At 38.8% G+C, this 223,545-nt stretch overlaps 1 protein-coding gene and 5 pseudogenes across 3 annotated transcripts; 3 read left to right on the top strand and 3 right to left on the bottom strand.

Annotated features, from left to right (window-relative positions):
- Positions 1-10,578: 10,578 nt before the first annotated feature.
- Positions 10,579-13,638, bottom strand: LOC143667377 (RNA-binding protein 4B pseudogene; annotated as a pseudogene).
- A 618-nt stretch (positions 13,639-14,256) lies between these two features.
- USP31 (ubiquitin specific peptidase 31) lies at positions 14,257-147,991 on the bottom strand. Of its 3 annotated transcripts, XM_077141559.1 has the most exons (17): positions 147,353-147,370; positions 143,715-143,825; positions 93,134-93,271; positions 91,689-91,777; positions 91,505-91,597; positions 90,767-90,902; positions 88,442-88,586; positions 63,795-63,975; positions 61,266-61,377; positions 60,149-60,243; positions 53,092-53,169; positions 52,414-52,543; positions 47,990-48,109; positions 45,896-46,121; positions 37,183-37,341; positions 34,764-34,916; positions 14,257-32,704 (listed from the first exon to the last, which is right to left on the bottom strand). In XM_077141559.1, the coding sequence occupies exons 4-17, from the start codon at positions 91,757-91,759 to the stop codon at positions 31,137-31,139; spliced, it is 3,267 nt and encodes a 1,088-aa protein (XP_076997674.1). In that variant the 5' UTR covers positions 91,760-91,777; positions 93,134-93,271; positions 143,715-143,825; positions 147,353-147,370; the 3' UTR covers positions 14,257-31,136. The 3 variants fall into 3 exon arrangements, with proteins under 3 accessions (XP_076997674.1, XP_076997672.1, XP_076997673.1); XM_077141557.1 differs by lacking the exon at positions 143,715-143,825 and having other exon boundaries at positions 147,353-147,991; XM_077141558.1 differs by lacking the exon at positions 147,353-147,370 and having other exon boundaries at positions 143,715-147,291.
- LOC143667796 (holocytochrome c-type synthase pseudogene) lies at positions 66,381-86,128 on the top strand (annotated as a pseudogene).
- Positions 147,992-177,697: 29,706 nt separating the features above from the next.
- On the top strand, positions 177,698-179,669 carry LOC143666617 (glomulin pseudogene; annotated as a pseudogene).
- Positions 179,670-183,498: 3,829 nt separating this feature from the next.
- LOC143666761 (cAMP-responsive element-binding protein-like 2 pseudogene) lies at positions 183,499-184,046 on the bottom strand (annotated as a pseudogene).
- Positions 184,047-191,440: 7,394 nt separating this feature from the next.
- Positions 191,441-203,974, top strand: LOC143666616 (zinc finger and BTB domain-containing protein 38-like; annotated as a pseudogene).
- The last annotated feature ends 19,571 nt before the right edge of the window (positions 203,975-223,545 follow it).

The raw sequence follows: 223,545 nt of genomic DNA, 5'->3' as shown, positions 1-223,545 counted from the left end.
GTGCAAAATCTTCTTGTGGCTGGGAGACATCATCCACCATGTTCAAATTGACTTTAGGTCTGCAAAGCCTAAATGTGTTGAAATGCAACACAAGACCATGCTATTTTAATTTCTATTAAACCTTTATAATGACTTTATTGAACTGAAGCTTAAATGGCTCAAGACTGATTGTAATAGAACATCTAATTGTTTGCTTGTCTAACTCTCTCAGACCTAATTAAATATTGTTTTTCATTGAGCAGGTTATACAGTGATTTTTTTTTCCCTATCCCTGAAGGAGTAAAGGGACCAAAGCAGAATTTAAATGAGTACAGGCTAACCTCATGCTCTCACCCTATTCATTTTTTGGTCCACAGTGGAAAGCAGAGCCTTTTGGAGGGCTAAGCTTTGAGTTCTAGAGAACAGCTTTTGGAGATGATCTTGCACAAGTCCTCAAAGAGAGAGTAGTTAAAGGATGAGTTATGAGAGACAATATCACCTTGCAGGGTTTCCTACAGAAGGGATGGGTTCTTGGTGATAAAAATGGATGCCAAACAGCGTGTGACAGAAATCCTGGAATGAGCTAGACTCAGCATCAAGGGATTGAGAAAACCCCCAGAATGAGCTGAGACTCAGCATCAGGGGATTGAGAAAAACTTCTCGACCAAAAGGGGGAAGAGTGAAATGAGACAAAATAAAGTGTCAGTGGCTGAGAGATTCCAAACGGAGTTGAGAGGTTATCCTGGAGGTTATTCTTACGTATTAAATAGATATCACCTTGTTAGTCAAGATGTAGTGGAGAGGCTGAAGGGAACTGCCTGAAAATGTAGAGCCGTGTTCCAGTAGCCATGTTTCTTGAAGATGATTACATAATGATATGCTTTCACAATGTGACTATGTGGTTGTGAAAACCTTGTATCTCATGCTGCTTTTATCTACCTAATCAACAGATGAGTAAAACATATGGAATAAAGATGAATAATAAGGGGAACAAATGTTAAAATAAATTAAGAGTGAAATGCTGGTGATTGGTGAGGGGAAGGGGTGGGGTATGGCATGTATGAATTTTTTTCTGTTTTCTTTTTATTTCTTTTTCTGAATAGATGCAAATGTTCCAAGAAATGATCATGATGATGAATATGCAACTATGTGATGATATTGTGAATTACTGATTATATATGTAGAACGGAATGATCAAAAGTTACGAATATTTGCATTTATTTGGTGTTTTTTGGTATTTTAAAAAGAATTTAAAAAATGGATGCCAAAGCCATTACTGGCTCCTCTCTTTCTCTCATATCCCAAATCTTGCCAGCATTGCCTTCAGTATCACCAGGATCCAGCCACTTCTCACCACCTCCATTCCATCATCCTGGGCTAAGCCGCCAACACCTCTCACCCAGATTATTACAGAAACCTCCTAATGGGCTTGTCTGCACAGTCCATTCCCAACACAGCAGCCAGAGGCAGGCCATGCTCCTCCCATCTCAGAATCTTCCATGGCTTCCAGCTCACTAGGAAAAAAAGCCAGGGTCCTAGCAATGCCCTCCTCCTGACCGTTGCCTCTAACTTCATCTCCTAGTACTCTCCCCTTTGCTCATTCGGTTCCATCTACACTGACCTCCTTGCAGTTTTCTTGAATTCTCACATGCTTCTCTACCTGGAATGTGTCTATCCCAGAAGTCTTTATTCAAATGTCACTTCTCACTGAGGCCTTCCTCAACCACTGTATTTAAAATTGCAACTCCCCTACACTCTTTGCCCTCTCCCCATTTGATTTTTTCCATAGACCTTAGCACTATCTGATGTACATTTAAATCATGTTTTCATTGTGCTTATTGTTTATCTCTTCCTACTACCATAATCGTCCTGTGAAGATAAGGATCTTTGTCTGTTAGTTTTACTGCCTCATCCCCAGTGTCTAGAAAAATGACCTGTACAAAGCAGGTGTATAAATAAATATCTTTTGAGTGAATAAATGAATGAAGACATGAAAGCACGTATGAATGAATGAATGGTCAGTCATTTGTTTCTAGCCTTAGATCTAGCAGATCTAAGGATCTGCTCTAGACCAGGAGCCTGGATGCCTTTGCACTTTGCATTCTAGGATTCTGGGTATTAAAGAAGTTTCCCATTAGAGATGGAGATGCAAGGGGCAAGCTGAGGTCCAGGGCTCAGAATGAGACCCAACCCTGCAGCCATAAGTGCTGATTCCTCTAATAGGGCAAAATGGTAAGAGGAGGGAGCTGGAGCCTGAGCTCAGAAAAGGGCCCTGGTTCACAGACTGAGAAGGGGTGAGTTGACTCAAGGAGGTTTCCTGGAGGTATCAGAGGCAAGGAACAGCTCGGGTGGTAGAAAGGGCTTCACTGTAGAGTTTGTGGGTACTCCAGGTACATGGAGGTGATTTTGTCAATTAGAGCACCAGGACAATCCAGCAGAAATTTCTGGAAGGGGAAGGGATGTGGGATAGCCAGAATATCCACTTGTACAGGATTTATAAGATTATGGGGCTTAGGTCACAGGGCCCGTTCCCAGAGACCAGAATGATTGAGACACATCCTTCTCAAAGGCCATTGGCGAAGAGGTTCCACTTCAGACCTGTTCACTAGGTCCAGGCTTCCAAAAATCTTTTAAAAAGTAACATTTCCCCACATGCCTTCACATTTCAGAACCTCATTCACTTCAATCTACTATTTATTTATTCATCAAAATTTCAAGGTATACATATTTTACATTTTGACAAATTGTGTCAAACTGCCCACCAGAAATAGTGTACAATTTTTATATTGTCCTTTCCACATATCTGATGTTGAATGTTGGTATTTTTTTCCTACTTTTTGGGAGTTACACTTTTCAGAGATTTGTCTGTTTTATGTATTTATTTAATCAATTATTTAGATTTAATCAATTCTACTGATTTTTTTTTATTTCATGATTAGTGAATGTTCTTATCTGAATTAATGGCTTCCTTTCACTTAATTTTTATTTTGCTGTTCATTTTCTAGCATCTTTTTAAAAAATCTTATTTTTAATCTTTCAACATTTAAACACATTCTATTTAGTAAGAACAACTTCAGAATATGGGTTTTACTAGGAATAACTTTTGCACATCCCCGTAGGTATTTTTATAAGTAGTTTCATTGTCTCAAATGTCTAAATTGCCTATTCTTTCAGCATTGATTTCCACTTCTATCAATAGAAGTTTTTTTGTTTTCTTTACTTTGTTTAATTTCCAAGTGGCTGTCATTTATCTTAATTTAGGTATACTTTTGCACAGTGGAGATGCCTTCAAACATGAACCAGGAACCATTTTCCCATCCACTTTCAGCCAGAGGTGGCCATGTGACTCGCATATGAATGGAAGTCTACCATGGGGCTCCTGGTAAAGCTTTTGCTTTTCTGATATTAGTGATACCTGCTTCCTTCCTCCTTCTTCCCTTCTTGCGTGCTAATGTGAGAGGGGCCAAAAGAATCCCAGAAATGTCTGTCTTGACATTGTTGAGCTTCTGAACTAATACCAGCAGCTGCCTAGCCCCCAATTTCTTACATGAAGAAAAGAAGAGACTTGTGTTTATGCGAGCCTTGATGTTTACTTGCATCTGAAAGCATTTTTTGAGTGAAACAAGGATTAAGCTTATAAGTAAGGCAGACAATTTACATTTTAAATGAATAATACTTCTTTGGAAATATTTCTGTGGACAATTGAAAAATAATGTTAAATATGCATTTATAGAGTTTCATATTTGCACTGATGTTTTTAAAATGTTATGAAATAAGATTGGCAAAATGTTGATAATTGCTGAGGTTGGATGATGAGAACATAGGACTTCATTATAGGACATAGCTTTCTTTCCTGGCTTCCTGTTTCATGAAGCTCCCTGGGAGGCATTTTCCTTCTTCATCTCCAAAGTACTGGCTGATGGACTCTCTGCTTCTAGTGGCTATGTCATTCTTCTCTACTCTCTCTGGATCTCTCTCATTCTCCAAAGTGTTTCCTCTTTTATAGGACTCCAGAAACTAATCAAGACCCACCCAAATAGGTGGAGGTACACCTCCATCTAATCCAGTTTATCAACCACTCTTTATTAAATCACATCTCCAGGAAGATGATCTAATTATAGTTTCAAACATATAATACTGAATAAGGATTAGAAGAAACGACTGCCTTTACAAAATGGGATTAGGATTGAAACATGCCTTTTCTAGGGGACATACATCATTTCAAACCAGCACAGGTTGTTTTTCTTTTGTTGACTTTATAAATACTATTTTATAAATACTAATGTAAGTCTCTTATCAGATATATGATTTGAAAAAATTATGTCCCATTGTATGGGTTGTCTTTTCATTTTCTGGATGGTGTCACATCATAAAAGTTTTTAATTCTAATAATGCCCAATTTATCTATTTTTTTTCATCTATTGCTTGTGCTTTGGTGATTTATCTAAGAAACCATGACCTAAATTAGGGTCATGAAGATTAATGTCTATGCTTTCTTCTAAGATGCTGTGCTGGTGAAAGGATTTATGTCCCTTAGAAAAGCCATGTTTTATTCTAAATTCTATTTCATAAAGGCAGAATAATCCCTATTCAATACTGTATGTTTGAAACTGTAATCAGATCATCTCCCTGGAGATGTGATTTAATCAAGAATCATTAAGCTGGATTAGGTGACGACATGTCTCCACCCATTTGGGTGGGTCTTGATAAGTTTCTGGAGTCCTATAAAAGAGGAAGTATTTTGGAGAATAAGAGATTCAGAGAGAGCAGAGCAGAATGGCATAGCACGAGAATCAGAGTCCACTAGCCAGCAACCTTTGGAGATGAAGAAGAAAAATGCCTCCCGGGGAGCTTCATGAAAAGGAAGCCAGGAGAAGAAGCTAGCAGATGACACCATGTTCACCATGTGCCCTTCCACTTGAGAGAGAAACCCTGAACTTCACTGGCCTTCGTGAATCAAGGTATCTTTCCCTGGATACCTTTGATTGGACATTTCTAGACTTGCTTTGATTGGGACATTATTTCGGCCTTAGAACTGTAAACTAGCAACTTATTAAATTCCCCTTTTTAAAAGCCATTCCGTTTCTGGTATATTGCATTCTGGCAGCTAGCAAACTAGAACAGAGGCTAATAGTTCTGGCTCTTATATTTAGGTCTGTAATCCATTTGGGGTTAATTTTTGTATATGGTGTGAGGAAGGGGTCCAAATTAATTCTTTCACTTGTGGCTATCTAGTACTAGAACCATTTATTGAAAAGACAATCCTTTCCTCTACTAAATGTTGAAAATCAATTGACTGTGAAATTTATTTCTGGACTCTCAATTTTATTTCATTGATCTACATGTCTATCCTTATGCCAGTACCATACTGTATTGATTACAGTAGTTTTGTAGTATGTTTTGAAATAAGGAAGTGTGAAATAAGGAAGTGTGGTCCTCCAACTCTGTTTTTTTTTTTTCCTTTCAAGATCTTTTGGCTATTCTGCATTCCTTATATTCCCACATGAGTTTTAGAATCAACTTGTTAATTTCTCCAAAAAAAAGATAGCCTGGAATCTGTAGGTAAATGTGGTAAATAATGCCATTTTAACATTAAGATTTCTACTCTATGAACACAGGATGTCTTTCCATTTGATTTCAGTTTTTGTTTCTTTCAATGATGCTTTATAGCTTTTAATATACAAACCTTGACGACTTCCGTTATTACATCCATTCTTAAGTATTTTACTCTTTTTGAAGTTTTTGAAAGTGAGATTGTTCTCTTAATTTAATTTTTGGATCATTTATTGCTACTTTATAGAAATACAGTTGAATTTGTATATTAATCTTGTATCCTGAAAACTTGCTAAACTCATTTATTACAGCTAACATTTTGTTGAATTCCTTAGGATTTTCTACATGTGAGATCATGTCATGTGCAAATAGAATTTACTTCTTCCTTTCTCATTTGGATGCTTTTTGCTCCTTTTTCTTGTCTAATTTCCCGGCTAGAATCTCCAGTGAAATGTTGAAAAAGGGGGCAAAAACGGACATTCTTGTTTTGTTCTTCATCTTAGGGTGAAAGCATTGTTTTCACCATTAAGTATGATAGCTGTGAGTTTTTTATAGATGCCCTTTATCATATTGAAGATGTTCATTTCTATCTCTAATTTGTCAAATGTTTTTATAATAAAGGGATATTGTATTTTGCCAAATGCTTTTATTGTGTTTTTTTGAGACAATAATGTGGTTTTTGTCCTTATTTCTATTGACATGGTGTGCTACATTAATTGACTTTTGGATGATAAACCCATCTTGCATTCTTGGGAAAATCCCACTATAATTATGGTGTATAAATCTTCTAATATATTGCTGGATTCCATTTGTTAGTACATTGTTTTTGTGCCTATACCCATAAGAGATATTGGTCTGTAGTTTTCTTTTCTTGTGATGTCTTTGTCTGGTTTGGATATCAGGGTAACAATTCCATCCTCATATAGTGACTTGGGAAGTGTTTCCTCCTCTTCTGCTTTTTGGAAGAGTTTCCAACAAATTGCTGTTAATTCTTCTTTAAATATTTGGTAGAATTCACCAGTGAAGCCATCTAGGCCTCTTCTTTGTAGGTAGTTATTTTCATTACTACTACTACTACTAATTCAATCTTTTTACTTGTTATGTCTATTCAGATGTTCTACTTCTTAAGCCAGTTTTGGTAGTTTGTCTCTTTCTAGGAATGTACCCATTTCATCTAAGATATCCAATTTGTGGCATACAATTCTTCATATTATTTTCCTATAATTTTTCTTTATTTTTGTAAGGTCAGTAGTAACAAATCCTCTTTCATTTCTGATTTTAGTAATTTGAGTATTCTCTCGTTGTCATTCTAGCTAGTTTTGTCAATTTTGCTGATCTTTTCTAAGAACCAACTTTTGGTTTCATTGATTTTCTATTCTCTATTTTATTAATTATTGCTCTGATCTTTATTATTTCCTTCCTTCTTCTAGATCTGAGTTTAATTTACTCTTGTTTTCTAGATTCTACAGCATAAGGTTAAATTTTTGATATGAGATCTTGCTTCTTTTTAATATAGGCAATTAAAGCTATAAGTTTCTCTCTTAGCACTGCTTTCATTGTATCTCTTAAGTTTTGGTTTGTTGCATTTTCATTTATCTCAAGATATTTCCTAATTTTCCTGGTGTTTTTTTCTTTGGCCTATTGGTTGTTTAGGAGTGTGTTGTTTAATTCTACATATTTGTGAATTATCCACATTTCTTTCTGTTTATTGATTTCCAACTTCACTGTGTTCAGAGAATATATTTTGTGTGATTTTGATCTTTTAAATTTTTATTGAATCTTGTTTTATCACCCATTGTATGATGTATACTTGATAATGTTCTGTATTTGAGAAGAATGTGTATTTTGCTTCTCTGGGTGGAGTATTCTATATATGTCTATTTGGTATAGTTGGTTCACATGCTGTTGAAGTCTTCTATTTCATTGTTGATCTTCTGCCTAGATGTTCTATCCCATATTGAAAGTGTGGTGTTGATATCTCTAACTATTATTGTTGAGTTGTCTAATCTCTCCTTTCAATTTTGTTAGTTTTTCTTCATACATTTTGAATCTCTGTTGTTTGATGCATATATATTTATAAGTGTTATATTTTCCTAATGCATTGACCCATTTATTATTATAAATGTCCCTCTTTATCACTAGTATTATTTTTTATTTTCCATCTACTTTGTCTATACTAATATAGCCTCTCCAAACTTCTTATGTTGCTGTTAGGATGACAGATCTTTTTCCATCCTTTAACCTTCAACCTATTTACATCTTTTTTCTAACATGTATCTCCTATAAACAGCATGTAGTAAACTTTTGCTTTTTTAATAGTCTGATAACCTCAACAATATATTAGTATTTATTATTAATATAGTTGGAACCACTGTTCCTTTTATTTTATTAGAGAAGTGGTGGGTTTACAGAAAAATCAGGCAGAAAATAGAGTTCCCATATACTCAGAACCACTGTTTCTTGAATACTGTCTTCTTTTCCTTTAGTTCTCTATTTTGATTTTCTTTTTCTTCATTTTGCTGGAAAGCTTCTTCAAGTGAATTTCTCACGAAAATATATGTGGATGGTATCCTGAGTTTTTGAATGTCTGAATGTATTTTTCTTTCACCCTTATGCAAAACAATAGCTTGAGCCCAGCGGCAGTGTGGGCAGCGACAGTAGACCTGGATCATCCAGGGTGGGTTCCCCTTGGGGCTCCCCCAGGGATGAGGCTGCAGCCAGAGTGCTCGCACCTCCTATAGGACAGTGACATGGGCAGTGGCTGCTGGAGCGCAGGCGGGGGTGGCCTGCACTGGGGTGTGAGCCGCAGGGACCCTGCTGGATCCAGGAGGGGCAGCGGGCCTGCCGACCAGCTCTCCCAGCTGAGAATGACCTTCAGTTATAGGGATTGGGAGCAGAGCATTACTAGGTCTGAGAACAGTGGAGTAACTCATACCTTTCAAGATATTCACTCCTATGTCCTGTTTTCAAATTATTTGAACACTGCATTGTCCTGCTTCCAGTGCCAACAATTTATCTGTTCTATGATCAATTTGATTCACAGAAACTTCTTAAGTAGAAAATGAGGGGCCTGGAAAATATGACGTTCATACTGATCTGGGATTCGCAACCCCTGTGTTTGCTGTGTCCTTGATATTGATCTTTGTAAGTGGGACTTCACCATGGACCATCTGCTCTGTGAATGGAGCATTTCTAGTCTCCTGTGTCAAAGGCTTGGGCATCACTATTAAAGAACTTTTTGCTGGAAAGCCCATGCTGTCACACCTCCTAGCTTGGGTTCTGCTGCTGAGGCTGATAATGCATGGAAGCACATAGATTATCTGAAAAGGGTCCTGGATATATTCAACACTTCTTGTGATAGCAATATATTATGTATTCTTTACACTTGTTCAGTTATTCTTTTTTAAGGAATGGCAAGATATGCCTATTGATGGCAATGTTACATTGAGTGGTTGCCTTACCATCACTGTAGGGATATTTTTATTGCATGCCTTTAAAGATAGTGGTTTTAGTGTGGCAAGTCTGCCCTTGTCTTCTTTTTGAAAAGAGGAGAAAGCAATGAATGGCAATTTAATATGTGTGAAATTCTTAATAATGAAGAAAGCTTAACCTGTGGCATTGAACAACATACTGGTGAAAATATCTCCCAAAGAAATGGAAATCTGACAGCTTTTTAAAAAAGAAAAAATTAAAAATTTAAACTATAGTTCTGCTATGAAGTGAATTTGAATATCAGAATGTGTCTGAAAAAGTATTGTCCTCAAATAAGTTTCTCTAAAGACAATCTTTTTAAGACTTCTCTAATTGGGACCAAGATATAACTTTTCTTACACTTAAACGATGGTAGCTCACTGAAATTACCTCAGTAGGCGGCCAATTTCTATTTCTATTAACACTGTATTCTTTTAACTTAAATGTTGTATCCATTACCCAAAACTAAATACACTAAAGACAATTTTAAGTCTATAAAATGCTTTATTTTTTCATTGGTGATAAAAATCTGAAATGTGTATTTGTCACTTTCCCTGTCAATCCCTGACCATTTTAAAGCTTTTTGATTAAAAAAAATGATCAAAAATATATTGTGGTTTACCTTGCCAATAAAACAAACAAAAACCCAATAGTTCGAGAGGATATAGAATTCTAGGATCACAATTTTTTGCCTTTGGTACTTTGCCTTTCAGAAAATGCAGTGGTTAAACTTTTATCTATTGCCTTCTAACGTTCAGGATTGCAGGGCAGCACTCCAATGACAGATTTCTTTTTCCTTTTTTAAAAATCACTGTACTATTTATCTAAATGCTTTTATTTCACTATTTTATTTTTATACTTGGTATTTAGAAAAATCCTCAAATTATGTCCAAATGCAGACCTTTTTCCCATTAATCCTGACCATTATTCAGGGATTCCTTGACTTTTTTCTTTTATGGTTTTTGTTTCTGTCTTTTTTATCCAAATTATAGAGAATTTTCTTGATAAAGTCTTTTAATTTGCTAATTTGATTATGCTATTCAATTTTCCTTTTTTTAATAATACTTTATATTTCCAAATTTTCTTTTGCTTCTATGAATACACTGTTTTGTAATACCCTGCTTTTGCTTATATCCTTGTCTTATCCTCTTAAATCTCACTACAGTAACTGTTGGGGTCACAAGGCATCACTTGTTCTGAGTCTTCAGGGGGTTGTTTCTCTTTCCCACTGACGAGTTTCGCCAGTGTGTCTTGGTATTTTTCTCAGAAGTAAGATCAAAATAACTCAATGCCAGTAGCCAAGAGTGAACTTCAGGAACAATTCCCCAAGCTAATGAATAGTGAGAACAAAGGAGAAGAAAATTCTATGTTATTTGGTCATTGACTTACCTAACTGACTTCAGTTTCAGAAAGTTGAGGTGAACATATCCCCCAAATTATAGCATGTTATGATATTCAGTCTATGCAAAAACCTCTTTTTGTGTGTTGCTTTAGTTATTTATTTTCTCCTTTCATTCCCAGCCCCTACTCCACCTACACCGCCCCGCCTCCCCATAGACAATCATTCTAATCTGCTTGATACGTTCTTTAATTTGTGTATATCTTTTTAAAGCACATTATTTTGTGTGGTGGAGAGTTCTTCATTTGCATACATAGTTTCTGACTTTTTTACCCACTTCCACGTTTTTGAGATCAACATGAACAGATCTAAACGAACAGCTGGATGTGTATGAACATCTCGACTGGACATCTACACTGCTGCATTCCATGGTGTGTGGCCACTATACTGTACTCATTACTTTGCAGATGGACTCCAGGTGCCTTCAATTTCCCACTACGGCAACAAGCTTGGGCCGGGCTAAGACAAATATGAGATTTATCATCATTCCTCTTTGACAGCTCAGAGATTTTTTTTAAGTGTCAGAAATGTTTGTCAAAAAATTAAAATTTAAAAAGTAGGAGGAATGAAGTTAAAACAAGGCTAAATGTCAGCTAATGCTGTACCATGATCACAGGTCAGACATAAACAAAAACAAACAATAACAAAAACCCACCAAAATCCCAATGGTCCTAGCAATTTTGGAAGATTAGCTTCAATGTTAAAGGTCCAGAGCTAACAGGGAAGAGTAATATCTTGCTTTCCACTACATGATCATTTTAAATTAAATTAAGATAGAAAATATAGTAGGTCGCAAATTCCTTTGTTTACTGAAACGTGAAGCAATGGCAACATTCTGACAAAGGGGACTGCATGGAGCAAATTCTCATATATGACCACAGCCCAAGGGTTCAGTCCGTGATTATCCTACCTCCAGTTTTTAAAACGCTGACTACCACACTCGGTCCACATATTGCTCCTGCTCATACAGGGCCATGTCATACAGAGAATTCCATGCAGCTGCTGAAGCCTGAGACAGCTCACTCTCTGGCCCATAACCATAACCATCTCCAACCGTGGGGAGCACAGCCATAGTGCGACATGGGGGCTCCTGTCCCTTCCCTAATAGGAGGAACCGGTGGCAGTGGCAGCAGCCATAGCAAATGAGGTGGCAGCAGCACCCAAGTCTAGCAACAGGCGTCTGTCGTAGGGATCAATAGAAGTGGAGTTGAGGTGCCTGGTCACAGCTGTGTTCTGGACTTGAGGCAGATGGGACATGGTTTGCTCCACATAGATTTATGGGGAAGCTGCCACTGCCACTGTCACTGCCTCAATAGCAGACCCGGTATTGCTTGTAGTAGTCGAGTGCTTCATATGCATCATAGTAATACATGGATTCCCCTTAGTCCATGGTGTGAAGTGTGCAGACTGCTCCATACTGTTCATTATACCACTCTTTAAATTCTGCCACACAACCCATACGATCTACTAGACACTCTTTTGACCAGTGCCCCTCTTTTCCCTACTGACACCAGCCACTCTGGTCTCCCACCCAAGGGGCAGTCCAAAGTTGGCTGGTAGACAACTGCATGTGCATTCTTTTGTGCTGAAAATCAGGGTTGTCAAGGCCTCTGATGGGCTCCCCTGCATCCTCTGCTTATTCCATGTGCACAAAGGCATACTCTTTCATGATGTCACATTTGATGACTGGACCATACTCCTCAAACTTGGCCCACAGCTCTTGGTTGGTACAAGTGGGACTGATATTGCCCACATGTAACTTGGTCAAAGCGTTGCTCTTATTCTTGCTGGCTTCCACATTAATGTTCACCCCCACAGCTTGTAGTGGTGAAGATTGCATATGGCATCTTCAGCTACTGTCTTGTCCTCTATGTGCACAAAACCGTAGTTCTTAATGATGTCACATTCCAGGACCTTCATACTGCTCGAAGAGTGAGCAGATCTCCTGTTCTGTGGCCTCCCAGGGCAGGTTTCTGATGAATAGCTTCACCATCCTGACAACAGTCTCCGGGTGGTGGCTACCATTCCCGCGTCAGAGAGAACCCTATAAAATGGCCTCAGAGATCTGTTTTCAGAGCAGTGAGGGTCAAGGTTTAGCTGAGGCTACAGGCAGATTTATATCTCCCCTCAAGTTTTGCCCTGTCAGCCCAAAGACAGTTGAGGCAACATACTCCCTCCATTGGCTGTCTGGCAGGTGCTGATATTATCAACCTCGTTTCTTTCCTGTTTTTTTTTATAACTATGAGTTACTCATAATCACCTCTCCATTTGGCTACCTGGCAAGTGCTGATCCTAGCAGGAGTCTCCCCTTTCTACCCCTAGCACTTGGGAGTTCAGACTCCAGCCACACTGTTGAGTCCCCCTCCATAGAACCTCCTTCTATGGTTCGAAACTCAGGACTTGTATCTCTGATTTTTCTTTACCCACTGGTCCTTGTTTATATAACTTGGCTTACAGATGATGGACAAGATAGGTAGGTAGGTGGACAGATAGACAGATAGATAGGTAGACAGGTAGGTAGGTAGATACACAGAGATGCTAAAGGGCTTAGGGAGATTATAGGTGGGGGGGGATCCTTTTGCCACTATACTGGCAGTATCTTCTAAAAGCAATGAGTTACAATGGGCCACTCCCTCCTCCTACACTGAGTGCTCTTGACAATTCTCGAGGTTTCAGGTATGTTGGAGGTATACCACTCTTATTTCAAATAGTGGTTAAGAGTTTTTCCTTTTAAGCTAAGACATTCCAATGGGATGTTGGAAGAATCAGATCCATGGCTTTAAATTGTCCTCATGGTCTGTGAAACCCCTTTCTCCAGTTTATTTCTTGTTGTCCTATCAGAGGATAAAACCTAAATCACAAGAATAAAATGACACTAGTGGTCTTCCCTGCTACCAAAGGAAAACTATTGATGGCTATATTGCTCATTTCTGATAGACTTGAGCAAAGTAGAAAAAATACAAATATTTCTCTGTGAATAGAGGGGTCAATTAAGGTTATTCGATTAATATCTATACCCCACTTGACTGTAAATTCCATTAAGGTGAAGAACATGTCAGTTTTATTCAATAATGTATCCCCAGTGTTTAGCAAGCTGTGGATGACATATAGGCATTCAATAAATACTTGTGATGTGGCAAAAATTGGGCAGCCAGGTGCAATCCACAAAGAGTAAGGGTTCAACTGGACCTGTAGCTCCACGTTCTGATCCCAGGAACATGGAATCTGATTGTAGATCATTGCTTTCTAACAGTAGTCTTGTTTCCGCTGCCCTGCAGACCCTGGACAGCCAACCTAGAACCTGAGCCACCTGAGAAGACCAGGGAACAAAGAAGCATTTCTTAAGCAAACCTATAGGTGACGCAAGAACCAAAGGAGTGCATAAAATTGCAATTGTATGATCAGAGCTGTAAATCAGGGGTGTTTGGAAATATGGAGGCATTTGTTAGTAGGACGGGGATTGACCTGGTCAGGCAGTCAGGAAGGACTTTTCTGGTACTTGAGAAGAGATGGATATGGATTAACTAGGTAGTGAAGGGAGGGAAAAAATCCTCCCACTCTTTCCTTCTTCTTATTATCCCCCTCCTCTTTCTACTCTTCTCTGCCCCTTGCTAGAATTCTAGTATATGCCAAAATTAGTGCTAAATGAAGGAAATATTAATTCAGGCACAGGCTATGCTGTTAAAGCAAAGACCCAAAAAATGGTGGCTTAAATTAAATGATAGAGTTTTATTTTCTCTCATATAGCAAACAGTCCAGGGTTGCAGGACTGCCTCACACTGCCCAATATGAGGCGTTCATCTCTGGGTCCAAGGCAGATGCTCCAAGTATCGTCATTTCCCAGCCAGCTAGAAGGGAGCAGAGGGCAATCAGTTTGATTTTCAAAGATATGATCCAGAAATTGGACATATCAGTTTCTCTTACACCCTCCTGGCCAGAATTTAGCCACATGACCACATGTGGCTAAGAAATGTAACCTTTAGTAGGGCAAGGAAGAACAGATTATGGAGGACAATAAGTTTCTGCTGAAGAGAATGAGATCACTAATACAGAGTTATAACTATTTCTCAACACCTCTTAACATTTGCCCAAGTGTTAACAAAATTTATTTCATAGGCTAAAGCAGGAAACCTGATATCCCACCTAGCCCCAATCTAGTGAATGATCAATCCCAGAGTTTCCCCAAACTCTAGACATTTTTGTACCAATTTATAGTTCCTTCACAATTTTTGCCATATTTTTCATCTATGTCCCCTGCAAAACCACGTTGCAGCCCTTACGCCAGAGACACACACAACCTTCCTGATCTTGTTTATCGCAGTTTTACACATGTCCTTCAGATTCTCCAGACTCATGCATCACCTCTTTCCTTGTTTCATAGGGAAACATATTCCAGAAGTAAATAGTGAAATTACTAGAGTACCTTAAACCAGAGGTTCTCCACCCTGGTTGCACATTACAACTACCTGGGGAGCCAGGTATTTACTCTGTGCAGTCTTCATCTTAGACCAATCCAAACAGAATCTTTAGGTAAGGGTTTTGGACTTTAGTAATTTTTAAAACTCCCCAGGGGATTATAATGTACATCAGGGGAAGAGATCTAGTACCTTAACGTTCAAAACTACTAAATTTCAAGCAAGGACAAAATACGGTTCTTTCTATTTCATAACAAGAGAGTGCCTTGTTCAACCCTGGCTTAGGCGGGGATGGTTCCTCTTGTAAATCTAATGTCACATTTATTCTTACCCATGGTGGGGAAGTGAGACAGGAGGGATTCCTTTTTTTTTTTTTCAGACAGAAGAGGGTACATATCTTTCCAAGGTCTTTCAGCAAATCAATAAGCTCTTAACTTTGCTTATATGGCTGAAAGTTAGGTAACTGAGTTTCACAGGCCCTGCCTTTCACCTTGATTGAAGATTCGAACAATAACAGCTTATCCAACACCATGTACCTGATTCTTTATTAAGTGCTTTACATATATGAAATTCAGGCATAAGACAATTAAACTATTTGTCCAAAGTCAAAAAGTTAGTAAGTGGTTCCAAAGACCACAATCTTAGGTGCTACGCTAGACTATCTCTGCTGCAAGAAGGAAGTGGCTATCCCCACTACTATGACCTCAGGTTAGAAAGAGGCCAACATGACATTCAGATCAACCAAACATGAGTTGAACATCTAAATGAGTTGGTAAATTTTGATGCTACAGCTCAAGGTTTTGAAGCAATAGAGCCTCAAACTTTTCCCTACCTCCTTTGCCCATCCTCTTACCCACCTGCTCCCCCAGGTAATTCCACATGGAGCCCTTCTAGAACATCTTTGCCCAGCCAGCTCTCAGAACCCTTTGGGGGGCTACCCACAGCAATCTCTCCTGCTCTCCCTGACAAGGGTCAAGCATACTCCAAACATCCACTGGGCTGCTGCAAAGATACAGGGTGTCTTGCCCTCATTCTTCATGGAGGTCTGGCTGCTGGTACCCCATTAGCTCTGACATGCAGGCCTCAGAAGGCTTCAGGGAACACAGGAGCAGTTTAGTAGAAAGTGTCATGAAAATCGTCCCTTTGTTAGTCCTTTTTGCAATGTCACTGACAAGCTGTGTGACACAGGAGCATTAATTTTAAATGCTGACCTGCCACAGCCACACAGACTTGTTTGGAGCAATGATAAATGAAAACCAAATTGCAAACATGGCTGGAAGCTCAGTGGTGAGGAGCTGAGGCTGCAGGTCACCTATGCGCCTGCTCATTCTCCTGTCCCCATGATACCTTCAGCCATTGCTTTATACCTCCTCAATGGCCCTGTGAAGCAAAAGGTGACTGCTGAGGAAAGGGAACACAGTATTCTCGGCTGGTAGCAGGCAAGCTGATGAAGAAAAATTCACTCCCTCAGTACGGTTTCTGGATTTTGTGTTAATCTTCATTTGAACCATCCTGGGTAGAGGTGTTTTAATTGCAAGCCACTTCCATTCTTTTTCTGGAAGCAGGCAGGGCATAAATTATAAAATAAATAAATGAATAAGATACATCTAATTATTGTTATTAGTTTCTTACTTGAAGGTACTTCGAAGCTGCTTCTTATTAAAGTCATTCATCAAGGAGCCACTGTGCCCTTTCCAAAGGCGTTGCTCCCAGGATCCATGAGATGCATTACCTCACACAACACGCAGCACTTCATATTAACATGGAGGACACTGATGGCTGTGAATTCCTCCCTCAGCTTAAACTCAGGCATGATGGATGGATGCTTCCCGAACATGGTGAACATTTCTTCAGCCATTCATCAGCCCCATCACAAACACAGGTGCCAGCCAGAGCAGACGTCAGATTCAAACCGCCTCCTGCAGAGCAGATCTAGAAAAAGCCACACTCCCCACACAAGGGTCTTATAAATTTTTCATGTGCTGCAGTCTTTTGACTTATTAAATATTTATAACAATGTCATTATCTACCAAACAAGTCACCAAGCTGCATCTGAGGACCTCAGAGCAAGACTCCTGAGTGCAGAGCAGAGATGTCCCTTCAGCAACCCTCTTCCCCTCAAGAACCTTTTCAGTAGAAGTAGTTGGGCCTAGCAGACAGATTTTTCTGACTTCCTTAAGAAATGCCTTTGTAAGGTTTCTTCAGGCTTTGGTGCAGCACCCTGGTGGAGGAAGATCAAAGCATGAGGAAGTCAAGGATATTGAGTGGTTGTTCCTGACCTACTGTCCAGGTCACTCTTATCTCTCTGGGGTTCCAAAGTTAAGAGTTCTGATATTTCAAGTAATGCAGATGATGTCTCCAGGCAAGAGATAAAGAACTTTAGTTGCGCTTGCCAGTGCAGTGCGCTGCTTTAGGAGCTGGGGCCAACATATCCAACAGTCATCCTCCCAAGTTTCTTCTGGGCCAGAGCTCACTGCATTCCCCAACAACGGTTAAAAATGCCACCCCAATCTTGCCTGCAATTAGGTCATAGGCAGGTGATCCAATCATCCTGGTCAATGGGATCTGAGGAAAGATTTTCATGGACAGGGATGACCTGGAGAAATATCTTCCTTTCTGGCCCAGAGAAACCTTTTGGGGAAGGTCCTGCCTTCATCAGCTGGATTTTGGTATGTTTGGCGAAAACTGAAGAACTAATCTGAGGATGAAGGCTACCATGCTGAGAATGGCAGAGCAGAAGAATAAGAAGAGCCTGGATCTCTGACCACACTTCTGAGGCACAAGTTGATGCTTGCAACTGCCCTGGACTTTGTAAGTGAGCTTTCACTATCAAAATACCATAGTAATAAAACTGTTGTACACAAAGATCTACTGATGGATGCTAAAATTGGTGGGCCAAAGTTTGAAAAGAGACATGATGATTTGCTTAGTCTAAAAGTATCTCCCCAAGATACTTATGAATTATCAAAGGAAAAATAGTAAATTTACAGTGGAGAAACCCAGCAAGCACCACCTTAACGAAGGGATCAAGGTTAACATTATTGGTAAAAAGACATATCAATATCATGAAACCTCTGATAGGATGCACTGAGAAGGGTGCATCACTTTCGTGGTGTTCTTGCCCAAATGCATAACTTTAATCTAATTATGAGAAAACAGCAGATGAACCAAAATTGATGGACATTTATAAAATAACTGGGTAGTGCTCTTCAAAAATGTCAAAGTCATGAAAGATAAGGAAAGACTGAGGAACTGTCACAGGATGAAAGGGTCTAAGGAGATATGACAACTAAATGCAAAATGGGATCCTGGAATAGAAAAAATAGGTATTAGTGTAAAAACTGGTGAAACTCAAATAAAATCTATAGTTTGTTTAATAGTATTTTAACAATGTTATGTTCTGATTTTGTTAACAGTTCTATGGCTTTGAGAGATGCCAACATTAGGGGAAGCTGGATGAAGGGTATATGGGAATTCTCTCAACTTTTTTGCAACTTTTCCATAAGTACAACTCTTTTTATTTTTTTAAGTTTTTAGGCAGTCTACCCTAAGAGGCTTTCCGAAATCCTATTACCAAAAAGTAGGGACTTTCATTTCCTGGATTTTCTATAGTAAAAATTACCCAGGGCGGGCCACGGTGGCTCAGCAGGCAAGAATGCTCACCTGCCATGCCAGAGGACCCAGGTTCGATTCCCGGTGCCTGTCCATGTGAAAAAAAAAAAAAATTACCCAGGGATGACAAGAAGGACTTTGTACAATGCAGGATTCTTCTTACTTAGTTGTATATTTTGATTATTAAATTACCGTGTTTAGTACAGTGTAAGGTATCAGAGTAATAGTGTAAAAAAAAAAAAAAGCACAAGCTTTGAAATCAAATAGGCCTAAGTTCAAGTGCAATACTATTTATTCTCTCCAAGCTTCAGTTTGAATATGCAATAAAATTGAAATAAATAAGGCCTACTTTGGTTGGAGATTGTTACTTTTAACTGAAAGCATACAAAATGACACTGGTAATGGACTCTGCTCTCACGTTAACTACATTCTGGTGGGTAAGCTATATGATAAACTGGTGAAAAAATAAATAAGAATTTCAGAGCGTAAAAAGTGCTATGAAAATAAAATAGGGCAATAGGATATGAAAGAGTAAAGGACAACATTCAATATGGTGATCCAAGGAGGACCTTTTGAGGCTCCTTTGAAGTGAGATCTGAGTGAGGAGAAAGGATTTGCCATATGAACTTTTGGGAGAAAACCATTCCTGAGAGGACATAGCAAATACCAAAGCCTTGTGTTCAAGAAACTAAAAGGCAGCTCCTGTGTCTGAATTAAAATAGTGTCTATAAGATGGGGTTAGAGAAGTGGGCAAATTAAGAGATGGATGAAAGAGGTCAGTTAAGAGATCCTGGTAATTAGGACTCAAGTGCTGTCGGTGGAGAGGAAGAGAAAGGGGCAGATTTAGGTTGTATTGTGGAAGTACAGCTGAGCAGGGTTTACAAATGAATTAGATGTAAGGATAAGGGTTGAGGGAAAGAACAGAGTCAAAGATGGGTCCTCAGTTTCTGGCCTGAGGAACTGAGGTGGATGGTGATGCCATTTACTAATAAAGAAAGGCAGGGGTCTTCTTCACTGATATACCTCAAGCCCCAGACCAGTGCTTGGCACATAGTTGGTGCTCTACAAATATTTGTTAAATCAACGGTGGAATGAATGACCAACTTCATGTAGGATGAATGAAAGGTGTTAGCAAGTCTTATAAAAACTAATACCCAGTTCAGTCCCTCAGTCTTCCTGGGTATCTACCAAGGAAGAGGGTGAATCCTCTCTAGAGGAAGATGTCATTCAGAACCTCTGCAACTTTTCCTACACAATGCCTGGTGTTCAATCAAAAGACATGCCCAGAAGTAGAGCCAAAATAAAAAATCATACAATAGAATGATACCCATAGGGGACCAGATACTGCAGTTAGAAGACACAGGCTGTAAATAGCTGATATATTTAAGAAAATAGATGACAAAATGGAGAATTTCACCAGAGACGTTGAATGAGTTTAGTAGTGAATATGAGAACAGAAGGGTTGTCAGATTTAGCAACTAAAAGTACTGGACACCCAGTTAAATTTGAATTTCAGAAAAATGACAAGTAATATTTATAGTATAATATATTATATCTGAACATTTCTAAAAAATTATTCCCTGTTTATCTGAAATTCAAGTTTAACTACGTGTCCTGCATTTTATCTGATAGGCACAGACATAGCTATAAAGAGGATTAATTCAGTGGAAAATAGCCAGACTGAAGTATGAAGATCAAAAAGGGTGGAAAACGCAAAAAGGAGAGTAAGAAGTATTTGAGACATGATTAAAATGTCTAAAATAAATGAAACTGGAGTCCTAGAAGAGGACAGAAAAGTGAATCAGAAACATCTTTAGAGATATGGCTGAGGAGTCTTCAATACTGATTCAGAAAGTGCAAGAGAAAACAAACAAATGAAAACCCCACATCTATGCCCAACATAATAAAACTGATGAAAATCAAAAAGAAACACCTTCAAAGCACTCATGAGAAACAAAAAAAATTACCATCAAAGAAACTGCAATAAGAGTAATAACTGACTTCTCAATAAAAACAATTAGAGCAAGATGACCATGGACTACCAACCTAGAATTCTATTCACAGTGAAAATATCCCTCAAAATTGAAGGCAAAATAAATCCCCAAATAACTAAGGAAGATGTCATTAGCACAGGCTTAGAAAAGAAATACTATATGTGGTAGGTCTTCAAGCAGATGGGAAATGATCCCGGATAGAAACACTGAAATGCAGGGAGGAATGAAGAGCAATGGAAAGTAAGTACATTGCTAAATATAGGGGAATATTGACTGCATAGCATTAATAATAATGTTATATTGATATTAAATGGATATAGCACTAAAATGTAAGATGATAGCACATGGTGGAAGGGGGTTAATGGAATTAAAGTGTTTTCAGGCCCTGAAGGGATAAAAATTACTAATTTTTACTAGACTGTTATAAGAATGCATGTTGAAACTGCAAGGCTAACCATTAAAAGAAGAGTAAAAAATGCATAACAAACAAGGTAATAAAGGTGAAAACTGGAATTAAAAGTACTTGATTGATCTAAAAGAAAGATTAAGAGAGAGGGGAAAATGAATATGAAACAGGCAGGACAAATAAAAAAACAGTAAAATAGTAGATGCAAACCAAATGTCTCAGTATTTCTATTAAACTTAAATAAATTAAGTATCCCAATTAAGACCTTAATGATTATGTAAATACTATTACCTACACTTTAAGAATGTGAAGAATCTGAAGCATTGAGAGGTTAAGTAACCTGCCCAAGGCTGTCCAGCACCAAGTCAAACCTAGCACTCTGCCTCCAGGGCCTGTATCACCTCTCCAAATGTTCCCCTCCCTCTCTGTTCCTCCCACACTGCTTTAGGTCACCCCCTTCACAGACAGCACTCAGATTCCTGCAGTAAGCTCCTAACCTCGGCTCTTGAGAACCGCATCGTTGCCATGGTGACCATGATAACGTACAAACTAGATCTCATCTCTCCCCTAAATTAAAACCTACTCTTGGATTCTCATTTTCTTCATGATAAATCTAACAGGTCATAAAAGGTCCTTCTAGAGAATGCCCCTCTCTCCCCCCACCCCACCCCCATTTCATCCACTGCTTTCTGACTTCCTGCCCTATATTCCAGGAAATTCGTGACCCTGGGGTTTTCAAAGTGCAATCAGTTCCACCTATCCTAAAGCTGTTTCAGTGTCCCCTCAACAGTAAAGCTCTCAAGAGCACCAGCCCCACCTCCCTATAGCTAGTTATTTAAAGGGAACCATTTACTGCATACCTTCTCCACCAAACACTGTGTTATATACATAATTTCCATTGAACTCTCAGAACTTTGTGATGCAAGAACTTTCATTTTCCATCTTCTAGGAGGGCAGGCAGACTCAGAACAGCTAGGTAGATTGCCCAAGTAAATCCATTAATTAAATTAATAAGTATTTATTAAGTATCTACCATGTGTCTGATGCTCTCCTGGGTGATGGAAAAACAGCAATGAACAGAACAGGCAAAAATCCCTACTCTCCTGTGAATTTACACTCTAATTGGGGGATAGAGACCACAAAGAAAACAAATAGGTAAAAGATATACTGTGCCAGTGGAGATAAGCCCCATGAAGCAAAATAAAGGAAGCAAGAAGGGAGAGGGTGTGAGGGTCATTGCAATGTTTTAAAAGGATTCTCATGGAAGACCTTGCTGGGAAGTGACATTTGAGTGAAGGTATGAAGGAGGTGAGGGAATGAGCCATGTGTGCATCTCAGAGTAAAGCATTCTAGGCATAACCGGAAGTGTGGTGGAAGTGGAGCGGGAATGTAATCAATGAGCAAGGAGTAAATGGGCAGCACCCAGTGAACTGTTAATTATTTACTAACCACCTTGACCACCAAACTACACAGTGAGCTCTTCTGATATCCCTGGCATTTAGGCACAGGAAGCACTGCTAAATGGAAAAACCTGGACTTCAATTTTGAGTGAAATAGTCAAGGGGCACCTTCCCAGTCACATCCATTTATAAGTTTGGAACCCTTAGGCTGGTTCTGTTCACCCTCAGTCCACACTGCACAAGCCCCTGTGTCTCCCAGCCACGACTCTTTGAGAGGAAAGACGTATCTGTCAGTTCATCTCTGAGTCCCTGGAACTGGGACTTCTATAAACATTTTCTAAATGAAAGAGAAGAGCAGAATGACAGATAGGCTGGTAGGCAATATGCCTGTTACTGACGCTGGCCTCCTGCTCCCACCCTGGAGCCTTCTCATGGTTCCTGGAGGGCATGGAACCCAATCCCACTGGAGCTGCCTAGATCCTACAGTGGTAAGGGGCACTTGACACCACTTAGGCGTGGTGGGGAAGGTAGGAAATTGGGCTTTGGTGAGCGAATTGCTTTATTAAAACCAAGCACTATCTAGCAGCCATATAACACGGGGGCCACCATGTAAGACTATTCAGGCCGTGCACTGTGAAAGGGTGCTTATCTAACCTAACTTCCCAGCATCCAACCAATACAAATCCAGCTTGGATGCACCAGAAACTTAACTGATTAGTGGCAAGGAGGGACAATTTTGACTAAAACATTGTGACTCAAATCATCTTTCTACTTTCCTCGAGAAAAATGAGCTGTTATAAATCCAAAGAGCAAGTCAAATTGATGTCATATCTCTGAATGCTCTAAGAGATGGAGTGCAAGGTCACTGGGTCATACAGCATAAAGTGAAGATTTATCACTATGGATGGGAGAGGAATCCTTGTGCCCCTGTATAGCAAACGTTGGTGGGGCATGAAACACAGCTAAGACCAGAGCAAACCAGGACTGAATTCCAGAGGGTTTTAGCCAACACACCCAGAGAGGTGGTATTTACCAAATCGGAGCAGAGAAATAAGGAGGAAAATGGCAATATCCACCTGGGAGAACTCAGGAGCCAGCCTGGGAGAAGAGCAAGGAGATACTGGGGTTGTGGATAGGCCTCAAGCCATACCCTGTTGAGTTATAGTGGCCCGGAATAACTTCCTGGGCAGTTCCCCATGCTTTCTCCAGGAAGGGAAACATGTTCAGAGAAATGTTGACCATTCAAATATTTGAAAATTATCTCCCAAATCCTAAAGAGGCAGACAAAAGATCCTTAAATATTTGGATAAGCTATCAAATTTATGTATTTTTGACACATGGACATTTTCACGTATAATGAAGTTTCTGTATAATCTGTGTATTATATGTGTAAACTCTTTTAAATAGAACCTAAAGCAACATCTTACCATTTTAAATGAGAGAGGCTTATAAGTGGTGTACCTTGGATTTTTTAGTATGTAGTTCACACAAAACCTTGGTTAGGTATGCAGTCTCCTTATCTCCAACCCTAAATGGTAAAGCTATGCCTTAGGAAAGCAAGGTTTCTGTATGATCTGTACTCAACAGTTTCTGAGAACAAATGCTGGCTGGTGATACTCATGCACACTGAAACCCCTACTTGCCAATACTGTACAGAATAAGCAAGCTCCAGTCAGGGAAGAGAGGCCAAGAACACTCAACATTCATCTTTTAAAATAATGGCTGATAATGGCAAAGTTCTCTGGTGCCTCCAAGTGGCCCTAAGTGATACAACATCCTTACTAGAGAGTCATATGCCAAGGGGTGGTAAAGACTGCTGGAGTTCTCTCAGAACAGGTGGTTAAAAACAAAGATACAAAACATCAGGGGACAAAAAGGGGGTGAGAAAACAATGGTTCCTTTTATATTGTTATTGTCTTCCATTATAAAAGTTGGGTAAAAGAGGGAAACAATGTGAAATATTGACAGTATGCTGGAATTGAGTCAGGAAATAACTTCTCATCCAACTTCACAGCCCAGGACAAATTGCCCCAGATCCGTCATGGAGAAAATGGGAGTATAAGCCCTGATTGTGAGAATTAAGTAAGTATGGATATGATTTTTTGTTTTAAAATTTTATATAGAATTATGTATCCTTCTTTAACTTTATTTTTTTCATTTAATGAGATTTTAAAGCACTGTGCATTAGTCAATGCGGTATAAATATATTATTACTAGTCAACACCAGAAAGATCTCATTTGGCAAGAGGGAGAAAAGAGGAATATGGCCTGAAGAGGGCATCATGTAATAAATTTATTATATTCTGTTACATTTTCCACTTTTCTCTTAATTTCAACTATATACTATTTTAATCAACTACTGTTTCAGAAATAAAACGTTTTAAACATAAAAATATAAATTCTGCTTATTAAAAGTGCATACACCTTGAATAATAAACCATACAAATAAATAACCAAAGTCAGTGACACATCTCATGCATTTGTTCTAAAATAATTTAAAATGTATGATACACTTTTCTTCCAGCCTCAAGGAAAGACATTCTGCCTTCCATTTTACTGTACAACTAAAGAGGAAAATTATACAGGTATCACTCTCAATGGTGCATGAACAGCAAAGCATTTTGTGTACAGTGATATGACATGCAGCTTTTAAGACAACTATAGAAATTCCAGTGTAAAAACTGAAGAGTTCAATCAAGAAACAACTTTTGTAATGGGGCTTGAATTCAATTTTAACCAGTGGTGAGAGGCACAGTTGGCGAACAAATCTACAGGGAACATTAATGCATCTGAAAGGCCTATAAAGAGAACTTCAACTTTGGAAATACTGACACTATCTTACCATTTGTTATAATGACATCACACCATTTAGAATAGCACCTAGGAAAATTTCATACTGCATTTCCACAATAACAACAGGTATCACTACTCTGGGTGGCCTTTCTAAAGGAGCATTTCCAACTTGGGGTTTTATTTTTATCTTTATTCCTTTAAATGTTGAAAACACCAGGTAATTTGTGTTATTTTCTTTTTTCTAGGTAGCATAATGCTCAACAGGACGAAGCACCTGAGAAGCACAGCAGATTATTTTGGAGATGTTGTAGTGCATTTAGCTCACCAGAGATTAAAACCAAATTTCATATGCCTCCATAGATAACATATACTGACAAATTTTTGGATGAGTATTATTTGATTTTTTTTAATTACATGAAATAAAACAGCAATGAGCGTAATGGGGAAAAAAAAAAAAAAGGACTCCAAATAAGATTCTTCACATTCAGTTTTAAACTAAAAATAATTCCTGAAGCTACATTCTGGATAAGAACTACAGTAGAGAATGTGCTAAACAGGAAGTTCAGTGGCAGTCTGGGGTATGAGATTATAATTACTACAAAAGGGCACTCGTTCTCCTATCAAAAGCAGGGACAGGTTTTCCAGGGCTGTAAATGTTTTCTATTTTATTGTCTGGCATTTTCTAACTTAGAGTGGCTTCCCTACTTCCCCATGGATCTCAGCCCAGCTGTGGACTCCAGGAGACAGGCTCTGGGGCAAATGTTATGGGACACCTGCCCCAGGAAACACCAAGCAATTTCTACGAGACTGGCAAGTGCTGAGCTATCCATTAAAATGCTCCAAACTCCCAAATCAGGTCTTGAATAGGAAAGGCCCCCATATTTCAAAGAGGAGATTGATATTAGTGCTTCTCAATCTAATTTTCTTTCCTCTCTAACACAATTGAGGAATCTAACTCACTCATCAGTATTTCACTTGGCAGTGATTCTTGCCATATTGCTCAACAAAGGAATGGTGTATCACAGTGGTTCTCATTCTGACTGCTAATTAGAAACACTCAGGAGCTTTAAAATATATGGTCATTCCTGGACCCCACTCCCCTACAAAAGCTGGGAAATGGGGCCCAGACATTGTATTTTTAAAAGTTCCCTTGATGATTCTAGTGAACACTGGACTTCAGAATATCAGACAAGTCATTCAGAGAAGGTTTATCAGAATCTTGGGGAGAGTTAAGTATGTGAGGCTTGAAAAAGCCTCTAAAATTGCTATGGATCCCCCTTCTTCCCCAAATTAGGAAACACTAATTTTCAACGAATGGGAAATGAGTCTAGAACCTAATTCACTGTATAACACTATGATAAATTTCATGGGTTTAGTTTTATTGTGACCAGTGGCTGGGAAGCTCCAAAGTTTTCCGAAACATCTCTAAGTCTCTACAAAAGCATCTTAAAATTGTTAGCATGTTAGAAGCCACATTCTTTCCTTGTGACCACGAGAGAATCCTAGAAGATATAAAAAAATTAAAATCTATAGAAAATGGCAAGTTATTTTTAGAACAAAATATTTTAGGAAAGTCTTCAGGCTAAATACAGTATAGAAACCAGTGTGTGTTCAACATATCCAATTCCATTCCTGCTTGCAAAATACTTATTTTATACACAATCTTGACAATGGTAAAAAACAAATACAGCAATGAGAAACAATATGCGTAAAGTAGAACAATATATCACATTTATGCTCTTCTGTACTGATGCTGAAGCCACATTTTAAAAATTACAAATTCAAAAATAGGGCTCCATAATCTAAGAGTTGCCTTCTGAAAAAAACAAAAAAAACAACTTACATTTAGTGCAGTCTGTATTTTTATTAGTTGCTTGCATAGGTAGTAAGCGCATGCTTTCTGGATTAGATGGGAAGCCATGCAAAATTGTTTTCAGTACTTGGGCAAAAAATGAATGGTCATGCTCAAAATGCAGCTGAGAAAACAAACACTTTGAGAGTTGGTGAAAAGGCAATGTGAGACACTGAGTGTTCATTTACATTAAAACATTGCATTTCCCACTAAAATATATAGTCAGGTTTAATAATAATCTCTCTCATGAAATCAAAAAGACAAAGACAGCCTGTAGAGTAGCAGCTATTTTTTATGTTTATGATATAGGCACTGGTTTATCAGCAAACTTTGTCCTTCTCAATTCCAAATAATACAAAGTTCAATGTGCCTCAAGGTATGTTTTACTGAACCTGTGCTTACAATTTGCAAACTGTCTCAAAAGTCCATGCCAGAAATACTTATTATCTTTGCATCTAATAATTATAACAATCTACATAGGAATCAATAACTTTAGTTATTAGGTAATTTGTTAGAATGAATATTAACTTCAAATGTCAATCCACTTTAAAAAATACATTTATTTGAAATAAATGAGCTTTGCTCACAGATCTTCTCTGCTCCATTTTTCCTTAAGGCTGCCATGACTGCTTCCTTTACATATTGTTCCTACTTTCTTTTTTCATTTTATTTTAGAGGGATGATAACTATTCTCCGCCCCCTTCCCCCCAGTTAAAATCCCCACTTCATCTTATACAAACTTAGATGACCAAATTCCAATATAAAGTGATTGCATGAAGATTTCAATCTCTAAGTAGTAGCAACAGCTCAGTCTGAAAAAGTAGATATGAGAGTGAAATGTGTCCAAAGGTAAAGAAAGGTACTTTTGGTTTCCAGGACAGAGCAGATTTGCTCGAGAGAATGACAAACCTTAGTTGATTCACCAGAATCCGTTTGGTCGCTTTGTTTGGAGGGACTGTCGATCCATTTAGGACATCATCGGCATCCCCTGGCAAATTAAGTGTGTTCCCAGTACTCCTCAGCTACAGCAAATCCCTGAAGCTTTCAGCTTGCTTTTATTAACAAAGCAGGCCCTCAATGAATGTTTGCAGAATGAATAAATGATGAAAGAATTCTTACAAAAGAGTTTTAAAGCAGCCTCAGAAATAATTACAATATTTTATGATATAACACAAAAACACCCACATCGATTTCTATTCATCCAGCATATTATTACTTTCAGTCAGGCTGCTTTTAGGATAAGAAAATACAAAAGGGGAGGGAGATCTTCTAAGATGACATGAGTTTAATGGTTTCTTTGTGCTTCCACCTTATATAAGGATAAAGGCAAGGGCTATTTTAAGGAATGATAAAGCTTCAGTGCACTCTGCATGTCTATAGGAAGACAAATCAAACTTTTTTTTTTTAATAAAGCAAACAAATATTACAGACGTACAACTATTGGTGATTATTTTGTTCCTACTGGAGATAACTGCTCTAACCAGGCTAATCTGGATGTCAACCATAAATGTGAGCCTACCATCCTCAGCAGATGATTTTTAATTGCCTCAAACATAACACATGCCTGCCTGTCAGGCCAAATATCACCAGGAAAACAACAACAAAAACAAATACCAAGCCCTAACCCCTATCAAGGAAGTGAACTGAACCAAATAACAATTTTCCCAAAAGATACTTTCACATCTTAAAGAGCACATCCTTCTCTGGGGCTTAAAGTTGTACCTAGCAGTTAGGGATAATGAAGTTTTCATTTGTTTACCAGCCACAGAAATATATAACTTAAAGTTGCCTAAACAATACTATAATAATTCCTGATTTTTTAATATTTAATTAAATCTGACTCAAGGACTAAACTCCATAGACAATTTATAGATACTGAAATTTTATTTCTGAAATCCCAGGGAATTAAACGGGTTTATGTAGATATTTTTTTAAGACACTAGACATAATGGAAAATCCTTTTCTAGAGGGTTCAAGAATAAAAATTAATATTTACCACTGTGAAAATTAATTTCTATTAATGTTCAACTGATTATAGCCAAAAATTTGTTATTAAAACCCTTCGTCTAATCAAATTATAATTCTAAAACTGCTTCACATACTCAAGAGGTTTCAAATGAGATTTATCAAAAGAAAGAGGTTCAAATTAGACAAATATTAAATTCCTGATACTGTCAATCCCCACACGAGGTGTATCTTCTTCAGGAAATAAAAGTGACACAGGAAAACTAGCAGGGGCTAAACACTGATCAGGCTGCCAGTGTGCCACTGGAAGCAGTAACAGCGTTGCAGGCAGTCACCCCAGAGCCACACTGCAGCAGAGGAGAGCAAGACTGCAGTGGGATGCCAAAGAAATCTGCACAGTAACACCAGGAAACCCATGCAGTTGTAAGTAAGGACAGGGTGCAATGGGCAACAGGCTTATGTTAAACAAACTACCTCAAACACTGTGGTAACTTATACAAACCTGGCTATGGAAATCTTAAAATCTTACAAGGGTCTGAAATTCCAGCTACTCTTGCCATATATGGTCCTCCAGATTTGCAAGTTACCTATTAATGCTCCAATCGACAGCAAAATAAAGTAACCTACAGGGAATAGTTCCTAAGAGGTGTTCATGAGGGAAAAAGAAGAAGAAAGAAACAGGTAGTACAGAATTCACAGCTATGCATGTAGACATGATCCATCTACTTCATACACTAGCAACACTGAAAAGGAAAACTACAAATGGATCTGTGCACCAAGAGTTCAGGAAAACCTGAAGTCTATGTCTGCAACAAAAAAACAAAAAACAACAAAAACCTCAAACATCTGAAAGCACACAGGCTTAATCTGTGTTTGTGGCAAAATGACAAGTGCTACTCAAGAAGAATCAGGGCTATGACTTTCTTACATTAAAGAAAGAAAAGAAAAAGAAAAAAAAAACCCTAAAAACTGACCAGGAAACTATTACTTGGAGACCACCAAAAAGCTTGAAAAACTATGCATTTTGTTTATGTGTAAGATTTTTGTGAGGTTCACTGTTTTCGAGATAAGATATGGAATATAATATGCACTGATGCTGCCTGATGGAAGATACTCCAATCCTGCTTGGAGTTCTGGATAAGAGACTAAACCTTCAGCACAAAGAATAAATAAGTGAATTACTGGAAACAGTCCTAACTAAAACTATCAGGCAGACTCAGAGGTGGACTTGTAATACTTTGTTACCCACCCCTTCAGCAAGCCATCACTGACTTTTGGCATTAGGCAACTTTTCTTCTTCAAGTTAAAAGACAAGGAAACATAAGCATGCAAATACAGGGCAGCATGGAGCCTTCAACTTTTAAAACGTAAAAAGCAACACCAAAAAAAGGAAAACGGTGTATAGATGCATGCATCCAGTTTAGAATCCATTTTTTTACAGGAATCTTTCAAAGATGTTAAATGCTCTACTACATTTCAAAACCCCAATGGCGTTGGCTAGCAAATTTAGAAAGGAAAAAATATTTAACCACCAGTGACTGGCTTTCCAGCTATCCAATTTGCCAACTCTTAGAACATCTCCTAAGAGTCAAGATTGCTTACGGCACACACATCTTTGCAGATATGAATGGAGATAAACACTTCATTCCTACCTCTAAAACCTTCTTTCTGTGGCAGGATGCGCATCCATCCTAGCTAGCTTAGTATATACCTGAGAAACATTAGTGTTAAAATATTGCCCTTTACAAAGACTGGAAGATGGGGCGAAAGTGCAGAAAGCAACAATTTTCTATCAGTTTGCTTCAATGTTAGTGTCACAGTTTTTAGAGTTCCCGGTACTACAAGACAATCCATAATGAGGACAAATCCTGCTCAGATGAAACCCAAATGAAATAACTCATCCTTCTACAGAGCACACTAATGATAGCTTAACTGGTTCACAGGTTTCAAAACCCCAGTGTCCAACAAAAGTCATTAGAGTTCTCTAGGAAGAAATACGTACAATTGCTAAAGGGACCATCCAGGGTATAGTGTACAATTATTCCAGTTAACTTGGTATCAATACTTTGCCTATGGCTGTTATTTGGTTCAATGACAGAATAAGGCGACGCTTTTTAACAATTTGCAATTGAATTCTCCTCACATACACACTCACACACACACACACACACACACACACACAAATCAGGCACATGACCCAAAAAATACAAACAAAAGCATACAGGGCTTTGGTGGGAAGGGAGGGATTCTAAATAAATAAACATCTTTACAGATAAAACACTTGGATTGCAGAAATATCACTGAGGTTTTTGAGAAGGCCGTGCAGAGGTTTGCATGCTAGAAGATAACTTTTTGGAGGATTTCTCAGCAGACTGCCTGCTACCAGCAGACAAGGGAACTCCAGAATCTAGCTGGGAAGACTTGGATCTACGAGTGGATAGCAGGGAATGTTTAGCAGAAGCAGGATCCTTGGAGATAAGCTGCTCTTTTCCAATTGCATTTGCATTTGGTTGCTGGGAATCTGGAGGCTGGTGGCCTTTCTCTGACTTATCATCCACTACCCCCTTACAAACCGACTTGACAGAGCTCCCACCTGCCTTTTTGGAGAGCAAGGTTGTCTTGCCAAGATCTGTCGACCGCCGGGTTTCTTTCTGTCTCAAGGCTGATTTGAAGAAGGACAATCCCTTGTCCTCAGACTTGCTGTCCCTCTTCAGACCAGACTTCACACTTGTGCTGGGGGACCGCAGGCTGGCCATGGAAGAGCTCCTGACATGCTTCCCATCCCCTCTGCTCTCCCCAACTCTGGCCTGACCCACCCGAGGGGAGTTGGGTTTGGAGACGGAGGTGACACTGGTTCTGTCAGAACCCAGGCTTTGTCTGGAGCCCTCCCTACTTAGGCTTCTATCCGAAGTCCTGCTCTTTCCAGGAGGGAAGGGCCCCCTTGTGGCAGAGCCCGAGGCTTTTTTGGCAGATGTGGAGGACATAGCGTAAGTGAAGGAAGAAGTGGGCTTCTGCTTTTGTGGTGAAGGAGATGACGTGAGCTCCTGGGATTTAGGTGATGACTCCTTTTTGGGAAGGGCAGGAGCAGGGGATGAATGATGTCTACTGGCCCTGGAAGAATCTGCTTTGCTTCGGGAGCGTGGGGGCTTTATAGAAACTTTGACAGGAACAGGAGAAGAAGGGGATGTACTTGAAAGAGATGACTCCTGGCTGGCCAAGACTGGTCTTCCCTTCCGCAAGCTTTTATCTGGCTCAGAGGCATGTTTTGAGCTGGGAGATCTCTTGGTTGTGCTCTCTGGTTTCTTTGCAAATGAGCCTGGAAGGCTCGGGGGTTTCACCTCTTTGACTGGAGAGCTGTCTACAGAATCACTCTGATCCACATAAGCAATCTGGTTATTGTTATCAAATGGGTCAGAGATAGGAGGCAAGTGATCCCCTTGTGCTGAGTTTTTGTTCTTTATGTCTATAAGACTGGAGTTCAATTTGCGGATGTCTGATTCGTCTCTGAACACGCCTTCCATGACAGCCAGAGGGGCCCGACCCACAGACTTGTGCTCATGTCGACTGTGACTATCACTTGGTTCCTGGTAACTACTAGAAAGGTTCCTCAAGCTACCAAAGCAAGAGATGGAAACCTTGTCATCCACCGCCTCCCCAATTTTCTCCAAGGTGGAGGCTGATGTGTGAATCGGAGAGTCCCCTGAGAATCGGGAAGGAGAATTGGAGCGCATCTGCAGCTTAGCAGACAGGGACCAAGAAGGTCTAATACAATTTTCATTGACGGCCAAAGGACTGGTGACAGAGGATCTGGATGATAGGCTTTGACGCTGGACACTTCTCACAAATGGTCGAGTTGAAAAGCCTCCTGAATACAGCAAAGAGAATATCATTACATCAAACAAACAAACAAACAAATTCTAGTCACATCTGAAGATCCTGAAGATGAGGAAGGCGAGCCCACAGAGTAGGAGGAGCATGGCCTCTGCAGTCAACACATCTGGAGTTGAGCCACGGTTCTGGAGTGGAATAGCAATCTGAGAGTAACTTTTCAGAGCCTCAGTTTCCTCATCTACAAAACAGGGATAGTCTAACTCACAGGCTGGCAAACGAGTCCCTTTACCTTAACTTCTTATTCTAAATCAGGGGTCTGCAAACTTTCCCTGTAAAGACCCAGATGGTACAACTCAACTCTGCCGTTACAGCACAAAAGCAGCCACAGATGACATGTAAACAAATGAGAGTGGCTGCGCTCCAATAAAACTTGATTTGGAAAAAAAAAAGGCAGCAGGCCAGATCTAGCCTGTGGGCTGTAGTCTGCTGACCCCGGTTTTAGCTCTCCTGGCTACTTGTGAAAATAAATAAAATCGTAGAAGTCCTGTGCCCAGAAGAATACCTGGCACACCACAGATGCTCAGTAAATGTGAGCTACTGACCCAGCTACTTCATCTTAAAGAAGGACGTTTGGGGTTCATGGAAGTGAAATGTCTTGCCCAAGATTACACAAATAATTAGAGACAGAGCTAATGTCAGAACTCACAATACCTTAACCCCGACTCTATATCACATTAGGATGGCCTGTTACTTTTTAGATTATAAAAGTGGATTGGTAGAAAGAATGAAAGACACTTAGATACAATACATTCCTATACTGAGTGACTTAAAACTTCCAAGTAAAATATTCAAAATGAAATTTTATATACACTTGATACTGTAACTGCGGTATTCATAAAACTCTGTACAGGATCCTAAGGGATAGATCCAGTTCAATGGGTACCACCCAGCACCACTATATGATATGCTTAAAAAGATATTGATTTCACCAAGTACAGTTTTTAAAAACAGAGTGTGGGTAAACTAGATCGAGGCTTATTATTAAAACAATAATGATCCTAAGTTAAACGTCTGCCTTGAAAATAACTTCTACCTAAAAAGCGAAGATTCACTAGTCATTTTTTCATAGAATGTCAGGAGCTAGAAAGGAGTTTAGCAATTACAGTCCAAACAGTCTTATTTTACAAATAAATAAGCAAGGTGATGAGGTGGCAGAGCCAGAGCTACAATGAAGACGACTTAGCCCATGATTCTTTCCATCTCCTGCAGCTTTTCCTCCATTTCATTTTCTCAGAATTACCCATCATCACTAAAAACAGATTCTAGCCATCAAACGCTGGCTGCAGAATGTGACCTGCTGGAAGACGAGTCACCATCCTTATTAGAGAAGCTGAGCTCACTCTTCCTCCTTCCAGCTCTCAGTACTTTGGCTGGCTGATCGTTCCCACACCACCAAAGGTTTCTGTTAGAACTAAGGTCTGTCAGCCCAAGTGCTAAGTGAAGGGAAAAAGCCAAAGCTCAATTTTTAGCAGATTTCCCAAGTTTTTATATTGTGAATATCTTCAGAAATCTGAAAAACTACCTCCATGCAGCAACAACAGTTTTTGTTCTAAATGTTTCTGTGCTGAAAAGAACATGCCACAAACACCTCAACAGTATAGTAAGAAGGCAAGAAGCACCTGGAAAAGTCAGGGGTCTCTGTGACTTCTTACTAGGGGAACCTGAGCAAATCACATAACCTGTGAGCACCCTCAGAGCTATTCTGAGGATTTTAAAATGCATTTTGAAAAAATATATATACAGAGCATAAACAGAGTTATACAAAGTAAAAGGTCCAGCCTTCACCTTAGACTTTAAAAGCAGAAAATACAAAGTGGAAGGAAAAAGTCTTAGGTCAAGAAGGAAAAAACAAAGGACCATGTTTCTATAAAATGTTGTTATAATTGTAACCCACAGCTCAGTAGCTCCACTTTCTAAAACTGCTTCTGAATTCCCCAGCAATCTTCTTAGAACTTAGTGCCCAAATATAAGGGGCACTGTACTGTGTCCACAAGTTAGCATTTTTGAAATCTATCACCAGATCCCATACCCACCATCATCTTCACTCCTTTCTCCGGTCATCTCCATGGACTCTGAGAGCGAGGCCAGGGAGGTGCGTCTGGAGGAAGCTGCAGAAGTTACACTGGCTTGCTTGCTCCCTGGAAGGCGACTCACCCAGTGCTCACACAGAGAAGAACTTGTGGAGCCTGCAGAAAAGAAAGTGGGCATAGAGGTCAGGCCAGAATACTGTGGCCAGCTGTGCTCACACACCCTTATGAATGTACTGCTACCTGAACTGGGGGGTGTGGGGTGGAGTGGGGTAACAATGTTCTCTCCATCGAGGTTGGCATTAAGTTCCACTCCTGCTTGAGTGATGTGGGGTCTGGAAGTTTTCATCCAGCTAAGATGAAAACAAGAAGAGCAGATTCCCCCCCACATAAAGTACGTTGTAGTAAAACACAAGTATGGGGATGAATACTTCAAAATGTAAAGTTCAAGTAGTAAGAGCTGGCAATACAATGGAATACAGTCAATCATTCCTACATTCATTCATTCTACAAATATTTACTAAGTACTGACATGCCAGGCACTGGTCTAAACACTTGCAGTAGTATTTCTTACCAACACAAAGAGAAAAAGGACAAAGACAGTGAGAGTACTACAGTGTTTCCTTAGCCTCACAGTTTTGTGGAAATTCTGAGGTTAGCCATTTTCACAATATTAATACACATACATACATACACACAATGTCAATCTGTCCTGTCTGTTTCATGGATGCTCTTAAAATATTAGGGCAACAGAGACAGCTCTTGAAACTGAAGTCAGAAAGCAATATGACTATCTGTAGCACACCTCAACACAGTTTCTCAGCACATCTTACACTCTGGAAAGCATTGAGGGAAGGCAGAAGAGCACTGGCATTCCTACTTCCTTTGGAGAGAGCCAGGTATACTAGATGAAACTTGACTCCCAGCAATAGGATCCTTCTGCTTGAGTGATGCTTCCTTTTAGCTACTTCAAACTTGCCCCTCACAAGCTTTAAGGAGAGGCAGGGTTAACATCCCTAACTTGGTCACACATGACCACTTTCTAGTCTTCTGCCATATTCTATTAAACTCAGTGTCAGGTCAGGTTCATGTGTCAACTTGGCCAGGTCGTGGTGTGTCTGGTCAGGCAAGCGCTGGCCTGTTTGTTGCTTTGAAGACATTTAATGGACTAAAATCATGATTATGCTGACTGCATACACAGCTGATGGCACCTGTAATCAGTCAAGGGGAGTGTCTTCTGCAATGAGTGATGCTTAATCTAATCACTGGAAGGCTTTTATGGAGGATTCAGAAGAGACAGTCTCTCCTCCTGTTTCAGCCGGTGAGCCTCTTCTGTGGAGTTCATCCAGACCCTTCATTGGAGTTTAGTGAGCTTCACAGCCTGCCCTGTGGATTTTGGACTCTTCCATTCCTACGGTTGTCCAGCCAACCTCTCCCACAAGTTCGTTGGGGACCTCCATCAGAGTTACCAGACTGAGGCCTGCCCTACAGAACTTGGATCCTTACATCCCCATAGTTGCCCAGTCAGCCTCTCCTGAGAGTTTGTTGCAGGCCTTTATTGGAGTTATGAGCTTGCAGCCTGCCTTACAGACTTTGGACTCCATGTTCCTACGGTTATGTGAGACACTTTTATAAATTTTATATCTACAGATATCTCCTGCTGATTCTGCTTCTCTATAGAACCCTAGCTAATACACTCAGCCACTGCATTAAAAAGACATGGCTCCTTCTTTGCATCATCGTGGCTACATCCATACTGTGTGTGGGTATTGGTTCCTGTGCTTATTAAACACAACACGTTAGATCCCGTCAGGCTAAACCAAGCCAATTCATATCATTATAGCCTCCCAACATTCCAGTAATAAAACAGACCAATCCTCTTTTCAGAAAAAGAAACTATGTCTTTTTTGCGAAAAAGTGCTTTATACTTTCCAAAATGTTTTGGCATATATTTACCTAATTTGATGTACACAATGACCCCATAGGTAGGCACTGTCATTGTACCCATATTTCAGACAGCAAATATGTGCTCAGATGGGATATGCTGCAAGATAATCCCATCAAGAGTGCCAAAGCCAAGTCTTGGTTCTAATGCCAAATCTCCCAGACTCTCCACTCTGAGAACGATATGCCATGCTGCTTTTTTTTTTTAAAGCTCATTCATTCATTCTACATGTGATTATCAAGAGCTCCCTTGGATGTGCTACCTCTACCTCTATGTGAACTATGAGCTGGGACACAGCTGCTCTCACATGTCTACCATCATGTCCTTGATTGAGGTCATTTTGTTTTCCAGATTAAATGCAAATGTGACAATTAACCATGTCAAACTGAGAGTCATGAGACCTTCTGAATAGGTCCTCTGGACTATTAATTACAAACTTCTGCTCTAGAAAAAGCTGCCCAAGAACTAGAGTGATCTTACCTGCCACTGAGCTGTTGGCTGACCATGAGGGTATAGCTGTCCGCCTCTGGTAGAACAGAATATATGCTGTCTGTGTGCAGACCTCATCTTCTGACAGCTGTTGCACATCACTGTCATCGAAGCAGTACCAGAGACCATCCACAGAGTTCTTACAGTATGCTGCCAAAAAGAGTGCGCCATCAGTACCAGGTGCAGCTGCAATTGCCATCCACTCTAACCACACAGACACCAGCTCTCTGTTTCATATAATTAATTCAAGAACTTCCTAAGGTTGAATGTAGTGACATAGAAAGGTAAAAGAAACAAAACAAACTCTATGTCACACTTGTGCAACATGTTTTGAGAAATTTCAAATTATTCCAAATAGATGAAATTCTATTTCTCCTAGAAAACTCATTATATTCATTCATTTACACCAGTAGTTCTCAACGAGGGACAACTTTGTCTCCCAGGGAACATATGACATTTTTGGTTGTTGCAACTGGGGAGATTGCAAGTGGCATCTAGTGGGCAAGGTTAGGGGTGCTGCTAAACACCACACAAAACACAGGATGGCCCCCACAACAAGGGACTATCTGGTCCAAGAGGTCAATACTGCCAAAACTGAGAAACTGTGACTTAAAAACATTGTCTAATATTTTAGTGTTTGTTAGAGATATAAAGTAATACGAATAGAAATAACATGAGTAACAGCAATAGCAAACATCTGTGTAGCACTTACTATGTGCTAAGTATCTCATTTAATCCTATGAGATTTGTTCTATATTATGACTCCATTTTACAGTGGCTCAAAATGAAATAGCTTGCTCAAAGTCATGCAGATGGTAAAGGGCAGAGCCCTGCTTATTCCAGATTTATCTAATCTCTGAACTTGCATTTAACCTCCTACACTACTCTGCCTCCCTCAGGGAGCAGCACTTACACTGCCCCCTAGAAGTTCCCTGGCAAACTGAGGACACACATGAGCTCATGAACATACAAAGCCTTCTCTCCAGTTCAAACTCTAAGCCTGAGACAGAAATAAAGAGCAGTCAAGAACCAACAAGAATAGACAAAAACAGCATTCATGAAGCCATGTAATCCTGTAAGGATATAAGGTATTATAAGCCTGAGCCAAAAAGGTATATAATTATCAAACTTTAAAAAAATACCCACTTAATGGGGTTAGAATAAATTCCTGTTAGGCTGTTCAGTTGACCTCTGAGCTGGACCCTGTGGCCCCAGGGGCAGGCTACATAAGATCCTGAGAGACACCAGGACTGACTTCCTCATAAGGCCATAGCCACTTTTCCAGTATGGCCCCTGAGAGATGAAAAGGACCCGGGTGAGGAAAGGCTAGACCAGTCAGGACCCCAAAACTATGAAGAAAAAAATAAGAATCTGTGATTGTAGGGTGGAAGTCATTTGAAGCTAGGGACTCACTAGAACCAGAGGGAAGATAAATGGAAACAGAAGTAGCAAAAGGAACTAAAACACAGTACTTTTTGGTCAAGAGTGTCAGGCTTGATGAATAAATGACCCAGCTGGTGAGGTGGCTGCTATTCTAGAGTGCTGAGTGGGAGTGGTTCTGTGAGAACAACACACCCAAGGGGAGGTGGCAGAGTAACTCTGCCCTAGTTTCAATCTGTTTTTCTTCAGAATGAGGTATTTACAAAGTAATTTGATTCTTCCTAACACTATTTTCTGAAGTACTTTATAAACCAGTGCTACTGAAATTGTGATGTGCAGACTGGAGTCAGTCCACACATTGCTCGTTATTGGTCCAATACAAGATAAGTTCCAAAGCTCAGAGTAGGCATTTAAAAGCTTTTATAGCAAACTAATTCTGCCATGATATTTTTATCATATTCTTACAAAAGTATATGTTCACAAAGGATTGGAAATTTTTTCAAAAGAAAAAGTAACCATTTTCTTCATCACAGATGATTTGAGAAGCATTGTTCTAGAATCTTCACACAAATTAGACATAAAAAAAAGCATGTAATTATAGGTGGAATTAGTGCAAAATAAAAAGCATATCAAAATAAACATTCCAAATAAAAATTTAAAAACAGGATATCTTTGGGTGGGCAATCGTGGCACAATGACAGAGTTCTCGCCTGCCATGCCAGAGACCTGAGTTCTATTCCTGGTGCCTGCCCATGCAAAAAAAAAAAAGAATATCTTTAATTGAATAATACTGAGGGCATTTAAAATGTTCTGTAAACTAAGACTGTAAACATTCTATATACCAGAAAAGCAGTAGTATGACCAGGACACGGCAAAGGGGAGACAATGCAGGAGAAACTGAGCAGCTCCTGGTTAGCAGGTCCCAGAGGGAAGCATGGTCAGTACTGGCACAGTAAGGAGGAAGCCAAGTAAGGACCTTTACTTGAGGCCACAGAACCAGGAAGATGTGCCCAGATTCTAACCACACTCCTTTCACTACATTGTACTGCCTCAGGGTAGTTGCAGGGTTTCAGGCATTTTTCAAAGTTTGTTCTATATAAAGAGAAACATGATATGCTACAATCTAGCACCATCCTATTTTTCATAACAATTTCTTGCTAGAAATTGCATAACAAGCCAGTCCACATTTTCCAGAGAAATGGTATTATAAATGAAAGATACATTCTTCCAAAACTGAAACTGGATGAACATCAATCAGGGATGCTGGTAAAGGAGTTACTACACAAGATAATTAGTGAAATTAAATTACCTCCAAGTTCCTTTGAATTCTAAGACTTCATGAGTATATAATTCTATGACTTGGTATAAACATCATAAGTATGACAAATAATGCCACAAGAGCAAATATCCAAGTAGAAACACAACATTTTTAATATACGGGGCTCCAACAAAATATAAACATAAAATAGGCAAGACACAAAATACAGCATTATATAATTTAAATTTGGTTTTACACCAAAATATAAGATGAAAATATATTTAAATATTTAATTAATACAACTTTTGGCTTCTATGAATTGAGAGGATCTTTTGAACTTATATATCTTCTTTTCCTCCTTGAAAGTGCTTCCTAGGGCAAGCAGAAGCAATCCAAATCATTCCAAGTTATATTCAAAGTTAGGATCACTTCTCTCACAAACAGCTGATGCCTGCAGCATCTAAATATTTAAAGAACTTAAACTAAAAGAGTTTTAGGAATAAAAGATTATTGCATCCAATCATCTTTTCCCAGCCCCTACCTTCCTGAAGGGGGAAAGAAATCCGTAAAGAGCAGGTTGAACGATAAGTGCGCAAGGGCTGGGGAGGGCCAGCATACTCCTTTACTTTGTTGATATGGTGGGAGGTTTGGGGCTAACTGTTAAGGAATGAATCTCAGGGGTTTTAAAACGCCAACTGGAAGAACTCACCTCTCTCCATCATCCCTCTACCTTTATGAATCAATGGTCAGCACCAGTACCCTGGGGCTGTGCTGCAGAAATCACTGAATTAAAGAAGAAAGTAAGTCTCTGAGAAGTGAGATGCGCAAGCCCAATATGTTGGGTGTGAAAAATGCAGAAATTCAAGTTCTGGCCACCCATACAGATAACCAAACTAACAGCATTACCCTCACATATATGCACACATTCAGATATTCAAAGCAAGAAATCCAAAAATCTGTCTGGCCTCCAAATTGTTCATGTAGGACCTTGAGCCAACAATCACATTTTTCAGTTTCAAGGAATACAGAACTAAAATATAGAAAAAATGAATATGCACAAAGATATTACCAGTGATATTTAAAGTAAAAAATCAGAAACAATACATACACCCAACAATGGAGAACGCTTATATAAAAGTAGGGTTCTATCAACAGAATATCCTGCAGTCATTAAAAGCTGTTTAAATTAAGCATCACCATCAGAATACTTATGTTACAAAGCTAAGTGTGAAGATCAGGATGTAAACGTACATACACACCATCCATACCTCACTGCACTTATACTTCACTGTCTCCCTCATTAGTCCATAAAGATCTTTAAGAGCAAACAGTATGATACTAACCCCAGTAAGCTTTTCCTGTCTCTCCCAGATACTTTGACCACTCTTGCCTCTAGCTACCTGCTATACTCACTGTTCACACTCACATCACAGACACAATACACTCTACTGCACTTCTCATTTTATTTGTACCTAGGTCTAATCTACTAGATTACAACCCTTGAATATGGGGATTGAAACCTACTCATTTCTATACCCCTAGTGCCTAGCCCAGAGCTAGCTCTTTGAAATACGTTCAATAAATGTTCACCTGAGTAGAATATACCAGTATAATCACAACCGCACAAGAAACACACTGGAAGGAAATACTATATATTAAAATGTTACCAATGGTCTGTGGATAATGGTATTCTTCTGTCTACTTCTCTCCTGTCTCCAAATTTTATATGATAAACTTATAAAATGAAAAAATTTAAAGCTTATCAACAATAAAAAAATCAAACAACCCAATTCAAAAATGGACAAAGGACTTGAAGATATTATTTCTCCAAAGAAGTTACACAAATGGTCAATAAGTAGATGAAAAGATGCTCAATATCATCAGCCACTAAGAAAATACCAATCAAACCCACAATGAAACACTACTTCTCATCCACTAGAATAGCTATTACTTACCCAAATGTCCAACAGATGAATGGATAAATATGATATATGTAAACAATGTGGCATTTTTCAACAATAAAAAGATACGAATGGAAACCACATATAAAATATAAAATGGGCAGAGGATAGGAACAAACAACTCTTCTGAAGAATAAATACAAAGGGCTAAAAAGCACATGAAGAGATGCTCATTTTCATTAGCTATAAGGGAAATGCAAATCAAGATGACGAGATATCACCTCACACCTATAAGAATGGCTGCTATTAAACAAACAGAAAACTAGAAATGTTAGACAGTATATGGAGAAACTAGAACACTTATTCACTGTTGGTGGAAATGTGTAATGGTGCAACAGCCGTGGAAAACTGTTTGGCAATTCCTCAGAAAATTAAATATTGACCTGGCAATACCAATACTTGGTATTACCCCAGAAGAGCTGAAAGCAGTGACACAAAGAGAGATTTGGACACCTCTGCTCATAGAGGTACTATTCACAATTGCCAAAAGATGGAAACAATCCAGTGCCCATCAACAGACTAGTTGATAAACAAAATGTGGTATATACATATGATGGAATATTATGCATCAGAAAGACTAAATGAGATCTTGAAGCATATGACAATGTGGATGAACTTTGAGGACATAATGCTGAATGAGATAAGTCAGACATTGAAGGACAGACACTATTATGATTCTGGTAAAGGTAATCTTGGAGATTACACTGGAGAATATAACAGACCTAGAGGTACAATGAAGCTAGAGAAGGGGGAAAGGCTACTCATGAGGTTGAAGTTTAATGCAAGGGAACAGATATATGTGATGGTAACTAATTAGTGGGGTTATAAGTAACATTCCCATATTGAAGGTGAATATAATTGAAAGGGGATGTATAGTGCCATGTATCCCACTGATTAAATCTACAATTAAAACTAAGTCCTCACTATTTTTTGAGAATTTAGTCATAATTTTAAACTATTTCAAAGGTTTGATGTTGGACAAAGAGTCAGTAATAGAAGGATATAGAGGGAAAACTAAATTGCATGCTATGGCCAATAGCTAACAGGAAGACATCAACAGCACCAAAGTATTAGCAGGACAACTAACTGGGGAGGAGAAACTAAAGTGATAAGGGGTAGTTTTGCTTTGATACTTGGTGAGGCTGTTTGTCAGTTCTTTGTCTCTATAGACCAATGAAAACTGCCTAAAATTGAGAGTGCTGCTGATTGTATAACCAAGTGAGGCTACTGTAAGACATGGTTTATTTATTTATTTATTTTTGCATGGGCAGGCACTGGGAAACGAACCCGGGTCTCCAGCACAACAGGTGAGAACTCTACCTGCTGAGCCACTGTGGCCTGCCCAGACATGGTTTATTTTTGACATTATCCATGCTGCCCAACAGATGAAGGGAGCTGAAGGGTACAATGACTGAGAAGCAGAATGGCAAACTGTAATACATTTATATGATGGAATATGGTGCAGCTACAAAAAGCAAGGACATCAAGAGGTATGCAACAAACGGAATAAACCTACGGGACAATGTGTTGGGCAAAATATGCCAGAAACAAAAGAACAAATATGCTAAGGTCTCTTTCAGAAAATACTTATAAAAAATTGGAGCCTAACTGTAAGCCCAGATAGCAGCCATACTTAGCATGAAGTTATAAGTGTATTTCTAGATTCTGAGATACTGAGCTTTTTGTGTATCAGCTGGTACTGCTCTGGAACTTTGAGTAACTCTGTAATACTTAATACCCAGAAATGGAACGCTGCTGCCCTGAAAGTCAGCATAGCTATACACAACATCGCTTAAAGTATCCAAAATAGAGATCAAGCCTCAATGAGAGAGAAAAACTGGCTAGGACTAAGGTAAATCAGAATATAGGGTAAGAGATGACATTGTACGTACTCTAGACCTTCCTACTTTATGGACCACAGACAGAAGTTTATTATGTCTAGAACCGAAATTTTCTGTAACACACAATCTAAATCAACCTGTCCGGATAGCTCATTTAAACAACCCAAACTCCTGGAGTCCAGAATGGGAACAATGCCTTGTAATTCTGTACAGTTTAATGTAATACCCAGATATATTCCAGACTAGGACAGATAATTAAAAAGTATTGGTAGAGTACCTAGAGGGTCCAAATTTTAATGCAAGCAGATGGGAGTTCAGTTTAGTGTGGAATGTGGACGCTATCAGATGAAGTGGGTCAATTTACCTATCCAAAGAGGGGAGAAAAAGGAACTATTAAACTTTCCCATCTGGGAAGGCATCAGTGGCTAAGAGATCAAATAGAGTCAAGAGGCTATTCTGAGCTACTCTTATGCAAATTTCAGTTAGTGCTAATTGCCATGGTTTGTTAAACTCCAACCAACATCACTCCTGCTAACTTTTAAGAACACCTTGGGCTTGAACTGAGATTCTATAAATGTTTCATACACTAAGTTTGCTTTCCTAGAACGTCTAGGGTTCCTAGGCCAAATAAATCCTGAAACCCAGAGGGAGCGCCCTCTCCAAGATTATCAACTAATTACATCCCTCTGCTCATTAATGTTGACACTCCTTCTCAACATGAAAAAGTCAGAACCAGAACCGGCATTACCTAAAGTTCCCTATAGATTAGGAGAAGGTTCAAAGGAGGAGGAGTTGTAGCACAGAAAATAAAATTTAACAAATGAGCATGACTGCTGAATCACTATATTGATATTTCTTTTAGGTTCTACTGTTTTGAAGCAGCTAGAAGGAAAAATTTGAAATAATAGAACAGTAGCCCATAACAAACACTGAAATCTGTTCTGTAACTACTTGTTGAAGCGTATTTTGACAATTATTGCTTTTTCTTTCTTTTCCTTGTATATATGTTGTATCTCACAACAAAAACCATCTAAAAAACAAAAAAGCATGAAGTCTGACAGATGCTATTACATGGATGAACCCTGAAGACATCATACTGAGTGAAATAAGCCAAGCAAAAGGGACAGATACTATATGATCCACTTAAATTAAGTAACTAGAATATGCAAATTCACAAAGACTGAAAGTAGGAGTATCGGTTACCATTGGCAGGGTAACAGGAACGGGACATGGGGAATTAACGTACAACAGATATAGGGTCACTGGAGCAATGAGACGTTCTGGTACCGAATGGATGGTGGTTAGGGTAGTACAGTATTGTGAATGTGATGAATCCCACTGAACTATACGCTTGGGAGTGGATGGGATAGGATATTTTATGTTGTACATATGTTTTGGCAATTAAAAATAAGAGAGAGAAACTAAAGAGACAATGATAATTAAATGCAATACAAGATCCTAGACTGGATCTAATAATGGAGAAGAAAATGCCCAAAAAGACACTGGAATGTATGAAAAAATCAGAATATAGACTCCAAGTTTATATCAATGTTAAATTTCCTGAACTTGATAACTCTACTTCTGGACATTGTATAATTTAATATCCTTGTTCTTAGGAAATATTAAGTGTTCAAGAAGCATGATACTAAAACTTACTCTCAAATGTTTAGAAAATAGATAGATAAATAGGTAGATGGATAGACAGACGATCGATACAGAATAGAATGATTTGGCAAATGCAGAAAATACTAGAAGTTGGTGAATCTGGGTATCTGAGCAGAGGGGTATGTTGGAGTTCTTTGTATGGGTTTGTATTATTTTTGCAACTGTCTTCCAAGTTGGAAATTATTTCAAAATAAAATGTTTTTAAAAATACATTCAATCTTAAAAAGAAAAACCCATCCAAATCACTTTAAAGACATGATACAAGAATCTAGAAACTCAAGCAAGTAGAGCCAAGCATTAAATTAAGAGTTTAAGAGAGTAAACAGAGATAATCCTTGGTTAAGCAGAAATGCTTATCTATACACAACCCTTCCCCTATCATGTCAGATGACTACTGGATGACCCAACTCAGGAAAAGGAGAAAGAATTTTAGTTTATTTGCTCTTGGATAGAGATTCAGATGATGAAAACTACCCTCGCATTTGGCATACTACCTAGTGGAAGAGAAAGTGAGCAAAGAGAATAGTTCTAAAGCAAAGTGACCCTGATACAAGCAAAACTCAACTGAAGGAATCATCAGAACAGACACCATTGCAGACCTGTGTAGTGCCCCCCTTGCATGGTGCCATGATGATTGCACACAGCATACAGGTCATAGATGTAGTCCTCGGGGTCCCTCCCGAGTCCATAGGGCCGTCTCCATGGGGACCAATGGGATGGCAAACTCCAGCTGCTCTGGCTTCTCTTCACCACATGAGGTGTCATGTCCAGGCCAGTCAAAGGGAACTTGACCATGTTCTGAAGTTTCATACGCCTGTCTCCTTCCTGTCGCAAGAAGTAAAACAAATTCTGATTATATTTTAATGCAAGCAGATGGGAGTTCAATTTAGTGTGGAATGTGGATACTATCAGATGAAGTGGGTGAATTTACCTATTTGATGTGTCCCAAGACACATACAAAACAGGGAAATAGTCTAATAGCTTTAATTATCTAGAGGAACAAAGTTTTAACTTCACTAAAAGCAGAACCCAAAGTAATCTACATATAAGGTATTAATGAGCTTCTCTGTGCCTTCATTTCCTGATCTGTTACAGGGGGCTAGAAACTATAAGGTTTTCACTCACAAAATAACTATTTCCAGTGGCTCATCCAGGTATCTCTGTTACAAAGCACAGTTCCCACCACACAACTGCCATTCAGTAAATGGTGCCCCTTTCCTCCCCGCCTTCCCTAGCAAGTACATTAAAAGTTAACAACTACTAAGCTTAACAATAACCTAGCTCAATATATTCATTTAGTTGACAAACTTGGGCAATTTGTATTTTCATTAAGCCCATGGGAAATCCTTTGAAATCCAATCATCAGTTGAATATTTAGTGACTACTTCTCATGTCTATGGGAGGTTTAAAAAAATGAATCTAGTCTTGTGTGAAGGAGACAAAGGCAGAGATCCAGCCCCCGACCAGCTATCCACCTGCAGAGTCCAATGGAAATAATCAACTGGAACACTCATAACAAATATCCACTCTTTATTACCACAGAGCTAAAACCCAAACCTCTGTGTGTGAAACCCCCAGCCCTGGGGACCACGTGTGTGTCGCCCTGACACCTCCATTTCATCAGTGACTCCTTAACATTTCTCAAATCTATTCACTTTTCTCCATTCCCAAAGTGTCACAACTCTACTCAAAGCCATTTCATCTCCCTTTCCTGAGCAACTGCAATGGCCTCCTTCTGGACTCCCTGTCTTTATTCCTGCCAGCCTCTAATCTGTTCTATACACAGCAGCCAATGGTCTTTTAAAAGCACAGATTGGTCCTGTTCCTTCTCTGCCTGAAACCCTTCACTGCAACTGTACTCAGAGCAAAGGAATAAACAAGGGTCTGCTTAGAGAATCCAGTTCCTGCCCACCTCTCCCACCTAACTCATACCATTCTCCCTGCTACCCTCTGGAGCTCCAGCCCAACTGGCCTACTTTCTGCCTCCTGAGCAGGCGACACTATCTCAGCCACAGGGCTTTGCACACACTCCTGACAATGCTCTCATACTATGGGTATGCACTCCAGTTTAACCCCACCTGGTAAGGACCCATTCATCTTTCAGACACAAACCTTCTTAGGGCCAAGCCCCTCAGGCTCTTCTAACAGCTCCATTCACCTCCCCACAATGAGCTCTAGGACAATCCTAACCTTAGGAAATAGACTTTTTGGAAAACTGACTCATAAATAATATAACTCAAAGCAGATTTTCTTTGTATAGCGCTGTGACTCATCTCTCCAACTATACAACGATTCTATTGGAGCAGGACAACATCCATTACTACTTTAGGTAGAAACTGAATTCTGCCTCCCCCAAATATGACCCCTACTAATTTTTTTTTAATAATAAAATATATATCAGAATTTGAGTACAATATTTATAAGTCTAAAGGAAACCTTCAAGAACAAAGTAAATACCTGCAATATGAGCTATAATTAAAATGTTTAAATATTTAAAAAGACTAAAGATGCTCAAATTTTGCTTTGGAAAAGAACAAAACTTCAAACACAGGTGCAGATGTAAGTCTGTAATATTCACAACCAGAATCGCTGAATCAAACAGGGACACCAAAGGACCCTCCCACAGCCCATCAGAAGAGGACATGGGAAACTTGTTCTTGAGCTTTCTCCCCTACGACAGAGGATTTCCTTACCTGTCGAAACCTCTTCAGATGTATAATAAGCACGTCAGGCAGAGTCCACAGGCTTAACGTAATGCTCCCCTGCTGCAGCTGCTTACAGTGCGGACAACGCCAGGCATCATCTGGGGCAAGCTGAAAACAACCAGCAGGACTTATGTTAAGCCCACTTAATGCAAGAGTTTTTATAGGAGACAGCTAGCCTACATTCTTAGCCAGGGGCATGGTCCAACTCAGAATCTCTCTGGAAACTAGGTGATGTGACAGAATCAATGAAAAACTACAATCAAAAGTGGCACCTCAAAAAGGAACAGCTGAATAAGTATGGACTCTACAGAGGATGTTAGGTATCACAGAAGTATGTCAAATTCAGCATATCCTCAAACTCAACTTATCACCTTTCTATCCAACAAGATTCCTCTCTTGCTTCCTAATGGCCCACCTCAGCTGATACCATTCACAACTCATTAAAGGCAGAATGGGGAGAGGTGGGGCATATGCTGGTTTGAAGTTATTATACACTCCCCAGAAAAGCCAAGTCCTTTAAATTCTCATTCAATATTTCTGGATAGGATCTTCATTGTTTCAATGGAGATGTGACCCACCCAATTGAAGGTGGTAACTTCTGATTAAATGATTGCCATGGAGATGTTGTCTCCACCCATTCAAGGTGGGGTTGCTTATTGGAGTCCTTTAAGAGGGAACCATTTTGTAAAAGTTTTTAGAATCAACAGAGCCCACCAGAAATCCTTGGAGATGCATAAGGAAAACACCAGCAGGTAAACTTTAAGAAACGAGGAGAGAAAGATAACGTCACCACATGCCTTTTCAGCTGAGAGAGGTGTTCTGACCCATTGGTATTTCTTGAATCAAGGGTCTTTCCCTAGATGCCTTAGTTTGCACATTTTCATGGACCTAGAATTGTAAACTTGCAACTTAATAAATTTCCCTTTTTAAAAGCCATTCCATTTCTGGTATACTGCATTTCGGCAACTTTTACAAACTAAAACAGGGTGGCATCTCAAACCCTTTCCTCTTCCTTCCCTCTTCATAACCATCCACAGAAATTCTCTCTGCCATTTCTCATACCAGCCTCCACCTCTACATCTCCATTAATATCAACTTAATTCAAAAAGTCCTTACTCATTCTCTCATCTGGACAAGTCTCCTAGCTCCTGTTCTCTCTCCCCAAAATATGAAACTTCTCCAAATAATTCTTCCCCTATGCCACCAATAAGATCATTCTGGTGGTCAATCTGAGACCTCCAACTACATATGCCATCACAGCAAGCATCAGGATTCAAGGATGGGGATACACTAAGAGGTGTCAAAAGGGTATGCACAGTGAGATTTTTTTAATGATCTACTCTGGAGTTAGGAAGATACATCAGATCTGAGCTCATCAGCCTGATAAGATAAGGGAAGCCATGAGACTGGATGAAACTGCCCAGTGAGAGGGAAAAGAAAGAAGCCAAGGGCAGAATCTTGGAGAAAGGCTATTTTTTAAGGCAAACACAAAAAATTGAGAAATAACGGGAGCCTGAGAATGCAGTCAAGAGAAACAGGCAAAACAGCATTTCCTTTTATGAAAACCAAGAAAATCAAGTGGCAAGAATGGGGTGGGCATCAGTACCAAATCCTACAGAGAAGTCAAGTGAATACTGAACAAAGGCCATTAAATTAAGCAAACTAGGGGCCACCAGGAATTCTAGAGACCAGTATGTGAAATGCAAGTCAGACAGGTGACAAAATGTTTTGGAGCGAGTGAATGAAAGAGGCCACTACTGGTCAAGTCAGGCAGAAAAGAGAAGAAAGACTGCCATGGTAACTTGAAAGGAAGCAGAACAAAGGAAATTTATTCTTTTCATAATGGAGAGAGCCAATCATGATTATAGAAAAGATAGGAAGGAAAGATGTTTGAGTGAATGGAAGTGAAACAGAAAGACTGGAAGGGACCTAAGCTGTTATTTGTTAAGTTCACACAAGTGGCCATCTAGTTAGAGTTTGTGAAAAAATAGATTTTTGTTTAGCTTTTAATTTTCAAGCCACTAGAACCTGGTACTTTTATAAGATACAACAATAAAAATGTTGTGGCACTAAGTGCTATAGAAGCTTCCAAAATGCTTCTCTGATTTACTTATCTCACAGTGAACTGTGTACTGCTAACAAAAGTTCCAGGACCAGTACTGATCTGTAGGCCACACTCGGTATCACTACTCCAGCAGCTCCAGCCCAGCAAATAAAGGGGGTCTGTCTCAGTAGGCAGTTTACTCCACTCTCAGATAGTCTGGTATAAAGTTCTTCCGCGTTTTAAGACAAAATCACTCTCCATGTAATTTCCAATCTTTAAGTTCTGCCTTTTAGATATAATGAAGGTCCTTGAAATGCTTGAAAAATAACTATTAGATACCTATTAAGGCCTCCTCTAACAAAATACATTCAGCCATGTCATGATCTCCAGATGCACCATCACCTGCTCATTCTCTCAATATGGCCCAGTTTGCCGTTATCTCAAAAATCAACATTTAAGGTAATGAAAAGCATAGCACTATCACCACCTGACATTGTAGACACTGTTTCTAAAAGCATGGGAAGCCAGCATGACTGGCCAATACCCACATGACATTGCTGATGAATACTCAGCATTACAGACACCTAGACCCCAAAGTATCATCACACAGCCTACTGCTAAGTCTTACCTTCTCCTTTTCTTTATATGTATTGTTATTTTGGACCCAGTGATTGAACTTCCCAAGTAACACATTCATTCCTACATATTTATTGAATAACTTCTATGCACCAGGCACTGCTCTAGATGTTAGGATTATTTAGTGATTAAGATGGATGAAGTCTTTGCTCTCATAGAACTTATATTCTCTTAATTCTCTCCCTTAGCCCTGCGGTCTCATTTCTGTTCCTTAACCATGCCATGTTCCCTCCTTCCCCAGGACTTTGCTTCCCTTCTTTGTTTGTTTAATGTTGTCTGCCCCACTAGCCTGGTAAAATGGCAGGATGGCAGCAATCACTTCTATTTTGTCTTCTGCTATGTTCCCGAATAAGAATCTGAACTTATCCTAGATCAGCAAGATGCTCTGTAGAACAGAAATGCTGTCATCTAGTTGGTTTGCTCACCCCTAAGCTTTGTGCCATTCCCAAACATTTCCAGTCAATTAAAAAGAAAAACAGCTAAATGGAAATGGGTCCCATTCTGCAAACAACCAGTTTCAAAGTGAACTGTTTTATAATCAAGCCCAAAACTGAAAAAGCATGTCTTATGAGAAACCAGTATTAAAGGAATGACTATGAACAGCATGAACAAAAGAAGGAATCAATGAGAACATGAAAAATATTTTCAAATATGTGAAGTATTGACAAATAGAAGAAACATAAGACTTGTCCTTAATTGTTCTTAATGAACAGAAGTAACAACTGTTGGCTATCGTAACCAGAGGACAAATGTCAGGTTAACTTCTGTCCCAATCAGAGCCAGCCAGAGATGAAATGGCATGACTCCTGAGTAGGTAAATACCTCATACCTGAAGATATCCAAAGAGAGGCTGCACACAATCACCTATTTGAAAGTAGGTATAAGAAACCAATCATTAGAAAAAAGGGTTTTCAGATCTCCTCTAGCCCTGAAATTGCATGATTCACTATATACAAGAATAACAGTAAAACCTAGTAATCAAAATCATGATTCTAAACATCAACACAAGATGACAAATTCTAAGTGCTCTAGTCAAGATTTCTCAAGTTACATAAATATCAGAATTACCTGGAGAGGCTTAAAAACCACAAAAGGTCCAGGTCCTACCCACAGAGATTTATTTATTCATCTATCTACCCATCCATCCATTCATTCAAATATTAACTAAGCACCTGCTGTTTGCAAAGCACTGTGCTAAAACATCAAAAGAATCATCATCCAAACCAACAGAATTTCCTGTCTATGTCTGTGCTGTCTAATACAGAGGCCACTAGCCACACGTCAATACTGAGCATGAGAAATGTAGCTAATGCAACTAAGGAATGGAATTTTTAAATTTTATTTACTTTTAGTCAATTTAAATTTAAATAGGTCCTGTTCTTAGAGTAACCAAAAAAATTGAGAAACACTGTTCTAGTTACTAAGGAAAGTAATTTAAGATTCTAAATTGAATCCACAAAATAAGTTTATCATTAATCATTTTTAAAAAATTAACTATAAAGGTTCAAATCTAGAAGATTTAAATGAATCAAGGTATTCTGGAAATTTAAAATATTCTTTGCTAAAGCTCTAAAAGGAACAGCACTAAGATGTTCATTCAGTGTGCAGAACTTAAGTATAAAGTAAAAATCCTTGACAGTTCTCTGGGCATAATCTGTTTCTCCACTGTCATTTCACCCTTGCCCCTTTCCCCACTCTCCTCATGCCCAAGAAGTGCTGCCTATCCTCTTACCCTCTCCTCTTTGGTGTAGAGTTGGAAACACTGGGACAAAGTGCAAGTTTGAGGCTGATGATGACGTTCCCTTTGCAGACGGACACTTTCTGCATCAGGGATATACTCGTCTTCAGTGTTTACAAACAAGCTGCAATAAGGAAAAAATACGCATTTATCATAGAAAGTCTTGTAGAATTAACACAAAAATATAATTAAAGCTTCACAAAGTGGCTATAAATTTGCAACCAAAGAAATAATGTGTAAGAAAACAAAAGTGGTGATCTACTTTTTTTGGGCTCCAAAATGTTCCTGAAAAGATCTCTATCTTTAAAGTCATTTGCAAGAAATCACTTGGAGTTGGTTTTTCTAGGACAGGCTATGAAATGTGCTGATTCATTTGTATTTAAGGACATGAATCTGACTCATTTTTTCACTAGGTCCAAGAGGTGAATAGTAAAAATCAAAGCAAGCAGACCTACAGAGTGAATGACTGTGTGGATTCTGAGGTTCAGGGTCAGATAGACTGAATGGAAAAGAAAGGAATCAACTGCCTAAATAAAGATTTAGCAACACACTTGGATACTCAGCTAAAAAGAAGAAAGACTTGTATTTCAGCTAATGTTAAAGATCAAAGGTGGGCCAATAAAATGACAAAACACAGATTCTACTGACACTAAGTTAAAAAAAAATACTCACAAATCTTTTGTCTCCTTGTCCCACTCTACAACTAATTTCACATGAGCAGTGCCACCTGGTCCACAAGATTTTAATGCCCTATAGGAAGAGGGAGAAAAGCCACACATTGTTTTCTAAATAAATGATCTTATTTAAATGTAATTATGTCCTATCTGAAGTCACATTATGATTAACGAAAATCTTCTTCTTAGTTCCCCATCAAGAAATGTTTCTGGTGAGACAATTATAATCTCAAATTAATAACTAGGTTACAACTGGACTGAAAAATCCTTAAATTAAAACATCCAATATAAAAATAAAGAGATTGGAAGAAATTGAGGATCACATTATAAGGCTGTCAGCAATCATTTTCAAAATTTCTTACAACGTTCCCAATTTTTTGCCCCATTTCTCATCTACCCAAACAGCCTGGACAGTACCTCTCCACCTCCTCCCATACCCCAAGTTTCTTCTATGGACTATGTCTTTTTGAACCTAAACTGTACCCTTCCTGCAGGAACCACTCATATACTACATCCTTCCTTTATAAAGCCTCCCTGATCACAGGCTTGCTGTGACCTAAGAAACACTTTCAGCTTTCAGTTAATATTACTCATCCAACATTTTTCATTATATCATTATATAATCTATTAAGCCTCAACTCCAAAACCAGTACCATTTTTTTTGACTCCTGAAATGTAGGCACTAGGATATTTCTTGAAAAAAAAAATGTTGTAACAAAAACAATAATTTGAGTTTCTATATTTATATATCGAGACAGGAGTATAAATATACATACCCCTACTATTTCATTAGCATAATAAGCATTATAAACACAACATAAGTATATAGAAATCATAGAGGTAGCTGAATGGAAGGAAAATTAATTTTACCAGGAGGAAAGGAGTGATAGTATAAAAAAAAAGGGCATATAGGAAAGGAATTACAGACAGAGGAAACTCAATACGCAAAAGCACATGTATAGTAGAACGACGGCAAAACAGGAAGCTCTAAGGATCAGTCCCTCCAACACAACTATTGAACTGGCAGGAACTTTCCGACAACCATTCTGAAACTTCAGGGCATAGGGGAACACTATATTCTGTACAGGCACCATCTGTATAGGGAGCTTCCAGGCAGGAATGGGAGGGGAAAGAAAAGGCTGGTAAATTGTAATAAAAACTGGAAGTTTCACTCTTGCTGCAGTAGTAGCATCCCCTTTCCCCCCCTTCCTGGCAGGAGGCTGTGGGGATTGGTGCTTCAGCTCCTGGCTAAGTCTGCTGGTACCACAGTGAGAGATAAAGAACTATTCTTCCAAACTCTCATTTCAGTTCTCTACCTTGGATCAGCTACCCAAGATTGCTAAGAACGCCCACTCTGAGGGCAGCTATTGTTCCAACCTCCCAGGGCAAAGGCAAAGAAAAATCTTCAAGACAGTAAGCTTTCTCAAAACTACATAAAACAGTTAAAGGGCTGCATTAACCAGGCAAGTACTGAACTAAGAAAACGCTGCTTTGGAAGCTATAGAAGAATCTCCTGGTGCCCTTGGTAGCCCCTTTCCCACCCCCTCATCATAACAGGTCCAGATAAGATAGTAAAGATCACACTTTCCATATGCCTGATCTGTTGATAGAAGGGCTAAGTTCTGACAGAGCAGAGTCGATTTGCAAAGACAGAAAAAGTGCTTTTTGCTTTGGTTTCTTCATTTTGATTAGCTCCTGATATTCAAGAAAATCTCTGTCATATCACTAGTTGGATATAAACTTAAGGGACAGCCCAGGAAGTAAATGTGAAAGTTAACACTTTAAAAAATTAAAATGCAGTGTTCACAAAAGGTTATAAGACAAAGAAATAGGAAATGATGGCCCATCCAAAAGAAGCAAGATGAAAATCCAGAAACCATCAACGAGAGGATGAAACTTTGGAATTACTGGACAGAGACTTAAAAAAATGATCCTCAATATGCTCAAGCAGGTAAAGGAGAAGGCGAGAAAAAAAATAAAGGTTATGAGAAAAACAATGAATGAACAATATGGGAATGTCTACAGAGAAATACTGGAGTTGAAGAACAAATAATTCAAATTAAAAATTCCCTAGATGCTTTCAACAGCAGGTTGGAGGTGGCAGAAGAAAGATCAGTGAACTTCAAGACGAGACAACTGAAATTATTCAGGCTGAGGAGCAGAAAGATAAAAGAATAAAAAAGAACAAACTGTCATAGATTGAAGATGTTAAATGATAACCCCATGGCAACCACAAAGAAAATACATGAAAAATATGAAGGGAATCAAAATGGTACAATATAAAAAGCCAAATAAATGTGGAAGTAAGCATTAACAGAAGATGTGGAAGTAAGCATTAACAGAAGAATGGAGAGTCAAAAAACGTATAAGACTCACAAACACAAAATTTCAAAACGGCCAAAGAAAAAGCTGCATTATCAGTAGTTACTTTAAATGTTAAAGGATTAAACTCCCTAGTCAAAAGATAAAACGGATAAAAAAAAAATTATGACCCAAATATATGGTACTTATAAGAGACTCACCTTAAATTCAAAGACATAAGTAGGTTGACAGTGAAGGGATGGAAAAAATATATATTATGCTAGTATAGCCAAAAGAGAGTTTGGCTGGCTATACTAACATCAGATAAAATAGACTGTAAGTAAAAAATAGTTACAAGGCACAAAGATGGTCATTATATACTGATGAAGGGGTCAATTCAACCAGAAGACAAAACAATTATAAATATATATGTACCTAACAGCAGAACTCCAAAATATATGAAGTAAATTTTGACAGATTTGAAGAGGGAAATGGTTCTACAGCAAAAGTAAATTTCAATACACCACTTTCAATAATGGTGTAGTACAAGACTTAAAAGACAGTACAAGACTTAAAATAAAACCACCCAGACCTAACATGGATATATAAAACACTTCACCCAGTAGCAGAATACAAATGCCTCTTTACTGCACATGGATCATTCTGTAGGATAGACTATATGGTAGGTCACAAAACAAGTTTCAATAAATTCAAAAATATCAAAATCATATATGTATATTCTCCAACCAAAATGGCATGACGTTAGGAATCAATAACAGAGGAAGAAATGGAAAATTAACAAAAAAAAAGTGGAAATTAAGCAATATACTCTTAAATAATGAATGGATTAAGGGGGAAATTAGGAAATAAGGTGAATGAAAATGAAAATACAACATACTAAAACTTGAGAGCAGAAAAGGCAGCACTGAGAGGGAAATGCACAGATCTAAATGCTTACATTAAAAACGAAGAACAATCTCAAACTAAATCCAAATCCAGTAGAAGGAAGGAAATCAAAATTAAGACTGGAAGTAAAGGAGACAGAGAATTAAAAACACAATAGAGAGAAGCAATAAAACCAAAAGTAACTCTTTGAAAATATCAATAAAACCAACAAATCTGTAGCTAGAATGACAAAGAAAAACAGAAAAAGGCTGCAAATAATTAAAACCAGAAATGAAAAGAACATTTCTCCTGACCCCACAGAAAGAAAAAGGATTATAAGAGGACACTATGAACAACTGTATGCCAACAAACTAGAGAACCTAGATTAAATGGACAAATTCCTAGAAACACGCTAACTATATATACTAACTCAAAAAGAAATAGAGAATATCAACAAACCAATAACTAGTAAAGAGATTTAATCAGTAATCAAAACCTCCTTACAAAAAAAAGCCCGGGATCAGGTGGCTTCACAGATGAATTTTACCAAACATTTCAGAAAGAATTAATACCTATCCTGCTCAGGCCTTCCAAAAACAGAAGAAGGGACTACTCCCCCAACGCATTCTGTGAGGACCCACATCAAAGACAGATTAAAATACCACCAGGAAAAAATGAAAATACCACCAGGAAAGAAAACTACAGACTAACTTCTTCATGAATCCAGATGAAAAAACCAAATACCAGCAAACTGAACCCAACCACACATCAAAAGAATTAAATATCATGATTTAAGTAGGATTCATCTCAGCTATGCAAACGTGGCTAAACATAACAAAATCAGTTAATGTAATACACCACATTAACAAAAGAAAGGAGCAAAATCACATGATCTTCTCAATTGATACAGAAAAGGCCCTTGACAAAATCTAGGACCTCTTTCGATAAAAACAATTTGAAAACTAGGAACAGAAACTTCCTTAACATGATAGTAGGCATATATGAAATAAACCAGAGCTAATATCAAATTCAATGTTGAAGAATGAAAGCTTTCCTTCTAATAAGATCAGACACAAGACAATGATGCCCACGTCACCTCTGCTACTCAACATTGTACTGAAAGTTCTAGCTAGAGTAATTAGACAAGAGAAAGAAATAAAAGGTAACCAAATTGAAAAGAAAGAAGTAAAACTTTTCCTATTTGCAGATGGCATAATCCTATCTACAGAAAATTCTGAAATTCTACAACAAAGCTACTGTAATTAATAAATGAATTTTGCAAAGTGAAAGGGTATTAAGACCAATAGACAAAACTCATTTCCATACTCCATACTACTTGTAATGGACACTGTGAAGAAGAAATCAATTTAAAAATCCCATTTACAATAGCAACTAAAAGAATCAAATATCTAGAGATAAATTTAACCAAGGATGTAAAGGACCTATACACAGAAAACTATAAAACATTGCTAAAAGAAATGAAGGAAGACCAAAACAAACGGAAGGACATACCATGTTCATGGACTAGAAAACTAAATATAGTTAAGATGTCAATTATACCCACATCGATTTACAGATTCAACATAATCCCAATCAAAATTCTAACAGCTGACTTTGCAGAGATAGAAAAACCAATCATCAGATCTATTTTGGAAAGGCAAGTTACCCAAAATAGCCAAAAATATCCTGAGAAAGAAGAATGAAGTTGAACAGCTCATACTTATTGAATCTAGAGCCTATTATAAAGCTACACTGGTCAAAACAGTGTGGTACTTGCATAAGGATAGATATATTGGCCAATGGAATCAACTGAGAGTTCAGAACAGATCCTCACATCTATGGTCAACTGATTTTTGACAAGGCAGCCAAGTCCACTTAATTGGGACAACAGTTTCTTCCATAACAGATGCTGGGAGAACTGGATATCCATATGCAAAAGAATGAAAGAGGATTCCTGTCCCACACATTATGTAAAAATTAACTCAAAATGGATCAAAGACATAAACACTAGAGCTAAGACCATAACATGCCTAGAAAAAATATAGGGAAGCATCTTAAATATCTTGTGGTAGGAGATAATTTCTTAGACCTTACACCAAAAGCACAAGCAATGAAAGAGGAAATAATTAAATGGGATCTCCTCAAAAGTAATAATTTTGTGCTTCAAAGGACTTTGTCCAAAACGTAAAAAGGTAGACTACTCAATGGGAGAACTGGAAACGACATATCCAATAAGGATTTAATATCCAGAATATATAAAGAAATCCTACAACTCAACAATAAAAAGACAAACAACCCAATTCAAAAGGGACAAAAGACTTGAAGAGACACTTTTCCAAAGAGGAAATAAAAATGGATAAAAAGCAAATGAAAAGATGTTCAACATCACTAGCCAGTACGGAAATGTAAATCACAACCACAATGAGATATTTCACACCTAGTAGAATGGCCATTATATATATAAAAACAAAACAAACCAAAACAGAAAACCACAAGTGCTGGAGAGGATGTGGGTATATAGGAACACTTATTCACTGCTGGTGGGAATGTAGAATGGTGCAACTACTTTGGAAGGCATTTGGTGGTTCCTCAGGAAGCTAATTATAGAATGCCATGTGATCTATTAATTCTATTATTAGGTATATACTCAGAAGAACTGAAAGCAGGGATGCAAACAGACACTTGCACACTGATATTCACAGCGACATGTTCTCTATTGCCAGTATATGGAAAGAGCACAAATGTCCATCAACTGATGAGCAGATAAACAAATTGTGGTATATACACACAGTGAAATATTATGTAACTATAAGAAGAAATGAAGTCCTGATGCATGCAACAATATAGATAAATCTTGAGGACATTATGTTGAGCGAAATAAGCCAGATACGAAAGGACAAATATCCTATGATCTCACTAATATGAACTAATTGTAATGAGCAAATTCAGAAGTTAAAATCTAGAGGACAGGGTTCCAGGAGACAGAAAAAGGGTAGAAAATGAACAGACGATGGCTAAAATGGACAGAATTTTAAATAAGATTGATTGTAAATGTCTGAAAATGGATAGAGGTGATGGTAGCACAATACTGTAAGTGTAACTAAGAGCACTGAGTGTGAATATGCTTGAAAGGGGAAGTCTAGGGTCATGTATGTCATGAGAAGGAAAGCTAGAGGATCAAACATAGGACTGTATAACAGTAAAACCTGTTGTGGATGATGACTGTGGTTAACTGTACAAATTTAAGAAGGCACTTACATTAACTTGAACAAATGTGTGTCACTACTAGGAGGAGTTAATAATAGGGTAGTATGTGGGAAAAAATACTAATAATACAAATTAAGGATTATAGCTAGCAGTACATTGTAATATTCTTTCATCAACTGTAACAAAGGTACTATACCAAAGCTAAGTGCCGATAGTAGGGGAGTATATGGGGTATGGGATTTTTTTTTTTTAGCAATGAGAATTTTCTCAAATTGATTACAGTGGTGAATGTACAACTTGTGATTATACTGAGAGCAAATGATGACATACTTTGGATGGATTCTATGGTGTGTGAATAAAATTGCTTAAAAAAAGACAAAACAAAGAAAAAAATATCCGTTTATAGTAGTGACTTAAAGTAGCAAAAGTCTAAGAATAAATCTAACCAAGGATGTAAAGGACTTATACACAGAAAACTACAAGACATTGCTAAAATAAATCAAAGAAGCCCTAAATAATTGGAAAGACACTCCATGTTCATGGATTTGAAGAATACTGTTAAGACATCAATTCCACCCAAAGCAACTGAAATCATACATGAAGATATATGAAATTCTAGAAGGTGATTTTTATTTTTTTATTACTATTATTATTATTTTTACCTTTCTACTGTTGGGTGGCACAGGGGCTGTTCCTCCTGGGGTAACAAGTATGTTATTCCCACAACACTGACCACACGCAAACTGAATGGACACACCTGCATTGAATGTTAAAGGAGAATTTGGCTGAATTCCTCTTCAAGAGCCTACGCTTCACAACAGGATTTTCAAAAAAGATTAGTAGGATAGTAACTTGCAAAATCATTTTGCAAAATCCTCCCCAAATAATATTCTGCTAGATTACTACTGAGCTATGCTAATATACATTAAGTATGATTTATCCAAATGCAATTTACACATCAAATACGTCATGCAAGACATGCAGTACATTATCTTAGTTAACAGTAATTTAATGATCTTCCATGGGTACTTTAATAACCATAATTTTAAAAATATACAGATAGATATTCTACCAAAATTTCTCCAAGCTGATTGTATACAAAATTTCATTAGGCAAGAATCATAAAGGATGTTATGGTCAGGTTCATGTGTCAACTTGGCCAGGTGGTGGTGTCTGGTTGGGCAAGAGCTGGCCTGTCTGTTGCTATGAGAACATTTCATGGACTTAAATCATGACTACGCTGGCTGCATCCAACGTAGAAGGGGAGTGTCTTCTGCAATCAGTGATGCTTAATGTAATACCTGGAAGGCTTTTAAGGAAGATACAGAAGAGACAATTGCTCTTTCTGCTTCAGCCAGCCAATCTCTCCTGAGAGTTCACTGAGGACTCTCATTGAAACTGCCAAGCTCGCAGCCTACCCTGACAGGCCTTGGACTCTACTTCCCCATGGTTACGTGAGACACTTTTATAAATTTTATATTTACAGATATCCCCTGCTGATTCAGATTCTCTAGAGAACCCTAGCTAACAGAAAGGGATATTCAGCAATTCAAGGAAAACCCTACCAGGTACCCTTCCTAAAATGAGGGTAAGTCTTCAGTTGTGAAAACCTGAACACAGTGATTTTACTAAACAACTTTTCACCGGGTTTCTCAACATTTCAGCTTGGTGTCTGGTCTTTCCCAGTGCTGAGGCCTGTATTTTATATTTCATTTTAATGACTATTTTTTTCACTGGATTGATAAGCATGCTATGGGAGATATCAAAATGCTTACAAACCTGAATGCAAACTGTAGGCCTCAAGAAATACTTCATCTTCTCCAAGATTTCCTTCTGCAGAAGGTCCCATGCAATAGTCTTTTCTAAGTGCAGCACAAAAGGCAGTCCAAACCTAACAGATGAATACTGTAATTACCTAAAAGCACGGCAATTCCTTTAATACTGTAATTCCCCATTCTTGGTCTTTTAAACTAGAATCACTATATTATTGGTTTTAGACAATTCTCAGAATAAAAGAAAAAGAAAATTTAATGGTAACTTTCATATGTGAATGAGCAAGTCAGAAGAGAAGCTTAGATTTCTAAATGAAATTTAACAACTCATATACCAAAATGGTTTCTAGGGGAGTATGATGCTAGGATATTAGGCAGCAAAGGCACAGGATTAGTAGAGATGGTGAAGAAAGAGGAAGTGGGAGTGGATGAGTCTAACAAACAGCATGGATCAAACAAGTAAGGGGTTATAGCCAGATGAAGAGACAGGACTGGAAGGTCTAGCAAGCAGGTGGCTCTATCCTGGTCATCTCTGACAACCAAGGAGGCACTGGCAAGCAAGTGACAGTGAAAGTCAGCTACTATCCTAGTGCTGATAGTTCTCAGTCTTGGCTGCACATGGAAATCATCTAAGGCTTTTTAAAAAGCCCTGATACCCAAATTCAGCTCTCAGAGATTCTGATGCAATCAGTCTGGTATATGGCCTGAGTGCTGAGGCATTTTCAGGAGCATCCCAAGGTAGTCTAATATGCAGTCGATTAGTCCCCAGGTAATTGCAGCCAAGGTTGAAAAACACTGGCCTAGTCTCAATTCTTACCCAAGTCCCAGCCATTCAGACCTACACAGTGCTCCCTGCATGGGTCCTGTCTTCACACACCCATGTCTTTGTGCAGGTAACTCCTTTAGCTTGGCATACCCTTCCCACCCCTCTTCCAGGCTAGTCCCTATTCACATGAAGATCTAGTGGAGATAATCTTCTCTCCCAGGAAGCACCCTGTTGGTTTGTTCCCGCACTATCCATACCATAACAGTAAGCACACCGTGCTGTAAAGATTGCCAGCTTATCTGTCTGCCTATACCCATAGACTGTGAGTTATTTGACAGCAAAAACTATAACTTACTTATCTTGGTTAGTAGCTCAAGAATCACAGCCAATGCCTAGGAAATAGTAGATGCTTAATAAATATTGAATGAATGAATAAGAGAGTGAATGAATGAGCAAACAAACCAACTTAAGAACCCTGGCCGGAGGTGCTAAGATCGCAAAGAAACTAACTTCTAACAATCATCAAACTGTTTAGTCACAGTAGTATAAAACAGAACCTTCTGCTTAAAAACTACTGTGATGTGAAATAAGTCACAAGCACATGTCAATCATCGGCCTCACTTTTCACAGGATAATGTTTTCACTCCTAAGATATGAGTATTGTAAAGGGGATTCCACAGGTTCTTTAAATAAATATAATGTACTACCATTCCTTCTATCTCTTAAACATGCCAAGCTCTATCTAGTCTCATCCCTCTGTATGAAATGCTCCCATATAACTCACATCTGCTCTCAGCATCCAGACTCTACTCAGCTGACATCTACTCAGAGAGGCCTTCCTCTCCAATGCAGTTTTGCCAGCCTCCTCACTGTCACATTCTATCACATATTAGTCTTTATTAATGTCTTCAAGGTGGTGATTGCTATGTGAAGTTAAATGTGTCTACTTATTCATAGTGAGTGTGTCTTCACTAGCATGTAAGCTCCATAAGGACTGGGACCTTGTCTGTCTTGTTTGATGCTGTAGCCTCAGTGTTTAGAATAGTCCAACACTAAAACACTTAAGGATGAATATCATAAATATACAAATCAACACATTTTACATTGATGTTATTTATCACCCTTAAATAAGGGACTTATTTCAAAGCAAAATTTTAAAAGGCTAATATAAAGTCTACCTTGACAAATATTAGAAACTCAGTCTTTCCTCCTTAACTTAAGCCTAATCTGCCTCTTGTTATTCAGGGTACATTACAGCTGTGATAACCCTGCTTTAAAAAACTGTCTAAAACCACCATAAATCCTCACAGAGGGAAACAGATTTGAGAGAGATTTCTGACTCCCAAGTTTCTGGCTCATGCAGCAGAGTGAATAGTAGTGTCATTTTGCCAAGACAGGAAATAGTGGAGGGCTAGGTTTATAGGGAAAGATAATGAGACGTTTGGGACATAAATTTGAGCTGCCTGTACCATCCAAGCAGCTATGTTAAGAACAACAACAAAAAAAGCTGTTAAGAAAGCAGTTAGATATATGATTTAGAGCCCCCTGAAAATATACATGAGAAATGGGCCTTTAAACTAGATGAGCTTTAAGAGCCTTTCTATCATTCTAATTCTATACCTTCCCCCAAATCAGGTTAACTTATACACATATTCTTTCTAAATACTAGAATCAAAAGTTAACTACTAAAATTAAGGATTGTTCACCCCTACTTTTTAAAAACATTTGAAAATATTAGTCTCAGTTATTGGAAAATGCATTGGTTTTTACCTTTTCCCTTGCTGCCCAGTGCAGGCTCGGTTACACACCAACAGAACAATCTTGTCACTTCCCACTCTTGTAGAGGGTAAGTCCATTTTCCCTTGTTTTACTGCTGTTTGTATAGGGGAAGTCAGTCTGTGGTGATCCAAGCCAAATTTCAAGTGGTTTAGATTGCTGTTTAAGTGAATTCCTGAAACAGAATAAAAACAACTCATTTTATCTCATCAAATTCTTTTCATTCATTTATTACAAAGAAATTTGCCCAACAGAGAAAATAAGAAGTTGTCATCATATAATTTAAACTGTAACTGACTAAAAAAAAGGGGGGGGGGGTAACTTAAATACTCTGAGATTACCCAACTAGCCACAAAGATAGTAAGATAATTTCTTGAGCAGTCATTAGTATTTTAAAACTAGCTTTACTTAGGTTTCTTATCTATCGTAAAAGCTGAAAATTAAAACTCTTCATTTTAGTGAATGTTAACACAGTTTTAGAAGGGCATATTTGCTAAAATGATCTACAAAGGCATGCAATCAGCAATGAAAAACAATTTTTTTAACTCAGATAAATGTCCCTCAATGTAAATTTTGTTTCATAGTTTTTACATACATTTATGTATGTATATTTTTAAAAGCTAAAAAATAAAGACAAGTACGTGTGAAATGATCTTCAGTGTTTCAATGGCAGTTTTTTTCTCCATAATTAAAGTCACACTTAAAAGTAACAAGATAAATTAGCCTTATTTGACCCAGAGCCATTATAAGCACATGTCAACTTTAATACCATCAACTAGACTAGATCAACTTGCATTAAAGTGAAAAAGAATATGTGTTTGACAGGCACAATACTGGTTGCTGAAAGCCAGTTATTCAGAAACGACCCAAAGCAGAGCTACCTGTCAGTCGTTCACCAGAAGTGTCCAGCAATTCAGCACCTAGGACAACCCAACAACTCCCCTGCCTTAGGAGCAACTCAATAAATGTTGAATAAATACTTGTTCATCCTTAGATTCAGGAATTATAGTTATATAGCCTAAGGAAATGATACCCTAAATGGAGAAAAGAACAGATCTCCCCATCACTAATCCACCACCATAAAAAACAATACCATCACAGGATATTAAAATAAGAAATAGTTTACATACATGTATTCATAACAGTATTCTGGTAATAACCTAAATATGCATCAATATAAGACTAATTGACTTTATTACCATAATCACCATTACAGCAATTTAAAATGACCAGTATATAAATAATGTCAAAATAAACTGTAGACAAATTAAAGCTAAAAAACAAAAAGAGTATAGAAGCTAGAAGTAAGAAAGAAATGAATTTTTATCAAGCTGCCCTCCAGGGAAGAAGACTTTTAAAGTTTAAACACCAAAAGAAATAACCAAAGAAAGAGGAGTAGATTTCAAAACCTTACAACCATTTAAAATTTTGGTATAAGAAAATAAAATAATAGAAACTTGAATTTGAGACAATGAATGCCCTCATTTCTTAGTCCTGGCAGAGGTAAAAGTGGGGAAATCTGTTCTTTTAGAAGGGACCAGGATCTGAAATGAGGTGGAAGGGATGATAGTCAATGCACAGAAATTAAGCTCCACGTTTCAACTGTAGACCAGTTTACTACCAGCTGTGTGACCCTGGGTCTTAACGTCTTTGAGCCTCAGCTCCCTCATTCGTAAAGTGGGGAAAGTAGTAGCCTATGTACCAAACATCTGTATGGCCTTTAGCACAGACACTCAGTAAATGGTACATTCTTCTAACAGGCACATTCTCTGGCTAGAATTTGACAACCTTTGGACTTGACCAAATTTACTTACAAACAGAAACTTAATGTCAGCCCTACGCAACTGCAGTGGTAAGGGACATTTTGGGAAATTTTCAGTTGAGTAAACATTAATTGGGCTCCTGCTTCCTATCAGGTACTATATTAATGAAATAAAATGTGGCTGCAATTCCAGAGAACTTCACAGTGTAGCAGGAAAAGATAAAGAAGAAGACAGAATATTTCTGCACAATATACTAGTGTCAGGGATTAGCAGGTGCTATGACAAGCACAGAAGAGCAAGAGTTAGCCACCCCGGGGGGTGAAGGGAAGACAGTGATGAAGAAAGGCTTTCTGGACAAAGTGATGATTGGATATTTCTGACTATAATGCAATAAAATTAGAAAATAATTTAAATAAACAAAAATATACACATGGCAATTGGAAAACAAACGAAATACCTGGGTAGAAGAAGATTCAAAACTAAAAATAATATAGCATTTAGAAAACAACAATGAAAATGTGAGTAGACCAGAGAAAACTGAAACCTAAGATGGCACTTATCATCCCAACATATGCAATCAACAAAAGATTCAAAAATTCAAAGTATCAGATGCTTCAAGGAATAGGGAGTAAAGGAAAAGAAGAGCTAAAATAATGACTGCCTGAAAGCCCATTTAAAAAGCCAACACCCAGATTTCCTCCCTGACACAGGGCAGTCAAATTACCCCTTCCCACCCCAACAGACTAAAGAAAGCAAAGCAGGTATTCTGGTCTGGATACTAACAGACACACGTGAAGGTGAGGGCAGTGCACTGAAAATGGGGATAAGTGAACTTCTCAGCCCTCCAGCCCCAATTAGCAACCAGAATACTGCAAGTAGCCATCCCCCTCCAATAAGGATACAGGAGTCCTCCAGGGAATCTAAGAAGCCCAAGAAGGAAGATCTGAAGATTCTACATGGCTCAGCCAGAGTATCCTGCAGGGAAGCTCACAGTCAAGAAGCCACATCCAAGTACTACTGGGTCCACTTAACCTTTTAGGAACCAACACCTAAACAGGAGCAGACAATCAGGGCTTAGCTTGGTTATGAACTGAGGAGAGTTCTCAATACGAATGACAGAGATCAAAGCAAACAGAAAAGGAGGGGCTGGCTGGTAGGGCCAACTACAGTTAAACTTTTAAAATACCATCAGTTAAAATCCTCAGAAAGTTAAGAAAATATACTACAACCGGGAAACAGGAGCAATACACTACTGTAAAACAAAAATAAGACCAAAAAGTTCTCAGAACTTAAAATATGAGAGAAGAAATTTTTTTAAATCTCAATAGAAGGGCTTGGAAATAAAGTTGAATAAATCTCTGAGAAAGTTAAAAAAAAAAAAAAAAGACAGAAATGGAAAATAAGGGGGAAGGAGGGAGGATAAGACAATTAAAGGGCCAACCCAGGAATTCCATCATCTAAATGATAGGCGTTTCAAAGGAAGAAAGCAAGGGAAACAAAGAAGAAACCATCAATTAAATAATTTTTAAAACCTTCCTGATACTAAAGGGCATGAGCTTTAGGTGGAAAGGGTTCAGAGTACCCAGCAAAACAGGGGAGTAAAGACCCACTCCCAGATACACTATCAGTCAACTTCAAAACTCTTTAGAATAAAGAGAAGATCCTAAGAGCTTCCAGAGAGAAAAAAGTCACAAATGAACAGGAACAGAATGGCTTCAGCTTCTCAAATGGTAAATTCTGAAGGAAAATTATGTACACTCTAAAATGCTAGTCTCACCCAAACTGCAAACCCAGTGTGAAGCAGATTATAAATAATTTCAAATTCTCAAACAATTAGCCACCATCTTTCAAGGAAGCTGCCACAGAATGTGTTCAACCAAAACAAGCAAGAACATGAAAAATTATACGGAACAAAGATTGAGCACAGGAAAGAGATGATAGGAATCCCCTGGACAATGATTACATGTCTGGACAACCAGTCCAGACCATGAAGATCAGAAGATTCAAAGATATTAAAGTAAAAGAATAGTCAATGCCATGCATATTCTTACACATCAACTAATGCAACTGACCAAGAAAGAAGTTTGGTGATGAATTAGTGAAAATGTATAGAAAAACAAAGCAGACAAACACACATGAAAAATACTGACTCCAAGGAAAACAAAAAATTGGGTGGGAATGAAAGTTTTCACATAATCATAATATAAACACTAAATATTGCTCCAATCAAAACCATGATGGAGCTACGCTGGGAGGCTAGACGGACAGGAGTGGGTGTTATGGTGGGAGCAGGAAGAGGAACGGGTGAAATTTCATCTTCCCTAGAGAGAAGTCAATGAATAAAACCTCACACCAAAAAATTTTAAAAGTAGTAATATGATTTAAGACAGGGAGGTAAACACAAAAGTAATCAACTAAAAGAAGTAAACCTGGTTGCCTTTGAAGAGGGGCAAATGACAGTGGAAAGGAAGTATGGAGCTGCTATTTTTTTTTTTTAACTCACAATCAAGTTTTTTGTAAAAAAAAATCACACGTATACAAAAAAGCAATAAATTTCAAAGCATGGCACAACAATTAGTTGGAGAACAGATTTCAGAGTTCGGCATGGGTTACAATTCCACAATTTTGGGTTTTTACTTCTAGCTGCTCTAAGATACTGGAGACTAAAAGAAATATCAATTTAATGATTCAGCAGTCATATTCATCTGCTAAACCCTACCTTCTCTGTATAATTCCACCATCACCTTTGATCTTTCTATCCCACTTTTCAGGGGTATTTTGGCTATGCCTATTCTAATTTTTTCATGTTGGAAGGGGCGGTCAATAATATGGGGTAGGGAAACTAGCTGATGTTCTAGAGAGGCTGGCCCCTCTAGGTTTCAGGACTTAGCTGTTTCATCTGGAGGTTACAGGTTTCTGAAAAGTTACCCTAGTGTATGGAACCTTTGTAGAATCTTATATATTGTCCTAGGTGTTACTGTCCTTATATATTGTCCTAGGATTGGCTGGAATGGTTTTGGTTGGAGTTTGGCAAGTTATCATAGGAAGCAATGTCTACCTGGAGCTTGTGTAAGAGTGATCTCCAGAGCAGCCCCTCAACTCTATTTGAACTCTCTCAGTGACTGATACTTTATTAGTTACACTTCTTTTCCCCCTTTTGGTCGGGATGGAATTGTTAATCCCATGGTGCCAGGGCTGAACTCCAGATCTGCTACTTTTTAATAATGCTGTAGAACTCTTTTAAGCTGTATGCATACAAAAAATTATAAATACAAAGAGATTTTATACTCATAAAACAAGCGTTGCTATGAAAAGAGAGAAATAGTGGACATAGTTGCTTAAATAAAAACCCATCAGGCCTCAACTGAATAGCAGAAGGGATACTGCTAAGACGAAAATTAGTGAATCAGAAAATCAACTCATAAAATTATTCTTAAATATAGTGTTAAAAGAAAAGCATACTAGACAAAGAATGCAAGGATGGTTCAGTATGAGAAAAATAAATTTATATCAATTTATCATAGTACTAACCAAAACAAAGAAACATACCACTGAGAGGAAGCATGGCGTAATTGTTAAGAGAACAGGCTCTAAAGCCAGGGTTACCTATATTTTGGCTCTACCACTTAACTAGCTGATCTTAGAGAAGGTATGCAACCTTATGTATCTTAAGTTCCTTCATCAGAAATATGAGAATAATAAAAGAATCAATCTTATAGATTTATTGTGAGGTTTAAATAAGTTGATGCATGTGAAGAATATAGACTACTGCTTGGTGTGCAGAAAGCACTCAGTAGATGTCATAATTATTATCTTGAAATATTTTATCAAATGCTTGTTCAGAATATAACATTCATTCCTAGTTTAAAACCTTGCAAATAGAAAAAAATAGAATAAATAAATACCTATTTCAAACCAACAACACAAATCATACTTAAAAATGCACCAACGGCATCTTCTTATAGTCAAAAAATGAGGCAAAGATGCCTACCAAAGCAATGTAATTCTCCAAGATTCTGAAAATACAGTAAGAGCAGAATAAAAATTAAATGCCTAACAACTATGCTGGGGATTGCATCATGCCCCCTCACCCCACAAAAGGCAGATTCAGGCCCCAAACCTAGTCCTATAAGTGTGAACCCATTTGTAAATAAGACCTCTGAAGATGTTACAACATAAGGTGTGCTCTAACTGATAGGTAGGCCTCAATCCAATATGGTTGAAGCCCTTATAAGAAAAGGAAATTGGACCAAAAGAAGCCTTGGGAACACTTCCATGGGAAGCTGGAAGTCAACGGAACCTGGAAGAGAAAGAAGATGTCATCATGTGCATTGCCATGTTACTTAAAATTCAAGATTACCAACCAGCCAAAAGATACCGACCCTGGGATGAAGCCTCTGAAACCAGAAGACATTAAACTCCTGCTGTTAAACCAACTGTATGGTATTTGTTTTAGTTGCCAGGACACTAAATACATATTAGAAAACAAGAGTTACAATTATCATTATTTATTTGTAGATGATATGATTCTCTAGAAAAACCAAGATAACCACAGAACTCAGTAGAAGAGAGTTTGATATGATACTCAACTTAAAAATGACTATACAAAAATCAATAACTTTCTACAGATCAATAGTATCTGGGAAAAACATATAAATGGGGGTGAGAGAGAGGAAACTATTCACAACAGAAACAAAACACCTAGGAATAATCTTAAAAGATGTGGGACTGGGTGACGGGTGGTCGCCTTTCATGTGGGAGACCTGGGTTCAATTCCCAGACCATGCATCCAAAAAAAAAGAGGTGGGACAGCACCCTTTCTTGATAAAAACACTTAGAACATTAGGAATAGAAGGAAGCTTCCTTGGCATGATAAAGGGACTATACAGTCCACAGCTCACATCATACTTAATGGTGAAAGACTGAAAGCTTTCCCTCTAAAATCAGGAACAAGACAAGGATGCTCACTGGCACCACTGTTATTCAACATTGTACTGGAAGGTCTTGCCAGAGCAATTAGGCAAGAAAAATAAATAAAAGGCATCCAAATTGGAAAGGAAAAACTAAAACTTATTTGCAGATGATATGAACCTATACAAAGAAAATACTGAAAAATCCACAACAAAGCTCTTAGAGTCAATAAATTAGTAAAGTGGTAGGGTACAAAATCAACACCCACAAATTACTGAGTATTTCTATTCACATGGAATGAACAATCAGAAGAAAAAATAAAGAAAAAATTCCATTCACAAGAGCAATAAAAGAATGAAATTTCTAGAATAAATCTAAACAAGAATATAAAGGTCCTGCATATAGGGCCTTTACATAGAAAACTACAAAATATTACTAAAAGAAATAAAAGAAGACCTAAATAAATGGAAGACTATTCCATGTTATGGACTGGAAGACTAAGTATCATTAAGATATCAATGTTGGTTTGAAACTGTTATGTACTCAAGAAAAGCCATGCTCTTTTAATTCAATCTTGTGAAAACAGATCTTTTGTTGAATGGGATCTTTGATTAGGTGGTTTCCAGGGAGATGTGAACCTGCCTATTCAAGGTGGGTCTTAATCTGCTTACTGGAGTCCTTTAAGAGGGAGATATTTTGGAGAAAGCACAGATGCTTGGAGAGCCGAAACAGGAGCTGAGAGCCATTCTGTAATCAACCCAGGAGAGAAGGGCTAGCAGACACTGCCACATGCCTTTCCATATGATAGAGAAAACCCCAGAGAAGATCAGCCTTTCTTGAATGAAAGCATCCTCTTGTTGATGCCTTAATTTTCATGGCCTTAGAACTGTAACATCTAACTTAATAAATCCCCTTTAAAAAAGCCAAACCATTTCTGGTACATCACATTCTGAAATTTTAGCCAACCAAAACATTACCCAAAGCAATTTATAGATTCAATGCAATCCCAATCAAAATTTCAACAGCCTTCTGGCAGTAATGGAAAAGCCACTCATCAAATTTATAAACAAGGGTAAGGGGCTCTAAATATCTAAAGCCACCCTGAAAAAGAATAAAGTTGGAGGACTCACACTTCCCAACCTTAAAACTTAAAACAAAGCCACCATAATCAAAACAGCATGGTACTAACATAAGGACAGACATATAGACCAATGGAATCAAAATGAGTTTAAAAGTCAACTTGTACATTTATAGCCAACTAAGTTTTGACAAGGTGGGCAAGACTACACAATTGGAAAAGAATCGTTTCTTCAACAGATGTTGGGGGGGAAAAAAAAAGAGGAAGACCCCTCTCCCCTACACGTCACACCATATACAAAAATCAACTGAAAATGGATCAAAGACCTTAATATAACATCTGTAACTATCAAACTCCTAGAAGAAAACATAGGGAAGCATCTTCAAGACCTGTGTTAACTACTGCTTCATAGACTTTACATCCAAAGCATAAGCAACAAAAGAAAAAAAATAGATAAATGGGGCCTCATTAAAATTTTAAAATTTTGCTCCTAAAGGACTTTATCACGAAAGCAAAAGACAAGCTATGCAATGGGAGAAAATATCTGGAAATCACATATTCAATAAAAATTTAATGCCAAAATATTTAAAGAAATCCTTCAACTTAACAACAAATAGACAACTCAATTTAAAAATGAGCAAAAGACTTGAACAGACGTTTCTCCAAAGATACTCAAATGGCCAGAAAGCAAATGAAAAGTTGCTCAACATCATTAGTCATTAGGGGAATCAAATCCAAACTACAATGAGACACATTTCACATGCATTAGAATGGTGTGAATATAATAATATCAAATTAATTTCAATTTACTGATCTTGATGATTGTATTTTGGTTATATAAGATGATGTCCTTGTTTTTAAGATATACAGTGAAGTATTTATTTGCATAAAAGTCATTATGTTTGCAATTTATTCTCAAATAGGTACAAAAATATTAAGCATACATATAATACATATACACAGAGTGAATACGATACGGCAAAACAGTAAAATGTCAACACTTTGGGGAATCTAAGTAAAGTGCAAATGGGAATGCTTTATACTACCGTTGGCATTTTCCTCCAAGTCTTAAATTATTTCAAAATAAAAATTTTAGAATATGTATAAAATGTTTTCAAGAACTTTTTTTTCATCTTTGCTAGTTAATAGTCAACCTGTGTTTTCCTTTGGTTTATAATTCACTAATCTCTTTGCCATGATTGTCATTCATTTATTCAATTAATGTTTATTAATGTCTGATTATATGCTAGGGACTAAGGAAGCTAATCAAAGATGAATGAAAGACAACCCACATCCCTCTCAACCAAGCGAGGAAAACAGACTTGTAAATATTGAAAGTGATGTGATAAGTGTCATAATATTAGCATATACAGAAGGCTCGAATCAGTGAGTGATGCACCCAAGTCTGTTAGTAGAGGTGAAAAAAGATTCCAAAGCTTAAGAGAAGATGGAAAGGAGTTCCTTGGGCTAAAAGGGGAGAACATTTCAAAAAGAGGAATCCATATGTAGAAAAAGCCCCACAGGTGTGAAAAATATGCATGACTGCTTTTAATCCTCAGAACAGATCTGGAGGCAGACCATATTGCACTTTTTTTTTTCTTTTTGGAGGGGGGAAGGTGGTACATGGTTCGGGAATCAAACCCAGGTCTCCTGCATGGAAGGCAAGCATTCTATCACCATACTGCACTTTTGATTGTGAGCTCTTAATCATTGGAATTTGATATAGGATTCCAGATGAACTTGAAGAGGGTGAGAGATTAGTGTAGGAAGGAGGTTGCTATAGTAATTCCCTTTCATGTCTGTTGATTCAGTGGCATGAGAAGCCCAAACTGGCTACATAGCAGTCTTAACTTTCAGTTCAATGGAATCATTGCTATGTCTCCTGTTAGGAGCACTCCTCCTTTTGGAACTAAGATCTATAGACCAGCAGAGCTTAAGGTTTCAGGGACAGGAAGCAAAAATTTTCCTAGTGGATCACAAAGGGTGATAGTGAGAGGTGTCACTTCCAGGCATTTCCACCCCTTCACTCCTGGAACGGTGCATTTGGCTATAGGAGAAACAGCACCATATAGTGGATGCTGATTCAGAGCATATACAGCCTCCAGGAGAACACTGCTCCAGCCCTGCAAGGTACTGCCACCTACTGCCACCTAGTTGGCACTGTAACTGGTCTTCAAAAGGCCATTCCACCATTCTATCAATCCAGCTACCTCTGGATGATGAGGAACATAGTAAAGCCAGAGAGTTCAATGAGCATGTGCCCATTACCACATTTCATTTGCTGTGAAGTGGGTTCCCTGATCAGAGGCAGTGTTGTCTGGGATACCATGACAAGTGGATATGCTGGTTTAAAAGGATGTATGCCCCCTAGAAAAGGCACGTTTTAATCAAAATCCCATTTCATTAAAATAATCCCTATTCAATACTGTATGTTTGAAATTGTAATCAGATCATCTCCCTGGATGATGTGATTTAGTCAAGAGTGGTTATTAAACTGGATTAGGTGACGACATGTCTCCACCCATTTGGATGGGTCTTGATTGGTTTACCGGAGTCCTATAAAAGAGGAAACATTTTGGAGAATGGGAGATTCAGAGAGAGCAGAGAATGCTGCAGCACCACGAAGCAGAGAGTCCACCAGGCCAGCAACCTTTGGAGATGAAGAAGCAAAACGCCTCCCGGGGAGCTTCATGAAACCGGAAGCCAGGAGAGAAAGCTAGCAGATGACACCGTGTTCACCATGTGCCCTTCCAGTCGAGAGAGAAGCCCTGACTGTTGTTCACCATGTGCCTTCTCACTTGACAGAGAAACCCTGAACTTCATCAGCCTTCATGAACCAAGGTATCTTTCCCTGGAAGGATGCCTTAGATTAGACATTTCTATAGATTTGGCTATTGGACATTTTCTGGGTCTTAGAACTATAAACTAGCAACTCATTAAATTCCCCCTTTTAAAAGCCATTCCATTTCTGGTATATTGCATTCTGGCAGCTAGCAAACTAGAACAGCAGATAAGGCATTCTGTAAGCAACAGATGGTAGTTTCTGCAGAAGCATTGCATGCAGGGAAGGCAAACCCATATCTGAAATGTCTCTATTCCAGTTAGAACAAATTGCTGCTCCTTCCAAGATGGAAGTGGTCCAATATAATCAGCCTGCCAACATGTACCAGCCTGATCTCGGGGCACGGTGCCATATCAGGGACTAAGTGTGGGTTCTGCTGCTGGCAGATTGGGAACTCAAAGTGACCGTAGCCAGGTCAGCCTTGGTGAGTGGTAGTCCAAGTTGCTGAGCCCACGCATAAACTCCCTCCCTACCACCATGCCCACTTTGTTCATGAGCTCACTGGGCAATGGCAGGAGTGATGCGGAAAGAAGATGACTTGTATCCACAGGACAAGTCATCCTATCCTCTTGATTATTAAAAACTTCCTCTGCTGCAGTTATTCCCTGATGAGCATTCACATGGGACACAAATACCTTCAAGTTCTTTGCCCACTCAGAAAGGTCTATCCACATACCTCTTCCCAGACCCTCTGTCATCAATTTTCCAATCATGCTCTTTCCGAATCCCTGACCATTCAACCAAACCATTAGAACAGCCCATTCAATGCATCTCTGGCCAATTCTCCTTTCAAGCAAAATGAACAACCAGCTGCGCTGCTCAAAGTTCCACCCACTCGGAGGATTTGGCCTCACCACTGTCCTTTAAGGACATCACAGAAAGGGGTGTAGTGCTGCAGCTGTCTGCCTCCATGTAGTCCCTGCTTATCTGCAGAACCATCTGTAAACCAGACCTGAGTTTTCTCTTCCTCAGTCAACTGACTGTAGCGAACTCCCCAAAAGGCCATAGTTCTGGTCTGGGAAAGAGACAGTAATGTGGCAGGAGTGCAGGCTGTGGGTATTTGGGCTACTTCCTCATGTAACTTACTTCTGCCTGTAGGACCTGTTCGCACCCTACCTCTATTATACCATTTCCATTTTGTGATGGAGTGCTGCTGTACACACCTAACTTTATGGTTTGTTGGATCAAACAACACCCAGCTCAAGATGGATGTGGTAGGTAGGTTCAGGTGTCAAATTGGTCAGGTGAATTTTACTGCTGTGGACATGAGCCAATGGCATGTGAACCTCATCTGTTGCTGATTACATCTGCAGTCAGCTAGGAGGCATGCCTGCTGCAATGAATGATGTTTGATTTAATTGGCTGGATGCTTAAATGAGAGAGCTCAATGTAGTACAGCCCAAGCATCTTAGCATACCTCATCTGAGCACTCACAGCTCAACCCAGACCTTTCTAGATATAGAAAGGAATCACCCCGGGGCAAGTTGTTGGAACACAGAGGCCTGTAGAGAAGGCCAGCAGAGTTCACCCTGTGCCTTCCCATGTAAGAAAGAACCTCAGTTGAAAGTTAGCTGCCTTTCCTCTGGAGAACTATATATTTTTAAATGAAATTCCCTTTTATAAAAAGCCAATCCATTTCTGGTCTGTTGCATTCTGGCAGCTTTGGTAGACTAGAACAATGGGCAACTCAGGTCTCAAGGGAACCTGGTGGCCCATGGTTAAGTATTCAGTCTCTAATAAGACCTTGTAGTAGGCTAAAAGCTGTTTCTCAAAAGGAGAGTAGTTATCTGCAGTGGACGGAAGGTTCTGCTCCAAAATCCTAAAAGTCTCTGTTGTGAGTATCCTATAGGAGCCTGCCTAAATGCTCCGGACAGCATCCCTATTTGCTACTGACACTTCCAGCACCATTGGGTCTGCCAGATCATACGACCCAAGTGGCATAGCAGCTTGCACAGCTGCCTGGAGATGTCACAGAGCCTCCTCTTGCTCCAGTCCCCCCTGAAAACTAGCAGTTTTTCTGGACACTGGGTAAATGGACCAGAGGAACACACTCAAATGAGGAATATGTTGTCTCCAAAATCCAAAGAGGCCAACTCAGCATTGTGCCTTTTTTTTTCCATTGGAGGGGTGAGATGCAACAGTTTATCCTTTACCTTAGAAGGGATATCTTGAAATGCCCCCCACAGTGGATGGACACCTAGAAATTTCACTGAGGTGGAAGGCCTCTGTATTTTTTGTTGGATTTATCTCCCATCCTCTGACACACAAATGTCCTACCAATAAATCTAGAGTAGTTGCTACTTCTTGTTCACTACATCCAATCAATATAGTATCATCAATATAATGGGCCAGTGTAATTCCTGTGGGAGAGAGAAATGATCAAGATCCCTGTGGAAGGAGCCAAGATGGCAGCTTAGCAACATGTGGGATTTAGTTAGTCCTCCAGAACACCTACTAAATAACCAGGAACAGTACAGAACAGCTCCTGGAGCCATGTCAGTGACCAGACACGCAACATACCCCAGTCTGGACCAGCTGGACCAGATGAGAGCCCCCCCCACCAAGAACCATGAGTTCCCAAAGCCTCGGCAGCCAGCACCCCGCCCCCACAGGCTGCTTCCCACAGGGGAAAGGAAAGAGACTTTACCAGCAGCAGGGGCTGAGTGCAACTAAGCTTCAAGTGTGGAATTAATTCAGAAATTCTGACTACTAAAAACAGGCCCCCACCTCAGGTGAACCTGGTCAAAGCGGAGGTCGGAGGTCGCTCATTTTTGCCCCGGCACTAAGGAGGCAAGGCTGATGGAAAAAGAAATAAGAAAAAAAAAGAAAAAAGAAACAGAGGTTTTTATGACTGTGCTTCTATGGAGGCTTGGCTGCCATTGGATACAGTGGCAGGACTTCTCAGGCTGCAACTGCCACAGGCATAGGCAGAAACAAGCTCGTCTGACAGCTTGTCTGGAGCCGGTGCCTTCCCCAGGGGAGGGGTGAGACCTAACTCAGGTGGAATCCCTCCCTCAAGGAATACAGATACCAGGGCTTGGTAATTTGAAGCCATTAAAATCAGCCTACAGCATCTCCTCTATCTCCACCATACCCCCAGCAGGGAGAGTCTGCCAAAGTTAAAGGTATTGCATCATCTTATGCTGGTGGGACCTGCAGGCAGACAAGTGCCACATACTGGGCAGGATAAGAAAAACAGAGTCCAGAGACTTCACAGGAAAGTCTTTCAACCTGCTGGGTCTCACCCTCAGGGAAAACTGATGCAGGTGACTCTTTCCTCCTGATAGGAGGCCAGTTTGGTCTGGGAAAACCTGGCTGCAGTCTATAATACCTAAGCAGACCCTCCTAAGAGTGGGGGGAAAAAGGGACCATAGAGGCAGGGCAAGAAACAAGAAGACAAAAACTGAAAAATTATCCTCTGTTAAACAAAGCCTAAGCTAGTGGTCCAGAAAAAGCTAACTGAATGTCAAAGAACAGACAGACAACAAATTCATACAACAAGAAAACTCTAGGTAAAAGAAGTGAAAACAATCTCTAGAACAAACTAATTAAGGTAATTAAATGCCTAGACACCAGCAAAAAATAACAAATCACACTAGGAAAATTGAAGCTATGGCCCAGCCAAAGGAACAAACCAACAATTCAAATGAGATACGGGAGTTGAAACAATTAATTCAGAAAGTATGAATAGACATGGAAAACCTCTTCAAAAATCAAATCAATGAATTGAGGGAGGATATAAAGAAGGCAAGGAATCAACAAAAAGAAGAAACTGAAGTCTGAAAAAACAAATCACAGAACTTATGGGAATGAAAGGTACAGTAGAAGAGATGAAAAAAGCAATGGAAACCTACAATTTAGATTTCAAGAGGCAGAAGACAGGATTAGTGAACCAGAGGACGGAACTTCTGAAATCCAATAAGCAAAGGAAAATAAAGGGAAAAAAATGGAAAAATATGAGCAGGGAATCAGGGAATTGAATGACAATATGAAGCGCATGAATATACGTGTTGTGGGTATCTCAGAAGAAGAGAAGGGAAAAGGAGAAGAAAAACTACTGAAGGAAATTATCACTGAAAAATACCCAGCTCTTATGAAAGACTTAAAATTACAGATCCAAGAAGTGCAGTATACCCCAAAGAGAAAAGATCCAAATAGACATACTCCAAGACACTTATTAATCAGAATGTCGGAGGTCAAAGAGAAAGAGAGAATCCTGAAAGCAGCAAGAGAAAAGCAATCCATCACATACAAGGGAAACCCAATAAGACTATGTATAGATTTCTCAGCAGAAACCATGGAGGCAAGAAGACAGTGGGATGATATATTTAAATTACTAAAAGAGAAAAACTACCAACCAAGAATTCTATACCCAGCAAAACTGTCCTTCAAAAATGAGGGAGAAATTAAAACATTTTCAGACAAAAAAATCACTGAGAGAATATGTGACCAAGAGACTGGCTCTGCAAGAAATACTAAAGGGATCAATAGAGGCAGATATGAAAAGACAGGAGAGAGAGAGAGGTGGAGAAGAGTTTAGAAATGAAGACTATCAGTAAAGGTAAACAGAAGAAAAATTAGATATGACATACAAAATCCAAAAGGCAAAATGGTAGAAGAAAGTACTACCTGTAAGTAATAACACTAAATGTTAATGGACTGAACTCCCCAATCAAAAGACATAGACTGGCAGAATGGATTAAAATACAGGATCCTTCTATACGCTGTCTACAGGAAACATATCTTAAACCCAAAGATAAACATAGGTTGAAAGTGAAAGGTTGGGAAAAGATATTTCATGCAAATAACAACCAGAAAAGAGCAGGAGTAGCTATATTAACATCCAACAAATTAGACTTCAAATGTAAAACAGTTAAAAGAGACAAAGAAGGATACTATGTACTAATAAAAGGAACAATTCAACATGAAGATACAACAATCATTTAAATATTTATGCACCGAACCAGAATGCTCCAAAATACATGAGGCAAAGACCAAAAACAATGAAAAGAGAAATGGACACATCTACCATACTAGTTGGAGACTTCAATTCCCCACTCTCATCAATGGACAAAACATCCAGACAGAGGATCAAAAAAGAAACAGAGAATTTGAATAATACAATAAATGAGCTAGACTTAAGAGACATTTATAGGACATTACACCCCACAACAGCAGGATACACCTTTTTCTCAAGTGCTCATGGATCATTTTCAAAGACAGACCATATGCTGGGTCACAAAGCAAGTCTCAACAAATTTAAAAAGATTGAAATCATACAAAACACTTTCTCAGATCATAAAGGAATGAAGCTGGAAATCAATAATAGGCAGAGGGCCAGAAAATTCACAAATATATAGAGGCTCAACAACACGCTCTTAAACAACCAGTGATTCAAGGAAAAAATTACAAAAGAAATCAGTAAATATCTCAAGGCAAATGAAAATGAAAACACAACATATCAAAATTTATGGGATGCAGCAAAGGCAGTGCTAAGAGGGAAATTAATTGCCCTAAATGCCTATATCAAAAAACAAGGAAGGGCAAAAATTGAGGAATTAACTGTCCACTTGGAAGAAGTAAAGAAAGAACAGCAAACTAACCCCAAAGCAAGCAAAAGGAAAGAAATAATGAAGATTAGAGCAGAAATAAATGAAATTGAGAATATGAAAACAATTGAGAAAAATCAACAAAACCAGAAGCTGGTTCTATGAGAAAATCAATAAGATTGATGGACCCTTAGCAAGACTGACGAAAAGAAGAGAGAGGTTGCAAATAAATAATATCAGAAATGGAAGAGGAGACATAACCACTGACCCAACAGAAATAAAGGAAGTAATGACAGGATACTACGACAACTTTATGCTAATAAATACGACAATGTAGATGGAATGGACAACTTTCTAAAAAGGCATCAACAACCAACTTTGACTCGAGAAGAAATAGACGACCTCAACAAACCTATCACAAATAAAGAAATTAAATCAGTCATTAAGAAACTCTTCAAAAAGAAAAGTCCAGAACTAGATGGATTCACAGATGAATTCTACCAAACATTCCAGAAAGAATTAGTATCAATTCTGCTCAAACTCTTCAAAAAACTGAAGAGGAGGGAAAGCTACCTAACTCATTCTAGAAAGCCAACATCACCCTCATACCAAAGCCAGACAAAGATATTACAAAAAAAGAAAACTACAGACCAATCTCTCTAATGAATAGAGATGCAAAAATCCTCAACAAAATTGTAGCAAATTGAATCTAGCAACACATTAAAAGAATTATACATCATGACCAAGTAGGATTCATCCCAGGTATACAAGGATGGTTCAACGTAAGAAAATCAATTAACATATCAACAAATCAAAGCAAAAAACCACATCATCATCTCGACTGATGCAGAAAAGGCATCTGACAAAATTCAACAACCTATCCTGTTGAAAACACTTCAAAGGACAGGAATAGGAGGGAATGTCCTCAAAATGATAAAGGAAATATATGAAAAACCCACAGCTAACATCATCCTCAACGGGGAAAAACTGAAAACTTTCCCCCTAAGATCAGGTACAAGACAAGGATGTCCACTATCACCACTGTTATTCAACATTGTGTTGGAAGTTCCTGCCAGAGCAATTAGACAAGAAAAAGAAATACAAGGCATCAAAATTGGAAAGGAAGAAGTAAAACTCTCACTATTTGCAGATGATATGATACTATATGTCAAAAACCCCAAAAAAATCCACAGCAGAACTACTAGAGCTAATAAATGAGTACAGCAAAGTGGCAGGTTACAAGATCAACACTCAAAAATCTGTAGTGTTTCTATACACTAGTAATGAACACTCTGGGGGGAAATCAAGAAACGAATTCAATTTACAATTGCAACCAAAAGAATAAAATATTTAGGAATAAATTTAACTAAAGAGACCAAAGACCTATACAAAGAAAACTACAAGAAACTGTTAAAAGAAATCACAGAAGACCTAAATAGATGGAAGGGTATACCATGTTCATGGATTGGAAGACTAAATATAGTTAAGATGTCAATTCTACCTAAACTGATATACAGATTCAATGCAATACCAATTAAAATCCCAAAATCTTACTTTTCAGAAATAGAAAAACCAATAACCAAATTTATCTGGAAGGGCAGGGTGCCCTGAATAGCTAAAAGTATCCTGAGAAAAAAAAATGAAGCTGGAGGTCTCATGCTACCTGACTAAGGCATATAATGAAGCTACAAGTAGTCAAAACAGCATGGTACTGGCATAAAGATAGATATACTGACCAAAGGAATAGAATAGAGTGTTCAGATACAGACCCTCTCATTTGTAGACAACTGTTCTTTGATAAGGCAGTCAAGCCAACTCACCTGGGACAGAACAGTCTCTTCAATAAATGGTGCCTAGAGAACTGGATATCCATATGCAAAAGAATGAAAGAGGGCCCATATTTCACACCCTATATAAAAATTAACTCAAAATGGATCAAAGACCTAAACACTAGATCTAAGACCATAAAACTATTAGAAGAAAATGTAGGGAAATATCTTATAAATCTTATACTAGGAGGTGGTTTCCTAGACCTTACACCCAAAGCAAGAGCACTGAAGAAAGAAAGAAATAAATGGGAACTCTGCTAAATTAAACACATTTGCACATCAAAGAACTTCATCAAGAAAGTAAAAAGACAGCCTACACAATGGGAAACAATACTTGGAAACGATATATCAGATAAAGGTCTAGTATCCAGAATTTATAAAGAGATTATTCAACTCAACAACAAAAACACAGTCAACCAATTACAAAATGGTCAGAAGACCTGAACAGACACTTCTCAGAAGAGGAAATATAAATGGCCAAAAGGCACATGAAGAGAAATTGGCTATTGGAGAAATGCAAATCAAAACAACGAGATATCATCTCACACCCACCAGAATGGCCATTATCAATAAAACAGAAAATGACAAATGCTGGAGAGGATGTGGAGAAAGAGGCACACGTATCCACTGTTGGTGGGAATGTCAAATGGTACAACTGCTGTGAAAGGCAGTTTGTCAGTTCCTCAAAAAGCTAAATATAGAATTGCCGTATGACCTAGAAACATCATTGCCAGGTATCTACTCAGGGAGCCTGAGGGCAAGGATACAAACAGACATTTGCACACCAATGTTTATAGCAGCATTACTTACAATTGCGAAAAGATGGAAACAGCCAAAATGTCCATCAATAGACAAGTGGCTAAACAAACTGTGGTATATACATACGATGGAATATTATACAGCCGTAAGACAGAATAAAGTTATGAAGTATGTAACAACATGGATGGACCTTAAGTACATTATGCTGAGTGAGATCAGCCAGAAACAAAAGGACAAATACTGTATGGTCTCACTGATATGAACTGACATTAGTGAATAAACTTGGAGAATTTCATTGGTAACAGAGACCATCAAGAGATAGAAATAGGGTAAGATATTGGGTAATTGGAGCTGAAGGGATACAGACTGTGCAACAGGACTGAATGTAAAAATTCAGAAATGGAAGCACAATACTACCCAACTGTAATACAATTATGTTAAAATACTGAATGAAGCTGAATGTGAGAATGATAGAGGGAGGAGGGCTGGGGGCACAAATGAAATCAGAAAGAAAGATAGACGATAAATACTGATATGGTATAATCTAGGAATGTCTAGAGTGTATAATGATAGCGACTAAATGTACAAATTTAAAAAATGTTTTTGCATGAGGAAGAACAAAGAAATGTCATTACTGCAGGGTGCTAAAAATAGATGGTAATTAATATTTTAATTTTTTACCTTACGCGTAAGACTAAAGCAAAAAATGTTTATTTGGTACAAAATCTATATTTTGTCTAGTGCATTTCCTAACATAACTTATGTAGACAGCTTAACTGAACACCATAAGTATATGGAACCTTGAGTAGGGCATGAGATTTTGTTGGTTTGTCCAGAGTGATGCCCCGATAAATCCCAGAGTGATTTGAACAGTGAATAAAAAAGTATTTGCAAAGTCCCCTTTGGGGAATGATGAGAAAGAGGGAAAATTCAACTTCCCCAAGTTGAATTCCTGATATTCTCACAAGCAGTGCAGGCAATCAAAGCCTAGGCTGAGCCTCCAATCTTGGGTTTTATTCATATGAAACTTAACCCCACAAAGGATAGGTCAAGCCTACTTAAAATTAGGCCTAACAACATGGGACAGAAATTCTGGAATGAGCCGAGACTCAGCATCAAAAGACTGAGAAAACCTTCTCGACCAAAAGGGGGAAGAGTGCAATGAGACAAAATAAAATATCAATGGCTGAGAGATTCCAAACAGAGTCAAGGGGTTGTCCTGGAAGTTATTCTTATGCATTAAATAGATACCACTTTGTTAGTTAAGATGTAGTGGAGAGGCTGGAGGGAACTGCCTGAAAATGTGGAGCTATGTTAGAGCAGCCATGTTTCTTGAAGATGACTGTATAATGATATAGCTTTCACAATGTGATTGTGTGATTGTGAAAACCTTGTGTCTGCTGCTCCTTTTATCTACCTTATCAACAGATGAGTAAAACACATGGAATAAAGATGAATAATAGGGGGAACAAATGTTAAAATAAATTTAGAGTGAAATGCTGGTGATTGGTGAGGGGGAGGGGTGGGGGTATGGTATGTATGAATTTTTTTCTGTTTTCTTTTTATTTCTTTTCCTGAATAGGCGCAAATGTTCCAAGAAATGATCATGATGATGAATACGCAACTATATGATGATATTGTGAATTACAAATTATATATGTAGAACAGAATGATCAAAAGCTACGAATGTTTGCATTTGTTTGGTGTTTTTGGTATTTAAAAAAAAAATTAAAAAGTAATTAAAAATATATATATATCCCTGTGGACAAGATTATAACATAGGGCTGGAGAGTTGATATACCCCTGAGATAGGACAGTGAAAGTATATTGATGACCTTGCCAGCTGAAAGCAAACTGTTTCTGTTAGTTCTTACTAACAGCTATTGATAAAAAAGCTCTAGGGGGTGGGCCACGGTGGCTCAGCAAGCAGAGTTCCTGCCTGCCATGCCAGAGACCTGGGTTCGATTTCCAGTGCCTGTCCGTACAAAAAGAAAAAAAAGCTCTAGGCCCAGGTTGGCAATTAGAGGCAGGGTCAGCCACCCAGAGCAGTCCGGGAGAGGAGTCAGGTGAATATCTGGAATTCTTTGGATTTAACACTGTGATTCCTCCAACAAAGGGTTTGCCTGCAACTTCTGCTACTGTAGTTCAGACCTCCAGTGTTTCAGATCATCATACGGCATCCCCACCTTCAAGATGTCCAAAGCATGAAGGGAAAATGAGAGGCTGTCCAGTGAGTGCAGAACCCTTATGTTTAACCTGTGAGAGAAAAGCGTTTTCTGTGCCTGCCCACCAGGAATGCGCATATGAGTACATGCCATCTTAAGGCAACCATAGCTGATGTTTTGGTTTGAAAGCATGTATGTACCCTAGAAAAGTCATGTTTTAATCCTAATACCATTTTGTAAAGGCAACCATTTCTTCTAATCCCTATTCAGTACTATATATTTGAATCTGTAATTAGATCATCTCCCTGGAGATGTGACTCAATCAAGAGTGGTTGTTAAACTGGTGGAGATGTGTCTCCACCCATTCAGGTGGGTCTTGATGAGTTTATTGCAATACTATAAAAGAGGAAACATTTTGGAGAAAGCAGAGAATGCTGCAGCACCAGGAAGCAGAGTCCACAAGCCAGTGTTCTGGAGATGAAGAAGGAAAACACCTTCCAGGGAGCTTCATGAAACATGAAGCCAGGAGAGAAAGCTAGCAGGTGATGCCGTGCTCGCCATATGCCCTTCCAGCTGAGAGAGAAACTGTGACTGTGTTCACCATGTGCCTTCTCACTTGAGAGAGAAACCCTGAACTTCATCAGCCTTCTTGAACCAAGGTATCTTTCCCTGGATGCCTTAGATTGGACATTTCTATAGACTTGTTTTAATCAGGACATTTTCTCAGCCTTAGAAGTATAAACTAGCAACTTACTAAATTCCCCTTTTTAAAAGCCATTTCATTTCTGGTATATTGCATTCCAGCAGCTAGCAAACTAGAACATCTGAGAACAAAGAGAACCTAGATACTTCAACTCTGATGTCACCACCCAATCAAATGCCAGGCCCCATTCAGCTATTTGTACTGCTGCTGTCAGAGAAGAGTCTTCCATTCCGAGAACAGACTCAGAGAAAAAGGAGGTTTATCCAGATATTTTGGAATGCTATGTTAAAGAAAGGGTGGGAAAAAATAAAAATAAAGAAAGGGTGGAAGTGGAAAGAGTAGGATGTTAGTCAGAAAGACATGTATATTATTATTAGAATTTACAATCAGAATAATGAACAGGCCTGCAAGGAAATTTTGAAGTAGGAAACCCTTCATGCTGTGGAATGTCTTGGTGGTCCATTATTGATGTGGTTCAGAGGCAGAGGCTAAAGAGTATTCACCAAGGGCAAGAATTCACTCCTGGATGGGGTATGAATTACTTTCTGACAGACATGATTGGATTGACAAGTGTGTGGGACAGAAGTTAGATACATCATTGATTACTACAATGGTGGCAAAGTGAACACGGACTATCAGTTCACCATCTTAGATGTCTGTCCCACACTTGATTCTCTTTCAGCAGTCTGGGACAGAATGAAGGTCACTTGGTGGCACTGGACTTTATAACCACCATTTTATTTAAGATAGAAAAATATACACTATTTTTTTCTGAGAGATATTAAACTATCTTCCCCAAAGTGAATTGCATTCATGATGTAATGGGAACTTCAAGTTGATAATACTTGCTTATTTCACATATGGAAGGGTCCCATACACTGTACTCTTTTGAGCCACATTTTACCTTTCTGTGTATAACAGATTATGTCTTCCTCTCACTTAGCTTAAATAGTGGTCCCTCAGTTTCTCCTTTTATCTGCATTGCTGCCTGTATATTTAATTTAGAAACATATGAACCACCTTGAAAAAAGAACTTTTTAAAATGAGAAGAAAACTGCTTTGTTTTTCTTCTTACTGTTTTCTCATGAATACTTGATATGGAAAAATGGAAAGCCAATATGACGCTCAGGAGCCTTTATCTGGTAAAATACTTTAACTAAAACTATTTATTACAAGTAAGTAGTATTTTCAAAAAGTTACCACTATTTTTAAAGTCTCTACAATATAGTAGTAGCCCTTAAGCATAATGCAAATATACACTGGGAATGTATTCACAAAACCAATATGTGTTTTTTAGCTCCAAATTCCTAATTATATGAATTTTCCAGACTGGACCTTGTTAGAGAATAGTCTGAATCACACCAAGATTTGATGGTACTCATTCACTGGAATATATTTTTAAATATTTCCTGTTGTTGCTGTTCTAATACATTACTCTGTTCTAAACAACAGGTCTCCTCATGGTCCCTTGGCATGTGTCAGACTATCTCAGCTTTAAGTCTGGTGCCTTCTCCAGGACAGCCTAATTCAAAATCTTGAAAACTGGCTCAGGTCACAATGGCAGCAGTGGTCCATGCTCTAACATTCGATTTATATTTGTTATTAAAATTCACAAGAAAAGTGTTTTTCTTCAGATGTGGGATGTCTGAATTAATTCACAGTCTCAGTTTTGTTTTGGTTTTTGTCACTGAATTTCTTTTGGACCAGTACCATAAACTGGTTGTTCTAATACCAGCAATGTCACAAATGACTTTTTTTTTTAAGTGTTGATAATGTCAAATCCTTCAATTTATCCTAAATACTGTGGATAAATTAAATCAGTGCATGGACTTTGATGTATGTGAATGATTCATTTGGTATGGATTTCTTCATTGTGCCAGTTTTGTTGTGAGGAGTTTTAAACACACAACAACCTTAAACTCCTCTCCAGGGCAAAATATTTATTTGCACATTTAAAAATAAAGCTGAGTTAACAGGTAAAAAAGAAAGTAAGTAATGATAAATCAGTGGCTTGGGACTCATAATGTATAAACATGTAATTTGTGACAAGAACAACATAAAAGTGGGGAGATAGAAGGGTATAGTAATGTAGTCTATAAACTACTGAAGTTAAGTTAGTTCAAACCAACCAAGACTGTTATAGATTTAGGATGTTAAATTTAAACCCCATAGTAACTACAAAGAAAATTACGAGAGAATTGCAAACTCACAGAAACAGAAAGTACAACACAGGATGCCAAGGGCAGAGGGTAAGGAAGAATAAGGAGTTAATGCATAATGGATGTAAGGTTTCTGTTTGCAGAGATGGGAAAGTTTTAGTAATGGAATGTGAATGTAATTAATCTCACTATATATATGCTTGGGAGTGGTTTAGATGGGAAAATTTATTTCATGTGTATGTTTCCATAATTAAGAAAGGGAAAGGGAGGGGAGGGGAGGGGAGAGGAGTAGAGAGGAAGGGAGAGAACAGGAAGGAAGGCAAAAAGAATCAGAAACAGCCCTGTAATCCTCCAAGGACAGGGAAGAGACAGGATAAGGTCCAAATCACAGCCCAAAACGCTGAAAAACGCACAGCCCTCTCCATAGTTTTATTCTATTTTGCTGCTTATCAACAGAGTTTCATGAATATTTCTTAAAAGCACAAATCAAGAAAACATTCTAAAGCAAACAGAGCAAATGTTTCTAATTTTAGAATTTCGGAAATAAACATCAGAGCTGGCAGCAAAATACAACAACAAAAATAAGCAGTAGCAACAGTGACACAGTACATCCTCCCCAATACCATCATTAGACAACAAAAAGGCTACCTAAAGGGAGAACACAGTCAGTCCTAAGCGTGGAGGGTAAGGGGGTACTATCACAAGTGCAGACAATAAAGGTTAGAAATTAAGAAAACAGTTTTGCCTATAACAGTAACAACTGCTTTCTTCCAGGTAATTTCGTTACCATAAAATAAACACCATCATGTAATAGACATCCAAAAAGAGGCCGTTGTTAAGCCTGCAAAGCCAGGTGGTATTATGGAAACAGATGCTTGTTTACCTCTTTGACTGAGAATTCCTTCAGGCCTAAATATTTCTGGAGTCTCAAAGGCAAAAATGCAGTCGCTTTCATGGACCGTTTCCAGATCATCTGTGTCACAGAAGGAACGATGGAACCCATCATAGTACATTTCCGTTAACACAATCTAAAAGTGGGGAAAATGTAAATAACTGGATAACTGGAAAGTCAATAAGCACTGATCTCCCAATTCTACCACGAAGCATCTCATAGAATCCATATTATTTGTCTTTAATGAGAGAATCTTGAAAGCACAATACCCTCTAGAATTACATAACAATATACCCTGATGTTTAGAATGCTACAGCAGAAAATTGAGAGTTCCTCTAAGTTTTGGTCTGGAAAAAATTTAAAAATTTAACCTCCTCATTTCAGACGGGAAGCGATGGAAGAGAGGTCAGGCTGGAATGGAAGCGAGGTCAGGCTGGACGACACGACTGTTCAGTCTCATAGCCAGGATGAAGCCCACATCTGACCTGCAGAGATTTTCTCCCACATCACTAAATTTTCTCCTTGTCAAGTTAAAAAAATGTCAAATAACCATGGATACATGTATTGGAAATAAAATGAAATCAACTCAAATGTCCAATAATAGGAACTAACCACAAAGAAATTATAAAGCTATTAAAAAGAATGAGCTATATGATATATTTACAATGACATGGAAAATACAAGTACTGAACAATATGTGTAAAGTAATTCCATTTTTATAAAATGGTAAATATAAGTACAGGAAAAAATTTGAATGAATATATAACATTAGCATTAATAATTAGTAACCCTCTACATAGTACGAGACATTTTTCACTTTCTAAGTTTTATTTCTAAAATGGCTGAGCATTTATTTTACAGTGAAACAGAAAAGAAAGGTAAAAGACAATAGAGACATTTAGAGACTTCATTACATGCTCAGCAGCATTGTCTAGTGAAAAAAACCACTGGATTGGGTATGAGGAGGTTCCAGTCTCAGCCTGCCACCAGCCAGCCCTTGTGATGCTGAACAAGTCACATGGTTCCTTTGGGTCTCCTTCAAATAACAGACTTGGAATGGATTCCCCTCTACTGGTACTAACACCTTATAAGTCGATGAAGTGAAAGCACCTGGCAACATATTCCATAAATAGTTCAGGAAAAATAATGCTGGCACATTTTTCCTTTTAATGATTTAAATGACCATGTTGTTTTTCTACCAGTGAACCTGAAAATATAATTCATTTTCTCCAGCAAGCTCAAGTCAAAAGCAAAATTGTAATTCATTTCACCAGTTTAAACCATATGCCAAGAGCCAGACAGCACTGGAAGCTTTAAAGATAGAATCTGATTGCCTTAGACACACACCGAAGCCTCCCTCTTTCTGTCCTTATTCTCAATCTGAAGGGGGGTGAGGTGGAGAGTTCTTCAGAGTAAGGAAGAATATGAACGTTTTATCAATGTGCCAGTACTTGTCCTTTGAAAATATGAGATATTTGCTACATTAGGGCAAAACTGTTTGTTGTATTTATTTTACTGTGGTAACTTCGCAGATGAGGTCACATGAGGCCAAAGTACAAAACACCTTTAGTATTCAAGTGATTACATAGAGCCTTCAAAGAAGCCATCTAGTGAAAAGCTATTGAACTACTGAATCATCTTTCATTAATAAGTTTTAAAATGGGAAGGTTTTTCCAAAAAAAATCTTGAATTAAGTAAAAACTGTAAGCAAAAATATATCAAGTCACAAACAGGCCAAAAGAGGATGATTTGGCTTTTTTTTTTGGTCAATTTAAATATAACTTCTTATCAAAGAGTTACCAAGGGAGGAAGAGGCACCACTTTCCTTTCAGCTCCTAGCTAAACAAAGTAAGAGATTCTGGTCCAGCTTTAATCACAAAACAAAATGCACTGAGCATCTACTATGTACAGAACCCTGCAAGAAGGTATACATTCTTACCACCATTTGGAAAGGGGTTATCTGAAGCCACTGGTCACGTATTCTGAACCTTTAAATATCAAGGGATGCACTTTCTATTACTCACATAAGTATCCATAAGGATGATTTACAAGGGATCACTTCACATACAAAACTAGAAGGTCTTGGTATAAAGTCACAGTTTTTCCTTTTAAAACTGTATATACAATTAAAAGAAGCATAATAAGTGTTTCTGTATCTTTTTCTCTTTGGGAGTCTGGTTTTTTTTTTTCAAAGCTAGAAGCAACTGGTTTTAAATTTCTATCTAACCATATCTGGCAGAGAACTATTTTAAAAATTCCAGAAGAGCAGCAACACTTTTGAAGTTCCTGTGTAATGGGTCTTAGCAGGCTCATTACCTGGTCAGTGGGGATCTTTGTTTCCATAGACACTGCTTCCCGAAGTCTGGCAACACTCCCAGACAAAGGCACGGCCACACCGATCCTCATGCAGTGAGAGCATTTCCCTTGATACACTACAGTGACATAGAGAGGCCTGTACGGATCAAAGTCAGATCTTCTCATTAGCCACTTATTCCAACTAAAACATAGAAACAGCAATACAAACCTGACCTGAGATACACATAAAACCGAAGCTAACTCCTGCCTTTATTTGGAAGTCAAACAGAAAAACTTCATTTATACCCAAATAAAAGTATCAAACAATAATCAAGAGATCTTTGAAAAAGGCAATTTTCATAGAACAAAAATATGACATATCTGCATTTGGTTTTGTGCTTGATATTTTCTTAAAAACCAGATAGCTCCTGGAAATTTTAAGAAACAGTTCAAAATAAAGCACCTAATTAAAAATGCAATGTAAGGTCTCTAGAAAAGCTTGAAGGCAGTCCATGACCTACCCCCCTCCTATCCTGCCAATGGATGACAAACTAAACAAGATGCCAAGGCACCTTTTCTCACTTGTCTCATGTACCTGCTCACCCTTCAAACTCAAATAGGTATTTATTTCTGCCAGGTTTTAACAATTTGATCTCTCATTAATTGCATTACTTGTCTAAATCAGTATAAAAGCTTAGTAAGAAACTACAGAAACTCTCCAGGAATGTGCAGTCTTTATTTTATGAATTCTGTTCTTACCTGGTGTGGGGTAGAGGAATTGGCAAAGAGATGCAGAGGAAAGGGTCAAAAGTGTTGCTTTGTTTCTGACAATGAGGACACGTCAAAGAAGATCTTAAAAAAAAAATGTAAGACACCCAGATTAAGATCACCTAGAACTGCATCAAGCAGACAAAGTAAGAGGGAAAATATGATTTGCTCATACCTGTACTGGGCTTGAAAAAGTTCTTGTACAAAAGTACTACAGACAGGAAAGGATGGTCCCTCAGGCATCATATCAGTTTCTGATGGTGGCTAAAAAAAAAAAGAAACTAAAATTTCACAGACTAGAAATTGCTATTATTGATTTAAAATGAACCTGAAAAAGTTACAAATGTCCTTCACTTCTACAAGCTATGCATCAAGTCCAGATGCTTAGGTGAAAGGCATGTGCTGACAGACTCATCTCCTCACAGGCTCTCCAAACACCACATTTATCCTTCGCTCCACCTCTATTCAGGCAGCTGGGCAGCTCACCTTCCCCAGGATGCACTCTCCCTCCAACTTTCAACCCCCCTTCAACCTGGAAGAGTCCAGGAAGTAATTCCCAACCACCTTTAAAGCTCCAAGTCCTCACATGCCTAAATTATCTGGCACTTTTGAGCTGTGCTGCTCATTCTGGTGCCTATTAACACTCTATTGTGTATTTTATTTAACCTTTTCATGTCCCTCCACCTAACAATTATTTACTAAGAATCTGCAACTACATGCAGAGAGCACTGTGCAGGACATTAAGGATATAAAGATAAGACATTGTGCCTGACCTTGAGGATGTCTCAATTTGGTGGGAGAGTCAACCCCGAACCATGTGATCATAAGATAGTATAATGAATGCCACATCACTGTGTAGAAAGTGTGCAGGCACAAAAGGACCTTGGATCAGAGTAATTTAACAAGATACCAAAATTAGAAATTTAAAATTTGAGGTACAGAGCAGAATTACAAAAAATTTTAAAAGCTGTGTAAGGGAGGCAACTCTTTAGTCTTAATTATTTCCATTATAGATAGAAATCATTTTACCCATCGTATTAAAGCAGCACAAAACTGAAAATGAATCATTGTTTCTCAATAAGAATATTTTAGTGGTTCGGTGCCTATGCTCAAATCCAATCCTAATAACAAAAAGATCCATATATTTACATTTTTAATTTATTTATTCATTAGGTAAGTTGCAGTTTATAAACATTTATCTTTTGACTGTGCGTTTGTTTCAGTGATCTACAGACTGTGTGTCTTAGAATAGAAAGTAAATCTCTGCTTTAAAAACCAATCTGTGGACTGGAATCACGAAATTTTAAGTCTGAAGCTAGTCATACATGCAAACGACTCCTTCCTCACTAGACCACCTGCTCCTTGGGACACATCTCTTGTCTCTGCTGGCACAGCGGTAAGTGAACAAGGTGAAATATCCATCCTCTAAGTATCTATTAAATTTTATACTCACCAGAAAGCTTAGCCAATTTCATCATAGTAACCTAACTAAATACAAACTGCAGTAATTCCTTGGTGGAGGTTTAAGAGAACAATCTACACCCTCCTCCTTCTTTTCACTGAATGCCCCGGCCCCAAGTAGGAGCTGCTCCCTGACTGCTAGGCTGAGTTTTCCCTCACCTTTAGAGGAGGCTGGCCACTCTGCTTCACAGCATGATTAAGGTCTTCATGAACTCGATCCAAAAGCCACAGCAGAAACTCCTGGGCATCATGCTGGGAATTCCCCCGATATTGCAGTGCATTCTTTGATACAATACTCTATGCAGGTAAATAAATCAGCATGAACAGTTATGATTTCCTAGCTTTAAATAACTATTTATTCATAATCCACAAAGAGAAATGCAAGTTTATTAAAGTCCTTTCCTGAAAGACAGTGATGTGAAAACAGATACTCACTGTAAAAACCCCAACCCCAGAAATCTTAAAATGCACCTACCCAGCAATCCTACTTTTAGGAATACCTCTAAAGGAAACCATCAGAACAATATGCCAAAACTTCTAAGATGACAGTCATCAGGGTTCATAAAAGCAAAAAAGTGATAACCTGAACATCTTAAAAAAAGGAACTGTTAAATAAAATTATAGTACAACTACATAACAGCCATCTAAATACACAGCTACATGAAGTGAAAAAAACAGCTGTAAAACAGTGTAGATTCTTACTAAAAAATGTGTGTATTTAGACATATACTTTCAAAGAAAAAGCTCTAAAATGATTTCTACCAAAATATTATGTGTTTCTCTGGTGATGGTATTAGAGATATTTTTTTTCCATTTTTTATTTTCTAAATTTTCTACAGTACAGGGAACATATAGCAATTATGTAATAAAGTAGCTAAAATAGCTTTGTTTCAAACCTTACAGTAAGAATTATTTAAATTGATTTTGCTAAAATATTAAACTTTTATGTAAGATGCATTATAACTCCAACATTCATTATTCATCCCACAAAAATTTGATAAGTGCCCAATGTACTATAAACCCAGTGAGGGAGGCAGACTCCCCCCACTGCCCTGCAAAAATTATTGCTTAAAATGCAGCATGATGGGCGGGCCACAGTGGCTCAGCAGGTAAGAGTGCTTGCCTGCCATGCCCGAGGACCCAGGTTCGGTTCCTGGTGCCTGCCCATGTAAAAAAAAAAAAAATACAGCATGATGGGTGTGACAAAGGATGGTGGGAGCCAGGTTCTCACTGTTAGAAAGGGAACTTCTAAATAAGCAAGGAGAGAAGGCTAGAATGAATTAGAGTCAGAGATATCAATATAAACTCATGTTCAGTGTAATACAGATAAAGATGGATAAGGAAATAATTATAGATATGCACATATGTGGGTTAGCATACATATGTATTTCCTAGCTCTGTCCACTGGGAGGGCCTAGAAGAAGTAACACATCAGTAACAATGAGCACATCTAGCACCCAGACCTTGGTTTCTAATACCATTCTCCAGTAAAAGGAACCAGGGTTCCTTGGAGAAATGGCTGATGTAGGGCTGTGACAGGAAATACAGAAGATGAACATGGAGCATCTTGTAATGTCAGAAAGAAAATGATAAAAAAAAAAAAAAAAGAATGGGGACATGATAAAGGGAAAGAGATGAAAGAGCTCCTACTCGAAAGAGCTTCCCACCTGAAAGAACTCCCAATGGCCAAAGCTGGAATAATCTGAGTAACAAAATAAATAATTTAGTATTGGATTATAATCCAAAGTATAAAATGAATGAGTCTATACTAATATAAATAAATAAATAAATAAATGGGGGAAAAGAGACAAATCTCCCTTACAGAAAAAAATCCAAATAATTTACGTTGATATTCCCCCTTCCAGTAGGCAACACTTAGCCCTCTCCCCAACCCTTGAGTGTGGGGCTGAACTTAGAGACTTGCTTCCAAAGAGTAGACTATGAAAAGCATATATGGAAACCTTCACAGTGGAGAAACCTGGCTAACACTACAAGGTGATCAAGGTTAACATCATCAGTAAGTCGTGTTGACAGGTACCCTTGATATGTTATGATGAGAATGGTATTTGATCTCTGTGATCTTCCTCCCCCCAAAAACATGATCTCAGTGTACTCACAAGAAAAGCATCAAACAAAACCCAAATTGAGGGACATTCTGCAAAAATTCCAACAAGTGAGGGTTTCTCAAAACTCTCAAGGTCATCAAGGACAAGGAAAGTGTGAGAAACTGTCCCAGACCAAAGGACGCAAATGAGACATGACAACTAAATGTTATGTGCTGACTGAATGGGATCCTGAAACAGAAAAAGAACACTGGGGAAAAACTGGTGAAATCCAAATAAAGTGCCAAGTTTAATTAATAGTAATGTACCAAAGTTGGTTTCTCAGTTGTGACAAATGTATCATGGTGATGTTAACAAGAGGGGAAACAATGTGGAGTGCATGGTAACTCTCTATATTTTCGTGAACTTTTCTGCAAATCTAACACTACTATAAAATAAAACATTTAGTTAAATATACACATTTAAAAACATACATATAAAAATAAAAGAAAAAGGAGGGAAAACATATATATATAAATAAATACACATATTTATTTTATAAATGTAAACATAGCAGTTGTGGATATAGGGTGCCATGGGAGCCAAATGGAGGGTAACTGAGAAAGAGGACAGTGTGCTAAAATAACAGTCAAGAAATCCTCCCAAGTGGGTTGAAGGATAGAGGCAGGAATTCAAAGCTGTGAAAGAACAATGTATAAACATACAAGGTATGAGAAAGTAGGACACCTTCAAAGAACAAGATGTTCACTGGGCCTGAAATTTGGATCTATTAGAATAGGAGGAGATGAAATAGTAAAGATAGGAGAGGTCAGCTCAGAAAAAATTATAAATGCCATTCAAAGACGGCATAGGGATCCATTGAGAGGTTGTAAGTAAACAGATTCATTTAAGATCATGGGCTGTGTAGAATATACTCTTGGTTCAAATACCTGCTTCACCACTTACTTTTTGGGACACCTGGGTATATAAACCCCTCCAAAGTGAAAAAGGATAAAACTGATTCAGTGTGATGATTAAATGAGAATGCAGGCAAAACATTTTGCATGTAAATGAGATACAAAAACACTCAACAGATGGCAGCTTTTAGCTTTGTGTTTGGAAATAGGGAAGAAGGAGGGGTGAAAAAGGTATGAAAGGAGAGCAGTTAGGACACAAAATGATGAGGCAGGAAATAATAAGGGTCTGAGCTACAGGAGTGAGGATAGAAACGTGAAGGTGGATGCGCCAGTTTGAAAGAATGTATGTACACTAGAAAAGCCATGTTTTAATCAAAATCCCATTTCGTAAAGGCAGAATAATCCCTATTCAATACTGTATGTTTAAATCTGTAATTAGATCACCCTCCTCGAGATGTAACCCAATCAAGAATGGCTGTTAAGCTGGATTAGGCAGAGGTGTGTCTCTATCCATTTGGGTGGGTCTTGATTAGTTTTTGGAGTCCTATAAAAGGGGAAACATTTTGGAGAATAGAGGAGATTCTGAGAGAGCAGAGCAATGTAGCCATGAGAAGCAGAGAGCCCACCAGTCAGCAATCTTTGGAGATGAAGAAGGAAAACGCCTGCCGGGGAGCTTCATGAAACAGGAAGTCAGGAGAGAAAGCTAGTAAATGATGTCGTGTTTGCCATGTGCCTTTCCAGATGAGAGGGAAATCCCATGTTCGCCATGTAGCTTCTCACTTGAGAGAGAAACCCTGAACTTCATCAGCCTTCTTGAACCAAGGTATCTTTTCCTGGATGCCTTTGATTGGACATTTCTAATCAGGACATTTTCTCAGCCTTAGAACTGTAAACTAGCAACTTATTAATTCCCCTTTTTAAAAGCCATTCTGTTTCTGGTATATTGCATTCTGACAGCTAGCAAACTAAAACAATGGATATTTCAGAGATTTAGTGAGGCAGGTGAATCAACAGGATTTGTAACCTAATGAATGCAGAGAGTGAGGAAGGAAACATTAATGCCACCCAGTTGTCTTATCAGGATGATGGGCAAATGGTAGTGCCCTTCTTCAAAACAAAAAATATAAAAGGAAGACATCCAGGAAAGAGGGTGATGAGTTCTCAAATCCACTGCATTGGAAGTTTTGTGGAACCTTCCAGTGGTGGTATCTACTTAACTGAAAATACAGATCTGGGGTTCAGTCCAAGAGTCTGTACTAAGGACAAAGATTTGGGATTCAACAGGTGGGCCATAGTAGAAAGCATAAGTATGGCTGAGACTGCCCAGATATAATGCATGGAAGATCAATCAGAGGACAGAATCCAGAAGCCATCTATATTTTGGGGGCCCCCAAAGGAGACCCAGAAAAAGCCATAAAAGATTTACAAGAAAATCAGGAGAATGAAGTCCCCTGAGTCAAGATAAGAGAGTTTTATGAATGAGAGTGATCAACAGTGCTGAAGATAAAGTAGGCCGAAGAACTAAAAACTGTCCACTGTATTTTCCAATTATGATAATGATACAGGGATCATGGTTGTTTGAAGCCATTTTGAAAAACAAGAAAACACATTCATAAATTAATCTACTGCTGTGGGTGTAAATCCACTGTAAGTAGGACCTTTCGATGAGACTACTTCAGTTAAGGTGTGACCCACTTCATTCAGGATGGATTTTAATCCCATTACTGGAGTCCTTTATAAACAGAATGAATACACAGAGAGAGAAAGCCAGGAAGAAAGAAGCTGAAATCAACAAAACCTGGAAGAGAAGGGAGAGACCAGCTGACCACCCTGTGCCTTGCCATGAGACAGAGAAGCCGAGGATCACGGGCAGCTAGTCTTGGAGAAGAAAGCATCACCTTGATGACGATTTGATCTGGAAATTTTCTTGGCCTCAAAACTGTAAGCTAATAAATTCCTATTGTTCAAACCAAACCATTTCATGGTATCTGCTTTGAGCAGCCTAGGTAACTAAAACAGAGATGAAAAGGGATAAATTTACAAGTCAATTATGAAGAAGAATCAAGACAACCTGGCGTTCAATGAGATGTGAATGATAATAAAAAAATTATCTATAAAAGTTCTTCAGATTCAGATTTGGGGGGAAAATCAAAGGGAAACAGTATGGGGTGTCTCTGGTAAAACTTACTAAATAAATAGAGTGAGCAAGAGAGTGGAAGAGGACCTTTAAACCAAGGTTTCAAGTGAAAGGAAGGGTAGCTTAGTTGCCATCTTAGACACAGGTACACAAAAAAAGGAACAAGTATGGGAAAATGTCTCCACTACAAAATGTCCTTCAGTAGTCATATGCCACTCTAATCACCAAATTACCATTTTTTATTTCTCAGTTTTACCTTCTTCAATCTTCCTGTAGCATTTTATATAGTTGGCATCTTACTCTGTCTTGAAACCGTTTGGCTTGTGGCCTTAAGTTCTCATTTAGGAAAACTAAAACTAGAGCCATTAGGGTGTACAATGGAAGGATGTGAGGTACAGAAGGAAGAGATTTCCTAGAAAAGAAACATGGAGCAATAAAAAGTATCATGACATCCAGGGGTGAAAGTCTCCCTAGCAGCATGGGAGATGACTCCCAGGGATGAGTCTGGCCCTAGCACTGTGAGATCAACAACTCCATCCTGACCAAAAAGGGAAAAAGAAGTATACCTAATAAATTATCAGTGCCTGAAAGTCCAAATAGAGTAGAGAAGCTACTCTGGAGATCACTCTTACGCAAACTTCAGTTAGACATTGCTACCTATCATAATTTGCCAAATCCCAATCAAAACCATTCCAGCCAATCCTAAAGAACACCTAGGGCAATATATAAGAATCTACAAAGATTTCATGCAACAGGGTAACTTTCTAGAAACCTACAATCTCCAGATGGGTCCCTGGACCAGATAAATCCTAAAACCTTGAGGGGCCAGCCTCTCCAAAACATCAGCTAGTTCCATCTCAAAGGTGATGATGGAGTTATACAGTGAAGGTAGGGTTTAACAAACGAGTATGACTGCTGAATCACTGTACTGGTATTTCCTGTAGTCTCCAGCAGCTAGGAGTAAAAACCTAAAATTGTGGAACCGTAACCCATCCAAACTCTGAAATCTGTTCTCCAACTAATTGTGCTGTGCTTTGAAATTTATTGTTTTTTAGTATATATGTTATTTTTCACAAAAAAGAAAAAAAGTGATGATAAAAAATACATATATTCCTTCTAGCCTCCAGTGTTCTAGAGCAGCTAGAAGGAAAAATCTGAGATGACAGTATGGAAGCCCAAGACAAACTCTGGGATCTGTCCTGTAACTACTTGTTAAAGAGTGCTTGGAAAACTATTGCTTTTTTATATCTCTGCTTTGTATGTATGTTACATTATACAATTTAAAAAGTTGAAAAAAAAAATTATGAGACACTTCTGGGAAGAAAGCAGAATAGGGAGATCCAAAAAACAGCTAGTAGATAGGCAGAAACTATCTGAAACAACTTCTGGAATGACTCCAGAGACCAGGGAAGAGCGAATGAAGAGACCGAGAAGCTACAGTGAAAAACTGCGTAAACTGGCCTGCCACAGCTCCTGGTGTCCAGCCCCAACTCTCAAGGCAAGCATCTTTGGATTGACCTGGTCCCTGCCTGGCAGGATTCCGTAGACTGAGAGGGCAGTAGAAGTTCTCCTCCCCTGGAACAGAGGGGGATATGCTCAGTACTGATCCAATTATTGACTGGGAAATTTACACAGCTGGTCCCACTGCTTCAGCCTATCCCAGACAGATGCCACCACGCCATTATTTCAACCCGCACCAGAGGTGCAGCCAGAAGAGGGCTAAAAATAATCTGCCTTTTTAGGGCTGTGAGGTTGCCAAAGAACACCATCAGCTGGACAGACCAGGAAGGTACAGCTTTCAGGGGCTTAGGAAAAAAAAAAAAGAGGACAGAATCCAGAGAACATCTTTTTGGCATCTTTCCTGACCCTCTCTCCTCACAACCCTTTGGCACTTGTCTGGACCTCCAGCGTAGGCCCCTGGCTCTGTTATGGCTGGGAAATACTGACAACCGAAGTTTCAAAGAGCTTTAACACAAATCCAATCAACAAAAAATCCTAGAAGAGAAGCCCACCTTAAGAATAATCTCATCAAGATAATAAGATGGCCAGACATTAGCACACAATAAAAAGCCACACTAAGAAATGGAAAAATATGGCCCAGTCAAAGGAAACAATCAAAAAGTCAGAAGAGCTGCAGAATATGGAACAACTAATCAAAGATGTTCAAACAAATCTCCTAAATTAATTCAAGGAAATAAAGGAAAATATGGCTAAAAAAGATAAAGGACATTAAAAACACATTGGTGGTGGGCAATGATCGCTTGGTGGCAGAATTCTCACCTGCCATGCCAGAGACCGGGTTCGATTCCTGGAGCATGACCATGCCAAAACACACACACACACTGGGTGAACATAAAAGAAGGAATTTGAAAGAATGCAAAGAAAAGTAACAGATCTTATCGGAACAGCACAACAGATGAGATTAAAAATACACTAAAGGCATACAACAGCAAACTCTGAAAAGGCGGAAGAAACAATCAGTGAGCAAGAAGACAGAGCAAATGAAATCAAACAGACAAAAGAACAGATAAAAAAAAGAATGGAAAAAATTGAGTAGGGTCTCAGGGATGAATGACAACACAAAGCACACAAACATAATTGCCATAGGTGTCTCAGAAGGAAAAGAGAAAACAAAAAGGGGCAAAACGAATTATTATTCCCAACTCTTATGAAAGATACAGGGATACAAGTACAAGAAACCACAACATACTCCAACAGAATAAATACAAATAGACCCAGTTCAAGACACATACTAACCAGACAGACTATCAACCATCAAAGATAAAGAGAGAATTCTGAAAGCAGCAAGAGGAAAGCAATCCATTATATACAAGGGATGCTCAATAAGACTAAATCCTGACTTCTCATCAGAAACCACAGAGATGAGAAGACAGTAGTATGATATACTTAAGGTACCGAAAGAGAAAAGCTGCCAGCCAAGAATTCTTTATCTGGCAAAACTGTTCTTCAAAAACAAAAGAGAGTTTAAAATATTCACAGATAGAAGCTGAGTTCATTAACAAGAGAACTGCCCTACAAGAAATACTAAAGGGAGTTCTGTAGGATGAAAACAAATAACAGGAGAGACAAAGGTTCGGAAGAGAGTATAGAAATGAAGATTATCAAGGGTAACTAACTAATAGGGTAAGAAGAGAGACAAAAATAAGATATGACATACACAAAAGCCAAAGGATAAAATGAGTGAAGTACTGCCTTTACAGTAATAACATCTAATGTTAATGGATTAAGCTTTTCAATATAAAAATGCAGGGTTGGCTGACTAGATTAAAAATATGATCCAACTATATGCTGTCTACAAAATACTCACCTAAGACCCAAGGATACAAACAGGTTAAAAATGGTAGGCTGGAAAAGGATATTCCAGGCAAGCATTAACCAAAAAAAGAGCTGGAATAGCTATACTAATATCAGACAAAATAGACTTTAAATGCAAAACTGTTATAAGAGACAAAAAAGAAAAGGCATTATATAGAAATAAAAGGGACAATCCACCAAGAAGAAATAACAATCATGAACATTTATGCACAGCCAGGGTGTCCCAAAACACATGAAGTACACACTGGCAAAACTGAAAGGAATAATAGCTGCCACTACAATAATAGGTGGAGACTTCACTACACCACTCAAATCAACAGACAGAATTTTTAAACAGAGGATCAATACGGAAACAGAGAACTTAATATGACACCCGAACTTGACCTAACAGACATGTTCAGAACACTCCACCCCAAAACAGCAGAATATACTTTCTTCTCCAGTGCTCATTCATCATTCTCAATGACAGACCACATGCTGGGTCACAAAACACATCTTAATACATTTTAAAAAGACCGAAATTACATAAAGCACTTTCTCTAATAAATAATAGAATGAAGCTGGAAATCAATAGAACACTGGAAAATTCACAAATATATGGAGGCTAAACAACACACTCTTGAACAATCAAAGAAGAAATTGCAACAGAAATCTGTAACAAATTGAGACAAAAGAAACAACATATCAAAACTTATGGGCTGCAGTGAAGGCAGTGCTGAACAGAAAAAACGGGCATTAAAAAAGAAGAAAGAACTAAAATCAAAGAACTGCATACCTGGAAGAAAAACAAAAAGAAAAGAAACTAATTCCAAAGCAAGTAGAAGAAAAGAAATAAAGATTAGAGCAGAAATAAATGAAAACAAAAAACATAATCAACAAAACAAAAAGTTGGTTCTTTCAGAAGATCAATAAAATTGACAAGTCCTTAACTAGACTAGACAGAGAAAATGCAAATAAATCGGAAATGAGATGGGGGGAGCTTACTACTGACTCCACAGAAATAAAAAATAACATAAGAGGATATTATGAACAACAGCATGTCAACAAATTAGAGAACTCAGATGAAATGGACAATATCCTAAAAACACACAACTGACCTATATTGACTCTAGAAGAAACAGAAGACCACAACAAAGCGGTAACAAGTAAAGAGATTAAATCAGTCATCAAAAACCAACCAATAAAGAAAAGCCCAGGTAAAGACAGCTTCACAGGTAAATTCTACCATCATTCCAAGAAGAATTAATGCCAATCCTGCAAAAACTCCAAAAACTGAAGAGGAGGAAATGCTACCTAAATCATAATATGAAGCAGACATTACCCTAACAACCAAAGCCAGATAAAAATAAAGAAAATTACAGACCATCTAATCTAATGAATATAGATGCAAAAATCCTCAACAAAATACTTGCAAATCCAATAAAACAGCACATTAAAAAAATAATTCACCATGATCGAGTGGGTTTATTCCAGGTATGCAAGAAAATCAATTAAAGTAATACACTACATTAACAAATTAAAGGGAGAAAACCACATAATCATTTTGATTGATGCAAAAAAAGGCATTTGACAATATCCAGCATCCTTTCTTGATAAAAACACTTCCAAGACAGGAATAGAAGGAAACTTCTTCAACATGATAAAAGACACATATGAAAAACCCACAATTAACATCTGAAAGACTGAAAGCTTTTCCTCTAAGATCAGAAACAAGACAAGGATGCCCACTGTCACCCCTCCTATTCAACACTGTGCTAGAAGTTCTTGCCAGAGCAATGAGGCAAGAAAAAGAAATAAAAGTCATCCAAATTAGAAAGGAAAAGTAAAACTGACATGATCCTATATTTAGAAAGTCCCAAAAAATCTACAATAAAGCCACTAGAGCTAATAAACAAGTTCAGCAAAGTGGAAAGATATCTGACCAGCAATGAACAATCTCAGGAAGAAATCAAGAAAAAACTTCCACTTGCAACAGCAACTAAAAAAATCAAATATCTAGGAATAAATTTAACCAAATTTAACAGAAAAGAACAAAACACTGCTAAAAGAAATCATAGAAGACCTAACTAAATGGAAGGATACTCTGTGTCCATATATTAGAAGATTAAATACAGTTAAGATGTCAATTCTACCCAAATTATTTATAGATTCAATGCAATCCCAATCAAAATTCCAATAGCCTACTCTGAAGAAATAGAAAAGCCAATTATCAAATGTATTTGGAAGGGTAAATGGCCTCAAATAGCTGAAAAACATCTTGAAAAGACGAATGAATTTGGAAGACTCACACTTTCCAACTTTAAAGCATACTACAACGCTACAGTGGTCAAAAGAGCATAATACTGGCATAAAGATAGACATATTGATCAATGGAACCAAATTCAAAGTTCAAAAACAGACTGTACATTTAGAGTCAATTGATTTTTTTCTTGGGGGTGAGGGGCAGTGAGTGCATGGACCGGGAATCAAACCCAGGTCTCCTGCATGGCAGGTGAGAATACAGTCCATTGATTTTTGACAAGATGGCCAAGTCCACTCAATGGGAGCAAAACAGTCTCTTCAACAAATGGTGCTGGGATAACTGGATAACTATACGCAAAAGAATGGGCGCAAGCCACGGTAGCTCAGCAGAGTTCTCACCTGCCATGTCGGAGACCCAGGTTCGAGTCCCAGTACCTGCTCATGCAAAAAAAAAGAATGAAAAAGGACCTCTATCTCACACCTTATACAAAAATTAACTCAAAATGGATCAAAGACCTATTAAGAGCCAAGACCATAAAACTCCTAGAAGAAAATGTGAGAAAGCATCTTTAAGACCTTGTGGTAGGTAGTGGTTTCTTAGACATTATACCCAAAACACAAGCAATGAAAGAAAAAAATAGATAAATGGAACCTTCTCAAAAACTGAATACTTTTGTGCTTCAAAGGAATTTTTCAAAAAAGTAAAAAGGCAGCCCACTCTTTGTACTGGCTAAGATAAAGGATACTAGCTGCTATAGCAGATAAACCACAAAGTCTCAATGGATTAATACAATAAAAATTTATCTTTTATTAAAAAAAAAAAGATAGACTACTCAGTGGGAGAAAATATTTGGAAACAACATATCCAATAAGGGTTTAACATCCAGAATATATAATGAAATCCTACAGCTCAACAATAAAAAGACAAACAATCCAATTAAAAAATGGGCAAAATACTTGAGCAAACATTTTTCTAAAGAGGAAATACAAATAGTGAAAAAGCACATTAAAAGACATTCAACATTACTAGCTATTAGGGAAATGCAAATCAAAGCCACAATAAGGCATCATATCACACCTACTAGAATGGCCATTACGAAACAAAAACAACAACAGAAAAACTTGAAGCACTGGAGAAGATGTAGAGAAATAAGACTTATTCATTGCTGGTAGGGAAGTCAAATGGTATAGCCACTGTGGGAGATAGTTTGGCAGTTCTTCAGGAAGTGAAGAGTATGATCTGGCAATCCCAACTACTAGGTATATATTCAGAACAAGTAAAAACAAAGACGTGAACAGACATTTGTACACTGATGTTCATAGTGGCATTATTCACAATTGCCAAAAGATGGGAGCAACCCAAGTGTCCATCAACTGATAAGTGGATAAACAAAATGTGGTATACACACCCAATGGAATATTATTCAGCTATAAGAAGAAACGAAGTCCTGATTCATGTGACAACATGGACGGCCTTGAAGACATCAAGTTGAATGAAATAAGCCAGACAAAAAAGAACAAATATTTTATGATCTCACTAATATGAACTAAATATAATAAGCAAACTCATGGAGTTAATATCTAGAATATAGGTTACCAGAGGACAGAATGACAGTAGAAAATGGGGAGCTGATGCTTAACTTATACAGAATTCTTAATAAGTTTGTAAATGTTTGGAAATGGATAACAGTGACAGTAGCAGATTGTCATGAGTATAATTAACAGCACTGAACTGTGTGTATGATTGTGGTTGAAAGGGGAAGTTTAGTGCCATATACATCACTAGATGAAAAGCTGGAGGATAAAACATGAGCCTGTATAATATAGTGAACCCTGTTGTGGACAATAAAAGTGATTAATAGTACAAATACAAGAATGTTCTTCCATGAACTAGAACAAATGTGTAGCACTACTAGAAGGTGTTAATAATAGGATGGTATATATGAAAAAATACACCTAATGTGAACTATAGTTAGTAACATTATAAAAACCTTCCATCAATCGTTCAACACCAGTGTTAAGTTCAATAATAGGGGTGTCTGTAAAGGATATAGGGTTTTCATTTTGGAGCAATGAAAATGTTTAAAATTGACTGTGATAAAGGCACAGCACTGTGATTATACAAATACAGGTTGCACAGATTGTATGGTGTGTGAATAAAAGTGCTTTTTAAAATAAACCATAGCGAGATACGATTTTACAACTATTAGAATGGCTACTATTAAATAAAAGGATAATAACAAGGGAGAAATAGGAACTCTTATACATTATTGCTGGGAATGTAAAATGGTGCAGCCGCTACTGAAAACATTTTGGCAATTTCTCAGAAAGTTAAGTATAGAATTATCACGACCTGGCAATCCCACTTTAGGTATACGTTGAGAAAAATAGAAAGAAGGGACTCAAACAGATATTCGCACAAAGATGTTAATAGAGGCATTATTCACAATTGCCAAAATGTGAAAGCAACTTCATAACAGATGATTAAACAAAATGTGGCATATACAGTCAATGGAGTATTATTTGGCCATAAAAAGGAATGACATTCTGATGCATATGATTACATGGATGAACCTTGAAGATATCATGTTGAGTGAAATAGGCCAGACATAAAAGGACAGACATTGTATGATCTCACTGATATAAAATAATTAAAACATGCAAATTCATACAGTTAGAAACTACTATTCAGGTTATCAGGGGTGATGTGGTGGGGAATGGGGAGTTAATGCTTAATTTGTACAAAGTTTCTCTTTGGGATGATGGAAATAGATGGTGGTGATGGTAGCACAATGCTGTGAATGTAATTAACACAACTGAACTTCATAATTAAAAGCAGATTAAATGGGAAATTTTAGGTTGTGTATATATTACCAGAAAAAAAAATTTTTTTAATCAATCATAAAATTGTAGAACACAAAGTGTGAACCCAAATGTAAACTATAAACTACAGATAATAGTTACAATTGTTTTATCAACTGTAACAAATGTACCATTCTAATGCAAATTGTTAATAATAACAATTATTATTAATTACATGGAGACTTTGTACTTAGTGATTTTTCTGTAAACCTAATATTCCATTAAAAAAAGAAAAAAAAATAAGGAAACAAAGGTTCTCAGTACATAGCAAACTATCTTTTTTTCAAAAACAAAAGAGAAAACTCTATTATATATACATATATACTTATACATGCAAAACAAACACACAAACAAGAACACCCTTTAGAAAGATATATATAAAACTGACAAATGCCTTTAAGAGGGGAAAGTAGCTGGGGACTTTTGTACCTTTTGATTTTTTGACGTTTGATTTTCCAACCATGTGAACATACCAAATGTACCCTGAAAAAAATCAGCAAATTTCTGAATTTGATTTTGCCATGGACTCCGATTTACGTTGCTCTGTAGTATTCTACCCTTAGGTTCCATGTCAACTCTACATCTGTGCTCTCTGAATACAATTTGAGTCTCTGTCCAGTAAAAACAAAAACTAAACAAACAAGCGTGTGTGTGCGTGTGTATGACACAGGACACACTAAAGGATATCAAAGGAATGCAATCAGCAAAATCCAGAATGAGGAAAACTACACAGGGCAAAGAACTCTTCAACCAAGAAACTGAAAGAAACAAAAAAAGAAGGGGAACCAGAGACAGAACTAACTTGAATGTCAGAAAGAAAAAAAAAAAAACAACAAAAAAGAAAGACCTATTAACCAACTGCAATGTGTAGACATTGTTTAGATACTGGTCTGAACAAGCCAACTGCAAAAACACATTTTTAAATAACAGGGTAAATTTGAACTTTGGTTATTGGATTATGAAGGAATTATGGCTATTCTTCCAGGTGTGAAACAGATTTTGTGGTTGTGCTTTTAAAAAGAATCTTTGTGTTTTAGATACACAAGCTGGAATATTTACAGAAGTGATATGATTGAGATGTGCTCAAAATAATCCAAAGAGGGGGTGGGTGTGCATTATAGTTGGAGGGGAGCAGAGATGAATACAGTGGTCATAGATTGCTGGCTGTTGTAGGTGGGTGATATGTATTCTATTTTTGTGTCTATTTGAAATATTGCATAAAAAAATTTTAACACAAAAAAAGCATCATGAGCAGTAGCAGATAAGTGGTTGACTTAGGGTGAAGAGACAATGCGGTGGGTGGTGACACTGGAATATAAAGAGGAAATCAAGGAAGACAACAAGGCTTTCACTTTCTCTGACTTAAGAGGATAATGAAATAGGGAACAGAGGAAAAGACTTGGGGACTGCAGTTTTGAACACACTGAGTTTGAAGTGCCTACATTATCCCAAGTAGGACTGAGCAGCTGCTAAGGAAAGAGATCGGGCCTGAAATTTAAATCAGAACAGCATATTCCTATCATATGACCATAGAACAGATAACCAGGGAACATCTAGAAGGAAATGGCTACAGCTAGGAACAGAATCTTGAAGAACACTGGCATAAAAGGCACACGTCATGAAAAGAAGCCTTTGAAGGAGATAAGAAGCTGCAGCACCAAGAAAAGAGCCAGAAGAGAGTGGTAGCATATAAGTCAGGGAAGAACCTCCCAAAAGAGGGAAGCAACATGTAAACTTTGCTGCAAAGTCAAGCACAGCAGGCACTGAGACAGGTCCTTTGGAATGGCCAATTCTACTATTTCAATGAAGCAGAATAATGATCAGAAAGGACTAAAAGAGAAAAAAAATGTAAAGAAGTGGAATGATGCAAGACCATTCTTATCCAAGAAGCTCAGTTATAAAAGGAAGAAGGAAAGAGACCATAACTCTCTGGAAGGGAGGACTTAAAGCAGACAGAGGCCTGTGCACGTTGATATGATGAGGGAAGGAGCTAAGAGAAAGGAAATACCTGAAGAAAGATAGTTCTTCAATACGGGGAAAAGAAGGGATTCAGAAAAGAGATGGAGGAATTAGCCTTAAACAAAAGGCAAAAGAAAGAGAATAGAAGGCAGTTATGGATTCAGGTATGTAGAAGAAAGGAAGGCAGGGGATCTCTGGTGCTTGTTTTGTAACGTTTGTTTTGTGGAGGACATAAAGGACAAATGCAAAAGGAAGTCTACACAGAGGCAATGACAACTTTTATGGCACACAGGTGGGTTACACAAACTGCCAGCATAGCAAGCTTCTCTTCAGGATCCTCTCTCTTGTTTACTTCCAATGTGTGGGGGGAGGTGGGGGGATGGTGGGATGGTAGTTCTCAGCACACACATCCCAAGAAACAAAATAACTGAAATTAAATGCTTCATTGTGTGTACAGGAAGATATTTTATATACAGCATCCATTCAAATTTCAGAGTGCAAACAATATTCAATTCTTTATCAGGATTACATTAAATTTGACATACTTCCAGCCATTACCACTTCAACTCATCCAGTATCTATGCAGAAGGCATTGTGCTAAGGCAGCTCAACAACATTTTTTTGGGGGGGGGGGGGGACAGGGGGCCATGACCAAACATGTACTGGGATTTCTACAATGCTCCATAACTAGGGCAAAAACTGCTCTGGGTTAGTTTTTGTGATGTCACTGCATCACAAAATAAAAAATTATACAGAAAAGGAAATCTCAGTGCATAAACACAAATACAGAACCCTCCTTTTTCTGCCTTAAACCACCTATTACAAGAGTGACTTCTTCCCACTGCAGATCTCCTGGGAACCATACATTTTACCTCTTCCCCACACAAACAAAACACAGAACAATCTAATAAATCTTTTTATATGTGTCACAGTGGTAAAACAGGGGGAGTCAAAAACCCTAAGTTTCATACAGCAACTGTTTAAAAAGTTGAAAAATTGGTCAGACTTCAACTGGAGATATGAATGAAGCTGATCTGGATAGGACTAAGGTAAATCAGAATACAGGGTAAAGGATGATATGGTTCATATTTTAAAACTTCAAATTCTGTATGAGACCAAAGGGAGAGATGTTTATTTGATGCAAAACTTATATTTTAGGTAGTGCATTACCTAATTTAACATGTATGGTCAGTTTATTCAAACACCATAATTACATGGGATCTTGAATAGAGCCTGAGATATTGTTGGTTTGTACAGGTTAGTGTGATGCCCCAATATAACCCAGAGTAAATGGGGCAGAGAATAAAAAAGTATTTGCAAAGTCCCCTTGGGGGACTGGGGAGAAAGGAGGAAATATTAGTTTTCCCATTCTGGGGAACTTCTGATATTCTCACAAGCAGTGGGGACAACCAATTCAATAGGCTGAGCCCCTGATCTTGGGGTCCACCCCTGTGAAACTTACTCCTGCAAAGGAGAAGCTAAGTCTACCAATAATTATGTTTAAGACATACCCCCCAGGGAACTTCTCTTGTAGCTCAGACGTGGCCTCTGCCTCTTAAGCCAACTTGGCAGGTAGAACTCATGGTCCTTCCCCCTACATGAGACATTACTCCCAGGGGTATAAATCTCCCTGGCAATGTGGGACAGGATAGCCAGGATGAGCTGGGAGACAACATCATGGGATTAAGAAAACCTTCTTGACCACAAGGGGGAAGAGAGAAAAGAGACAAAAGAAAGTTTCAATGACTGAGAGATTTCAGAGTTGGCAGGTTATCCTGGAGGTTATTTCTATACATTATATAGATAACCCTTTGTAGTTTGTGGCGTATGGAGTGGTTAGAGGGAAATACATAAAACTGTTGAACTGTATTCCAGTAGCCTTGATTCTTGAAGATGATTGTATAACTATGTAGCTTTTACAGTGTGACTGTGTGATTATAAAATCTTGTGTCTGATGCTTTTATTCAGGGTATGAACAGATGAGTAAAAAAAGAAGAAAAAATAAATAAATAATAAGGGGAATAAGGAGTAAAAAATGGGGTAGATTGAAATACTAGTGGTCAGTGAGAGGGAGGTATAAGGGGTTTGGGATATATAAATTTTTTCTTTTTCCTTTTTATTTCTTTTTCTGGAGTGATACAAATGTTCTAAAAATGATAATCATGGCGATAAATACACAACTATGTGATGATATTGCTAGCCTTGACTGTATACTTTGGATACACTGTATGTGTGTACAGATACCTCCATTAAAAAAATTTAAAAAATAAAAAAAAACTGGGTGTAAGCCCTGGATCTCCCACAAACCACTGGTTATCTTAGGCAATTTAACAAACTTGAGATTTCTGGTTTATAAAATGAAGCAGGTGAGTTAGGCCATCAACAGGGTCTCTGACTCCCTAAATTTTAGCCCAAAGCCTTCCCCTAAAATCCTAGCTAGTGATTCAGATTTTGTTTGAGGCCACATCAGACATAACTTTGATCGGCTTTTTATAATTTTCAGTTTAATTTATAAATCAGTAAACTTTAATTTACTTGGATATTTAAAATTAATCCTATAATTTTATAGTTTGAAAAGTTTACTATCATGGGAACGTCAACTAAAAAGAGAGCCAGTGACATAATCTGAGAAATTATTTAAGTGTGTCACTTCTATGAAAAATAAAATGTGAACCTTCTTAAAATTAGCCTTACATAAATTTGAGTTGTGTCTATTTCATAAAATTTGGGGATGGTATTTCTGTTTGGGAAAAAAACATTAAACTGAGTCTATTAACCTAAATCCTATAAATCCTTCTAATAATAAATCTGACCATCTTTCCAATTTTCCCCTCAGTTAAAAAGATACCTAATATATAGTTATTAAATATTAAAGTAAAAGGCAAAACACACTTGTAGGGCTTTCTAGTGGTAGACTGAGTCGTGTATCCCACAAAGACAAGTTCAAATCCTAACCCCCTATCCTAAGGGTATGATACATTTGTAAATGGCTCTCATTCAAGTCCTAATCCTTGGTCCTGTGGACATGGACTGATTTGTAAATAGTATCTTCAAAGGTCCTATCTGGATGAGGCCAAACTGAATTAGTGTGCCTCAATCCAATATGACTGGTATCCTTATAAGAAAAGGAAATTTGGATATGGGAACAGAAGCCATAAAAGGAAACAGGAAAAGACAGATGACCACGTGATAGAGGAAGAGGCTGACTGCTGGCAAGCCACACTAGAATACTACAGACTTTCAAGAAGGTACAGCCTGCCGATACCTTGATTTTGACCTTCTAGCCTCCAAACTGCATGTCAGTAAATTCCTCTTATTAAAGCCAATCAGTTTGTGGTATTTTTTTTGGTTAACAGCAGCCTTGGCAAATTAAGACACCCTTCAAATAAATCCTTCAGGCCTAGAGCTACAACCAGAAAGTCTTTCCCTAAAAGAAAAAAAAAAAAAAACTGAGTTGGAAACATGGCCCAGAAAAGAAAACAAATAATAATAATAATTCTACATACACTTAGTGGACCCATAAAATTAGAATGGAAGTTCTTTGTTTCCACAGAAACTTAGTAAAAAGGCAGCAGCATCCCAGAGATTAACTGGTTCAAGATTTCCTTTTTCTCCTGAGCCCAGGAAAAGACAAAAAATACTGGTCATGTAATTCCCACCCATGGAATGGATGTGGCAATATTAGTGTGACATAGCAACTGGAAGTTGCACTACTCTTTCAAGAAGAAGGTAGCTTGCCAAACTCATCAAACAATCATCAACCACTTTCCTTATTTTTACACCAGAAGAAACACAGAATTTATTTCCAGTGTCATAGCTAAGATACAGAAGAACCTGGGTGGAGAACGGTATTTACACTGAAGAGAAAGAAACAGATAAGATGCTATCAGCTGGGTTTAAAGATGGCATCTGTGGTGGTTTGAGCTATATGTACACCCAAAAAAATATGTTCTTAAATCTATTCCATCCCTGTAGGTGCAAACCCATTGTAAATAAGATCTTCTGATGAGGATACTTCAGTTAATTTGTGACCCACCTCATTCAGGATGGGTTTCAATCCTATTATTGGAGTCCTTTATAAATGGAATGAAGAGAAAGACAGAAACATGCAGAAACAAGAAGTTGAAAGCAACACAAACTGGAAGAGAAGGGAAAGACCAGCAGACGCCACAACATGCCCTGCCACATGGCGGAGGAACCAAGGATCACCAGTAGTCAATCTTGGGGAAGAAAGCATCGCCTTGATGATGCTTTGGATTTGGATATTTTCATGGCCTCAAACTTAAGGTAATAAATTACCAGTGTTTACACCAATCCATTTCATGGATCTGCTTTGAGTTGTGTAGGAAACCAAAACATTATCTAAAAGTGAAATCTGGTTTCTGGACTGCTCCTGGAAGTAACGCAATGATAAGCATTTGTCTTCAGCTTTTGAAATCTAGAAAATATCTGACCTGTAGGACACCTAAGTTGATAAAGAACAGCTAAAATATAGAGGATGAAATATAAACAAAGGAATGAATACTGTAAAAATAAATATAACCCATAAAAAAAATAATAGTAGAAGAGAAAGTGTCTCTGCAATATTATGCATAGGAGGGTACAAAATGCAGCACATGGCCAAATGGGGCTCTGTCCTCTTCATCCGTTCTTTCCTTTTCATTTTCACCTCTCATGGGGAGGTCTTTAAAACACTGCAAAATTACGCTACGAGAACCTCAGTATTAGCAAGAGATACCTAGAGGAAATGGGTTTTGCCAGCCTTAGCAACAATGGACCCATGAAAGACTCTCTGCAGCCTGCAGACTTTCAGGCATACTTTCCCCTAGGAATGAAATGCCTTCCACTTCTATCTTCCAAGACTGCTCCCTCACTCTCTTCCCCCAGCAGGATTAAACTAGGACCCTGGTGGGAGAGGAGTAAAAGAGAAAAGGAAGGAGGCAAAGGGAAAAAAGTGTCCATTCAGGATGGAAAGACACTCCAGTGGGAATAGTAAAGAATACTACAAAAAAACAGCCCAAACACCACTAAAGCGTGAGAGAAAGATCAAAGGTGAATGATAGTGGAGTTATACAGAGAAGGTAGGGTTTAACAAAAGGGTATGACTGCTGAATCATTATATTGATATTTTTCTTAGCCTCCAATATCTTAGAGCAGCTAGAAGTAAAACCTAAAATTGTGGAATTGTAACCCATACCAAACTCTGAAATCCGTTCTACAACTAATTGTTGTGATGTGGTTTGAAATTCATTGCCTTTTTGTATATACGTTATTTTCCACAAAAAAAACAAACAAAAAAATTTCTTCTAGTCTCCACTGTTTTGGAGCAGCTAGAAGGAAAAATCTGAAATAGTGGAATGGTAACCCATAATAAACTCTAAAATTTGTTCTGTAACTACTTGTTGAAGTATACTTTGAAAATCATTTGCTTTTTTTCCTTTTCTTTGTATATATGTTACATTTAACAGTAAAAAACATAAATATCGGTATATAAAAAAAAAAGACTACCACAGGGCGGGCCATGGTGGCTCAGCAGGCAGGAATGCTTGCCTGTGATGCCAGAGGACCCGGGTTTGATTCCCGGTGACTGCCCATGTAAAAAAAAAAAAAAAAAAAGACTACCACAAAACAACCTCCAGACTCCATGTTCACAGGTAAACGTGGATTATTTCTGGTGTAGACAGAGCTCCCTGATCTTTCCATACAGAAGGGTCTAACATAGGGTAACATAAGTACAGGGATCCTTTGTATCCAAGTTCTCCCTATTCAAGTTCTTCAGATGCAAACTCAGGAAAGAAGCAGATTTGGATAGCAAGGGATATGTGCAATAATACTAACTTTGGATTTTAAGAAAATCATACTACCATAAACACTTGGTGGGAGAGACATTATTGAACTACAGGCTAGGAAATGGTGTATATCTTATATAAAAGGGAAAGCTTTAATAAAAGGGGTAAGAAATGTTTAATGTATATCAAGAGATTACAACAATTGTGGAAAAACCACAAACTAAAAATGGAAGTATGATGGAGAACAACAGGGCCAGGATAAAAGGGTGAAATATTAAGGGGAATAAACCATATGCTGTTTGGACAGACAAACAATATGAGCAAAGCTTTCCCAACAGATCTTAAAGCTAGACAGGAGAAAGTACAGTAACAAGAGTTCTCCAAGTATTTCAACTGTGTTTGAAAAGTTCTGCTAGAAATGCAGTAGAGAAAGACTAGATCATGAATACTTAGGCTCAAGTCCTTTCTCTACCATCTATTTCTAATGTATATTTTCTCTAAGCCTCCCACAGAGATCTTTTCTGCAAAATGGGGATGATAATACTTTTCTAAAAGGATGACTGCGTGGCTCTAATGAGATCATAAAAACACTTGATAAACTCTAAAACCCTTTTATGTACATTTCAAAAAGTCAAGAAAAATACCAAACAGAGAAGGAACAATATCTAACAACACACTGGCTCTCAGCACTGGCTGTACATTAGAATCACCTGCGGAAGCTTTAAAAAAAATAAAAACACGGTTTGGCAGAGTCCCAGAGATACTGATTAAATTAGTCAGTGGTAGGGCCTGAGTATCATGAACTTTTTTTTTCTTTTAATGATTCTATTTCTAACATGAAGCCAGGATTGAGGACCAATGTGGCAAAAAGGGAGACCTTCATTTCCAAAAGCACTAAAACTTAGAAGAGGCTCTTTTGTCATAACTGTACTATATTCCTTATTACACTGTTGTATTCATATCACCATGATATATAATCTCTTATCTGTCTCCACCACTAGACAGAGATCAGAAATAGTGTCTTATTTAATATTATTTCTCTATTTCCTAGCCAACACATACTTGGCACAAAGAATAGCAATAATACTAACAGTTAATATTGAGTTCCTGTAATGTAGCAGGCATTATACTGATTGCTTAAAGGTATTACTTCCAATCAAATTAATCCTTATAAAATTCCCTATGTTTTAGGTATTATTACCTGCAGTTGAAAAACTTGGGCTCAAAGAAGTGAAGTAGCTTATCCAAAGTCACCGCTATTCTTCAACCTCATTTGATTAAAATAGCTTTAAAACATTTTCTACTGTAATTCTTCCTCAATAAACAAAATTTCCTCAATTTTTCCCTTATGTGACTCAGGGCTTGAGAGTCTTCATTCTGAGCATCCATTCTAATGAAAATATAAAACATGTGTTGGAGACTGAACTACAGCTGTACCGACCCTTAGGTTCTGGGAAGTTATTTCTTTTTTAAAAATCCCATTAATCAGTTTTTGTTTTTCTGTAATTTGCATATCTTCCTAGAATTGAAATATGGCCCTGAAACAAAAACACAGTTTATCTAATTGAGATGTTATTATTTGAGGAATAAGGAGGAATTCAAGCTATGTCAGAAGATCAAGACGCAGCATGTGTTGCCAGGCTGACTGTCCCAGGATTCTGGAGAAAGCAAATGCGAGAGAGACAAAGATCTGGTTCTGGAGAACCACATCTGTCTCTCATCAGTAATGTAAAGGGAGGAAGTATTCACCTTATCATGCTCAGGGCACTATACTGATAGAGATTAGTTCTGTCCCCACCCATCCTTTCCAGCAACCCTGTAAGGGGCTAAGCTTGGTCAACTTGGGTGACCAAAATATGCTTATTTTGTAACTCAAAAGAAGAGTATCTTATTTTTGGTCTCCTTGATATTTTCCAACACAATCTAAGATTCTCCCCAAGTATAGTTAGTAAAACAAAACTTTCTAAAAGGTATGTATTTAAAGGAAGCAGGTGGCAAATTTTGGCTTATAATCAACATAATAAAAAATCAAACCTCAAGTGCTGGTAAAAACAGAAAAACTGGAAAAGCCACCTAATATCTAAGAAATTATTATATATTTTTATCACAGAACAATATGCAGCCATTACAGATGTTGTTTGAAAGTTTTAAAAAACATGGAGAAAAAATACATAAAGTTAAATGGACAAAAGATTAATATGATTTCAAACTTTTGGAACACATTATTAAAGACCTTTTTGTCTTCAGAAAGCCCTGAGTAAAAATGAGGGCCTTTAATCCTATATATTAAGGAAGACAGTGTATATATATATTAGAACCACATATTCTCTTTGAGACCAAAGGAAGAAAGGTTTATTTGGTCTGGAACTAAAATTTTCTATAGTACATAATCTAACTCAGCCTATCTATATAGCTCATTTGAACAACTGAAACACAGGGAGCCCAGAATAAGGAAGAGGTCCTTTAATCCTGTACAAATTATTGTAATGCCTGGATACATCCTAGAGTATATTAAGCAGATAATCAGAAAGTTTTGGCAGGTGGACCATGGTGGATCAGTGGCAGAGTTCTCGCCTGCCATGCCAGAGACCCACGTTCAGTTAATGGTGCCTGCCCATGTTAAAAAAAAAAAAAAGTTTTGGCAAAGTCCCTTGAGGGATGGGTGAAAGAATATGGAAATATTAAACCTTACCATGAGGGAATCCCCTGATACTGTCAAACTTTAGGGACACCCAAATCAATAGGCCATGCCCTCGATCTTGAGGTTTACTCTTGTGAAGCTTATGTAGGTAGCAGAGAAGCTTAGACTAGCTATAGGCATGCCTAAGAGTTACTTTTGGAGGACCTCTTTTGTTGCTCAGATGTGGCCTCACTCTAAGCCCAACTCTGCAAGTAAATCATTGCCCTCCCCACTATGTGGCACATGATATCCAGGGGTGAAAGCCTCCCTGGTGACAAGGGAGAGGATTCTCAGGGATGAATCCAGACCTGGCACCATGGGATCAACAATTCCATCCTGACCAAAAGGGAGAAAAGAAGTGTAACTAATCAAGTATCAGTAGCAGAGAGAGTTCAAATAGAGTCGAGAGGCTCCACTGGAGGTTGCTCTTATGCAAGCTTCAGTTAAACCTTGCTACTTATCATAACCTGCCAAACCCCAACCAGGACCATTCCAGTCAATCCCAAAGAAAACCAAGGGCAACATATAAGATTCCACAAGGTTTCCATGCACTAAGGTACCTTTCCAGAAACCTACAACCTCCAGATGGGCCCCTGGACCAGATAAGGCCTGAAACCTTGAGGGCCCAGCCTCTCCAGAACATCAGATAGTTTCATTTCTCTACCCCATATGAGTGACAGGCCCTTTCAATATGAAAAATATAGAATGGCCATAGTCCAAACAACCCTAAAGAGAGGATGGAAAGATCAAAGGTGATGGTGGAGTTATACAGTGAAGATAAGATTTAACAAATGAATATGATTGCTAAATCATTAAACCTTTATCTTTTTTAGTCTCCAGCATCTTTAGAGCAGCTAGAAGTAAAAACCTAAAACTGTGGAATTATAAACCCATGTCAAACTCTGAAATATTTTCTACAACTAATTGTGGTGCTGTGCTTTGTATTGTTTGTTTTTTTTTTTGTATATATGTTATTTTTCACAAAAAAAAAAGAAGGAAAAAAGTCAATTGTGATAATAAAAAAATATTTAAGCTCTCTAGCCTCCTATATTCTGGAGCTGCTAGAAGGAAAGAAATCTGAGAGGATCATATGGTAGCCCATGACGAACTCTGGGATATGTCCTGTAACTACTCGTTAAAGAGTGCTTTGAAAACTATTGCTTTTTTATTTCTTTGTTTTGTATATGTTATACCATACAATAAAAAAGTTAAAAAAACAAAACAAAACATACATATATATTCCTTCTAGCCTCCAGCGTTCTGGAGCAGCTAAAAGGAAAAATCTGCAATGATGGTATGGTGACCCATGACAAACTCTGGGATCTGTCCTTTGACTATTCATTGGGGAGTACTTTGAATACTACTGCTTTTTACTTCCTTTGCTTTGTATATATGTTATGTTACACAATTAAAAAACATTTAAAAAAATATATCTTCTTGTCTTTATCCTTCTAAACATACACCAAAACATTAACAATGGCTATCTTTAAGTGGCAAGTTAAAGGTGATTTTTTCTTCTTTATACTTTTCTGTACTTCCTAATTTTTCTAAAAAGGATTTTCTGATAAAAGTGACTTTATGCTAGTACATAATGGTATTTTGCCCATGAAACCCAAATCTTATGCACAGAAGGTAAGACTGGTAAAAAAGAAATACACTTTACTTCCAGATGCAGCTTTAGCCTATTTCTTTTTTTCTCTGCTAGACTGATCAATGGAGCCTTAAAGCATAAGTTTTCTGCAAATATTCATCCAAAACACAAAGCCTAAACAACCTTTGGATTTTATCAATGGGGGACAAAAAAGAAAGGTGCCAACAGCTAGCTTCAAAGGAAGATGAAGGAAAAAGGGAAAAAAGGGAGAGCTTATGCCTAGAGCCACCACCAGGGGCCTTTTTAGGTCACCCTGGCTGCCAGGTGGGAGGTGAGAGCTTAGCCCTAGGAAAAGCAAAAAACTGCCTCAGCTTCCTGATAAAGTAAAAGGAAGAAGAAGGGCACGGGCTTGACTTATGAGCTCAGCACAATGGCCAATAAATATACTTGGCTGAGTGGCACTCCTCTTTGGGGTGGCAGTGAGGTGACCTACCCATCCTCAGGAGTGGAAAAGGGAAGAAAGGTAGGGGCTGAGATGAGGCATGAGGTAACACTTTGAACAACACTCACAGTCAAATAACATGCAAATATTTCTTTTACGATCAGATGTGAATGTATGTATGAACAGAGGTAAAAGTATACATCCTCTTAATTTTGAAAATAATGATGATGAAAAGATCTAAAATATTTGTTACCAAACAGCCAATTTTATAAATGGATCTCAAATATTCTGGAAATAACCTTGCTTTGGATAATTATTCTGATACTGCATTTTTATAACCGAAATGTCAATTACTAGTAACTAAGATGTTATTCATAGGCATAGAGAGCCAGAAAGCTTCATTACAAATTATACATTCATATTCTATAAACCCAGAGCACTCTTATTAAATTTTAAATGGCCGGAGATGTTTTCAAATACGGATCCACCATGTCTCTCTTTCTACATCCAGTGGTATGCATGCTTGATAGTCAAGACAGGCTGACCTCTAAGCTACAGATAGGCATGGTCTCCAAATCAATCATGGCCTCAGTACCTTCTTTCAACCCTTACCACAAGAGCTTCCTGCTCAACTTGGCCTCAGTTTAGAACCTTCCCATCCCAGGTCTGGCCTGTCCCAATTTTAACCTACCCTGAAGTTCAGGCCTAGATCATCTGCCCATAGTATATGAAGACTAAATGGAATAGGATAAATCACAAAAAGCCCAAGTATCACTATCACTTAAGTGTACTCCCACTTTAAAGAATACAGGAAACTATAAAACGGTGCACCTACTTTAGAACACACAGTTCCTCAAAAGGATAATCATAGAGTTACCATGTGACCCAGCAATTTGAACTTATTTGTTAGTGAGGAGGTGGGGTGGAGGACTGTGGTATCAGTTACAATGGCCTAGTCAACAGTGTGACATTACAACAGAGCCTAAGAGTGAAGATCAACAGGTCTCCAACCTGACCACCCTTTCTTACACTTGATATAAAATAAAAAGCTACCAATGTTCCTCTTTCCTTGAGCCCAATAAGGTTAATAACTGTAATTGATTGAATCACATTAAATATACTCAAATCCAAGCATTCATAAGGTTGCCAAAAAAAAACCTTCATTAACCACATTTGGAAATCAAATAATGATTTTTGAAAACTGGAAAATATACAGAATAAAATCAAACATTTATCTTGCCTTTCTTCCACAAACTTTATTTCAGGGAACCAAATAACTGATGAGGGTAGAGTCTCTTTTTAGAGGTATTCCAGTTAATAAATGAAGAAGGAATGCTACAATTATAAGATCACTGTTTCACAACCCTTAATGAATTAATGAATCTGAGAATAATCATTAAGAGCTACTTAGAGGACAAAGAGACACAACCAGATTATAGGTCTTTTGATGGAAGTTTATAACACTACCCACAAAACAGATTTACCAAAAAAAAGAAAGGAGATAACAAAACTCTCAAATCTGAATTTCATTAAGCCTATACATCTAACTACCAACCTACAGAAATGTAAGAGACAGGGAACAATTTTAAATGAAACTACAATACAATCAGCAATAACCTGTGGGAAGCTCCAGAGAAGGACTCTTCAAAGTATGATCCATGGACATACTTGAGAGTAAGCATTTAGAAATATTAACAGCAAATTAATAGAGTAATTTTGTGTCAACTGAACCTAAATTTTTTAATGGGGTTTGTTTTTTTGCACGTCTTTTTTTAACGTTTTTAGTGTGAAATACAACATACATACAAAAAAATTTTGAGAGTACACTTTAAACAAGTAGTTACAGAACAGATTTCAAATTTAGTATGGGTTAACATTCCACATTTGTAGATTTTTCCTTCTAGCTGCTCCAAAACATTGGAAGCTAAAAGAAGTACCATTATGTGATTCAACAGTCATACTCATTTGCTAAATCCTATCTTCTCCATTATAACTCCACCTTCTCCTTATCCTACTCCCAATTTATAGGGGGTCTTTGGGATATATTCATTCTAACTTTTTCATGTTGAAAAGGGGGATCAACAATATAGGACAGGGAGATGGAATCAATGATTTTCTTGGAAAGGCTGACCCCTCTGGTCTTCAGGATTTATCTGGCCCAGGAACCCTCTGGAGGTTATAGGTTTTAGGAAAGTAAACTTAGTTCATGAAACTTCTGCAGCATCCAATTAGAATCATCATTATTCTTTAGGGTCAATAGGAATGATGTTAGCTGGGGAATGGCAAACCATGGCATTTAGCAATATCTAGCTGTCTTTTTAAATTCATTTTTCTAGCAATTCATTTCTTTTGTATTTGACAAGTGTACTGTTCCACAACGGATTGTCAAGTTTCCAAACTAGTCCTTCACCACAAATAGTTTGAAAAGGACTGCTCTACAGAACAAACACTCAGTTCATTCAACAAATAAATCACAAGGAAAAAATAAATAAAAGACATGATTAGATTATAAAGAAACTTAAAATATATATCACCAACTAAAATATTGGACCTTACTTTATTCTAACTTATATAAACTGAAAAAATATATACATACAGACTTCCAGGAAGATGGCCGACTAGAGTAGCTCGAAATCAGCCCTGCTCCACGGAAAAGTTAGAGAAGGGACAGGAGCGCAACCGAGGTGATGATTCAGGAGTGCGGCTGACCTGAGAGAGCCTTCTGTAACACATGCCTCAGCTCCGGGCTCAGAGGCCGAGGAACCAAGAAGAAGAAAACTGGAGCCTGGCTCGCAGGTGTGGAGCCGCAGAGCCCGCGGAACTCCAGAGGCAGGAATGCAGGGCTAAGAAGTAAACCAAGCCATGTTCCTTGGTCACACTACACTCACTGGTGCAGCATCCTGACCGGCAACTCACCCCACACACCCCATGTACCCGAACCCCGTCACCCGCACCCACTCCATGCACTTAGGGCACTCCCAACCCACCAGACCTAAGTGCATGTACCTGCCCCCCACCCCCACCCCAAATGCAGCCCAACCCTCCTCTCCTGTACCCCTCCTGAACACTACTTCCCCTCCCTGTTCCCTGCAGGCTCTTGCCAGCATATAAAAGCTGTGGGAACTGACCTCCATACCTATGCTACCCCCGTGCCCCACACTAGTGTCACACAGCCTCACCCTGACCTCCCTGAGCTCAGTGCATCCATTTACAGCACTACCAGGTTGTGGCCAAATTTGCCCCCCAATCATGTCATTCAGCTCTGGGAACTGCACTTTACAGCAGTCTTAGAACCATGCATGCACACAGCCCTTAGCCTCACTTCCCAGTTCTCAGAAAGTGCCGACCTACGTAGCCAGGTCACATCTACCCCCAATCCACGAAGGCATCCACGAAGGCATAACGCCGACCTGCTGCCACAGCTCTAAGCATGCACACAAAGGGCCCTGTGCCTTAGATGAGTGCACACCAGGGTTATACCCCCCAGACCTGTGCACCCGCACAGCTATATCCTTCCTGGTTGCTGGGTGCCCAAGTTCACAAGCATCAGCATAACATTCACAACCAGTACCCATACCTGTCCTGAAACAAATCACCATACTGAGTGCTCCACCCCATGCCCTGCTCCCCACGATGCAACCATCCCACAAACACAAGGCCTTAGACTACTGAAAGAAATCAACTTCCAAAGTAAATCAATCAAGATATTTACATGCGACAATAACAGCAGAAGATCACCAAGCATATCACAATGCAGACAGATATAGCCCTGCCTAATGATCAAATTAAAACACCAAAAGAGACACAGACGTCGGAACAATTAACCAAAGATGTCCATATAACTCTACTTAATAAAATAAATGGGATAGCAAACGACATGAAGGAGATCAAGAAGACAGCAGAAGAGCATAAAGAGGAATTTGAAAGAATAAATAGAAAAATAGCAGATATCACAGAGATTAAAGATTCTATTGATGAAATAAAAAACATACTAGAGGCACACAACACCAGATATGAAGAGACTGAAGAAGGAATAAGTGATAAAGAGGACAGGATAATTGACTTCGAAGACTCAAAACAGCAAATGGCAAAAAAAGATGGAAAAAACCGAATGGGACCTCAAGGAAATGACAGAGAAAACGAAGCATGCTAATATAAGAATCATTGGTGTCCCAGAAGGAGAAGAGAGGAGTAAAGGCTAGGAAGCATAGTTGAGAATATACTGGGGAAAAACTTCCCAACTCTCATAAAGGACATAAATATTCAAGTCAAAGAAGCCCAACAAATGCCAAACAGAATAAATCCAAAAAGGTCTTCCCCAAGGCACACACTAATCAGTCTCTCAAATGCTGAAGAGAAGCAGAAAATCCTGAAAAGCGGCAAGAAAAAAACAATCTACTACATACAAGGGAAACCAAATAAGACTGAGTTCAGACTACTCAACTAGCACCCTGGAGGCGAGAAGGCAGTAGCATGGTATATTCAAGATTCTGAAAGAAAAATCTTCTAGCCAAGAATTCTGTACTCAGCCAAACTGTCCTTCAAAATTAAGGGAGAGATTAAAGTTTTCACAGACAAAGAAACCTGAAAGAATTTGTCAACAAGACACCGGCCCTACAAGAAATACTAAAAGGAGTTTTGCCAGCTGAAAAATAAAAAAGACAGGAGAGGAGAGGTCTAGAGGAGGGAACAAAATTGAAGAGTACAACTAAGGGTAATTTAAAGAATACAAAGGGAAAAGAATATATAGATCTGACAAAATTAAAAAGATAAGATGATGGAATCAAGAATTGCCTTTTCAGTAATAACTTTCAGTGTTTTAACAAACTAAACTTACCAATTAAAAGATACAGATTGGCAGAATGGATTAAGAAACATAATTCAGCTATATGCTGCTTAAAAGAGACTCATCTTAGACACAAGGACACAAATAGATTTGAAAGAGAAAGGATGGAAAAGATTTACCATGCGAGTTGTAACCAAAAGAAAGCAGGAGTAGCTATACTAATATCTGACAAAATAGACTTTAAATGTAAAGCTATCATAAGAGACAGAGGACACTAAATATTAATTAAAGGGTCAATTCACCAAGAAGATATAACAATCATAAATGTTTATGCTCCCAATCAAGGAGCACCAAAGTGCATGAGACAGACATTGGCAACACTGAGGGGACTGACAGATGACTCAACAGTAATTAGGAGACTTCAATACACCACTCTCCTCTATAGATAGAACAACCAGACAGAAGATCAACAAGGAAATAGAGAAGTTAAATAACTTGACAAATGAATTAGACCTAACAGATATATACAGGTCATTATACCCCAAAACACAAGGATATACATTCTTCTCTAGTGTTCATGGAACATTTTACAGGATAGATCATACACTGGGGTACAAAATACGTCTTTATAAATTTAAAAACACTGAAATTATTCCAAGCACTTTCTCTGATCACAATGGGATGAAGCTGGATCTCAATAACCACCGAAGAATGAGAACATTCATAAATCTATGGAGATTAAATAACACACTCTTAAACAACCAGAGGGTCAAAGAAGAAATTGCTAGAGAAATCAGGAGCTATCTGGAGATGAATGAAAATGAGAATACAACTTATCAGAACTTATGGGATGTGGCAAAGGCTGTGCTGAAAGGGAAATGCATTGCCTAAATGCCTATATTTAAAAACAAGAAAGAGCAAAAATCGAGGACTTAATAGCAAACCTGTAGGAACCTGAGAAAGAACAGCAAACTAACCCCAAAGCAAATAGGAGAAGAGAAATAAAGATTAAAGCAGAGACAAATTAATGGGAGAACAAAAGACCAATAGAAAGAATAAAAAAAAAACAAAAGTTGGTTCTTTGAGAAAATCAAGAACATTGATGGGCCACTAGCAAAACTGACAAAGAAAAAAGAGAGAGAATGCAAATAAGCAAAATCACAAATAAAAAGGGGTGTGTTACCACAGACCCTGAAGAAATAAAAGAATTCAAAAGAGGAACAACTAACTATACGCCAACAAACTAGACAACTTAGATTGAAATGGGCAAATTTCTTGAGACACACAAACAAGCTACACTGACTCATAAGAAATAGAAGATCTCAACAAACTAATTACAAATAAAGAGATTCAATCAGTCACCAAAAATCTTTCTACAAAGAAAAGCTCAGGGCCAGATGGCTTCACAGGGGAATTTTATCAAACATTTCAGAAAGAACTAACACCAAACCTGCTCAAATTTTCCAAAAAATTGAGGGAAAAGGAACTCTACCGAACTCATTTTATGAAGCTAATATCATTGCAATACCAAAACCGGGTAAAGATGGTATAAGAAAGGAAAACTACAGGCCAGTCTAACTAATGAACATAGATGCAAAAATTATTAATATTAGCAAACTGAATCCAACAGCACATTAAAAGAATTATACACTATGACCAAGTGGGGTTTATACCAGGAATGCGAGGATGGTTCAACACAAGAAAATCAATTAATGTAATATAGCACATAACAAATAAAAAGGGAAAAATCATATGATCATCTCGATTGATGCTGAAAAATCATTTGGCAAAATTCAGCATTCTTTTCTGATAAAAGCATTCCAAAAGACAGGAATCAAAGGTAATTACCTCAATATGATAAAGGGAATATATGAAAAACCAACAGTCAGCACTGTACTCAATGGAGAGAGACTGAAAGCCTTCCCCCTAAGATCAGGTACAAGACAAGGATGCCCACTGTCACCACTATTATTCAACATTGTGCTACAAGTTCTAGCTAGAGCAATCAGGCAGAAATAAAACATCCAAGTTGGGAAGGAAGAAGTAAAAACAAAGAAATAAAAAGCATCCAAGTTGTGAAGGAAGATATAAAACCCTCATTATTTGCAGATGATGTGATGCTATATTTGGAAGATCCTGAGAAATCTACAGCAAAGTTACTTGAGCTAATAAACAAATTCAGCAAGGTAGCAGGATATAAAATTAATGTGCAAAAATCAGTAACACTTCTATACATAAGCAATGACCTAGCTGAGTAGTCAGTTAAGGAAAAAATTCCATTCAAAGTAACAACTAAAAGAATCAAATACTTAGGAATGAGCTTAAATGGGGACGTAAACCTTGTACACAGAAAACCACATAACTGCTAAAAGAAATCAAAGGTGAGCTAAATAGGTGGAAAGACATTCCCTGCTCGTGGATAAGAAGGTTAAATATAATTAAGACGTCAATTCTCCCCAAATTGATCTATAGATTCAACACAATACCAATAAAAATTCGAACAACCTACTTTGAAGATTTGGAAAAGCTGACTATCAAATTCATCTGGAAGGGAAAGAGACCCCAAATAGCTAAAAGCATCCTAAAAAAGAACAAGGTGGGAGGATCAACACTTCCTGACTTTGAAACCTATTATAAAGCCACAGTCGTCAAAACAGCATGGTACTGACAGAAAGACAGAAGCATTGACTAATGGAATCGAATCAAGAGTGCAAAAATAGACTACCAAATCTACGGTCAACCGATTTTGACAAGGCCCCCAAATCCACTGAACTGGGACAAAACAGTCTTTTCAATTACTGGGCATGGAAGAACTGGATACAAACAGTCAAAAGAATGAAAGAGGACCCCTATCTTACACCCAACACAAAAATTAACTCAAAGTGGATCAAATACCTAAATATAAGATCTCGCACAATAAAGCTCCTAGAAGAAAATGTAGGGAAACATCTTTGAGACTTAGTAATAGGAGGTAGCTTCATAAACTTTATACTCAAAGCACAAGCAACAAAAGAAAAAATTGATGAATGGGAACTTCTCAAAATCAAATGCTTCTGTGCTTCAAAAGATTCTGTCAAAAAGGTGAAGAGGGAGCCAACTCAATGGAAGAAAATATTTGGAAATTCCATATCGGACAAAGGTTTGATTTACTGTAAATACAATGAAATCATATAACTCAACAACAAACGAACAAACAACTCAACTATAAAATGGACTAAAGAAATGAACAGGCATTTTTCTGAAGAGGAAATACAGATGGCTCAAAAGCACATGGCTAGTTTCCACTGGCCATAAGGGAAATGCAGATCAAGACTACAGTGAGATACCACCTCACACCTATAAAAATGGCTGCTATTAAACAAACAGCAAACTATAAACATTGTAGAGGGTGTGGAGAAACTGGGACACTTATGCACTGCTGGTGGGAATGGATAATGGTGCAGCCACTATGGAAGACTGCTTGGCAGTTCCTTAGGAAACTAAATATCTAGTTGCCCTATGGCCCAGCAATAGCGCTACTTGGTATTTACCCAGAAGAGCTGAAAGCAATGACACACACAGATGTTTGCACACCGATGTTCATAGTGGCATTATTCACAATCGTCAAAAGATGGAAACAAACCAAATGCCCATTAACAGACAAGTGGATCAACAAAATGTGGTATATACACATAATGGAATATTACACAGCAGTAAGACAAAATGGTGTCCTGAAGCACATGACAAATGGATGAGCCTTGAGGGCATAATGCTGAGTGAAGTTAGCCAGACACAAAAGGACAGATATTATATGATTCCTCTTTTATGACCAGCACAAAGGTATAATCAGAGGCTTATAATACAGAATATAGGGAACTTAGAGATACATAGAAGCTAGAGATGGGTGAATCATTAGCTAATGAGGTTGAACTCCAATGTAAGGGAATAGATAGGAGTGAAGGTGGTTCTCTAGTGGGTCTGTAAGTAATAATACCATATTGAAGATAAACAAGATTGAAAGGGGCTGTATACCTACATGTCCCCCAAATGAACACAGAAATATGAACTCTCACAAGAATTACTGCAAAGATATGATTCTTGTATAAAGAGTGTTTCAGTTCACGGTACAGGGGGAATACTGCTATTGCATGTCATAAGCTATGTTCAAAAGCAAACTGTCAGCACTACCACAGCAACAGCAGAGGTAAATAATGGGGTGAGGGACAAGAGTTAAGAGGACGTTTAGATTTTCTACTTGGCAAGGGTGTGTTTATTGGTTTTCTTTCTCTAGGGAGCAATGAAATTATTTAAAATTGAGAATGTTTATAGACTGTGGACTTTGGGCCCTCTATGTGATGCCCGATGAATGCAGGTGGCTGAAGGATGCACTGATGAAAATGTAGACTGGCAAACGATGACATATACTTATGAACGAAGTTTGTGCTGCTACAAAAAGGAACAAAGTCATGAGGCATGCAACAATGTGAATGAATATGTGGGACATTTGGTGAGACAAAATAAGCCAGAAACAAAAGAACAAGAATGGTATCGTCACCTTTAGGAAATGCTTATAAGAAAACAGGGGCCTAGATTGTAAGCTTTTAGAGCAGACACATTAAATCCAGAGTGTTGGTTATTATTTCTGGATTTTGAGAGGCTGTTTTATATATATAACCTGATATTTAGAGATAAGAAAGAAACTGAACAGGTTGGGGTTAAAGTAATTCAGAACATAGGGGTAAGGAAGACAGTCTATATTTTAGAACCACACATACTTTTTAAGACCAATGGAAGAAAGGTTTATTTGATCTGGAACTGAAATTTTCTGTAGTGCAAAATCTAATTCAACTTATCTGTACAGCTCATTTGAACAACTGAAACACAGGGAACACAGAATAAGAAAGAGGTCCTTTAACCCTGCATAGATAATTGCAATGCCTGGATACATCTTAGGTATATTAAGTAGATAATCAAAAAGTATTGGCAAAGTCCCCTGAGGGAAGGGAGAAAAATATGGAACTATTAAACCTTACCATCAGGGAATCCCCTGATACTGTGTCAAACTTTAGGGACACCCAAATCAATAGGCCATGCCTTCGATCATGAGCTTACTCTTCTGAAGCTTATGCAGGTAGTAGAGAAGCTTGAACTTCCTATAGGCATGCCTAAGAGTTATTTCTGGAGGACCTCTATTTGTTGCTAAGATGTGGCCTCAGTCTCTCTAAGCTCAACTCTGCAAATGAAATCACTGCCCTCCCCCATACTTAGGACATGACATCCAGGGGTGAAAGTCTCCCTGGCAATGTGGGAGATGACTCCTAGGGATGAATCCAGACCTGGCACCGTGGGATCAACAATTCTATCCTGACCAAAAGGGAGAAAAGAAGTGTAATTAATAAAGTTTCAGTGGCAGAGAGAATTCAAATAAAGTCAAGAGTCTACTCTGGAAGTTGTTCTTATACAAGCTTCAGGTAGACTTTGCTACCTATCATAACCTGCCAATCCTCAACCAGGACCATCCCAGCCAATCCTAGAGAACATCTAGGGAAATATATAAGATTCCACAAGGGTTCCATGCACTAGAGTAACTTTCCAGAAACCTACAACCTCCAGATGGGTCCCTGGTCCAGATAAGTCCTGAAATCTAGCCCAGCCTCTCCAGAACATCAGATAGTTCCATCTTCCTACCCCATATAAGTGACAGACCCTTTCAATATGAAAAATTGAGAAATGCCATAGGCCAAACACCCCTAAAGAGAGGGATGGAAAGATCAAAGGTGATGGTGGAGTTACACATGATGATAGGATTTAACAAATGAATATGAATGCTGAATCATTAAACTGACATCTCTTTTAGTTCCCAGTATTTCAGAGCAGCTAGAAGTAAAAACCTAAAATTGTGGAATTATAACCCATGTCAAACTCTGAAATATGTTCTACAACTAATTGCAGTGCTGTGCTTTGAAATTTATAGCTTTTTTGTATATGCTATTTTTCACAAAAAAAAAAGAAGGAAAAAAAAGTCGACTATGATAATAAAAAAAATATTTAAGCCCTCTAGCCTCCTATATGCTGGATCAGCTAGAAGGAAAACTATAAGAGATTCATATGGTAGCCCATGACAAACTCTGGAATCTGTCCTGTAACTACTTGTTGAAGAGTGCTTTGAAAACTATTGCTTTTTTATTTCTTTGCTTTGTATATATGGTATACTATACTACAAAAGAAAAATATATACATACATACATACATACATGTATTCATATTTATCAGTGTGTATGTGTGTGAGAGACATATACACACACACATACACACAAAATCAGGGAAACTGGTGGTCTGATGGTATTAAGGAGCTACTGTTCATTTTCCTTAGGTGGGTAATGGCATTTTGTTCGTTTGGTCATTTTTTTTATGTGCCCCTATCTTTTACAGACATATACTGAAATGTTTATAGGTATAACATGTCTGGGATTTGCTTCAAAATAATTTGTGGGATGGGAAAGTAATAGTTATATACATGAAATAAGAAAGGCTACAAACTGACTGATAATTGTTAAAGTTTGCTGATAGAGACATGGGGCATACTAGTCTCTCTCCTTAGGAATGTTTGATATATTAAAAAATAAAAGTTTCCTTAATGTTTACCTATTACTGTTATTATTTTAAAAAGAAGTGTGCAAGTACCACAAGAGAGGTCCATGTAAAATGCTGATTCAAATGAGAGAGCAATTACTTCCAACTATAGAGGTCAAGGGAGCTTTAATATAAGAGTAGCATCTAAGGTGGGTCTTGAAGACTGAGTATGATCTGAACCCAGGAAGGACAGAAGAGAAAAGGTGAGACAGGTAAGAAAGTAAGGCACTTGAAAAACAAATAATAAGGAGGTCAGATGACTGTGACATAATAAAAATAAGAATACTAGTAGATGCTTTTATCCCAGGCACTTTTCATATATTTTTCACCTATTCCTGATATCAGGCCTATAACTGATTATTATTACCCCAATGACATAAAAGAGAAGATGAGACCAAGAGAAAGTCATTTGCCTCAGCTCTCCAGATCTCAAACAAAGTCTCTAACGCTCCTCCCTGTGTTCTACTGCCTACCCAAGAAACAGAAAAATAGGGCCAGACCACAGAAAATCTTAAACACCAAGCTAAGAAATTTATACCATATTTAGTATATAAAAGAGAAAGCAATGGTGGTTTTTGAGAAGAGAAATAATGTAACTGCAGGTAAACTTTAAGAAAATTAATCTGGCAGCAATATCAATTGGAAGTGATAATAAGGAGAATGATTGGAAGGCTACTGGAACTAGAGGAGTTGGAACTGGGTCCAAAGAAAGCTATCAGATGCTTTCTCAAAACAACGCCCTCACCCCTACCAAAAGGCTCCTCTAGTGAACAAGTCCTTTCTCCTTCCTGCCACTATTCCTACCACCAACTTCAGACACATGCCAGTGTGTCAACTGTCCCAGAAATTATACAATACCCTAGGTTCCCAGAAAGAAACATAGAATCTAGGTGTGGTCTGACTGGAAACAGTACTATCACCCCCCTGGATCTTAACACTACTTCTAAAGTAACAAAACCTCAAACATTTTTGGCAGTTTCAGCAACCTAAGTCAAAGTGAACTCACATGCCAGTAACGCACCCAGGACCTTTCACATATATGCTACTAGGGTAATTTACATTTTCCAACTGAAATGCAAAACCTAAGTTTCTGTTAAATTTCAGCTATTTAATTTTAATTATAGGTCTTTATGGATCTGGATTCTGAACCTCAATATATACTATATGCTTCAAGACAGTAAAAATTTAATTAGTATACCTTCTAGGTTCTCATCCAACTCACTGACAATATGTTGTTGGGGACAGAACCAAGCATGAAACCTGTCATGTCACTAGACCACAGGACTAAATTAAGCAGTTCAGTAAAACATGTGCATCAACGAATGGCAGAGAATTCAAGGCTGAAGAACTCTGTAGTACCATATAGTTCACAAGTATGATGGTTAGGTTCATGTATCCACTCGGCCAGGTGATGGTACCCTCTGGTCAAAAAAGCACTGGCCTATTTGTTGCTGCAAGGACATTTCATGGACTGATTCCACACAAATAAGTGGTATTTTCATTATTATGATTAGAATAATTTCTTCTGAAGAAATGACAATCAGATGGCTCTACACTGTTCTTAAAGATTATAAGAATACTAAGAGTTAAAAGCCAAACAAACATACTGAGCTGGTGATGGAGTTACAAAGGTTCTCTACAGTAGAATCAGATACCAACAAAAGCATTTTCTGACCAGTCATATGAAATCTTCTACAACATGAAATGTTTGTGTGTAGATGCACCGTTCACTACCATCCAAGCCCAACAACTGACAGGAAGAAACAGCAGATGTTGGGTGACTGGTCAATTCCTCTAGGAAGTCACAGAGTGCAGGGTGTAAAACAAGGCTTTCTAAATAGAAAGAGATCAACAACTAAATAAAAGAAAGATATCTCGATGTGCTCCACTGCAAAAAAGTTGTTGTCAAACATAAACAGCCATTTGAGGAACAGCCAATGAATAATTAGGAAAGCAAACATGAATATTTTTGAAGGAAGAAGCAACAGAGGGCAGAACTTTTAATTACTCAATTTTGAATGATTTCTTTCCCACCACTATACATAAAAGGTTTTGTTTTGAGTTTTTTTGTTTTGTTTTGTGGAAACTATGAGGCCATTGTTTTCCAGAGCTTTTACTAAAGGAAACAGCTGTGGGAACTACACAAACAGAGAACAGTGTCCTATTCAGTAGCTCCCTTATTGTGACAAGTACATAGATGGGGACAAGAAAAATCCATCAAACAGCACACTAATAACAAAAATGGCAGAATCAAACTAAAAACTTTAAACTACAACTGGAAAGATGTAAAACAACTAATTCAGAACAAGCAACTGTATTATTACATCTATAACTCAAGAAATATTTCCATATTTATACCAGATCAGGTCCTTCTTAAATGGGTCACCAAAAACACAAATGATTCACTTTATAGTATCTGATATTGGATAGACAGTCAACAAATATAATTTCAAAATATAAGTTATCCTAAGATTGTTATTGTTCAAATACTATGTGTCCACCAAAAAGAACTTATTGTTTGGAAACCTCCAAAAGTTTTCCATTCTGCACTTTCAGTATTGAATGCCACCCCAACATACCTGTTCCAAAACCTCAAAGTTATTTGCATGTCCTTTTTCTTCACCCTTCAAACACCCATAAAACTGTCAAATACTGTCAACTCTGCTTCAAATACACATTTTGTATATGCCCAAAAGTCACAAGACCAGAGAAAGGAAAGACGCTGAGTCCAGCCCCATCCACTACAGGGTATGTGATTCTTCTCTACAGCATCACCTAAGATTGCTTAAACTTGTCCAGCAACAGGGATTATGTGAGTCAGCCCATTCATTTTCAGACAACTTGCTCATAACATTCTATATACTAAGGCCCACTAATCCCTTCTCCAATTTCCTCCCTCTCTCAAAGCTTATGGCCAATAGTAACCTCAGTCCTCACATGAGGTCTGACCCAAAAGAACTGGCCTATCACCAGCACATCTACGTTTATCCTACAGTTTGAGACTTGTCTTCAAACTGTCCTTTGTTGCGACATCTTTAGATTAACCAATACCTTGTGCACCTACTACAAATCAGACGCTGAGATTCAATATTGAATAAGACATAAACCCTGCCCTCAAGGGATATATGGTGGAGCAAAGGAGACAGGCATAGATGGGTTTAGGAAACAGAATCCTATTGCCCCCAAGAGTGAATGCTTTTAAACAGTTCATACAATATGGAGATTATCTGATCCTTGCAAGAACATAGGAATAAATCTATTCAGTCCTGTCATTCTTTAGGAGCAATTCTTAGTAAACTGCACTCCTCATTTTCCTCCAACCTGACTGTCCCTTCAATGGTTCCTCACCATCCACCTATCCTCTAATTTTGGTTTTCCCGAAGAAAAGAAGCCTTGGGCTTCTGACCTTCTCTACACACTCAATATGCTCCTAGCTTCAATGATCACCTCTATGTAGCTGAACCAAGCTGATACTGCTAGTCCTAAATTGTATCATATTTTCAATTGTCTACAAGAGTTCCCCTCTTATATACCCCGTGACCCCAAACCAACATGTCCAAACTAAATGCATGATCTTCTCTGCCCCTGACACTCCACCAACCACTTCCTTTTTCAAATTTTTAATTTTTATCAGATAGCCCCATCCAGTCTGAAACCATAGTTTCCTCTACCACTTCAACCTCTTTGATCTCCTTAATAATGTCATATGACCTCCAAAATGTCACTTGGATTCACCCTTTCCTCACTTCATTTATGTGATACCCCTCTCCCTGCACTTATTCTCTCCTCTGTCTGATTCACTTCTGCTCACCATCTGATCCATTTTTCTAATACATCGTTTCATCACATCAGTCTCTGCACAGCTCAAGAAGCCACAAATGGATCACTATTGATTGCTAACTTAAGGCCAAACCATCTGACCGACTTCCAAGGCCATCCTTGCCCTTCTCCTCTTCTCCCACCCATTTGCCCCCCAATTCTCTCCAAATCAGCAGTTTTCAACCATGGTTATTTTTCCCCTAAGAGATACTTGGTAATATCTGAAGACAATCTTTCTTGTCACATCTGTGTGAGAAAGTTAGGGAACAGGGGTGCTTCCATGGAGTGGGTAGAGGCCAGGATGCTGATAAACATCTTATTGCATAGGACAAGACAGTACAAAAAGAATTATCTGACCCTACATGTCAATAGGGCCAAAGCTGTAAAACCCTGCTCCAAATCAAGTCCCCATGGCAGACAACCCAGGAAGCTCCCTGACCCTAGACCACGTCATCATCGTTATGCCTTTGCTCGGAATATTTTCCCAACAACCTGAAATGATGTCTCTCTTTCCCTTAGTTATCCAAGCCTTATTTATCTTTAACTTCCATTCTAAGTCTGCATCTCAGACTTTACAATGGGCTGTTGATTCTCAATAGTTTATCTCCAGCCAAAACCAATCTACTGAACTCCAGACTCCCCTTATCCAATTGCCTACTAGACATCACTTAATACATCTGAAGTTGAGCTCCTGATCCCCCTAAACTGCTCTTCCCCAAATAAGTATATAGCCCAAGCCATCACCAATTGTTCAAACAGACACCTGGGAGTCATTCTTTTCTTTATTTTTGGACTTGAAGGAACATGTTAATGGCTTATAGGAGTGATGGAACAAAATGTAGGGATTCCAGAAGACTGGAATATATGACCACCATGTTGGAGTTAATCCAAGATGGGAATGGTGATATTATAGTATACTGGTTGAAACGTGCACTCTCGATTCTAACAGATCTAGGTTTAAATCCTGCTCTGCTTATTAATGGTGTGACATAGGCTGCAGAAAAAAATGACATTAGTGATCTCATAAACTCTGAATGGGGCCACAGACTGGTCCTTGAGCTTATGGTAAGATTAGATACCACCATGGCAAAGAGGTTCAAGGTTAAAAGCTTCACCTGGTGTAGGGTACTCATGTATTCATATAGTCCCTGGCATATCTATGAACTCTGCAATCAGAGCCATGGAATTGCTGGATAGTGCAGCAAAGTGGCAGAAAGTTAGATCAAAATAAGGGAGTTGTGGTACAGGGTTATGGGATTCTATGAATCCACAGGGACAGCATTGCTAAGGGTGATGTCAGAAGTATTCTTCAAAGAGCTTTATGAGAAGCTATAGCCGGAGTGTTTTTCCAAAACAAATTCAAGTGAAATATATCCCAGGAATTGATAATAGATACAGAAACTTAAGTTTCTGCAGTATACTTCTGGTTCCAGAACAGACCCTACCTACCATGTTTCTGTTTAATACAGGCCCAACATAAGCTCTTCCAGGTGATTCTGATAGTCTCAAAGGAACTTTAACCTGCTAGGTATAAGCAAAGGACTAGGTTTGGACCTCTTCTGCAGGGATAAGTAGCCACTTACAAGAGATGAGGCATAGTGCCTTATACTTGGCCCCAGAGGTGCTGAGAAAAGTGGTATGAAGTCCCAGCTTTCAATTTTGGATATCTGCACTTTGATGTTTTGGTCTGCTACTGACTTCTGATGATTTCTGTCAACTCCAGATGAGAGAATGAAAAACCACTCAGTTCTCTGAAGAATTCTAGGTGGTATAGAATTCTCTTCAGTATGTTGTTGTAGATTTGATGATCTGGACTGCTCAACACATTCTAGTAAATGAAACTGTTGAAAGGAAGAACCCATTACCTCTTGCTCTAGCTGATCTTCTTTGAAATTCACAGTTAGTCTGGGTTACAGCAGTTGGGTATTAGAGTCCTCACGGCCATGTCTAGGAAACAGGAAGAGTGATAATGCCAACAAAGCATAATGATGAGTTTAACCTAATGATGGTAGAAAATCCAAGTGGCTGCCAAAAAAATCAAACTGGAACCCAGGTGAGCCAGTAAGGCTGGAGACAGGGAAGAGATGAACTTCCTGAAGGGGAGAACAAAGCAAGGTAAAATAATTTGGGCAATGTGGAATTAGGTATAGGAGACAAAGGACCCATGTAGACCCACACACTTATGGGTACTAAAAACATAAAACTGCCTTCTCAGTTCTACCCAGTTCCTGAGTAAACCTTTTTTTTTTCTTTTTTAGAATCTTTATTATGAATGGTTGGTATTAAAAATGTGAAACATATGGAAGCCAATGCTTGTGAAGGCATTTGTGTAGTCTAGTTGCAGAGATGCAACATCTAGTTCATTGCTATAGACGAATACAGATTTTCTTCCCGGGTTATATGATCTGAAGTTTGCTCTCTTTATCAAAGTCATAACAGTGAAATCATTCTATATCTCTCCTTCTATGTCTGGTTTATTTCGTTCAGCATTACATCTTCTAGGTTCAACTATGTTGTCATATGCTTCAGGACCTCATTTCATCCTACTGCTGCATAATATTCCACCGTGTTTATACACCACATTTTGTTATCCACTCATCAGCTGATGGACACTTGGATTGTTTCCATCTTTTGGCAATACGAATCATGCTACTGTAAGTAAGGGTGTACAAATGTCTGTTCGTGTCTTTGTTTTCTATACCTAGTATTGGCATTGCTGGGTCATAGGGCAACTCAATATTTAGTTTTCTAAGGAACCGCCAAACTGTCTTCTACCGCAGCTATACCATTATACACTCCCACCAGCAGTGAATAAGTGTCCCAATTTCTTTACGTCCTCTCCAACATTTGTTTTTCCTGTGTGTTTAACAGCAGCCATTCTTATAGGTGTGAGATAATATCTCCTCGGAGTTTTGATTTGCATTTCCCTTATAGCTAATGAAGATGGGCAACTCTTCGTGTGCTTTTTAGCCATTTGTATTTGCTCTTCGGAAAAATGTCTACTCATATCTTTTGCCCATTTTATATTGGGTTATTTGTTCTTCTGTTGTTGAGTTGTATAATTTCTTTATATGATACACGGGATATCAAACCTTTATCTAATAAATAGATCCCATTGAATTGGCTGCCTCTTCACCTTTGACAAACTGCTTTGAAACAGACTCCATTGATTCTGAGGAGTTCCCATTTATTTTTCTTTGGTTGCTTGTGCTTTGGGTGTAAAATTTAAGAAGCTACCTCCTATTGCTAAGTCTTGAAAATGTTTCCCTATATTTGCATTTAGAAGTTTTATATTACTAGCTCTTATATTTAGGCCTTTGATTCATTTTGAATTAATTTTTGTATAGGATATAAGATAGGGGTCCTGTTTCATTCTTTTGGCTGTTGATATCCAATTCTCCCAAACCATTTATTGAATATACTACTCGGTCCCAATTCAGGGGATTTGGAGGCCTCATTGAAGATTAATTGACCATAGATTTGATAGCTAATTTCCGCACTCTCAAATGGGTTCCACTGGTCAATGCTTCTATCTTTGTGCCAGTACCATGCCGTTTTGACAACTGTGGCTTTACAGTAAACTTTAAAGTAGGAAAGTGTTAGTCCTCCCACTTTGCTCTTTTTTTTTAGAATACCTTTCGCTATTTGAGGTTTCTTTTCCTTCCAAATAAATTTGATAACTAGCTTTGCCAAATCTTCAAAATAGGTTAATGAAATTTTGACTGGTATTGCATTGAATGTATAGATGATGTGGATAGAACTGACATCTTAACAACATCAACCTTCTTATCTATAAGCAAGGAATAGCTTTCCATCTATAAAGATCTTCTTCGATTTCTTTAAGCAATGTTTAGTGGTTTTCTGTGTACAGGTCTTCATCTGTCTCACTTTTCTCCTAGCTTTCTAGGCTGCAAACAAGGCCTTTCAGGCCTTCAAATGTGTCCTTAACACTTTCCCACCAAAGGATCTTTCATATATATATATATATATAGTGGATTGAATAGTGGCTTCCAAAAAGATATCATGGCATAATCCCCAGAACCTGTGAATATGACATTTGGGAAAAGGTCTTAGCACATGTAATTTAGTTAAAGATCTTGAGATTAGATCATCCTGGATTATCAGAGTGGGCCCTAAATCCAATGACAAGGTCTTTATAAGAGACATATAAATGAGAGAAACACAGAAAGAAGGTGGCCACGTGAACAAGATCAGAGCCTGGACTGAAGTACCACAAGTCAAGACATGCCAATAGCCACCAGAAGCTGGAAGAAGCAAGGTATGAACCTCCCCTGGAGCCTCCAGGGGGAGTGCAGCCTTGTCAACACCTTGAATTTGGACTTCTGGCCTCCAGAATTGTGAAAGAATAAATTTCTGTTGTTTAAACCACCAAATTTATGGTAATTTGTTACAGCAGCTTCAGGAAACTAATATATGTGCTACTTCCTTATCTGGCTAACAAAAATTGCTCCTTTCATACAGTTTTTCTTTTCCTTCTTATCTCTTAACAATCTTTAATTTCCTTTTTATCAGTGTTTATTGGTTAATATCTATCTCCACAACAACAATAAAAGTTCCATGAAAAAAGGGACCACATGGCCTATTTTGTTCTATTCCCAACGACTAAGACAGCATCTACCATGGAGTCAGGTCAATAAATTTGTAGAAGCTCAACTGTGGACTATGATTGAATGAGTGAGAAAGAATCTCCTACTCACACTTCAGCTCACAATGATTCACCCATTCTCTGAAATCCCACTGAACTTTTCCTAGTTCAATTTAAAACAGCTTCCCTATGAAAAGACAAATTCTCTGAAGGCAAGAACTTTATCCTAAAACCTTCATACTTAATCCTCCATTTCTAACACCTTACCTTAATAAATCCCTTAATACAGATTAAGAACTCAGTAAATGTGGTTTAAGTAGGCACACACTGAGAGTTCTATAACTAACCCATGTACTTTCACTTCCCAGCTAGTCCTCTTGGACAATTTCTTAACTCTTCTTTTGGTTCCCCTTACCACCTGATAAGAAACTTAAACATCATTAAAGGTTCAACGCTAACTGGAGAGAGATCCATATTGTTAAAAAGTATCTCTCTCTCTCTAGGTCCAACTCTGAAAGTAAAGTCATTACCCTCTCTCCTACATGTTGTGAGTCTCCCTGGCAATGTGGGACCTGACTCCCAGGGATGAGTCTGGCCCAGGCACTATGGGATCAACAATGCTTCTCTGACCAAAAAGGGGGAAAAGAAATGTAATAAAATAAGGTATCAATGGCTAAGAGAGTTCAAATAGAGTCGAGAGGCTATTCTGGAGGCTACTCTTAGGCAAGCTTCAGCTAGATTTTGCTAATTGCATGGTTTGCCAAACCCCAACCAACACTATTTTGGTTAACCCTAAAGAAAACCCAGGGCTCTATCTGAGGTTCTACAAAAGTTGCACATACTAAGTTTACTTTCCAGAAACCTAAAACTGTAAGATGGTTCCTAGGTCAGATAAATTCTGAAACCCAGGGGTGCCAGTATCTCCAAGAACATCATCAACCAGTTCCATTCTCCTATCCCATATTCTCAATACCCCTGTACAACATGAAAAAAGTTAGAATGGGCATAACCTAAGTATCCCTAAAGATTGGGAGAAGGATAAAAGAAGGAAGAGTTTTATCAGAGAAATTAGGATTTAACAAATGAACATGACTACTAAATTATTATATTGCTATTTCATTTTAGTCTCCAGTGTCAGAGCAGCTAGAAGGAAAACCCTGAGATTGTGGAACTATAACCTATACCAAACTTTGAAATCTGTTATATAACTACTTATTAAAATGTATTCTAAAATTTATCGCTTTTTTGTATGTGCTATATGTGCTGGTTTGAAAGGATGTATGCCCCCTAGAAAAGCCATGTTTTAATCAAAATCCCACTTCATAAAGACAGAATAATCCCTATTCAATACTGTATGTTTGAAACTATAATCAGATCATCTCCCTGGAGATGTAATTTAATCAAGAGTGGTTGTTAAGCTGGATTGGTGACGACATGTCTCCACCCATTTGGATGGGTCTTGATAAGTTTCTGGAGTCCTATAAAAGAGGAAACATTTTGGAGAATGAAGGAGATTTGGAGAGAGTAGAGAATTCTGCAGCACCACAAAGCAGAGTCCACCAGCCAGTGACCTTTGGAGATGAAAAACGAAAACGCCTCCCAGAGAGCTTTATGAAACCGGAAGTACGGAGAACTTCATCGGCCTTCTTGAATCAAGGTATCTTTCCCTGGATGCCTGTGATTGGACATTTCTAACGACTTGTTTAATTGGGACATTTTCTCGGCCTTAGAACTGTAACTAGCAACTTATTAAATTCCCTTTTTAAAAGCCATTCCGTTTCTGGTATATTGCATTCTGGCAGCTAGCAAACTAGAACAGTTATATTTCACAATTAAAAAAGAAAAGAAAAAGCTCTTGTAAACAAACAAAAAGAGTGGAAAGTAGGCATACATAGATGAAACAAACCTGATCTACCGAAATAATAAGTTTGGAAAATGAAGAACAAGTACAGATACCAATAAGAGGAGTGCACTGTAAGGAGTGAGGCTAGGCCCAAACACACACCACGGATGAGTCAGAAAATCTTGCCTTACACAATCTTTCACAGAAGCAATCTGGCAAAGTTTAGCAACATTTTAGATACACATTCTCTTTGACTCAGCAATACCACTTTTTAAAAACTCATTCTTCAGAAAAGAATGAATGTATGTTGAAGGATGGTTAAAAAAACTTATAAAACCTAAATATCCATCAACAGGGTTCTAAACAGGTGTTAAAAAGGATAAGATTGGGTGTACAGTGGTTAAGTAGTAGAATGCATCTTCCATGCTAGAGACCCAGGTTCAATTCCCAGACTATGGTCCCCAAAAAAAAAAGATAAGATAGACTTGGATGTATCCCACAAAAAAGAAACAAAGAAAGCTATACTACCCATATTATATTTACTTATTTTTGTACACTGTATGGCGGGAGTCACATTTCATTCTTTTTCCATGTGAGTATCCTGTTATTACAGCACCATTTGTTGAATTTTTTTTTGGGGGGGGGGTGGTGGTGGGAATGCATGGGCCAGGCATCAAACCCGGGTATCCCACATGGTAGATGAGAATTCTACCACTGAACTACCTTTGCACTCCCCACATAATATATTTTAAGGTTGGAGGTACAAGTATGGGGGAAAAAGCTACAGAACTATATACAGAATATGAGCCCATCAATGTACAATATGTATACAATATATATACCTCTTTCTCTCTCTCTCTCTCTCTCTCTCTCTCTCTCTCTCTCTCTCTCTATATATATATATATATATATATATGCATTTAAATAGTTTGAAAGGACTGTTTGGTGTTTTTTTTTGGGGGGGGGGGTGCAAGGTCCGGAAATTGAGCCTGGGTCTCCCATATGGAAGGCAGGCATTCTAACCACTGAACAGCCCATGCACCCTTTAAAAGGGCTGTTTTTTAAGGAAGACTTCCAGAAGTCCCTACGTCTAAGGAGCAATGGTACATATGGGAAGCTAGCTACAGTTGACCTTACTTGCAATACTATTCAGCATGGAGGGGAAAAGTACTACGTGTTTCAGTCTGTTCATGCTTTAAATTGAGACCTGTCATTTCAGTGATTGTCCTGATAAGGAAGCCACAGAGCCAGGAATCCATGGCAGAGGTGATAAAAAGTGAGCAGTGAATGGAAATCAGAACTCCAGTTCTGGTTATCAGCCTCTAGTCAGCAGGTGAGCCTTTGTTCCTTCAAATAGGAAGGCTAGGGTTTACTCTAGATCACAGCGAAGCTTCCTTCCAAGTCTAAAATTTCCTGCTTCTTCTATCAACTCCTTTCTCCTTAACAGATTTGGAGCATCACTCAAAATCAAATAACTGTGCTGGCAGACAAGGAAACTGACCAGGAAGAGATGTACTTTCAATTTTATACTCTGTCACAAATCTAAATGTAACCTACAAAATTTCATTTTTTTTCCTACTTTTCAAATGGATTCAAGGGACACACTCTTCATGGAAAGCACTGTGAAGTATCGATATGCTAAACAGCTTCATTCAAACCAAGAAAACCTGCATCATAAGTCTGCAGCATAAAATCAAAGGTCACTAGCAAAAGTCCATGAAAAAGTAAGTAAATCTAATCCCCTGATTACTCGGTTGTTTACCCCTATTCAGTTATGCATGTTTTTTTCCCACTGTAACCTGAAAATTCTCACTAACAAATAAGCACCACCAGGCATCAAAGTTCAAGGAAGAAATAAAGACCTGGGATAAAAAATTCTATTCATCAATTCCTTTTTTGTTTTACTACAAATAAAGAAGGCTCTCCCACGTTCCTTTTATCAGTGGAAATCCCTGCTTTTAGGGGGCACAATTTAAAAACTGCACCCTAAAACTTATCTTTCTTATCTGAAAGATGACTGTCCATCTTTTACTTGCTGCAAAAAGAGCAATGAATTCTAGAATCAAAGTGTAACTGTAAGAACTGGAGCTACTATTAAAGAAAAAGAAATTGGCCGATATCTCCTTAAAAGAGCATATTTAGCCTTCGGGTTTCAACATGATTTATTTACCCTCAATGTTTTATGAAGAAAGGGTCTTACTAGTGAAGCTCATGTTTAATCCTAGGTCACTGCAAACACATCGACAGAGAGAAGAAAAAATAACAAGGTAATCATTCTAAAGGTTGGGGAAGTATGAAAAACTTGACTTGAGGCTGAGGGGGTTCAAAATGTTCCTCCAAAACAGAGTTTCTCACCCTCAGCCCTATTCATATTTTGGGCCAGATAATCATTTGTAACAGGGGGTTGTACTGTGCATTGTATGGCATTTAGCAGCATCCCTGACCTCTACCCATTAGGAGACTGCAGCCCTCCCTCTGCTCCAGGTAGCAAAAACGAAGCAGTCTCCAGACATTGCAAATGTCCCGAGGGGAGAAACTGCCCTGAGAGAGAATCTGCTTGAAAAACATGACAAAAGCATCTGGGTAAAAAGAGAAAAGGATATAAGTAGCAGTTAGAGAAGTTTTTTTGCATAGCAAGACTGGGCAAGTCAGCTCATTTCATTCTGAAATGAAAACCCAGTTTTAACAAACATCTAGCCCATCCAAAACCAAAAACCATTTTCCCTGGCATGAACTTTAAAGTTCAAATCAATGTGGTTGGAGAACAAGAAAAGAATTCTAACTGAAAAATTTACAGAGAAAGTCATTAGCAATTTAAGGAAGTTTTAAGAAGATAAAAGCACATGCAAGGACATACTAAGTGCATTTCTAGACCTCAAGGCAAACTGTCTGAAGCTGGCAAATGGGTTTTATCTCCTCTGCCAACTCCACCCAACTGGTAGTGGCTGCCTGGAGTCCAGGATTGGGTAGGATCTGAAAACTAAATGTAAGCTCAGGAGAGGAGTATCTGCATCAAATACCCGATGTTGATGAAAAACAAGTGAGAAGGCAATGGGGACAGATGTGCTTCGCACCTACCTTCTTAGTGTTGGACTTTCCTTATGCTCAAAATATTTCCCATCAAATCTGGATGTAATACAACACTTTGGGGGGGAAAATGCAATCTTCCACAATGCACCCCAGGCTTACCTAATTGAAAGAAAAAAATCTAATATCACTCTCCTGCTAAAAAAAACAGCTTTATTCTGTTTCCAGAGAATCAAGTCCAAAGCAGCATAGTCCACAAAGGCTTTAACAATCCATCTATAACATATTTCTCCCAGGCTTTCTGCTCCCTCATCACTTTCCACTGCAACCAGCCACTAAATGTCTCACTGTTCCCCCAAAACTACATGTCCTACCCTGCCACTCCTACCTTTTCCCTGCCTGGCAGATTTCTATTCATCCTTCAGAACATGTCTTAAAAGTCATTTTTTCTGGGATGCTTTACTCACCCCTTGAAGTCTCCTGTTTAAAGTGTGGTCCTTGGACCAGAAGCATCCACATCTCCTGAGAATTTTGTTAGAAACGCACAATCTCAGGCCCCACTCCACCCCTTCCAGATCTGCTTTGTAATCCACAGGTGAATTATATGCTCATTAAAGTGTGAGAAGCCAGTCTCAGGAATTTACCAGTTTAGTCTTGTTTGCATTTCTATATTCCCTAATAGGTTTTGAGCTCTTCCGAGAAATGTCCAGTGCCTTCTCCAAATGAATTCCTGACATGGCAGTAAAGTGCCTGGCATATGATAGGAGAAACAGACAAGGCTGACAGGCTGCCTAGAAGCTGGTCCCAATCTCCTTCACTGATCTCCTCTATCAAGGTCGAAAAACCCAAATACCCACCTTGCAGCCTTTGTGGCAGCCAGGGTGGCAAACTAACATAGTTATAGTGAATAAGACATCAACAGAACGCTATTGGAAGAACTTTTATATACCGATTGACTTCCTGCCTTGACAAAGCAGAATGTCTGGTGATTCAACTGCCATTATCAGGCAATCATGAGGTGACATATTGGAACTGCAGAAACAAAGAAAGGGTCCACGTCCTTCCCAGACTCATCATGCCACTGCACCACCCTAGAACCACCTACCTCCAGATTCGTGCGAGCTAATTCAAGTCTTCATTGCTTAAGGCACTGTCATTTTTCTCTTTCTAGAGCTGCAAGAATTCCTAACTGATTGAGCAAAGCTTCAATAAACAGGATTCAGAATGAAATCTAACAGATTTAGAAGATTACATTTTTTTAAACAGGGCCTCTAGGAATCTGTTCAACTTTGCCAAAACACATCTATAAAGAAGTCTGTGCTCTTCTAGAGTTACTGACCCATTTCTGTTCACAGCTTCTCAACAAATTAAAAAAAAAAAAAAATGAAAGCAACCTCTTAAAAAGCAATGGAGGGGGTGCAAGGGTAGTTCGGTAGTATAATTCTTGCCTGCCACGTGGAAAACCCAGGTTCAAATTCCCGGCCCATGAACCTCCCCCAAAACAAGGAAACAAACAAAAATTCAACAAATGGTGCTGCAATAACAGTATACTCACATGGAAAAAGAACAAAATGTGACCCTGCCATACAGCATACAAAAAAAAACAGAATTGGAAATGTTCACATACAAAGATGCTGGAGAAATTGATGTTCACATTTTGAAAAAGAGACTTAAACACTTGGCTCTAACCTTGAAAATTCCGCAATTGTTCTGGCTAATTTACAGGTAACTTTAAGCAAAGAGAAAATATGATTCCTGGTAGTTAGTTTGTTGCCATTCTCCTCCTGCTTTCTTATTTTGTAATCTCTGACAGGGATCTGACTTTTTTCCACTTCCCATCAAAGTCAAGTATTCCCACTCAAATTTCCAAGTGATCAAACAGCAATCTTTTTTCCTCTTGGAGAAAAATAGGATTGAGGCTTAACACCTCCACCCTGTATTATAAATAAAATATATTAAAAAGGAGCAGTACACCTCGGCAGTGTTGTTCCTTAGCAAAAAAGCAGGACCTTAACCAAGTGCAGACTGCTTGGCTAGACCACCATTTATACTTTAATCAAATTACCTATTTTTACTTAAATAGCACCAATGGAAAACTAGTACCATTTGCCATGAAACAGAAGACAAATGTAAAAACAAACCCAATGAAACCCTTAACAACTTTATTAAATTCCAGCTACCACTGCCTGCCAAAGCCTCTGGGCTTAAAGCCCTGTTCTTTCTTCAAGAAGAAGGAAAGGCGTGCATTGAGCAAAAGATGTTGAAGACAGGCAGATACCAAGCTGAGACTTTCTCCTCAGCATGATCAGGACAGAAATAAAACAGAAAAGGAATTAACTTTCTGGTTGTGTGATTTCATTCTATTTAACCAAATCCATGTTCCACTTAAGCATCTCTCATACAATCTCAAATCATCTCCCACTTTTGCTTATAATAAAAGCCCAATTCCTTGGTGCAGTCTAAATGGCCCCAGACTACCACTCAGTTCTCAGCTCTCCCTCTCACTACACTTCCAGCCACACCAGCCAACAGCAAATTAAGGACCATACCAACTCACTGCCTATTTTGTATGGCCCAAGAGGTACAATGGATTAGACAGATGAATATTTGCAATCCACTTGATGGTAAGAAACACTAATTTTGTGTCCCAATTAAGCTAAATGTTTTCCTCCCCATAACAAGAATTACTATGAATTCTAATGAGATCATTAGTATACCTGTATTACAAAATATTGTTATGCAATTATCATTTTTAATTCAGTCAATACAAATGTGCTGCTCTCTTGCTGTAAGTCTCTACAACGTTTTTTTTTTTTGCACGTTGGCCAGCAAAGCCTTAAGTATTACTCTCCTGCGCTTTACAGAAAAAGTTTGCCAATCCCAGAGCTACTCCTCAAGCGCACCAAACTCATTCCCATCTTAGAGCCTTCCCATTTAATGTTTCCTACACCTGGGCTTCCCCAAACCACCCCGTGGCTGGACCTCTCTGGGGTCACTCAAGTGTCCATTCAAATGTCACCTCTGCTGAAAGCCTCCTTTCCCCCCAATCTAAAGTAGCCTGAAGCACATCCATCACACTATCAGGCTTTTTACTTTCTTCAAACCACTGAGTAATATCTCCTAACTTATTTACGCTAATAATAATCATAATGGGAGAAAGTACACACGGTGTCAGGCACAGTGGAAGCATTTTACAGACTAGACTGAACCCTACAAAAGTGGGATCTGTAAGTCAAAGGGGGGTCATAACACAATTTCATAGGATTCAACCCAACATCAACTTGTCGGAAGCTCACAACACATCGATGAGGTAGGTACCAGGCGAGGAAGCTGTGGTGCAGAGAGACTGAGCAACTTGCCCGAGGTCACACTGCTCGTAAGTGACAGAATAAGGATTTAAACCCAGGCTCAACAATCCTGTCACCAAGAACATAAGCTCAGTGAAGGCAGAAGGCCTTGTTCACTTCCAGGGCGTAGCACAGAGACTGGCAGGTAGTAAGCTGTCAATAAATACTCGCTGAACGAATGAATGAACGACTGTATGAATCTCTTTTCCCTCAGCGCTGTCCCAGATTTGGGGCATAGTCCTCTCCGAACAACCAACGTGGAGGTTTGCCCGGCCGGGAGAGAAGAGAACGAAGACGCAGGCACTCTTCGCGGGGTGGGGCTGGGGGGCGCCGGGGGCTCACCTTGAAGTCGCGGCTGTGCTGCGGGGTGTACTCCAGGGTCCAGAGGGCCCGCACCAGGTGAGCCAGCTGCTCGGTGACCTCGCCCCGGCCCTGCGCGCCGCGGCCCGCAGGCGGCTCCGGTTCGGGCTCGGGTTCGGGCTCCGGCCGCCCAGCCCTGTACTGGCCCAGCGCCAGGTACTCGGCGAACAGCTCGGTGTTGCTGAGGCACTGCAGCGTGGCGTTCATGAAGCACGTGTTGCCGTGGTTGCGGAGCCCAGCCACCCCAGGCACCGGCTCAGCGGCGCAGGGGAGCGGCGCGGGCGCGGCGGGCGGTGGCGGGCACGGCGGCGGCGCGGGCTCGGCGGCCGGCCCGGGCGGGAAGCAGCTGCGGAGGCCGCCGCGATCCGGGGCGGCGCCCTCCGAGCTAAGGTGCGAGAGCGTGGAAAGCGTCTTGAGGACGCGGCTCATGAAGCTGCCCACCGAGCGCGCCGAGGAGGGCGAGGCGGGCGCGGTCGGCCCGGGACCGCCCGGACCCCCTGCGCCGCCACCCCCGCCGCCGCCCGCGCGGCCGCTCCGGAACAGCCGCTTGCTGAAGGAGCGCTTCTCCTTCCCGCCCGCCGCCACCGGCGGCCCGGGCCCGGGCGCCGTTACCTTGGACATGGCGGCGGCCGCCGACGCTCATCACCGCGCCCGCCCACCCGGCCCGCGGCCCCGCCACGGCCACCGCAGCATCCCGCCGCGCCGCGCCTCACCGGGGCCGGGGGACTCAACGCCCCACACACCTCTGAGCTCCGCCGAGCTAGCCAGCGAGCGCGCGCGCGCGCGCGAGCGCGCGGTTCGCCCAGCTGGGCCGCTCACGTGACCCGCCTCCCCGTGCCTCCCGTTCCGCGCTGACGCTGGGGCTTCGGCCATGTCGACTGTGGGAAAGCAGCTGCCTCTCCCGCCCGCCGCGATGACTCGCGGCTCCTGGCACGGTCCGGCTGCCTGAAGCCGAAGGGAGGGCCATGTCTACTGTGGGCACGGTCCCGGCCGTAAGGAGAGCGCTGGGCTGGCGGGGGGTGATGGACTCCCAGGGCAGGATCCCAGTGTTTGCTGATCTACTGGCGAAGACCTTAGGAACGTGCAGGTATCAGGATGCCGACCCGTTGCAGACTTGGAAGAGAAGGTGGGCGTAGCTCTGACTGGTCCTGGGCGAGCAAGCCTTGCCGGGTTCCCAAGGGCATTGCAGGTCCCGGCCGACTGCTGGTGCACGCCTTCACAGAGTCCTGCACGTTCCGACCTATTCTGTCTTCCCGACAGAGACGCGGTCCCGGGACTGCCTGGGGTCCCAGCGAGATGGTGTCACCAGTGTTACCTTCCTGTCCAGACCAGCCTCCAGAACTACACTAAAATCACTCATCGTTCATTCATCCATTCATTCATTCATCCGCTCAACAAACAGTTACTGGGCACAGTAGGCACTGTGCTAGGCACTGAGGGCGCTACAGACAATGAAACGAGCACGATTTCTGCCTGCCCTCCTGCCGCTTACACTCCTAGTGGATGCAGATAATAGCTGCTCTGTTCCAAAAGTTGCACTAAGCATACATTATCTCCTTTAATCTTTAATTCATCTGCTTTGAGATTGATATGGCTCTTAATCCCATTGTAGCAGATTAGAAAACCGGGAGTGGGAGAGGTTAAGTATTTTCCCAAGGCCACACAACTAAGATTTAGCAGTAATAGGATTCAAACCCAAGTCTGATTCAAAGCTCTTAGATTTGACCTCTGAACCAGAGGTCCCAGACCCACAAAGGTCAGAGGAACTAGACAGGTCAAATCAATGAATAAAAAATCCTAGGGTTCTCAGTCATCGTACTGACTTGTTAATATTTCAAGTGACTTGGCTCTCAATATTGGGGAGAATATAAGAAACTGTGGGGACTATGGCAAATTGCAAATCAAAGTTGTTCTTGAGGGGGTGGCTGCCACTCAGCTCCAACCCAGTGTTCCCACATAGGAATGAGGACCCAAAGCTGTCACAACATCTGATTTTTCAGGAAAAGGTGGAAATCCTATTTTTAAACGTTGGTTTAATTAACAGAGAGAAAAAAAAAAAACAGTTCATAAAACCAGAGTCCATCTGTGGGCTATCACTGGTTCATGGCCTCTTCTCTATAAATTCTCCTTTTTTCTAAGGGGACTAGCCTTCTCCTATAGAAGGGAGAAATCAGGGAAGGAAAAGCCCTTCCCCTTTACAAAGCTAGAAGCTCACTCAAAGTAAAAGGCTTTCACCTCCCATCTCATAAGTAGGGGCCTAATGGTGACACCCCAGAATGCTGTGCACTGGCCCCAAAATCTCTTCCACCTCCTGGTGAAAATATTCCTCACAGCACCTTGAGCTCATTTGGAAATCAGAAAGAAAACCATCTGATAATTAATACTGAAGTGTGACTGCAATGGCCCTCAACCTTTGCAGACACGTTTGTGTTTTTCCAACATGAAAATCATGGGAGGGAGGAGGACAAAAAGTCCACTTTTGGTGAGGTCTTAGTTTGACGACATTTTATCACGCTGCCCAAGCTGTATGTAAGAAGCTTGTTGGTTTTTAGGAGACAGGAAGGACCTTGGGGCCATAGTCTCCCTTGATGTCAAGCCAACTTGGAAGTTAGTCCCTGAGGTTAGCGTCTGCAAACTGCTTCTTCTTTTTTACCCCTCTTTCTCCATTTTAAACCCAGAAGAGGCTCATCTTGCCTATTATTGGATACCTAATAAGGTAGCAATTATAGCATTTTGATTACTTAGTCACAGTGTATCTAAAAAAAAGTCTGAACTCCTTATTGGAGTCCCATGAGAATCCAGGTCACTATGGGGCCCCAAAACCAGCCAATCGCAGTTTGCCCATAACAGGTTTGGAACAGAGTCCCTAGTTAGAGCCCTCAGATGGTCATTCTACTTCAAGACTCACCCCAAACAACGTTCTGTAGTAAATCTTCCACTGCTCCTCTCTTCACCCACCCCGCCTACAAGCCAGGGAAACACAAATTAGGAGCAACAGTGAAATGAATATTATCATAACCTCTACCTTGTTCACACCTGCTACTATCAACTTAGGCTGAAACCTTGTATCAAGGAGCTGAACATGTCATATTTTGACACCTATTGTCAAGCTGACCTCCAGAAAAGTTTTATCTTGCCATTGGGGGATCCCAGTAATGGGAAGCACACATTTCCCAATCCCAAAATGGTATTGAGTTTTTCAGTCTTTTTCAGCTGGAAAATTTGATGAACAAAAGATAATATATTAATGTGGTTTATTTGCTATTCCTTAGGTATGAGTGAGGTTGGATATCTTCTGCTGGTCTTTTAGCTAGCCAAGATCTAAATGGACTTCCTATTTGGAGCAGGACAACCCAAGCTCCCATGATGAAAACTGAGCAGGGATGAGGAGCAGCTTTCCCCCTTTCCACCGCTAGAAGCTATAAAAAAGACCAACCAAACTGGCCTACCTAGACCCTAGCTCTGGAAGAATTAATACAAGATCAATTGAAGATAACGCAGCTAATGGTGACTCTACGTAGTACATGTTCAGCAGTGTAGCAGTGAGAGCCCGATGGTGCCAGCGATGGTGACAGCAAGAGTCCAACTGGCTGCTCTAGTGGCAAGTTCTTACCTGTGTCTGCTTTCCTGGGTTCCTGCCCAAGCCTGTTTCCCCAACGCTTATGTTTATTCTCTTACGTAATAGCTATTCTATTCAGAGGCTTTCAATGAGTTCCTATATTGCTGAAACTAACCAGTGTCCGTGTCTGTTGTTTGCAACGAAGAAAAGGACAAATAAAATCTTTTTTTTTTTGCAATTTGTATTTATTAGCAATTTGTAATTTTCTTGTGTGATTTACTTGCACACATGGTTTGTTGATTTTTCTTTTGGAGTGTTCCTTTTGCAAACATTGGCTGATAAAACTACTTAGTACATGAATTATATTATTCCAAGGCCTATAACATTCCATTTAGCTATTTACATTTCAACCGTGTCTACAGTGTTTTCATATCATAGAGAAGCTTTTATTATTGTATGTAGTCAAATTGATCAGCCTTTTCATAAAAATTTCTGATTTTTTAAATCATGCTTAAACAGCCTTTCCCACTCCAAGATCATAAGAATACTCAGTGATGTTTTGGTTTAGTGCTATTGTGGTTTCTATTTCTTCTTTCCTTTCCCCTTATCTTTTTCTGACTTTTACTGTTAGCCCCATTTGGATTTTATTTTTGTGTAGGGTTCTTGACTTTTTCCCCTCCCTCCATGCCTAGCCAGTTGCCTCAGCAACATTTTAATAAATAATTCCCACTGCATGAAAGTACTACTTTTATCACATATTAACCTCCACAGACATTTAGGGCTTTAAAAAATTCTGTTCTATCCCATTGATGCATCTCTATTCTAGAATAATACAGGTTTAGAAATATATTTAAAAGCTTGTTCAGGCAATATCTCCTGATATTTTATTGACTGTTTTGTGCTTAACTCAGTCCTTTGGTGGGGAGGGGGGTAATTTAGGGGAAATTAATGCCATCCAGTATGGATTTTCTTATCTGATGTTCAATGTGCCTTTCCAAAATTATACGACTTCCTTTTCCTGTCTATTTTTTTCTCTACATATTATCTTTCTTTTTTTACTTCTAGGAAGTATATATATTAAAAATAACATTTATACAAAAAAGCAGTAAATTTCAAAGCACACCGCAACCATTAGTTATAGAGTAGAATTCAGAGTCTGGTATGGGTTACAGTTCCATAATTTCAAGTTTTTCTTTCTAGCTGCTCCAAGATACTGGAGACCAAAAGAAATATAAATATAACGATTCAGCGCTTATACTCATTTGTTAAATCCTATCTTCTCTGTTATAATTCCTCCTTCTCCTTTGATCCTTCCCCCAATCTTTAGGGGTATTGGGGCTCTGTCCATTTTAACTCTTTCTTATTGGAAAGAACAGTTGATAATATGGGATAAGCGTATGGAACTAGTTGATGTTCTTTGAGATGCCAGCCCCTCGGGGTTTCAGGACTTACCTCACCTAGTAACCCACCCGGAGGTTGTAGGTTTCTGGAAAGTAATCATAGGGCATGGAACCTTTGTAGAATCTCAAATAAAGCCCTAGGTGTTCTTGAGGGTTTTGATTGGGGGTTGGCAAACCATGATAAATAGCAATAGCAATATATAGCTGAAACTTACGTAAGAGTCGTCTCCAGAGTAGTCTCTCAACTCTGTTTGAATTCTCTCGGCCACTGATACCTTATTATTATTATTTTTTACAATTCTTTTGTCCCTTTTGGTCATGAAGGCATTATCAATGCAAGGACTTTTATATCTCTCAGTAAAAAATTAGAACTTCCTTCCATGGGTCTTGCATAATGTTAATAAATGTATTCCTATTTGTTGCCATTATGAATGGAATACTTCTATGTCATTACATTTTTGTTTGCCTACAGACAAAATTATTTTTGTGATCAGCCACTTGGATGTATTTTGTTTCATCAAAATTTTCAGTTGATTCTCTTGGGTTTTTCAGGCAGTTGTATCAATGCATGAGATAATAACCTTGCCTCTTTCTTTATAATACTGGTATCTCACTTCCCCCCCTCGTCTAATTGCTCTTCCAGAATTCTGTTAAATAAGAATAATAAGAGTAGGAAAGACTGCATTGCTCCTGACGTTAATAACAACGCAACCAGTGCCTCCCCATTAAGCATGATGCTTGCTTTTCTTTGGATATATATTATTTATTGCATTAAAACAGTATCTTTTTGTTCTTACTTCGGTAAGAGTTATTATCAAAAACGGATCTTGAATCTCATCAAATACCTCTGGGCATCATCAGAAATGAGCATGTGCCCAACAGAGATTCTTGATTGCAAACAACATAGTCCACTTTTAGCTAACTTAAGCAAAAAAAAAAGGAATTTATGAGAAGGATACTGGGGCATTCAGAGACGGTTAGAGAAGTTTCAGGATCAGGCTCGGGAAGCCAAGGAAGACAAACAGCCAAGATCCTGCCCTCAGAAAATCCTGCTTAGGATGCCATTGCTCGCACCATCGTGAAACTGAACACTTGCTGCTGCTACAACACCACCACGGCCACTTGAGCCACACTGCTGGACTTGAGTCTACCGTAGCCACAATGAGTAATCGTGAATAATTTCTGATTGTTCCTGAACTTTTGCCATACATTCGAAATTCTAAGCCCCAAATAGAAGCCGAGGCTATTTGGTTGGGCTAAGTCCTAGGTCTGGGTACTAGATGCTGGGAAGCGGTGGGAGAGGGACTATCACCTCCCTACAGCTTCCACAGTGGGAGACAGAGCTTCCTCCCTTTTATATCGAGATTCCCTCAACAGGAAGACCATTCAATGGTGGGCAACCACAAATGACAAATTTCTTTTCTAATCTATTTGTATGGTATCTCATATTGATAACTTTTCTTTTGTCAAAACATTTCCCACACTTCTGAAATAATCCTCATGTTCTCCTGATATATTGTTTTTAAATGTATTGCTTTATTTATTTATTAACATTTCATATAGAATTTTGTATCTATTTTATAAGAAAACCAGCTTGCAATTTATATGTTTGCACACATTTCCCTCATCAGATTTCTTGTACTAACATTTCAAAAACTGTGAAGTTTCCCTATTTTCTTTAGGCATAATTTAAACAATAGGTTTTTAAGGGTTATTAGAATTCACCTAATATACTCTCTATCTTTTAATCAATTCTTTGGAATAGTTTGCAATTTCATCCATCAGTATTGGTCTATCTAGATATTCTTTCTCTTCCTGGATTAATTTTAATAACTTTATTCCTAGAAAAGTCATCCATAATTTCCAATACATTAGCAAAAGTTTTTCAAAGAATTATTCTAAAATTCTATTTTCTTTCTTTTATCTTGGGAGCACAGAAGTAACTTAAACAAACTTTTCAATTCATGACTCACTGTTATCATTGGATAACCCATATTTATCATGAAATAACTGGCAAATACACACACACACATGCACGCACACACACATACATTCATGTATTCATTCCAAAGGCACTCACTAAGCTCCAGCATTGTAGTTGACACTGTTGAAGCTCCACCCATATGGCCTCAGATCTTTTTGCCATTTTTTTATGCCCATCCCCAGCTCCTGGGTTCTTTGCTTCTAATGACTGCAACTGACAACTCTTCTGGTGACCAGTTTGGGCTGCAGGCACTGCCTCACCTGCACGCATGGAGCACTAGAAGTTCCTGTTTATATCTCTTGGTGTGACACTTAGCCAATGACTATTGGGTATAGGCAGATGAAAGCCCAGCTTCTTTGCCTCCAGTCATGAGCAAATCTGAGACATAACACATTGCAGAGCTTCCTGCAGGATCTGGCTGAAGGTACTTTTTTCTAGGGCCTTGCCCCAGATTACATCTTCCTCTGTAATGTCTTTATGTATTCCTCTTCCTTTATCTGACTCTCCTTGCCCCTTACTGGTTTCTTCTTTGAGAACTTTCTTGATAAATCACTTGCCCACTAATTCTCATCACAGGCTCTAGTTCTGGGAAACTGGTTTATGACAAAGATGATTTAACCTACTCGCTGCCATTGAAGACCAACATTTCAACGAATAAATTACCCTCTAACACCTGGTCATTGTAATGGAAGTGCTAATGAAGTCCTGTGGGAGTATAGAAGACGAAATAATTAACTCACTTGGAGGAGACAGTGAACATTTCATTTAAAAAAATATTAGTCGATCGGTGTTTTGAAGGATGAATAGAAGATGGCCAGATAGGAGCTACAGTATGGAGGTAGAGTGTTGCAAGTAGAGATCAAATGGGCAAAAACTTGCAATTACGAATAACATTTTATTCCTATGCTTTAAGGATTCAAAATTGTAGTGAGTGAACTTGGGAATCCAAAAGGTAATCAGAGAAATTACAATATAAAGGATAAATAAAGGCTAGAATAAACAAGGTGTTGTTATCTCAGAGAATGGAGCTAGGTCTGGAGAGCAAAAGTGAGCTTTTCTATGTAGAGAGGGAGTGAGGGAAATTCTAGAAGAGAGAATCATATGTGTAATGACTTGGGGACCATGAAAGGGCTTGGAGTATCAAGGAAGCTCAAGAAGTTCAAGGAGATTGTACAGACTCAGAATTATATGGTAAGAAATGTTTCCCCTTTTCATTTCCTTTGTAAAGGAAACATCTCGGTGCGGTGCTAGTATGATTTTTAAAAACTTCTCCAACACTTGCTAATATCTTTCTTTCTCTCCGGTAAAAAATGGAGCAGGCCTCAAGTTCAGAGCCTTTCAGCAAGCAACAGTAGTGTGGCAATTTGTATTTCCCATCCCGGGTGCTTTTTGAGAATCTTGCCTTTCCTCCATCAACAGGTAGAGTCTGTGTCCTCTTCCTTTGGGTCTGGGTGAGGCTTTGTGATTACCTTAATTAAAAGAATTCTGCAGAAGTGACATATGTGACCTCTGAGGCCAGATTAGAAAAGGCAATAACCTTCCTCCTGACTCTCTCTCAGGATGCTCACTGTTGGGGCCCAGACACCATATGCAAGGAAGCCCAGGCCACATTGAGAGACCCGTGTGGAAAGGAACCCAAGTTCCTGGCTGAGCTCATGTTGACACCTAGCACCAACTTGCCAGCATGTGAGTGAGCCATCTTAGAAGTAGACTGTATGCCCTATATCGCTCAGTCAGTGCACACCAGTATTGCATAGAGTAAAGACAAGCCTTCTCTACCAAGCCCTGCCCAGATGACAGATTCATGAGCAGAATGAATTATTGTATTGTTTAAACCATTAAGTTTCAGAGTAATTTGTTACTTAGCAATGGGTATCAAGAACAGGTATCTAGATAGATTTTAACTACAATGTTAATTCTTCTCTATTCATTTTTGCATTTGCTCTCTATTTATAGCAATACTGATCTTCATTTGCTGCAGTGATATGAGCTTTTATTTTGAAATATATTCACCCCTTGAGCATGGGCTGGACTTAGTGAACTGCTTCTAAAGAACACAGTGTGGGAAGGATAAAAGAGTCACTTTACAGTGGAGAGACCTGGCAGATACTACCTTAACCAAGTGATTGGGGTCACCCTCACCAGTGATAAATCGTGTTAATATCAAGTACCCCGACATGATGTGATGAAGAGGGTACTTCATCTCTGTGGTCTTCCTTCCCAAAACCCATAAACCCAGTCCAATCCTGAGCAAAAACATCAACCAAGTCCAACTTGATGAACATTCTATGAAATGCCTACCGGTATTCTTTAAAACTATCAATGTCAAGAAAATTAAAGTAAGACTAAGAAACTACCACAGAGCAGAGATTAAATGCAACATGGCATCCTGGATTAGCTCTTGGGCAGAAAAAGTACATTAGTGGGAAACCTGGTGAAATACAAATAAAGTCTGGAGTTTAGTTAATAGTATCATACCAGAGGCAATTTCTTAGTTTTAACAAATATACTGTGGTTTTAGAAGATGTCAAAGTTAGAGGAAACTGGATGAAGGGTACACATACTATCTTTGCAATTCTTCTGTTAATCTGTCTTCCAGAACAAATAGTTTATAAAAAATATATATTTGTTTTAAAATAGAAGTGGTATATTAAAAAATAATAATATCAATTAATCAATAAACCAAATTTTGTTAGAATTGGTGAGAATGAAGAAGAGATTACATCTAGGCTCCTGGAAAGGCAACTGGAACACACTGGGGATTTTGCTGCTACCAGTTCTCTGAAACTAGGCAGGTTAGAAAGGGACAGGCAGCCTGCTGATCCTTACTCAAGAAAGGACAGAAGTCCTCCTGGGAATCCTAAGACCATCTCAGACAAGAATCAGTGTGCTGGTTTGAAATGATTTATGTACCCTACAAAAGCCATGTTTTAATCCTAATCCATTTTGTAAAGGCAGCCATTTCTTCTAATCCCTATTCAGTATTGCATGGTTGAAACTGTAATCAGATCATCTCCCTGGAGATGCGATTTAATCAAGAGTGGTTGTTAAACTGGAGTAGGTAGAGGTGTGTCTCCACCCATTTGGGTGGGGCTTGATTAGTTTACTGGAATCCTATAAAAGAGAAAACATTTTGGAGAAAGAGAGATTTGGAGAGAGTCTGAGGGCGCAGAGAATGACATAGCCATGAGAAGCAGAGAGTCTACCAGCCAGTGACCTTTGGAGATGAAAAAGGAAGAAGCCTCCCAGGGAGGTTCACGAAACAGGAAGCCAGGAGAGAAAGCTAGCAGATAATGCTGTGTTCACCATGTGCCCTTCCACCCAAGAGAGAAACCGTGACTGTGTTCACCATGTGCCTTCTCACTTGAGAGAGAAACCCTGAACTTCACTGGCCTTCCTGAACCAAGGTATCTTTCCCTGGATGTCTTAGATTGGACATTTCTATAGACTTGCTTTAATTGGGACATTTTCTCGGCCTTAGAACTATAAACTAACAACTTATTAAATTCCCCTTTTAAAAGCCATTCCATTTCTGGTATATTGCATTCCAGCAGCTAGCAAACTAGAACAATCAGGAACAATGGAAAAGAGACCCCAGTTCCTCCCAAGAAAACTTTCAAAGACCCAGGGGAGTTCCAGATACCTGAGTGACACAGAACTCAAAGGAAAGAAACAATAAAACCTCTAACGTCTTACCAGATTAAAAGAATGGTGAGATTGACTGCTGTAAACATTCAACAAATATTTGAGTCCTCACTATCTGACGGTGCTGGTCCAAGATGTTGGAGGTGCAGCAGGGAAACTGCAAGGTGCTTGCCTGATAGAATTTCCATTCTAGGGGGAGATGACAGAAAATAAGCAAATAAACAAATGCATAATATAATTCCAGATGCTAGTATGTGCTTTGAAGAAAACTAAAACCAAGCTTGGGGATGGAGAGCAATTGGGCCCAGGGGTGGGGAAGGCTATTTTACCCAGAGGATTGAAGAAGGCCTCTCTGAGAATGCTCATTTGAACAGAAAACTGAATGAAGGGAGGAAACAAGCAGCCATGGGAAAATCTTGGAAAGAGCATTCCAGACAGAGTGCAAAAGCCCTGAGTTGGCAATGCCTTTGCATGTCCAAGGAACAGCAAGAAGGTCAGTGTGGCTGCAATAAATTGAGTAAAGCAGAAAATGGCAGAAGATGAGGTTGAAGAGATGTGCAAGGGGTCGGGTAATGTAGGACCTTGTGGTCATGGCAAGGAGTGCTCAGGATTAAAACCCAGACAAAAATATAACTGAAAATGCTATCAGTTATCATCTGGATATGATGTGACGGGTAAGGTACAATTGTCTAAATGATTCAGAACTTCCGAAAGAAATTTGAGGATAGAGGGATTTCTAGGAAAAAATGTGTAAGTTAAACATATAAAATTTCCTCTGCTCCAAACCAAAACTTTAACAAAATGAGAGCAAAAGAATAAGAAAAGATAAAAATCCACAAAAAAAGAGAAAATAGAAAAGGGAAATACGGTAGATGTGAGGCTGTAGCTCCAAAGTGAGTGAATCTCGGGAGCTGCCCAGAAACCCTGTTCATCTCTAGAACAGGGTGAGGACCAGGGTGAGAGGAATTGTGTTAGTCAGGCTTCTCCAGGGAAACAGAACCAACAGGCTATACATAGATATATACACAATGCGAATGTTATGGTATTTCGTATGGGAATTGAATTGAATTGGGGATGGGTAAATCCAAATTCCATAGAGTAAGACAGGAATTTTGATGGAGGTTTTCTATGAAGTCCCTAGTGGAAGCTGGCTGGCTGAAGTAGAGACAAAAATTCTTCCTTCTGCCTGTTGAAATCACCAGTTTTCCCTTTAAGGCTTTCAACTCATTGTATGAGACTCTCTCATTGTTGAAGGCCATCTCCTCAGTTGACTGTAGATGTAATCAGCCATAGATGCAATCAACATACTAGTAATTTCACTCACAAAATATCTTCACAATGACAGGCCAGTGCTCGATCAACCAAACAACTGGACACCACAACTTAAGCAAGTTGTCACACAAACTTAGCCATCACAGTCCACTTTTTGTCAATTTGGCACCCCATACATATCTTCTTAAACCATACTTTATCTCTAAATAAAGAAAAGTAACAGTCATATTTTCATCTAACAATATTCTACTGCCCTGCATACAACCAGAATTTCACCAACTATTTCCCCAGAAGAGGGTGCAAATTCTTTGGTAATATTCATTCTTAAGCTTGATATCCTATAACTTAAATATTATGACATAAAGTTAATACAACATGCTATAAGATAAGGGGATAAGATAGGACAGAAAACAAAATATTTGCTTTTTGTATATATACAAACATAACACTGTCATAACAAAAGAAGGAGGAAATGTTCATAACCGTTGCAGTCTTCAGTCCTGTAACTGGCCACATGACTGTAGCTTGTATTCATAACTATTTTCTTCCACTACCCATTCAATTTTCCCTTTACCCTCAGCAAGCACCTCAGTTGGTCATGGTTCTTTGCCTGATGGGGTGTCCCAAACCTTCATTCCTGAAGTCTCTGGGCAGTCAGTAATCCTGCCTGGATTGGGTTGTTGCATTCTACCAATGACTTTAATCATCAGCCATGTAGTATTAAGAGATAACCTAAGGGATCTCCTATATTCTAGGCAAACTTTTCATTATCTCCATTGTGTAGTAAGAGTCCTATTTCCCCTCGATAATCAGGATCTATCACCCCAGCCAGGAGAGTAATTCCCTTCTTTGCCTATTGATTCAGAGGTATTGAGGAACCCAAAGTAGCCAGGTGACATTCTTAACTTCCAGTTGAATATAGTCCTTGTGTCTCCTGATAGAAGAATTCCTCCTTTTGGAACTAAGACCTGTAGACCAGAAAAGCTTAAGGTTGCAGGGATAAGTAGGAAAAATTTGCTTAGTGGATCACTATAGGTAATAGTGAGTGGTGCCTTTCCCACTTCACTCCTAGATTCCTGGACATGTGAATCGTGGCTATGGGAAACAGCACCATAGAGTGGATGCTAATTCAGAGCATCTACAGCCTCCTGGAGAACACTGTCCTGTCCTGAAAGGTATTGTCTCCCAGTTGGTACCATAATTGGTTCTCAAAAGGCTATTCCCTCATTCTAAAAATTCAGTAGTTTCAGGATGATGGGGAACATGCTAAGACCAGCAAATTCCATGAGTGGGTGTCCCTTCTCTCACTTCATTTGCTGTGTAGTGGGTTCCATGATGAGAAGCAATGCTGTGCGGAGTAATGTAATGGTGGATAAGACATTCTGTCAGTCCATGGATGGTAGTTTTGGCAGAAGCACTGCATGAAGGGAAGATGAACCCATATCCAGAATATGTATCTATTCCAGTTAGAACAAAATGCTTATCCCTCCCATGATGGAAGTTGTTCAATGTAATCAATCTGCCACCAGGTAATATGCTGATCACCTCGAGGAATGGTGCCATAAGGGGGACTGAGTGTGGGTCTCTGCTGCTGGCATATTGGGCACTCAACAGTGGCCATAGCCAGGTCAGCCTTGGTGAGTGGAAGTCCATGTTGCTGAGCCCATGCATAACCTCCATCCCTACCAGCATGGCCACTTTGTTCATGAGCCCATTAGACAATGATGGGAGTGGCTGGGGCAAAAGGCTGACTGGTATCCACAGAACAGGTCATCCTATCCCCTTGACTGTTACAATCTTTCTCTGCTGAAGTCACCCTCTGGTGAGAATTCACATGGAACACAAATATCTTCATATTTTTGCCCACTCAAAAAAAGTCTATCCACATATCTCTTCCCCTGACCTCTTTGTCTCCAATTTTCCAATCATGTTCCTTCCAAGTTTCTGACCATCCAGTCAAACAACTGGCCACAGCCCATGGATTAGTATACAAATGTGCCTCTGGCCATTTCTTCTTCCATGCACATTTCTCCTTCACCAACTCTCCTTTAGTGATGAGGGCTATAGTGTCCTCCAGAAAGGGGCTGTAGTGGTATAGCTATCCACTTCCAGGTGGTATCTGTATATCATGCAGAACAATCAGTAAACCAGGCAAGAGTTTTCTCTTCCTCAGTCAATTAATCATAGGGAATTCCCCAATAGGCCATAGCTGTGGGCTAAGAAAGAGAAGGTAATGTGCAGGAGTGGGAGGCCATTGGCATTTGGGCCACTTCCTCATGTGACTTACTTATGCCTTTAGGGCCTACTTGAGACTGACCTCATATATACCACTTCCATTTTATGAGGGAGTGTGCTGAGTAAACCCAAATTTATGGCTTGGTGGTCAGACAACATCCAGTTCTCGATAGGCAACTCAAGTATCATAGTAACTTTGTGGCCCTTGGTTAAGTGTTCAGTCTCTACTAAGGCCCAGTAGCAGGCCAAAAACTGTTCTTCAAAAGGACAGTTATCAATAGAGGATGGCAAGGGCTTACTCCAAAATACCAAGAGTCTGTGCTGTGACTCTCCTATAAGGGCCTGCTGAAAGCTCCAGACAGCACTCTATTTGCCATTGACACTTCCAGCACCATTGGATCTGCTGACTCATATGGCTCAAGTGGCAGAACAGCTTGCCCAGCAGCCCAGACCTGTTGCAGAGCCTCCTCTTGTTCCAGTCCCCATTCAAAACTAGCAGGTTTTCAAGTCACTTAGTAAATGGGCCTGAGTAGCACACCCAGAGGAGGAATATTTTTTCTCCCAAATCCAAAGAGGTCATTAGGTGTTGTGCTTCCTTTGTTGTTTTTTGTTTGTTTGTTTTAAGAGGGGCCAGATGCAATAGCTTATCCTTCACCTTAGAAGGGATATCTTGACATACCCTATACCACTAGATGCCTAGAATTTCACTGAGGTAGAAGGCCCTTGAATTTTTGTTGGATTTATCTCCCAACCTCTGACATGCAAATGCCTTGCCAGTAAGTCTAGTTTCTACTTCTTGGTTATTAGGTCCAATCAGTATAATAACATCAATATAATGGACGAGTGTGATGTCTTATGAAAAGGAGAGACAATCAAGCTCTCTATAGACTAGACTATGACATGGGTCTTGACAGTTGATGCACCTCTGAAGTGAGACAGTAAAGGTATATTTCTGGCCTCAACAGATGAAAGCAAATGGCTTCTGGTGGTCTTTACTAACAGGTATCCCACATTAGCCAGATCAATAGTTGCATATCAGGTACCAGGGGATGGGTTAATTTGCTCAAGGAATGATACTACATCTGGAACAGCACCTGCAATTCAAGTCACCACCTGGTTAAATTTATAATAATCCACTGTCATCCTCCAAGATCTGTCTGTTTTCTACACAGGCCAAGTAGGGGAGTTGAATGGGGATGTGGTGGGAATCCCCTCCACTGCATCCTCCAAGTCTTTAATGGAGGTAAGAATCTTTGCAATCCCTCTAAGAATGCAGTATTGCTTTTGATAAACTGTTTTGTTAGGTAGAGGCAGTTCTAGTGGCTTCCATATGGCCTTTCCTACCAAAATTGCCTTGTGGGGATTCTGATAGTTTCTGAGTATGTCTATTCTAATCATGCATTCTGGAACTGGGAAAATAGCCACAGAGTAGGTCTGAGGACCCCCTGGACCCACTGTGAGATGCAACTGAGTTAGAACTCCATTGGCATCCATAAGCCGTTACTCTGACTGGTGGACCACAATGAAGTTTTTGTTCTCCTGGAATTAATGTCAGTTCTGAGCCAGTGTCTAATAATTCCTGAAATATCTGATCATTTCCTTTTTCCCAGTGCACAGTCACCTTGATAAAAGCCTCCTTTGGGGAAGACTGAGAGGCAGATTAACAGTACAAATTTTGGCAGTGTAGCAGGATCCTTCCCCAAGGGGGCACAGATTTCCCTTCTTTCAAAGGGTTCTGAGCTTGAAAACCATCTCAAGTTTGGGAATTGATTAAGGGGCCGTGACTCTGTTTTTACGATTCAGCTTAGACTTTTGTTCACTTGACCTAGAATGCTTCTGCTTATACTGATCAAGTAAGAGTTTAGTAGGAGGCCCATCTATTTCACTTCTAGGTACTCCATCATCAAGTAGACAACATGATAGGTGACAGGTCTCTGCACATCAGACTATTCTGATTGCTGCTTTGAGCCAGCCATCCATTATGATAGCCACACCCACCTTGTCTTTGTCAATTAAGTGCTGTCATTTGGCTCCTGCCAACCTGGAATCCAATCATCCCCTCTGTGTTTAAGGATCCAAGTTCAGTGCAGTCGTTCCCACAGTAATATCTGACCTACAGAGAAAAGCAACTACAGAGCTGTTCTGGAATGCTGGAGTCGGTCTCACTAACACATTTTTCCTCACAGTCCTAGTGAAAGGCATGTCCTCTGGACATTCCTGAGGTGAGTGAACAGGTCTTACATGATAAATCCATGCTAATATTCCAGTCTCTCTTTTTGGATCCCTTCATCTATATTATACTGGGGAAATTCTCATATTTTCACTTCAGGCAATATAGGCCACCTCTTTGGTTCATGCTTTAGCCAACCACCCAAATAAATTGTTAACGCCCCTCCTAACCCCTTGAGCTACAACACTGAATCCAGAATCTCTGCTTAATGGGCCCGTATTGATAAATTCAACCTGAATCAACCTTATGTTCCTTCCACGATTATCCCATATGCTTAATATCCATTCCCACATATATTCCACTGATTTCTGTCCATATAAATTGGAAAACTCAAGCAATTCTTTTGGAGTATAGTGCATTTCGTCATGGGTCACACATTGTGCCTCACCTTTTGGAGTCTGTTGGGGCTTCAGTCTAGTTACAGGTCTGCAAGAAAAGAGGAGTGGTGGTGCGGTCACAAGAGGAATTTGGGGTATCTTCCAAGCCAATCACCTCAGGGTATTCCACTGCACTTCCATCTGGTTAAACAGGATTACTCTCTTCAGACAGAGCTGTGGGTCTGTTTCCTCAGGGGGTGATTACAAGTTTATCAGGGCCCAGCAGTGTTAATCTCTTCAGAAGGAGTCTGGGTAGCTGATTCTTCAGGATAGATCAGAGATTGGGTGGCTGTTTCCTCAAGGCAGATGATTACAGGTTTATTTGGCAAAGAAGACTCAGCAGAATCTGGGGTTTCAATATTCCCACAGCCATCATAATCAGCCCATATGTCCCAATTCCAATTTTCAGGATCCTATTCCTTTCCAGTCAATTTATTGTCCAACTTATTTTAACAGCTGACACCTGCAAGGTTAAGAATTCAATATACGCATGTGTGTTATAATTCAGCCACTCATAGAAGTAGACTCTGGGTCTGGTTTTCAGGAATATCAAGTCTGAAGCTTGAAATAAGAAGTTTCTTCTAGGAGATACGTAGAAATTTTCATGTCCTTCATGCAGCACTTAAGTTGGGAATTTGAACCCTTGAACTCATCCCTTTAGTTTACAACTGTATCCAGCATATTTAGGAACAACCAGCCAACATCATTATAATTTCTAGATTCCACAAAACTCTGTTAAGATGTCAAATGTACTCCCATCCAGAGCCTTGCCTCTTATAAACGTATGAGTAGCAATATCCAATGGTGAAATTTTGCATATCTCTATTGCCAGTTCCCACCATAGATTATCAGTGACATCTTGATCATTGGAAATAGAGTCATTAGTGCCCTTGAATCTGATCATATTAGAGAACCAATTATAAAACCCAGAACCAAATCAGAAATTTCATCCTTAACATTCTGCTTTCCAAAAACCATTCCCAGTACCAAATCTGTATTAGTCAGAGTTCTCCAGGGAAACAGAACTGACAAAATGTGTGTGTGTGTGTGTGTGTGTGTGTGTGTGTAAATATTATGAGATTTATTATAGGAGTTGGCCCATGTGATTGTGGAGATGGGTATGTCCAAACTCTGAAGGAGAGGCGGCAAACTGGGGGCTCTGATGAAGGTTTTCAATGAATTTCCCAGAAGAAGCTGGCTACAGTAGAGATTGAAATTCTTCCTGACGACTGCTGAAATGATCAATTCTCCCTTTAAGGCCTTCAATTGATTGGATGAGATTTTTCTCATTTTGAAGGCAATCTCTTTCGTTGATTGCAGGTGTAATTGATCAGCCACGATATGCAATCAACTGATGATTTCAATTCACAAAATATTCTCATAGTAACAATCAGTCTAGTGGTTGTGACAAAGCATGGTCAGGTTATGGTGTCCATTACCATAACCTACCCAGGTATGACACATGAACTTAACCATCACAGAGTGAATGTATCACTTTGTACACAAATTTAAGAGGGGTCCCAATAACTCCATTATTAAAACAGTATTTTAATTCAATATTTGAAAAAAATTAATTCAAAATCCATATGAACAAAATGTCAAATTTCAAATAAAGACAAGATCATACCTTGTAATTGCATGATCCTGCATCACTCACCACACTCTAAACCCATCCTTGCTCAAGAGCTCTGGGATTATCATGTCTCATAAGGAGACAACTTACTCCCAACAGAATAAACACTACTAGACCCACTCGGACAGACATACTAATCAGAATGTCAACTGCCAAAGATAAGAGAGAAACCTGAAAACAAGAGAAAAGCAATTCATCACAAACAATGGAACCACAAAAAAGATTAAGTATCAATTTCTCAGTAGAAACCAGAGTGATGAGAAGGCAATGTCATGATATATTTACTGTACTGAAAGAAAGAAACTACCAACCAAGAATTCTTTATCCATCAAAACTGTCCTTCAAAAATGAGGGAAATTGATTGTGGGAATGAATAGACAGCTATGGGATGATACTGTCAGCCACTGCTCTTATACTTTGGATGGATTGTATGGTGTGGAGATATATATCAGTAAAATTACATTTAAAAGGAAAAAAAAAGAGGGAGAGTTAAAAATATTCACAGATAAACAGAAGTTGAGTAAGTTCATTAACAAGAGTCCTGCTCTAAAGAAATACCAAAGGGAGTTCTGCACACTGAAAAGAAAAGGTAGGAGAGAGCAGCTTGGAGTGGAGTGTAGAAATGTAAAGGTAACAGAAAGGATTAAAAAAGAGACAAAAATAAGATATGACATATAAAAGTTTAAAGGATAAAATGGTTGAAGTATGGGGCGGTGCAGGGATACCTCAGTGGCAGAATGCTCGCCTGTCATGCCGGAGACCTGGGTTAGATTTCCGGAGCCTGCACATGCCCAAAAAGAAAAAAACAAAATCAAATGAACAACAACCAAAAAAACCTTCCTTGGCAGTGCAAGGGTAGCTCAAAGGTTCAAAGGTAGAATTCTCGCCTGTTATGCCAGAGACCTGAATTCAATTCCCGAAGCCTGCACATGGCAAAAAAAAAAAAAAAAAAAAAAATCGTTGAGATATGTACTGCCTTTACAGTAACAACACTGAATATTAATGAATTAAACCTCCAATCAAAAGACACACTTTATCACAATGGATAAAAAATATGATCCATCTATAGTCAATCTACAAGAGACTCACCTTAGATCCAAGGACACAGATAAGTTGAAAGTGAAAGATGGAAAAAGATATTCTACCCAAAGAGTAACCAAAAAAAAGGTGAGGGTAGCTATACTAATATCAGAAAAAACAGATTTTGAAGCAAACATGTTGTAAGAGACAAGGAAGGATATTGCATATTAATAAAATGGAAAATCTACCAAGAAGAAATAACAGTCAAATAATTATGTACTTAACCAGGTGTCAGAAATATATTTTGGGCAAACACTAGCAAAACTGAAAAGAGTAATAGACATCTCTGTGGTAATAATTGGAAACTTCAATACACCACTCTGATCAATAGATAGAACATCTGGACAGAGAATCAATAAAGAAACAGAGAACTTGAATAAAATGATAAATGAACTAGATCAAACAAACATTTGCACAATATTTCACCCCAAAATAGCAGGACCATACCTTCTTGTCAAGTACTAATGGACCAGTTTCCAGGATAGGTTAAATGCTGGGCCACAAAACAAGTCTCAGTAAATACTACTGTAAAAGAAAATTACACACCAATCTCCCTAATGAATATAGATGCTAAAATCCTCAACAAAATATTTGCAACTCAAATCCAACAGAACATTAAAAGAATTATACACCATGATCAAGTGGGTTTTATTCCTGGTATGCAAGGATCGTTCAACACCAGAAAATCAATTAATGTAGTACGCCACATTACCAAATTGGCTTTGTATTGGCTGACGTTGGGTTCATTGAATGAGTTGGGCACTGTCCCCTCTTCAATACTTTGGAAGAATTTGAGCAGAATTGGTATTAATTCTTGGAATGCCTGGTAAAATTTACCTGTAAAACCATCTGAACCTGGGCTTTTCTTTTGTTTGGGAAGTTTTTGATGACTGAATCTTTTTATTTGTGATTGGTTTCTTGAGGTATTCAATTTCTTCTCGAGTCAGTGTAGAGTTGTTCATGTTTTTCCAGAAAATTGTCCATTTCATCTAAGATGTATAATTTGTTGGTATACAATTGTTCATAGTATCCTCTTACAATCATATTTATTTCTTTGGGATCTGTGGTAATGACCCCCATCTCATTTCTGATTTTATTTATTTGCATCTTCTCTGTTTTTGTCTTTGTCAGTCTATCTAAGGGTTTGTCAATTTTATTGATCTCCTCAAAGAACCAACTTTTGGTTGTTTGATTCTCTCTATGTCTTTTTTTCTCTATTTCATTTATTTCCACCCTAATCTTTGTTATTTCTTTCCTTCGCTTTGCTTTGGAATTTGTTTGATCTTCTCTCTCTAGCTTTTCCAGTGTTCAGTTAGGTCTTTGATTTTAGCTCTTTCTTCCTTTTTAAGGTAGGCATTTTGGGCTATAAATTTCCCTGTCAGTACTGCTTCACTGCATCCCATAAGTTGTTTTTCTGGGGGCGGGAGGTTGTGCTGCATGGTTTGGGAATCGAACCCGGGTCCCCACAGGGAAGGAAAGCATTCTACCACAGAACCACCCATGCACATGCATCCCATAAGTTTTTATTTCTCCAAAAGTTTTTATATGTTGTGTTCTCCTTTTTATTTGTCTCAAGATATTTATGATTTCTCTCACAACTTCTTCTTTGAAATTGTTTAAGGGTGTTTTTTAACCTCCATATATTTAGGGATTTTTCATTCTCTGGCTATTTATTGGTTTCTAGCTTTATTCCATTATGATCAGAGAAGTGCTTTGTATAATTTCAATCTTTTAAAATTTATTAAAACCTATTTTGTGTCCCAGCATGTGGTCTTATCCCAGAGAATATTCCATGAGCACTTGAGTAGAATGTGTACCCTGCCATTTTGGGGGGCAATGTCCTATATATTTGTTAGGGCGAGTTCATTTACCATATTATTCAGGTTCTCTATTTCCTTATTGGTCTTCTGTTTAGACCTCTTGTCTGTTGAAGAGAGCGGTGTGTTGAATCTTCCCCTATTATTGTAGAGACATCTTTTACTCCCTTCAGTTTTGCCAGTGTTTTTCTCATGTAATTTGGGGCACTTTGATTAGGTGTGTAATTGTTTATGATTGTTATTTCTTCTTGGTGAATTTCCCCTTTTATTAATATATAGTGTCCTTCTTTGTCTCTTATAATAGCTTGCATTGCAGTTTATTCTTTTGACATTAATACAGCTACCCCAGCTATACTGGGGTTTTTGCATGAGTGGAATATCATTTTCCATCCTTTCACTTTTGACCTACTTATGTCTTTGGGTCTAAAATGAGTCTCTTGCATATGTCATATAGATGGATCATTTTTTTTATCCATTCTGCCAATCTATGTCTTTTGATTGGGGAGTTTAATCCATTAACATTCAATATTATTATCATAAAATCAGTTCTTATTTCAACCATTTTATCCTTTGGCTTTTGTTTGTCAGATCTATTTTTTTTCTCCTTTTCTCCCAATTAGTTACCCTTACTGTTCTAGTTTGCTAGCTGCGGGAATGCAATATACCAAGAATGGAAAGGCTTTTTAAAACGGGAATTTAATAAGTTGCTAGTTTACAGTTCTAAGGCCAAGAAAATGTCCCAATGTTTTAATTGTTTTAACAAGTCTATAGAAATGTCCTATCAAAGGCATCCAGAAAAAGATACCTTGGTTCAAGAAGGCCGATAAAGTTCAGGGTTTCTCTCTCAAGTGAGAAGGTACATGGCAAATATAGTCAGGGCTTCTCTCTTGTCTGGAAGGGCACATGGTGAACACGGCATCGTCTGCTAGCTTTCTCTCCTGGCTTCCAGTTTCATGAAGCTCCCCAGGAGGCACCTTCCTTCTTCATCTCCAAGGGTTGCTGGCTGGTAGACTCTGTTTCATGGTTCTGCAGCATTCTCTGCTCTCTCTGGATCTCTCACTTTCTCCAAAATGTTTCCTCTCTTATAAGATTCCCATAAATTAGTCAAGACCCACCCAAATGAGTGGAGACATGTCTCCACCTAATCCAGTTTAAAAACCATTCTTGATTAAATCACATCTCCAGGGAGATGATCTAATTACAGCTTCAAACATACAATATTGAATAGGGATTAGAAGAAATGGCTGCCTTTAAAAATGGGATTAGAATTTGTTTTAATTTGCTAGCTGCCAGAATGCAACACACCAGAGACGAACTGGCTTTCAGTAAAATGGGATTTATTTAGTTAACGTATAGCTCTTCAGAGGAAAGGCAGTTAACTTTTGACTGAGGTTCTTTCTTATATGGGAAGGCACAAAGCCATCTCTGCTGGCCTTCACTCCAGGCCTCTGTGTTCCAACATCTTTCCCCGGAGTGGTTCCTTTCTGCGTCCCCAAAGGATGATGTATGCTGAGCTGCTTGGGCTGTGCTACATTGAGTCTCTCATTTAAGCATCAGCCAATTAAATCAAACATCATTCATTGCAGCAGGCATGCCTGCTAGCCAGCTTCAGATGTAATCAACAACAGATGAGGTTCACATGCCATTGGCTCATGTCCGCGGCAATAGAACTAAGCACCTTCACCTAGCCAAGTTGACACCTGAATATAATTACCACAGAATCAAAACATGGCTTTTCTAGAGTACATACATCCTTCAAACTGGCACATTTACTGACAATCTTCATGTCTATATTCTCCTCCCAGCCTTTCTCTCCTGCCTTTTTTTTTTTTGCTGTTGGACAAATGCCCTTTAGTGTTTCTCGTAGAGCAGGACTCTTGTTAATGAACTCTCTCAGCTTTTGTTTATCTGTGAGTATTTTAAACTGTCTCATTTTTGAAGGACAGCTTTGTTAGATAAAGAATTCTCAGCTGGCCTATATGTAATATTGTCATACCGAAGGTGGACATGATTAACAGGAGTTGTATAGAGCCAAGTATCCCACTGATTGACACCACAAATATAAATATATTCTTGCATGAACTACTTCAAAGGCATGAATCCAGTACAAACCATTTATAATATGAGGGTAAAGGGGGAAAACTACTATTGCATGCTGTGGGCTATGTTTAACAGGGAAGACATCAACAGTACCACAGCAATACCAGTGGTAAATAATGATGAGGAGGGACAAGAGTTAAGGGGAGGTTTCGATTTTCTATTTGGTGAGGGCATGATTTTTGGCTGTTTTTCTCTTGGGAGCAGTGAAAATTATCTAAAATTGAAAATGTTGATGGACTGTTGACTTTGGACATTATATATGATGCCCAATGGATAGAGGTAGCTGAAGGATGCTCTGACTGAGAAGTCGAATGGCGAACTGTGGTGTATACAAGTGATTGAATATTGTGCTGCTACAGAAAGGAACAAACTCATGAGGCATGAAATGTTGTGAATGAACCTGTGCCAACATTATGTGATGCAAAATAAGCCAGAAAAGAGAAAATGTTGTAAGATCTCATTTAGAAAATACTTATAAGAAAATTGGGGTTTAGATTGTACATTCTTATTGCAGTCACGTTTAGTCCAGAGCTGTAAATGTTATTTTCTAGATTTTGAGAGGCTATGCTATATATATATCTGGAACTTCGGGTACCTGCGCGACGCCTGGGACTCAGAGTAGGAGTTCCATAGTTCTGAAGGTCAGCATCGCCAGATACAACTGTTAAACAAATTGAAAAAGAGATTAGGGCTTCAATCAGAGAAAGAAATGAAGCCAATTGGGTCAGGACTAAGGTATATCAGAATACAAGGGTAAGAAAGATATTGTCTGTATTTAGGAACTTCATCTACTCTATGAATCCAAAGGAAAAGAGGTTATTTTGTCCACAGCCTAAATTTTCTGTAGCACGTAATCTAACAACCTGTCTGGATAGATCATTTAAACAACTCAACACAGGGAACCCAGAATGGGAATGAGGGATTGTAATTTTGTATAGCTTAATGCAATGCCTGGATATATCCCAGAGTATGTTGAGCAGATAATTAAAAAGTATTGGCAAAGTCCCTTGTGGGATGGGAGAAAAAATATGGAACTATTAAGTTTTACCACTGGGGAAACCCCTGATAGTGTCTCAAACATTAGGAACTCCCAAGTCAATATGCTAAGCCCTTGATCTTGAGGCTTGCTTTTGTGAAGCTTATTTACGCAGTGGAGAAGCTTAGCCTACCTATAGGTATGCCTAAGAGTTACTTCACCAAAACTTTTTTTGTTGCTCATATGTGGCCTCTTTCTAAGCCCAAGTCTGCAAATGATATTATTACCCTCACCCCTACGTGTATATGACATCCAGGGGTGAAAGTCTCCCTGGCAACATGAGATATGACTCCCAGGGATGAGCCTGGCCCTGGCACCATGGGATCAACACTGCCTTTCTGAGCAAAAGGGGAAAAAGTTGTAACAAATAAGGTAGCAGTGGCCGAGAGAGTTTAAATAGAGTTGAGAGGCTACTCTGGAGGCTACTCTTATGCGAGCTTCAGGTAGACATTGCTAGTTAGCATGGTTTGCCAAACCCCAACCAAAACCATTCCTGCCAACCCTAAAGAACACCTAGGGCTTTATCTGAGATTCTACAAAGGTTTCATACTTTCCAGAAACCTACAACCTCCAGACGGGTTCCTAGGCCAGCTAAGTCCTGAAACCCAGAGAGGTCAGCCCCTCCAGAACATCAACTAGTTTCATCCCCCTAACCCATAAATCAACACCCCTTTCCAACATGAAAAAGTTAGAATGGGCAGAGCCCAAATACTCCTATAGAGTGGGAGAAGGATCAAGGGAGAAGGTGAAGATATAACAGAAGATAGAATTTAACAAATGAGTATGATTGATGAATCATTATATTGATATTTCTTTTAATCTCCAGTAACTTGGAGCAACTAGAAGGAAAAAATGAAAAGTTGTGTAATTGTAACCCATATCAAACACTGAAATCTGTTCTACAACTAATTGTTGCAGTGTGCTTTGAAATTTATTGCTTTTTTGTATATGTGTTATTTTTCAAAATAAAAAAGAATTTTTGGCCTGGCATTTTTTCTGTTTCAGTATCTTAAATATATCATACCACTGCCTTCTTGTCTCCATGGTATCTGATGAGGAATCAGCACTTAATCTTATTTTGCTTCCCTTGTATGTAGCAAATTGCTTTTCTCTTACCCATTTCAGAATTCTTTCTCTTGGCATTGGACAGTCTAATTAGTATGTGTCTTTGGAATGGGTCTTTTGGATTTATTCTGCTTGGAATATGTTGAGCTTCTGAGATTTTGCGTATTTATGTCTTTTATGAGGGTTGGGATATTTTCAGCCATTATTTTCTCAAATATCCTTCCTTGTTTTTTTCCCTTCCCTTCTCCTTTGGGGAACCTATGATGTGTATGTGTGCATCACGTTTTCAATCACTCTGCTGATACCCTAAGTCAGAGTTTTCCATTTTTTCTCATTTGTTCAGTTGCTCCCTTGAGTTCAGTTGCTCTGTTTTCTAGCTCACTGATCCTTTCTTTTGCCCCTTCAAATCTATTGCTGTATGTCTCTAGTATATTTCTAATTTCATCTACAGTGTCTTTCATTCCCATGAGTTCTGTTATGTTTCTATTCTTTCAAATTCTTCTTTACACTTTCCTAATGTCTTCTTAATATGTTTTATCTCTATAGCCATGTTGTTGAATTTGTTTAGGAGATTTGTCTGAATGCCTTTGATTAGTTGTTCCAAATTTTATATCTCCTCTGACTTTTTAATTTGAACATTTCACTTAGCCATATCTTCCTGTTCCTTAGTTTATCTTGTAAAGTTTTGCTGTGTCTGGGCATCTGATTATCTTAAAATGATTATTTTGAAAGTCAGTTTCCCTCTTGTCTAAGACTTTGTTATCGATTGGGTTCACGTTAAAGGTCTCCTCTGACACTTGGTTCTTCAGTATTTCCCAGCCAAAACAGGGCCAGGGTCCCACACAGTGGGTGCAGATCAGCTTCAAAGGATCCTGGGAAGAGGGTCAGGAAAGCAGCTTCCCAAGACTGCACTTTCCCAGTGTTTCCAGAAGATGGCACCCTTAGCCAACTTGTTCCTCATGGTCCTTACAAGGTAAGTTATTTTTAGCCCTGTGTCCCCTCTGTTGCTGAGGCAGGTGGAAATAATAGTACTTCACTGGTGTGGGTTTCTATCCACAAAGTATCAAGGCTGTGGACGAATGGTTGGATCAGGGGTGTGTCATGTCCCCCTCTGCTCCCAGATGAGAGGGCTTCTCCAACTCTCCCAGTCTATAACTATCAACCAGACAGGATCTTGTTTGACTAGAAGCTGCTCAAGGGTGGGTGATGGGCACCAGGAGCCACAGCCAAATTGAGTCTCTCACTGCAATTTTTCCATCTGTGGAATCAATGGTGCCATCTGGCCTCCTATCTGGAAAAAAAAAAAAAAAGGACTGCAGGACCCAGAGGTTCAGTTTTGCTGGCCAACAGTTGAATCTGAACTATGCCATGTTCCTCCTCATTCCAGGGGAGGGCCTGCCTGTCTCTCCCAGTCTACAGGAGCCAGCCAGGCAAAACCCAGTCCAACACAAGCTGCCAACCCAGGGTGGAAGATGGGTGCTGGGAGCCATGAGTTCAGTCGCTTGCCACAGTTTTTCTGTGTCTGAGAAAAATGGTGCTGCAGGCACCCTGGACTCCAGATCAGAAAAGATTAAGGCTATGGGACCCAGAGGATCAGATATGCCAGCCAGCAGTTGAGTCAAAACTATGCCATGTGCCCCTCTGTCCCCATTTGCAGCAGCCAACTGGGTGAAGACCAGACAGACTTGAAGCTGCTGGCTTCAGGGGTGGAGGATGAGCGCCGGGAGTCATGGCCAAGTTCAGTCACTCACCACAGTTTCTCTGTTGCACTTTCTCCATTTCTTTATTCTTCTTTTCCTTGTATGTTTCAAAGGCCCTACCCTGGTGTTCTGAGGCCCAGAACCACTGCTTTGGTTAGTTTCTGTCTGTTCTCTAGGTATTTTTGTTTTTGAAGGTGTTTCTCCTTATTCTACCATATTTCCAGAAGTTAATTTGTTGTTTCTTTTTACGCTTTCAAATCTTCTTCACACTCATAAATTTTCTTCTTAATATCCTTTATGTCTTTAGTCATATTTTCCTCCATCTCCATGAATTGATTTAGATTTGTTTGCACAGCTTTGATTAGTTGTTCCAAATACTGTGTCTCCTCTGAAGTTTCAATTTGTTCCTGTGACTGGGCCATATCTTCCCGTTTCTTAGTATGGCTTGTAATTTTTCAGTGATGTCTAGTGATTGTCCTGATGAGTTTGCTCTGAGGGTCAGTTTCTCTCTCTTGCTTAGGGTGCTATTGTTCATTGGCTTTGTTTTAAGGCTCTTCTTTGACACTTGGTTCAACTTTTGCTAGAGCTTTAGAATTGCCCATGTTTAACTGATCAGATTTTCTCAGCTCTTCTTCATCTGATACCTGCCCTGGACATGTGGTACAAGTTTTTTAAATTTGCGTTATTTGTTCAATTGTTTCACTCCCAGGAGAAAACTTCCTTTCCTCTGTTCCTTCTCTGGAAATCTTGATCTATGCTGTTTATTTTTGTTTTGCTTCTATAGTTTTTTTTTTTTTTAACACTCCTTGCATTGCCTCTGGCTGCTTTTGCTTAGAGGGCAAATTCTGGGAGGAGGGTCACCCTAGAATCCACATTTCCAAGTCAGTATTTCCCAGCCAAAATAGGGTCAGGTACCCACAAAGGGGGCCCAGACCAGCGCCAAAGAACCCTGGGGAGAGGGATGGGAGAGACATCAAAAGTCTTTTGGATGACTCCCAAGGCTGTGTTTCCCTGGCCTGCCCAGCAGATGGTGCTTTTCAGCACACTCCCCTGCAGCCCTAAGGAGGTCCTGCATCTTTAAACCTCCACCATGCATCCCCTGTTGGGGTTTGGGTTGAAACAATGGCCACAATTGTCCTTGTCCAGGTGAGCTAAAACAGCAGCTCAGGTCCAGAGGCCAGTGATCCACCTTCTGGGGGGCCCACCTATAGGGTGGGGGCTGTGTACCAACCACTGTCATGGAGCGAGCTACTCACAGTCCTTTACCACAGTTTCTCAACTGCTTAGTCCTGCTCTTCCCTGGATGCTGTGCTCCCTTGGTCTCCAGAACTCCAGAACATTTGTTTCAGACAGTAACCTGCTTGCCCACTAGCTGTTTTGGAGGACGGATGGGTCCTAGAACTTCCTCCTCTGCCATCTTTCCTGGAAGTTCTCTCTTCAGCACAATGTATTTTAAGAATACCCTCTCCATGGAGTTATCCAGTAAGGATTTGTGGAAAGTCCTATTGTCTGATGGCTTTGATCCCTGTATGTTGCATGCCAAGTCAACAAAATTTTTGTGAGATCTGTGTAAATGGAAGCACTACCAGTCTGGATTTAAAGGGGCAGAAAATGGACAGATGAAGGAAAAATAACTTCAGAGACAGAATCATAGAAGCGAAGGTCTGAAGCCAAGAAACCTCAGGCCAGGAGAGTGGATTCACCTGTGTATGTGGAAGGAGCGAGTTTGCCCCGGCGGCAGAAAAAGGCCTTCTACTTCGATGTTCAAGAAGAGTTTTGATGCCCCAAGCCTCAGAGAGGGGCACTTTTCCCAGGGATTGGGGGGAGCCTGGCTGCCACCCCATTGTTCTGAAGGGGCTGAGCATGTGCCCCAGAGATGGCAGAGAATCTGGGTACCACCCAGATGCTTGGGGAGAGTGGAGCCTAGAAAACGGTGGTCTCTCCAATGTTCCCCAATATTGTAACCCTCATCCAAGTGTTTGGAGAGAACAGGGACACTGTATAGGCCCTTGGAAAGGGTGGGGCTGTTTCTTTCTAAATCCTTGAGGATGAATGACTCTCAGACTTTGAAATCTAATGGCATTCACCCTGCAGGATTTTGGAATTGTTTAGGACCATTGACCCCTGTTTTCCTACCAATGTCTCTCTACAGCACTGGGATCACTTATCTTACGACTGTTCCTTCTTTGTATATTGGAAACAGATAACTTTCTCTAAGTTCACAGGTCCAAAGCCAGAGAATTTTGCTTCATGACAGACCATGCCTTAATCAACTTGATGAGCTTTTATACTATTTTTGAGTTGGTATTGTATTTGTATTGTTACTGAAATGATTCAAGAATTTTGTGATAGTATGATGAAATGAATGTATTTTGTATATAGAAAGATTTAGTGCATTGTATGCAGGACAGATGAGCATTATTAGGGAAAAATATGTCTGTATTTGTCTCCTATTTAGAGATTAAGTATGGCTTAAGGTGACATGTGTAGTTGCGAAGTTGGCAAGGGGTAGACACTGTGGTAGCTAGGTTCAGGTGTCAGCTTGGCCAGGTGATGGTGCCCAGCTGTTCTGTTGCTATAGACTTAAGTCATCCACATATGAAATTCATTTATGGCTGATTACCTCTGCAGTTGGGTAAGGGAAGTGCCTCTGCCATGACTGATAATTAATTTAATTAGCTGGAGACTTAAAAGGAGAGTCAGAAGAGAGAGTGGGAGCTCAACACGGCTCAGCTCAGAGCCCAGAGTCAGCTCAGACCCGGATGTTTGGAAATGCAGAAAGAAAATGCCTCCAGGAAAGCTGTTTGAACCCAGAAGCCAGAAGAGAGGGTAGACTGTGTACCTTCCCAAGTAACAGAGAAAGCCAGAGGAAAGCCAGCTGACTTTCCTCTGAAGAACTGTAAATTTGCAACTAAATAAATTACCTTTATAAAAGCCCCCCCAAAAAAGACCCTCTCCAAAGTACATAATTGAGAAATTTTAGAACAAAAAGATCTTAAATACTTTCAGTGTGAAAATGTAGACCAGAGAGTCACACATAAAAAGAGTGGGAATCAGAATCAATTAGGCTTTCCAAAGCAGCACAAGAAGCTAAAACACAGTGAAGGAATGATGTCTAAATAATGAGGGGAAATTATTTCCAATCTAGAATTCTGTTCCCTAGCAAATTATCAATCAAGAGTGAGGTTGGAGAGCGGCCTACGCAGCGGGAGGAGGTGAAGGAGGGCGCTCGGACGGCTAGAGGGCCGATTGCATCAAAACAAGGAAAAATAACCAAGAATGGCTGTGGAAGAGCTTCAATCCATAATAAAAAGATGTCAAATCCTAGAAGAGCAAAATTTTAAAGAAGAAGATTTTAGCCTGTTTCAGTTAGCAGGCCAAAGGTGTATAGATGAAGGACATACTGACCAACTATTAGAAATTATTCAAAATGAAAAGAATAAGGTCATTATCAAGAATATGGGCTGGAATCTTGTTGGTCCTGTTGTTCGGTGCCTTTCATGGAATGATAAGGAAGATGATAAAAGAAAAGATTATTTTTTGATGCTTAATTTATTGGTAAAGTTATGTAATCCAAAGGAATTACTGTTGGGTTTACTTGAACTGATTGAAGAACCCTCTGGAAAACAGATATCACAAATTATTCTCCTTTTACTTCAACCATTACAGACAGTGATTCAGAAACTTCCTAACAAGAAGGCATACTCAGTTGGGTTAGCGTTGTCGACCCTTTGGAACCAGCTGTCTCTTCTTCCTGTTCCATACTCAAAAGAACAAATACAAACAGATGACTATGGCCTTTGTCGGTGCTGTAAGGCCTTAATAGAGGTCACTAAACCTTTTGTGGAAGAAGTCATTGATGACAAAGAAAACTCACTGGAAAAGGAAAAGTTAAAGGATGAATTACTGAAATTTTGTTTCAAGAGCTTGAAATACCCTTTGCTGACAGCACAATTCCTTGAACAGCCTGAAGAAGCTGAAAATGATCCTTTAAGGTATTTTGCATCTGAAATAACAGGTTTTTTATCAGCAATGGGAGACTCTTTTCCCAAAATGATTTTGAATCATGGAAGGAAAAAGAGGATTTGGAATTACCTTGAATTTGAGGAAGAAGAAGACAAACAATTAGCAGACTCTATGGCTTCTCTGGCATATCTAGTATTTGTACAGGGTATCAGTATTGATCGACTTCCAATGGTCCTCAGCCCATCGTACCTTCTGCAACTTAATATGGGGCATGTTGAAGTCTTTTTGCAAAGAACAGAAGAGTCTGTTTTCTCCAAGGGATTGAATCTGTTGGAGGATGGTTTATTGAGACTGGAAGACAACAGTCTACTTCATCAGTATTTAGAAATCAAGAGTTTTCTTACTGTACCTCAGAGTTTAGTGAAAGGAACGACACGTTGCCCCATTGAGACATTGAGGAAAAAGGGTTTAGCTATGCTTCAGCTATATATTAACAAGTTGGACTCACAAGGCAAATATACATTGTTTAGGTGCTTATTGAATACAAGTAATCATTCGGGTGTGGAAGCCTTTATTATTCAGAATATCAAAAATCAAATTGATGTTTCATTAAAGAGAACACCTAACAACAGATGGTTTACAGGACCGCAGCTAATTTCCTTTCTGGATTTAGTACTCTTTCTCCCAGAAGGTGCTGAAACAGATTTACTGCAAAACTCAGATAGGATCATGGCTTCATTAAATTTATTGAGGTATTTGGTTATCAAAGATAATGAAAATGACAGTCAGACTGGATTATGGGCAGAACTTGGAAAGATTGAGAATAATTTCTTAAAGCCACTCCATACGGGGCTTAATATGTCAAAGGCACACTATGAAGCAGAAATTAAAAATAGCCAAGAAAATAGCAAAGAAGCCCAGAAGTGTAAAGATCTTTGTTCTATAACAGTAGGTGGAGAGAAGATCCCTAACATGCCTCCTGAAATGCAGCTTAAGGTCTTACATTCAGCTCTTTTTACATTTGATTTGATTGAAAGTGTACTGGCTCGAGTAGAAGAACTTATTGAAATAAAAACAAAATCTACCTCTGAAGAAAATATTGGGATAAAGTGAAGGTTCCACCTCCTAATTAAAAACTACTAGAATATTTTCCATTATGACTTATTTAATACCTTTATAAAAAATTGTCTAAAACATTACTGCTAGAAAAAAAAAAGAGTGAGGTTGGAATAAAGAAATTTGCAGCAATGTCTCAAAAAATTACTTTCCATAAACTTTTCATCAGGAAACTATTGGAAAATATAGTCAATCAAAATGAAGAATTAGGTGCAACAGTGGCTCAGCGGCAAGAATTCCCACTTGCTGAGACCCGAGTTTGAGTCCTGGAGCTTCCTCATGTCAAAAAAAAAAAAAAGAGAGAGAAGGATTAACCCATGAAAACTGACAGGACAGCCAGGACACAAAACCCAACACAGAGAAAGGTTCAAGAGAAAAATAAGTTTAGACTGAATAAGATTACAGAAGGCTTCAGGAGAGAAGTTGTCCAAGGAGGAAAAAAGTGAAACATGTTGCGTCTGACTACATGAAAAAAAACAAATTAGCAGGATTTTGCAATTCTTGAGAATTTAGAAAAAATCAGTGACAGTAACATAGAAAACTAAGTAAATAAAAACATGAAGTCATAACTCCAAGAAAATGCAAAAGCTAACCAAAAGTGGAAATGGTATCGTAGTATATGACACAGCTCAGTATGTAATAATATTTGCATAGTAATAACAAGATAAAACACTAAAGAAAAACTATGCGTTAACCATATTAAGAGATTGGTGGCAGTATGTAGTGCTATGAAAGTGCTAAATCTTTTCCTACATTGAGGCCATCACTGCTAGTTGCCCACCTAATAGTATTCTCCCTTTACGATTTAGCAAAGAACTCTGATTTTGTTTGGTGTAGCAGTGTACCCCAAAATTGCATGTTTTGTACAATTTTAATACAATTTTTCTTTTTGAGATATATATTTTTTATTTTTCATAAAAATATAATTGTACAATGTCCTTCAGAGACAGCAAAATGCCTCCAATGTCCCAAACACCATGTGATTTAATAGTAATCTTCCTTCCTTTAAAACTAAATATGTAATGGATAATATGCAAATGATTTCTTGTGAAATATAGCATTTCTATTTTTTAAATTTTCTTTACCTTTGTATCAACCAAAGAAAAGTCCAGTTTAAACCTGTACTTTTTGCAGTGAGCCAAATCATTTATGACCTAATTCAATTGGAATCAGGTCATAATTCAAAGATGATAAAATACTAAATGGAGCTGCTGATAAATACTATCAGTTAGCTGGTAAACAGTGATATGAATTTGTCATAGTAAGAAATATTTTTATTTAGCTATCATGGAAAGATCTATTTTTAAGAAACTTACACTATATCCTAAAACTTGGCCTGGTCAAACCTATTCCATATTATATTTAGTTGCTTTCAGATGCAGCAAGTCTATGCTAAATTAATGACAGAATATGACTGGTTTAAACCCAAATGAATTTTCTCCTTATCTTTCTCTACTTGGGAAAAAAAGAAAAAGAACACATTACTTTGTTTACTCAGAAAGAAAGGAGAACGGTGCTGTTCTAGAGGGATAGAGCACTAGCATTTTCTTTCTTCCATTCTCTCTGCTCTTTTGTTGTCATTACTGGTGAGAGATGCCAGGATTTCAGTATACTGCTTCTTACCTGGAATGGGGAAGGAAATGCTCCGGGTGTTTTAATCAGTGGCATTTATTATCATGCTTCAAAGTGGCCAAAAGCTTGCAGCCAGCCCAATACCCAACGCAATCAAATAATTCCTTTTTAAGGCCAAGGAATTTTCTCTTGGTTTGATATATTCCCAATGACCAAATAGACAGATTTTAAAATAAACTCAAATAAATTATAATTTACTTTCACCCCAAATTATATATCCTCTACCTACATAAACACTGTTTTTATGATGATTCCTCAAAAAAGAAAAGAAAAAGAGAAAGCTCAAATAACCCTGTAATTTAGAATTAGAACCAGAGAAGAAACACTTCATGCACAATGGAGACATTCTATTGATGAGCCACGTTCATTTTGGAATGTTTGCTTTGTAAACAACTCTTCTGAGGAATTCAAAAGATACTGAACAAAGCAACATAGAGTAACTCTTGGCATGTTTTGCGTAGACAATTGAGTAGACCAGATGGCAAAAACATACCCACTACAATCTGAACACTGTATTTAAAACACTTAAATTCTAAAGACCTGGAATATCAACAATCCTTAATTTATCTGTATTTATGATCCTAAAAAGGAATTAAATACTCTTAAACCTCTAGTCCTCCAAAACACAGAGAGACCCAACAGACTGGGCTAGTGGTACATCAGTAGTCACACACAACCAGACCGGAGAGCTGAGTTCGCAACCTGAGTGCAAGAGGTCATTAGGAACTTAGACTGAATGAGGCACTTTATTCAAATTTATGGCCTAAGTGAAGGGGAAAAATACCTTGTAATCTTAAACTGTGTGGTCCATCTCATGTTTCACCTCACAGACTATCTAGGGTGTGATGCAGCCTCTGAAACTTCCAGTTCATAACAAAACATTTTGTTTGGGAGCCAAATATTTGCTTCATGAAAGTGAAGGACAATTTATAAGCTAGCAGCACCAGAGGACACAACTCCTGATTCAACTATGGGAAAGAGAGAGTTATAGTGTTTCACTGGGACAATCAAGATTCTTAGGACTATTTGAGAGTCATATTATGAGCTTGATTCCCCAACCTTCACTCCGTACGTTAATCAGGAGGAAAGTAAGTTTAACCGTGATGGGGATTGGAAAGAACCGCGATTTTCTTCTGCAACTCCTGCCAGGGCCCCTGGTGCAGGGCCCATCCCCAGGACCAGTGCATCACTCCACAGTGAAGGCATGGCCAGGGCTGACCCAGACGCATACCCACAGCATCTTTCTCTCTGGTTCAGAACACATTCATCAGGAAAGTCAAGTCAGGAAAGAAACTAAGTGTTCTGGTTACAGCTACAGCCATTAGCTTATCACCAATTTGTCCCTCATTTTATTCTAGATCTCTTGAGACAGAAACTTGATCTCAGCAGCCAGCTTGCTCCTATTTTCTTCAGAAAAGTTCTCTGAGATAGTTGAGTATACAAGAAAATGTGTGTGAACATTCACTGCTGATCTCCCCACATACATGTATAGGCATACAATAGAAATACATACATACTTACATACATGCACACACACATAACATATTCTGGGTTGTCAAGTATGGATGAGGTCATAGCAAACTTTTATAAACCATATAAATAAATGCAGTTTATGAAGACAGCAATAAAGGTTTTAAATAGAGAGTACCTTGAAGGCTTTACTGGTGGATTTTGCTAACATGTTCACTATTTATAATAGGTAATACTATTGTGAATTATAAAAATAGAAATGTATATATTTGTTGATGCATATTCACAGCTTATACTAGAATAGCCCACAGAGAAATCATGGTTCATGCAGGAAATGTACATTACTCAAGTAAATATAATGAAATGAGATTAGGTGCATAAAGGCTGAGAACTTCCAGTCAATAATCAGCCCATTTGATTTCCCTTTGTAGGGCAATCAAAAACGTGAAAGGTGGTGACACCAAAACACAAACACATAACTACATGAATTACATGGAAAGAACATAAATAATCAAGAAAGCAATGTGGGGTTATGATGCAAAAATCCTCTTCAACCCATTTTTCTCTACTCCTCTGATTTCAAGCATCACAACATGTTAAATGCCATGGGTGGCCACACCAACCAGAACGGGTCTGAAAGTAAATTTTGTAAATGTTGAATGTAAGAGCAAGACCATTTGAGATTTAAAATCACCCATTTTTGTAGAAATTGCGGATTTACGGAGATGACTACTGACCAATGTTGTCCATTCATCCTCCCCGGGAGTCAGAACATTGGCTTCAGTCACTGAGTCATCATTTTATATGATCCTCACCAGGAATTGTTGTTAGCTTCTGCCTTCCCAGCCTTGGTGTGCCTGCTCGAGTTCTGCTGATTTATTCTGTTCCTCTCCAGTGAGCAGGGCCTTTATTTCAGAAGGGATTTCTCCTTGGTCCATTGCCATGCACCACTGCTTGTACATTTCCAGCTCCTGTCTGAGAGCACATATGGCTCTTTCCCGACAAGATACCGATTCTTCTAAATACTGATATCTCAGCTTTTTTTTCTGGCTTGGCATTCTCTTGCACTCTGTGGGCTCCTCTAAAGTTTTGCCTTCAAGTCATTTCACTGGCTTCCGACCATGTTTACTGGGCTTCATTACTTTGCCTCCGACCACCTTACTGTCAGTCTTTTCAACAGTCAGGCCGGCCGCGGGAAGCAGGGGATATGTTTCTGACTGCCCCCGCCTCTCACCTAACAGCTCGCCTTATTGATGCCACCATCACAGGGAAGAGGGATCAGTTCAGGAATGGCAGAGCGGCCTGGAGACAGCCCAAAACACCTTCCTTCGCTGCCACCACCTCTTCTTCCCCCTCCATGACAGTCTCTGGGACAGTTTTGTACAATGTACTTAAAAATTCCATTTTTACTTTGCTTGCTGCTAGGAATAGACAGACATAGTTCTGATCACCAAATTGAAATGCAAGTCTGTAGGTATTATTGGGAAAGTTTTTCTTTCCTGACCCATGTGCTATCCCTTTCACCATGTCCTTACTTCTTCTTCCTTTCAGGAAAGCAGATTCCAAGGCCTGGGATGTAGCAGCCGTCTGACCCTGAGGATGAAACCCATGCTAAGGGCGGTGCAGTTGAAAGAAAACAGAAGACTGGTCCTTGATGGCATCCGTGAGCAGCTGCCCTAACTTCCATGTTCTAGTAGCACACAAGTGGAAAATGAAATTGAAAACAAAAGCATTTACAATAACATCAAAATCTATCAAACACCCAAGAATCCCTCACGTAAGAAACAGAACTGTAAGACCTCTACATTGTTAACTACAGAATATTGCTAAGAGAAATTAAAAGAAAACCTTATTAATGGAAGGTTATGCATGTTCATGATTAGAAGATTCAATACTGTAAAGATGCCACGTCTCACAAAATTGACCTCTAGATTCAACACGTTCTCTATCAAAACCATAGCTGTTTTGCTTTTTCCTATGGAATTTGACAATCTGGTACTAACATTTATAAAGACATGCAAAAGTCCTGGAAGAGTGCGATGCTTAAGTTCATGAGCCAACTGTCCAGGTTGTGGTGTCCAGTGGTTTGGTCAAGCAAGCACTGGCCTGATTGCTACCATAAAGATGTTTTGTAGATCGAAATCATCAATAAGTTAAGGGCATCTATGGCTCTGTTTACCTCTACAGTCAACTGTGGAAATGGACTTCAACTGTGAGAGAAGCCTCATACAGTCAGTTGAAGGCTTTAAAAGGAGAAGTGATGATTTCAGTAGTTAGAAGGGAGAATTTCCATCTCTACTTCAGCCAGTCTGCTTCTCCAGAGTTATTCATTGAAAACCTTCATCCGAGTTTCCAGCTTGCAGGGAATTTGGACTTGCCATCCCCATAGTTGTGTGAACCAAATTCATATTTTAAAATCATACATATATATGTGTATCAGGATATCATTACTGGTTCTGTTTTCCTAGAGAATCCTGACTAATACAAATAACCAACATTCTTGAAGAATAAGGACTTATATTACCAGATAAGAAGACAGTATAAAAGGTTATCTTTACTACTCTGTTGATATCTGCTCTTTATTATTTCCTTCCTTCTACTTCCTTTGGGCTTAATTTTCTGTTCTTATTCTAGCTTCTTGAGATGGAAGCCTAGAGTGTTGATTTTCAAATATATATTTTTTAATTTCTAAACTTTTATTTTAGTATTTATTTATTTATTTTAAAATAATTATAGACTCACAAGAGTCCCATGAACCCTACACCCGGCTTCTACCCGGGTGACATTTTACACAATTAAAATACAATAACAAGACCAGGAAATTGATATTAGTATAACACTGTTATGTAGACTACAGCCCTTATTTGGTTGTCACCTGTTTTAACTTGTACTTGTTTGTGTATATGTATGTGAGAGTGTGGTTATATGCAACTGGTCCCATGAATAGATTCATGTTGCCACATTACAATGAGATACAGAACTATGCTGTCACTGCAAAGCAACTCTCTCCTGCTGTCCCTCTACGTCCTCAACCACCCTCTCTTAACTCTATCCTTATCCCTGGCAACAATCAATCTGTTCTCAATCTCTGTAGTTTGTCATTTTGCAAATGTATTGTAAATGAAATCATATAATATGCAACCTTTTGAAATAGACTTTTTTTTATTAACCAATAATGCCATTGAGATCCATCCAAGTTGTTGCATGTCTCAAAATTTCTTTCTCTTTTGTTGCTGAGTAGTATTCCATTGTATGGATAGACCAGAATTTGTTTAACCATTCACCCTCTGAAGGACATTTGGGTTGTTCCCAGTTCTTTTCTATCACAGATAAAATTGCTATAAACATTCATTGTACCAGGTGGTGCGACGCTGGCTCAGTGGAAGAATTCTTGCTTGCCATGCCAGAGACACAGTTTGATTCCTGGTGCCTGCCCATGAGAAAAAAATTCATTGTACAGATATTTTTGTGAATATAGGTTTTCATTTCCTTAAGTGCATGATTAGTGTTATAAGAAACGGTCAAACTATTTTTGAGAGTGACAGTACCATTTTGCATTCTCACCAGCGATGTGTGAGACATCCAGTTTGTCTACATCCTCATCAGCAAACACTCTTTAAAATATATGCATTTAGAGTCTAAAATTTCCTTCTTAGCACTGCTTTAGTTGCATCCTCCAGACTTAGTTGTTTAAACTACTGTTCATCAGGGTTCCTAATATTTAGAACTGAATGAAATCTTAACCATTAACTGGGGGGCATCATTAACATCACGGTCTAGATTTGAAAATTTCTGTACCTTAAATTCAGTTAGAAAAGAGCCTGAGTGGGAAGATCTAGAGAAAGTCTGGAATCTTTTTCAAAATGTCATTTTTACTTTAAACCTTTAAAAAATTCTTGCTTATGTTATATTTTAATGAAAACTTTCCAACTGAATGGAATGAAGAAAATATCTACAGGTCAAGAGATGCTGAAAGATCAAGAGGTATTTCTAATGTGGCCATCAAAAACAATACTATATCTCTTTGTGGATTTGAATAGAAAGATTATCACAGTTTGTAGTTAAACACCAAAAAAGATTGCAGAAAATATAATATAAACCGGTTTAGGTAATATAAACAATACTCAATATTTATATAGTAACTTTTAGGTCTGAAAGGATAAACAAGATTGTTTATAATGAGATGGGATTTTGTGTCTGGGTGTGTTCATTTGCTAAAGCTGCCAGAATGCAATATAGCAGAAATGGAACAGCTTTTAAAAAGGGAATTTATTGCATTGCATGTTTGTAGCCCTAAGACCATGAAACTGTCCAAATTAAGGCACCAACAGAGGTTGCTTTCACTCAAGAAAGGCTGATACCACCCAGAACACTTCTGTCAGCAGGGAAGGCACATGGCGACCTCTGTTAACTTTCTCTACTGGCTTCTTCAATTGCCTTCCCCAGGAGCATTTTCTTTCTGCATCTCCAAAGGTCTCTGGCTTTGTGGGCTCTCCTGCTTTTTCCAACAAGGTTCTCTCTCAAAGGACTCTAGGAAGCAACCCGACCTTCAATGGGTAGAGACACATCTCCACGGAAACCATCTAATCAAAAGGTACCACCCACAATTAGCTGGGTCACATCTCCATTGAGACAATCACAAAGATCCAACACAGCAATATTGAATGAGGATTGAAGAATGTGGCTTTTCTGGGGTACACAACAGTTTCAAACTGGCACACTGAAGTAAGTAGTTATTAAGCAAGATCTTCATCCTTTTTCTTTATTGTTTAACATTTTTACAATGACTAATATCATCAAACAAAATTTGAGTACATTTCAATTTTTTTTACAAAAGATAATTAAAAAAAACATTAATGGCTATTATTAAACCGGAAACTACAAATGCTGGAGAGGATGTGGAGAAATTGGAACACTTGTGCACTGCTGATAGGAATGTACAGCTGCTCTAGAAGACAGTTAAGTTGATGGAATATTGTGCATCTACAGAAAGGAATGAAGTCTTGAGGCATGCAACGAAGCAAATGAAACTTGGGGACATTATGTGGTGCAAAATAAGCCAGAAACAAAAGAGTAGATATTATATGGTCTCTTAGAAAATACTTATAAGAAAGTTGGGTTGTAATTTTCCAGATTGTAAACTCTTATAGCAATCACATTTAGTGACTTAGAGAACTAAATATTAAGTTGCCTTACGACCTGGCAAGACCACTACTTGGTATAATCCCAGAAGAGCTGAAAGCAGTGACACAACAGGTATTTGCACACCGATGTTCACAGCAGCATTATTCACAATTGCCAAAAGATGGAAACAATCCAAGTGCCCATCAATAGACAGTGGATAAACAAAATGTGGCATATAAATACAATGGAAGATTATGCATTAGTAAGACAAATTGAGGTGGTGAAGGATATGACAACATGGATGAGCCTTGAGGACATAATGCTGAGTGAATTAAGACGCAAAAATGTAGATACTGTATGATTTCACTATTATAATCTTGGTAAAGGTAAGTACAGAAGCTTATAATATAGGATATAGGGAACTTAGAAATACACAGCAGCTAGAAATCGGTGAACAGTTAGCTAATGAGATTGAACTTAAATGTAAGGGAATGGATAGAAATGAGGGCAGTTCATTAGTGGGTTTATAAGTAATATTGCCATATTGAAGGTGAACATGATTGAAAGGGGTTGTATAAAGCCTGTATCTCACAGATTAACACTACAAATATTTAAGTTCTTGCATGAACTACTTCAAAGGTATGAATCTTGCACAAAGAACCAATAATAAAGGGGAATGGGGGGGACTATTACTGCATGCTATAGTTTATATTTAAGAGGAAGACATCACTAGTACCACAGAAATACCAAGGGTAAATAATTGGGGGAGAAAGAACTACAGTTAAGGGGAGTTCAGATTTTCTATTTGGTTAGGGTGCATTCATCAGTTATTTTTCTCTTGGGAGCAATGAAAATTGTCTAAAATTGAGAGTGTTAATGTTTGTACAACATAATGCGTACAATGGATTGTACTCACAGCATAATGTGAGAAATAGATTGTTGACTTTGGACATTATACATAATGTCCAATGGATAGATATGGCTGAAGGGTACATTGACTGAGAAGTAAAATGGTGTATACATATGACAGAAGAGTGTGCAGCTACAGAAAGGAAAAAAGACGTGAGACATGCATTATGTGGTGCAAAATAGCCAGAAACAAAAGAACAAATAATGTATGGTCTCATTTAGAAAATATCTATTACAAAATTGGGGCCTAGATTGTAGGCCCCAATTATAGTCAAATAATAGCAGTCAAATTTAGTTCAGAGCTATGAATGTTATTTCTAGATTTTGAGAGGCTGTGCTACATTTGTATGTTCTAGTTTGCTAGCTGCCAGAATGCAACACACCAGATACAGATTGACTTTCAATAAAAGGGAATTTATTTAGTTAATATATAGTTCTTCAAAGGAAAGGCAGCTAACTTTCAACTGAGGTTCTTTCTTATGTGGGAAGGCACAGGGTGATCTCTGCTGGCCTTCTCTCCAGGCCTCTGGGTTCCAACAACTTTCCCCGGGGTGATTCCTTTCAGCAGCTCCAAAGGCCTGAGCTGAGCTGTGAGTGCTGAGATGAGGTATGCTAAGCTGCTTGGCTGTGCTATGTTGAGCTTTCTCATTTAAGCACCAGCCAATTAAATCAAACATTATTCATTGTCACACACGTGCCTCCTAGCCAACTGCAGATGTAATCAGCAACAGATGAGGGTCACATGCCATTGGGTAATGTCCACAGCAATAGAACTAGGCACCTTCACCTCGTGAAGTTGACACCTGAACCTAACTACCACAATGTATAAGCTGGTATTTCCCTGGAACTTTGGATATTGTGTGACACCTAAGACTCAGAGTAGGAGTTCTGTGGTTCTGAAGGTCAGCGTCACCACATACAATAATTATTAAAGAAATTGAATGAGATCAGCCTTCAATTAGAGGTAAGAATGAAGCTGATCAGTTTGAGACTAAGGTAAAAATCATAATACAAGGATAAGGAAGATATTATCTGTATTTTAGAACTTTACCTACTCTGTGAGACCAAAAGACGAGAGGTTTATTTTGTCGAGAACATAAATTTCCTGTAGCACACAATCTAACTCAACCTGTCTAGATAGATCATTTAAACAACTCAAACACAGGAGGCCCAGAATGTGAATGAGGGCTTGTAATTTTGTATAGCTTAATGTAATGCCCAGATACATCCCAGGCAGATTGTTAAATAGTATTGGCAAGTCCCTTAAGGGATGGGAGAAAAAAATATGGAACTATTAAGCTTTACCACCAGGAAAACCTCAGATACTGTCTCAAACATTAGGGACACCCAAGTCAATATGCCAAGCCCTTGATCTTGAGGCTTGCTCTTGTGAAGCTTATTTATGTAGCAGAGAAGCTAAGCCTACCTATAGTTATGCCTAAGAGTTACTTTCAGAGGACCTCTTTTGTTGTTCAGATATGGCCTCTCTCTCTAAGCCCAACCCTGCAAGTGAAATCATTACCCTCCCTCCTACATGGGACATGACATCCAGGGGTAAAAATCTCCCTGGCAACACGGGACATGATTTCCAGGGATGAGAAAGAATCTCTAGCTGAGATTCTACAAAAAGTTTCACACACTGTGAATACTTTCCTGAAACCTAGGGCCTAGATAGGTTCTTAGCCAGATAAATCCTGAAACCCAGAGGCGTTAGCCTCTCCAAGAACATTAACTAGTTCCATCTCCTTTCCCATATTATCAACACCCCTTTCCAACATGAAAAAGTTACAATGGGCAGAGCCCAAATACTCTTAAAGATTGGGAGAAGGATCAAAGGAAAAGGAGGAGTTATACAGAGAAGATAGGATTTAGCAAATGAGCATGACTGCTGAGTCATTATATTGGTATTTCTTTTAGTTTCCAGTGTCTTGGAGCAACTAGAAGGAAAAACCTAAAATTGTGCAACTGTAACCCATATCAAACTCTGACATCTATTCAATAACTACTCATTGCAATGCACTTTGAAATTTAGTGCCTTTTTGTATACTTATTATATTTCACAATTAAAAATGTTTAAAAAGCATTAATACATTGAATAGCAAGACTCAATAATCTAAATTTACTATTTGTTAAGAGGTGATGGAAACATTATGAATATCAATTGCTGAGTAAGCTATTATTCAAACTCTGGAGCAATAGCTCATTAACTTCATCAGTAGATGTATAATGAATCTGGAAATGCACATATTATGATAATGGATACATGTTACTAAATAGTCTACTTATTTTCTAAAGTTTTTGTTGCAAAATTTTCAAATGTATAAAAAAGTTAAAATAATAGTTCATTGACCATTCATTCTTCTTTTCTTCAATAACACAGGACAAGTGGATGGGGCCTGAGGACTTGCCAACCCATTGTGGGCCCCAGACCCCTGGGCCGCTGAGACGTGCCAGGCCTTGTCCTTGACACAGGGTTTCCCGGAGCTCCCCACCCAAGCAGGCCTGGGGGTCGGGCTGCGTTCTGGGTGGTGCTGGGTGGTGCTACGACTGGACTCGCCGGTCTGAAAGCATCATGGAACCCCCGCGAAGCACGTGTGCCGTGGAGCAGCTGAGACCCATCTTCTTGGAGGAGATGGGGGACTCAAAACACAGGATTTTCAAGTGATTTCTTGCAAAGCACAGGAAACTGACTCTGTGAAGGCTGGTCTATTCTAACTGAGATGACAACCATGTCCCTTTCCAGAGACTTCACAGACAGCTTTCACAGTGACATGGTGCTCTCCATCTTAAATGAACAGTGCATTCAGGGCATTTGATGTGATGTCACCGTCATTGTGGAAGACACCACATTTAAAGCCCACAGCAGTGTCCTGGCTGCATCAAGCCTTTATTTCAAAAATAGATTTTGGAGCCATACAGTCTGTATTTCCTGCCACCTCCTAGAGCTGGATGATCTCAAAGCTGAAGTGTTTACAGAAATACTGAATTATATCTACAGCTCCACAGTTGCCCTTAAGAAACAGGAAACAGTCACTGATCTTGCAGCTGCAGGAAAAAAGCTGGGAATATCATACTTGGAAGAGCTTGCCGATCACAAGTTGTCTAATTCCCTGGACCCCAATTTATTGCATCACCGACAAGGGAGTGATTAAAGAAGAAAAGAGTGAAAAAACCATGAAGATCCAACCATCATCAATGGCCCAAGGATCACAAATGCCTATTCCATCATCGAAATAGAAAATAGTAATAACATGTTTTCTCCGTTGGACTTGAGGGCAAGTTTCATAAAGGTCTCAGACTCCATGAGAACAAATAGCCTTTGCCTAGAGAGGACTGATGTCTGCCATGAGGCAGAGTCCATCTGCACCCTGGCAGAGCCCTCGTGTACTGTTTCTTCTGTGGCTGAAGCTTAGGCAAGTTAGCCTATATGTGAACCTGATAGCAGCTCACCTTGTAAAACAGGTAAAGAAAGTTGTGTCGTTCTTGCAGCCAAGCCGAAAACATGCCGAAAGTCAAGGCCACTCTCCATACCCCAAGATTCTGATTCAGCTACAGAAATATACCAACTCTTCCAATCACTAACTTAGAGGTTAATCAAGAAAGAAGTCCACAGCCAGCTGCAGTTCTTTCTCATTCAAAATTGCCCAGCAATGAAGGAGATGCCATTTTCCCAGAGAAGAGGAAGATAAATCCTCTGAAGTTCCTGGGCCTCCTGCAGCAGAGGTTCCATCTCTGGTTTACAATTAGAGCTGTTGTTCCAAACCTTTTGACAGCAGTGCTTTGCTCAGTGCCCACATGCAGCTTCCCAAGTCAACCCAGGAGCCATTAGTGTGCAAACACTGCAATAAGCAGTTCACCACCCTGAACAGATTGGGTTGGCACGAACAGATCTGTATGAGGTCACATCACATGCCCGTTCCTGGAGGAAACCAACGCTTTTTAGAAAACTATCCTACCATTGGCCAAAATGGAGGTTCATAACTACATGTGCCAACATAGTTATGTGAATTTATCTAGCCTCTGAAGACAGGCAGGTGTTCACTTGTGGAGAAGAACATATCCCTGCAATTACTGCAACAAAGTGTTTGCATTGGCTGAATACAGGACAAGACATGAAATTTGACATAAAGGAGAAAGGCATTATCAGCGCATTTTCTGTCTTGAAACTTTCATGGCTTACTGTGTACTTAAAAACCATCAGAAGGGGGAGTTCGGGAAGATGGCAGAATAGGATGGATCAAGTTCAGCCCTGCTCCAAGGAACAGCTAGAGAAGGGATGGGAGGGTGACGTAGACGGCAATTCCAGAGTGTAAGTAACCTGGGAGAGTCTTCTGCACCACATAGGGTAGCCCTGGTTGTAAAAACTGAGGAACTGAGAAGCAGAGAACAGGAGACTGTCAAGCTGGTGCAAACAGCCTCATACGGAAACCCAGAGCCCTCACAGAGCCCACCCAGAGTGCACAGATGGGGAGATAAGGAATAGGAAGTAAGCCAAGCTGTTTGTTCCTTGAACGTGCTACCCTCACCAGCACAGCCCTGTGACCTGCGACTCACCCCACATCCCATGCACATAAACCCCATCGCCCAAACCCCCTTCCTGTGCTCCAAGCACCCCACCCCATGCATACCTGCCCCACACCCCCACCACAAGTACATGCACGCCTGCCCAGCTCAACCCACCTCTTCTGAAAAAGTGCAGTCTCACTCCACCCCTCCAGAGCCTACTTCCCAGTCCCTGTCCCCTGCAGGCAGTTGCCAGCACATAAAGGCTGTGGGCTCTTACCTCCATACCCTGGCTACCCCCACCCACAGCACATACAGTCATGCAACCGCACCCCACCCTCCCTGAGCTCTGCACACATGTACATCAGTTTACAGCCCTCCCAGATCTGTGCATACACTCGGCCCCCAGCCACGCCCCCCCAGCTCTGGGCAAGTGCTGACCTGCAAAGCCAGGCCACAGCCACCCCCAGCCCATGCAGGTGCAACATGGAAGTTCTGCACATGCATATAAATGGCCCTGTGCTCTAGACCAGCGCACATCAAGGCCCTGCCCCACAGAGCCATGCACCTGCACAGCCACATCCTCCTCACTGCTGGGCACCCATGCTCACACAAGCACCAGCATACCATCCCCAACCTGCACCTATATCTGTGCTGCAATGCATCACTGGTGCCCTGCCCTGCCCCCTGCATCCTGCTCCACATCCATCCCACAAATACAAGGCTTCAGACAACTGTAGAAAATCAATTTCCAAAGTAAACCAATAAGATATTTACATGCCATGAAGATAGCAGAAGATCACTAAGCATATCATGAAACAGATAGATATAGCCCATCTTAACAACAAAAACATGAGAGGAGATACAGCCATTGGAACAACTAATCAAAATTTTTCCTATAACTCTATCAAATAACATTAATGGGATGGCTAATGGCATAAAGGAAATCAAGAAGACGCTAGAAGAGCATAAAGAAGAATTTGAAAGAATAAATAGAAAAATAACAGATATCACAGAGATTAAAGTTGCAGTAGACCAAACAAAAAGCATACTAGAGACACACAGCAGCAGATCTGAAGAAGCAGAAGGAAGAATAAGCGAACTAGAAGACAGAAAAACTGCTTTTGAACACTCAAAACAGAAATGGCAAAAAAGATGGAAAAATTTGAATTGGATCTCAAGGAAATGATGGACAAAACAAAGTGCACAAATATAAGAATCATTGTGTCTGAGGAGAAGAACAGAGTAAAGGGCTAGGGTAACTGAAGGGATAAAAAGAGAAAGAGGAAAAAGAATATATAGATCTGACAAATAAAAAAGATAAGATGATGGAGTCAAGAAACACCTTTTCAGTAATAACTTTGAATGTTAATGGACTAACCTTACCAATTAAAAGATACAGATTGGCAGAATGGATAAGAAATGTAGTCCAAATATATGCTGTTTATGAGAGATTCATCTTAGCCACAAGGATACAAATAGACTGAAAGTGAAAAGATGGAGAGAGATGTTCTATGCAAGTTATAACAAAAAGAAAGCAGCAGTATCTATACTAATATCAGGCAAAATAGATTTTAAATGTGAAGACATCATAAGAGACAAAGAAGGGCATTATAGATTAATTAAAGGGATAATCCACCAAGAAGAAATAACATTATAGATGTTTATGCTCCCAATCAAGTAGTTCCAAAGTACATGAGAAAGTCACTGGCAAAACTGAAGGGAGTGATAGATGTTTCAATAATAAAGTAGGAGATTTCAATACACCACTCTCCTGTATAGAAAGAAGAGCCAGCTAGAAGATCAACAATGAAATGAAGAAGTTAAACAACTTGATAAATGAATTAGACCTAGCAGACATTTATAGGTCATTGCACCCCAAAGCACAAGGCTATACATTCTTCTCTAGCACTCGTGGAATATTCTCTGAGATAGATCACACACTGGGGCACGAAACAGGTCTTCATAAATTTAAAAACACTGAAATTATTCAAAGCACTTTCTCTGATCATGATGGAATGAAGCTAGATATCAATAACCACCAAAGAACAAGAACATTCACAAATATATGGAGATTAAATAATACACTCTTAAACAACTAGTGAGTCAAAGAAGAAATTGCTACAGAAATCAGTAGCTATCTGGAGACAAATGAAAAGGAGAATATAGCATATAAGAAATTATGGGATGTGGGGAAGGCTGTGCTGAAAGGGAAATTTATTACCATAACTGCCTATATTTAAAAACAAGAGCAAAAATCAGGGACTTAATTGTTCACCTGGAGGAACTTGAGAAAGAACATCAAACTAACCACAAAGCAAATAGAAGAAGAGAAATAACAAAGATTAAAGCAGAGTTAAATGAATGGGAGAACAAAAGAACAATAGAAAGAATCAATAAAACCAAAAGTTGATTCTTTGAGAAAATCAATAAAATTGATGGGCCACTATCAAGACTGTCAAAGAAAAAAAAGAGAGGATGCAAATAAACAAAATCAGAAAGAAGAGGGGGTACATAACCACAGACCCTGAAGAAATAAAAGAAATCATAAAAGGATACTATGAAAAACTATATACCAACAAACTAGACAATTTAGATGAAATGGACAAAATCCTGGAAACACAAAAACAAGCTACACTGACTCAGGAAGAAATGGAAGATCTCAATAGACCAATCACAAGTAAAGAGATTCAATCAGTCATCAAAAATCTTCCCACAAAGAAAAGCCCAGGGCCAGATGGCTTCACAGGGGAATTTTATCAAATATTCCAAAAAGAACTAATACCAATCCTGCTCAGACTTTTCCAAAAAATTGAGGAAAAAGGAATGCTACCAAACTCATTTTATGAAGCTAATATTTTAATACCAAAACCAGGTAAAGATGCTATAAGAAAGGAAAACTACAGGTCAATCTCCCTAATGAACATAGATGCAAAAATTCACAACAAAATATTAGCAAATAGAATCCAACAACACATTAAAAGAATTATACACCATGACCAAGTGGGGTTTATACCAGGAATGTAAGGATGGCTCAACACAAGAAAATCAATTAATGTAATACAGCACATAAACAAATGTTGTTATGAAAGGGAAAATCACATGACCATCTCAATTGATGATGAAAAAGCATTAGACAAAATTCAACATCCTTTTCTTATAAAAACACTTCACAAGATAGGAATCAAAGATAATTTCCTCAATATGATAAAAGGCATACATGAAAAACTGATAGCCAGCATCGTACTCAATGGAGAAAGACTGAAACTTTCCCCCTAACATCACCACTATTATTCAACATTGTACTAAAAGTTCTAGCCAGAGCAATCAGGTAGAACAAAGAAATAAAAGGCATCCAAATTGGAAAGGAAGAAATAAAACTTTCATTATTTGCAGATGACATGATACATGGAAAGTCCTGAGAAATCTATATCAAAGTTACTTGAGCTAATAAATCCAGCAAGGTGGTGGGATATAAAATTAATGTGCAAAAAATCAGTAATGTTTCAATACACAAGCAATGACCTAACCGAGGAATCAAATGAGGGAAAAATTCAATTCAAAATAGCAATTAAAAGGGTGAAGTACTTAGGAATGAACTTAGCTAGGGATGTAAAGGACTTATACACAGAAAACTACATAACATTGCTAAAAGAAATCAAAGAAGATCTAAATAGGTGGAAAGACGTTCCCTGCTCATGGATCAGATGATTAAATATAGTTAAGATGTCAATTCTACCCAAATTGATCTACATATTCAATGCAGTACCACTCAAAATTCCAACAACCTACTTTGAAGATTTGGAAAAGCTAATTACCAAATTCATCTGGAAGGGGAAGAGACCCTGAATAGCTAAAAACATCCTTAAAAGAAGAAGAAAGTAGGAGGACTAACAGTTCCTGACTTTAAAACTTATTATAAAGTCACAGTGGTCAAAACACCATGGTACTGGCATAAAGTTAGAAGCATTGATCAGTGGAATTGAATCAAGAGTGCAGAAATAGAACACCAAATCTATGGTCAATTGATAGGCCCCCAAATCCACTGAACTGGGACAAAATAGTCTTTTCAATAAATGGGCATGGGAGAACTGGATATCAATAGTAAAAGTATGAAAGAGGACCCTTTCCCTATACCTTATACAAAAATTAACTGAAAGTGGATCAAACATCTAAATACAAGAACTAGCACCATAAAGCTTCTAGAAAAAAATGTCAGGAAACATCTTCAAGACCTAGTAGTAGGAGGTAGTTTCCTAAACTACACCCAAAGTACAAACAACAAAAGAAAAAATAGATAAATGGGAACTCCTCAAAATCAAATGCTTCTGCACCTCAAAAAACTTGGTCAAAAAAGTAAAGAGACAGCCAATTCAATGGGAGAAAATACTTGGAAATAAAACATCAGATGAAGGTTTAATATCCTGTATACATAAAGAAATCATGCAACTCAACAACAAAAGAATAAACAACCCAGTTATAAAATGGACTAAAGATATGAATAGGCATTTTTCTGAAGAGCAAATACAAATGACTCAAAAGCAACATGAAGAGATGCTCATCCTCATTAGCTATAGGGGAAATGAAGATAAAGGCTATGAGATACCACCTCACACCTATAAGAATGGCTGTTGCTAAACAAACAGGAAACCATAAAAGTTGGAGAGGATGTGGAGAAATTGGGACACTTATGCACTGCTGGTGGGAATGTATAATGGTATAGTCACTATGGAAGACAGTTTGGCAATTCCTTAGGAAACTAAATATTAAGTTGCCCCGTGACCCGGCAATAGCATTACTTGGTATATACCCAGAAGAACTGAAAGGAGTGACACAAACAGACATTTGCACACTAATGTTCATAGCAGCATTATTCACAATTGTTAAAATATGGAAACAATCCAAATGCCCATCCACAGACAAGTGGATTAAGAAAATGCGGTATTACATATGATAGAATATTATGCAGCATTAAGATGAAATGACATCCTGAAGCACGTGACAAGATGGATGAGCCTTGAGGACATAAGGTTGAGTGAAATAAGCCAGACACAAAAGGATAGAACTGTATGACTCCGGTTTTATGACCATGGTAAAGGTAAAATCAGAGGCTTATAATACAGAATATAGGGACTTAAAGATACATAGAAGCTAGAGATGGATAATGGTTAATTAATGAGGTTGAACTCCAATGTTAGATAGAAGTGAAGGTGATTCTCTAGCGTGTCTATTAGTAATATTAACATATTGAAGGTGAACAAAATTGAAAGGGGTTGTATAGACCTGTGTGTCCCACTGATTAACATGAGAATTATAAATAAATAAGTTCTTGCAAAAACTACTTCAAAGGTGTGATTCTTGTACAAACAGTGTTTAAATCCAGGGTACGGAGGGAAAGCTGCTATTGCATGCTATGGGCTGTGTTTAACAGGAAAACATCAGCAGTACCCCACAGCTGCAGGAGTAAATAAATATTTAAAGAGAGGCTTAGATTTCCTATTTGGTGAAGGTGTGTTTATTGGTTATCTTTCTCTTGGGAACAATGGAATTATCTAAAATTGAGAGTGTTGATGGACTGTGGACTTTGGACATTATACATGATACCTAATGAATGCAGGTCACTGAAGGATGTACTGACCAAGACAAAGACTAGTGAACGATGGTGTATACTTATGATCGAATACTGTGCTGCTACAAAAAAGGAGCGAAGTCGTGAGGCATGCAATGATGTGACTAAACCTGTGGGGCATTTGGTGAGGGAAAATAAGGCAGAAATGAAGAAACAATTGTTGTGTGGTCTCCTTTAGAAAATGCTTATAAGAAAACAGGGGCCTAGATTGTAAGCTCTTATAGCAAATGCATTTAGTTCAGAGGGGTAATTATTATTTCTGGATTTTGCGAAGCTGTTTCACTTATCTATAACCTGGTATATGGAGATAAGGACAAAGTTGGTCAGGTCGGGGATAAGGTAACTCAGAACACAGGGGAAAAGAAGACAGTGACTACATTTTAGAACCACACCTACTCTTTAAGACCAAAGGAAGAAAGATTTACTTTCTCTAGAACCTTAATTTTCTGTACACATGATCTAACTCAACCTATCCTTATTGCTCATTTGAACAATCGAAATACAGGGAACCCAGAATGAAAATGAGGGCCTTTAATCCTGTATAGTTTAATATAGTGCCTGGATACCTTGTAGTGTATAGTAAGCAGATAATGAAAAGATATTGGGAAAGTCCCTAAGAGGGATGGGAGAAAAAATATGGAATTATTAAACTTTATCATCAGGGAATCCCCTAATACTGTTTCAAACATTGGAGACACCCAAATCAACAGGCCAAGTCCTTGATCTTGCGGCTTACTCTTGTGACGTTTATGTAGGTAGCAGAGAAGCTTAGACTACCTATGGGAATGCCTAACAGTTATTTCTGGAGGACCTTTGTTGTTGCTCAGATGTGGCCTCACTCTCTCTAAGCCCAACTCTGCAAGTGAAATCATTGCCCTCTCCGCTACGTGGGACATGGCATCCAGGGGTGAAAGTCTCCCTGGCAACGTGGGAGATGACTCCCAGGAATGAGTCTGGCCCTGGCAGCATGGGATCAACAAACCCACCCTGACCAAAAGGGGAAAAGAAGTATAACTAATAAAGTATCAGTGTCAGTGACAGTTCAGATAGTCGAGAGTCTACTCTGGAGGTTGCTGTTATGCAGGCTTCAGTTAGACACTACTACCTATCATAACTTGCCAAACCTCAGCCAAAGCTATTCCAGCCAATCCTAAAGGATATCTAGAGCAATATATGAAATTCTACAAAGGTTTCATGCACTAGGGTAACTTTCCAGAAACCTACAACCTCCAGATGGATCCTTGGACCAGGTAAGCCCTGAAACCCAGAGGGCCCAGCCTCTCCAGAACATCAACTAGTTCCATCTCCCTACCCCTTTTTATTGACAGCCCCTTCCAAGATGAAAAATTTAGAATACCCATAGTCCAGATACCCCTTGTTCTAGTTTGCTAGCTGACGGAATGCAACACACCAGGCTTTTAATAAAAGGGGATTTATTTTGTTGGTTCTTCAGAGGAAAGGCAGCTAACTTTCCACTGAGGTTCTTTCTTACGTGGAAGGCACAGGATGGTCTCTGCTGGTCTTTTCTCCAGGCCCCTGGGTTCCAACAACTTTCCCTGGGGTGATTCCTTTCTGCATCTTCAAAGGCCTGGGCTGAGCTGCGAGTGCTGAGATGAGGAATGCCGAGCTGCTAGGCTGTGCTACATTGCATTGTCTCATTTAAGCACCAGCCAATTAAGTCAAACATAACTCATTGCAGCAGACACTCCTCCTACCCAACTGCAGATGTAATTAGCAACAGATGAGATTCACATACATTGGCTTGTGGCCACAGCAACAGAACTAGGTATGCTCACCTGGCCAAGTTGACAAATGAATCTAACTAACACACCCCTAAATTGTGGAATAAAAAGATCAAGGGTCATGGTGGGGTGTTTTAGTTTGCTAGCTGCTGGAATGCAATATTCCAGAAATAGAATGGCTTTTAAAAAGGGGAATTTAATAAGTTGCTAGTTTACAGTTCTAAGACCAAGAAAATGTCCCAATTAAAATAAAAGTCTATACAAATGTCCAATCTAAGGCATCCAGGGAAAGATACCTTGGTTCAAGAAGGCTGATGAAGTTCACTGTTTCTTTCTCAAGTGGAAGGGCACATGGTGAACATAGTCAGAGTTTCTCTCTCATCTGGAAAGGCACATGGTGAACACGGTCAGGGTTCCTCTCAACTGGAAGGGCACATGGCGAATACGGCGTCAACTGCCAGCTTTTTCTCCTGGCTTCCTGTTTCATGAAGCTCCCTGGGAGGCATTTTCTTTCTTTGCCTCCAAAGGTCACTGGCTGGTGGACTCTGCTTCTCGTGGCTATGTCATTCTGCTCTGCTCTCTCTGAATCTCTTTCATTCTCCAAAATGTTTCCTCTTTTATAGGACTCCAGAAACTTATCAAGACCCACCCAAATGGGTGGAGACATGTCATCACCTAATCCAGCTTAACAATCACTCTTGATTAAATCACATCTCCAGGGAGATGATCTAATTACAGATTCAAACATACAGTACTGAATAGGGATTATTCTGCTTTTAAAAAATGGGATTTTGATTAAAACATGGCTTTTTTTTTTCTGTCACTGGTTTTTTTTATTAATAAAAAAATAAAAAATTAAAAAATAAAAATAAAAAATTAACACAACATTTAGAAATCATTCCATTCTACATATGCAATCAGTAAAAACATGGCTTTTTAGGGGACACACATCCTTTCAAACCAGCACATGGGGTTATACAGAAAAGGTAGAGTTTAACAAATGAATATGAATGCTGCATCATTTTATTGATGTTTCTTTTAGTCTTCAGCATCTTAGAGCAGCTAGAAGTAAAAACTTTAAATTGTGGAATTGTAATCCATACCAAACTCTGAAATCTGTTCTACAACTAATTGTTGAGCTGTGCTTTGAAATTTATTGCTTTTTTGTATATATATTATTTATCACAAAAAAAGAAAAAAAGTCTATTGTGATGATAAAAAGAATATTTATTCCTTTTAGACTCCTGTATTCTGGAGCAGCTAGAAGGAAAAATCCGAGAGGATGGTATGGTAGCCCATGACAAACTCTGGAATCTGTCCTGTAATTACTTGTTGAAGAGTACTCTGAGAATTATTGCTCTTTTCTTTCTTTGCTTTGTATATATATTATAATATACAATAAAAAGTTAAAAACAAAATCAGAAGCCTTTCCATGCTATAGATCACAGACTTTCCATCAGTGAAAAAAAAACAGCCAATGGAGGCTGAAGCCTGGTGTCTATCCATATAAATTTTATGGACTACTATGAAATGCAAGAGAGCTCCTCATAAGAGCTACTGAAATGCTTCCTATGAAAATACTCAAGAAAACAGTCAAAGGAATGAGTCGGCACCTGGCACCTATGTTATTCAGAATTGACACAGTTCTGAGTAACCTGCACTGAACTTCCCAGACAGTGTAAACACCCTGACAAGCAGTCCAGCCAACCCACTGGAAGCACCTATATGTCAGGACGTATTCCCTTCCACAAAGATCCTAAATGCAGAGGGTAACAAATGGGGAGAAGGGGCATTGAAAATTGATCAGTAACTTTTACTTGACTGAGGTGTCAGTTTCCTCGGGTGAAAACGATGTCCATTATGCCCTCCAGGCAAAGGATGTGCCTGTTTTGCCTTTGAGTAAGGGCCGTGAGAACTCAGTCCACGCGATCAGCTACAGTGGCCTGGCCCCTCTGTCATCGTACACAGTGGCCAGGTCCCCTCGGCCATCATGCAAAGCAACGCCAATGCTGCTGTAGCCAGCAGGAGCAGCAGAGCCTTCAGACCCAGCCTCAGTCAGCCCCTGAAAGAGAACAGCTATAAACAGCAGGCCTGAGCCAGAAAATGTGGGTAAGTGTCATAAGCAGACCTAAAAGCGTTAAGGAGAAAAAATATATATACCATGCGAACAGGGAGAAGTTCCAGAGGAGCCAAAATACATTGCTGATCCCAGAGGGTGACCTAGCAAAACCACAAATACCACTGAAGAAACCAGTAAAATTGAAGCCCACGTTGCAAAACCTGCTCTACCAGATACCTCCACCATTAGCAACATTGCACCCCCTCCTCATTGGGAATGAGGCCACTGTGGAAAGGCATATCCTAGGATCCAAATTGTTTTCTAAAAGAGGAAGAAGACCCAAATATCAAATGCAGGAGTAAAGTGTGCCCCAGGACAGTGAGCTGGAAATCAATCAGGTCAGCCCACTCGGCCTCTGCCAGTCCCAGTGTGAGGACATGAGCCAGATGTTCGATGACACAAGCCACCAAGTTTCCACTGACAAGCCGTGGTACCCTTACCACAACTACAAGCCCCCCCCAAAATCCAGACAGTTGAGAAAAATGAAGAAAGTCAACTGGAGGAAAGAGCATGGAAACAGGAGCCCAAGCAACAAGTGTAAGTGCTCAGCAGAACTGGACTGTGCTGTGGGGAAGAGCCCTCAGGATAATGCTTTTAAGGAAGAAGGAAACAAAGAGGTGCCCATGCTGCAGTGTGAACTCTACGAGGGAGATAAAGTGGCAGCTGCTGGGAACCAGAAAGGCCCCCCCGACGTCTCACCTCCAGGCCTTATACCTGTGAGCTCTGCACCAAGCAATGCCAGAGCCCTTCCACACTCAAAATGCACATGAGATGTGACACAAGGGAGAATTCATACCAGTGTAAGACCTGTGGATGGTGCTTCTTGGAGCAAGGAAACTTGTAGAAACACAAACGTATCCACCTGGGCATGAAAGAATTCATCTGTCGATATTGCAGCAATGAGTTCACATTGAATAAAACCCTCAAAATCCACAAAAGAATCCACACAGGCGAAAAGCAATACCACTGTCAGTTCTGCTTTCAGAATTTTTTGTATCTCTCTACAAAACAATCATAAGCAGGGACATGTTCAGGAGTAGACTATGCCTGCTTCCAGTCCCCCCAAATTTGCAAAACAGCTGCTGCCCTTGGATGCACCAAAAGAAATACTTATTCAGAAGTCCAAGTCAGCAAGAAAGAAATAGAAGGTGACACATGCCATGAAAACTCAAATCTCTTAGAGAATCAACGTTTCATTGATTCAGAAGATAGTGACCAAACGGATAATGTACAAACCATTGTTGAAAATGTTCTCCTTTGAGTGGCATTAGAAAAATCTTCAGAAATAAAAGTCGAGTGTCTTGTTTTTTTGTTTTTAATTTAGTTTTGTTCACATAACAGTCATGAAGGAGCAATACGTAAAACAAAACAAAAACAAAATCTCATTTGTGAAAATTCCAGAAAAAGGAGACTTTACCTACTTTGGGTTTTAGCATTAACTTAATTCAAAGTGAACAAAAATAAAATAGCTGAAGCCTCCAATATCCCAAGTATCTTGTTAAAGTTAATGAAGTTTTTAGCTGTGGTATTTCTATCAGTGAAAAAAGATATTAATTTTAGCCTAATTTAAAACTCTTTCTAGCAAGTGCTAATAGGAACTGGCTGCTGAATTGCCTTTAATCACTGCAGAAAATAAGGGTCAGATATCATGAAAATGTCATTTTTGCAAATATGTTCAAAGCTAAATGAGCTATGATATCTTTTGTCCCATCCAGCCTCTGCACTATTAAAATTTGTTTAAATTAATGGATACCCATGAAATACTTAACAGTATAGCTGAAAATATGTGCAAAATAGGTAACCTAAGCTCTACCTTCATACATTCTCTAGTACTTTCCTGCAACAGAAATCTTGTAAAACGCATATATAAATCACTATAATTTTTACTGCCCATTTCCCCTGTAGAGAATTACGATGACAAGCAATAGATCGGCAAACAAGGAGGACTGGTGTAAAAATTAGTAGAACGCATTTTAAATGACTTAAGAGCGTATGTGTGCTTTTAGATGGAAAGCTGTTTTCTTGAAGTTGTGGCTCAGCTGCTGTTAGAACTGGTCTGTTCAAATTATAGAAAGCACTCAGGCCACTCCTTAGCTGTGGCGTGGGGGATGGGGGTGGGGGACTTCCCAGAATCCCCCTCTGATTTCCCATGCATATTACTTGACAGTGGCCTTGCCTTGGAGAATGAAGAGGGGTCAAGTTTGACGGAAAGTTTTTGCAGCCCTCCAGTCATCACAAGGCCATGGATGGTGGGGTTCTATTACAGGCCAACCTTAACCAGTCTCAAAGGTTCAAATAAACTCGACATCCCCATTCCACCAATGGCGTGTCCAGGATATTTATTTAGCATTAGAGGTACACATAGTGGTAAATTCCAGGCACTGGAAAGTGACAGAAAGTCTCGGCTCTACAATTATTAGCCTTCTTGGGGATTATGCAGCCCGCAAGTACAGACTGCTATAAGGCAAAAGGGCACCAGAAAAGCCCTTCCACCCCCCACCCCCCACCCCCACACCCCTCCCCCACCCCCCACACCCTCCACCCACACCCATTAATGACTTGAACGTGATAGAGGAATTGACAGCCTCAACTATGTTTACAGCAGGGTGGTTAGGGAGGCGGTGGAGGGACAGGGCTCTGTCCCTTGCTTAAGTGACTCAGAAGTCATCCACAAAGCTAGATGCCTTGTCTTCTGTGTTTGCAGATACCTAGCGGTCTTGCTAAAAACATTTGAGGATTTTTTAATGTTCTTTTATGCTGATGTACACCATCATTTTACCTTCAAAATCTAATTGCCCTTCGGGACATTGTGTCGTATGAACTAGGCTCCTGGGAAACTGGGATTCGTGACTCTTACTTTTTAAACTGCCAGAATAGGAGAGAAAGAAAACATTCCTATCCTTTGACCACCAGTATGAGAGATATTGGAACCCAGTTTCAGGGGTACCTGCAGCTGTTCATGTTCATTGGATCTCATAGATGGAAACCCTTGGTTACGCGAGGCTGCAGTGCTATGGTCATGAAGAAGTGGCTCAGAGAACTCCAGTATCTCTCTCCAAGTGTCCAAGAAGAAAATATAATATGGATCTGGGTAGGTAAGAAAGTATTTAAAAGTCCAGAATGGCCATGATCAAAGTTGACCTTTTATACTGTGGTACTTTGTTGTTAAGTAACCCCAATATTGTATCTGCATTTATCTTTTGTTCTACTTTCACCTACATTCAGTTTTATATAGTAGGGGAAAATGCAAGCGAATTCAACTTTATTTTATACATTGTATATAGGTATACCTGCACTATTTGGGTTTTCACAGAGGGATTATGAAAATCATTTTGAACTGATAATTAGAATATTGAATAAATAATCTGTGATCCACTAATTTGCTTGATCAGAATTAGGATTGTGAATCAAGGAGAATTACCATTAGCCATTTTGATTTGAGATAACTCAAAATATAAAATCATTACATGTAGTGATGTTTCACAGCCCTCATATGTGGATATTTTTTAAGTGGACTTGTATGCTGATAATTCTAGACCAAAGTAAATATGGCAGAATATTTATACATGAAAAAACAATTTTTCAAATCATTTTAATAATTGTATTATTTGTTTAAAATGTTGATAGTCTGTTCAGTTTTAGGGAGGGTATAAAAAAAATACCTGATTTTGTAATTCTGTATATTCTATACAATTTATAGCGAGCCATTTTAAGATAGCCTTGTCTCATTTTTTGTTAATTGTGAAAATTTTATTCTAAGTGATGTTTAAGTATGCATTACGTATATAATGCTAATTAGAATAAAAGTAAGTGTAAGCAGTAGCTATACTTTATGCTGTGCAAGATATATTGTAATTTGCTGTTTTAGCATCCTCTAACCAAAATTAGAAGATATTATTAAATGCAGATGTTGAGTTGAAAAAGTATAATTTTATTTTTTAGAAATAATGAATATAAATTTGTTTTTGCTTGATTAAAATAGCTTATTCCTAAAATAAATAGATAACTGACACAGGCCAAATCCCTCCTCTCATAGAGCTTATATTGTAGGGAATGTTAGTTTGCAGTCTTTTTCCTCCAAAGCCTGAGCTTACTAGCCCATGTACTCACTCTGACTGGCTCCTCTGTATTGGGAAAGCTCCAAATCCAGCTGGATTCTCCACTTTTTATCCATCTAACATCAAATTGGTTTTTAAAATTTTATGTCTAGATCTAAAAGTAATCTCACTGTGGCATCTGTCATCTGTACACTTCTATGGTTGTTTGACTGAAGAAGGTGGCTGGAGGATGCCACCTTCACTCCTTCATACTTTTTGCTGCATCCATCCTGAAGCTGTAAATGCCATTTGCTGGAAGTTGACCGTCCCAATAGACACCTCTCACCAGAAGGGAGAAACCTGACTGTGCCAGGGACTGCTGTCATCTAAAATCAGCTTCCTGCAAGAAACCATCATCAGAAAAATGATTATGAAATTCATACGAGTGAATTTGAGGATCCCGACCTTATTCACCGGTGAGCAAGGAGAGTGGGTTTCCCAAAAGTACTGGGCTAATGCATATGCATGAGGAAGGAGCCTTAATCCCGTCCCACTGGGCCAACTTAACATCCACAAAAACGGGCACATCATTCCAGAGCAGCAGGAATCCTGGAAAGACCTAAATTTGAGAGCAAAGTTTTAACCCCACTAGATTCCCATACTTAGCCAATCCTGCATCACTTTAGGACTCCCTAAAATTAGCTTAACCAAGCCTTCTAAACCACTTAAAATCTCCTCTGACACTCAAAAAGATCTAAGGCTCCTGCTATTCCTCATGCCTGACCTCCTGAATCCCTGAAGCTCAGCATTGATCTTCTCAAACATAGAAACCATGCAGAGATATTACAAAAGTTCCAGGAATGTAATTTTTAGAAAGTGTGATATATCAGAGAAACTAAAGGGAAAAAAGCACTTCATTGAGACAATTGCCAGCTGTGAGTGCCAAAGAAGGCAAAAATAGGGGGATTATGGAAAAGTAGATGTCTTTGAAACACAGAATTCACTTCTATTACTCTGATTTTGCTTTGGGGTGCCACCCCTTCCCCACTCTCAGCCAACATATTTTTAGGTGAGGCTGATTCCATGCATCCCATTATTCTATTCATGGGGTGAAATATACCTGAAGCAAGGCAATAAAGTCCAATCAGGATCACTCAGAACTAGTCCTGGGATCCACCCTTGAGCCCACAGTCCTGATGAACTGAGAGACATGTAGGGATATATGTAGAGACTGGGGCTGATGCGGCCATCTTGTGGCTACACTGGCTAGAGGGTGGAGTGAACACTGAGAAGCTATAACCAAGAACTAAACTCAGAGAAACCAGGTCCTTGTGAGATATTTTGAACCCAGATCTCAGCTGAGCCTGATGCCAAATCCTACTATACATGAGCTAATTTGTTCCATTCTTAAATGTAAGCCAGTTCAAAGTTGTTTGCTTCTGACACTTGCAATACACATGGTCTTATTTCAATTAGAAATAAATAGCAGAAGTGGGATGTTTCAGGTGATGTAAGCTAAAATGTGGAATCGGCCAGGTCCAAGAAAAGGTGGAGGGCAGCTAAAGTATCTCTAATACAGCTGGAAAGTTGGCAAGAATTTTCATGTGTTACCAAATAACAGGTTAAACTATTTCCAAAGGAAGGTTGTCACTGGCTGCTTGGGCAGCATGCCATTCCCAGAACCTGCTACAGCCAGAGAGATAAATTTAGGACTCACAACAAGGGTGGGGTCCCTAAAGGAGTCACATGGAAATAATGATGAAGGATGCATGGTTCTCCAGATGAAAATATAGATTTTGTTGCCAGAAAAATGTGGAATGGATTCCATATAGGCAAGAGAAACAGATTCTATCAAAAGAGGTTTCCTGTGATAGACATCTTATGCATGCTTTCAAAAACCTTTATCACCAAAGCTAATCTGTGCATGTCTCTTGATCCCTAAAGAAACTTTTTTGAATGACTTGATATGGAATGATAATCTATATTCTAAAGAAAATAAAGTAACAAACAACAAAGTGTTATAGTTTATTTGCATTTTTAAAGAAAAATGAGAACTATACATATGGATTTGTTAATTACTAGAAATTTTATGCCTCTAGTAAGATACTTCTACTATGTAGCCTTTAATAACTTTGAAATTTGGACAATGTTAAGTCTATCGTCTATTTTCAAATGAACAATTTCAATTTAACAACAAAAAAATAACCTTCCACTGATGATTGGGATATTCATGTGTTCCTTTTTTTTTTTTTTTTGGTGGGAGAGCAAATGGGACTAATAAAACAAGAATCTTATTAATAAAGGAAAGTTTCTTATTTTAGAAAAATACTTTTAGCTTTTGTCAGGAGCACTGATGTATCCTTTTGGGAAACAATGTGCCCTAGAAAATTAATAAACCACATTTTCATTCCTCTAAAATTGCAACAAGTGATGCTATTGACCCACGCTAAGACTGTACAGGGCACTGGGGTCCAATGAATAAACAAAATGTTCTTCTCACATACCACCACACCTCATCAGCCCAACAACTCATGGAAAACCTTGTGGATAACTTCTTGGAATTCTGGCATCCTATTACATAATATAAATGTGAACCTGGAAATTTGAGCTCCACTGACTATACCTCACTTACTTAAGGCTATAGGGGATAATTTGGTGAACTTTCTATCTTCCTAAGATGACCAGCAAGGTCCAGGATGATGGGCAATTTCTATCACCTTGTGTTTTAGTTTCCTAGCTGCTAAAACAAGTACCATAGAATGGGTTGGCTTAACAACAGGAATTTATTGTCTTGGGTTTCGGAGGTTAGAAGGCTTACTTCTTCTAAGGGTGGAATCTTCTAGTTGGCAGGCAATCTTTGGAGTTACTTGGCTTTTCTGCCACGTGGCAATGCATATGGTGATGTGTTCTCTTCTCTCTTCTGGGTTCCATTGACGACTAGCTTCTATTGCTCCCAGTGGCTTCTCTCTGTGTCTAGTTTCTTCTGCTCATAAAGACTTAAGCCACGTGGGAGTAAGACCCACACTCATTCAGTTTGAGCACACCTTAACTAACAACTTCTTCAAAGGTCCTGTTTAAAAATGGGTCACACCCGCAGGACCAGGGATTGGGAGCTAAATATGCCTTTTGTGGGAGACATGATTCAATTCCCAAGAGTCCACCCTCTTCTCACATGCAAAATAGGTTCATTCCATTAACACATCCCAAAAGTCTTAAATCATTTCAGTAACAATGTAAGTACAAAGTCTCATCAAAATCAGCCACGGGGGCGGGCCGCGGTGGCTCAGCGGGCAAAGTGCTTGCCTGCTATGCCGGAGGACCTCGGTTCGATTCCCGGCCCCAGCCCATGTAACAAAAACGGAAAAACAAAATACAATAAAGCAAGAAAATGTTTGGAGATGTTTCCCTTTCTTCCTTCCTTCCTTCCTTCTATCCTTCCTTCCTTCTCTCTGTCTTTCCTTTAAAAAAAAAAAAAAAAAAAAAAAAATCAGCCACGGGTATTTATGTGACACATGAGAGTCAGAGTTAGAGCTCTGAAGCAATGAATGTCAGCACTACCCCATAAAGGAACTGTTTAAAAAATTGAAAAAGTGATCAGACTCCGAACAGAGATATGAATGAAGCTGATTTGGTTAAGACTAAGGCAAATCACAATACAGGGTAAAGGATGACATCATTCATATTTTAAAACTTCAACTTCTGTGTAAGACTAAAGGGAGAGATTTTATTTGGGTGCAAACTTTATATTTTGGGTACTGCACTTCCTAATTTAACTTGCATGGTCAGTTTAGTTGAACACCATAAGTACATGGTCGTGAGATTTTGTTAGTTTGTCCAGGTTAGTGTGATGTCTCAATATATCCTACAGTAATTTGGGCAGTGAATAAAGAAGTATTTGCAAAGCCTCCTTGGGGGACTGAGGAGAAAGGAGGAAATATTCAGCTTCCCTATTTGGAGAATTTCTGATGTTCTTGCAAGCAGTGGGGACAACCAAATCAATAGGCTGAGCCCTCGATCTTGAGGTTCACCCCTTTGAAAATTATTTCTTCAAAGGACAGGCTAAGCCTACTTACAATTAGGCCTAAGAGTCACCCCCAAGAGAACATCTTTTGTTGTTCAGATGTGACCTTTCTTTCTAAGTCATGGCAGGTGAACTCATTGCCTTACCCCTTCACATGGGACAGGGGGTCTAAATCTCCTTGGAAATGTGGGATGGAACTCCTGGGATGAGCTGGGACCTGGCATCAAGGAATTGAGAAAGCCTTCTTGATCAAAAGTGAGAAGAGAGAAAGTAGGCAAAGTTTCAGTGGTTGAGAGATTTCAAACAGAGTGAAGAGGTTATCTTGGATGTTATTCATATATATATATATATACCCTTTTTAGTTTAGGGTATATTGGAGTGGGTGGAGAAGTTGAACATAGCTCAACAGTTTAGTTCCAGTAGCCTTGATCCTTGAAGATGATTGTAGAAAGATATAATGTTTATAATGTGACTGTGTGATTGTGAAAACCTTCTGTCTGATGCTCCTTTTACCCAAGGTATGAACAGATGACTAAAAAATTATGGACAAATAAATAAATAAATAATAAGGGGGAAGGGGTAAATAAATTGGGTAGATGAAAATACTAATGCTCAATAAGAGGGAGGAATAAGGGGTATGGTATGTATGAGGTTTTTCCTTCTTATTTCTTTTTCTGAAGTGATGCACAAGTTTAAAAAATGATCATGGTAGTGAGTACACAACTATGCAATGGTATTGTGAGTCATTGATTGTACACCATGTATGGAATGTATGTGCATGACGATTTGTCAATAAAAATATTTTTTTAAAACTCAGTCATGGGTATAATATATTTAAGATACTAAAAGAGAAAAACTGCCAACCAAGAATTCTATATCCAGCAAAACTGTCCTGAAAATATGAGGGGGAAATTAAAACATTTTCAGAGAAAAAATCACTGAGAGAATTTGTGACCAAGAGACCAGCTCTGCAAGAAATACTAAAGGGAGCACTAGAGACAAATAGGAAAAGACAGGATAGAGAGATTTGGAGAGAAGTGTAGAAATGAAGACTATCAATAAAGGCAAGAAGAAGAAAAATTAGATATGACATATAAAATCCAAAAGACAAAATGGTAGAAGAAAGTACTGCTCTTACAGTAATGACACTAAATGTTAATGGATTAAACTCCCCAATCAAAAGGTGCATTTTACAGGAGATGCATTTTAGACCCAAAGATTAATATGGGTTGAAAGTGAAAGGTTGGGAAGAGATGTTTCATGAAAACAACACTGAGAAGAGAGCTGGAGTAGCTATGCTGGTATGCAACAAATTGGACTTTGAGTATAGGACATTTGAAGGAGACAAGGAAGGACACCGTGTATTGATGGGGGAACAATTCAACAAGAAGACATAACAATCATGGATGTTTGTGGCCCAAGCCAGAGTGCTTCAAAATACATGAGGAAAGCATTGAAAACACTGAAAGGAGAAATAGACACATCTACAAAATAGTTGGAGATCTCAATTCCCCACTCTCATCAATGGACAGAACATCTAGAAAGAGGATCAATAAAGAAACAGAAAATTTGAATAATACAATAAATGGTCAGACTTATAACAAGCATATATAGAACACTACATCCCACAACAGCAGGATACACCTTCTTCTCAAGTGCTTATGGATCATTCTAAAGGACAGACCATATGCTGGGTCACAAAACAAGTCTCAATAACTTTAAAAAGATTGAAGTCATACAAAACACTTTCTCATATCATAAAGCAATGAAGTTGGAAATCAATAATACACAGAGGGCCTGAAAAATCACAAGTATATAGAGGCTCAGCAACACATTCTTAAACAACCAGTGGGTCAAGGAAGAAATTACAAGAGAAATCAGTAAAGATCTCAAGGCAAATGAAAATGAAAATACAACATATCAAAATCTATGGGATGCAGCAAAGGCAGTGCTAAAAGAGAAATTTATTTCCCCAAATTCCTATATCAAAGAAGAAAGAGCAAAAATCAAGGAATTAACTGTTCACCTGGAAGAACTAGAGAAAGAACAGCAAACCAACCCCAAAGCAAGAAAAAGGAAAGAAATAACAAAGATTAGAGCAGAAAAAAATGAAATTGAGAACATGAAAACAATCAAGAAAATCAACAGAGCCAGAAGTTGGTTCTAGGAGAAAATCAATAAGATTGATGGATCTTTAGCAAGGTTGACAAAAAGAAGAGAGGGGATGCAAATAAATAAAATCAGAAATGGAAGAGGACACATTACCACTGACCCCACAGAAATGAAGGTGATAATGAGAGGATACTATGAACAACTTTATCCTAATAAACAAGACAATGTAGATGAAATGGACAACTTCCTAGAAAGGTATGAACAACCAACATTGACTTGAGAAGAAATAGATGACCTCAACAAACCAATCACAAATAAAGAAATTGAATCAGTCATTAAGAAGCTCCCAAAAAAGAAAAGTCCATGACCAGATGGCTTCACATCTGAATTCTAGCAAACATTCAAGAAAGAATTAGTACCAATCCTGCTCAAACTCTTCAAAAAAATTGGAGAGGAGGGAAGGCTACCTAACTCATTCTATAAGCTAACATCACCCTCACACCAAAGCCAGACAAAAATATTACAAGAAAAGAAAATTATAGATCAATCTCTCTAATGAATATAGATGCAAAAATCTTCAGCAAAATTCTTGCAAATCGAATCCAACAGCACATTAAAAGAATTATATTCCATGACTAAGTAAGATTCAGCCCAGGTATGCAAGGATGGTTCAACATAAGAAAAGCAATCAATTAATACAATACACCATATCAACAAATCAAAGCAGAAAAACCACATGATCATCTCGACTGATGCAGAAAAGGCATTTGACAAAATTCAACATCCTTTCTTGTTGAAAACACTTCAAAGGATAGGAATAGAAGGAACTACCTCAACATCATAAAGGGAATGTATGAAAAACCCACAGCTAACATCATCCTCAATGGAGAAAGACTGAAAGCTTTCCCTCTAAGCTCAGGAACAAGACAAGAATGTCCACTGTCACCACTGTTATTCAACATTGTGTTGGAAGTTCTAGCCAGAGCAAATAGACAAGAAAAAGAAATACAAGGCATCAAAATTGGAAAGGGAGAAGTAAAGCTCCCACTGTTTGCAGATGATATGATACTACATGTCAAAAACCCTGAAAAATCCACAGCAAAACTACTACAACTAATAAATGAGTACAGCAAAGTGGCAGGTTACAAGACCAACACTCAAAACTCTGTAGTGTTTCTATACACTAGTAATGAGGGGGAAATCATGAAAACAATTCCATTTACAATTGCAACTAAAAAAATAAAATAATTTAGGAATAAATTTACTTAAGGATACAAAAGACTTATACAAAGAAAACCACAAGAAATTGCTAAAAGAAATCACAGCAGACCTAAATAAATGGAAGAGCATACAGTGTTCATGGATTGGAAAACTAAATATAATTAAGATGTCAATTCTACCTAAATTGATTTATAGATTCAATGCAATACCAATTAAAATCCCAAAAACTTACCTTTCAGAAACAGAAAAACCAATAACCATATGTATCTGGAAGGGCAGGGTGCCCCGAATAGCTAAAAATATTTTGAGAAAGAAAAATGAAGTCGGAGGTCTCATACTACCTGACTTTAAGGCATATTATGAAGCTACAGTTGTCAAAACTTCATGGTACTGGCAAAAAGATAGATAAACTGACCAATGGAATCGAATAGAGTGTTCAGATATAGACCCTCCCATCTATGGACAATTGATCTTTGATAAGGAAGTCAAACCAACCCACCTGGGACAGAATAGTTCCTCAATAAATGGTTCTTGGAGAACTGGACAGCCACATGCAAAAGAATGAAAGAAGATCCATATCTCACACCCTATACAAAAATTAACTCAAAATTGATCAAGGACCTAAACATTAGATCTAAGACCATAAAACTTTTAGAAGAAAATGTAGGGAAATATCTTATAAATCTTATAATAAGAAGCAGTTTCTTAGACCTTACACCCAAAGCACAAGCATTGAAGAAAGAAATAGATAAATGGAAACTCCTCAAAATTAAACACTTTTGTGTATCAAAGAAAACTTTAAGAAAGTAAAAAGACTGCCTACACAATGTGAGACAATATTTGGAAATGATATATCAGTATCCAGAATATATAAAGAGATTGTTCAACTCAACAACAAAAAGACAAGTAACCCAATTACAAAATGGGCAAAAGACATGAACAGACACTTCTCAGAAGAAGAAACACAAATGCCTAAAAGGCACATGAAAAGATGCTCAACTTCCCTAGCTACTAGGGAAATGCAAAACAAAACCACAATAAGATATCATCAGACACCCACTAAAATGGCCATTATCAATAAAATAGAAAACGACAAGTGCTAGAAAGAATGTGGAGAAAGAGACACATTTACCCACTGTTGGTGGGAATGTAAAATGGTGCAACCTCTGTGGAAGGCAGTTTGGTGGTTCCTCAGAAAGCTAAGTATAGAATTGCCATATGATTTGGCAATACCATTGCTAGGTATCTATTCAGAGGACATGAGGGCAAGGACACAAACAGACATTTGCACACTGATGTTTATGGCAGCATTATTTACAATTGCCAAGAGATGGAAACAGCCCAAATATCCATCAACGGATGAGTGACTAAACAAGCTGTAGTATATGCATATGATGGAGTATTATGCAGCTGTAAGACAGAATAAAATCAGGAAGCATGTAACAACATGGATGGACCTTGAGGACATTATGCTGAGTGAGATTAGACAGAAACGAAAGGACAAACACTGTATGGTCTCACTAATATGAACTAACATTAATGAATGAACTTAGAGAATTTCAGTTAAGAAAAGAGGCCATCAGGAGATAGAAATAGGGTAGATTTTGGGTAATTGGAGCTGCAGGGATACAGATTATGCAACAGGACCGATTATAAAAATTCAGAAATGGATAGCATAATACTATCTAATTGTAGCACAATATTGTTAGTATACTGAATGAAGCTGAATGTGAGAATAATAGATGAAGGAGGGCTGGGGGCATAAACGAAAGCAGAAGGAAAGATAAATGATTGATTTGAATAGCAAATAAAGAAGTATTTGCAAAGTCCCCTTGGGGGAACAGTGAGAAAAAGGGAAAATTCAATTTCCCCATTTGGAGAGTTCTGATACTTTCGCAAGCAGTAGGAGCGACCAGATCAATAGACCAAGCCATCCCTCAATCTTGGGTTTTGGTCCTATGATACTTATCCCTGCAAAGGATAGACTAAGCTACTTAAAATTAGGCCTAAGAGTCACCCCCAGAGAACCTCTTTTGTTGCTCAGATGTGGCCTTTCTCTCTCAGCCAGCACAACAAGCAAACTCACTGCTCTCCCCCTCTCTACGAGGGACATGACTCCCGGGGGTGTAAACCTCCCTCGCAACGTGGGACAGAAATCCTAGAATGAGCTGAGACTCACCATCAAGGGATTGAGAAAACCTCTTGACTGAAGGAGGGAAGAGAGAAATGAGACAGAATGGAGTGTCAGTGGCTGAGAGATTTCAAACAGAGTTGAGAGGTTATTCTGGAGGTTATTATGCATTTTATAGATACCCTTTTTTTAGTTTAAGGTGCATTGGAGAGGCTAGAGAGAAGTGCCTGAAACTGTGGAGCTGTGTCCCAGTAGTCATGTTTCTTGATGATGATTGTATAATGACACAGCTTTCACAATGTAACTGTGTGACTGTGAAAACCTTGTGTCTGATGCTCCTTTTATCTGTGGTATGAACAGATGAGTAAAATATATAGATTAAAAATAAATAAATAATAGGGGGGAAATGTTAAAACAAGTTGGGTAGATGGAAATACTGGTGATCAATTAGGGGAAGCAGGAGGAGGTATGGTATGTATGAGATTTTTCTTTTCTTTTTTTTTTCTGGAGTGATGCAAATGTTCTAAGAAATTATCATGGTGATGAATACACAACTATGTGATGTTATTGTAAGCCACTGATTGTATACCACGTATGGAATATTTTTATGTTAAGAATGCTTGTGGTTGTATGTTGTTTATCAATAAAAATATTTTAAACATCATTCACAGGTGAGATCTATTCTGGGGCAAAATTCCTCCATCTGTGGACATGTAAAACCTGGGAAAAAAATAGTTATCTTCTTCTAACATACAATGGTAATATAAAAATAGGTTATACGTTCCCATTCCAGAAGGGAGAAATTGAAAGGAAAACAGGGGTTACAGGTCTCAAACAAGCCTGAAACCCAGCAGGGAAAAATGCAATAGCACTCCAGGTCTTGGAGTCACCTGTGCCTTGAGGCTTCGTCATTCAGGGCTTATGTAGGATTAGCCACACTCCTTCACAGCACTTATGTGTGTTGTGCTCTCCCTGAACACCGTCTGAGCAACAGAATGGCTGCCGGGTTCTCTAAAACCACCAGGGCAAGGCTGCACTATCTCGTGGCATTGGGATGGCAGCACTTTCCCTGAACAACGGGGCACCCAGCCTTCCTGTCCAAGTGCAGGGGTGAACATGCTGCTTCTCCACATGTGGGTCACCCACTCTCTCGGCCCAAGGAGATCTTTCTGGTAAACACTTGTCTTCCATGGTTCTTCGCTTGAAGTCATTCTTCCTCCAATCCATCCTTTCTGTGTCCCTTTCATGTATTGCTTCTGTTCATATAAATTTCACAAAATCTTGTTGGCTTTGCACACACTTCAAGTGGGGTCCAGACCATCAGATAATAGAACTTTCCACAGATCCTTCCTGGATAACTGCATTTCCAATCCTAACTTCTACTGACATGCCAACTGGATCCTTTTTAGCACAGGGCTATTTAGTCAAATCTTCACATGGAGCTCTGTCCTCTGAAGACTCATTTCCCCAAACCTCAGTGACATCCCTGATACAGCCTCTTCTGGCCTTCATCTCAGCACACTCTGTGGACAGGCAAAGAATTCACAAAATTATCAATTTCTTGTTTCTTTATGCTTAAAACTTTAATTTTCACCATAACCTTTCCTCTCTCAGGTCGATATAAGGTACAAAGAAGAAAGCATGCTGTATCTTTCATATTTGATTTGGAAATTTCCTTAGCTAAATATCCAAGTTCGTTGCTTGCAAGTTCTGCCTTCAATCCAACATAAGAACACAATGTTGCCAAATTCTCTGCTACTTTATAATGAGGATTACTTTTCTTTCAGTTTCCAATAACACATTGATCATCTCCTTCTAAGGCCTCATTGGAGGTTCCTCCAATGTGCATAATTCCACTGACAGTTTCTTCAAGGTATTCTAGGCTTTGCATATCAAGTGCTCACAATTCTTTCAACCTTCCCCCACTATCCAATTACAAAGTGGTCTCCACATTTTTAGGTATTTGTCAGAGTAGCACCCCCATTTCCTAATATCAAAAATTGTATTTGTTTTTCAGCAGTGGGTTGGCTGAAACAGTGGGTAATTAGGGATTCATAGTTCAAAGATGAGAAGACTTGCTTATTCCTTGGGTCAGTGACTTCTGGCTGGCCAGAAATGTGGGGTTCCTTTGGCTTTCTTGTGACATGGCAATGCACGTGGAAGTGTCTTCCCTTGTCTCTTTCAAGTTCTGTTGATTTCCAGTTTCTGGCTGCTTCCCAGGGCTTCTCTTTTTGTGTCCAATTTCCTTTGCATAGTAGGACTTGGGCCATATTGGGCTAAGGTCCACTCTTACTCAATATGGGCACAATTTAACTAACAACATCTTCAAAGAGCCTGTTCATAAATGGGTTCACACTCACAGGCCCAGGTTTGGGACCTGAGCCTACCTTTTGTGGAGGATATGATGCAATCCCTGACACATTTTGGTAGTGTGAATTTCCCCTTTTTTAGTACAGGGCCCTTGATGGTGCCATTTGGGATAGAAAATATTCTCCACAAAACTTGTAGACCCTGTCTCAGTAACTGGATATGTAATACATTCACTTTAAGGAACAGAAGATCACATTGCTCCATCCAAACGGAACGGTAGAATTCTTATTTTTCATATTAGTTGGGACTCTCTTGGTTTCTAGCGATTCTTACGCATGAAAACAAATCTATTAGTGTACATGGCTAACAAATGCAGGTGGTAGACCCAGTTTTAGATAGTACTGGATCCAGAGACTCCAGTTTTATCCGTCCTGTCTTTCTGTGTTGGCTTCACCCCAGTCCCTACAAAAGCCTTCCAGGAATTCTGACTCACACATCCTTTCTGCTCATAGCCCCAGTAGAAAAAGAAGCTCTCCTGTGAAAACTTTCTGCAAACTTTCCGGGTGGGCCTGACACCCACTGGATTGAATTGGAACTCAAACCCACTCCCTAATCAAGCACTATGGCTGGAATGATGAGACAAGCTAGTAGGCTAGAACTGGCTAGATCCCAGCTAGGGGTGGGATCAACCTCACTTGAACCACATGGACGGAGAGACTGAAGAATGGCATCCAGCAAAACTAGATGACCACTACACTATTGCTTTTGGTGAGCAAATCTACAAAATGTGTGTATTTAGGGGACAGTGTCTCACCTAACTTTCTTATTCAAAGTGGACTAGAAGTAGAAACATTTACAACAGGAAGAACTTGAGAAATAATAGCAAACTAACCCCAAAGCAAATAGAAGAGAACTAACAAAGATTAAAGTGGAGTTAAATGAATGGGAGAACAAAAGAACAATAGAAAGAATCAATAAAACCAAAAGTTGGTCCTTTGAGAAAATCAATAAAATTGATGGGCTACTAGCAAGATTGTCAAAGAAAAAAAGAGAGATGCAAATAAATAAAATAAAAAATGAGAAGGGGTGTGTTAGCACAGACCCTGAAGAAATGAAAGAAATCATAAGAAGATACTATGAACAACTATATGCCAACAAACTAGACAACTTAGATGAAATGGACAATTTCCTGGAAACACACAAACAAGCTACACTGACTCATAAGAAATAGAAGATCTCAACAAACCAATTATAAGTAAAGGGATTCAATCAGTCATCAAAAATCTTCCTACAAAGAAAAGCCCATGGCCAGATGGCTTCACAGGGGAATTTTATCAAACATTCCAAAGGAACTAACACCAATCCTGCTCAAACTTTTCCAAAAAATTGAGGAAAAAGGAACACTACCTAACTCATTTTATGTCACTAATATCATTTTAATACCAAAACCCAGGTAAAGATGCTATAAGAAAGGAAAACTACAGATCAATATCCCTAATGAACATAGATGTAAAAGTTCTCAACAAAATACCAGCAAATAGAATTCAACGACATATTGAAAGAATTATGCACCAAGACCAGGTGAGGTTTATACCAGGAATACAAGGATGGTTCAACACAAGAAAATCAACTAATGTAATTCAGCACATTAACAAATTGACAGGGAAGAATCACATGATCATCTCAATTGATGTCAAAAAAGCATTTGACAAAATTCAACATCCTTTTCTGATAAAAGCATTTCAAAAGATAGGAATCAGAGATAATTTCCTCAACATGATAAAAAGTACATATGAAAAACCGATAGCCAGCATCGTACTCAATGAAAAGAGACTGAAAACTTTCCCCCTAAGATGAGGAATGAGACAAGGATGCCCTCTGTCACCACTATTATTCAACATTGTACTAGAAGTTCTAGCTAGAGCAATCAGGCAGGACAAAGAAATAAAAGGCACCCAAATTGGAAAGGAAGAAGTAAAACTTTCATTATTTGCAGATGATATGATACTATACTTGAAAAATCCTGAGAAATCTACAACAAAGTTCCTTAACCTAATAAACAAATTCAGCAAGGTGGCAGGATATAAAATTAATATGCAAAAATCAGTAACATTTCTATACACAAGCAATGATCTGAGGAATCAGATAAGGAAAAATTTCCATCCAAAATAGCAACTAAAAGAATCAACTACCTAGGAATGAACTTAACTAAAGATGTAAAGGACTTGTACACAGAACACTACATAACATTGCCAAAAGAAATCAAAGATCTAAATAGGTGGAAAGACATTACCTGCTCATTGATCAGAAGGTTAAATATAGTTAAGATGTTAATTTTACCCAAATTGATCTACAGATTCAATACAATACCAATCAAAATTCCAACAACCTACTTTGAAGATTTGGAACAGCTAGTTACTAAATTCATCTGGAAGGAAAAGAGACCCCAAAATAGCTAAAAGCATCGTAAAAAAAGAAGAAAAAAGTGGGAGGATTAATATTTTCTGACTTTATAAACTTTATTATCAAGCCACAGTGGTCAAAACAACGTGGTACTGGCACAAAGATAGAAGCATTGACCAATGGAATCGAATCAAGAGTGCAGAAACAGACCATAAAATCTATGATCAATTGATTTTTGACAAGGCCCCAAAATCCACTGAACTGGGACAAAACAGTCTTTCAATAAATGGCCATGGGAGAACTGTATATCAATATCCCAAAGAATGAAAGAGGACCCTTACCTTGCACTTTATACAAAAATTAATTCAAAGTGAATCAAACACCTAAATATAAAAACTAGCACCATAAAGCTTCTAGAAGAAAATGTCGGGAAACATCTTCAAGACCTAAGAATAGGAGGTAGCTTCCTAAACTTTACACCCAAAGCACCAGCAACAAAAGAAAAAATAAATAAATGGGAACTCCTCAAAATCAAATGCTTCTGCACCTCAAAGACTTTGTCAAAAAAGGTGAAGAGGCAGCCAACTCAATGAGAGAAAATATTTGGAATCACACATCGGACAAAGGTTTAATATTCTAGATACATAAAGAAATCATACAACTCAACAACAAAAGAATAAATAATCCATATTGTCCTATGACCCAGAAATAGCACTATTTGGTAAGTATCCAGAAGAAATGAAAGTAGTGGCACAAACAGACATTTACACACCAGTGTTCATAGCAGCCTTATTCACAATCACCAAAAGAAGGAAACAATCAAATGCCCATCAACAGATGAGTAGATTAACAAAATATGGTATACACATACAATGGAATATCATGCAGCAGTCAGATGAAATGATGTCCTGAAGCACATGACAAGATAGTTGAGCCTCGAGGACACAATACTGAATAAAATAAACCAGACACCAAAGGATAGATACTTTATGAGTCCAATTTTATGACCATGGTAAAGGTAAAATCAGGAGTTTACAACACAGAATGCAGGGTATTTAGAGATAAATAGAAGCTAGAGATGGGTGAACCGTTAGCTGATGAGATTGAACTCAAATGTAAGGAATAGATAGACGTGAAGGTGATTCTCTAGTGGGTCCATAAGCAATATTATCATATTGAAGGTGAACATGATTGAAAGGGGTTGTATAGACCTATGTGTCCCACTGATTAACGCTAGAAATATAAATAAGTTCTTGTAAGAACTACTTCAAAGGTATGATTCATGTACAAGCAGTATTTAAGTCCAGGGTACGGGGGGAAACCACTGTTGCATGCTACAGGCTGTGTTCATCAGGAAACCATCAGCACCACCACAGCAATAGCAGGGGTAAAAAAATGGAGGGAGGGACAAGAATTAAGGGGAGGTTGAGAATTCCAATTTGGTGAGTGTGTGCTTATTGGTTGTCTTTCTTTTGGAAACAATGGAATTATCTAAAACTGAGAGTGTTGATGGACTTTGTACTTTGATGCCTATTATACATGATGCCTAATGAATACAGATGGCTGAAGGATGCACGACTGAGAAGTAGACTGGTGAACGATGGTGTATACATCAATTGTATGTATTGCTTTGCTTTGTATATATGTTATATCATACAATAAAAAGGGTAAAAAATATTAGTCCTAAGAGTCACTCCCAGAGAACCTCTTTTGTTGCTCAGACGTAGTCTCTCTCTCTCTCTAAGCCAACATGGCAAGCAAACTCACTGCCCTCCCCCTCTCCATGTGGGACATGATTCCCAGGGGTGTAAACCTCCCTGGCAATGTGGGACAGAAATCCTCGGATGAGCTGGGACTCAGCATCAAGGATTGAGAAAACCTTCTCGACCAAAAGGGGGAAGAGAGAAATGAGAAAAAATAAAGTGTCAGTGCCTGAGAGATTTCAAACAGAGTGGAGAGATTATCCTGGAAGTTATTCTTATGCATTATGTAGATATCCCCTTTTTAGTTTACGGTGTATTAGAGTGGCTAGAGGGAAACACCAGGAACTGTGGAGCTGTGTCCCAGTACCCATGTTTCTTCAAGATGATTGTATAATGATATAGCTTTCAGTGTGACTGTGTGTTTGTGAAACCTTGTGTCTGATCTGTCTAGGGTATGGACAGATGAGTAAGAAAATATGAATAAAAATAAATAACAGGGGAACAAAGCTTAAGGTAAATTGAGTAGATTGAAGTACTAGTGGTCAACGAGAGGGAAGGGTGAGGAGTATGGGATGTATGAGTTTTTCTTTTTTCATTTTTATTTCTTTTGCTGGAGAATTACAAATGTTCAAAAAAATGATCATGGTTATGAATATACAACTATTTGATGATATTGTGAGCCATTGATTGTACACCATGTATAGAACGTTTGTATGTCAAGAACGTATGTTTGTTTGTTAAGGATTGACAATAAAAAAAATTACAAAATGACCTGATAGAGCCAAGGAGGCAAACTGTTTGCTTATCTCGGCATGTGTTGCAGGGGGTGGAGGATGGCAGTTCAAGCAGACGGAACACAAGGACCACACCCTGAGGCAAGGGAGTGTCAGTCAT

This window comes from Tamandua tetradactyla, chromosome 23 (genome assembly GCF_023851605.1).
Source record: "Tamandua tetradactyla isolate mTamTet1 chromosome 23, mTamTet1.pri, whole genome shotgun sequence".
Classification (NCBI taxonomy): Eukaryota; Metazoa; Chordata; class Mammalia; order Pilosa; family Myrmecophagidae; genus Tamandua; species Tamandua tetradactyla.
The sequence above is the reverse complement of the archived record's forward strand: the minus strand, read 5'-3'. Positions and strand labels throughout refer to the sequence as shown.

Excerpts from the sequence above, each read along its gene's own strand:
- USP31 (XM_077141557.1), bottom strand. The coding sequence starts at position 147,991 with ATGTCCAAGGTAACGGCGCCCGGGCCCGGGCCGCCGGTGGCGGCGGGC. Across the intron at positions 53,170-60,148 it reads TGCCACCCAACAGTAGAAAG|GGCATTAAAATCTTGTGGAC; the intron begins GTAAAAATAATA and ends CTCTTCCTATAG. Across the intron at positions 46,122-47,989 it reads ATCTGAAGAGGTTTCGACAG|GAAGGAGACAGGCGTATGAA; the intron begins GTAAGGAAATCC and ends TTCTTGCGACAG.